This window comes from Peromyscus eremicus, chromosome 5 (genome assembly GCF_949786415.1).
Source record: "Peromyscus eremicus chromosome 5, PerEre_H2_v1, whole genome shotgun sequence".
Taxonomy (NCBI): Eukaryota; Metazoa; Chordata; class Mammalia; order Rodentia; family Cricetidae; genus Peromyscus; species Peromyscus eremicus.
The window spans coordinates 53,229,105-53,517,462 of NC_081420.1; the positions used below are offsets into that span (position 1 = coordinate 53,229,105).

General features: G+C 39.6%; 1 pseudogene; it reads right to left on the bottom strand.

Annotated features, from left to right (window-relative positions):
• Nucleotides 1-24,850: 24,850 nt before the first annotated feature.
• Nucleotides 24,851-25,444, bottom strand: LOC131910493 (large ribosomal subunit protein eL29-like; annotated as a pseudogene).
• Between the last annotated feature and the right edge of the window lie 262,914 nt (nt 25,445-288,358).

Here is a 288,358-nt window from a genome sequence, read left to right on the forward strand (position 1 = left end):
GACTTTCAAAATAGAAGGAGAAAATTCTTTTTCACAAGTTACTTTCTAACCTCCACAGACGTGGTGTGGTGTGTGTGTATCCTCTGACACCCCATATACACTCACACAAAATAAATAAATGTAAAAGAAATGTACTGTGTTATTCCAGTTTCACAAGGTACTCAGAATAGTTAAATTCCTAGAAATGCAAATGTGGTTGTTAGATAGGCACAGATAAATGAACAACGGAGAGTTTGTGTTTCATGGGAGGGTGGGAAGTGCTCTGCAGCGAGATGATGGTGCTTATGCACAATAATGTTAGTATACTTAATAACACTGAAGAGTGTACTTAAAAATATCCAAAATGGAAAATATTGGGGCCCCACACATAAAGAAAGAACCACAGGCAACCAAGGAATGCTGAGATTTGGTGAAATAGTCTTCTCCAGGGATGAGCCCCCTGATTGGTTACACAATACCAGTTGGTAAGCTTTGAAATCATATACATACAAGCAACACTGAACAGAGTGAGCAATAACAATGGAAGAAAAAGATGCCATGGATTTGAGATGGTGTGACTGAGGTGGGCATGAGAGGAGTTGGAGGGAGGAAAGGGAAGAGGGGGAAATGATGTAATTATATTTTAAATCCAAAACACTAAAAAAGGAAGCTATAATGTGACACTAATTTTCACATAATTAAAATTATTGATAAAATATTTTCAGATGAATTATCTACTTATATACTTAGAATTCTAAATATAATTATTTACATTAATATTTATTTAAAAGTTGACATACATACCATGCCCTTGGCGGATTTTTTAGGCTCTTTTACTCTAGTAGGGAAACACCATTATCTCTATCCATTCGAGATATTAGGAGGAGTGTAAACTGGTCCAGGGGCTGGGAGTAGAAATGTCTTTAATCATTACCCTGATCATTCTAGTATCACAGTACCTTATTATAAACATGGCAGGTTTTTTTTTTTTTTTTTTGAGTGTTAACTTTCTTCATCAATTTAAATTCATTTTCATCTTATTTTCTAGTAGTCCCTAAATCATTTTAATTCACTATCTACACCTAGTAGTTTTTTTTTTAAATGACAATTGGGATTTGATTTATTCTGAATGCACCTTTGCGTTGTTTTTAATGAGTTCTTAGGAGACATGGAAGGTAGAAGCATTTGTGAGGGATCTTTTAAGTGACTTTAATATTACAAGGCATAGACATCTTAATTAAGTATTTTATTTTATGTGTTCAGGTTCTTTTTTCTTTTTTTTCCACCTGGAGCTTTGCTGAGCCTGGAGGGACTGCCTGCCAGGAGTTAGTAGAGAGCTCATCTGTGAGTGTGCTTTCCAAATGCAAATCAACTCATCCATAGCCCAACAACCCCCTCAATTCAATTTAGGATATGAGGGCTGCTATTGCTCTGCCCCAGTCACCCATGATCAGTTATCAGACAGTGGGAAGAAGGAATTCCTGTTCCCCAGAGGCTTCTGGAATAACCCACCAGTCAAATGCAAGTCTTCTTGTCCTGTCTCATCCAGTCTTTCCTACGGATCTGGTCCATACTTTCTGTTCTCTGCCTTGCAATCTGAACAGCTCTGATATGCCCTCTTGTGGTCCATGCTTTGCTATGTGTGCCCCCTCCTCTTAGAATCTAATAAATTGGTTCAATGCCAAGTGTCTCCTGATCTATTGGTTCTACTGCATCTCAACAATTTCTGTTAATAAACTATTTAAAACATGGATGGAATATAATTTATTATATTTTATTTTCTTAGAATTTATAAAGTTTAAATTTCTAAAGGCTTTTGGAAAATAATTAATCAAAAAATGTTTTATATGGAGTTGGCTTTTATTTTTTGAAGATTTTATTTTATTTTTATTTATGTCTCCCTACTTTCCCATTTGTGTGTGTGTGTGTGTGTGTGTGTGTGTGTGTGTGTGTGTGTGTGTATGTGTGTATGTGTCCATGGAAGTCAGAAAAGGATATTGAATCCCCCTGGAACTGAAGTTAAAGTCCATTGTGAGCTGCCCTATGTGGGTACTGGGAACCAAATTTGGGTCATTTGCAAGTGTAGTACATGATCTTAACCAATAGGCTATCTCTCTGTCCCTGAAATTATCTTTTAGAAAGATATTCCTAGAAAGGTCTAAAAACCCTATAATCTATTACAACAGAGAGTAGTTGAATGATCAAAAAGTAATTTTAGATAAAAAGTATATCAATGGGTACTTCAGGGAGGATTTTGGGTTGCAAAATTCAGAATTTTAGGTCTACATAAAAGAGTTTGGAAAATTGAAAAGAGATGTAATATGATCACAAGGAGAAAACTTAGTGTTTTCTATTTAGAAAATTGAAAATAGATACAATGCAATTGCAGGGAGAAAATTCAACTCTAGTTTGTCTTGGCACATGCTCAATTATTTGTACATGGTATTGTAGAAAGTATATAATGATTATTAATCACAGCACTTAACATTCATTTAACAACATTTTATCTTTATTCTTGAAGTGAACTTCTCTGAATCAATGCTAGATATAGACATTATCCAGAAACATTCAGTTACAAACAATAACCTTGAAAGATACTAATGTTTCAACTACTCTCATATATTGGAATATAAAAATTAGTCCTTAAAGTAGCCATGTGAATGTGGCTCATTTCCTCCCTGGTTTCCAAAGAAACTTTTTGGAATAATGCTTCATCATTTTGTATATAATTATCTCACAGAAGCTATAATGTAAACTCAAACATTTTGATTTTTTTTTAAATTACCAAAGTGTCTCTTTTTGAGGTGTGTTAGAGGCAAGGTGACAAAGAACAGTGATACAGGAGGGAGAGACTTGGTCTTGCCTCAACTTGATGTGTCAGACTTTGTTGACTCCCCATGGGAGGCCTTACCCTTTCTGAGGAGTGGATGGGGGTGGGGGGGGGAAGGTTGGGGGTGAGTTGGATGAGGAGAGGGAGGGAGGAACTGTGGTTAGTATGTAAAATGAAAAAAATTTAAATAAAAAAGAATTGTATTATGGAAAAACAATGGATACAGTTTGCCATCAAATCTTTTTTTAAAATTTTTTTATTTTACAATATAATTTAATTTTACATATCAGCCACGGATTCCCTTGTCCTCCCCCCTCCTGCCCCCCTCACCTTCCCCCCAGCTCACTCCCCATTCCAATCTCCTACAGGGCAAAGACTCCCTGGGGATTGAGTTCAACCTGGTAGGTTCAGTCCAGGCTGGATTAGGCCCTCTGGATAAGTGAGACAGTTGATTAGCTTGCCATCAAATCTTAACATGATTGGTTAGATTTTACTGTAGACTTTAGGGTCCTACTGTACATTTTCTCCTAACTCAGGTCCCAAGGCAGGAACTCACTAGCAAGCATGTATTTAAGAAAACTCATCAAGGAAGCAAACATGAAGGTGAAAATTAGCATAGAAAATAGTAATCTGACTTCTAACTGTACAATATTCCATGCAACGGTGAACTGCATTGACGTATCTTAGAGTTGCCCTACTCTGGGAATGGAATCCTGGCACACATACAACTGGGCTTGTGTGTCTTATTTCTCTGGTGTCCATGTGGGTGGTTATACCCTTGCCAGTTTCTGGCTGTCCAGGTGAGGGAGTATAGGGTTCCCCTGGCAATAAGTCAAAGACTTGGGTAAGGTGAGGAGCTGTCCAAGTGCTGGAAACGGCCTCGGGGGGCTTCCAGTGGACATGGGGTGAGAAATTAGATGCAAGATAGAGATACATTGTACCTATAACCATCAGTAAGAGTAGGTTATGTTCCAATATCATACCAAAACCATTCACAACAACAGAGGTACCCAGGGTAGTTTACAGATGATTGGGAACTTTTTGGGAAACACAAAGTCTGGGAATTTATAAGGGATTTTGTTGAGGTTTCTTTGTCCACTAGGCTGTTAATTTGTATGGAACTCCTTCTCCACCAACTACATCTTCTTATTCCTTCTGTTGCTTAAATCACCCATGGTCTTGTCCCTCACGTGTAGGCACTCCTGTCTTTTTTCATTTCCTCTCTATTCTTCCCTCCTCACCTAATAAACCAGCCTTTAAATTCTCTATTGATTTAGAAATTATGTTGTTCTCACCTTAAAAGGTTAAAAATCTTTCCTTATAACCTTGAAAGGTCACCCAAGGAAATGATAAGTAGGAAACTCTTCCCAGATAGTATATTCAGTTATCTTGTGTGTTTTGAAGTCGTATTCCCCTCAGGGACTTCTGGTATCTGTGAACAAATTAATTCTCTCATTTCCCTATGCTATTGTGAATCATTTTAATGCATAGTATTTGGTTAGCATTTTGTTCTTCCCCAAGGAGAAGTCTTTGCAAGAAGAAACTTACAGCATGCAATTTTGAGAGTCCCTTGACAGCTAATAGGACATTTGCCATGTGGTTATTACTTAACAAGTGTGATGGTTCATATTAACTGTCCACTTGATAAGATCTAGAATCACATATCAGACAAGCTCTTGGCATACCTGTGAAGGATTATCTTGATTAGGTTAATTGGGATGGGGAGACTCATCCTAATGTAAACAGTGTCAATCCCTGGATGTGAGTCTTGGACTACATAAAAAAGGAAACTATCTGAGCCCCAGCATTCATTTTTCACTGCTTCCTGTTGCAGACACAATATGTACCTCAAGCTCTGCCTCCTTGACCTCCCTGCCATGATGGACTGTACCTACAAAACTGTGAGCCAGTTTTGAAAGAAGCCCTTCCTCCCTTATGTTAGATTCTTGTTGGGAGTTTGTTACATAGATGAAAAAGTAACTAATGTAACTAACTATCCATTGATTGCTTCAAACTTCAATGACGTATGGCTAGAAACTCCAACTCTTTCCTTCAGTGTTCTCTTCTAGGTTTTAAATATAGATTTGGGTACTGTATAGCTCAGGCTAGCCTCTAACCTGTAATATTCATGCCCCAGGCCCGGAGCACTGGGATCACAGGCATGTACCACCACACCTGATTGACCTTTCATTTTACTTTTAATTGAATGAGTGGGTGGCACTAAATTAATGATATGAGTTAAGTGAAAATTCTTGGGGCATAAGAATTGTGATTTATTTGAGAACTCAGAATTCTAAGTCTCTTGCTTCCCCACCGAAACAATAAACCTGGAGACTAGCATTCCAACGTTGCCTTTCCCTATGGGAGAGTGTAGTGTATTGGTTTAGAATGTTTCCTTTTAGGAATAGTGAGCTCTATAGGAATTTGACCTTCAGAGAACTCAACCTTCTGCTTTCTTTTTCAGTATTGCATTTAAGAGCACACTCTTCAGCAAATATCTTGTCATAGAATAGATGCTTGTGCCCAGTTCCTGCTTAATGTGTTGAAATTCTGTCAGTTAATGGAATGATATTCAGAGGTAGAGTTTTTGGGAGGTGATTAGGTCTTGAGAATGGAAACCCCACGAATGGGATTAGCAGCCTGCAAAATGAGTCCTCAGAGTGATTCTAGCTCTGTCTGTCACCTTAAGTTACAGTGAAAGGCAACTGTGTGAAACAAAAATGACTTTTTATCTGAGTACACACAAATGTCTGCCCACATCTGAAAGGACACCAATGACCTACCAAAGAAATGATGCCACTAAAGTTTAGCCTAGTGAACCAATGAATTAACAGAGGCTACTTACTAGTATGTAGTCCAAAAAACTGATTCAGCATGGAGTGTGTGTGTGTGTGCATCACTCATGAAAGCTGCATCTCTGGAGTTCCCTGACCAGCTCACAGGCATCTCCACCATTCTCCTTACCCATCAGCAACTAACAATAGCTCCTCAGCTAAGAATAGCGTCTTGTGAGACCCTTCTTACCTCCATACTGGAAAGTTGACTGGTTTGGTCCTGTGGAGGTCTTGTGAAGGTAACCACTGCTGCTGTGAGTTCTTGAGCACAGTGGCCTTGGCATATCCAGAAGACAGTATTTTAACCTGCTCCTCCCTGATTTTCAGCTTTTACCACCTTTCTGTTCTCTCTTGAATGATGGTGTCTGAGTTTTGAGGGGTGGGTAGGTGACATAGATGCCCGGTTTACAGCTGAACACTATAGACACTTATTCTCTGCACGTTGACCAGTTGTTAGTTTCCATGTTAAGGGAAGTTCAGGTGAAGCTATTTGCTCAGTATTACAACATGAAGAGTTGGGAAATTAACAGGTATACTTCGGTGGTGTGAATCATGAACTTCTGAATAACTAATGTCATCTCTGTGATATTAGAACTCCAAAAAAAAAAAAAAATCCAGCGATTCAAGAAAACCCTTAGCTCTATAAGCTGATATGATTGTTGGACTCCATTCCAAACTACATTTTCAACCACTGGCAAAGTTTGGGGTCTGAGCTTGCATTTGACTGTCCTCAACTTAGTTCAAGTTTGAAGTGAGCCTTTTAGTTCAATTTCCCTAACTTTTTCCATTTTCTGCTGAAATCGCACATTAACAATGGAGTCTTCAGGTGGTTAGTGTGCCTCAGGGATAAGTAGCTGGTGCACAGAGTAGTATTTCCAACTCCTAGTTTTCTTCTCAACTGGTTTTGTACAAATCCCTCATAGATCACGTCTCTGTCAGATGGCTCAGCTGTGACAGCATCCTTAGTGGATTCAATAGGAACCCTTCCAGCACTGCAAAGTAGGTCCAGCATTGGCACCCTGCCCTTTGATTTATCTTTCTCAGTTTGGCCATAAAATTCCCATTGCTACCCCAAGCATGCATACATAATAGACCACCAGTTGCCAATGCGGTGCTTCCACTTGGTGGGTTTTCATCATAGTTGCCCTCCCCCCGTCCTTGCTGTTTTCCTCTCCCCAAAAGAAAGGGTATTGGACATCTTTCTTTTTACATAACTTTCACAAAATGTTTAGTAGTCTCAGAAATCACAATTATATGACCCACTGAAAACATCATCAAAATATATCTTCTTTCATAACATGTAAAAACTGAGGAAAATCATTTTTCTTGTGGTCTGATAAGTTCTTAGAAACAGAAAAGTATGATTTTCCTTCAGTGTAGGAAGGACACCGAAAGCACCCATCTCTCAGTGGTTTATGCTCATTTTGTTTTGTTTTATTTTCATATATTCGAACAGTTGATATAACTTCCAATTCAGGGGTATACATGTCAAAAACAAGAGTTGGGAGACTAGATGAGATTTGATTGGTGAAAAGGACAATTCTCTTTCTGTGGTCACTAGAAAATTTCAATTCAAAGACACAAAAGAAGTCTGCAGAAGACTATCTCCTAGAAGTCCTTATTGGGTATATTAATTACACCTAAGGGTAGACCCCATGCCCAGGAGTAGATGGCCAACACAACATGAATTCAACTGGTATTTTTTTCTTTTTTTTTTTTTTTTGTTTTTTCAAGACAGGGTTTCTCTGTGTAGCTTTGCGCCTTTCCTGGAACTCACTTGGTAGCCCAGGCTGGCCTCGAACTCACAGAGATCCGCCTGGCTCTGCCTCCCAAGTGCTGGGATTAAAGGCGTGCGCCACCACCACCCGGCTTTTTTTTTTCTTTCCTTTTTTTTTTTCAACTGGTATTTTTTAAACATTTGTCTCATATCTTTTTGTTTGGGCATTTTTTTTTTATGTCTAATTGATCTTTTGCTTGTTGTATAGTATGGTTTCTGATTTTCTGACTTTATAAGGTATGTGTGCTTCTTGTGTTTTTTTCTTTTTTGTCCATTTTTGTTCATTTTCTAAAGAGAGAGAGAGTAGGGGTAGAGAAAAAGAGAAAGGAGTGAGGAGACAGAAAGGTGGGTATTGGGTGGGTAGGGAGGTGAGTAGGTAAGTGGGAGGAGTAGGGGAGAGGAAACCATCTTAAGAATATATTATATGAAAAAATTTTCAGTAGAATTTACCTTACTCCTCACCCCCCAAAAAGAATAGATCCTAGACTCTTCTAAGAGAACAACCTGCAATAAAAATCTGTTTTCTTTACTAGGTCTCTTCTTCATCTGTATGTTTAATGGCATTCTCTAAAATTAATCATTAGTAGGTGAAAATACTGAACTGAAGAGTCAGGTTTGTAGTAGTTTATGATTCTGTTTGTGCATGGTTGTCTGTGACATCCCTTCCATACTTAGTCAGCTTAGATGGTGATCCACGTGCGCTTGTGTTTATCTCATCAGAAGGCTGACATATTTTCTTAATGTCTTAATCAGAATTCTTAGCATGTTTCAGCATTCCAACATGGAGATGAATGGCAAACACTGTCACTTTGCAAAAATGCCATGCGTTTAAGAAATGTGCCCAAGATCCTGAAGAAATTTTTGAAGTGGAATGAACTGTCTTATTTTAGTCAAATTTCCATTTCACTCATTTTTCTTATATAAGAGAACTACAGTTCTGATTATGAGGGCTAAAGGGAGAATGCTTGGTGTTGGCTACCATTAATAATGCCTTTTCTCTTTGGGATTTAGAGATGAGATCTTCTAGCCTCTCCTGCAGTTCCCAGTGCCGAGTGACTCATTCAAATGGTGGCCAGTGGCTGGAAGTTTGAGGCATCTCTCTGGTGACCAGTTGTTTTCTGCTTTTAACAGCTGTGTTACTTGTCTTGTGACAGTATTAGTTATTTGTCACTGTGACAGAGTACCTGGTATGAGCACCTAATGAGGAGAAGTTTATTTTGGATACAGTCCATCATGGTGGGGAAGGCATAAAGTCACCAGTTCCCGTCGGCAGTGGTGAGAACATGAGGCTACTTGCTGCCTGATGAAGAAAGATGGAAGCAAGGTAGTTGTAACCATAAAGGGCCAGTACACAACAACCCCTTTCTCCAGCTAGATTACACAGCCTTCTAAAATAACACCACCAGATGAAGACTGAATGCTCACATACATGAGCCTACAGGTCACATTTCATACTTAAGCCATTACAGTGACCCAGTGGTTGGTGACATCCATGTCAAAAGCATGCTTGTTCTTTGAGTTGTTATTGGGTAGTGCCTCTATGGACCACCAGAGATGCTATGGGATGTCCATGGTGTAGCTGAAGTTTTGCTGTGTCCTGCCTGGTGTGCAGTCGGGACAAATCTTTCCCACTTGCATCCCCCAAGTAAGCACACAGAGGCTAATATTAATTAAAACTGCTCAGCCATTAGCTCAGGCCTACCACTGACTAGCTCTTACCCTTAAACTCAGCCCATGTCTGTTAATCTATATGTTGCCATATGTTCTGTGGCTTTATCTATGTGCCATTACATGCTGCTCCCTGGAAGGCTGGCTGGCATCTCCTGACTCAGCCTTCCTCTTCCCAGAATTCTCCTTGTCTGCTTATCTCAACTACACTTCCTGCCTGGCTACTGGCCAATCAACTTTTTGTTTATCAACCATTCAGAGTAACACATTCACAGCATATAGAGCAATATCACCCATCACCATGGTGAGGGTGTAATGATAACACCAGGAATAGTCAGCCTGCAGTAGACAGACATAGGAGCCACAGAAGAAGGCTAGTAAATGTATGTAGAATGTAATGTTCTAGAATAGTGAATACCTGTCTTATTTGTATCAAACAGCTAACAATAATGGATATAAAATAGATAGTGAGTCATTATGGTCTCATCCCTGAGGTGGTAAGCATGGCACAAAACAAGGATCAGAATTAATGAAATCCTGAGAATTCCAAAGGAGACTAAAAAGAGTTTCTTGGCTCACCTGGTGTGAATAACATTTAATTCATGCTGTGTTCCTCTCTTCAGTTGTGTTAAATCTTTTTTTTTATTTCAATAATGTTTTGTGTTTGCATGCCACCTGCCTGACCTTGAGAGACTAAGAAATGAAGGGCTTTTTTTTCCCCTTTGCTAAAGAGAAGGCTTAACTGTTCTATTCTGATGTTTTGTAAAAGTCAAAACATTTCTCTTTCACTAAAACATTTAGAGGCAACTTGGTAAGGTGGGGTTATACATTTCTGTTCTAAATTCCTGGACTGTGTACTACATATTCCCAAATTACAGATAAATTCACATCTACTTCATATCCTTGATTATTGAGTAAAATTTGACTTAGTCCTGATCAGAAGCCCTGGAATTCAAACTGCAAATTAAGCGTATAACTATCCTATGCTAATTCCTTAAACTGTTTATATTCAGTGTGAGCAGAACATGTAATGAAAGTGATCAGAACAGAGTGGAGACCCACGTGGAAATGAACTGTGCCAAATGCATACCTTGCACCTTATTCAGTGCTTGTCACGGAGCAGGCAGCAAATCTATACATGTTTAATGAATGAATTAACACTGCCTCACTTTCTAAAGCACCTAAAAGAAATGATCCCCATTTGACACTAGAATGTGCACCTATTTTCTATCTTTTTAATTTTTTTTTTTTACTGGATTAATTTGGAAATACATCATCTGCATTAGTTTTCTCACTGTTGGGACAAAATATCTAAAAAAGCAACTTAAAAAGAAACTGTTTTGGCTCATGTTTTGAAGGTACAGTCCATCATGGCAGAGAAAGCGTGGCAGCAGAAGCTTGTGGCAGTTGGTCATGTTATATTCTCAGCCAGGAAGTAGAGAGAGGTGAATAATGGTGATCATCTCTCTCTCCTTCTTATTAAGCCCAGGATCCAAGCTCATGAGACAGTGCTCCTACATTTAGGGTAAATTTTCCTAGCTCATTGAACCCAGTCTGAAACTTCCTTGCAGACATGCACACAGGTCTGTTTCCTAGGTGAATCTACATCTTGTCATCTCTATTGGATCTGGAATCAACAAAGAGATAAGCCATTGACTGTACCTGAGAGGGAGTTTCTTGATCAGTTTAATTGCAGTAGGGAGATTAACCCTAAATGTGGGCTGCACTTTATGGTAGCAGCCAAGATGAAGGGGAGTCTAAACAATGAAAAGTTTTTGCTTTTTGCTTCACATTATGCTGACAAGTTCATCTACCCTGTTGGCGTCTTGCAGAGGCTGCTGCCACCATTCTTTTGCTGTTATTAGAATCCATCTTGTTTGCCATTTCATCATGGGTTGAAGACCAGTTGCTCATACTCCAGGAACCTTGCAGGCCTCCAGCACCACACTGGGACTGCTGAGGCACCTGGCCTTGTGGATTGAGATGTCATCTGGTTCTCAGCCTCTGCAGTGTGAAGACAACCATTGTAGGACTGTGTGGACTGTATCATGTAAGCCAATCTCATAAAAGCCTGGGAGGAAAGGGAAAGGAGAAATGTAATTTAATTACAGTCTCAAAAATAAATAATAACAACAAAAATCTTTAAAAAAAAAATCTCCTTTTAGTCTGTTTCTCTAGAGAGCCCTAATTAATATACAGTCTTACTCCACTTGGGCTTCTAGAACAAAGTAGCAAGGACTGGGTGACTTACAAACAACAGCCAGCCACTTCTCCTAGTTTTGGACTCACATGTGAGAAAAGCGCATCAGTGGAGTTGGTATCTATGAGGGAAAGCTGCTTCTTTGTTCATAGAAGGTGACCTGCTGCTGTGTTCTTCATGGTGCTTCTTGGTGCATAGAAGGTGGGGGAAGTAGTCGAGCTGTTATAGTGATTGCCTAGCATAAATGAAGTCCTGGGCTTGATGTCCAGCACTGTGTGAACTGGACATGGTGGTGCTTACCTGTAATCCCAGCATGGGGGAGGGAGAGGCAAGAGGATCCAAACTTTGAAGTTATCTTTGGATGCTTAGTGAGTCTGAGACCAACTTGGGCTACAGGAGACCCATCTTAAAAAAAAGTTCTTTTCAGTTTTGTTCATATGTTTGAAGGAAGCTTGCTTTGCTACGTCATAACTCTTCCATGCAACCTTCAGTCCTGTCAATTTTTTGTATCTGCAAAGGAATGAGATTCCCAGGCTCATTTCTACCAAGCAAATCTCCATAGATGGGAGGATGGATCAGAAGCTTTACACAGCTACAATTAGATAAAATAATTTGCATTTCACTGTCAGGAAATGGAATATTGCCACCCATCATAGGATGAGCCTTATTTATTTGGTATTTCAGAGACTTATTCATGAGGGTGCTCTGGGAATGCTTTCAACAATGAAAAATTATGTAGGATATTGAAATAGCATGGGGAAGTGAGCACTGTTTTATCAGAGGTTTGCCTATTTTCCAGTCATAAAACCAATTTCAAGTAATTTAGAAGTAGTCTTATTGTTAGAATTCATCCTTTCCTGTTTGAAGCAAGAAAACCTAACGGGTTCAAAATGAAGATTAATATTCACAACTTCATTACATAGTAAAAGGTTATTAAGTTGATATTGGCTTATTCAAAAGACTGCACAATTTGATACAATAGTTACCCTTTAGCAGAACACATAACTTTCTTTTTTTTAATTAGAGCATTAAAAATTTGAAACATCTTTCATCCAAAGACCATTTCCTTCCTGAATTTTAAGTGAATGGGATTTTAAAACCATGATGCAAAACACACTATCTGAAAGATTTGTTTTTAAAACTATCTCATGTGGGGACTCTGTAGGCTGATTAAGACATTTAAACATTGCTTACTGACTGAAGCTTTGGCAGGGGACATTCCAGTTTAATGAGCCCATCTAGAGGCATGAAGATCATGTTGTCTAACTTCAGAGTTTATGCTCTGCTCCATGGTCAAAATAATGCACCGAGCACCAGCAACCATTATGTTTTAACATAATGGGGATGATCACAGTGTGGTATCCTTTAAAAGAAAGAGTGTCATTACGCTAAAGCAGAATCTGCATTTCTTCCTAAGGATTCCTGTCATATGATTGCAAAAGCAGTGTTCTTGCTGCTGACTGTAGAATCATCATTTCTTCCCCAATCTGGCTTCAGCTAGACTGTTCCAGATCCTCCTTCCTCACCTTCCCCACTTGCACTTCAATAAGTACAGCCCGGAAAGAGAGGGTGCAGCCAGAGTTCTTCAGCTCTGTGCCAACAAGCCAGTGTTCAGAGAAATTAGGCTAATTAAGTTAATAGCAGAGGTGAAAGCGAAGGGTCTTTCATTTGCATAAAAGCAGAGGTTTGGTGCACAATTTGCATTGCTTATGTTACTAATCTTTGGAGTACAATTATGATCTGTATGGGTTTAAATGTCGAGGGGAGCAGAAGGACAGGGGTCCTGGTGAATAATAAGCAAATGGGCTCGGGTAATACATTGTCAGATTTTCCTTTAGCTGTGTGATGCTTTCCAGATTCCAAAATGCAGACATTTTCTAATCTACTTGAAGACGTGAGAGGGAGGACCTACTTAAATCCCGAGGGATTTAAATTTGTCAAGTGTGCACCTTATGCTATTTAAGTGGAGGGGAATTCCTGCCCTCTCCCACTGCTGTAATTTACCTGTGTGACACTGTTTACTACTACTAATTTTGCAGCTTTGGAAAATACAGAGTGCCTTCAATCTGCAAAGTAGTGCTGGTGTATGGATTCTAATGTAAATATGATGATTTTTTTTCTGTTATAGTCATTGGTTTTCACATTTTTTTTTTCTTTTTTTTTTTTTTTTAAATTTTTATTTTGCAATACAATTCAGTTCTACATATCAGCCACAGATTCCCTTGTTCTCCCCCCTCCCGCCCCCCTCACCTTCCCCCCAGCCCGCCCCCCATTCCAATCTCCTCCAGGGCAAAGCCTTCCCCACAGACTGAGATCAACCTGGTGGACTCAGTCCAGGTAGGTCCAGTCCCCTCCTCCCATGCTGAGCCAAGGGACCCTGCATAGGCCCCAGGTTTCAAACAGCCAACTCATGCAATGAGCACAGGACCCGGTCCCACTGCCTGGATGCCTCCCAAACAGATCAGGCCAATCAACTGTCTCACCCACTCAGAGGGCCTGATCCAGTTGGTGACCCCTCAGTCATTGGTTCATATTTCATGTGTTTCCGTTTGTTTGGCTATTTGTCTCTGTGCTTTATCCGACCTTGGTCTCAACAATTCTCTCTCATATAAACCCTCCTCATTCTCGCTAATTGGACTCCCAGAGATCCACCTGGGGCCTAGTCATGGATCTCTGCCTCCAGATCCATCAGTAGTTGGATGAGGTTTCTAGCACGACAATTAGGGTGTTTGGCCATCCCATCACCAGAGTAGGTCAGTTCGGATTGTCTCTCGACCATTGCCAGCAGTCTGTTGTGGGGGTATCTTTGTGGATTTCTGTGGGCTTCTCTAGCACTTTGTTTCTTCCTATTCTCATGTGGTCTTCATTTACCATGGTCTCCTATTCCTTGTTCTCCCTCTCTGTTTTTGATCCAGCTGGGATCTCCCACTCACCCAAGCTCTCTTTCCCTCGACCCTCGCCCTTCACTACCCCCACTCCTGTCCAGGCTGTTCATGTAGATCTCATTCCATTTCTCTGTCGTTGGGCGATCCCTGTGTCTTTCTTGGGGTCCTGTTTTCCAGGTAGCCTGCCTGGTGATGTGAGTAGCAGTCCAGTCATCCTTGTTCCACATCTAGTATCCTGTTATGAGTGAGTACATACCATGTTTGTCTTTCTGAGTCTGGGATACCTCACTCAGGATGATTTTTTCTAGATCCATCCATTTGTCTGCAAACCTCATGATGTCATTGTTTTTCTCTGCTGAGTAGTATTCCATTGTGTATATGTACCACATTTTGTTTATCCATTCTTCAGTTGAAGGGCATCTAGGTTGTTTCCATGTTCTGGCTATTACAAACAACGCTGATATGAACATAGCTGAACAAGTGCTCTTGTGGTGTGGTTGAGCATTCCTTGGGTATATGCCCAAGAGTGGTATAGCTGGATCTTGGGGGAGATGGATTCCCAATTTTCTAAGAAATCGCCATATTGATTTCCAAAGTGGTTGTACAAGCTTGCATTCCCACCAGCAGTGGAGGAGAGTTCCCCTAGCTCCACATCCTCTCCAGCATAAGGTGTCTTCAGTGTTTTTGATCTTAGCCATTCTGACAGGCGTAAGGTGGTATCTCAGAGTTGTTTTGATTTGCATTTCCCTGATGATTAGGGATGTTGAGCAATTCCTTAAATGTCTTTCAGCCATTTGAGTTTCCTCTGTTGAGAATTCTCTGTTTAGTTCTATAGCCCATTTCTTAATTGGACTGTTGGGCATTTTGATGTCTAATTTCTTGAGTTCCTTATATATTCTGGATATCAGTCCTCTGTCAGATGTGGGATTGGTGAAGATCTTTTCCCATTCTGTAGGCTGTCGCTTTGCTTTGTTGACCGTATCCTTTGCCCTACAAAAGCTTCTCAGTTTCAAGAGGTCCCATTGATTGATTGTTTCTCTCAGTGTCTGTGCTACTGGTGTTCTATTTAGAAAGTGGTCTCCTATGCCAATGTGTTCAAGACTACTTCCTACTTTCTCTTCTAGCAGGTTCAGAGTAGCTGGATTTATGTTGAGGTCCTTGATCCACTTGGACTTAAGTTTTGTGCACGGTGATAGATATGGATCTATTTGCAGCCTTCTACATGTTGATATCCAGTTTTGCCAGCACCATTTGTTGAAGATGCTTTCTTTTTTCCATTGTGCACTTTTGGCTTCTTTGTCAAAAATTATTTGTTCATAGGTGTGCGGATTAATATCAGGGTCTTCAATTCGATTCCATTGGTCCACATGTCGGTTTTTATGCCAGTACCAAGCTGTTTTTATTACTGTAGCTCTATAGTACAGCTTGAAGTCAGGGATCATGATGCCTCCAGAGGTTGTTTTATTGTACAGGATTCTTTTGGCTATCCTGGGTTTTTTGTTTTTCCATATGAAGTTGAGTATTATTCTTTCCAGGTCTGAGAAGAATTGTGTTGGTATTTTGATGGGGATTGCATTGAATCTGTAGATTGCTTTTGGTAAGATTGCCATTTTTACTATGTTAGTTCTGCCTATCCATGAGCATGGGAGATCTTTCCATTTTCTGACATCTTCTTCAATTTCTTTTTTCAGGGACTTAAAGTTCTTGTCATATAGGTCCTTCACTTGCTTGGTTAGTGTTGCCCCAAGGTATTTTATGTCATTTGTGGCTATAGTAAAGGGTGATGTATCTCTGATTTCCTTCTCCGCTTTTTTGTCCATTGTATATAGGAGGGCTACTGATTTTTTTGAGTTGATCTTGTATCCTGCTATGTTGCTGAAAGTGTTTATAAGTTGTATCAGTTCCTTGGTGAAATCTTTGGGGTTGCTCAAGTATACTATCATGTCATCTGCAAATAGGGAAAGCTTGACTTCTTCCTTTCTGATTTGTATCCCCTTAATCTCCTTATGTTGTCTTATTGCTCTGGCTAGAACTTCAAGTACTATATTGAATAAGTATGGGGAGAGCGGACAGCCTTGCCTCGTTCCTGATTTTAGTGAAATTGCTTTGAGTTTCTCTCCATTTAATTTGATGTTGGCTGTTGGCTTGCTGTAAATTGCCTTTATTATGTTTAGGTATGTTCCCTGTATTCCTGATCGCTCCAAGACCTTTATCATGAAGGGGTGTTGGATTTTGTCAAATGCCTTTTCAGCATCTAGTGAGATGATCATGTGGTTTTTTTCTTTGAGTTTGTTTATATGGTGTATCACATTGACAGACTTTCGTATGTTGAACCATCCTTGCATCCCTGGAATGAATCCTACTTGATCATGGTGGATAATTGTTTTGATGTGGTCTTGGAGTCTGTTTGCCAGTATTTTATTGAGTATTTTTGCATCAATGTTCATGAGGGAGATCGGTCTGTAGTTCTCTTTCTTTGTTGTATCCTTGTTTGGTTTGGGAATCAGGGTAATTGTAGCCTCATAGAAGGAGTTTGGTAATGTTCCTTCTGTTTCTATTGTATGGAACAATTTAGAGAGTATTGGTATTAACTCTTCTTTGAAGATCTGGTAGAATTCTGCACTGAAACCATCTGGTCCTGGGCTTTTTTTGGTTGGGAGACTTTTAATGACTGTTTCTATTTCGTTAGGGGTTATTGGACTATTTAAATAGTTTATCTGGTCTTGATTTAATTTAGGTATGTGGTACCTATCCAGAAAATTATCCATTTCTTTTAGGTTTTCCAGTTTTGTGGAATAGAGGTTTTTGAAGTATGACCTGATGATTCTCTGGATTTCCTCAATGTCTGTTGTTATGTCCCCCTTTTCATTTCTGATTTTGTTGATTTGGATGCTCTCTCTCTGTCTTTTGGTTAGTTTGGATAAGGGCTTGTCTATCTTGTTGATTTTCTCAAAGAACCAACTCTTTGTTTCATTAATTTTTTGTATTGTTCTCTTTGTTTCTATTTTATTGATTTCAGCTCTCACTTTGATAATTTCCTGGCATCTATTTTTCCTGGGAGACTTTGCTTCTTCCTGTTCTAGAACTTTCAGGTGTGCTGTTAAGTCACTAGTGTGAGATTTCTCCAGCTTATTTATGTGGGCGTTTAATGCTATGAATTTCCCTCTTAGTACTGCTTTCATAGTGTCCCATAGGTTTGGATATGTGGTGTCTTCATTTTCGTTGATCTCTAGGAAGTCTTTAATTTCTTTCTTTATTTCTTCCTTAACCCATTGGTGATTCAGGTGGGTATTGTTCAGTTTCCATGAGATTGTAGGTTTTCTGTAGTTTTTGTTGTTGTTGAAATCCAACTTTAGACCATGGTGGTCTGATAGAACACAGGAGGTTATTCTAATTGTTTTGTATCTGTTTAGATTTGCTTTGTGACCAAGTATGTGGTCGATTTTAGAGAAGGTTCCATGGGGTGCTGAGAAGAAGGTATATTCTTTTTTGTTAGGATGGAATGTTCTGTAGATGTCGATTAAGTCCATTTGAGTCATGACATCAATTAAGTCCTTTATTTCTCTGTTAAGTTTCGATTTGGGGGATCTGTCCAGTGGTGAAAGTGGGGTGTTGAGGTCTCCCACTATTAATGTGTGGGGTTTTATATGTGATTTAAGCTTTAATAATGTTTCTTTTACATATGTGGGTGCCCTTGTGTTTGGGGCATAAATGTTCAGAATTGAGACTTCATCTTGGTGGATCTTTCCTGTGATGAGTATGTAATGCCCTTCTTGATCTCTTTTGATTGATTTTAGTTTGAAGTCTATTTTGCTGGATATCAGGATGGCTACACCCGCTTGTTTCTTAAGACCGTTTGATTGGAAAGTCTTTTCCCAGCCTTTTATTTTTAGGTAGTGTCTATCTTTGAATTTGAGATGTGTTTCTTGTATGCAGCAGAAAGATGGGTCCTGCTTTCGTATCCATTCTGTAAGCCTATGTCTTTTTATAGGTGAATTAAGTCCATTGATATTGAGGGATATTAATGTCCAGTGATTGTTCATTCCTGTTATTTTTTGGTGGTGATGTGTGTGTACTTTTCTTCGTTGGGGTCTACTGCTGTGGCTTTATCTATTGCCTGTGTTTTCGAGGTTGTATCTGACTTCCTTAGGTTGGAATTTTCCTTCTAGTGCTTTCTGTAGGGCTGGGTTTGTGGATAAATATTGTTTAAATCTGGCTTTGTCGTGGAATGTCTTGTTCACTCCATCTATGACGATTGAAAGTTTTGCTGGGTATATTAGTCTAGGCTGACATCCATGGTCTCTTAATGTCTGCATTACATCTGTCCAGGACCTTCTGGCTTTCAAAGTCTCCATTGAGAAATCGGGTGTTATTCTGATAGGTTTGCCTTTATATGTCACTTGGCCTTTTTCCTTTGCTGCTCTTAATATTCTTTCTTTATTCTGTACGTTTAATTGTTTAATTATTATGTGGCGAGGGGACTTTTTTTGGGGGTCTAGTCTGTTTGGTGTTCTATAGGCTTCCTGTATCTTCATAGGCATTTCCTTCTTTAAGTTGGGAAAGTTTTCTTCTATGATCTTGTTGAATATATTTTCTGTGCCCTTGAGTTGGTATTCTTCTCCTTCTTCTACCCCTATTATTCTTAGGTTTGGTCTTTTCATGGTGTCCCAAATTTCTTGGACATTTTGGTTCATGACTTTGTTGACTTTAGTGTTTTCTTTGACTGATGAATCCATTTCTTCTATTGTATCTTCAACGCTAGAGATCCTCTCTTCCATCTCTTGCATTCTGTTGATTATACTTGCATCTGAAGTTCCCAATCGTTTTCTCAGATTTTCTATTTCCAGCATTCCCTCTGTTTGTGTCTTCTTCATTTTTTCTATTTCCCTTTTCAGGTCTTGGACTGTTTCCTTCATTTGTTTCATTGATTTTTCTTGATTTTCTTTCAGTATTTTATTGTTCTCTTCCAGGACTTTATTGATTTCTTCTAATTTGTTTGCCCTTTCCTCTAGTTGTTTACAGCGTTCTTCACATTTTTTTGTCTTTTCCTCTACACGAGCCTCTAGCTTCTTCATGATGACATTCATAAGGCTATTTTCTTCTGCTTCTTCCAATTTCTGATGTTCAGGTCTAGGTGTTGGAGGAGGGCTAGGGCCTGGTGATGGTGTATTACTATTCATTTTGTTGTATGTGTTTCTGCCTTGACGTCTGCCCATCTCCTTGTGGTTCGTTCCTGGCCTTATTCGCACACTTGGTTCAGAGCCGACAGATTCAGGAAGTCTCTCTCTCTTGTCCAGATGGGAGCTCTCTTGTCCAAATTGGAAGTCCGGGACAGGATGGAAGCTCTTGTTCAGAAGGGAAGTCCGGGGGAGGATGGGTGCTCTCCTCTCTCTCTCTCTCTCTCTCTCTCTCTCTCTCTCCTCCAGATGGGAAATCCACGGCAAGATGGGAGCTGGGGGCCAGCCTCTAAGTCTCAAGAAGAGGCTTGGGGCTCAGGCGGATGGGCGTGGGGGCAGGGCGTGGAGACTGCAGGGTCTGCCAGGGGTCTTGGAGAAGGAGATCCTTCCCGGTGGGGCTAGAAGGGCACCTGCCCAGGGACCAGAACCTGGGGCCAAGTTGGGCAGGTCTTCCCTGGAGTTGCTGGTGCCCAGGGATGGGGTCCGGGGCAAGCTAGGGCACTCACCTGTGCTTCAGAAGGGAAGTCCTGGGCAAGATGGGAGCTGGGGGGCCTGGCCTCTAAGTCTCAGGAAGAGGCTTGGGGCTCAGGCGGATGGGCGTGGGGGCAGGGCGTGGAGACTGCAGGGTCTGCCAGGGGTCTTGGAGAAGGGGATCCTTCCCAGTGGGGCTAGAAGGGCACCTGCCCGGGGACCAGAACCTGGGCCCAAGTTGGGCAGGTCTTCCCCAGAGTGGCTGGTGCCCAGGGATGGGGTCGGGGGCAAGCTAGGGCACTCACCTGTGCTTCAGAAGGGAAGTCCTGGGCAAGATGGGAGCTGGGGGCCGGCCTCTAAGTCTCAGGAAGAGGCTTGGGGCTCAGGCAGATGGGCGTGGGGGCAGGGCGTGGAGACTGCAGGGTCTGCCAAGGGTCTTGGAGAAGGGGATCCTTCCCGGTTGTGGTAGAAGGGCACCTGCCCGGGGACCAGAACCTGGGGCCAAGTTGGGCAGGTCTTCCCCGGAGTGGCTGGTGCCCAGGGATGGGGTCGGGGGCAAGCTAGGGCACTCACCTGTGCTTCAGAAGGGAAGTCCTGGGCAAGATGGGAGCTGGGGGCCGGCCTCTAAGTCTCAGGAAGAGGCTTGGGGCTCAGGCGGATGGGCGTGGGGGCAGGGCATGGAGACTGCAGGGTCTGCCAGGGGTCTTGGAGAAGGGGATCCTTCCCGGTTGTGGTAGAAGGGCACCTGCCCGGGGACCAGAACCTGGGCCCAAGTTGGGCAGGTCTTCCCCGGAGTGGCTGGTGCCCAGGGATGGGGTCGGGGGCAAGCTAGGGCACTCACCTGTGCTTCAGAAGGGAAGTCCTGGGCAAGATGGGAGCTGGGGGCCGGCCTCTAAGTCTCAGGAAGAGGCTTGGGGCTCAGGCAGATGGGCGTGGGGGCAGGGCGTGGAGACTGCAGGGTCTGCCAAGGGTCTTGGAGAAGGGGATCCTTCCCGGTTGTGGTAGAAGGGCACCTGCCCGGGGACCAGAACCTGGGGCCAAGTTGGGCAGGTCTTCCCCGGAGTGGCTGGTGCCCAGGGATGGGGTCGGGGGCAAGCTAGGGCACTCACCTGTGCTTCAGAAGGGAAGTCCGGGGGAAGCGGTTTTCACATTTTATACAGGTTCCACTAATTACCATCATCATGAATGGCAGATGAATCTGTGAACCACATTTATGAATGGAGAGGCACAGGAGGAGGCTGATAGGTTCAGACAGAGCCCTTGGCTGTGCCATTTGCAACCTTGACATGATTTCTTAGTGAAATTGTAGTCATGAAGTTTTTGTGCATGTCTAAGGCTAGGCTGCAAAAGGAAAGAGAGGGAAAAAAAAAACAATGGACAAGCTACAAAAGGCATTGTGTGTGTGTGTGTGTGTGTGTGTGTGTGTGTGTGTGTGTGTATGAAAGGGAACAACTGGTAAGAAGCCTGAGTCAATCAGGAATGTTCTAATATGACTGGCACTGTTCCCATTTCCTCCCTTATTGCTCCTGATTGTCATAAAAGGGTTGACAGCTCAGAGTCTTCCATTATTTTAATATGCTAACAAAAGAGCAGTGTTCACACAATTGCTATTCTCTTCACATTAGCACCTAAAGCATTAGATGATCGGATGAGAGGAAATGAAAGTGAAGCCTTCTGAATTATTAATAGGTGTCCTTAGCCTAATGTGTATGTGCAATCTAAAGGCCACTTCCAAGTGTAGTATTTGCTTGTAATAAATTCCAATTTAAAAGAATTACTGTTGAAATGGGCCTGAGAGACACAGCTCACTTAAATAATATTAATTTTAAAAGATTGCTATAATTTAAAGTAATTCCCTAAGCTTCATCTCTACTCTATATATCTCTATATACACTTATTTCTTTTTCTCAATCTTTCTTCTACATACAAACACACACTCAGTCACTCACTCATGTACACATCCACATAGAGATAATCCTAGTATGTGAAAAAAGCCCAATAATTTCTTCAGGATAAACTAATGCTAGGCAGAATGAATAAGAGTTTTGTTTGATGATGTAAAGATCCTATAAAGACTTTTACTTCATTTGCCCTTGCTGGGGTGGAGGGGATGATCCCCAGCATGATGGGAGTCTTTTGGTTCTTCACTAATTGAAACTTTTTGTTGCCATTCTTAAACATAAACAAAGTTTTCCAAGTCTATAGTACATATCCTCTGCATTTGTCTGTGGCTATCCCCATGTACAGCTATACCAACCTTCTATACTCTTGAACTGCTGCGGACTCCAGTTTAAAATAAAGAATTCACATTTTTTTTTGTAGGAAAGTAGAAATTTCTACCTTCTTTGTATTCCTGTGCTCTTGTAGTTGAACATTTATTTTCTTAATTTTCGATTGAACATATTTATTTTAGAAATAAATCCAAAAAGAAGATTTTTTTTTTGCCTTAGCTTTTTACTGGAAGCATTTGACCCTACTGCAGGCTTTTATTTCTATGAGCATGGAGGGCAACATGGAAGAGGATAAATAAATGATGTGGTGAGTGATCCAATGTTGGCCACAGAATCTTCAGAATTATTCCCTTTTTTTCTATGAATCTCTAAATACATAATTAGCCTAGAAATAAAGTTAACAATAGTTATCAATATCATATCCTATCTTTTTATGGAGCTTAATGTTCATATACTCACATACACACATACATATACACATACACATACATACATGTACACAGGCTGAGATTAGACCTAGGGCCTCCTATAGCTTTTACTAGGTGAATGCTCATCCCTACCAATGATCTTTTTCTTGCTCTTTTATCTTAGTTGGGCCAGTGGGTGTTTGAATTTCTGGACATTTTTTTTTTTTCATTTTTTAAAACTTTATTTCTAATTTCTTTCTTTTTTTATTATTAAGATATTTTCTATTCACTTTACATACCAACCACAGATCCCCCCTCTTCCCTCTTCCTGCCCCCAGTCTCCCTCCCCCATCCCCACATTTTCCAAGTCAAGGTCTCCCTTAGGGAGTCAGCAGAGCCTGGCACACTCAGCTGAGGCAGGTTCAAGCCCCTCCTCACTGCACCAAAGCTGTGCAAGGTGTCACACCCTAGGCACTGGGCTCCAAAAAGCCCGCCCATGCACCAGGGGCGGATCCCAATCCCCTTGCTTGGGGGCCTCCGAAACAGTTCAAGCTAAATAACTGTCCTCCATATCCATAGGGCATAGTCTAGTCCTATGGGGGCTCCACAGCTATTAGTCTACAGTTCATGGGTTTCCAGTAGTGTGGCTGGTTGTCTCTGCATGTCTTTCCATCATAATCTCAACGTCCCCTTCCCACAGAATCCCTCCTCTCTCTCATCGATTAGATTCCCAGAGGTTGGCCTGGCGGCCAGCTGTGGATCTCTGCATCCACTTCCATCAGTAACTGGATGAAGGCTCTATGATGACAGCTAGGGTATTCACTAGTCTGGTCACCAGAGTAGACCAGTCCTATCTGGACATTCTTAAGCCCAATTTGTTAATGAAGCACTTGAAATCCAAAGAGGCTGGTATATGTCACCACTTGAATCATACAAAGGCTCTAAAGACTAGTAGAAGAGACAAAGGAGAAGAGGAAAGTCTAAGTTCTACAAAGAAAAGTAAAGCGCACAAGGAACAGCCAGTGTTAGTGAGGAAGGAACTGATGGATGACGAAGTGAAAAGACTGCCTCTTCCATATACCTTCTAGTTAGAGCAGAGTCAGGGTTGCACTGTGAAACTGCCTTCACCAATGGATTAGAATTTAAGAAGACCTGGGGCATCTCCACATTCTCTACCAGGGATGGTATAAGGTTTTACTATGATTTATCATCTTCCTACAATAGGCTGCTCATCTGTGGTAGACCAAGAAATCCATGGAGCAGGTTCTCTCTCTAACACAACATGAATATTCTCTGTGATGCTACCAGGACCAGCTAGTCTGCCAAAATCTTGTTACCAGAGTATTCCTATAATTCCCAAGACCCCACCAGTGCCTTCACCTCTGTATAGTTCAGTTCTTGCTTTGACTCAGGATTCCCTGCAGCAATACTTTACTTGGCCCCATGAAATTCTTGCCTGTCGGTTACCCCATAGCCTCAATCTTTTCTTTAAATACTCAATTAACTTGCAAAGAAAGAATGAACAGTAGTAAAGAAGGTGGAGGGAAGTTGGGGAGTGTAGAGTCCTGAGAATCTGGTGAGGAAAGAGATGAGAGAGAAGAGAGTATTGGCCAGTCACATGCTATGTGTCTGAGAAGTCAGGGAAGGAGAAGATTTCATATTAGCTATTTGGTTTAGGAACATGAATGCCCCTGATGTTCCTGGGACGAGCTGTCTTCCTGGACCAGCAAGGGTAGAATCAGCCAGAGGGGGGGTCAGAAAGAGGAGAAAGGAACAGAAACAACAAGTGTGGTCATACTAGTGTAGACAGCAATGTTGGGTTCTGTGACATGGTCCCTGACAGGGAGAGAACTAAGAAACCACAGAGTTCACATTTTTAGTGTTTTTATTCCATTGTTGTGGGGAGGGCATAGCAGAGCAGTTTATATTGTGGGGGCAAGAAGGAGAGGGAGGTGAACCAGGAAGGGGACAGGGTAAGATATAGGAAATACCTCTAGTGACCTGCCTTTTCAAAATAGGCCCAGCTCCTACATTTTATGGCCCCATCATATTTAAGCAAACACCAATTCTAGAGGAAAACCAAATGATGTTACAGAGCACCCTGACACTCTTCAATGCCCTTTATCACTTTTCTTTCATTTTAACAACTTAACCACAATTACTTGACCAGCACCTCTGAGGCTTTCCAAGCTCCTTGAGAACCATTCTCCCTTGGTAGTCTGGAAACACCCAAAGGTCTATGACCATTTCTACTATTTCAAGACAATGGAGTATACAGTCATACAATGTGAAGACACTCATGTCCCCACTTTAATTTCTTATTCTCTTGAAAAGACTTGCAGCATAATGATAATGCATTGTCAAGAGTCATTATTATTTATTTATTTTTTTTTTAACAGATCCTGCCTCAAGTTTATTTGTAAAAACAGCATGGGGTCCTGATCATCTGCAAATAGTGTGTAGGTGTGTCACACCAGTCCATCTGTCTGGCAGACAGAAACCTTTTCTATGGGGCCTTCACAGGGGCCTGGGCACCTTTGGGAGCCTGAGCTGGAACTGAGGCTTCTGCCTTGGTTTGAGCCTTGGGCTTTGGCTGGCAGAGCCTACGACCCTTGGCCATGTAGCTTCTAATCCACTTCCCGAGCTTGGGGTGAGCGATGAAAGCGAGACGGCTGAGCTTGCGGCTGGGGCCCTTTGGCATCTTGGGCTTAACCGCCTTGGGCTTCACAAGGGCCTTGATGGCCTCTGAACAACGTGCACTCACTGCCTTTGCGTTGTTGGCCTGCATCTTCTTCAGGCCTTTCTTGTTGTGCTTCTTGGCAAAGCGCATGTTCCTCAGGAACTGAACTTGGGGTCCACCCCCTTAAGAGATTCGTATCTTTGTGACCGGGGTTTCTTGATACCATTTCTGTGCCATTTTTGAGACTGGTTGTGTGTGGTGTGGTTCTTGGACTTGGCCATGTCGGAACGGTAACCCGCGGCTCCCAAAGCACAAGAGTCATTATTTTTATGTTGTTTATGTTTGGGGACACATTCCAATGTTGCTCAACATTAAGTGGAGTTTGTTACAGATTTTTTTGGTTTTGTCTTTGGCTTATTTGTTTATTTACTGTATCTTTATTAGATTTAAGGCATTCCTTTTCTTTCTAAGTCCACATTCCTGCTAATAAAGTCATTCTTTTTGTTGCTTTTTCTTTTATTCATTTAATTTTATTTTTAGTTAATCAGTTATTTTTCCCAGCCTGTTCACAGTTTCCTCCTCTCCTCCTAGTCCCTCTCCCCAAACTCCCCCCCCCCCCATCCACTCCTCTTTTCTCTTCAGAAAAAGGCAAGCCTCCCAAGTATATGAGCCAGCCCTGGTAGATCAAGTTTTAGTAAGACTAGCACCTACCCTCCTAGTAAGGCTGGACAAGGTGACCCAGCAGGAGGAAAGGGTTCCAAAAGCAGGCACTAGAGTCAGAGACAGCCCTTGCACCCACTATTAGGAGTCCATAAGAAGACCAAGCTGCACAATTGTAATGTATATGCAGAGGACCTAGGAAGTCATTCTTTTAATGCAATTTTAAGGCTCTTAATAGGGTCCTTCACTAGGTCATGGGTCTTAATGATTTTTCCTATTGCTTTTGAACATACAATTTATGTTTTAAATTTAAATCCATGGTTCATTTTTAGTTAATTATAAAAATCTGAGGTTAGGGTTGAAATTTTGGTATGTGTGTGTGCAAATGAATGTTCATGCAGGTGCATGAACATATGGAGGCCAGATGTCAGCCTCAGTTGGCTTTCCTAAGGAACTGTTCATCTTGTGTTTTTGAGACGGAGTCTTTCTGTGGCCCAGAGATTGCTGACTAGCATGGGACACAGAGATACACCATCCAGCCCATAAATAATAATAATAATTCTTCTTTTCTATCTATCTATCTTTTCTATCTATAGATAGATAACAATTATTCATGGTATATATATATAATATATATATATTATATATATGTGTATATATACGCTTTTACTTTAAAATTAAAACAAATGTTTCTTTTCTCCTCACTTTCTTCCTGGACAGTGCAAAAGATGATCAAACAAATATACCTTTTTGGGTACATGGAAGCTCCTGTTTCATTTTAGAAAGAAAAAAAATTAACCAAGAAATTTATGTTAAATATAAATAAATTAAACAACAATTTAAATTCCAAACTTGTATTGATATGATGAAGTAGTCACTTTTAATGTAGACCTAGGGAAGAGTGTTTTTAAACCTCATCACGCGGAATTTGGAAATGTGGTTTCACATACATGGAGAGAGAGAAGCAACTGCATTGAGGAATATGCGTACAGTTTGTTTGTGGTGTGTGTGTGTAGAATCTTCATTGAGGAACGGAGGCACATTTTTTATGGGGTGTGTGCATCTGCCTAACTCCCCTTTTCACTGTAAGTTCAGGAAGGGGCCCATAAGAAGGAGCTCATTTAAAAAAAAAAAACTTGCAACACCTTGTATCCCTCATTCTTTCATGGCATTTAAGATGCTATGTGTTGCACGTACAGAAGGGATATATTTACTGTTTATACTGTTATTGACGGACATTCCACAGGGGCAAATGCTTTATTTTCTGTTAGTATACAAACAATTATAAAAGGTTGAGGTCTCAATAGGTAGTTTTCCTGGTCTTTGATGTTCTGATTGTGTAGCCAAACTCACATTGTAGAAAATGGAACGTTTTATGAAGTTCATACATTTTCAGAATTGCTCCCACAATGACGCTTTCATTTTGTGTAAGGACTGGAATGATGGCTTCTGTCTGTTTCTGAAAACTTCAATGTGGCCTCAAGTGAACAGGAAAAGCTCGTATTTCAAGGCCACTGACTGCAGCCCATTCACCTTCTATGAAGAAACGGATGCCTCGTTGTTTTTACAGTACAGAAAAAGAATGATGTATTGGGGAGTCTTAATCTGTCCTCCTGCTAGCTCCTTGGTTTGTAGATCAGCCTTTGATGCTTCAATAACAGGATTAAAATGGAATATTTCCCATGAGCTGGGGAATACGAACACTCCTTCACTTTCTATGTAAACTCCCCCTTTAGTGGATAAAGCCATTTGATGACGAAAGTATTGACGTTTTTATGAGATTGCTTTTGGAAAACGTTTTTATGAGATTGCTTTTGGAAAAAGGCTAACATTGTAACTTTAAAGTTGGCATATGGTAGTGGTCAAATTGTGTTTCCATCATGTGAGGTGCTTGAATAATAATCTCCTGCATCCTCTTGGCCAGTACACAGAGAGAAACTTGATTAATTTCACCAGTATCCCTTAATCGCTTGCCTTGGCTCTCATCCCGTGCTACAAGGGTTGATAAATCTTACATTCCCCTGAAGATTATTACAGCTTCTAATAGTGTTATGACGCTAGAAAGAAGTGAGCCTCAATGACACAAAACACAGAAATACATCCACCAAATGAAATCACATAAATAATTTAGTTTTCACAATTTAATTTTATGGAGTGTCTCTTTCCTTTCAGTTGTTGCTATTGTTTGTGGAGCATAATAAGGACTTAATATGCAGTAAATAAAATGTGGCATTTTGACATGAGAAATTTGTGCATTACTTATTTTCACTACTGGCAATACTCAACTACCTTCTTTCGACCCAAGGTCATGTAAAACTTCCTATGTTTATATGTTAATGATATTGTCTCAGACACACACACACACACACACACACACACACACACACACGACCTGTCTTCTATTAAAATTATTTATTTTTAGTGTCTGGGCCTGTGTGTGTGAGTATGTGCACACCTGCTTGTCTGTATGGACACCATGTATGTATAGTGTCTTCAGAAGCCAAAAACAGGCATCAGATGTCCAGGAACTGTACTTACAGATGGTTGTGATCTGCCATGTGGGTGCTGGGAATCACACTTGGGCCTTTTGCAAGTGTGCAGGTGCTCTAACTGTTGGGTCATCTCTCCATCCCCTGTCCTTTCTTTTTTCTTTTTCTTTTTTAAATAAGCAGATCCAATCTTTTCCTTTTCTTTTCAGAAGTCTTTTCCTGTCATAACCCAGGGCAAACGTTTCATACCTTTATTTCGAACTAGGCTGTGCCACCCTAGGTCACAACTAAGCATTCCCTAACAATTCTCTGACTTGAAAGCAGTACCATGTGTTGCGAAAACCTCTCCGCACACTAGAGACTTAGTACTATGTACTAAGTACTAAGTACTATGATGGATGTCAAGGCATTATGATACTTGCCCTCTTCTTAAGGAGTTAATCTTTCATAAACATATGAGTACTTAAATGGCAAAGCTTAAAAGCTTCTGAACAAGGCAAGAGAAGACGTAAGGCAGTATAAAAACAATAAAGGGAGGGACTTAGAAAAGCCTGTGTGCTACCACAGCTGTAGACATTGTTCAAGCCTCCACTTCAGCATAGCTTTTAATCTAAGTACAAACAACTGGGGTGAGATACACCTAAAAGTCTGCACTGTGTTTGCAGGAAATTAATGGATGAATCATCCATATCCTTCCACTGACAGGCACTTCAGCTGTCACCATAAGTTCTGAAACCTTACTACTGATGATGGCAAGTCTGAAAGTTAAGGTGTGTCATAAGGCGTGGTCCCTTTATAGAGAGTTGTGTTTCTTTCGTTCACGTATCTTATTGCAGGTGCTGTGGTAAAATCTGAGATGATGCAGTAGAACCCAGCACACACATTTCTGCTTTCCTGGTGAGTATGGTTTAGTTTGTTCTAAGAATGACATGGAACGGAACTTGAGGGACTCTGGTATTCACTGAACACCTGCTGTCAGCTTCCAGGCAAGATAATTGCAGACACCTGTGAGCCATCTTTTCTTGCAGGTATCCACAGAAATCCTCAAATTTAACACTTCAAGTCAGACTCCAGCAGTTCTCAGGGAGGTCTTTTGACTGATGCTATGGGGATTCTTTGGAGGCTGTGCTCAGCAGGCAGCAGGGCAGGGCAAGAAGGAAGCTGCTGACCTTCCCATATGTAAGGGCCCTAGTGATTATCCTAAGTACTACATGTCTTTGAGAGAGCAGATGGCTTTCTTACATGGTTTTTAGGACTCCACCATAAGACAGTTGCTGGATTTCTTATGAACTTGACCCAGAATAGTCAGAGGACCAAGTCTACTGCTCCTGGTGTCAAACAAAGTCACAAGGTAAACCCAGTCTTCCACCTTCAAATGGAAAATGGTGTCTTTGTATGATAAGAAAAGAGTTGTCTGGCAGGTATCTTTGTCACCCACAAATCTCTGTGTATATTACCATATTATCTTCACAATAATCTTTAAAGGGAGTCATTTTCATTATAACTTTTGTGCAATATGTGAGAAATATAAAGGAATTATAACTCCTTAGAATACTTACAATATCTCAAACAACTGAGGAGATAAAAATGTTCATTATGAACAAAGATTTATTGCCAATCCAAAAGAAAATAATATCTCAGTAGATATATGGAGAAAATTGTCTATCATAACCATAGTAACAAATCAATGAAAGAATTACATCTAAACAGCTAACCAATTAGCTGTTACTAAATCTTGTTATTACTAAATCTCAGTAATAACAAGATATACTCAAATGTAATGGAAGGTATTAGTAATCATTTCAATAACAAGTAAGTATTGTTAAAGTAAGTAACATTAAAGGTGAAGTATCCTATTACCTTGGTAGCACAGTGTCAAAACCTTTTGAAAAGTCAATTTGTCGAAAGTCATTAAGATTATTAGAAATTTATTTGGGCTGGGGTAGGGGACAGGAGTTCTGAGTATTTAGCTCAGTTGGTAGGTTTTATACATAAAGCCCTGGGTTAGAACCCCAGCACCATGTAAACTGAGTGTGGTGGTTCATGCCTGTAATCCCAATACTTGGGAGGTATATGCAGAGGGATCAGAAGTTTAAGTTCATCCTTTAGCTGCATAGTAAATTCAAGGTCAGCCTAAGTGCCTAGTACCTTGTCTCAAAAAGACAGCTTTTATTTTTGAGCCAATCTTTTCATTCTTTACAAATGTAGAAATGTCTTTACTAATGATGGACAAATTTATTGTGCTATTATATTGCAAACTAGAAAGCTACTTGAATATTTAAGAGAAAGGCAGAATTAGATTAGTATATGTCTGCTTAGTAACAACATATTTTAAAGAATATTTAATTGAAAATAAGTGTGTGTGTGTGTGTGTGTGTGTGTGTGTGTGTGTGTGTGTGTAAGGGGTTAGTCAGAGAACTTGATCAGTTGGTTCTTTATTAATACCTCATGGATTTGGAGGATCAAGTTGAAGTCACTAGACTTGGAACAAATTCCTTTACCTTCTGAGCCCTCTCACTGGCTGTAAGACTATTTTGTATAATGGGAAAATATTTAGCATGCAAAAGCAAATGGAAAGAAAGAAATATAAACTACAGATTCTTCGGTGTCTTATTAACTATGTAAATGTAAATATAAATCTAAACCAAAACAAAATACAATAAACAAAGGAAAATACTGGGAAAAAGAAAAATTAAAATGCAAGAGTCCTAACTTAGAAACAATTGGGTAGTTGATGACATATATTTCACTCTGTATATCGCAATGAATTTTCAAAACTAACCAAGCCTGCAAACTCTGTGATAAAAATAAATAGTGAAAAAAAAACCGAAGGCCTTCCATTCTGATGATAGGCTATTTTATGTTGCTATACAAACATACCCGAGGCTGGGGGGTTTTACAAGGAAAAGTGGCTTATTTTGGGTATTTGACCCAGGGCTTTATGCATGGACTTGAAGGCTAAAAAGTCTAAGCTCAGGCACTCACATCTGACAGGTTTGTGCTGGATTCCACTACTACTGTAGGAAGGTTTGTGTTAAGATACCCAGTGTAAGCAAGGGTCTGTTAGAGCAATCCACTCTCACAACAAGCACTCAACTCTTCCAAGATCCTAAGCATGAATCTGTTTGGAAAGTGATGCCCCAAATACTAGTGACTGGTCACTGGACCTCACTTCTTTTTTTTTTTTTATTTTGAAAAATTTTTTTCATTTGTTTTACACACCAATCAAAGATCCCCCTCTTCCCTCCTCCTGTCCCCCCAGCCTCCCCTTCCCAACCCACCCCTCACTCCTCCCCACAAGAAAGCAAGGCCTCTCCCATGGGGAGGCACATCCAGTAGAGGCAAATCCAAGCCCTTCTCTCTGCCTCAAGGCTGCACAAGATGTCTCATCATAGGTAGTGGGCTCCAAAAAGCTGGCTCACGCACCAGGGATGGATTCTAATCCTACCGCCAGGGGCCCCCCAAGCAGATCAAGCTACACAGCTGTCTTGCCATACAGGGGACCTAGTCCAGTCCCATGGAGGCTCCACAGCCATTGATCTAACTTTCATGAGTTCCCACTAGTTTGGTTTGGTCGTCTCTGCAGGTTTCCCCATCATGATCCTGATGCACTTGCTCATAGAATCCCTCTTTTCTGTCTTTGACTGGACTCCTGGAGCTCTGCCTGGCATTTGGCTGTGGATCTCTGCATCTACTTCCATTAGTCATTGGAGAGAAGCTCTGTGATGACAGTTAGGGTATTCACCGATCTGATCACTGGGGTAAGCCAGTTCAGTTCAGGCACCCTCTCCACTACTGGACCTCACTTCTTAAGGGTTCTATGACCTTTCAATAGAATGTAAGGAGGAACTCCTTGGCTTGCTAAGCAGCTAGCCTACTTGTCAAACTCCAGACCAATGAGAGGTCCTCTAAAAACCAAGGTAGATAGCACCAATTTGTTTCCTAACTTCCATGTGCATGTACACACATGTATGCACATATATTCACCCACATGAAGATGCACAGATGCACATACATTCACAACTTTGTTTTGTTTGTTTGTTTGTTTTAGAACAGCATCTGGTTTACAAAAGAGTTGAGTAGAAAACACAGTCGGTTCACATCTGTAATCTTTACCCTGTATGTTATTCCAGTCTCCCAGTCTGTAATTTTTCAAGTGTATTTGAGCACAGCACACACCAAATAAGTGGGAGATGTCCATTTTATTTTAACTGCTACAATACAGTGTCCAAGAGCAAGCACAAGAGAGCTGCTTTTGTTTATGAATGCTGCACACAGCCTCTCTGCTCTCACCCACCATCAGTGAGCAAGAGAGCATGTCCTGTGGTAGCTTGTCCAAGGAGATATGCCTCAGCTCGCCTGTCATGTCAGAGCTGAAAAGCCAACCTGGGACCTCCTTTCACTTCTTGGAATGGTGGCAAAAAGGGTTGCTTTCAGAAGAGCTAAATGTCACCATAAATATTTATAAGTGACCTGGTATTGCTGTGCTGGTGGGTAGTATATTATTATAAAAGCCACAAACAACTGAACACACAGTAGCAAATATATTACAGTTACACATACATATATAGACGTGTGTGTGTGTGTGTGTGTGTGTATACATACTTATATCTATGTAAACAGTCCATCTGTAGATTTTATATGTGTGAGCACATCTATACCTAGCTTCGTGTTTTTTCTCTTACCAAATACATTTATATATTTATAAAATCTAAATTTTAATGGCATTTACCATGCCATAGCCTGTGTGACATTTCATGGGCAAATTCCTTTGTTGTTTTCTTTCTACTTCCTTGCAGACAAAATTGTGCAGTGTGTAGACAAACTGGCATTGTGTGCAACAGTCTGTATCAGATGAGAAGTCAGGGTTCTCCTTATGCCTCACCTCCTCCCAGTTAGTAAGGTATCCATGGAGGCATGGACTTCTGTAGAGCACGTGAGTACGTCTGAGCAGCTTTGCCCGGCTTGCAGGTGAAGCCTATGCTGTAACATGGTTGGCTGTGTAGAATCAACAGTAATTTGTTACTGCTGATCTGGAAGCTTCCAACGTTTGCTGCTTTGTGTCTGCAAGAGGAATGGAAGCAGGTTTAATCAAATCACACCATTGTGGTGTCACTCTTTCATGAACTGTGGTAGAACTAGAAGTAATTGTAAGGAGGGGGATGTCTTTTTTCTCATGTCTACCTGCTCTCTTCATTATTTACTCTTGTGCTCCTCTTAAGCTGCTGTATTTTGTTATTACAGCTGAGTAAGATAATGTAAACTGTATGATAAAAATAATGAAGGAAGGCTGGGGAGATGGCTCAGTCAATAAAATGCATGTCTTGTGAGCTTGAAGACCTTGATTCAGTCCCAAAACCCATGTAAAAAGGGTAGGTGTGGTGTGATGTGCTTGTAATCCCCAGCACTGGGGAGGTAGAGGAAGGTTGATTCATGTACTTCACTGGCCAATCAGCTTTACAAAATTGGCAAGACACAGGATATGAGAGGCACTTGAGGAATGATACTACAAGTTGCCTTCTGGCATTACACATATGAGCATCTCTATGTATAGATATGAACACACACACACACACACACACACACACACACACACACACACACATGATTTCATGATGACAAATCAGAGCATCCACAAATGCACAGGCATAGGATTATTTCAGCAGGGATACTGTGTGCATTCCAAGGCCAGCTCTTTCTCTGTCCATTTATGTCAGCTTTCTTGGTCTCTTTCACTAGAATGGTCTGTCTCTCCACCTACAGAACACACTAAGAAAGGGGCAATCTTATCTTTCTGAACTACTATAGCTATAGTCTAAGATATCATGTATTGTATTCTAATCTAACTCATCCCCCCAGTCTCATTCTGCCTGGTGAGGGCTCTGTTTTCTTGCCAAGAATTAGTGTGATCATTCTAAAATCCAGGCCAAGCCAGCTTCCTTTCTTCCTTTGTTCAAATTCCTGCCATGCTTTTTCATCTTACATGGAGTCAAATGTGAAATATCCACTGTGATGCTTAAGCACATGCACAGTTATAGTGGTTTGAATGAGAAATTTCTATTGTCTCAGGCATTTGAATTCCTGATCACCAGTAGGTGCTGCTGTTTGGGGGTGGTTCAGGAGGTATGGCCTTGCTAGAGGAAATATGTCATTGGGTGTGGTGTTTTATTACAGTGGCAGAAAAGTGACTAATAGAACAGTACATTCTTCTAGCCTCACCTAAGCTTCTTACTCACTCTTCTCTGTCTGCCACTGCAAACATAGTTGATGCTATCTCCTATGGGTCTTTTAAATGCTCTATTCTTTTCCATTAAGTGCATTCCTTTTTGCATACTCTAGCTCCATATTGCTACTTTTTGTGTAACCTTTTCTGTGGAGATATAAACACATGTCTATTAACCTCAGATGGAGCACTGATAACAGACCAAAGAAAGGATTTCACTTAAGTCTAACTTAGTGATCCAGTGAGTTTGTTGGGGTTCTCTATAGGAACATGGAATAAAGAGTATTTACAGGAGTAGCTGCACCTTGGAAAAGCCCACCTAAAATGGCTGATGATTCCCAACCAAGGAGGTTGCATGCCTAAATGTCCCTACATAAGTTGCAGGCAGCTTGGCAATCAGAAAGTCTCCTTTCAAGCAGCAATTGTTACTGTAAACCTAACCTTAGGGAGGGGATTTGTGAGTCTTGTAGGTTTCAGTATATTCCTAAGCCCTATGAGTTTTCTTTATTTCCTGAATCTTGTAAGTTTCATTTATGTCCTGGTTCTTTTTCCTTCCTTTCTTCCTTCCTTCCTTCCTTCCTTCCTTCCTTCCTTCCTTCCTTCCTTCCTTCCTTCCTTTCTTTCTTTCTTTCATTTTTTTTTGGTTTTTGGATTTTTGTGACAGGGTTTCTCATGTAGCTCTAGCTGTCTTGGAACTAGCTCCATAGACCAGGCTGGCCTCGAACTCACAGAAATCCTCCCGTCTCTGCCTCCTGAGTGCTATGTCCTGGTTCTTAGTGTGCCCTCTCTGTTCCCACTCAGGAGGGAATGTTTCATCTTTGAGAAAGTAGATATATAAAATCCTTCTTTTGGGTCCTCTCTCAATGTTTACCATTCTAAAATATTATTCCCACAATTATTCTTTCCATCCTTCTCATTCTCTCTTCTCCTTATTTTACCCTTTGCACATACTCCCACTTGACATTTTATGCATTTATTCTTTTGATACCTGACTCTCTACAGTGGAACTTAACTTTCTGATACTGAGTTTTTTTTTTGTTTTTGTTTTTGTTTTTTTAAAGTCTATATTTATCCCTAGGGCTTAGAAACTTGCCTGGTATTGAAAAATCATACAATACTTAAAACTATCTCAACCAAAGATCTATCTAGCAGTCTGTATGCTTTACTCCAAACATCTATTTATGTAAAATCAAACTCAAATTCTTTAAACTGTATAAAATTTGGTTGCATTTTTCTATGTTACTTAGGGCATTCATGCTTTTCTGTAGCACCGTAGCACTTATCCTGTAAACTAAAAATAAAAAAGGTGTGGCAGAGAAAAGATAAGATAAGCAAACATTTATAAGTGAGTTGTCATTACGCAAATTTAAAATTCTCTTTTTTTACGAGTACAGTTGGGTTTCCAGAAGTGCATGGCCACACATCCATTAAGAGCACATTCTCCCCTGTGCAGGCCCTATGGTGGTTAGTGAAGAATAAGAGCAGCTGTGGACTACAAGCTGGTGGAGATTGTGGAGTAAAGCTCTTGACTAGGATTCACTACCAACCTGGGGTGGCTGGGGCTTCCTGAAGAGGGCTCTTGACATCCCTCCATCCACTCTGTCAGCTACCACTTGATGATTTTATACAGGCCCCAAAGCCCTCCTACTGGGTTTACTTTAGGCAGAAGGAACTGAGAAGCCTTTATGCTCTAGAGGCCACTGCAGGCAGTGTGGCTCAGCAGGAGATGCTTGTGGTGCTTTGCCCAAACCCCTTGGGTGTTTTTCTAAAGATGAAGAGGTGTCTTCATGACTTCTGCATGATTCTTCTAATGCACCTTCTTGTCCTTTGCCCATGAGACTTTCTATTATCCTTGCAAGCCTTCATGTCCTGTTTTAAACCTCTTCTTCCTCAATAGAACAGTTCATTTGACAAGGCCTTGACTGATTCTCCTATACTCTGAGCAAAATCCAGGGTAGTTGTAGTGTATCCAGGTGTCTATCCTGAAGGAAACCTTAAACCAAGGGCTGAGGGTCACAGGCTCACACTCTTGAGTTCTGAGCTGAAATTCTGGTTCTTTGTTCAACCTCTCTAATAAAGTGCAGCATCATTGACCATTTCAATGAACCATTGAAATAGTCAACAATCTGAAGCCTCTGAGACTATAATTCTTAATCCATGTCTAGGAGTGGATTACTTTGCACAGATGAGTCCATTTTTTTAGCAGTGCTTTTTTCTAATAGATTAAAACTACCCATCCTTTGGGAATGCATTTCAAGCAATAAATTAATACAGCTCATTATAGGACAACCTGAAAGTTTCCATCCAAAAATATTCTAACTTTCCTTGATAAAAGAGAATAAAATGGACATGCACAGTGTCTGATTGAGAATTTGGACTCCAGAATCTGATGTCCAGGTTTTCTACCCTGGCTTTGTTATTTAGCAGCCGTGTAACTACCAATGGCTTCAGTTTCCCATTCCTCACTTTCTCCAGAGAGAACACAAAAATGACAGTATGTTTCTCACATAATCAATGGAAAAACAACACAAATCATTCCAAAAACACCTAAAACAGCATCCATCAAATATATAAGGTATTATAATTGCTAAGTGGAAGGAAATATAATTTATACATATACATATATTCTACATTTCCATCTCTCATCTATAGGAAAATAAACAATTATTATTAAGATAAAAGACAAAAGACAACTAGATGTATTATCTTAATGCAAATTCTTTTAATACCTCAGCACATAGGTAGTCGAACAGAAAGCACTCCTGCATGAAGTATTTACTACATGGTAAGACCCTATCTCAAAAAAATACCCAAACATAATTGAAAATAATAACTAAACAAACATTTCCTAACCAGTAGTAAATCTGAAGTAGTCGAGTATGACATAAACGCTTTTGTGAAAACTGTGGGAATGTGAGAGCCTTATAAAGTAAGTGGTGCAAGTCTTACACATTTGTGACTTAGGATGTTATACAGATTCTAGAAAATATCTAGATTCTAGATACTTTGAACAATGTCAGCATCCCCATGGTCCCAGGGAATGTCTAGACCCATGTGAATGCTTGGACAAAGAAAACACACAATGAGAAAACAATGTACTAAAATTAAAGGTATCATAGAGTGAAGGACTCTGTTTTTGTTGGTTCAAGACTTTATTACCCTTTTAATTGGAGTGTGTGAGTGTGGGCACATGCTTGCATTCATGTGTTGGGTGGGGCAGTGGAGGGAAAGGTTGGATTTAAACAACACTGCACTGCATTCAGTGAAAGGATTTTAAAATCTCCCTCTTAAATGATGGACTGTTTCTGTGCAATTAGCTATCAACAGTGTGACATAAATAACAGTTACTGCTTTTCTACCCTGTAATCTGGGGCAGAGATGCTTGTCAATAAATTGTCCTTGATACACAGCAGCTGCTGCTGTGGTTACTATGTTTTGGTTTTATCTGTGTATGTGTATGTGCTTGTCTGAGTGAACATGCATGTGTATGCTCCTTTATATGCAAGTCAGGTTTCTACTGTGAATGCCTTACTCATTTGCCCTTCATCTTTTTTTTTTTTTTTCTCCTGAGACAGGATTTTCCCCCCCACTTTTACCTGAAACTCGATGACTGGCTAGGTTGACTGGCCAGATCCAGAAATCCACCTGTACCTGTCTGCCTGGGACTGGGATTACAGGTGTGTATGCTAACATGCTTATAGGCCTGGGTTTTCATACATGGGTTTTGGGTATTAAGCTCACATCTTTATGCTTGATGAGCATACATTACCAACTCAACCATCTCACCATCTCTGTGCTTCCTGCTAAGGAGGCGTGAGTGGGGTGAGCATAGAAGTACTTTAAGGGGCTTAGAAGCAGCCAGTCAGAGAGGTGACATTTGAAAAGAATTCTCCTTTTGCAAAAGACTGCTTGGGACACATGCTTTGAGGCACTCATCCTTTGTGATTTTTCTTTCCAGATGAAAGGCCTATTCCCAGAATAAGTAAGCAATCAAATGGAAGTTGTAAGAAAAGTAATCAGCAGCATCTTCTGAAACTGGATGTCTTCCTTCTGCTTAAAATTAATCTGTATGTAGTCTTAGGTGCTGCAAGAGAGGGATAATTATTTTCCACAGGGCAATTGGCTCAGCCATCTCCTTTGTGTGCTGTGGGAGGAAGAGTGTTTAAGGAGAAATAGCTGTGATTTGATTTGTTCTGAGAGGCTTTCGTCAATGTCCGATGGCAAAGCTGTTATCTATATATGAAGATATTGCAGAAAAAGCATGCTGCTTTTGATCTCACAAATGCATTCTTCTAGGTGTTTCTACTTCATAAAAGAGCATCAAGACAAAATAATTTCTAGCTTGCTTGCAGTCTTCATGGCAGATATGAAATAGAACATCCTATCAGTCCGAGAATTAGAGAAACTTGACTTTGGAAACTGGAAGAGCAGATGTCACTACTTTCTGTCTTAGAGGTGTGTGTGTGTGTGTGTGTGTGTGTGTGTGTGTGTGTGTGTGTGTGTAGGTACAAGTGCATAGGTATTTGTCCATATGTGAAGGCTGGAGGTTGATGTCGAATGTCTTCCTCAACTGCTTTTCAATGCACTTTTTTTTTTTTTTTTGAGACAGGGTCTCTAACTGAATCTGGATCTCATTGATTCAGCTAGACCTTCTGGCTAGCAAGCTCCAGGGATAATATTCTTGTCTTCATATCTCCACTGTGATTACAGATGTCCACTCCTCTGAATGCCCTTTTCACTCCAGTCCTTATGCTTGCATGGTAAACAATTAACTAAGTCATTTCCTCAGTCCGTATTAGCTTTCTAGGAATTTATCCCCCTCTTCTCACTGAAAAAAAATAAAAGGTCTAATGTATGTCAATCAACAGAAGGGAACACAAGACATACAGGGAGACTAGATGGTAGAGAGATTGTACTCCAAATGGCTATGGCCACCTTCTTGGCTCTTGAGTACTCCTTCTTGACTCCCTAGCAGGTGAGCATGGGTGTGATATGCACTTCTGTTGCTCAAGGTACCCATTTGCAATGGCATCAGAGAAGGCTGTGTGTGACAGGAATTAACTTGAATTTCCCAAGCTGGGCATTTCAACAGGTGCATTGGCTGAATCTTGTCGATATGTGAGTGCCCAGGAGGGCAAATGTAACCTGAGTGACATTCCAGCTGTCAGCCATCTCTGACTGAAGTGATTGGCAGCATAGGAGATGGCATTTCGATGGCATTTTCTTTTTGGACAATGCGATTGACAATAAAGAGAGAGCAACTCCCTTAAACTGTGACACCAAACAGAAAGTCAGGAAAGATGATTGTAAAGGATAATGTATGTCTTGGTGCATTGAGTCATGGTGGACAGAAAGCCAGAGGTAGCCTGAAAAGTCAAAGGCAGAGCTAAAATAAGGAAGCTTCTAGTTCTGCTTCGAAAAGGACAAGCAACACTGGGTTTCAAATATCACAGCTTTACATAGCGTGTGTTCTTTCTACAGTCTTTCAGGATGTTCCTTCCAAATCCTTAGCTGGTTCAGAGCTACTAACGACTGTGAAGCATTCTACTGCAAACCAGTGCAAGAGGTTTGTGTGCGTTTTTGAGTATGTGCGTGTTCATGTGTATGTGCATGTGTGAGTGGGTGCAAATGTATGTATGTGCGTGTGTGGAGGTCAGGCATCAACATCACATATCACCTTTCTCAATTGCTCCTCAATTTATTTTTTAAGTATTTTTGATTTCTTTAAATATATATATATAATAAATGTATATAATATATATAAATATATATGTGTTTGCCTGTATACATGTTTGTATACCTTGTGATATACATATATACCATACTACATACATACACACATACATACATACACATATATATGTATAAAAAATATATGGATGTTTTGCTCATATGCACATCTGTTTACTATGTGCTTCGCCAGTGTCCTTGGAGGTGAGAGTGGTATCAGACACCCTGAAACTGGAGTTACAGATCTGAACAGCCATGTTGCTGCTCGGAATTGAACCTAGATCCTCTGGAGAAGCAGTCAGTGCTCTTAACTACTAAGCCATCTCTCCAGCCCTCAACTTTATTTTTTGAGTAAGGTTTTCTTGGAGCTCACCAATGCAGCTAGTCTAGCTGGCTAGTGAGCCTCCAGGATCTTACTGTCTCGGCCTTCCCAGTTCTGAGATTCCAGGACTGTCACAATAGACTTTATATGTGGGTGCTGGGGAGTCACAGCCAGTTCCTTATGCTTGTGCAGCAGGCACTGATGACTGAGCTATTGCCCCAGCCCTTCCAAGAGCTTTCTAAAAAGGAGAGGGAAAGAGGGAGGGAGGGAAGGAGGGAGGGAAGGAGAGAGACAGACACAGAGAAAGACAGAGACAGGAAGACACAGAGATTACAGAGATAGGGAGAAAGAGAGAGAAGACCCCATACCAGGTCTTATGTCCCAGCACTAATGCTGAGATGCCTGAATACACAAGACAGCGCTTCTCTTTTCCAGGCACCTGAGGACATCAATTCAAAGAACAGCTGCACTTGCTGGGATGTATTGTCATAAAAAAATGGTGTGTGTCTGATGGTCTGGCTTTTCTGTTATAGTCCATCAAAAGGGAAATGTTCATTCTTGTTTTGTAAGGAAAAGAAAATAAAAGGAGAAAGATGAAAAGGAGTGGGAGGACTTGGAAAGAGCAATTCCCAGGGGAGACGTTGCTGGAGAGCAGCTGAGAGGGTTTTATTACAAACACAGGAGTTAAAGGTGACATCATAATGAATTGGAATCAATGTCAGTCCCGTTTCATGTTAGAAGGCTGCACAAGGGGCTTTTTAAAAAAAGCATGAAGGCAAATGGAGTGATTGTTTGGGCCAGCATGGTGTTTGGTTTCCTTTCAATTATCCCTTGGAAATATTAGTGGAATTAAATGTTTTTAAGCAGGGGGTTCCAACACTTTATGAAGAAAATAGCATTCTTTATGCTCTTTGGGTTTTAATTCTCTCTCTCTGCGCATGTGCATCTAATGTGTGGATGAACCAACAAGCATGCCATTGTGCATGTGTGGAGGTCAGAGGACATTGGGTATATGTCTTTGACTTCTGTTTTTAAGATGGGGTCTCTTTTTCACTGTGGGGTGCACCATAGTAACTGCATCACAGACATTTTCCTGTCTGTCTCCCACATTGACATAAGAGTGCTAGGATTACAGATTCATATTGTCACACCTGGCTTTATGTGGGTTCTGGGTTCTAAACTAAGATTCTAGCATTTTCACAGCAAACACTTTATTCTTTGAACCATATTTCCTGTGACGGATTTTAACTCTCCAGTTCATGAAGTATACAAGTGCCTAATAACAGCTATCTCACTTGATTCTCAAAATATCCACTGGGTTTCCTTACTGACAGTGAAATCAGGGAGTTGCTCCACCCAGACTTCACAGTAATAACTAACAAGGGAATGGGAATGCTTTTCTATCCAGCTTTGATCATTTCTTTGCCATTATGTAAGGCTGAACCCTCACCATTTTTAGAACTGTATACTGGTATTCTTTAAACCCATACACTGACTCTTCTATCTTCCTTGGTATGCTGACTGTTTTATGTCAACTTGAAAAGCTAAAGTTATCCAAGAGGAGAGGACTCCAGCTAAGAAAATGCCTCCATAACACCAGGTTGTAGGTGAGCCTGTAGAGCATTTTCTTAATTAGTGATTGGTGAGGGAGGGCCCAGGCTATTCTGGGTGGTGCCATTCCTGGGCTGGTGGTTCTGGATTCTATAAGAAAGCAGACTGAGTAAGCCAGTGGGAATAAGCCAGTAAGCAGCACTCCTCCATGGCCTCTGCATCAGCTCCTGCTTCTAGGTTCCTGCTCTGTTTGAGTTCCTGTCCTAACTTCCTTCAGTGATGAACAGTGATTTGGAAGTTTAAGCCAAATAAATCCTTTCCTTCTCAACCTGCTTTGATCATGGTATTTTATCACAGCAATGATAATCCTAACTAGGACATTTTGTGTTGAAATCTGGAATGCAACATTTGTTTTTGGGAAGAGAATGCTGATAGCATCACATGGGATGGAGGGAGATGCACGAGCCTCCCCATACATTTACCACATGCTCATTTGAAAGATAAGTATTCCTGAATTGACACTGGAGTTGCCTACCAGGAATAAGTTCAGCTGTACAGAGTGTCAACCACAAGTCATGGTACCATTAATAAAAAGATAAATCAATAGTGTAATGCAGAAAACTCAAGATTAGTTATATACATTCTTCCAACCTTGAGCCTCAACTGTGGAATCCAAAGGACTAGTAATGAGATGTGCACACAACAAGAATTCCTTTTACTTCACAGTGCATGTCAGTGTGTTTATTAATTGTGATGACTCCCCTGTCTGGCAGGTAATAATGTGCTCACTGGAGAAAATTAGAAGAAAGTAAGTGAAAATCGTCTATGTCTTTGTGAAAATCTTCTGTCTTTGAATTGGCTTAAAGTCAGAAAGAACTGCCAGGAGTTGGGGTACCCTTGACATGTATCTTCTATCTGAGGTAACACTAGGGTCATGATTCTTCACATCCAGTGGAGAATATCTCCTAAGGTTGGTGACAGCATCTTAGCATTTGTTGTGAGAGAAAGTCTGTACAACTTCACATCTTCCTGGAGTCTCCATGATCTTTAACCTGGTTCTTTCTCCAAACACCATCAAGGCGAGTCCTAAGGACAGCTGACAGAATGATGCTGGGACATCGTGTCCTGAATACAGCACCTTAGAAAGACATAAGAATGATACTTCTGCCACACATCTCATGGAGGTCAGGTCCTGGCGTGTTCTTCAAGAGAAGATGCATCCCAGTCTGTCTGGCTCTTGACTGCTGCTTACAGAACTTTACCCTCATGCATACCCCTCAGGATCTCATTAAAATGCTTGTGAGTCTCCATTTCTCAAATGCTGCCAGGCAGGACACAAGCTGCTCAGTCAGAGGGCACATGTGGAGCAGCAAGGGCAGAACAAAGAAATAGTAGATTTAGCATGCAAAGACCAAGACAGAACGTCCCGGAGTAGCAGATGTAGAGGAAGTTGAAAGGGAACTGGTTAAGTGGACCAGGATAAAAGTCTCTGGAGGGAGGTTTCCAGGAATCTAAAAGGATAATCTTTAACAGGGGTGAGAGATTGCTATGAAGGTTGAGAATGGTTTCATGTAAGTAATAGATGAGGCAATTGTTAGCCTTGCAAAAAAGAAAAGAAATTGAGAAAAATCTCAGCATACTAAAGTGAAGCTGTGCATACCATTTCAAGCAATGCTATACCATGATGCAACAGTGGTTCTATATGAATATGGAGGAGCAAACCCCCCCTCCCCATTTTCTAGAGTCAGTGTGTTACTCATGGGTTGTTGATAGTGATGCTGGAGTAAAGACATCGAGTGCACTGCTAGTTATGTAAACATGCCTCTCATGGGCTGGAGAGATAGTTCAGTGGATAAAGTGTTTGCTTTACAAGTGTGGAGTTTGAATTGTCTAGGTCTATATGAAACTCACTCGGGCATGGCAACTGCTTATAATCCCCTCACTTTGAAGGTAGAGATGGAGGATTCCTATGGCAAACTGGGTAGCTAGACTAGCCAGAATTATCAAGTTCCAGGTTCACCAAGAGAAAGCCCAATAAATAAAGGAGATAAAAATCAAGTAAGATACCTGACTTTGGAGGCTTTGGGCCTCCACATGTACATGTACATATGTGTATGAGTACCCATACACGTGTGACCATGCATACACACATACCACATGTACGTGTAAAAAGTATCTTACAACTAATTATGTATAGTACATAATACTTAGTAATGACTATCAATGACTATGCAATTGGCTTATGTATTTTCTATATTAAACCTTTCATTATTGTTTTAGCACTAACTGTATCTAATATAAACTGTCTACTATCAAACACGCTTTCATGTTATGTGGGTAACAACTTGCATATCTTGGGCTTGCTGAGTCTCTTGATAGAGTTTTACAAAATCTCACTCTTGATTTAACCTCACGCTGCTTAGTTTATCATGTCTCCTAAGTGTATAAAAGCTACTTTTAAGGTTGTCAGTAAAAGGCCACATTGAGTGACAGACTTGAAAATGAAATTAAAAGTGATTAAGGAAATCAGTGATTGTTAGTGCCTGTCAGTCAGGCCTGTCCCATTTGACCAGAATTGTGATGCTGGAAAATACAACTTCAAGAAGGGCCTGTGTCAGTAAGGGAGAAATTTCTAACGATGGTAACCAAGGCCAAAGCAAAGGGTCTTCTTTTGTGCTCGTGAAATGGAGAGTGAGGGGGAAAATCTGTGAGTGCTGATGAGAAGATAGCTGAAGGACTTTTTGAAACTCAAGTTGATTGTGGAAGAAAAATTAATTGCCAGTGTAAAACTTCGATACAGATCAAAACTCCCCATTATGAGCATATACACACGTGAATGTGCATACACACATACCATATATACATGTAGAAAGTATCTCACATACAATTATATGTAATATATAATACTTAAGAATGATTATAAATGAATATGAAACTAGATAATGTATTTTCTATATTGAACCTTTCATTATTGTTTTAGCATTAACTGTATCTAATGTAAACTATCTACTATCAAACACACTTCCATATTATGTGAGTAACAACTCTCATATCTTATATCATATTATTCCTATTGTGGAGACAGAAACACACTTCCATGTTATATGGATAACAACTCTCATATCTTATACTCCTATTATGGAGACAGATTCTTGAAAAACTTTGGCTTGATGTAAGAGCAAATCAGTACCAGGTTTCAAGGCTTTAAGGGACAAAATGACAGCTTTGTCTGGGACAATGTTATAGGAAACAATTGATACTCTGTGTCCTGGAACATTGAGAGCCCCAGGAACTTCAAGTATATCAATACAGACACACCCAGTGCACCAAAGAAGCTATAAGAAGTTGTTTTTTCTTATTCCAACTCCTCTTCCAATATGGCTTCCTGAGTAACTACATCAGCAAAATAGACGTTCTTGGAAATATACATGCTTAAAAAATAATATCCTTTTGAGATTTTGCTTATTAGTAGTGCTCCAGAACACCCCCTTCTGGTCATCTTCAACTCAGTTGGAAAATAGTTTTTCAACTTTCAAACTTTGTCTTTTTGATCCAACCTATGGGTATTGGAAAGAGCCGCTTCCAATGTATGTTACCTGAGGATGTTGATGCAATGAAGGAAGACTCTGAGATGGTCATACCATCTACAGCTGCATCAAGGACATCACTTGGGGTAATGGTTTCACAGATTTTATGAAGCATATCTGGCAGAAGACACCAGAGACCTATACCATTGACTTCAAGCAGTTTCCCGAGGATAAAAGTTTTTAAATATCAAAAAGGTTGTGCCTGAGATGGCAAGTTACTCAAACCAGTGAACAGGTGTCTCTGGGAGCTAGAGGTGATTCCCAAGAAACAGAACAGTTGAAATAGTAATACATAGCAGGAAAAAAGGAAACAAAGAAAAAAACAGAACTTCCAAGAAAAGGTAGTGAGGCATTTAAGCAGAAATATTTTTTTGGTCCTAGACAAGCTCCCATTCCTTCTTGGAGAGAGAATCATCCAGACTTAGGAAGTAAACTAAACTTATAAGAATGAGGAAATAAGCATGTCTCAGGAAGCTCCTGGAATTTATAAGAGTTGTGAGGCACTTCCACCCACCAACTGCTAGGCTTATATAAACAGTAATAACTGCTAAGGACAGGGGAGACTCTCCTGTAGGGAGAGCTGCCTGAAAGTTGTGCAGGATGTTCCAAGAATGCAGCTTTTGTGAGTCAAGTTTGTGTGGACGTTGGTTAGTGTAGCTTCCTTTGAATCATTCATGTTTCCGTGACTCCTCACCCGTATTCCTATAAGTAACTCTAATAAACCCTCTGGTTCATTAAATCAGATTTAGGTGTAATCATTTCTTTGGTTCAACGTCAATGTCCTTTCTAGGACAAAAAGATGTTTGTTCATGTCTCCCTGGGAAAAGTCACTCAACATTCATAAATATAGTGAAAACATGGAACCAGCATAGCTTGTCCATCCAAGAAGAAAATCTATAACAAATTAAAGACACAAACCAAGTACACCACTGTGGTGGTATTGTGTTCCCCCAAATATTGTGCACGATAATAAAGTTATCTGTGGTCAGAGTACAGAACAGCTACTAGATACAGAGGCTAGAAAATGATGGCATTCATGCCTTTAATCCTAGCTTTCCAGACGCAGAGATCCACCTGGATCTCGGAGTTCAAGGCCACACTGGAAACAGCTAGGCATGGTGACTCACACGCCTTTAATCCCAGGAAGTGAGCCTTTAATCCTAGGGAGTGATGTCAGAAAGCAGAGATATATAAAGGAGTGAAGACCAGAAACTAGAAGCTTTTGGCTGGTTAAGCTTTCAGGCTTTCGAGCACAGTTCAGCTGAGATTCATTTAGATGAGAACACAGAGACTTCCAGTCTGAAGAAACAGGATCAACTGAGGAATTGGCAAGGTGAGGTGGCTGTGGCTTGTTCTGCTTCTCTGATCTTCCAGCATTCACCCCAATACCTGGCTTCAGGTTTGTTTTTATTAATAAAAACTTCTAAGATTCGTGCTACATACCACCATGGACATATTTCTAAAAGAATGATGCCTCTACAAGGAGACCTCCAGACTGATCCTTCAGGAGAGATTCCAGGAGAATCATTATCCTTAATGACCTTGTAGTAGGACAAGATGTGAATATAAAAGACAGTAACATCATATTCTGGACTAGATTAATATACCATTGCCTTAGTTCTTAAAAGAAAGCTTAAAAGTTAAAAAAAAAACCTAATAAAAGAAGAAAGCTTTATAGACTATTTAAATAAATAAGAAAAATGTGTTTATACAGATGTTTAGTGTATTTGTATTGAAGCAATATGTACTACAAAACAGTCTGAAAGTTAACAATTTAAGGTAAGTAAAGTAAAAAAGATGCTAAGGTCAATATTACTGAGAAAATATAATTTTATAATAGCCTAAATGTACAACTTTATAAAGTCTACAGCAGTACTCAAGGCCTTCACATTCCTGTCATTCACTCACCAACTTAGCCAGAGAAATTTCTACTTTTATAGGCACCATTCATATTACTATCTATAAAGAAACAATATTAAAAATTATTCCATATTTTTATTGTGCCTTTTAATGTTTAGATGAATAAATAATTACTACTGTTATAAATACCTTTAGTACTCAGTACAAGAGCACATAAGATACTGTATGGATTTATAGCTTGGGAGCAATAGGCTTTATATACAGCCTCAGTATGTAGTAGTAGGCTAGGTGTTTTGCAGGTTTGCATAAGTACACTCTGAGGTTCACGCAGTGAGGAAATCTCCCAATGCCTCATTTCTCAGAACATATTCCTCCATCATTAAGCAGCACATGGGCTGCACTTGGCATTGTGAGGAAAAACATTTAACTGGTTACAACAGATACGTTTCTGTTATTGATTTGTCTCCCATGTATGTTAACACATCCGAGGAGCACAGTAATTGGAGTATAAACGAGGGCTACATCCTCAGCTAGCAAAAGAGGACCATGATTTCAAGTAAAGCAGTCTAATTGAAAGCAGTAACGAAAGATCAACACTGTGAGCCTGTAGCTCAATTGTGGAGCCAATTCTAGCAGAAACACTGAAAAGTGATGAAGCCATTAGCACTCAAAAGCAAGATTGGATGGAGCAGTAGCAAAGGTAATCATCTTTTATTTTTAAACTTTCTGCAATGTTGGTTTCTTCAATTATGTCCATTTTGAATTTTGGAAGACAGGAAGAGAGGGTAAAGGGAAAAAAGGAAAAGAAAAACTTGGCTCTAAGGTGAAAGGTGAGGAAGGAGGAGTCAGTGGATATTTATGAAACTTTTTTGCCTAGATTTGGACTCAGGGAAGTAAGGTACATTTAACCAAATGAAGTAGGAGTCAGTGTGTTGGCCCCCACACCTGTAATTACAGCACTTGTACTCTCAAAGGCTGATGCAGGAGGATTCTCACAAGTTTCAAGCCAGCCAGAGTTGCATAGCCAGGCATTTTCTCGAAAACAAAACAAACAACATAAGGAAATATAAAGGAAAAGATGGTAGGGAAACAATTGCATTTTACAAAGAACCTAGAAGAAGCTCATGGTCTCTTCAGTGTGGATACCACCAATCATCACACTGGCTACTTGTATTAGATATATTGTCCCTCTTCTATGAAAAGACTGAAACTGATGGACGTTCCCTGAACTATTCGCGGTTTAAAATACACATCTTCATGGGGTTTGGAGTGAGGCACGACATGACAGAAGGGATGGAGAGAATAGAAATGGAGGGAGGAGGTGAAAATAAGCCCTTTCATGACTAGACAAGTCCAGATGCAGTCTGAGACAGTGGTCACCAGAGGAGGCCACCAAGAGGGGAGCAAGCAACAGACAGGGCCGATGTGACCTTGTCCTGTAATTGACTTTGACAAAGCCTGATGCCTGCATACATGCACTACATGGATAGTGCCCATGGAGGCTAGAAGAGGACATCAGATCCCATGGAACTGGAGTTACAGACAGTTGTGGGCTGTCATGTAGGTACTGGGAATTGAACCCAGGTCCTTTGGAAGAACAGTCAGCGCTTTTAACACCTGAACCATCTCTACAGCCCCAACACTGTGTTTTTTTTTTTATTCAAATTATGAACTTAGAAGTGACGTTAAAAAGCTTCTTGAATCACACTAGGTATTAGATTTTTTTTTGTAGCTTAAGAATTTGCGTTCAGTATTTAGATTTCACTATCTAGAGTCCTAGCAACTAGGGCAAAAGGATCAAATTTTATCTTTAACTGGGGATGGGATAGACTATATATTGAAAAAGACAGGAGTTCATATGGAGGTACAGTACTCAGCAGACGGCTATTTACAATTACAATTAGATAGTCTTTTTTTTTTGGTTTTACAAGACAGGGATCCTCTGTGTAACAGTCCTGGCTATTCTAGAACTCACTCTGTAGCCCTCAAATTTACAGAGATCTACCTGCCACTGCCTGCCAAGTGCTGGGATTAAAGGTGGGCACCACCACCACCTGGTTTAGAGAGTTGTTGAATCATTATCATCATAATAACAAAATAACAAAGGTTCTACTCATTATCAGAATGTTTTTTACATCTTTGCTTTCTCTTAGTCTGTGTGGGAAAGAAAAGGGAAGAATTTTCTTCTTTTAAAAGCAAAGAAAAAAGCATAGGTTATATACATTACACTTGCTTGTAAAGATTTGAGATGGATCATAAGCTTGTACTGAAGGAGATGAAAAAATCAGGTGTGAAGTTTAAAATACATAAAACTAGCATCCAGGTCTCTGGACATATCTTTTATTATTATTATTATTATTATTATTATTATTATTATTTTAAATAGGATCTATTACAGTGGTTCTCAACCTTCCTAATGTTACTACCCTGTAATACCGTTCCCCATGTTGTGGTGACCCCCAATCATAAAATTATTTTGTTGCTACCTCACAACTGTAATTTTGCTACTGTTATGAATTGCAATGTAAATGTCTGATATGCAGAATATCTGATATGTGACCCTCAAAGGGGTCATGACCTATAGATTGAGAACCACTGCTCTATTTTACAGTTCCGACTGCCCTGAAACTTGCTATGTAGACCAGGATGACTTTAAACTCACAGAGATACACCTGCCTCTTACTCTGGAGTGCTGGGATTCTTTTTATCTAGCTAGGCATTAAAAAAATGATGATCAGGATTAGGGAAAAGAATGGGTGATAAGCAAAAGCATCAATAAAGTCCTAAGACGTACACAGACAGTCCTAAGGCACTGCCGAAGTACTCAGTGTTGTACCTAGTGATCAGAGAGATGGGGAAGGGAAGAGGTGGTTTTCTATTGCCTTATTACTTTCACATTGCTATGATAAAATATTCAGAAAAGCAACTTAAGGATTTGTCTTGGCTTACAGTTCAAGGAGGATCTATCCCATCATGGTCAGGAAGACATGGCAGTATGCAGAGAAGAGATAGTGGAGGGAACAGTAGGCAGGCTGGTCACATTGCCCACACATTCGGGAGTGAGTGACTGGGAAGTGAGGTGTGGCCACAAATCTTTAAGACCCACCCACAGTGGACCACATTTTCCAGGGAGGCTACACCTCCTAAAGGTTCCATAATATTACCAAACAGGGCTAACTACTGAGGACTCTTTAAACATGTGAATCTATGGGAGACATTTCCCACTTAAACCACAGTGACCATCTTTTGTGTAGCGGACTACATTAGAATGTAGGGAAAACATTGTTCCTATGTGTTCCTTGTACTTTTCTAATTTCACATGTCCTGATTCTGCCACCAAGGTTTGTGCTTCCTGTTGCTTCTCAGGAGCCTGTGTGATACAGGAGAAAAATGTGGGACAGAGAAACATGAAACTCTCACCCAAACTATCTGTACCATTGCATTCTGAAAGGTTTATGCAGTGTCTGCAAGAAGAAACCAAGACTCAAGAAGACAGCATGATTGACACCAGATCATTTATTTTGTAACTAGTGAAGTTTGGATCTGACTTTCTGTCCCTTTGGTACAGGAACACTCTGCTTTCCTTCCACATACACCCTTCTGCTCTAATACAGAGTAATCACTGGAGCAGATGCTAGGATGACTCTTGCTAAATGCCAGGAAGAGGTTAATCCCTTTCCTTATTTATGTCTCACAACACACCCATGTAATAAGTATTATTATTTCCTCATTTTACAGTTTTACAGACATTGGGGTAGGATGTTACATTACATGAGTGTCTGTGTGCAGCTGTGTAGCATAAACTAATTTAAGGTACATGCAGGCCAAAGTGACAGGACATGGAGCTCCAGACAACATCACGAACTCATTTAACACATTATCTACAAAGATAAAAAAAAAAACCAAGCAAGCAAACAAACAAAAATCTCCCAACATTATTTTAGACTTCTGTGTGTATTCCCCTCTTTATGAACTAAGTCTTCATTTGTTTTGGAGAATGGATCTGCGATAGTAATATCTATCAAATGCCACTGTAATGAGAATATTGTATTGGGGCCTGTTTCTTAGTAGTATCAGGGAACATGAAGAGAGTAAATTTGACTTACTCATTCCATCATGTACAAGCTCATCCCCATGAGACATAAATGTACCATCCAAGTTATGCCAATCAGCATCAAAGGATGTCCTCAGGGCTGTGTGAGACATTTTGGAGAACAGATGAAGGTTTCATTCTTACCCACTGGGAGCTTATGATCTGTGGTTGAAATTATTCCCATTTGTTTGGCTACTGACTGTTTCTCTGACGTCTGCCAAATGCATCTATGTGTGAAGTGATTTTAAAAGTGGAATGTCAGACAGTTCCTAAATATCTAGGAGAAGAAAAGCTGAGCAGGGAGTTGTGGATCTGATGCCATCAGCTGAGCCTGCTGTGGACGGTGACATGCTCAAGCCAATATTTCCATCCATCAAAAATCTGCAGGTGCTCAGAGCCACCTGTGTCTTTCTCCTTCCTAGAGCAAGCCAACCACAGTAAATTAAATTAGTAATAAAATCAGGTTTGCAAACTGACAACTGCTAGTGAAGGTGTCTTCCTGCTTCCTCTACCTTTATGGTGTCACCATTTCCACATGAGCTGCTTTGACCTTGTTTGCATGTGTACCACAGTTAGAGAGAAAAAATTTATAGAAAGAGAAGTGAGTTATATTGGGAGTAAATTTTGATCATAAAGAAAGATTGTCACATCAAGTCTGCTCGTACCCAAATCCAGATCCAAGCTGTCATTGTCCCAAGTTTGTTGATAGTGGCACTAGCCAATAAGGATGTGTTGTGTGGTGACATTTTTCCTTCTTGCTCTATGGGATGATTAATATTAATTGTCCGAATCTAGACTCACCTCGGAGACAATGTTCTGGGCATGTCTGTGAGAGACTTTTCAGATTGGGATAAACAAGGAAGGAAAACCCACCTCCAGTGTGAGCAGGAACATTCAGTGGGCTGTGATCATGAACTCAATAAAAATGAGGAAGCAGCTGAGGCCCAGCATCCTCTATCAGCCCTCTCCTCCCTGATTTGAATTGAATGTGACCAGCTACCTCACAAACCTGCCCCAGTGCCTTCTCACCAGGAAGGACTATGTACCTTGAGGCAGAATAAAAGCCTTACTCCATGTGTAGCTTCTTATCAGGTTATTTTGTCACAGCAACATGAAAAGCAACTATCACGTGTCTGTCTGTTGCTTGCAGGCACTAGTCTAACAGGACTGAAGCCCTAACTTGGAGCTCACAGGAAGCATTTTCCACATTATGAACTATTGTAAGCATCACAAAAAATAGAAAATAATACAATGAACACTCATAAAATTGGCTCATTAAAATAATATTTTTGCATCATTACTTCAGTTATAGTATTTTGAAGAAATAAATCAATATAGTTACAATTTAAATATTCTATACATGCATCCAAGTTCCATTTTTATCCTTCTGAAAGATAATCATTATCCTAGTTTGGGTGTTTAATTGGCCCCAACAATGCTTTCATTTTTAACTATATGAGGGCATGTAACCATGAACAGTAAATTAAACTTTATAGATATGGAGTGGTACTATAAATGTCATTCTACAGCTCATATTTTTCACTCACAATTTTCCATGATTTATTCATATTGATACAATAAGTTCTAATTCGCTCATTTTTACTTATGATTTTTCCACTGCAAAAATACACTGAAATATACATATTTATCCTCCTGCCATGAATACTTAGGTATTTCCTGACCCTGTTAATGACATATAAAGCAGAAATATTCTTAAACCTGTCTCCTTGTGAACACACATGAGGATTTTTCTTTAAAGCATGCACAAATATGCATCTTTGGGGTCATATTTCCCAATCTTCTCAAGGAGAGAGCATGTCTCTCCAAAGCAGGGACATAATCTCTGAATACGTTTGTTAGTCTGGTGAGATGTTGCTAGGAAAATAAGCAGGCGCATCCAATTTCTGCCCAGGTCAAAAATTCCAGCCTGGTGGCAGTCACACCTTCATCAGTAATCACTGCAGCCATGAGAGCTGACCTCTGTCTGCAAAAGAAGACCCTGACATGAAGCTGGATTGGGCTGAGGATTCTGTGAGACAAAGTGACAATCTCAGTTTACACGATACAGAAGAGGAGTGATTAAATCGTCATGTGTATCAAAAGCCAATCTATCTGAGAGTCGGCCCACTTGGTTACCTAATTGGACTGTATTCTATAAAGTTTAATTAGATTGTCACAGGCCAGCCCCTAGAGTTTTATTAATTTAATGACATCAAAATTAAACAGGCTTAGTTTTCTCATAAAAACACACTAGCTGTCTTTGAACAAGAGTATCCATACTCTCAATTATATCCCAGAGGGAGCAGCATTGCTGTCCTTATCCTTGACCTCCAAAGGAAAATAAATCATACTGTAAGTAGAAGCCACTGGAGAAGGATGGGAAGGTTTTCAGAGAGCATGAGAGAGATTGATACCCTAGTATTTGACAATGGAGCTTGCTCGGCTTCTGTCACATGAATGTGAGCTCACGTTTTACATTCCCTGCAACCTATTAAAGATGTGTAACTTGTTTTATGTACCTCCCATATGTCTTTAATTTTTATCTTAGTGTCTCCACTATTGTTAAGAGATCCTATTGATTTGACTGTGTGTTTACAGGAAGTTAGAGAGAATTCACATCTGTGATGATGATGATGATGATGATGATGATGACGACGGTGAGTGTGTGTATGTGTGTGTGTGTGTGTGTGTGCTTGTGCATGTGCATGTGTGGTATAGGTGTGTCTCAAGGCCAGATGACAACTCCCAATATTGTTCTTCAAGCACATCAATCTTGTTTTTTTGAAACAGTATCATTCACTGGGCTAGAAATTACCAAGTTGAGTAGGCTGTCTAGACAGCAAACTTCAGGAATCCACTGATCTCTGCTTTTCCAGAACTAGGAATACAAATGCATACCAGCATTTCTAGCTTTTTAAAACATGAGTTCTGGGGAATAAACTAAGGACCTTCTTCTTTCAGAGTAAGCAAATTACTGGATGAGTTGTTTGCTCAGCCCTTTGTTGATTAATTTTATGTATCAAGTTGAGCAAGCCAAGGAATGTTCAGATAGCTTGTGAACTATTATTTGTAAGTTTCTGAATTGGAAGACTGGAAAAAGAAGATCTGCTCTCACCAATGCAGATGGCCCCATCCACCAAGCATCTTTAGAGAACAGAGTTGGAGGAAAGGTAGGTTCTCTTTTTACTGCCCTAGGACATCAGCATTTCCTCAGCATAGAGACTTTGGACTTGGATTTCACTACGTTATTGGCTCTTCAAGTTATCTCATTTCTGACAACAGAGCATGGGGCTGTATTTCCTTCATAATTCTTCGAACCAACTCATACCTGTCGCAACCACCTCGACCAGCAAGGAAAACGCAACACCAGGCTCTTCTCCAAGCAGTTTATTCAGGAACCTTGAGACAATCTTCTGACCCCGGGGAAAGCCATCTTCTGATTCTGGGGAAAGCCAGCCCACGCCCTTTATAGCCACTGGGCAACCAACCCCGTAGTGCCACGTGGACAATGCCGATAGGGTCAGACAGATTGCATGCCCAAGCCAAATAAGGAGTTGTTTATCCCAGAGAATACCTGCCATCGGGAAGGCGGAAGCCAAACGCCAGCACCATCTTTGCGGCGCGGCCGTGCACGGCTCTCTACACATACCTATCTTGTTTCTTTTTCTTCTGGAGAATCCTGACGAATGCACCTTCCTGGGCGGATATAAAACAAAAGCAGAAATGTTCCACTCCTTGTCCTTTAGGAAGATGACTCTAGGGTAAACACACACACACACACACACACACACACACACAGTATATAAACATATATGTATACTATATAAGCATATATGTATATGTATACTAGTTCTTTTCATTTAAGTTGGTTGATTTATATCATTTTTTTTGTACTGTACCTTGATGTTCTTTGTCAATTTTGGGAAATTCTCTATTTCCCTTTTCTTTCCCAACAAGATCCAATCTACAGGCTTTGTGTCCTGATGTTTTATTCTGAACATTTTTTTTACCTACCTCCCAGCTCACCAATTCTCTCTTCATGTGTGTTGTCTAAGATGCTGTTAAACTAAGCTAGTTAGCTTAGTTTATGTGCATGTGTGTTCTAGAAATTTTATTTGATTATTTTAACTTTTTGTGTGGATTTTTAAAGCCTTTTCTTTTCTTCAGGTGGGTCTCACAGAGCCCAGACTGTCATCAAACTCATTATGTAGCTAAGGCTAATTCCAAATCTTCATCTCCAGGCCTATGACTCCTGAGTGCTAAGATTAAAAGAATACCTGGTTTAACATTTTTAGTTCTTTAAATGTACTAATGATATCTGATAATTTTGTTTATATATATACATATATGTATATGCATATATATGTATATAGCTTGTTTATCTAAATCTCAATTTGTTTCTCCTATCGAGTGATTGTCATTTTCTACTGAAAGCATTATTACTATTATTGTTATTATTATTATTATTATTATTATTATTATTATTATTATTATTGCTGTTGTTATTTGGAACACAATCTCATTAGGTAGCCCTGCCTGTCCTGGAACTTCCTGTGTAGATCAGAATGGTCTTGAATTCACAGAGTTCCACTTGCTTCTCCCTTCTGAGTGTTGTCATTAGTCTCTGTTATCACATCTGGCTATAGACTTATTATTCTTGATTGAGTGCTAGATACAGAATATACCAAAATTTAAACCTGATTTAATGATGCCTATGATGATATGATATTTTCTTTCTTCAATGAGAACACACATGACTTTTGAAAAGTATGTGGGAATCCTGGAATGATCTCAGCTATTCAAAGCAACTGCAAGATTTTAAACTGACCTTTGTTTCTTATAAATGCTAACATGTAGGCATTTTCAAGCTGTAGCCTGTGGCTACATGCAGCTAAGCTACAGATGTGACAACAAAAAAAAAATCTTATTAAACAGCTATGATAGTTTTGCAAGTTTCTCATAACTTCATTGCTCAGTTCTTACTCATGAACTTTGCTGATGACAACTATGTCTGAGTGTTAAAAGTGTAGATGTGTTGGCATCTTACTGGCCCAACACTTTCATTTGTAAACCTAGTGGGAAAGCACCTGCCACCAAGTCTGATGACTTGAGTTTGGTTCCTGGAACCCAATGATGCACGGAGAGAACCAACTCTTGTAAGTTGTCATCTGTCCACTGCATGTGTACATGTACATCCATCACACGAAGTAAATAAACAAACAAATAAATAGATAAATAAACAAATAAGTAAATAATGTACTTTGTAAAGGTTGGTATGCTTGAAGGGGGTAGTCTCACTTGAAGGAGTCTTCACTTGTAGGCAGGTGATAAGCTGTAACCTTTCATTCCTGTCCCTATAAAGTCATCAAAAGTTCTGCTCAGCTTCTAAGCTTCTCAATTACCTTTCTTGGACTCACCAAGACCTCTTGGTGGCCACTGTCTCCAAATGTCAGGTTCAACAGCATAGATTATATGTTCTCAAGGATCGTATTTTCATTGTCTTGCTGTATTTCCAATTTGTTTTCTTTCTTTAGCTGTTCTAGTTGAGAGACATGGTCTATGTTACCTAAATCTATTGTTTGCCAAGGCTAGCATAACAAAATATCACACATGGGTGGAAGCACCAGAAATTTATTTTCTCACAGTTCTGGAAGCTAGGAGTGCAAGTTCAAGGTATCAACAAGTTTTCCTTCTTCTGAGATTATTTCTTGTGGCTTGAAAATGACTATATATATTTTTAAAAATATTCATTGCTTAATTAATTAATTATGTATGTGTTTGTGCATGCATGCATAGGAATGTGTGTCACGGTGCACAAGGGGAGATCAGAGAACAACCTTTTATAGTATAGGTTCCAGGAACCAAACTCAAGTCATGGGGCTTTGCGGTAAGCATCTTTAATCATTGATCCATCTCATCAATCTCATGGCTGTCTTCTCAATCCCACGCTCATTTTGCTGCACACCTGCATGTGTATCATGATGTTTCTGGGCATTTGAAAGTGTTCTATTAAATCTGGATGAAGGACCACACTATAAAACCTCAGTTTAACTGAGTTACTTCCTTAAAGTCTTATCTTCAAATACAATCACATTTTGAAGTAGTAAGGGGAAGCATTCAATGTATGAACTTTTAGGAGTATGATTCAAACCACAGCACTAGTCAGGAGGAAGACATTCTTCTGTTGAAGCACAAATGAGTTGCTAAATATATCAGCCTTATTGATTTAATTCCATCTTAATGAAAAAACTTATATGAATGTGAGTATAGGTGTACAAAAGCCAAAAAATATTGCTAGACAAAGATTGCTATAATTCCTATCCATGTAACCTCTCAGGATTTATGTATTCATAAACTCTCTGTCTATGTAAAAATATGTTTTAATCAATTTTTGGCAAGATTGACAAATTTACATAGAGGAAATGAATTTCATTACAGTAATCTAATTTATTCCGAAACTTTGTCTCTTATTTTAATAAAACATTAATTTCTATGAAATTTATTGTATTTGCTATCATCATTTTTCCACTTCAATATCTATTAAAGGTTGGATTCATTGATTATGTTTGGCCATATCTGATTTAACTGGCTAGAGCCTGCTAATGCTCTAACATATTAGCAGTATTCTCTGTGACCATCACTGTCAAAGAGGGAGTCTTATTGTCCTTGCTGAAACCTATGAAGTTTTAAAATGGTTTGGAATTTGTTTTTAGACAACAGGCAACTTTACCAGACACAACTTTTACTCTTGTCAGTTTTTTTTCTTATTCCTCTATCAACTTAACAAGAGACATTGAATAAAGTTTTTATTGTCTTAATTAATTCAAGAAGAGAATATCACATAATTTTTGAGACAGTTCTGAGATGGAAGGAAGACTTCAGGGAAAGATGGGGAATGAAAGATGAAGAAGACAGAAAAGAGGGAACAAGGTTCAAGTGATTGGGTTGGAACATACCTTTGAACATTGGGTATGATATTCTGGAATGTCATAGTCATACATTTGAATGCAGTTCTGAATAAGCTTTTCTTGATTATTCAGGGAAACAATCAATTTGAATACATTCATAGTCTTTGATATAGAAGATTTTTTACCAATGTTAGTATCTGGTCCTAATATCATGCTTACAGAGTAGCACCAGCTTCAGATGACTAGGTATTTCATTCATGTTTACTAGAAAACTGATTAAAGTTTCCCTTGTTGTCCCTGAATTAGCATCCCTGAAATGTGCAGACATGGTGTCTTTAATTCCTATATCTCCATCCACTGGGTTTTGGACCCACGTCTCCACATAGTAAACTCACTCCCTCTAAAGTATGTTCCAAGCATGAATAGATTGTATTTCTTGTGCCCATTCACAGTCTGGCCAGCTGACTCTCAGCTGCTTTTGGCATGTGCAGTTCTGTCTCTCCCTTGTTGGATCTTCTTTCACTTGGAACCATGGTGACCACCAGATATATCTCCACAGACATAGAGACTAGAAGGAAATTCGAATTCCCTTAGTAGATGTCTATTCTAGGTTCATTCCATTGCCGTAACCAGAAACAATTTCAGGAGGAAAGTGGTTAACTAATCTTATACTTTCAGATTACAATCCATCACTGAGAAATTGGGGTAGTAATTGGAGACAGGAACCATCAAAGAATCCTGCTTTAGGGCTTACTCTTTGGTTCTCTCGCTGGATAATTCTCAGGTAGCTTTCTTTTATAGCTTAGACACACTTGCCCAGGGATGGTGCTGCTCACAATGGGATGCTCTCCCTGACATCAATCATTAGTCAAAACATTCTTTTGTACACATGACCACAGGCCTATATGATCTGGGCAATCCTTCAATTGAGAGCACCTCAGATGATTCCAGGCTGTGTCAAATTAAGAGCTGAAGCTAATTAAGACAAGGTCAAATCTGTAAAAGAACTTATATGTTTGGATTTTAACATATGTATAAGCGATAGTTTTCTTCTCAATCTGACATTGTGTAGTCTTGGGAATAGAATAAGACAGGACTTATCTCTACATACAGGAAGGACACACTGACTCAGGAACCAGTAGTACTGCCTAAATTTTAGATTCAAGGGTGCGATGAAGACCTGGTCCTTAGGCAGTCGCTCCAGTGGCACTTGTCATGAAGAAAACTGTAGTGAGAAATGACAGGGAGAGTTGATGAGACTGTTGGAAGCATCCTAGGGACCCCTAGAGGCATTGCCAAATGAGCTGAAATCTTAGGTGCATGCCAATGAAATTGGAGTGATTGTCACATATCTGTAAGGGCTAGAGAACTCTAAATGAACTTCAGGGCTAAAAGATTTTACTGAAAAAGCTTTTAACTGGTATAATGGTTTATAATTCCAGTACTTAAAAAGATGGAGGCAGGAGGATCAGGAGTGGAAGTTTATCTTTACTTGTATAAAGAGTTTGAGGTCAGTAAGTGTATATGAAACCCTGTCTTAAAAAGCTAAAAAACAAAACAGAAGAAAAAACTTCCAAAGTTGCTACTTACAGTCTCATGTAGGGACATTAACTATGAATATAAACCTTACTGATCTATACTATACCTCATCCTTTCTAACACGCAACTTTTTCTTCCTTAATCTAACACAGCTGCCTGTACAGCTGCCTTTTCTGTGGAATGAATCCTGTCTCCAAAGTCTCTGAAGTCCTTTATTTAATTGTGATTCTGATTGGCCTACCCAACTAATGTCCTAACAAATTTCCCAAACATCTCTAAACTGTTAATGGACAGAACTTCAGAACTTCAGTTCAAGCCCTGATGAGTAGCTGAGTGATCACTCAAAGACTAAGAGAGTCCATGACTTATGGTAATGGAATGTTCATACATCAGGGGCTCCTTATCAGAGAGCACAAAAGGAAATCTACAGTCGCTGATATAAGACTGGATTTTAAGTTAGTGATGCCTGGTGATTAGCAGTAGTGATGTCCTAGTACCGTTTGATTCCATGCCTCTTCTCTTTCAAGAGTTGCATCTGTTTTCTAAAATTAAAACAGTAGTGGCACACTATTATTTTATTCACAAGTTATTACCAATATTCCATTCTTTCTTGTCATTAATGCTTGAAATGGAGTCTTAGGATTTATGTTTTCAAATATGAGTGGTGTGTGTGTGTGTGTGTGTGTGTGTGTGTGTGTGTGTGTGTGTGTATGTGTGTGTACATGACTGCAGGTACCTGAAGGATGTATCAGAATCCCAGGAGCTGTAATTACCAATGATTATGACTCTCCCCATGTTGGTGCTGGGAACCAAACATGGATCCTCTGCAAAGGCAGTGCAAACTCTGAACTACTCACTAAGTCATCTCCTAAGTTTTGTCCCGTGTCATAGAGTGGATCATGGTATTGGAAATCTCCCAAGGAAAGCAAATCTTACAGCAATATCCAAATAGATTATTATTTTTATTTACTTTTGACAGTTCTGCCATTCACTGTAATGGGAACCTGTTAGCTTCACTTATCCTCTTCTTATTTCTATAGGCCATCCTCCTCTTCCCAACAGATAGTGTCTGTTCTACTTTCATGCATTTTCTTGTTCAGGCCTTATGCAGATAGCCATAGCTACTGTGTGTTCATGATTACCTCAACTAGGTCATATCCTGAACATGTCATTTCACAAGACTCCCCATCCTCACTATATTTTTTCTGATTTTCCACAATATTCTCTGCATCATGCAAGGATGATTCTCAGCATTTTCATCAGTTATGAATCTTTTTATTAGTCACTGTCCCTTGAAAAAAGAAAGTTCTTTGGGCAAGGCACATAGCAATACTAATATTAATACTAATATCAACATTTAGAGGCAGTTTGACTACACATAAATTTAGCTTAGTATTAGTAGTACATTCCCTGCTAGTACCTGTGATATTTTCAGCCACAGATATTTTGATCAGGTCTACAGAGATTACCAAGTGTGTATTTCTTCCCATGAGAGCTCTTCAGATTCAATAAAAAAGATGTTAGTTATCCCTAAAAATTTTAATATGTGACTAGGAACCCCCAAAGGTCTCCCATACATTTTTTGGGGTGAATTTCACAAATTTAGACATTTGTATGCCTATATTCCTTTATTTACTAGCACAATGAGAGTATGTAGAGAGTATTAATACTCCATGTATACATCTGTGACTGCATTTAAGCACTTTTTTTATATTACCTGCCTCTCTCCAAGGAGATTATCTTGTGAGCATGATATTTTTCTAGTTACATTTTTTTTTTAATTCTAGCACCTAGCCAGAGACCAGCACAGTGCATGAAACCAGTCAGTATTTGCTGAATGAATACATAAAGGAATACATAAAGAATACATATGTAATTTACCTTTTTATAAATGAAATATTTGAATTTGTCCACAAAAGTTGTCCTGTCCTTAGTAGTTGAATGTCCAGAGGTGTCTGTACATTTGCTGAGTAAATATTTAGTAAGCATTTGCAAAGCACCATAATGCTAGAAGGTGGTGGCAAGAGAAGGACTGGCCAACTTGGATGCCTTTGGTATTGATTTTAGTAAGAGCAGTTTGCATGCCATGTTCAGGAAAACCGCTGGCTGCAATGTTCTGATGAGTGAGTAGATGTTGATAATACATAGAAAATAGGGCTGGAGAGATGACTCAGTGGTTGAGTGTGCATTGCTCTCATAGAGAACTAGCAGTATCTATAATCAAATATGTATATGAAGACAAGAAGAAGGAGGGGAGGAAAGGAGCAATGAGACAAAAATCATAAAAGAATTATCTAGGAGTCAGAATAACTAGATCTATTCTCATCTGTGCTGTGATTTGCCATCCCATCTGCTATGAATAATAATACTCACCTCCTACATACTTTGCAGGTTGCTGTGAAAGAGTATTAGAAATAATGACTTTGATCTTCTCAGAAAAAGAGGTTGTGTTTGCACAAAACACTGTATTAGTTCAATCAAGGTAAAATTGGCTTTTGCTTTCAACAAGGACAAAATTGTTAAAGGTGGAAAAGTCTGCATGGAATGAATTACGCAATTAGATTCCTCTCAACACGACTGAAAGGAACTCAATTTGTGCCTCCAGAAAGGAGTAGGTAAGCCTGTGAAAAAGCCACAAGATGCTGTTCTATTTCTGCAAGATGAGCAGGTAGCTGGTGCTCCCTGGAGTTGCTGCAGCTTGGCTTCCTCTGAGACAGTTGCAGGAAGGCTTGATTTCTGCTCTTACAGGAGTGAGCGGAGGAAATGCACCATGCTTTTCAAAATGATTGTGCTCTCCCTTCTCTGGAGCTTCTCTCCTGGAACACAATTTTTTTTCTGGTCTTAAGGGAAAACTTACAGCAGCTTAATTGGCACATCCCCAAGCTGCACAGGCTAAGCCCTATGCAGACATGAAGCCAACCAGCTGTGATTAGCATGGTGTGATCTAAAGGAGGTCTGCTGCAAAAAACACTCCATTCCCATCTGCCAGCAGCTGGGCATGCTTCAAGTAAGACCTTTGCTCCAGAACGTGACTGGCAAATTGCCCTTTACCTGGGCAGGTAATATATTCTCTAATGAGTACTTTGGAATTCTTCTTTCTGTATTAACCCTAAAGGAGCTACAGCAAAGAATAGCAATTTGTGTAGTAGGCTCTTTTGGCTTTTAAAGACCATTCCAAGTTTGTGAAAACAGCACTCATGTGATTGTAAGCATATCTTTAGGTGGAAGATCATATCACAAATACTCTGTCACCTCAATTTTGGCAATGCCCAATAGGGCACATCAGTCAAGAGGAAAAGCAGGACCAGTAGGGATTTGTTCCAGGAAAATGGCTTAGACATATTCTATACATAATGACTTTTGCGTTGTAACTCATTCTGAAGTATCATCTGTCTGCCTATAATGGGCAAGTATAAATATCATGATGGATTTCCTTTTAATAGCATGCAATGATTTGTTCATCCCATGCATATGAACCATGACTTCCTTAACGTCCTTCATTTGTGATCCCCATTTAGTTTGAGAAAATTTTTTTTTTTTTTTTTTTTTTTTTTTTTTTTTTTTTTTTTTTTTTTTTTTTTGGTTTTTCGAGACAGAGTTTCTCTGTGTAGCTTTGCGCCTTTCCTGGAACTCGCTTTGGAGACCAGGCTGGCCTCGAACTCACAGAGATCCGCCTGGCTCTGCCTCCCGAGTGCTGGGATTAAAGGCGTGCGCCACCACCGCCCGGCTAGTTTGAGAAAATTTTATATTATTTCAGGCACATATGTACATAAGATAGGTATAAAATTCAAACAATGATAAAAATCATAAAGTTACTTACTTTAAATAATTCTTTAACATAACATAATTTTGTCATTTGCTAAAGAGAAGACAAGTTTACATGCTGTGTTGGATATGCTTATTTTACGCAAAGAGTTAAATCTTGGCTGGATATTTGATGCTGCAGTACACAGAACTTTTTAAATATCTTTCAGACTTGATTGATACTTTGATTTCTTTTTTGGTTTTGCAAGACAGGGTTTCTCTGTGTAGCTTTTCGCCTTTCCTGGAACTCACTCTGTAGTCCAGGCTGGCCTGGAACTCCCAGAGATCCGCCTGCCTTTTTCTCCTGAGTGCTGGGATTAATGGCGTGTGCCACCACCACCTGGCTGATATTTTGATTTTATAATCATCAGTGTCAAATATGCTGCTTCACATAAATACAGAGTGCAAAGTGGCAGAAGTGTAATTTGGACCGTTTCAGATATTACTAGAAATTCCGTCCTAATTCCAAACCAAAATTAATTTATTGATTCTTTTCTGAAGCTCAAAGACATCATCTCAAATAACAACTTTCAAAATCAACATTCTATCACAATGCAACTCAAAACTATGGTAATTTCTTGTTAAGAACTGATGGCAGGAAAATAACTCTTTGCCATAATAACACTGTTAATGTTTTTCTAAGAGTAGATGACTTTGTGTGTATAGTAGCAGTGCTAAAATTTATAAAATCTAGTCATGGAGTCTTAGTGTGGAGGTGTATCAGGCAGTGTTTGCTCCTGTTGTGTAGCTTGACAGCACATGCAATTCAAAGCGTTCAAAAACCCTGGCTGCAGTGAAGTTCTGTGCTCCAACACAGGTGAGTGCTGCTACGAACACCTGGGATTCATCAAGAAGTAGATTTTTGAATTAACTTTTGGTCTTTGCATTTTAAGATGCCTTTAATGTCACCAGATTTTTCTCATCCACCTCACTTTCAGTGGCATCATGACTCACATATTTGGAAGATGGAACTTGCTAGAATATGGATGTTTCTTTCACATACTTTGCATCTTCATACACACCAAAGTCCAACTCTCTCTTGCTCCACCCCACCTATCTTTATATCTGCTTCCCATCATAGTTGTTGGCAATCTTGTGTTCCTATTTGCTCAGACAAGAATGTAAATGAGATCTTTGAGCTGATTAGTCAGCAAATCCATCCCCTTCCCTAAACATAGGCCAAACACCCAACACTTTCTCACTATTCCACTGTTTCCCTGTTGGTCTAAGGCTTAGACTCTTCCAGGTATGTCTCATCTTTCAACATTGCAGTAAATCATTGTTATCTACAAAGTTTATGCACAAGAACTGCACAATCAATTTACCAAAATATTTCACAAAAAAATCATAGTGCTTTAAGAAAATGTTTGTTTTGTGTTGGGCTGCATTCATAGGTATTCTGTTCTGCATGTGGCTTTACATGGCTCCTGAGTCATAGGCCTGGACATATCTGAAAGCTCTATTAATTCCACCTGTGACATGATTTCATCACCTTGAATATTAAATACAGTCAACGGTAAGTCCTTGCATGGATCAGTGACTGGTCATATGGTCCTCATTACTTGTATCATCCTGATTATTGTTTTAGCCTTTGATTTTATAGTCATCAGTGCTGAATATGGTGTTTCATATAAATACATAGTGCAAAGTGGCAGAAGTGTGCATCTGATTCATTTGGCCATGTTATCTCCCCAGATGCCTTGTTGACACAACTCCATTTTTTTTTATGAAGTCACTTCATCTAAGATCTTTATCCTGAATACCACATTCAAAACTGCAATGTGTGTTTCACCCATAACTTCATCCCTATAGTGTCTTAAATTTTCTCCTTTATGCTTTCCAAGATATGTCCTAATTTACTTATTTATCCACTATCATGCCTATCTATGAGATGGGGATCTTCTCTCTTTCATATATTGCTGTGTACATCACAATAATGCCTGACACAATGCAGGCATGCAATGAGTATTTGTTAGACTGATGCCTGCAGAGAACACTTCAGATTTCTTTTTAGAGAATGTTGTGTTTTGTTAAGGACTCCTGCCAAATACTTAGAAAATCCATTTGCCACTGAATTACATGAAACTAACGTTTGGATTGTTTCTACAGTTGGTATTTACAGAGGAGAAAATTACAACTAAACTTAGACTCTTGCAAATGTTTGAAAATTGTCCCAGTTATTTGCTTGTATCAAGTGTTCATGCTTATGGAAAGTCTCCTTTGCAAGGTTGACTGTTGTTCCAGAAGCACAAAGGAACAACACCAGGCACGAACACAAAGGAACACAAAGGCTCCTCATTTAAGGCTGAAGTTAAATCTCAAGCCTTTCTCTTAGAAATTCAAGGATTGGCAAGTGAAAGATGTTTGAATAGCTTGGAAATTGGGTCCAACCAGGCACAACAGATATTCAGAAAACCCAAACGAATGACAGTTCTTAAAAGTAACATGGAGAAAATTTCGAGCAGGGTAAAAACACGGGCATTTCAAGGAGGTGTAAAAGTTAGTAAATACATGTCCCATTAGGGAGATTGGAAGGCATGTTTCTATGATATTAAAATATGTGTTTGATGTGGAAATCCTTTGCTTCTGAATGCTTGTATTTGATATTCTTGTGTATGAAGCATAGTTACAAGAGAAAACTATTTTTGGCTTTCCTCTCCCCTCCCTTCCTTTTTTTTTTTTACCTACCCATGCCTTTCCTATCCCTTCCTCCCTTCATTCCCGTTCCTTCCCTGCCATTACTCTTTCCTTTCTTTCCTCTTTTCTTCCCTCCCCTTCTATACTTCTCTTTATCTCATTCCATCTTGTAGCAGGAATCTTAGAAGGTCTTATTAATAAAATCAAACCTGGAGCCAGGTATTGGGGTAAAATGCTGGAAGATCAGAGAAGCAGATCAAGCCACAGCTACCTCACTTTGCCACTTCCTCAGCTGATCCTGTTTCCTCAGACTGGAAGCTTCTCAGTCCTCATCCAGAATGAATCTCAGCTGAACTGTGCTGCTCCAAAGCCTGAAAGCTTAACCAGCCAAAATGCTTCTAGTTTCTCGTCCTCACACCTTATATACCTTTCTGCTTTCTACCATCACTCCCTGGGATTAAAGGCTCGCTTTCTGGGATTAAAGGCATGAGTCACCATGCTTGGCTGTAACCTTGAACACATGGATTTCTGCCTCTGGAATGCTAGGGTTAAAGGTGTGTGCTACCACTGCCTATCCTCTATGTTTAATATTGTGGCTGTTCTGTCTCTGACCCCAGATGAGTTTATTAGTGTGCACAATATTTTGGGGAACACAATACCACCACACCATCTCTTCATTTCTTCCTTTAATTTTTCTTTTAGGATTAATGTTCTCCCATTTTCCTCTCCCTCCTCCTTGCTCCACTACATCCATTTCCTCCTGGAATACATTTTTATATGCTCTAGCTTCTGACATTACTGTATTATTTAGCATCCATTGGCACCAAGATTTATGGATGATGGGCATAGCATCAGATACCTTTAACTTCCAGATATATTTTTGTTTTGCAGTATGTTTTTACATTTACACTGTATCAAGACTCATATAAATGGTGACTGCTTACATAGTATCAGATGATGGGTATGCTCAGCTCAAACTGACACACAGGCACACACATACATATCTTACAGATTATCCTTGAGAAAAGCTACAAACCTCCAGATCAATGACCTATTTAAATGGTTCACAGTAGAAAAAGCTAAAACACACTGCAGTCCACAGTTTAAACACAAATATATTAATATAACAAGGTGGCAGCATACATTAATTTGGTTTTCTTCAATGCATACATATTGGTACAATGTATTATATTTATATAACTCAAGTGGATTGTGAATATGAATTTACTATTAAGTAGTTAAAGCACTTTCAAAACATAAAAAAACAACTAAATGAATAAATAAATTTGGAGAAGAAACAAGTCTCACTATAAGAGAATTTCCACTAGTAAGGTGTGGGAGGAATGAAGGGAAGGGACCAGCATTTGCTGATAATGACCAATAAAGATGACTGACTGGAGATGAGGAAGAACTCATCACAGGAGACACATGCTATCAGTCATTATAAAGTGTTTATTAAGAGCTATCTTAGCAAACTGATTCTCCAGAAAAAAACAAACAAACCTTGAAGCTTAGCTTTTACCAATTTCTGTGTTGTAAATACTCCTATCACAATCAATTGCAGCTAACCATATGATGTCGCTCAATACCGAGTTGGGAGGAAATGCCCAAATCACTTCCTGTGAAACACTATGAACTACTACCTACAGCACATCTGCTGTGGATATCGCTCTATATAAATAAAGCACTGATTGGCCAGTGACCAGGTAGGAAGTATAGGCGGGACAAGGAGAGAGGAGAATTGAGGAAGGAGGAAGGAAAGAGAGACCAGCTGGAGCCACCGCCAGGACAAGGAAGATGTAAAGTACCGATAAGCCACGAGCCACGTGGCAAAGTAAAGATTAATAGAAATGGGCTGAATATAAGAGTGAGAGCTAGACAATGATAGGCCTGAGCTAATGGCCAAGCAGTTTAAATAATGTAAGAGTCTGTGTGTTTATTTTGTAAGTGGGCTCCGGGACTGGCGGGACTTGGCAGTGGGAGCTGGGGAAAAATTCTCCAGCTATACACATCACTTTGTGTGCAGTCAACATTCCAAGTTCTCTGAGTCTGTCACAGAAGAGATATGTTCCTGCTGATAACTTGATTTTGGATATTTGTCCTCTAAAATCATAACACATTGCTACCCATTTGGTGGTGATTTGCTGAGGATCCTGGGAAACTCATACCTTTGTTTACTTCTAGAAAGAGATATCTGAATAAATCAGCCAGTGTGGTTGTCCTTATGAGCATACTATCAAAAAGATTTTCTTTGCACAGTCTTCAAAAGGAAATGTCTACATGGACCAAATGTGTTCATAAAATCCTAATGCTTAATCATTCATGTTGGAGGAAATCCCTTGACTCCTCCAAGGGGGACTGAGGATTAGTTTATACATTGTCACTGTCACGCAATGAAGCTTTTTGTTGATGCTGGTAACATAGCAATGGAACAAAAACAAAAACAAAAAGCTAGTGGACATTTGTTTACTCATGCCACAATTTCAAAGGCGATGTACATGCCTCATGCATGTCAGGTAAGCACTATGCTAATTGAGGCATATTTCCAGCCCTCTCTCTAATTTTTTGATTAAAATTATTTAGAACTTGGGAGTAAAGTAGGTAAAGTGCTTTCTATGAAAGCACAAGGACATAATTTCAGATCCCCAATATCCTCTTAAAAGTTAGGCATGGTAGGGTACTGCACTTCCATAACTGCAATGCTAAGGGGTGGGATAAAGTCAGGAAGCTGGATGAAGGAAGGCTTGCTTTCCAGAAAGTCTAGCTTTGAAAGGGGAAACTCAAGCTTCAGATTCAGTGAGAAATCAGTTCAGCACCCACACTGTAGTGTGGAAGATCATAACTGTCTGTAACTGCAGCTACAAAGGAACCAATGCCCAGAACCTGACATCCTTTTCTGGCCTCTGAAGGCAATTGAATACAGGTACAAATACACACACACACACACACACACACACACACACACACACACACACACACACACACAAATACGAAATAAGGTAGCAAATGACAGAGGAAGATATTTAGACTTAACCTCTGACCTTCGTACGTGAATACACAGGTGAGTACATCTGCCCATCCATGTACATACACATTCATACACAATAATATTCTGCACAGTAAGTCATTATTGTTCTTGTGCTGTCTCCCTGTTTCACCTGACTTTGTTGTGAGCTTCCTGTTGGGGTTTGTGCACCACTCAATGTAAAACAAATCAGAAAGAACGATACTCTGAAAGCCTTTGAGACCATGGAGATATGAAAAAGAACTTCAACCAATGGACACCATGTGGCTGTTCCTTTACTTAAAAAACATGTCATGTACATCATATATTAGTTTACAGAGGCTGAAAGTTTTAATAATTTCACCACTTGCACTCCTCATGAGAAAGCTTGTAATATATTTCTGTGTTATGAGATTATATACACAATCAAATCAAATATATATAGATAACCATGTCTCTTTAATTAGAAGCTGCAGCTTCATAAATGCAAGCACACAGTGTCATCGTTCCTCAAACTCTGCACGGAACTTCTTGTAGGAAAGAAGTGAAAATTGGAAAGTAACTTAGAGATCTTTTCCTCGAGCTGCAGACAAAGACCAGCATCAAACTAAAGACACAGTAGTCCAGCATCCATGGCTTGTGGGGGTGCTGGCTGAGAAAGTAGGTCATTGGATTCCTGTGCATTTGCTCCTCTATGATTTTGTGATTCAGCCTGTAATCAAGATCTAAGTGATGGATGCCCAAAGCTTGTTATCAGCCAAGTACTAGGTGATTTTATCTGTGTGGATTTCGACCAAACCCATATAGGCTACTGATTAAAATCCCAAATGCCAACTTCAAGGATCCTGTTTCCACACCTTTCTCCTTTTCCCGAGTCATTTCCACCATGGTTAAGGGTAGGTTCTTTTAAAGCATGTTTAATAAGACATAAGCCAAGTGATGCTCACTATACTGCCATAAAAGTTGTTTTTCCACAGAGACAGACTGAGTTGAGAAGAGCTTAAACCCCTCCCCTCTCCCCCCACAGCTGTCTGTTGTAGGAGGTATATAAACACAAAGCTGAGAAAAGGATGATATCATGTTGTCGGAGGCATATCCTCTGACAGGAGTTCCTGTGGAGGGTCTTGTGTTCCAGTCCCCTAGGAACAGAAAGTCATTGTTTGTCTTCAGCTCTGCAGGTGTGTGTTGCATTCAGCACTTTCAGCTTTGTTTTCCTCTGCAGCAAAGCTGACCTCGCCTTCCTTGTCAACAGGCTGCCGCACTGCACCTGCATTACCTACAGTCTTCTCACGCCTCTACTATATATTTCCTGTTCTCTGTCTTTGCCTAATTTTCCTTTATTTCCCTCTAGTCAATGCAGTTTCTCTATCCTTATTTTATTTTTTTTGTTATTGTTGTTGTTCTCTGCATTGTTGGAAATGCAACCCCGAGTTTCCACTGTACACACACTGAATTTTTATAGCTATCCCGTAAAGGTGGTTTTGCTCAGTGGGGTCGATTCCTCAAAGGAGAATTCACAGTCAGAATTGACCGTGCTCTCATACTCTGTAAGTCTGGGTTGCCACAGACATTCCCTTGGCCTTTTTCTTTGCCTTGTGTTGAGGCTTGGCCCCAGATTGTGGTGCAAGGTGGGCAAGTATTCCACAGTGAGCTGTACTCACAGTTCCCTGGTGTATTTATTTAAGAAGTCCTATATTCTGTTATGCCGTTCTGTTCCTCTCACAGGGAAGAGATTGAATCTGGGCATTCAGAAGTATTCTTCTAGGTATAAAAATATGAACATTTAGATACAGTATAAAAATAATCATATAGGCACACATGTTCAGATAAAAATAATACACGAGGGACCAAAAATGTTTGTCCTCGCAATAGCTAAATAGGAAGTACAAAACATTTCACTTTTACTTTTCTTTACTCGGTTACTTAAGTTTTCAGTGGCTGTTCTGTCACTGTTTGATGCCTAAAAGCTTCTGGGTTTTTGTCTTCTGTGGCAGGAAATGGAACTGACTTCTCACAGTAGATTCCTGTGGTCTCTCATTGGTTCCATCAAAGCCTTTCCTGGTCACCCTCTGCTCCTTCCATGTCTCTATCTTGATATTATGTCCCTTTGAGTCATCACTCAGGAGGATGGCCTTCTGTCCTTGTCCTACCTATCCAATTCCAAGGGAACCACTTCTGTTGTCCTAAAATTAAAATTTGATTTTGTCAAACTATTTCGTAGAGCATTCTAGTGAATTTTCTTCTTTTACTCAGACTGATGAAAGCTCTCAGGGTCCAACTTTGACTTGTAAATTGGCAGCTCCTCAAATCAATCTACTTTCTATAAAATTGCTTCAATACTTCCTTAATGGGAGAAGTTTTTTTACTGTTTTTTTCTGAATTTTTTCCCTGTTATTAAAAATAGATTTTTTTCACAGAATATATTCTGATTACATCCTCCCCCACCTCTTCTCCCAGTTCCTCCCACTTCCCCTCTCAACCAGATGTATTCCCTTTTTGTCTCTCATTAGAAAACACATAGGCTTGTAAGGAATAACAATATAATATAATATGATATAAAATAATATAATATGGTAAAACAAAAACTAACACGTCTGAGTTGGATAAAACAAACAGAAGGAAAAGAGTCCAAGAGAATGTACAAAAATCAGAGACCCACTCCTTCACACACTCGGGAATCTTACAAACACTAAGCTGGAAGCTATGATTTATATGCAGATGACCTGGCCCAGCACCTTTGTGAGTGCTGTGCATGCTGTCTCAGTCTTTGTGAGTTTATGTGAGCTTTGATCGTGGGAATTTAGAGGGCCTTACTTTCTTGGTGTCCTCCATTCCCTCTGGCTTTTACACTCTTTCTCCCTGCTCTTATGTAGGGTTCCCTGGACCCTGAGGGGAAAGATTTGCTGGAGACATCCCATTTATGGAAGTGTGTTCCAAGGTCTCACTCTCTGTACAATGTCTGGCTGTGTGTCTCTGCATTTGTTCCCATCTGCTGCAGAAGGAAGCCTCTCTGATGATGGATGAGCAAGACACTGATATATGGGTATAGTAGAATGTCATTGGGTGTCATTTTATTGCTATTTCTTCTTTAGAACAGTAGTATTTGGTTGTATCCTATGGCCCTGGGCTGTCTACTCTCAGGTTCTTGGTCATTCAAGCAGTGTCTGGTATGGTTTCCACCTCATGGAATGGATATTAAGCCAAATGAGATATTGCTTGATTACTCAAATAAGCTTGGTGTCACCATTGCTTTAGCATATCTTGCATGCAGGACAGCATTATAGATCAAATATATTTTGGTTGGGTTGATGTTTACATTTCCTTTTGGGTAGCATGTTTAGTACCTTGTAGCAAGCTTTCTTGTCAGACTATTTTTTGGGCTGTTAGCCTGCAAATTATGATCTAGAGACTTATTATTAATTATAAAAGCTTGGCCTTAGCTTAGGCTTTTTCCCAACTAGATCTTATAACTTAACTAACCCATGTTTTAAAAAATCTATGTTTTGCCACATGGTTCTGTTATTTCTCTTCCATCCCACACCACCTGTTTTCTCTCTGCTTAGATATATACTCCATAATTTAATTGGATTATTTGTTTCCTTGATATCCAATTTTTTAAAATTATTTTTATATTTGGATATTAGTCCTCTTTATATCCCCTTGATCTTCCTCAGTTGTGTTATTGCTCTAGCTAAGACTTCAAGTACTATATTGAATAGATATGAAGAAAGTGGACCACCTTGTCTTTTTCCTGATTTTAGTAGAATTGCTTTGATTTTTCTCTCCATTTAAACTGATGTTGGCTATAGGCTGTCTGTCAACTGCCTTTGTTATGTTGAGGTGGGTTCCTTGTATACCTAATATCATTAGCACTTTTATCATGAAGGGGTGTTGGATTGCATCAAAGGCCTTTTCTGCATCTAATGAATTGAGCATGTGATTTTTGTCTTTCAGTGTTTTATATGGTGAATTACATTATTGATTTACATATGTTGAATCAACACTGCATCTCTGGGATGAAGCATACTTGATCATGGTGGAAGATTTTTTTGATGTGTTCTTGGATTTGATTTGCAAGTATTTTATTGAGAATTTTTGCATCTATGTTCATAAAGGAAATTAGTTTGTAATTCTTTCTTTGCTGGGTCATTTTGTGGTTTGGGTATCAGAGTAGTTGTGGCCTCATAAAATAAACTGGGCAATATTCCCTTTGTTTCTATTTTGTGGAGTAGTTTTAGGAGTATTGGCATAAACTTTTTTTTGAAAGTCTGGTAGAATTCTGCTCTAAAACCTTCTGGACCCGTGGTTTTTGGCTGAGAGAATTTTAATAATGGTTTCTATTTCACTCAGCATTATAGTGCTATTTAAATTGCTTATCTGTTCTTAATTTAAGTTTGACAAGTGGTATGTATGGAGAAAAATGTCCATTTTTTAATTTAGTTTTTCCAATTTGATGAAGTACATATTTTTCTTTCTATCTTTTTTTGAGACAGGGTTTCACTGTGTAGCTCTGGCTGTCCTGAAACTTGCATTGTAAACCAGGCTGGCCTTGAGCTCACAGAGATCTGCCTGCCTCTGCCTCTGAATGCTAGGATGGGAGGTATGCACCTCCATCACCCAGCTGTAGTGCAGGTTTTTAAAGCACATTCTTATGAGTATCTGGTTTTCCTTGGTGTCTGTTGTTACGTCCTCTTTTCATTTCTAATTTTGTTATTTTTGGATACTTTCTCTCTTGGCCTTTTAGTTAATTTGGACAATTGTTTGTTAATGTTATTTATTTTCTTGAAGAACCAACTTTTTGTTTCACTGATTTTTTTTTGTACTTTTTTTTCATTTGTTTCTATTTTATTGATTTCAGCCCTGAGTTTGATTATTTCTTGACAGCTACTCCTTTGGGGTGTGATTTCTTCTTTTTTTCTAGAATTTTGGGTGTGTTGTTAAGTTACTAGAATGAGATCTCTTCAATTTATTTATGTAGGCAGTTAGTGCTATGCACTTGTCTCTTAGAACCACCTTCCTTGTATACCATAGCTTTTGAGAATTGTGTATTCATCTTCATTCAAGTCTAGGAGGTCTTTAATTTCTTAGTTTTTGTCTTGTCCACTGTTTCGTTCAGTGGAGAGTTGTTCAGTTTTGATGAGTTGTAAGCTTTCTTTTGTTTCTGCTGTTGTTGGCGTTCTGCTTTAGTTGTGATACTCAGATAGGATGTACAGTGTTAACTTAGTTTTCTTGCATCTGTTGCAACTTGCTTTGTGTCTGATTATGTGGTCAGTTTTGGAGAAAGTTTCATGAGGGGCCAAGAAGATGGTGTATTTTTTTGTGTTAGGGTGAAATGTTCTGTAAATGTTCTGTTAGGTCCATTTGGTTTGTAACATCAGTCAGCTCAAGCATTTCTCTCTTCAGTTTCTGTCTGGATGATCTATCTGTTGGACAGAGTTGGGTAATTGAAGTCTCCTACTTTCACAGTGTGAAGAACAATATGTGATTTAAGCTGTAGTAGTGGTTCTTTTATAAACATGGGTGCCCTTCTGTGTGGTGCATAGATGTTAAGAACGGCAATGTCTTTTTGGTAGATTTTCCTTTTGATGAGGATGTAGTATCCTTCCCTGTCTCTTCTGATTAATTTTGGTTTGATTTTGTTCAATTTTGTCAGCTTTAAAATGGCTCCACCAGCTTCCTTCTTTGGTTCATTTGCTTGTGATGTTTTTTTCCATCCTCTTACCTTGAGGTGATGTCTATTCTTGCTATTACAGGGTATGTATAATGTAGCAGTACATACATTTTGGTAGTCTGTGTCTTTTTCCTGAGGAATTGAGAAAAGTAATGTTGAGCGATATCAGTGAGCAGTGTTGATTCCTATTACTTTGTTGTTGTTGGTGGTGGTAATGTGTACTCTGTGTTTGTGTGTGTGTGTGTGTGTGTGTGTGTGTGTGTGTGTGTGTGTGTGTGTTTTTCTCCTCTTTTGCTTTGCTGGATTGGGATCACTTATTCCCTCTGTTTTCCTGTGGATTCTAACTCGGGTCCTCATGCTTGAGAAGTCAGCAGTCTTAACTCCTAAGCCATCTCCCCAGCCCCATGTCTCAAAAAAGCTACTCTCTCTTTTGCACAAAGTAAGCAAATAAGCATCCTGTATGGAACTATCTTTAAAGACTCATTCAACACTTTCCCTTCATTTCTTTTTTCTTTCCTTTCCTTTTTTCCTTTGAAGGCAGCTTCATTGTTGAGGGAGTCTGCACTTGTGCTGAGTAACCAGAACAGGATGCTTAAAAACGCTTAGATAGCATGAGTCTGAACTGCAGTCTGCGTCAGCTGAGGTTCCTTTAACCATTTTCTCACATCAGGATGTTTGTGTTGCTGGCTTCTAGAACCACAAAACCAAAGCACGCCTTTTCAGTTTTACAAACTTCCCAAATGAATGGATATCTTATACCTGCTTTCCCCCAAATGTCCATTGCTTCCTACTTTCTCACCCAGCTCATCTTTCCTTAGTCTGTTGGGGAAGTTTCTCATCCCTCAGTGTGGAACACAGGGCACTTCATGATTGTGTCCACACACTTCTCATTGGCTGTATTTCCCTTCCTACTCATTCTATTCCCACACCCCATTTTCTTAACTGTTCACATCAAAAACATTATTTGAAACTGTAAAAAGTGACCTCATCCCTCTTACATTCTTGCGTGTCCCCTTTTCTGATTTGTCTTGGACAGATCTTGGCCAGGTTTTACCCACCTTGTGGATAAAGGTAGCTCACTACAGCTATGTAACTATTGGGTGTGGGATAATGTGCTCATATCTCAAGGTCCGGAAAGAGCTGTAGAACCATCAAAGCATTGGGGAGCACCCACGTCAAACCTGCAATAGAACAGGGAATAAAAACCTGGCCATTTCTCTTCCCACCCCAGGCTCGTCTTCCATTGTGTTCCACTGAAGGGCATCACCAGAATCTTAGGAACTCGTGAAAGTGATCACAACACCCAGCTTCCTGAAGGAGAAGGCACTAAACTTATCAGCAGGTGATGTTCACTCCATTAAACTACAGATCAGCTATGATTTTCTGAAACTCTGATGCTTCCTTAAGGTGGAGAAATACCTTTGCTCCATGCTGTTCCATCACTTCAGCCCATAAATGGCACTGTGCAAACATTTCCTTGTTGGTTTCCTCCATGGACAGTTGTTTCACTGAAGGAAGTTACTGTAAAAATCCCTGACTTGGGGAATTACGGTCTTTCCTGATGACAGAGGCAGACAACCATAGGTTGAAGGTCATTGCAAAGCTAGGCTGGAAGAACCCAGATGTTTGAAGCTGTCAGTGGTGGTGATGGGGGGCTCTGAAGAAGCCTCCACAAGGAGTAGAAATTGAAATTTAGTTCCAAAGGAAAGAAATTCTTTTCATTTGTTTGCTTCTTTCTGAGATTATATATATATATATATATATATATATATATATATATATATATATATATATATATATATAGTGTATGGGTACTCTCTCTCCCTTCCTTCCTTCCTTCCTTCTTTCCTTCCTTCCTTCCTTTCTTCTGTTTCTATATACATTATTTTGAATTTTAAATTTATTTTTGATATTCTCATACATTATATAGTGCAATCTGATCACACTTAACCACTCCTACCTTACTTCTTTGTTTCTTTTTGTTTTTGCGACATGCCTTACTCTACATTGTGTAGCTCAGTCTGGCCTAGAGCTTACTCCATATCTCCAGCTGTCCTCGAACCCACAGCAATCCTTCTGTGCTGTGTTTACACACATGAGCCACCAGGCCAGACGAGAAATACTTTCCTTTAAAGAGAAACCTTTGAAACTAGAAAGCTTGTAAGAAGCAGATGATAATTTGGTACACATTACTTGTTTTTTGCTGACTCCTATTTTGGAGGTCATATGTATTAGATTTATGTATCTCATTATTCTTATTTAAAATCCATATGTAGTACTTAAGTATATAAAATTCTGACTTCATAAGCATTCCTTACGAAGAGTTTCCCTATTGTCCCTTTCCATATGAGCCTGGGATGATATGCATTGGGGTACCTTTATGGCATACACACACCATTTTCAAATGAGGACATTCATTACAATTCATTAAATTTGCTCATAAAATGAGCTTGATATCCCATGGGCCAGGTCCATTAAAATAATCTATTTGGCTCAATTGTGTATCATTTTTTCCCTATATCCAAAGGCAGTTCCTATGAGTTACTGTGGGCAAAGAGGCCTCACAAGACAGATTCAGGAACATAGCAGCCAAATTCCAGGGCCTGCATGGAAATTCCTGAATAAAAATATCACAGAGGGAGAGAGAGGACCATATGTCTGTCTGCTGGTGTTCTGTGCTTGGCACTGACTGAGTTCCCAAGGGCTGACTTGCACAGGAGGTAATTATATCATGGCACATTGTGTTGGGAGGTGTTGACTGCAGAATCTGTGTTAGCTAGTGGCACAGGGTCTTCCAGGTTGATCAGAGCAAGTCCATTTTGCTGTTATCCATTGAAAAACATGAGACACATGCATTATCTTTGAAAAGATAGAGCATGGGTAATAAAAGTTTAGATTCAATGCATTCTATATTCCCTTTACTTCTAAATATTAGAAGAAATCCTCTTGCCAAGAGTTAATATTTTTACCCTGGTTTTTATCTCTTCATTTCTCTTTTCAAATTCCTGGAGGTGGAGTGTTATTATTGTGGTTACTGTAGAGGAGTTTTATGGCAGCATCAAAATAACTATATATGCATAGTATATAACTATATGTGTATAGTATATAACTATATATGTATACTATAGCATGAATCTCATGTTAGCCTTGAACCCACTGTGGAGTTAAAGATGACTTGGAGCTACTGACCTTTCTGTCTCTGCCCCTTAAGTTACATGGATCATATAACAGTCAAGTGCTACCATGCTCAGTTTATCTGATGGTAGAGACTGAACCCTGAGCTTCATGAATGCTAGGTGAACACTCTGCAAACTGAGCTACATGCCTGACTACTAATACTAATACTAATACTAATACTAATACTAATACTAATACTAATACTAATACTAATACTAATAATAATGACTTTTTGAAGTCACAAACAATTTTAGTAGGAACACTTGTTTTCAGAATATATGGCACAAGTGTTGTCATTTGTATGCCATTTCTGCAACTTGTCTCCATTCAAAGAAATAGCCATAGTTCATTTAGTGTTTTAACACTTAGTGAAAAATGCGCACTTTGTCCCTTCCCAGGTGTGTCACATTTCTGGTTATTTGTTCATCTGATTTCACAGCCTGGGGCTGCCAGCACAGCAGGGAGAAACTGCCAGCACCCATCATTTGGCAAGAGCAGTGGGAGGAAGAAGTTGTGTTCACAAGTGACAGCTGAGAATGCCTGAAGGTCTTAGGGTGAGAATACATGACCCTCTTTATGGAAATGAACCAAGGAGAAAACCAGAAAGAACAGCATGCAATTAGATTTTTCTGTCCCACAATGTACACTGAACTCCATCTCCTGAGAGTCCCATTTCAATCTCTGGGTGGGCTTTGGGGACTCAAAACTGCCGTGAAATTATTTATAGTCCCTTAAAAAAATACATTCAACTGTTTCTTAGCACTTCTCAATCTTCAGCAAATTTTAAATAGTGAAGTAAGGTGGTTATAGGAAGAGTGTAAACTCTGACGTTTGGCATAATGAACTTTTATTATTTTAGTGTACTTCCTTGAAATCATTTTTAATTATGTGTATATATTTGTGTCTGCATGTAGATCTCTACCATCACCGAGTATAACGCCCATGGAGGTCAGAAGCAGTTGGATCCTTTGGAGCTGGAATTATAGGTGGTTGTGAGCTGACCAACATGGGTGTTACATGGTTGTTGGGAATTGAACTCGCATCCTTGGCAAGTGCTCTAAATTGCTGAGCTGTTGCTGCAGCCCCCTATTTAAAAATTTTAAATTACATACATTTATTTGTTTTTCATTTGTTGGTGTCTGTGTGCCATGGTGCAATTGTATAGATCAGAGGACAACTTGCAGGTTCTAGTCTTCTACCTCCTGGGTCCTGTGGATCACACTTGGGTCCTCAGAGTTGGCAGTTAGTGTGTTTTCCTGCTGAACCATTTTGCTAGCCCCTAGTGAATTTTTTACAGACATTGTTAATATCATCCTTTTGGATGATATTAGTTACTGCTTTGTAATTTGATTAAAAAAATACTCTTTGTAACAGTACAATCACAAAATAACAGGAAGTTGTAAATTAGTTTGTAGTCTCATGTCTTATAGCCGACTTCTCTCAATGACGTTATCTTATATGGCAGTAGTAAAAAGTCAAATCTAGGATTGTGACATTAAGAGTTTCACTTGTTCTTAGCCAGAAGGTGGAGAACCATTTATTCTTGGTACAGTACCATTCACTGTATCACATAGACCTTATTTGGCATTTATCCATTTTTACATGTGTTTGTGTGTGGGGAGGTGTGTGTAACATCTAAGGCAGTGTTATCCTATGTGTAGACGAATTTCTAAAATGGTCTTATTAAATAAAAAACACAGAGCCAAATATAGGGGTGAAAGCCTTAGATCAGGGAAATAAAGAAAGCCACCAGCCAACCTTACCTCATCCACTCTGCAGCTTCCAACTGTGAGTTACTTCCTGTCTACCCACACCTTTATTGCCTTGCTGTTCTGCCCTCTCATTGGCTTTTTTAGCCCAGCTACCTCACTTCCTCTTCCTACACAGCTCTGTCACTTTCTGTTTGTCTATACAGACCTCCAGGTCTCTATGGTTGGTACTGGGATTAAAGGCATGTGTCACCATGCTTGGCTCTGTTCCTTAGTGTGGCCTTGAACACACAGAAATCCTGCCTGCTAAATGATAGGATTAAGGGCGTGTGCTACTGCTGTCTAAGTTCTTTGTTTACTTAAAATGGCTTGCTATTTCCCCTGATCTCCAGGCAAACTTTATTTATTAAAGCACAAATACAATATCACCACAAAATATCATCATACCTATGAGTAAATTAACCCCACTTAGTAGATAGATTTTAGTGTAGAAATATTGCACACTCCAGTGTGCTGCTCCTCCACTTCCATCCCTGGTGCCTGTCCCCTGGCCACAGTCACTGTGTCCTTCATCTCTGGTACCATTTAGAAAATGTTTCCTAGATGAAATCAAACAAGAGCGAATCTTTCATGACCAAGCCTAACACCCTGGAGAGCTACCCCACTATAGCATATGTCACAAGGGAGCTGCTTGGTCCTGCTAGTAGTCATCCATTCTGCAAATGAGCTGTGGTATATATGGCCTTTTAGGCATATAAGGAAGGAGGTATGAGTTCATGTTTTTGGTGACGTGAAGACAGATTTTGTAATTGTCATGATCATGTTAAGTCCTTTTTTCTCAGGGTGCATGGCCTAACCTACACTTGCTGGGTTACATGAGAAGTTCGTGTTTAGTGTTCCAAGAAACTACCAGACTGTTTCCCAGCATGGTCCCCCCTTGAAGTCCTGCATGAATGATCTAGCTTCTCTGCATCATGCCAGCAGCTGGCATAATAATGGCATTTCATTTCAGCTGTGCTGATTGGTGGGCACTGAGAACAGCTCTGCCACTTCATTCACATAACGCCAATGGCTAACGAAGTTGAACATTTTTAATGCTTGGTCTCTTACATCCATCCCTTGCTCTTTGGTGAAATGTTCTCTAAATGAGCTGTTTAGATTTTACCATGGAGATTTTGAAAATGTGATGCTAAGCACAGGTCTTTTAACATGGTGCTGGGATGTAGCATCCATCTCACAGCCTGCAGCTCTTCTTTTCATCCATTTTCATGATTTTTCACAGCATCAGTTTTTATTTCGATAAAGCTCACTGTCCCAGTTTCCCCTTGTGGTGTCTGAGTCTGGTGTCCTGTTCCCAAAGTATTCAACTGACTGAGATCTGAAAATTGCCTTCTAGCTTTGCCAAAAAGTTGAATTCCAATTTGTGATAACTTTGAATTTATTTTTTCATATAGTATAATGCTCATGAAAAGTTTTACTCTTTGTTTTTTTTTTAGCTTTTTAAACATCTATTCATTAGATAACTATCTGTGTATGTTTCTCTTGCATCTATCTATCTATCTATCTATCTATCTATCTATCTACTATCAATCATACATATGTTATATATCTATCTGTATATACGCATCTATTTATCAACTATTTATCTGTCATCTACATATCTATCACATATCTATGTGTCATTATTATCTATCTATAATCCATCTACCATATATGTGTGTGTGTGTGTGTATGTGTGTGTGTGTATGTGATGTGCATGATTGTTCATGCATATGCATGTGGATGTGTATAGGTACATATATTTGTGTATGTGTGTGTGTGTGTGTGTGTGTGTGTGTGTGTGTGTGTATGGGTGTCCATGCATGTGCAGGTGTATATGTGTGCATGTGATGTGGAGGCTAGAGGTCAACTCTAAGTGTCATTCCTTGTAAGCTTTCCATTCTTCTTTGATACAGAAACTTGAGACTCACTGAATAGGCTAGTCTGGCAGACAGAGATTAAACACATATGCCACTATGCTTAGCTTTTTACATGGGGACTGGGCATCGTACTCAGCTCCTCATGCTTGCAAGCCAAGCCCTTACTGACTTACTCCCAGTTCTCAAATGTGATTTTCGATTACACATGGAACTTTTGTTTATAGTGATTGTTGAAATTCATAGAATCATCCATAAGCAACATAAAAGATGGAGACTGTGTCCAATGATGTGTTAAAATTGGCTTGCTCCAACTCATGTGTGTCAATAGCATACATTCCCTCCTGACTCTGAGATCAGTAACATCACCTCGGCTGCCGCAAACTGTCCAGGATGAACATTTACATCACGAAGTTGACAAATGCTGTGAGCAGGTTTTTCTTTCACTGCTCCCTCCTTCTCTTGGTTCTTTCTCTCCCTTCCATCCTCCCTATTTTCCTCCCCACTTGTCTTCTTTCCCTCCCTCTCCTCTTCATCTTCTTTTAGAGGGTGAACAACATGGAAAGGCACACCTTGAAGCCCACCTAACACCTGGCTGTCCCACACAGGAAGATTAAACCCTTGCATCAGCCTCTCTTTGCGTCTCCATAGAAGGAGGAATTGTTCCCATTATGAACTCTCTCAAACTCATAACCTCTAGTTCTTTAATTGTTGTTACACACACACACACACACACAAACACACACACAAATAAAAGCGGCTTAGTCTATATAATGTTACTTATATATGACTTCAGGGATGGCCACTTGGTATTAGATAACTAATTTTGGGGCTCTTTCCCTGGGAAAAGTTCCTTTTTTTTTTTTTTGCCACTCTTGGCATTTCTTGGCTGTCTGTAATTCTTTGTCAGGGTTGAGGCCCCATGAAATTTTCTCCTTCTATGTTAATGTGTCTTTTGGTATATTCTTTGTTCAAGTAATGCTTAAGACTCTGTCTGGAAATGTTTCTTTCTATGGAAAATTGATCATGGTGAAATCTGTAATGTTGGATGTTCAGTACAATCTAGCCTGAAGGAAAGGAGAGGGCTGGATGGTGTCTTTCAATGCCCCTGCAAAACCTGTGACTCTGTGATTAGTCTGAATAATTAATGCTCTGAATTGTCACTATCCCCCCCCCCACGCCACGGTAGATTGGATGCATAAAGACAGTTGTAAAGAAGTCTGTGCTGCAGACACTCAGGTGGGACAATTAGGTACTTGGATATTCTTCTTTGCATCTGTTGTAGAGTGAGTTGCACATTTTTGAACCACTTTGCCTCAGGTCCTATCTATGTGACAATCCCTGCAAGCTCACTGTTGACTAATCTATAATGATTTACTCGCTCCTTTTTCTTTCTTGCTTTTAAAACATTAGATCATTCTGCAAGACATTTATTTTAATCCCTAGTTGTATCAGACTTGGTAATTTACATACAGCTATATGAAATGCTGCAGAATCTTTTGTAATTATCATTTTGTGGTAGCAAAAACAACACACACGCACACACATACACATACACATACACATACACACACACACACACACACACACACACACACACAGAGAGAGAGAGAGAGAGAGAGAGAGAGAGAGAGAGAGAGAGAGAATGATTTTCTCTGAAAACAGCTAAGTATTCCTGTGTACTCAATGAACATGGAAAGTGTCATACAGATCATAGAACTGAAGATGACCTGGACTTTGGCAATCTCAGCAGCAAAAGCTTGGAATTCAGCCCTTAATATTGACCTTCACCCTTAATATGCAAGTTCCCTCTGCCACAAGCACAAGCCCATCACCTGCATTTAGTTTTATTGCTCATTTTCTTCAATTTTCACTCTATTTATAGTTGAGAACTCTCCATCTCTCCCTGTTGAAATACATTAGTTGCTATGGAAACTGTGATGTCAGCAGCATGGATGCAGTCAGATGACATGTACAATTGCAGTGCACAGTTGGCATATCCACAGGAGGAACCGGTGCCATGGCTGTGGAGATCCTTGAAGGGCAGGATAGGACTAGTGATACAGCACACAACCTGACTGCTAGGGAGAGACATCACACTCCCAGATGAGAAGTTCAGGACCTAATAGATGGCACCCACAGTGAGGCACAGCTTCCCTAGTGATACTCATTCACAGGACATTCTAGTGCAGCAGTTCTAAATGTGCAGGTCACAATCCCTTTGGGTGTCCCATTTCAGATATCCTGCACATCAGATATTTATATTATGATTCATAACAGTAACAAAATTACAGTCATGAAGTAGCAGCTAAATGAATTTATGGTTGGGAGGTCATCACAACATGTAGAACTGTTTTAAAGAGTCACAGCATTAGAAAGGTTGAGAACTGCTGTTCTAGTGGCTATTTAATTTTTCAGATCATGAAAACTAGAGGATTGAGGAGATGGCCCAGTGAATGGGTTAAATGCTTGCCATACAAACATGAGAAGCCAAGTTAGACTCTCCAGAATCCACATAAAAAGCTAGGCATGGAGGCATGTGCCCTTAATCTCAGTTGTGGGAGGGAGAGACCAAAGGATCCTTAGCATCTGCTTACCAGTCACGCCTGCAAGTGTGCAAACTCCAGGTTCAGTGGAGCCTTCAAACCAAAAAATAAAGTGGAGACCATCTGAGGAAGAAATCCAACATAACCTTGAATATCTACTAATATATGTGCATAGGCATATATAGAAATGAACACATAAAATAAGCAAAGTAAAAATAAAAAAATAATACAATGAAAATTGAATCTATAGATGGCATTTACTATATAGCTATGTTGATGAGTAGCATGATTATTTTATGCTCATTGAATATTTTCAACTTTTATATAGGTTGATGTCGGTCTTCTGGTAGTGGATAGGTTTTCTCAATAGAAGAGGAAATTTAGCACACAGTGTGGAGCTTTTCCCTTGCATAGCCATCCTTGAAAAAACACTCTTCTTAGTCAGGCGAAGAAATGTTCTCTATGAGAGTGAATCGCTGAGCTCGACAGAAAGCCGTATGTTCTTTGACTCAGTCTTCCCTGGAAGTTCTATCTAAATTCTCCTGTCTCACTGCTGTGGGTTCCCTCCACAATATATTCTCGTTGGAGTTGGCAGCCACCCTCTTTCCAGGGTGTGCTAGACACCTTCTAATCACTGTGACAAAGTTCCCAAGAAAGCGATGTTAAGGAGGAGTGCTTTGCTTTGGCTTATGGTTTCAAATGTTTCAACCTATGGTCAGCTGGCTCCACTGCTTTAAGCTGCAGGTGAAGTAGAACTTCCCAGCAGCATGAGCATGTCATGGGGATGATCACTCTAGGGGGCCAGGAAGCAGAGGGACAGAGAAAGAAGAGTCTTAGGACAAAATGTGCTTTTTAAAGTCATTCTCCTAGCCACCAACCTCTCCACCAAGGACTATGCTCCATAGTTTCAGCTACTTCCCTATACTCAGTTCAACTATGAATTATTATTCCACTGAGTAGGTCAGAACACTCACTATTCAGCTGCTTCTCCCAAGTCTCACCTCTGAACCTTGTACTGGGGGGGGGACCAAGCCATCATCACATGAGCCTTCAGAATTTATTTCATATTTAAAGCTGAATACAAGCTCACATCCAACTCTTCTATCTCATGGCTCTTGTTCCTTTTCTGTAGTTCCTGTTACTCATAGCTACCTCTCCTAGTCTTACTATAGACTGAGAAAGGGGTGTAAGAGACAGAAATACCAATTCATTAGCTATTTAACCCCCCAGACTCAGATGAGTAGTAATAAGCAGAGCAAACACAACCCAATTGAATCAACTCGACCATCTATGCCTTATGAATCCTTAAATAGGTGACTCAAGTCCACATAAATTCTTTCTGCATTCAGATTTCAACCTGAGGATGTAATGTCTGCAATAGTAGTTCCCAGGCTATTCCTTCCACCAAATTTAGCAATGCATAATAAACTCTATTATTCATTGGTTTTCTCTTGTGTGACACTGGTTTTATGAACTATTTTAAGTACTAACTAATACACTGGTTCAGTCTCGATATTTAGCAACATTTAACAAAACTATATTATTCATCATTTCTCTCCTGTGTCCTCTTAGAGTATGAGTGAGTAATTCTCTTACAGGATGAAAAACAGAGATGTTTCTTCTTCATTTCGAGTATGGATCTAGATCCAAATGAGGCACTCAGTCTTGTTGGTGTCTCTTTGTGGGAGTGGTCTGAATAAATCCTTTCCCACCTGACATTGATTTTAGTAATAATGTTTGCCACAGCAACAAAATGAACAGTTTTTAATGGGATTCAAAGCTTCCCAGATTATTGGGAATACAACAGTAACTGGCTGTGCTGTTTAAAGTGAAGGAAGGTAGTCTAGAAAGGACCGAGTCTCCTTCGGTGGAGTGCAGTTTATGATTGAGAGACCTTACTTAGCAATATGTGGTCAAAGTTACACAATCTACTTCATATCTAGTGGGCCACTGCATACGAACAATTTTCATTCCAGTTTCATAAGTGCATAATTTTAAAAGATATTTTTATGTGTATGAATGTTGGCCTACATACATGTCCTGACTTTATTCTATATATCTTTATTTCTTTCCTTTTCTTTTGTTTCATTTCCTTCCTTCTTTTTTCTACTCTTTCTTTTTACTTCGGGGTCTCATGTAGCCCAGGGTTCCTTCAAACTCACAAGGTAGCTGAGAATGACCTTGAATATCTAATACTCCTGCGTCTACCTCTTGAGTGTTGAGATTACATGTATGTATTATTGCATCCTTTTCTTATTTTCAATGTGGACTAGGGGTTGAACCAATGTCCTTGTGCATGTAAAGCAAGAACTCTGTCAACAGAGCTGTATATCCAGTCCCTAGTGTCTTTATGCCCCTGATAAAACTACAGGAACAAACTAGTTTGATCTACTTCTGTATGGACACGAATGGCTCCCCAATGCATAGTTCACCAATGGCCTTCCCTTCTTCCCTTGTTCGTAGTCTAGTTTATTTTTCAGCCTCTTAGTGTTTCCCATGGTCTGGAGGTTAATCCCCAAGTTGCTAGTGAGCAAACTCAGGTAAAAGTTGCTGCAAATAGCATTTCTCTCTTATTCTCTTTTTTCTTTCTTTTTCAACTTCCTGCTTTATACAGCTCAAGGTAATAAGACACTCTTTCAAGATGTATAAGAAAGAATGTCACTGAAACTTTACAAGTGAATAAAATCTAGCCTGCAGCAAAGCCTGTACTATTCATAATTTGACTTTCCTGAATGAGATTTTCACTCAAATGGCTAAACTTTCAGATCGCACCTGTAATTGGAACAACTACATCATTAGCTGACAGTTCTGGAGATAAAACTCACACACCCTTACCTTCATATGTGTGTGGGGAGGCACATATTGTATTTGTTAATCTAAATGAGAAAAATCTCTATATAAGACCTGATTCTATCACTGGAATCGGGTGCTGTGTATCTTGGATATTAAAGCTGTCTCAGGTGTAATGCATGCCAATGTAATTAAGGGCATCCGTTTAATATACAGACAAATGATATAGATGCCAATGTGATTAAGGGCATCTGTTTAGTATGCAAGTGAATGACATACATCCAATGGGATTATGGGCATTTGCTTACTATATAGGTGAATGATATCAGGAAGAAGAAAGAGAGCCAACTGATGTCTGGAGAAAAGATAAGAGGAGGCACCAAATAGATATACCCCCAAATTTACCAAAATTGTTTATTTTAACATGGAGGTATACAGTGGAAATGCTATTTCTACAGTAATAATAGGTCATAAGTTAAATTAGCTGGTTAAACGGTCTGCTTAGACAAACCTAATTCAATGAATTGCTTTTCTGAAAGATCTTCCCATTAAAAAAAATAGACTTAGTCTTAGCTGCCCATTTGAGCATGGAGAATTTTGCTGATGTAGTTTTACAAGTCTATAAACCTTTACAGATGGCCAGTTCAGGAAGCTGATCCAGGCTCTAGAATCTACTAGAGTGTATTTATATAGGGGAATTAGACAGCCCCTCATCCCTATCCCTAGTCATTGGATTTCATTAACAGCTAAAATGTAGAGAGGGGTTACATAGCCAGGGCTAGTTACCTTTTTTTTTTTTCAGAAAAAAAAAATAACGAGAGACAGAATGCTTCAGTTTTTCACTTCATTTTTGATAAGCAAAGGCAAGAATAGTTAATGAATAATTAAAAGCAATGATTATCAGAAGCCAAGCTAACTTAGAAAAATGCAAACTGTAGCAAAGCTTCATGGGATAGGGATGGAATTCAGTGATAGAGGGCTGACTTAGCACATACAAAGCCCTGAGCTCAATTCTCAGTTGTTGCAGCAAAATATCATGACAATAAAAACCAAAGGCTCCATGGATTTCCACAAGGGTGGTAGAACCTCAAGAACCTTCAAGTCTGAATAAGGGGGAAGACTCTATAAGGAGAAAAAACATAGTCCTGTGAATGCACTGTGGCTGGTGAGTGGGCTTGGGGAGATATATACTCCCTGTAGATAATGGCACTCTCTCGAGCGTGGTACTGAAATCACCTGCATTTTCTTTTCATGAAGGGCGTAATGTCATAGACTTTATTGTTCTCAATGACTTTAAAAAATGTCTAATGTTAGACAGTTGCTTTTAAATAAACTTTCCTCGGTAGCACAGCAGAACAGTAAAAAGCAGTTTGCATCAAGAAAGAACTAGGTTCAAATCCTGTGTTATCCTTGAAGGTACCTTAGCTACTCCTAGGGATTAATTGTGCAATTACCTCCAGTTACTTCTGTATCTAAAGTGAGTATGTGTCTGTTGGTGTGGGTGTGTGGATAATATCCACTTTATGGGGATTTATAAACATTAAACCCATACATATGGAAGTTTTAGCATAGTAATTGTTTGTACTCAATAAACAAATCCATAATATTTTCTTTATCATGCTAATTCCCAGTCATCTAAAGGAATAACACAGAATTACAAGGACAGAGGCATGGGATCAGTGTAGAACACTTACTGAGCCTTTAAAGAAGGTTTCATTTAAGAACCTTGGAGATAAAATACAGAGTCTGGAGAGCCTTAATTTTTTTTTTAAACTGCACAATTAATGAGTGATCTAGGCTTTGAAATGCCATCGTGGATTTAATCTGGTACTCTTCTTTGGATATCAGGCAACTCTTAATACTTTTGAGTGGGAGGCTTCCCTCTACATATTGCACAGGACCCTGGCATCCACTGGGCATTCTACTCGCAGAAAAGAACATGTATTTCCTGGAGGTGGTTGTGGCTTCAGCTACTCTGTAGATGTAACCAACCATCTTATTAAATAAGAAACACAGAGCCAATACAGAGATGAAAGCCAAGAGGTCAGAGCAATAGCTAAGAGCTAAAAACCTTACCCTTCACTGTCGCTGTTGCACTACCTCTCCAAAAGAGACCTACTTCCTGTGTGTCTGTGTTTTTATAGTGTTTCTGTTCTGCCTTCTCATTGAAGCAGCCTCCCACTCAAAAGTATTAAGAGTTTCCTGATATCCAAAGAAGAGTACCAGATCAAATCCACGATGGCATTTCAAACCCAACCACATGACCTCCCAGTCACTGCCTGTCTGTACAGACCTCCAGGTCTTCTATGGTTGGTATTGAGATTAAAGGCGTGTGTCTCCATGCTGGCTGTATCCTTGAACACACAGAGATCCGCTTAGTTCTGCCTACCAAGTGCTGGGATTAAAGGCATGCACTACCACCGCCCAGCTTCTGCTAAGGCTTGCTATTAGCTCTGACCCCCAGGCAACTTTATTTATTAATATACAAATCACATTTTAGTACAAATAAAATATCACCGTACTACTCTTTGTGTCTTTGGATCTTGGAATCTGATAGAAGGAAATTCAGATTTGAGAAAGAAGAGTCAGGGTTGCTGGGTTGCAGACTTAGCAAATGACAACATAGATAGTGCTCAGGATACATCTCTATTAGACTAATGATCCTTCCTTTACCCAAAAAGGAAAGTGAACGGGGCATTCTGCATTTTACCTCACGAGTCTCCTCTTTTCCATCCATCATTCTATTTGGCAAGAAACCAGCATGATTAGGTCCAATGTTTCTCAACTATGGGTGGTACGCTAGGTGCCACTGTTGAAGTTTTGAACCCACTAACTTGATTAAGGTTTATAATATATTTAAATGTGAGTATTGTTGATTGTGTCTCTTTAGAGGAAGAAACTGAGGCACAAGCAGGCAGCTTAGTGACGATCCCATAACAAGTTAGAGGAGGTTATGAATTTCCATTCAGTCTCCTGACAGTGACACCCAGATCTTTCATTTCAGTGGCTGATGAAGAATTTGAAAAGATAATGAAGTGGGACAGAAGCAGGTCCCAATGTGCACCCAGCCCAAGCCAGCTCACAGTCACTCCAGGCCTCTGCTAGCGCTTGACTTAATGATCCAGAATGAGTTAGAGAGACAGATTATATCTCTAAGCTATAATTACTCCAGCTGGCTTTGTGAAAAGGTGGTGTGTTTGGAAGAAACAAATGCACGTACAGGATGAGTCCGTCTCAAAATAGCTTATCTCAGCATAGCTCAGGCAGGGATTGTGGGATACAGCAGGAGGTGGAGGGAAGTTTCCTCAAGCACTTTCCAAATATTTCAGGAAAATTCAAAGCATATGGTGTCAATGTCTTTTTTTACTTAGAAGCTGGAAGCCATGTGTATTGAAAAAGAAAGGTAATTCACATATTCTAAAGCAATCTATACTTCACCCATGAATCCATGGTTTATCACATGGGTTGTCAAAGGCACAGAAGTCAATTCTACTTATCCATTTTATGGTGCAAAATGCTTACATTAATATTTTATTAAATATTTAATAATATTTTAGTTTGCTAAACAAATGAATATAAAGTTTCCCTTTCTTTATTTTCTGCAAAATTTCAAGTGTAAGCCAACAATATTATGTGTCAATAGACATACAACTGTCCATAGGTATTAGGTGCCTGGTAAAACAGATAGCCTGGATTTCTTGTGAAAAGAGAGGCCATGTCTTCCTTGTTCTCTTGGTTTTGGGCTGGAAGTCAATAGTGTTGTAGAGGCTCTTCCTTATGTATATTAACTCATTTAGCTTTTCTGAAATATTCTCCAATCTCTCAACACCTGCAACAATGCAATTAAGTTGAAATTTAACTTAAATATCAATATTTTTTAATCCTAATGAAGCACCAGTTTCTAATAATGATTCTTTCCACTCATTTGATCATTTGCATATTCCTTTTCTGTGTTTTAAGATGCTAAAAACGTTTAAGATAATTTTATACAATGGACTGATGGTTTCAATTATGTTTTACAGAGCTGTGTGGCATAAGCTTGATTGTTTATATATAAAGTCATGTGAATATTTAAAGAGGTGTTGCCACTTAATATTTCAAGACCTAATGGTTTAGCAGATACTTAGGTAAATGGATTGAATATTAAGTGGTATGTGAGCAATAGTGCCTGCTTCCCTAGCTGTAGCCTGATCTAGCCAGTTAACAGGTTTGGTAAATACATATAAAGTTGTAGATTTGTGAGAAGAGGAACCATGACAGATAGTTGAGTCTGAGATAGACTTCGCCCAAGATGAGAATGGTATTATGTCAGGTTCTGAAACTGTTTACTGTGGGAAATTTGTGTTACAATGAATATTTATATGTGCTCACAAAATAGAATTTAGAGGTCAAGTTAATTTGGAAAAGGGAGCTGCTATGTCATCTCTTAGGAACACATGAGGAATTCAGCATTTTACTTATCTGGGTTAGTCTTGTAGCCTCAGTATTCATTAGAAGGTAAGTATGTTACTACGCCGTGTGAAATTTTCTTGTAATAGCACAGAAAAATAAGAAGGTACTAGGAAAAGCAAATTATAATATATTTAGTCCTATGTATTAAAAATCTTGTTATCTTAAGATATAACAAACATGAAAACATTGACGAGATAGTTTACAATCTTACTTTCATATTATGACTAAGACATTGAGTTCCAGGCCTTGAGGCTGTGTAGGTGAGTGATTACCAAGCATGAGTAAGGCACTGAGTTCTAGGGCTTGGAGCTGTGTAGGTGAGTGATTAGCAAGCATGTGTAAGGCTCTAGGTTCAATCTCCAGCACTATGAAAAAGGCATCAGGGGGTTCTTTTTTTTTTTTTTTTTTTTTTGGTTTTTCGAGACAGGATTTCTCTGTGTAGTTTTGGTGCCTTTCCTGAATCTTGCTCTGTAGACCAGGCTGCCCTTGAACTCACAGAGATCCACCTGGCTCTGCTTCCTGAATGGTGGTATTAAAGGTTTGTGTCATTACCACCTGGCCAAGGTATTCATTTTATAATGTCAAAATGATGTGCGTGTGTGTGTGTGTGTGTGTGTGTGTGTGTGTGTGTGTGTGTGTATTATGCATGGGTGTGCACATGTTCACATGTGTGTGAATGTGGGCATGCACATCCCATGGCTTATGTGTAGAGGTCAGATGACAACCTTTTGTATCTGTCTTTGCCTTTTACCTTGTCTTTTTCTTTAAAAGATGACAGCACACTGATAAACCACATATTGATGAGCTAAGTGCCTTGCACCTTCAAGAGATTCTCTAGTCTCTCTACCTCATCTTAGGCACAAAAGGATAACAGTTGAGTGCCTCACATCTGCCTTACCTGGGTTTTGGGAATCTGAACTCCAGCCCTCAAGATTTCACAGCAAGTACATTATCCATAGAACCATGTCCTTGGCCATTGAGTATACATTTTGGAACATAGTGATCTTCATTGGATCAGTCACAATTTGTGTGTTCAATAATCTTCTGTGACCCAGGCTTACCCTATTAGACAGACAAAATTCTTCTCTACCATTTCATAGACATATTTGTCTTTAGAAGTCGTCATTTATCACACAAGCATGCATTTTGATTGACTCCTCAACATCAGCATCTAATCTTATCAAGTGTGCACTGAGCCGATTGTTAGGAAGACATCTAGCTGCCTGGTAAATTAATGAAATTGAAAAAGCCTCTTCTACTACCTTTACCATCTTTCGTAGTCAATTTTCCTCTTTAAGTGTCAAGTATTTTGCTAAGAAATTCAGTAGTGTAGTGCATATTTCAGGCACCACAGGGTCCCAGAGGTTAATCTTTCTCCTCCATCACTTTCCAGAGCTGACTCTAGCTCTTTGCTGGCTGATAGTGGGCTGCAGTAAGAGGAACATCCTTTTCTAACTATTCATTTCATTTTTCCCTGACATCAGTGGCTAAGCTGTTAGGATGTGACCACAGTGGAGCTGGCAGGTGCTTGGTGGTCCGTGTGGAAAAGCTTTCAGATAAAGGGCCTTTGAGCTCTTCTTTTTGCAGGTGTGAGGCCTGGTCAGCTTCATCCTTTCATCGTCAAGGCTTCTTAGCAGACTTAATCCACTTTAAGCTATTTCTAAAGAGATAGCCCTGTTCATATAACGTGTTTTCATTCCAACCATGAAGGCTTGAGTTCAATCTCTTAAACCCATGCATAAAAATAAATAAATAAATACAGCAACAGCATCAAACTGGGTACAGTGGCACACACTTATAATCCAAGCACTGAGGAGGCAAAGGAAGGCAGATATGTCCCTTGGTTCACTGGCTAGACAGTGCAGCTGAATCAAGTCCTGAGTTCAATCAGAGAGACTTTCTCAAAATAACAAGATAGAAAAGACTCTGGAAAAATGACAGCCAAGGTTGTCTTCTGTCAACCACACACATGTGCACAATGTAAACATATTTGCCCACACATCTGTACCAGCACACACTTGAACACACACAGAAAACTACAGGAGGAATCTACAATTAAATCTAGAGGTCTGAGAGTCTACTAAGGATTGTTAGAAGAAAGCTTCCATGATGAAAACCTCTGGAATTATTTGAATTTTTTCTTTAAAAATGCCCTTTGTCACAGAATGAGTGTCAGAAATCTCAAACTAGCAGATGTGGTCAAGGAAGCAGAGGAGGCAAGGGAGTTCAGCGCTCAATGCTGATTCAGGTGGGCAGGCGAGCTATGCGAGGCATTCTGCATAACAGATTACTCAGAGTTGCTAAGGATCCCGAGTCATTTATTTTCTGCTTAAAAGGGCACTTTGGCCTTTCCCAAACCCAAATATATGTTTCTTAATGGAAGACTCTTTCCATACATATGACAGAAAGATACTGAGAGATTCCTCAATCCACAGCAGAGATGATGTTGCTATTATTGAGTAAATAATATATTTTCTATGATGCTATATGTATAAGCAGATAATGTATAAATTACTCAAAACAATTTCAGCATGGTTAATGAACTTGCCCCAAGGCTAATTTTTTAAAAAGTGCTTAACTAGGTCTTTTAATTTTTTTCTCCTTTATGCATAACAACATTTTAGTTAATAGCATTAATCAAGCTGAAGAACCATCTGTATTGAAACTTAAATAACTTTCTAGGCTATATGTATGCATAAAATAAAGCATTTGGGGAATATAAATCAGGATTTATCTTGCCCTAAGATGAAAGGACTTACCTGTTATCTCTATCCCACTGTCAGGGTCTTCTCCTACTTAAGAAGAGTTTAAGTGTGAAAGAACATTCCAATTAGCTGAGGGATTTGCTTTTGGCTAATAGTCAGTACCTGTAGGGCATTAACACAGTGAGCTTAGCATGTTCACATCATAAATTATCTTCGCTGTAGTCATCCAGAGTCTGTGTCCATGTTGGGCCTGTAACCAGTGATATTCTCTTGGAAAAGCCACATGACTTATTTCATCTTCAGCTTTAAAGTGGGGATTAAGTCTGGTGACAATCAAATGAGATAAGTCATATAAAGCTCCAGCACCAGACAGACAATTGTTTGAAGTCATGATCTACAACGAGATGATAATAGAACACTTGAGGGCTGGGGAGATAACTCAGATGGCAAAGTGCTTCCTATGCTAGCCTGAGACAGCAGTTTGAGCCTTAGAACTCACACTGAAAAATCTGGAGGTGGAGGGGCATACTTGTCATCACAATCCGGGAGAGGTAGTGATAGGAGCATCACCATGGCTCACTTTCCAGTCAATGTACCTGAATCTGGCAGGTTCCAAATCAGTGAGATGGTCTGTCTCACGAAATAACATGAAAAACTAAGGAAGTTGACTTCCAGTCTTCAAATGCATGCCCACACACCCACCCACCCCATGCATATGCACCTGCACATATGTGTACGTGTATATATATGAACACATACATACATATACACATATACACAAAAACTAATACAACTCTTGACTTGATACAATGAGAAGTTCAAATACTCATATGGGTTAATTACCATAAATGTCTCAGCAGAAATATAAATGAGAGCAAATGGCCAATAAACCCCCAAATCAAGAGAAGATGATCAATATCACTGACCCTTAGGGAAATGTAAATGAAAACCACAGTGCGACACCCATTAGACTGCCAATTAGAAAAATCCCAGAAAATAAGAGCTAATGGAAGTTCAGAGTAACTGTAACCCTAGCATGTTACTGGTAGGCATGTAAAAGGAAGCAATGTAGAAAGCAGCCTGGAGGTTCCTCAAAAACTTCAATGTAGAATGACTACAGGATCTTGCAATCCCACTTCTGCATATATACACCAAAGGAGGGAAATGTGGTCCACCCTAGCAGATATTGCACACCCACGATCATAGCAGTTTGAGCCACAGAGACAAAAGATGGAAGTGATGGAAGTGTGTAGCAGGGGCTGGTGCTGTGGAGATAGATGTCCAATAAAAGATGTCATTTTGGGAAAAGGAGAATGTCCTGGTGAAGGAAGGGTAGCTATGACTGCATAGCATGTAGTTAACATGAGTGAGCTGTAGCTGTAGGATAGTTTCCATTACAAAGTTTGTGTTATATATGTCCTCAGTATTTAAAAATGTAAAGTTTTACAAAGGTTTTCTTTTATGTTTCAAAGTACTAAGTATTAATATGCTTTCTTTTATTGTGGTTTTCTTAGTGGTGATATATATTTATTTATAATTTTATCCATTTAATCTTTTAGTCATAAAAATGTACCAAGCTCCTAAAACATAAAATTCTGTGATAGGAAAATGGCATGGAAGGAAACAGCCTGGTGTCTTATTTCTCACATCTTAAACTCTAAAAGAAAGATAATCACGGGGGTAAATAGACATAAGATAATGTGATGAGAACAATTCATAGATGGGACATCTGTGAGACAGTAAAATAAAATTTTAAAATGGAGAAATTTGGGGCCATGAGGAGGAAAGATGACAGGAAAATCTTAACATCTTAACTGAAATTATCTTGAGCTGGCTAGATAACCCAGTGGGTAGAGGCCCTTGCCCCTCTCTTGAATGCACAGACGCTGTGGTTGCTTGCACAGAACCAAGCCAGTCAGCTTTCGAGCATGCAGTGGGAAGTCCCACCCTTGACTGAGTCGCTATAGACGGTTGAGGGCTTCTGAGGGAAGGAGAATCAGTTTTCTTCGAGAATGTGACTCCTGGTAGGTCCACTGTGCTCTGGTGGCTAGCTCCATACCCAGGAATATATGGAAAGGAAAAATTGGAGTTGATAGGCTACTAAATTAAAAAAAGTGAGGGGCATGAAGTTTTAGAGAGGTGGAGGTTTATCTAGGAGGAGTTAAGAGGAGGAGATGGGGGTGAATATGATCACAACACATTGCATGATATTATCAAATGATTAGTAAAATGTTCATTAAAAGCAAATTTAATATAGATGGCCACAGACACATCATACTTTTTTCACAAAGTTTCATTAGCATCATCATTTCTGCAGCCTGTTTTTCAACTTTCTGTTAATGAGGATCATTGTGTTGATAAAGAAGCCAAAAGGTTATTGAATCTATTTTTGTATGACAAGAGGGGAATGCGTGAGTAGACATTCACTGTTAAGTGAGTGACTCATGTGACACTGAATTCCGGTTTTCAGGAGCACCTTTGTCCTTACTATGCTCCCTTTCCTAACATTGCAGACATCTCTTCCTTACTAGAGACCTGATGCTTGGTGGCTCCCTGTAATCACACACTTTTAAGATCTACCATAAGCTTTTCAACAGAGAGCTCCTGTCAGTATGACTCCTAGTTCCTGAGGGAATGGGTAAATTTTGTTTCTCTAAGAGGGCAAATGACTTTGCAGTGGTTAGAAAAGACAAATTTGCCCCTGATTTGAAGTTCAAATCTGCTTGCTGCCATGCACATGTGTCCTTTCGCTCATTAAGCGGTCATACCAATGGGAGTGAAAGCTGTTAAACGCAGCAGAGGTATAGTAATGAGCAGCCATCATTGTATGCTGAAGAAGTTTACAGCCTAATGCAAACACATCTTACTGCTCTCTGTGGCTATTTGCAGCAAGCCTAGGAGCTGGAAGGGAGAGAACGGGGTTGTTACTGGAAATACAGAGGTAGGTGTGGCAATCGAGAGCCAAGACAGGCTTGCTTGTTTTGTTTCATTTTATTTTATATTTTAGTTGACTATTTATTTTACATATGTACACATGTGTGTGAATACACACACACACACACACACACACACACCTGTGTTCATGAAAGAGCTGCCTGTGCAGGCAGAGGCCTGAAGTTGACATCTGGTACCCTCTTCCATAATGCTCTGCTTTATTTTATTGAGGTAAGGCTTTTCAGCTGAACCAAGTGATTGCTGACTGGCTAGTCTGGCTGGTTAGCTTGTCCCATCGACATCCTGTTTCTATACAAGCAGCCAATACACTTGCCTGTTTTTATTTTATTTTTTTAAGGAATTCCAGTCTTCATGCTTTGTATATCAAGAGCTTTATCCACTGATCCATCTCCTCAGCCCCCTGATTCTGTTACTACCCTTTTGTAGTAAGACTAGATCTGGAGTATTCTGAGCTGGTCATGAACTCACTATTTAGCTGAATGTGACTTTGTGCTTCTGCTCTTCCTGCCTCTTTCTACTGAGTGATGAGATTAGAGGCATGCACTACCACATTTGATTCACACAGGGCTGGGGATGAAACTCCAGGCTTAGTGTACACCAGACAAGCACACTACCAACTAAGTTATATCCCAGACCCCTCTGTTTTGTTAAAATGAAACCAAATAAATAATGTCAGTACAGTGGCTACAATGGTTCTTGGGAACAGAGTTGGAGTTTTCAAATGGGATTTTATGTATACATTAAGAAATAAAACTATATTAAAATATCTTTTCAATAGTAGAAATTTTACTTTTTAGCACTTACAGAGAATACTTTGGACATTTCCTTTTCAAATTTTTGGTGTAAAAGGCAAGTAACATTTTGCTTTCATGTACAGACTTAATAAAGATTGCTATGGGAGAATTATTGTACTGAACCAATGTTTGGTGTGTAAGTTATACTATTTAGTAAATCATGCCTGAGTCTTGTTTGATCATTCCCCTGAATGAGATTTTTGGTTTGGTTTCTGGTTTTCATAGACAATTCTGTTTTTCATTATCTGAATATTCTGAACTAAGGGGTGATACATACAATGGTTATATGGGGCCTGGGAGATATATTATTGAATGTAAAATTTTTGTAAGAGGAGAAAAATGAAGGAAAAGGAAAATTTCCAAGTGAGTGTTCTGAGAACCTAGTGTTTGGAAATACCACTCTATGCAGCAATACTATTACCAAACATCACTAGTTACCTTGGTTCACACTCTAGATGAGAAAGAAAGGAAATCCCTTCTCAGTGCTGGGTACTTGAGTAGCCCCAGAATGGAGGCAGCAGGTTGGTGCAATATCAGACAATAACAGTGTCCATACAATATTTTAATTATTTCAGTAAATGGCAACTCTCTTCCATTGACCCTGATATAATGATAGTACAAATAATTAAGAGAACCACTGCGTATAAATAGCACCATAAAAAAATAAAAGAAACAAAACTAGAAAATGCCTTTAATCCCAGCACTTGGAAGGCAGAGGCAGGCAGATCTCTATGAGTTCAAGGCCAGCCTGGTCTACAAAGTGAGTTCCAGGAAAGGCGCAAAATTACACAGATAGACAAACAAACAAACAAAAAGAAAATAACTACTTGGGCAATTTCACATCTTAGAATTTATAACTAACCATGTTCTGGACAGATGAAAAACATCTTCTTGTTGTGTTTTAAAGTTGTAACTTTGGCAGTTTTGTTACTTTTCTTAGAAGTCTTAAGAAAAGAAAACCAAATATTAATAAAGCTATACATACTGACAAATATGCTTTCATTGAACTTGAGTGATCTCTTCTGAACCCATTCAGGACTTAATCCTGGATTTAGGTCAACTTAATCCAATTTCAACTGAAACTAAAGTGGCTTAATTTGGAACCCCCAGCCCCGATATCTGATTAAAGTAATTCCTCTTTCTTCACCTTCTCTATCTCACTAGCCAGCTCTGTCTCCAGCAGGAATCCTTACAGTTGCCTTGGAAAGATCGCAGTCCTCATGTTTCTTCATGGTGACTTTGCTCCTTGGTTTTAAATATCCACCTTCTCCTGTTTTATTTACAGCTGACCACAATCACTTCCCACATTACAAAGCTCCATTGCAACAGCCCCTTTTTGAATACTTACCTCCCTGTCTTTAACAAGTGTCAGAATCATTTTTCCTTTGGCAATACTCAAATACAATTTCATACTTGGTTAAGAGTTTAAGTGCTCCTGATATATTATTAGGCAACTTTGAACTTTCCTGTAAGTTCTCTTTCCTGCTTAAAGCTCAAGGGACTAAAAGTTCATTGCACCATTATGTGAGATGGGAGATACAGAGAATTTAGAGATTTTATAAGAAGAAAAATGATGAGTATAGTTTGGGGCAAATTGAACTTGAAATCTCCTGCAACGTGGCATCTGGGAATATTTAGTTGGCATCTGAAAACTAGGGTGTGATCCAAATGAGAAGTTAGCTAGAAATAGAGATTGGCAAGCTGTCTGCCTGAGACATGAGCTGATGCTCTGGCCATGCTCAAAAGTGTTGTGATAAGTGTGGACATCAGTGCCCTTCAGTCAATGACAGTCAGGACATCCTTAAGCTCAAGCAAGTTGTTCTGAGGTGAACATGGGACATCTTAGCCAGACAGTGCCAAAGGACTTATAGGAATTGTGCTTCTGTTAGGTGGTTTTGAAGTCAGTTGGAAGATATAGAGGTCCATTATGGGTTGAATGCTATGAGGAAACAGGGGTAATTCCATGATTGGGTATCATTATAAACCAACCAGAAGCAGAACAGACTATAGGAAGACTAAATCTGTAATTAGTGAAGAAGTGGCATGCAGCCTTATTGGCAAGAAGAATGGGATGCTGCGTTCCTTTTATGGCTTGAACAATGCACATTACTGGTATGTGTTTGGATGTAATTACACAGAGGTCTTGTTTTAGTCTTGTTCTCTCCTATGTGGAGGCAGATATTCTATGAGGTACTTTTTAATGAGGGGGTGGACATTGGGGTTTAGTTGATAAGAGCATCATCAGTCCCGCAAGTCAGGGCTTACTTATCTCATTTCATTGGAAGGGGAGAAATGATTAAAACAGTGTATTGGGCATAATTGTACATACCCCCTCTACTTGGAGGATGGCAAGAAAAAAAGAAAGAGCAGAATGAAGAAAACTTCAGAAAGTCAGCATCAATTCTTGCCACTTCACATTTTAAAAATGCATCTTCAGGGATAGCCAGGCGGTGGTGGCTCATGCCTTTAGTCCCAGCACTTGGGAGGCAGAAGTAGGAGAATTTCTGTGAGTTCAAGATCAGCCTGGTCTACAAAGTGAGTTCCAGGACAGCTAGGACTGTTACACACTGCAACCCTGTCTTGAAAAATGTAAAAAAAAAATGCATCTTCAGGGATATAAGTGAAGATGAGATGTAATAAAACACATAATCATCATGTGTAGAGTTCCCATACCACCACCAGCTTACACAGACCACACACAGACTTGAACACAAAGGTATACACACACACACACACACACACACACACACACACACACACACACACAGAGAGAGAGAGAGAGAGAGAGAGAGAGAGAGAGAGAGAGAGAGAGAGACAGACAGACAGAGAGACAGAGACAGAGACAGACAGACAGACAGATCTTCCAATTTTAGAAGGCCAATCACTAAGGACTTTTCCAGAGTTACCTATACCTTGGATTACCACCTAGTAAATGGGTAGGATCACTGACTTGAGCATTTGCTAAAACTGCTGTTTAATTTATCTAATTTTAAAAGACAAGGTCTCAAGTAGTCCAGGCTGGTCTTGAACTCTAAGTATTTGCAGATGACCTTGAACTTCTGATCCTCCTGCCTCTAACTCCCAAGTGATGAGATTATAGACATGTATGATGGCTAGTTTTATGTGAACTTGACACAAGCTCTAAAGTTATCTGAGAGGAGGGAACCTCAATTTAGAATGCCTCCATAAAATCAGGCTTCAGGCAAGCTTGTAGAGCATTTTCTTAACTAGTGACTGATGTGGGAAGGCCCAGCCCATTGTGGGTGGTACAACCCCTGTACTGGTGGTCCTGGTTCTACAGGAAATCAGACCGAGCAAGCCGGGAGGTGCAAACCAGTAAGTAGCATTCCTTCATGGCCTCAGCATCAGCTCCTGCTTCTGGGTTCCTACCCTATTTGAGTTCCTGTCCTGACTTCCTTCAGTGATGAAATAAAATGTGCAAGTATAAGCCACATGAACCCCTTCCTCCCCAACTTACTTTTGGTCATGCTGTTTTATCATAGTGATAGTAACTGAACTAAGACAACATGCATCACTATGCTTGGTTTATGTAGCACTGAGAACACATAGCTTCCTGTAAGCCAGGTACACATTCTAACTAGTCAGCTACATCCCTAGCCCTAATTTAACTTATTAGAGTAGGTTTGCACTCATGCAGAGTATTGCTAAAGAATGCTAACACTTGTCAATGCTTTGATATGTCATCAACCTCCTGGGCCATTTTTTTTTTTTTAAGTTGTAACCATGTAAAAATCATTGACTCTAACATAATGTTTAAGTTGTCTGTAAGTGATCAATTCATCTCAACATATCCTTAGTGGATTAATCTTTCTTAAAACTGTATCTTAACATTTTTTGACTCAGACTCCAAGGGGTCCTGTTAACAGTTCGGAATAAGCAACCCACTACGCTTTAAAACCCTCTTTCCATAATAGGTTTTTTTCATCCAAATTTTTAGAGTTCCTGCATATGCCATGGTTACCACTCTGGAGTGGAAATCTGGCTCTTGAGACCCCGCGACACAACTGTGTCCTGGTTTGAATGTGAGCTACTTTTGATCTCGACCCACATGCTTCCGCTGTGTGCTCAATTGTCTCCTGGAGCCCTTCATTTCTGCACCATGGGCATTCCAGTTTGAATCTGCTCTCAAGAACACAATGTCTCAGAGCTCACCAGGAGATGTGAGAATCCCGGACATTGCCTAGGCTCCTCTTGTATGCTTTGGAATCCCCAGGGTTTCTTGGGATGAACTCAGCCAGATGAAAGTTGGTAGAGGGCAGTCTGGCACAGAGCAGGCTGCAGCCTTCTTGGCTACACCCCAACTCTTCCAGGCCATTTCCCCTGGGAAAAATTCTGGTTAGGAATGTGCGGTGTGTGAGTGTTTTCAAATCGGGACTTTCAACTGATTTCTTTGATGGCTCTATTAGTTGTGCTCATTTTGATCTTGTATTTGAAGTGATGTTGTCCGGACCATCAGCACATGATTGCCATAAAGGAGCTACTGTTGTCATGGTTCTTTAGACAAATGGAGCAGCCTGGGACTGCTGGGAGCATGGTAGCCAATGCACTATACAGCATGTCTCATCTGGGTGCCTAACAGACATGCAGGTGCGACCTTACCAGAGAAGGGAGTCATCTTCAACTCACTAAGGAGATATGTGCAGATTGGGAATTGAATCTGGGTACTTTCAGAGCCTAATAGATATTCATAGGGCACATAGCAGCATTGTTATGTAAATAGGATTGTTCCATTCAGCTCTCGCTGCTAAGACTGCAGCTTTGCATTCCCTCACTTACATAGATGGGCTCCATAAGGCACTGGGCAGTGAGGTATGTTTCCTGCTATGCCAGAGTTACACTAATTTGTCAACAGCTGACACCGTTAATAAAGGATTTAAACATATCCTGCAAAATGTCGACTACTCATTAAACGCATGCCGATTAGTTAAATTTAGTGTCACCGCCATAGATTTTAGAGCTTCCATTTGAGCTTGGAGGGGGGGGAGGGGGGAGTTAGACCTTAAATGGAAACACGTGGGCAAGATAGATCCCAGGTGCTTCAAATCAGCAGTGATTTAGCTAGTCTCAAGGATTTTGCTATATTTGACAGAAGCAACTGTTCATTAAACCTGCCTGGAGCCAACCTTGGATCTGATGCCAGCAGCGCAGACTAACCAATCTTAAGATCAAAACTGAATGTGCAGTTGGAACCCCTAGACATGCCCTAACCCCCCTTTACCTTAACGGTTCAACATTACCAACTGAATAAGACCCTGAATGTATGGGACTCCAAATTTCTTCCTCTTCAGATCTTTTGGTTGGCAGGTTCAAATGTGAATCTCGCAAATAGAGAGAACAATCTCTATTTTATTTTATTTTCTTCCTTCCTTCCTTCCTTCCTTCCTCCCTTCCTTCCTTCCTTCCTTCGTTTCTTTCCTTCTCTCTCTCTCTCTCTCTCTCTCTCTCTCTCTCTCTCTCTCTCTCTCTCTCTTAATGTGTGTTTATGAATGCACTGTAGGTGCATACGTGTGCAGGAATGTGTACTCATGCACATGTGCAGAGGCCTGAGAAGATGTTGAATGTTCTGCTCTTGTTCTCCACCTTATTCTCTTGAGGCAGAATCCCTCATGAACCAGCAGCCAGCAAGCTTCAGTGATCTTCCTACCTCTGCTACAAATTGTGCTGGGGTTACAGCAATGTGTGGTCACACTAAAATTTGAATGCTAAGACTCAAATTCAGGCCCTCACCATTGCACAATAAGTACTCTTACTCACTGAGCCATCTCCCTAAGCCTTCAAGTCTTTATTTTCTATGTTGAGAATACATTTACATTGCCTGCAATGCATAGTAATAAAGACATACAATCTTTATTGTATGCCAGTACATTCCTGGAGATATATAACACATAGGGTTGCTTATAGATGTTTGGCCTCATTAAGTAGAAACTGTGTAATTAGTGGGTGTTGAGAATGTCACCATACCAATGAGGCTGTGAGTTAAAATACAGCAGAAACCAAAAGATGAAGTGGATTCCTCAATAACTTGCTTCCCCAATCCCATACCTTTGTCACAGCTAGCTTTTCTTCCGAAATACATTGTTTGAAAGACTATCAAATAGCATTTGTTTAGAAGGTGCTCAATGCTCTCAGCCTTAGAGAAGATGCATGATGCAGTTACTACAGACTCATAACTGATCATAGTCCTCTGAATAAGGAACTGGAATGTTTGGACAAAAATGTGAGTTATATATCAGCTCTTCTCAACCCAAGGCTCAGGGAACATCACTGAAGTGACAGAAAGAACGTAAAAGCCAGAGAACGGTGAGTGCTGGGAAATGATGTCTTCCGAATAGGACACAAGGGTTGCATGCACAAACTCAGCAGTGGTGCTTATCTGCACGAGACCTGCACACCATCAAGACAGCTCAAAGTTCCAGCAGGGATGGTGAAGTGGCTCCAGAGGCCCTGCCCTTGGCTTCAGGGATATTGGCAGTTGATACCTGCTATTTGAGGGAGAGTCACTTTTGTGGGGGGCGTCATCGGTAGGTTGCCCATGGCCCCAGTAGATGACTTCACATCTATGAGCATATGAGCAGCACTGATTGGTTGAAGTGTGTTGTAATAATAATATAAAAAGGACATGAGATTGGATGGAGATGGCCTGGGAAAGGAGCCAGAGAGAGTTGGAGGGTAGTAATGAGTGCTGAGTATGATCAAGATACATTGTTTAAAATGTATGCAATTTTGAATGAATAACAAAACAAAGGTGCTCACTTGGATTTTAAAATTGGTGAACACAGCTTCATATAGTATTGGAGAAACTTAATCTGAAAAGTTGAACCTGTGAAATATCTTAGAGATAAATAACTTAAATAATATATGCAGAAAAATAATTCTTAACTTAGGCATATATTCTAGAAATGTAATATTCAACTTTTATGGGCAGGTTTCTGCTTGAGTAACAAAAAATGTGAACTAGAGATTAGAGAAAGACTCTAAATTAATACAAGTATGCATTGCCTGTAACTGTTTGTTCTTAGGCAACAGTAAAGGATTGCTTTCTTAAGACAGCACAAGGCAAGAGAATTGTCACAGCAAAGCAAAGCAGAAATGAATCTAAATGAAAAAAACTATGAATATATTCTTTATGGATATGGAGAAAGAATCACACTATTACTTTATGAAAATTTTTTAGAGTAGGTTTCATGGAAATTTAATTTTTTAGATGGGAAACAGCAGTAGTATATTACTCAAACAATTATAGAATCTCATATCATCGCCTACGAGGATTCTGGATTACTAGAATAAATTAACATATTTTTAATCAAAAAGAAATGTTATGATTGTTTTAAAGAAATCTGTGTTCTACTGTCAGGCACATACATTTTAAACATTATGTCTTGTTATTTCAGTTCTCTTGAGAGATGAATCTCAGAGCACTCAATGCAAGTAAGTCGTTGGCAAAGAAAAACAAAGCATTGACTTTTAGAATTATGGTTATTATGTTATTTTTAATTATATTAATTGATTTGGAAAAAAAGCCCAAATCTACCTTACACTTTAACTTCATTTTCTACTATTATTTTTTGTTTCAGAGTCTTATACCTCCCTGAAACCAATATGCTACACATTGTAGTCATTCATTGGTGTTATCAGAAGGACAAAAAGGAAGAAAGAAAGGAGGAGAGTCAAGATCACCTCTGCAATATATTTGGTGCACCCCCAAAGAAGCTGTGCTTGGTAAGGGAACAGATCTTTTGAGATGTAATATAGAGAGAAGTGTGGGTAAGCCTGCTTGTTCCAAGCAACTGGAGCCACACATTACTGTGGACTTTAATTAGTCTCTTGAGCTGTGTGAGCTTGAACACACTCCTGCATGTATTTACCCTGCTTCTCACCTATATCCTGAGCATCATATGACCTTCTGACAGGGGCGAACAGAGCAGGGAAATATCTACTTTCGGGTATATAGATGTATAAGGAGGGTAAGATGTGGGGAGGCAAGAAGTCATTCATTTTCAGGTTTGTATTGGATTAGGAAACAGAGAATGGAGATAACACCACAAAGCAACTGAAAGAATCCTCCTTGCATTCTCAGCCCTTCAAACCTGTCCATATGATGAAATTCAAGGATGCCAAGGATGTGAGGGAGAGAAGGGGCCAGTGCTGTCTTGAGGCAGTCTCCATTCATGGACAGACTTCTGATCACCAGTTAGGCATTCATTGAAGAGCTCTGTGAAGAGGCTTAGAAATGCCAAGAACAGATTGAGATCATTGACATTTTTGGAGACAGGCCAAAACTACGTTAACAAAGTTAACACTACTGATACCTTAATTTCGATAATAAATAATACTTTAGTTTAGGACTTGGTTTTTCTTAAAATATAACATACAGGCTTACCTTCAATGCTTTAAATCCAATACTTGTCTATAAGAATTTATTTTGTACAACCTTGCAATAGAAGCCCCATCTCTTCACATCTCTGCCTTCACCCATAGCATCTTGTTGATGCTTGCTGTCTTTGATTAGTTATTTCCTTTGAAACAAGTCCTAAATTTTATTTACCATTAAGCTCATACCCCAGAGAAGTGACTAGTTCTTCTTGAAATCTTAAACAGCTCCAATCCAGAAGATACATCTCTTTCTTACATATCTCTTTGTTTCGTGTATAGCTTAATAGGAAGAGTTCCAGGGTAGACTTAATTGCCAACTTGATAGAATCTAGAATTTCCCTGGATCTGGGCCTTTAGGCATTCCTGTAGAGGATTACCTTGATTGCTTAACCGAGGTGGGAAGACCTGCCCGCAGTGGGCGGAGCCATTCCTTGGTTGGGCTCTTAGATGTGTAAGTAGAGAAAGGGAGCTGAGTAGCAGCAAGTGTTCATTACTCTCTTTTCCCTGATTGAGTGTGCAGGAAAAGTAACTAAGACAGTGCTGTATGTAAGAAATACATGGAAAAATGATGATTCCATAGATAATCTGACAGCAGCTCTTCCTCTCTTCTAGCTTCAACTATTGCTCTATGAGCCGCTAACTGGAATGTATAATCATTTAAAAGAAATCATCACTTGTTTCTGATGCTTGAGCACATAAAATACTGTAGATCCTTTATACACATTTTATTATAAAAGAAAAAAAATGAATGAATGAATAAGTGAATGAACAGTACAAGGCTCATTTATGGATTCATTGATGAGGAATTAAATGAACCTCTGTCTCAAAGAATTTATAGTATAAAAAGAGAAAATAAGCTATCGACAATTTTCTTGAATACAAACCAGAATGACTAAATTGTCAATAATGTAGATGCAGCCTGAAGGTAACTGTTACAACTGCCTCAGAGAAGACAGCATAAAGGGTGCAATGTGGGCACATTGAAAGATTATTTCTGCTTATAATTGGTGGGAGCCTTAAGGGTTGCTCCTGGAAATTCTGGGGAGATGCAGGTAGTAGGCAAGAGCAATGACATGGAGATCTGTGAGTTCCTTAAACCTCAAGTCTGTGTCTTGCTTGCTTTTGAATCCTCACCATAGTGCTGAGAGTAGTAATTACTACAGAAATGCCAGGCTTTGTGTGTATGGGGGTATCATTTTTGCCCATTTATGCTGCTCATTTATTTGGTCATTCTCCCAAAAGGCTTTAACTCTTGATACCCTGGGTTTTAGTTTCAAACATGAATTTCAGAGGGAGAGATACACTCAAAACACAGTAGATGTATCTGAAGAATATCTTAGTTAGGGCTTCAATTGTTGTGATAAAATACCATGATGAAAATCAACTGGGTTAGGGGGAAGGGTTTTTTTCCTCTTACAGCTTGCCCATCATTCACAGAAGTCAGTGCAGGAACTCAAGGCAGGCACCCGGAGTCAGTAACTGAGGCAAAAGCCGTAGAGGAGTGCTGCTTACTGGCTTACTCCCCCAGCCTACTTTTTTTTTTTTGTAGAACCCAGGACCACAAGTCTAGTGATGGCACCTCCTATAGTGAGCTGGGCCCTCCCATATCAATCAAAAATGCACTACAGGCTTTCTCACAGTTCAGTTTGGTGGGGGAATTTTCTCACTTGAGGTTACCTATTTCAAAATGACTCTAGCTTGTGTCACGTTCTCATTGAACTAGTCATCACAAGGAAGCAAGAAATTTGGTTGCTAAAGTATCTAGAGGAGTAGGAAATAGCTTCAACAGCCAAGTATGTACGGAAACATTTACCCATAAGCAAGGCCCTGTTATAGCAACTGCTGTCTGGTCTCAGAGAACTTTGACTCCTGTAGCCCTAAGGTCTCTTACCTGTGACAAAACACCGAACAGTGTTTTATACCCACAGCTGCTATATCTATTTTGCCATCACAGGATTTTGCTGATTGGATCTGTGGTGTATTTTCTCTTTGTGGTTTAGAACTGCCATTGTTTGGACAATTACGACAAAGGAGGAAAGGGGACACTGTTCTTTTTCGCTGTACCCATTATCCTCTGACAGTTACTCAGGATGGCTCTTCCACTTGGCACAGAGACATATTGCTGAAGACCATAATACTTTCAGGAGTAAATGGAAATGTTTGATTCTAATTTTTTTTAAAAACAAGAAGAAAAAAAGGAAGACAATAATAATGAATCAGGCATGGGTTATATATTTTTATCAGCCATAAAATTTTGATGCTCGTATTTCGGATACGCATCTCAACAAAGGAAAATATGCCACAATCAACAAACATGACAGTTTTCTCCAGCTTCTCTTATGTCATAGCCAGGAGAAAAAAAAACACACATAAAACAAAACAAAATTAAAACAAGAGCCAAACCCCAAACCAATTAAACAAAAAGCTATACAATTGAGGCTTCTGTTCTTATAGAAATTATATTTTTACGTATAATAGCATATTAATGGAACTTAGATGCTGAGTAGATAGCTAAATGTCAGACATGCCCATAATATCTGTAACAAGTAGGATACGATTCTAAAATATCCAAAGATTGTGTGACATTTGTTATACAGGAACGACATAGTGCTAAAGAAGCAAAACTAGACTGACATCCAGGTAGCCATGCTGAAGCAAGCATCAATCCTGCTAGGAGGGTGTAGTTGCCACTAAACCTTAATGGAATAAAGCACCAAGTAGGTAGCTCTGTGGGGGATACACCAAAGCTTTCTTCTTGAGCAAGCTTTAGAATCAGTATGTATTTTAGAAAATAAAAACTATGCCTATACTTTCAGAGAGTTGGTAGGTGACCAATAGTAAAACAATAAATCTAGTTTGACTTAATATATTTGATTTCTATTGCATTCATTAATTGGATTATAGAAAACCAAGGGGATTGGTGTGTGTGTGTGTGTGTGTGCTGCAGATTAAAGTATTCTTTATAAATTGATTCTTCTTAGAGATTACAAGAAGAAAATGCTGCTTTTTTGCATAAGTGTGTCAATGTTCCTAACTTATAAAAAGCAATGCTAAAAGCGGAGGTTCTATTTCTATTCTCCACAGCCTGGCCATCATGGTGTCCGGTCTCTGCTACCAGAACAAGGAGCCATGCCCAAGTCTGGTCAATAAAATATCACCACCTAGAGAAATACCAGCTGTTAGCTCTGATGCATCTGCTCATTTCTATCTTTCGAGAAAATGAGATTTGAAGTGCTTCTCAGAGCTGTAAAATAGACACAATATAAGATTTTTATCATTTTTGAGTCACCATTTAGCAACATGATGTACATTCACACTGTTGTTCAGTCATTATCCTCATCTATATCTGGGGTGTTTATATTTTTTTTATCATCCTAAACTCAATCTATGTATCCACTGAGTGTCTTCCTCTCTATAAACCCTGATCACTGCACTCTACTTCCTGTCTCTGCAAATGTGACTACTGTAGACATATTAGTCACATATATACTTGTACAATATTTTATATCGTAACTGGCTTATTTAACTTAGTATAATATCATCAAAGTTCATCTATATTGTAATATACTCTAGAACATCCTTCCTTTTCAAATTGAATAATTTCTTTATAAGCACACATTATATTTTGCTAAAATTTTTTATGTGTTGATGGACCCTGGGGTGTTTACATCTTGGATCCACTGGAAGTAATACCGCTATGAATATAAGCTGCAGATGTCTGCTTTTGGCTGTTTTTCAAGCATCAAACATTTATTTATCTGACAAATTGTATTCATTTGTCTTTCTGAATTGAGTAATTAGAAGAATGCTTAATGATCTTTGGACCTAATGACCTCTCTGAAAATTAGAATATCTCCACTATTTTAGCAGATTAAAGGATTCATTTCCTTTTTTTTTTTTTTTAAAGACCGAGAACCTATCTAGAGTGAAGTCTTTGGTTAGTACCCAGGCCTTCTGAGTTTTGAGCCATGCCTTTCTAACATGGAGCTATTCAAATATTTATTGGTGAAAAACACCTCATTTCTCTGCCTTATGCCATGTTAAGTAGATCATGCCATATATTCTCAACATCAGACAATTTTTATTCTGCTCTGGAGGATGTGGACAAAGGAGTTAAATTTTACCCATGCTCAGCCATCATTTTAAAGAAAATTACTGTTCAGATTTTGGAGCTCCAAGTGACCATGAATATGTCTCACAGCAGATTATATTGGGTGGTAATTTTCTTCTTGCATGTGCAATGATTCCTCCTAGATTCACTTTACAATCTGGTGAATATTAAATTGTTATTACAGCGTGGCTTCCTCCACTTCATTTTATTTTACTACCAGGGTTATGGGCTCAATGTTGTAGTTACAGTTTATTTCACTTACAATCAACATCTATTTCAGGCACTTGTTAGCTTCCTCTTGCTTGTTTGTAAATCAGTGTCTTTATGAATCAGCCTCTTTATTTGGGCTGGAGGTAGAAATGGCAATGCACCAGCTGTAGACTCTGCTTCAAGTTCCAAAAGAGGGCATATTTCAGCTATTTCAATAGGGACCCAATACTCAGAGCTATTAATGGTGGAATTTAGTTCATAAGCCAGTGAGAAATAACAACTAGATCCTTGACACTTTTCCTGTAACTCAGAACAAGTGTTATATCAATTATGCTGTACGGAGCACAATTTTAGTTCAGCGAACAGGATGTTTTGTACTCTGTCCTAGGTTTATATGCTGGAACACTTGCTCTGCAACACCCGTTAATGTGCCTGAGATATATAGCCTCGGTTTCCTAGTTCTTCATCATTATATCCTTTCATTATAAGGCATCCTTTGATCCACATGTGTTATCACTACTAACTAACTGAGGTATTACATGCCAGCCACATTCTCCATCTGTTGTTATGCTCAGGTGGAGCACTGGCTGCTAACCATCTTACTCACCCTAGGACCACTACCAGATACCCATGGACAACTCCTATGCTTCATAGCCTGCTAATATAATGCATATCAGCCAAGCCCAAACCTGCTTATCTTGCCTTGTCTATTCATATCCATGAGACCCATTCTAAAGATTCTTTCCAGTTCCTTTCCCTTCCATATGACTAGCTTGGAGCTCCTTCATATGGTATGTATGTGCCTATTACTTTCAGGATTGATAACATACTATCCTTTTAATAGCATGTGTCTCATGATTTCTTGGTCTTAAGTTTTATATTAATACACATACCTTCAAATAGTAACATTCATTTATTCCTGGAGAAACATTCCAAATGTATTCCTTATTTGAAAATGATGTATTCTATCCCATTTTTTAAGTACTGGCAATTTAACCAAGGGCATCATGCATATAAGACCAGTACTCTACCACTGAGTTATACCCCCAGCCCAAAGTGATATATTATTTGGTGCAGTTCTATGGGAAGGCCTAAGGCAGGACTTGGAATGGATGTTGTGGACCTGATTTCTCTTACAGAGGAATGGAAGCAAGGCTATTCCTGGAAGGGTCCTGTCTAACCCCATCCCACTATGACTTCTGGATAAGAGGATGGGATAGAAACTGCCTTTATTTGAGCCACTGAAGAAGAAAGTCAAAGTGAAAACAAAACAAAACCAGTCTCTATTCTAATGAGAGAAAGAGAGGAAGACTCAGAGACTCATAAAAAGAACTGAAGGATTCAAAGGAAGTGTAGAACAGAAGGACAAGTGACTCAGCCATAAGAAGTAGGGTAAACACAGATTGAGCTGTCTGGGGGAGGGAGGACAGCAGCCACTTTCTAGAGCTGTTTACTTGTTCCTTTCTGATAGGTACTGGGAATTTAGCCTGCAAAAGTAGGTTGCTGAAACAAACAAATAAATTAACAAAAGACCTCTTTTAAAATGAGAAGATATATCTAAACTGACAGATGTGCAAATTGAAACACAGAAACACACACAAAAAAAGTGAAAAAGGCAGGGTGTATGACTCCTCTCAAAGATCAGTACTCCTCAACTACTGAACACAAAGAGACTGAAATAAGTAAGGTGCCAGATGAAAATTTATGGTTAGAAGACAGATGACTGGATCAAGGACCCAGAGAAGAAAGACAGCAACATAGGGAAAAAGTCAGTAAAATGGATGTGAAGAACAGCAACATGGAAGGGAAATTCAATACAAAATTTATTAGACACCTGATTGGTTTAATAAAGAGCTGAATGGACAATAGCAAGGCAGGAGAGAGGGATAGGCAGGGCTGCCAGGCAGACAGAATAAGTGGAAGGAGAGAAGAGAAGAAGGAGGAGCAAGAAAAAGAGGAGAGGAGGACACCAGGAGCCAGTCACCCAGCCACAAAGCCAGCCATGGAGTAAGAAGGAAAGAAAGGAACATAGAATAGAGAAAGGTAAAAGACCAGAGGCAAAAGATAGATGAGATAATTTAGGTTAAGAAAAGCAAACTAGAAATAAGCCAAGCTAAGGCCGGGCATTCATAAGTAAGAATAAGTCTCCATGCATTTATTCCATATCTTTGGTGACAGGCCCCCAAAGAGTAGAAAAAAAAAACCTATAGGTAAGCCCTAAAGGTATTAAGAATCTAATCAATAAAACCATGGAAGAAAAGTTCCCAATTTTATAGGAAGATATCTACATTTAAATTTCTTTGATCCATATAGAACTTCAAACATATGTGATCAGAACTGAGTCTCCTCATGACATTTTATAATCAGTTTGTAAAAAATACAAAGCAAAGAAATAATATTAAAAGTTATAAGGGAAAAACTGCCAACTCACTTATGAAGTCAATGAATCTGAATATCATCAACTCACTTCTTAACAACTTTGAACTCCAGGAAAAAATGGAATGGTGTATTTCAATCCTTGAAAGTAAATGACTGCCAAACAATATTGCTATAGCCAGCAAAAGTATCTTTTTGACAGAGAGATAGGAACATTTAAAGCAATCACAAAGTAATTCAGTTCGTGAACACCAAGCCAGCACCACTAAAGATACTTAGAGAGCTACTAGACACAGAAAATGAATATGAAAGTCTCAGTCATAAGAGCAAGGAAAGAGTAAGTCTCATGAGGAGACTGGATGAACAAAAGATGGAGGAATCTGTCCTGTGTAAAACAGTAAATCAGCAAACCCCTAATAACAGGGGAGGAGAAAATTAAAGAACAAGCAATCTAATCAACCAGAAAAGTAAACAGCAATTCTAAGAATCAATGAACAGTTTTCAATAATAATGTTAAATGTAAATGGACCAAACTCAACAACAAATAGACAGAATTGGCTGTGTGGGTTGAAAAAGTAGGTTCAACTGTCTGTTGTCTACAAAAAAACACATCTTACTAGCAAAGACACCCATAGCCAAGACTCAAAAAATGGAGAATAATCTATTAAATGGATTGACACTGTTAAGTTGCTATAGTTATACTGATACGTGATAAAATAGACATTAAAACAAAATTATAAGAGATGAGGAAGTTCACTATATACTAATAAAGGGAACAATTAGTTAAGAAGATGTAATTGCAAATATATGAATAATCATACATTGGGACTTATAATATCATAAAACAAATATTAATGGACATAAAATATCAGGAAAGTCCTTATTGAATAACAGTGGGTGATTTCAGTACTCTACTATCATCTCTAGATAGGTCATACAAGCCAAAGTCAATGACAAAAATATTATACTTAAACTACATCCTAGGTAAAATGGACTTAGCAGGTATTTACAGAGAATTCTACCCAATAGATACATAACCCATGTTCTTCTCAAGAGCCCAATGGAAACTTCTCTTAAACAGATCACATTTAGAACAGTAATCAAAGCTTACTAAATATGAAAGAATTAAACTAATCACTTGGACTTTATCAGGTCATAGTATAACAAAACTAGAAATCAGTATTAAGAAGCTACACAAATGCATAAAGACTAAACAATACACTCTTGAATAACCAGTGGGTTTTTGGAAAAATCAAGACAGAAATGAAGAAATTCTTAGAATCAAACACAAATGAAAGCACAGCTTTCCAGAACCTTTGTGATGCAGTTAAGCCAGTCCTAAAAGGAATCTCATGGCTATGAGTATTTACATTTGAAAATTTACATCAGAAAGAGCTCAAATAAATAACCAGTAATGGACCGCAATTTTTTAGAAAGACAAAAACAAGGCAAAAATCAAATGTAGTTTATAACAAGAAATGTTATACATAGGAGCAAAATGAACACAACAGAGATTAAAAGAGCAATGCACAAAGTCAATCAAACAGAAAGTTTGTCCTCTGGGAAAAAAATGCAAGATTGACAAACTTGTCAAAAGAAAAGAAAAGACCTGAGTGTAATAAAATGTGTAATAAAATGAGGTATACAAATGGAGGTTATTGTAGATTACAATGAAATCCAGAAAACCATTAAGGGAGGCTTTGAAAACTTACATTAGAAAAAATAAATAAATAAAAGACAGAGAGATGACTCAGAAGTTTAAAATACTTGCTGTTCTTGCAGGGGACTTGTGTTCTCTTTCCAGCACCCATATTATGGCTCACAACTACCATTAACTTCAGTTGTAGGGGACCTCTTCTGACCTCCACATGCACCACACACACACACACACACACACACACACACACACACACACACACACACACACACACGGTACACATACATACATAAATGCAGGCAAAACACTCATACCTCTAGAATAAAATAAATAAATCTAAAACAAATAAAGAAAAAAGTAAGTTCCTAGACACATGTAACCTACCAAAATTAAATGAGGTAGTTAAAAACAACCTAAATAGACCCATAACCCACAATAAGAAAAACATCTCCCAGGCTGTTCATGTAGATCTCTTCCATTTCTCCGTCATTGGGCGATTCCCGTGTCTTTCTTGGAGTCCTGTTTTCCAGGTAGCCTCCCTGGTGATGTGAGTAGCAGTCCAGTCATCCTTGTTCCACATCTAGTATCCTCCTATGAGTGAGTACATACCATGTTTGTCTTTCTGAGTCTGGGTAACCTCACTCAGGATGATTTTTTTCTAGATCCATCCATTTGTCTGCAAACCTCATGATGTCATTGTTTTTCTCTGCTGAGTAGTATTCCATTGTGTATATGTACCACATTTTGTTTATCCATTCTTCAGCTGAAGGGCATCTAGGTTGTTTCCATGTTCTGGCTATTACAAACAATGCTGATATGAACATAGCTGAACAAGTGCTCTTGTGGTATGATTGAGCATTGCTTGGGTATATGCCCAAGAGTGGTAAGCTGGATCTTGGGGGAGATGGATTCCCAATTTTCTAAGAAAGCACCATATTGATTTCCAAAGTGGTTGTACAAGCTTGCATTCCCACCAGCGGTGGAGGAGAGTTCCCCTAGCTCCGCATCCTCTCCAGCATAAGGTGTCTTCAGTGTTTTTGATCTTAGCCATTCTGACAGGCGTAAGGTGGTATCTCAGAATTGTTTTGATTTGCATTTCCCTGATGATGAGGGATGTTGAGCAATTCCTTAAATGTCTTTCAGCCATTTGAGTTTCCTCTGTTGAGAATTCTCTGTTTAGTTCTATAGCCCATTTCTTAATTGGACTGTTCGGCATTTTGATGTTTAATTTCTTGAGTTCCTTATATATTCTGGATATCAGTCCTCTGTCAGATGTAGGGTTGGTGAAGACTGGACATGAGTGGGGGTAATGAAGGGCGAGGGTGGAGGGAAAGAGAGCTTGGGAGAGCAGGAGATCCCAGCTGGATCAACAACAGAGAGGGAGAACAAGGAATAGGAGACCATGGTAAATGAAGACCACTTGAGAATAGGAAGAAGCAAAGTGCTAGAGAGGTCCACAGAAATCCACAAAGATACCCCCACAACAGACTGCTGGCAATGGTCGAGAGACAGCCCGAACTGACCTACTCTGGTGATGGGATGGCCAAACATCCTAATTGTCGTGCTAGAAACCCCATCCAACTACTGAGGGATCTGGATGCAGAGATCCATGGCTAGGCTCCGGGTGGATCTCTGGGAGTCCAATTAGCGAGAATGAGGAGGGTTTATATGAGCGAGAATTGTTGAGACCAAGGTTGGATAAAGCACAGGGACAAATAGCCAAATGAATGGAAACACATGAACTATGAACCAATGGCTGAGGGGTCAGCAACTGGGTCAGGCCCTCTGAATGGGTGAGACAGCTTAATCTGTTTGGGAGGCATCCAGGCAGTGGGACCGGGTCCTGTGCTCATTGCATGAGTTGGCTGTTTGTAACCTGGGGCCTATGCAGGGTTGCTTGGCTCAGCCTGGGAGGAGGGGACTGGATCTGCCTGGACTGAGTCTACCAGGTTGATCTCAGTCCTCAGGGGAGGCTTTGACCTGGAGGAGGTGGGAATGGGGGGTGGGCTGGGGGGAAGGTGAGGGGGGCTGGAGGGGGGAGAACAAGGGAATCCGTGGCTGATATGTAGAACTGAATTGTATTGCAAAATAAAAATAAAAAAATAAAAAAAACCAAACAAACAAAAAAGAAAAGAAAAACATCTCCCAACCAAAAATAAAGTCAGGTCCAGATGTCATTGCTGAATTCTATCAAATCTTTAAGGAATAACTAATATTAACATATTTCATAACATAATTTCAACATATTCCATAAGATAGAAAGAAAAAAATCACTAACAAACATGTTCTAAAAAGACAAAATTTCTGTGCTGGCAAAACCAGCAGAGAACACATACAAAACAGAAAATTATAGTCCAATTTCCATGATTCTTATAAACACAAAAAATTCTTATTAAAACACTTGTAAACCAAATACAAGACACATTAACATGGAAAAACTTTTCTTACTTAAATTGGCAGAACTAATATTGTGAAAATGACCACATTACCAAAACCATGTTACACATTCAATGTAATTCCTGTCAAAACACCAAAATACCTTTATCACAAAAGTAGAAAATGTAATTCTAAAATTCATGTCCATGTATAAAGAACTGTAAATAGTCAAGAGAATCCTTCACAGAAAGAGCAGCACTAGAGATATGATAATACTAGTTCTCAAATCATATTTCAGAACCATATTATCAAAAACATAATGGTGCCCCAAAACAAACACGTAGACCAGTGGTTCTCATCTTTCTAATGCTGCAACCTTGTAATACAGTTCCTTGTGTAGTGGTGACCCCAACCATAAAATTATTTTAGTTGCTATTTCATAATTGTAATTTTGCTACTATTATGAATCATAATGTAAATATCTGATATGCAGGATGTTTGATACGTGACTCCTGTGAAAGGGTCGTTCAATCCTCGCAAAGGAGTCTCAACCTATAGGTTGAGAACCACTGATGTAAACCAACAGAATAGAATAGAGGACCCAGAAACACAGCCCCTCATTCATTTTTGTCTGAATCATATGCTAGTCACAGGCAATAAATTTATAGCTTTTGCCATTTACTTCCTTATAATTTATTAGTTATTAACTTTAGGTCCTTCCTCCTTCCAATCTACAAAAGACAGAGTCCTGTTTGGATCTATTACTCTCTCATTTGTGAGAATATATTTATTGATTTTGCTGAAAAAAATTCTGTTGCTATCCTGCTATTTCTATTGATTATTAAACTTTTAAAATAAATAAAATCTCCTGAGTTCTAAGCCAATCACTTTCTTCTCTGAGTGACATTGACCTCCATAATTTATTAATGTTTTGACCCATTAAATGCGTGGGGTCTTGCTGTGATCACTTCCCAGTCACATCAGTCAATGTACTCATCCATCAATTTATTCTGTCGTCTGTTTGGTTCTCAATTCCATGAAGGCAGGAGAACTATTAGCAATGGTTGAAGCATTATGTATATTATACCTAAGTTAGGACAAAACTAAGACGCATGAATAATGAAGCAGTAAGTTATATATATATATATATATATATATATATATATATATATATATATATATATATATATATATGTTTTATTCAGGATTGGTCTAATTTCAAGGATAAAGGCCATCAGCTAATATGTATCTGAGGCAGTTGCAGAGGTCTGAATATAAAAACATTCCAGATTGTGTCCCATTGCTTGAAATATACTCATCACGATATATATTGCTCACTGAGTAAATATTTGCCTAATGAAAGAGGGAAAAGGTGGATCAAAGAAAAGAGAAGACGAGAAGGGCAAGAGCTATCTCTAAGGGCTAAGGATATCTTCTGTACCCAAGCACTGGGTATCTAATTGAGAACTCCCCTTTGATCTTTCAAACTATAGGGGGCACCAAAGGCTGCCAACGGCAAGAGTTACTTGAAGAAAATAAGCACACACTTTTTGAAGACGTTTGACTTTCCTATAGCAACTTTGATGATTTGAAGTGGGTCTGGCTAGACTAAAGGTCATGGCCATAGCCAGGCATTTTTTGATGGAAATCAAGTTTGGAAAATGCCATGATTCTTTTGTTTGTCATAAAGCTGTTCACACTTCAATCAGAGCTCTCCCCTGAACCCATGATTCCTGTACTTGTTAGGGTTCTCAATGTTTTGGTGTTTTCTGATTTTTGCCTGTTCTACTCAGAAGGCACATGCACATTGTATATTTTACTTGTAGTTCATAGGGAAATATATGAAATTTAATATGAGAGATTCTTCCAAGATCATGACCTTTTTCCTCTTTATAGTTTGACAAATATGAATTATGACCTAGGTGATCAGTTAAATTAACCCTTTTACTTTACTATTTCAAAGTACTTTCACAAGGCTTCATGTTGAAAAATTATTATAAATTTTAAATGCAGTGAGTATTGAGTTTACTCATCATACAAAAATACATACTTCTATTTGTTACAGATTTGCAGGATTTTTCAAGATTTATTTTACTTTTTGATAATGTTTATCTGTATGTATGTGTACTTGCTATGTGAGTGTAGATTCTCATGGACTCCAGAAGAGGACAGCAGATCCCTTGTAGCAGGAGTTACGAGCAGTTGGAACTGCTGTATGTGGGTATTGGGAACCAAACTTGAGTCCTCTGCAAGAACTGTACATGCTCTTAACTGCTCAGTCATCTCTCTAGTCCCTGCAAATTTATTTTAAAATGGTGTTACCATCTCTGTATTACAATTTCATATCCCAGGCATTTTTATAATAATGGACAATGTATATAGATAGAGCTTATATTGATAAATGTCATGTTACAGTAGATGACATGCAATTGTTTAAAATAACCCGTCAGAGAAAAAAGAGACCTAACTCCACAGGTTTTACTCTCTCCAGATGTAGGTGCTGTTTCAGATGAAAGAAAGTTTTTTGGAAATTTTGATGGTATAGATCTGAAATATTTCCCCCAAACTCAGGCTTGGTCCATGATGCAGCTGTGTTCCTAGATAAACAGTGTTTAACTTCACGCTTTTCGAAGGTGATCATGTGAGCTCCGTCTCATCAGTGTGTCAATCTAGTGATGGGTTTATAATTTCATAGCATTACAGACAGGTAGTGTTACCTGACAAAGTAGGTCACTGGGGGCTTGTCCTGCAAGGGTACACATTGGCCCAGAGGCTTCCTCATCCCCACTGACATCTGGGCCACCATAAGGTGAGGTGATCAGCAGTGCTCCACCACACTCTCTCCCCATGAGGTTCTTCCTCACCATAGTCTCAGAAACAATGGATTTGAGAAACCATGGATCGAAAACCCTGAAATTGTGACCCCAAATTAATATTTCTCATTTAAATTAGTTTTCTCATATTACTTGGTCATAGATGGATGGCTAACACAGAAGCTTACATATGCAATATTGACAATTAGAGTACAAAAAATAAGCATTTAACTTTGTTTACAATAATGGGGAATTACATACCAAACTTCTCTGTAGATAGCTTTATTTCCCAGGGAGCAAAGCATTTTTTCCACTGACTGAACTCAATGCAAGCGTGTTTGTCTTTCAGTTCCATCTGTGTCAAGGTCGGTGTTTCACAAGATCTAAGTCCTAAACAATCTTTCTCTGTGGTTTATAGACAAGAGGGCCCATTCCTCCCCTTTACTCATACGCATTACAATTCAAGATTTAAGCAAATAGGAGGAGCCCTGGGACATCACTGTTTGTAATACATCAGAGGAAGTGAGTGGTTTGATTCACAGTTGTTGTCTCCAACTCCTGTGGCTTTTTCTTCCTCGAGAAACTCTGGAGTAGGTTGTAGAAAAAAGTTGATTAGTTGCAATATGGTGAATACTAAAGCCAGGAGTAGAAGAGATAAATCCAGTCCTTAGAGGTAGAGGCAGGAAGCTCAGACTTCAAGGGCAGCATAGGCTACAGACTCTATCTTAATAACAACAAAAAAGTATCAAGTTTTTTGTTCGGAGTGTCTAAACTTTTCATGCACTAAGCAGGTTTTGGTCTCTACCACTGTGATGGTTAGTGTTGTCAACTTGACTAAATAAAGAATCACCTGGGAGATGTGTCTCTGAGTCTGCCGGTCTGGGTTGCCTTGACTAAGTGACCTGATATGGCAAGACTCTTATTAATTGTGGGTAGGACCTGGGCTGTTTGAGGGAGGACAAAGTAAACCGGGCACCACTACACATGTATGTATTAGTTCATTGTTCTTGGCCGTGGATGTAGGTAGCATGACCAGTTCTCTCAAGGTCTTGCTACTGCAGCTTTGCTGCCTTGTTTCTTTACATGGGCTGAAACATGCAATTATGAGCCAGATGCTCCCTTTCTCCCTTAAGTTGCTTTTGTCAAGTATGTTATCACAGAGACAAGAAAGAAACCAAGACAACCATGAAGCACCAGGCAGAGAAAAGGCTCAGACCTATACGGACTCTGCACCAAATCACTCATCTTTTAACAACTTACTAGAGACAGGTAAACTTCTGAGAGGGTCTTAAGGATTCCAGTCTTCATTTAGGTTAGCCATGAAGGGAAGGACAGTGCACATCTATGTTAGTCATAGAATTGGACCATGATGCTTTACTCTGGAGAAACTTAGGGAAAGCGGGATATTATTAGTGCAAAGTAAATGTATTAGTAATTTTTTTGTTGTGGTGGTGAATTGTCATGACCAATATAGCTCATAGAACAAAGAGTTTATTAGGACTTACAATTCTAGAGGGATAAGAGTCAATTATGGTGGGGAGACATAGCATCGGTTGGCAGGCATAGCAGTTGGAGCAGGAAGCTGAGAGTTCTAATTTTCAACCTTAAGCAGAATGCAAAGAGAGGGAACTGGAAGTTGCAGGAGACTATGAAATCTCAAAGTCTGCCCTTAGTGATGTATTTCCTTTAGAGAGACCAACTTCCTAAGTCTCCTCCAAATAGTGTCACCAACTGGAGACCAAGTATTCAAATACTTGAGCCTATGGGGGACATTTCTCATTCAAACCAGTGTTTGAGGTTATTCAGTGTATGTAAGCTGCACCTGCAATTTACAGGAAGGACCAATATAGGATGTTGGTCCATGCTGGTCAGAGGAGTTATGAACTGGATGGGAAACGTAACTGGGTGTATACAGCTTCACCATGGCCCATTTTTTATTCATCCTTTGGATGAAGCCAATCTATTGACATCGGCCACATAGTTCATGCTCTTTAACTTCATTGTTAAAACTGTTTTGAACCAAAGAACTAACTAGATTTTTATTCTTTCAGTAAGTCTGCTTTCTCTAAGTGTTATAATTAATTCACCCCTATCAGTGGAATTTGAGGCATAAAAAACTTTAGGGTATATCATACTGAATGGGAGACACAATATTTATTTTTTAAGCTCTTGGGTCATACAATGTGTTATATGTTAAAGGAAAATATATATCAGAAGATTTCACTTCAAAGTTTCACATCCAGACAATACTGCAATGTGGTGTTGTCAGGACAATGAAAATCCAGGCGTCGAGTAAACAGTGGACTTGTAAACATATGATGTCAATGCTGTGTTTCTCAGTCCTTTCTTGTGGTGTTTTACTAACAATTTACTTTTCATCTGCACATATTGTTTGTGTCATGAGGTCCCCTGAACAATGGGGCACCTGCTTGTGTCATGAAAGATAAATACATGATGAAATGATCGTTGTTTCAAGTCCCTCAATCATTTCAAAGGACATTTGGAGTACAAACAGATGATGTAACTCAGTGTACTTCCAACAATATCTCTACAAGGCAAGTCACACAATGCCCCAGGATGACATTAGGACCACAAATAGATTGTCATTGAAAACAATATTGCAAATGAAATCTATGTAACTAGCGTTATATAACAAGGATGTTAATCTATGTTTTGAGCTAAAGTAAAATTCATTTTTTAAGGGAACACACCTTCTTTTATTTCACTAAAGCTCTTATTATGGCAAACTTCATGCACATAAAACACACTAATAAAATCTCTTTTGGTATACTAGCAGTCTGCATTACACAAAACCGATAAAAAAGAGATTAAAAATTAAACATTTATGACCCCAGGAACTGCTGAACACACTATGCAGAGAACATCTGTAACCATAAAAGCCAGACACTTGACGTCTGAATTTGCCTGTTGTGCTTACTTAATTACTGTGCACAGTAACTTGTTGGGTCCAGACAGAGCAATGAGTAGGTTGTAGAAAATGTCATTCCCTAAGGGGTTTCCCCATGCAAATTCAGGAGGGGAAGATTCTCTTTCCAATACCCAAGTGTGACTTCCATTATTATTAAATGGAATCATGTATACTAGGTGATGGTATAATGGACCCCAGAGAAGGGAGAGAAACAAGCCCATAGATCACATCAGCAGTATTATTTAACTTCCAATTTCTTAAACCTGGGAAAACAAGGAATAAAACTGGTTCTTAATTAACTGAACATCACAGTTTGTAACACTTTCCTTAATGAGCACAGATTCACGACTTCATGGCAACCTTGGTTTCATCCACCTCTGTCTCCACCTTATGCCACCAGGCTGCCAGTTTTTATCAGCTAGAAACCATGTCTTTGGTCTTTGCTTTCAATAGCATTCATCATAGTAGGGAGCAAATTCTTAGTATATGTTCATTAAAATTAACTATGGAAAAAGAACATACTTTTATGCTTGAATATGTGAATAGATTTGTTATTTCAACTCTGAGTGGTCAGATTCAACATATTCGAAATTACAAAACTGTTTGGTTTGCTCCAGTTCCTGAGAAGACAAAGCATGAGTTGTCTGAATAATGAGGTTCAAATGCAGGTCCTGATTGATTCCACGCAATATGAAATCCTGACTATCTCACTAAACAATTAGAACAACGAAGGGTAGAACAATGGCTTAGTAGGTAAAAAGCACTTGTCACACCAACTTGAGACCCTGAATTGGAATCCCCAGGACTTCCATAAAGGTCTGGGTAGCTAGCCTGTTTTATGCAGTAGAAACAAAGAGATCCTGAAACAAGGTGAAAAGTGAGGACTGGCACTTCAGATTGCCTTTTGACCTCAACTAGTGCACCCCAGTATCTGAGCCTGCATGTCTATATTCACACCACACACACACACACACACACACACACACACACACACACCCCACAGAATACAACAGTGAGCCAGAAGAACAGATTTTAGTCTGAGTTCTGGCAGCAAATATTTATGCTGTCTCCAGTTCTCTTGATCACAACTCATTAATCATCATCACTTGGGTTGAAAATACCTTTCTCTGCGAGCTTCAGGAAGATGAAGTAAGACAAGAGGTGTGAAACTATTTTCAATGTAGATCCCAGATGTTTGCAACATCCCCATTGTCTTTGTAAAGACTCATTTTCCAGCTTTTGAATGAATTACAGGAAACACTGATGCATATGTCTTATCCAGGGGCTGGAAGGGGAGTACAGTCCTCCTCCTGGATCTGTTTCTAGAAACAGAAGGAACTTTGCAAGTATTCCTGCACAGTGATACTGGATTTTTAAAGAGTTTTAGGAACAAAGGTGAAGATCATCCTAGAAAGATCCAAGGTGAGTTACTAGAGTCACACATGGAGACCCATAGAACAATTTACTGTTGCATACTCAGAAAAGCAGCTGAACTGTGCAAGTCCTTACTTGGAGGTCCATTGATCTAACACCACATTCACTGAGAAGCTATGCCCTAATAATGACGTTTGGAAGAGTGTTTGATTGGAGGGTTTCTCTAGTAGATAGGATTGCCTGGCTTATTTCTCTGCAGTCTTACGTAACTAAGAGAGGATTTTAGATAAGCCTCCCCAGTGCAGTCTGAGATGATGTAGAGTTGATTACAGAGAATTTTAATTTTTCTCACAGACACATCTATAAGATCTGGAGATTCTAGGAGATCCTGGGTGAGGTGTGAGGCCCCTAGCTGTGGGGACTTGTCCCAAAAGCTAAAGTGTGTTTCAGATATGCTAACTTCTCACCTTGTTGAACACTAAAATCCTGAGACCTCTAAAGTAGAATTTGGGTTTTCTTAGATCAGTGCTACTCAACCATGGGTGTGCATCATACATACTCACAGGGGTGGTTTTTGTTGTTGTTGTTGCTTATTTCTAAGATTGTGCTTTAAATACAACTCTTTTCCCTTCTTTACTCTCAGGTACCCCTGAAAACATACAAGTAACATTATATGAACAGGCTATGTACACACACACACACACACACACACACACACACACACATGCAGACACACACACACTTATAGTGCAGGACTTGTTTTTAGAGAAAAACAGCTACTGGATGCCACTTCAGAGATACTGATGCAATGGTCCTGGAATGGGCCAGATACTCCTGTTTCTAACAGATAGTCACAAGAGGCCAATCCTGGAGCCACACTACTGTCTTATAGAACTATAAAACTCCAAATTCATGATCAGGAATAGAACTGTAATCAGGAACTATGATGTGTGCTGAGCAATTGCCATGTAGGCTTATACTTTCATAAGTTGGAGGAAATGGTTGATGAGGAAAAAAGTCAGAAATATGAGGGAAGAAGGGAGACATGAGTATAGCCAAATGAGAGAAAGTGCATGGGGTCAGGAAAGTATCTCCAAAAACAAAAGGAAAGAATAAGGAAGTAGAAACACAAAACACCAGAGAGAGAGACGCTCACACTCTGGGCTTGGTGAAGGAGTTAAAATGAAAGCACGCATTAGGGAACACTTGTCCCAGAGTGTTCCTGCCACCTTCACATCTACTTTTGTCTATGATTCCTTTCTTCCTTCTTTGCTCCCTCCCTCCTTCCTCCTTTCCCTCTTCCTCCTCTTCCTTCTTCTCCCAGATGTCTTTGTCTCCCTCTCTCGTTTTGAAAAGGCCTTGTGTAGTATAGACTTCCAACTATCTATGTAGCTGAGAGTAACCTTGAACTTCTGATAGCTCTGCCTCCATCTTTCAAGTATTGGGATTACAACCACATACTACCAGTTCAGTTTGTGCCATGTTGAGAAGTAAACCTGGGGCTTTGTGTATGCTAGGCTAGCACTCTGGAAACTAAGCTACATTCTCAGCTTTGATTTCCTTGCTAGATACTTGTATGATAATTCTTGAGTCTTCATAAATTGAGTGAAATTGCTTAGCTGTCAACCTTAAAAAGTAAAACATCTATACTGTGTAAGAGGCTCTAGTTTACAAAATAAATAATATAGATTTCTAAATGAAGTGCATTTTTTCTGTATGCTTTGATACTAAGCATGATTAAATATAGCTATTTAAACTAAAAAAATACATCAATATGTTTTCTATCAAGTCCTTACAATTGCATAGATTTTATCCAGCAGGAAGGAGATTTTAATGAGCATATTTTCAATTAAATCTATTTCTTTGACTATTGATATGTAATGAAGACTCATATTTAGTGTTTATTTTATTGGATCTTTGAAAACACTGATTTAAGAAGGTCTCATTACTGACTCTGTATATTTCAATAGAGTCCTCTGACTTCAATTAGTTTATAGCATTTTATTAGCAGTTTTATTGAGATGTAATTCCCATTCTGTATAATTCACCCAGCAAAACTACACAATTTGATGGTTTTTAGTATGTTCTCAAATATGTGCAACCATTACCACAGTCAATTTATAAAATATGAATATTTTCATCATCTGAAACAGAAGGCTTGGGCACACTAGCTACCGTTTCCTCCCACCCCTGTGCAATCCTCGGTCCTTAGTAACCATTAATCATGTTTCATGTGGCTTAGATTTCCCCCTTATGGACATTGAATAGGAATGGAATCACATAAACTGTATTTGTTTTTGATGGGCTTCTTTCTTTTATCATATTGGTGTGTTCTGTTTCTTTCTTTCTTTGTTTAAAATTATAGTGAGTTTTTTGTTAATTTCTTTTACAGAAAAGATGGAAAGATAAACATTCCTTCGAGTTCTTATGTATACATCCCATTGTTTTTCTATTAAAAATATCTTATATTTACCAGTCTGATCACTGTGGTAAGCAAGTTCAATTCAACCTATGATGAGGCAGGGGGAAGGGCTTGGACATGGGAGGCCCTTGCCTTCTTGCCAGGGGTAGGGGAGGGGTAGGTTGGTGGGGAAGGCTGGGGGATCAGGAGGAGGAAAGAGGGGGGATCTTTGATTGGTGTGTAAAATGAATGAAAAAATTTTCTTAATAAAAAAACCTTTTATTAGTTTGGCATATTTCTCACAATCAATTGTCCAATACAGACACAATGTTAGCATGAAAGTTTGTACTTTATTGACATTTCTTTAGTTTAGTTTTTTGCATGCGTGCATGCGAGTGTGCATGTGTGGTGTGTGAGTATATACATGTCTGCATGTGTTGGGGCATTCCTGTGTGTGGGAGGTACACGTATACATGTATGTACAGATGTGTGGAGGAGTCCCAAGACTATCACCAGGTCTCTTTGTGGATTGCTCCCCACCTTGTGTATTGGGGCAGAAGCTCTCACTGAGTCCGGGCTATCCAGCTTGCTCTGGAGGATTCTATCTCTGCTTCCCACGCACTAGGATTCTAGGTGGATCACTGTGCTCACCTAACTTTCTGTTCTGGGACTCTAAACTATCACACATCCTTAGTTTTTACCTAATGTCCTTTATCTCTTCCAGGCATTTCAAAATTTTTCCATGTTGTAACAAGTAAAACTGTATTTATTTCTGATCTATAACATGATATTTTAAACAATGTGCATTGTGTAAAGCGTCTCCATCTAAATAATGATCATTCACGACCTTGCCTTCTTATTTTCTGTGAGGAGAACACTTCAATTTCTCCCTCCCTTTTCAAGTATAGAATGCGATGTTATTCTGCCATCAACCTTTCACACTGTGTATTCAATAGATTTGTTTACAATCAATTACTGCCTTCTGTGCAAAAGTTGAAAATACTTATGTATGTCTTGAACAAAGGAAAAAAATCGGACACTTTGTGTTTCAAAGTTGGCTTTGCAGGAAAACTGGGCAAATTAGAATAATGAAAGGGGAAAAGAAAAAAGAAGACCTAGCATGACTTGGAAATCCTGTCACTGAGAGAATGGTGTGACTTACTGAAAACAAACACTTAAGCTAGTTAAGGAGTGTGGTTTTTATAGCAGAATGCTTTCATCTGGGCAAAGCTGCATGGAGAAGTTGAGCAGAAGTGTGATCAGCAGGGGTGGAAATACGCCTGCAGATACAGAGCTTGGCTGGTGGGCTTCCTTCTGATTTGTGGTCCTGATCTCACGCTAATGTCAAGAGGGTTAAATGAAGCACACATGATATCTGTGACAGCGTTAAGCATGTGACAACCACTCATTTGTAGTTTGTGATGGATTGTGTTAAAGGCCATGATGATCACAGGAGGGCCATGTGTCTCTGGAATTTGTGTGGAACAGCTCAGGTTTGGTCACATCACAATGGAGTCACTATGAAGGATTAAGGGAGAACATGGCTGTGGAAAGGGTGACCAAAGTGTAGATTCTGATTACCTCAGTTAGTTGCGTGGACTAGTTCCCAGTACTATAGATCTTAGCTGATTGAGAGCAGCCAGTTGGACAGAGAGATGAGAGTGGGGAATCAGTAGGTCATACTTGACAGTTACATTAGAGAATGACAGGTCTTCCATTCCCCCATCTCACAAACGACTACTGGCTTAAATGGCTTGAAGAAGCCTTCTACCGTATAGTCAATCAAATAATGATATTAGCTAAATTTATAACCTTATAGCTTTCCATAAGTGTAAATCAGAACATGGCACAGAAGGAAAAAAACAACTATTATGTAAACAGTAATCCAAGGCAAAACTTTTTTCACTGCTCTTATCATTTAAGAAGCAATATGAGCAACCCCCCAAGAGTGACATAATTCTTTCCCACTTTTTTCTGTACATAGCAAATATTTTAAAAAAGAAAGAAAAAGAAAACAAAACACAAAGCCAAAAGCCCCCACCAAAAACCCATTATGTATTTTTAAAGTAAACAGGCAAATCTCCTCATAAAAGGAAGAAACATTTCTATGCTGGTGTCCCAGATGTTTCAATTTTGCTTTACAGTGGATCATTTATTAGCACTTGGTAATGGAAATGCTGAAAGCTGTATAAATGTTGTGCTACTGCTGGATATCCCCGGAATAATGGAGCCTTTAATCACTACTTGTGAGTGAATGGAGGGGGTAAGCTCTTCAAATATTTTGACAATATAGAAAATTCCTGGAGGAGAAACAAGCATTTGCAGATACTAGGTAAGTATTTCACTAGTGCCCTTTAGCCAGTATGGCAGTTTCTGTGAAAACAAGAATTTTGTTGCAGTTGATAAATGGGGAGCCATGCTAAACAGGAATACCTTTATTGTAGCAATTGTTGCATGATGCATTGCTCCATATTTCTTGAGGTTACTAAGATAATGGTACTTTCTTATTTTGTATGGATTTTCCTAATTGCAAAATACTTTATGATTTATTATACAGCCTATTATTAGACTTGACTGAACCAACCAATATCCTATTAATTATAAGCTCCTGTTTTACATGCACCATACCCATATCTGAAATGCAAAAAAAATGTTATTTCAGTCATTAGTTCACAAGGTATACATTTTTCAAAAATAAAAAAAGGCTCATTTAATCTAAAGAGGAAGCCATTATGCCAAGAAAAATTGAATGTGATTTATTCAGGAACAGACCAGTTATTCTGTATTAAAGAGAAAATTATTCAATTTGTTGATCATATCCTGTTCTTGGGTAGCAAGTTAAGGAAACACTAAGTCTAGCATTAGAAACCTTGAAAGAGTTTATAAAATTGAATATGGCTGACTTTTTGTGTGTAAAGACGCCTCTATTTAATTGAATATCCAAAAAATCTTTCTATGGATAAAGTCAAACTTTTTATCTCATTGAATTTAAGGGGACCAGTATGTCATGTACAAATGGACATAAGCATTCAGTTTGAAACTCAGTACTCCTCAAACAAATTACTAAAAATGCTAATTATTTCCCACAATGAGGCAACCATAGAGATGCAGTTCAAGGCTTTAGTCGATACTAATAGTGGACTTGAACTCAATTTTAAGTGTCTAATTGGACAAAAAGAGAATGGAGAGCTGGAGAATAGAACTCTGAGTTATGTGAGCTTTCTTGATGGGTCCAGTAGAAGGGAAGGTACCAATGAAGATCTTCCATGGTCCTTTGGGCAGAGACAGATGAAAAGAGAAAAGGAGAGAAAAATCATCTCCAATTACAGTTTGGATGAAGGGCTTTCTCTTGGACATCGAACTTTCTACCCCCAAACTTGAAAAAACATGTCCCTGCCTACTTCAGAGTTTCATATGCTCTATGACAATAAGATACTCACTAGACACATTTAGATAAGTAGGGCCATTACTTCAGGTGATTCATGATGGTAGATCACTGAATCCCTATCAGGGTATCTAGGACAAGCTGCTTATCTATCTATCTATCTATCTATCTATCTATCTATCTATCTATCTATCTATCTATCTATCTATCCTTCTTCTTCTTCTTCTTCTTCTTCTTCTTCTTCTTCTTCTTCTTCTTCTTCTTCTTCTTCTTCTTCCTCCTTCTCCTCCTCCTCCTCCTCCTCCTCCTCCTCCTCCTCCTCCTCCTTCTCTTTTATTCCTTTTCCCTCACTTTTCTTCCTTTCTTTCTCTCTGTTTCTCTAGTACCTTTTAGAGTTTCCTCTTAATCTTGGGACTGGCTCACATAGAGGGTGTTCAGCCTCCCAAGCTCTTGTGCTATCATTCTCCTGGGTGATTGGATTGCTGTGTGTACTTCCCAGAATAATTGTCCTTATTTGATTACATTATTAGTACCTGGCAGACCCCACCCCTACATTACACAGAAATAATAGTGTCATTCTCTCTAATCCAGGACAGGTTATACTGGCCCTGCCCTGATGACCAAAAAATAGGGTGTACATAGTGGTCCCGATCCTTTTAAAAGATCTGGTAAGTCAGTGAATTCCCTGCAGCCATCCTATAATGATTGTCCTAAAGTGACAATAAATGAATACATTACAGCCATTTTTCCTTAGAAAGGCAATCTGTTTTTTTTTCCTTTCCCCTTCCACTAAGTATCATGTATGCCCAATAAAGAGAACACAATCCAATACAACTTCTCTTGTTAAGGCCTCCAATTTAGGTTTTAAAAAAATTAGTGAAAATAATCACTAATTTATATCTCTAGTTTTAATTTCTTTCTTTCTTGTTTTTTGTTTTTTTGAGACACAGACTCACTATTCAGCCTTGGCTGGCCTGAAACTCTCTGTTCTAGGCCAGCCTCAAGCTTGCAGCAAGCCACCTGCTTCTGCCTCCCGAGTGTTGGCAGTATAGCTATGTGCCACAGCACTTGGTTTCACTGTCACTGAAGTAATTATGAATTTGTCTGTTTCCTTCACAAATAGAACTAAGGAAATTAGTACTAGAGTGTAGCCTGGCCCTTGGAAAGGGTGAGAATGGCAGTGCACCTGTTTCCCACCATTGGTGGTAAGAATCCAGTGAAGGCAGCAAGGAGCCTCTGGGTGGACAGTTTCCACTCAAGGAAGCAGCAGGAGCTTGACCTTGAGACAGCTGGATTCTTCAATACTCTGACCTTCAGGAAAAGACTGAAAACAGTAGATGTCTTGGGGGTTATTTGGAGGTTGGCAGCCTTGGAACACTCTTTGAATACTGCTTTTACCATTTTTCAAAAATAAAATCTTTTGGTTAACATCCTCTCAGATTGTCCTGAAAGTGCAAGCTGGAGTGAAAAGACCTTCCCCTGCTAAGCAAAATGTCCTTTCAGGCTGTATAGGTAACAACATCCAAAGAAAATGAAAACTTGTTCCGTTGGCACAGGGAATACACTGCTGTAGAAAATGAAAAGGCAGAGGCTGGCTATGCAACTTGAGGCTAGTCAGCCTGGCAGCTCTATAGTATGTCCCCGGGGCTCCCTAGCTTTCTATTCTCAGCCTGTGGCTTCTATTTCAGAATGCTCCCTTACAGAACTCAAGGCCTCTTCACCTCACATCTCTACCAGCCCCAAGCATCACATCCTTACAGTAAAACTGACAAGGGTGGTAAGAGGGGCTTGTGCTTTGTCTCCTTGAAGGAGACAGTAGGCGATGTTCTTATGGGATAAGATTGGACATTATGTTCATTTTTTACCGATGGCAAACATGATTTGCATAACCTAATTAAATAGTAGGGAGTAAGGGGAAGTTATAGAGGCTCCTTGAATCCCTTGCTTGTGGCTAAAATAGCAGAATGCAGGGAGATGTGGGGAAAAAAAGATGAGCTGTGGAGTATACAGCCTGTCTAGAGTTTGAAGCATAGCAACCATGCTGGGGCTACAGAGCTTGTATGCCTTATTTCCCCAGCCTGCTTATGCAGCTTGTGATGTAAATACAGTAGCCCAGTTATTCTTGCTGCACCAACAAGAAAATCAATGAGGAGTGCTTACGGAAAATAGGGCAAGTTGACTTATCCCACATACTAATGTGCTCCAAGACAAAGGCTGTGCTTCACATCAGCAAGTACAGTTCATGGGAGACTTTGGCTCCCACTTTAGGTATCTGAATGAACAAAGTCACAGGCCCAAGAATGCATCTATCTCTACATTTTTTTCTCAACCAGGAAAACAATTTGTCCATTTCTCTCTGATTATTCTCTTGTCACTTGAACTTGAGCCCTTAATCTCACCAATAGCCCTCCTTTACTCCCCAGGGACTGCTTGTCTTGGCCTTGGCATCACAAAGCTCAGCCTTACCTCATTCTTACCCTTGAATACCTCTATAGAGATGCATATACATACCTAGTCTTCATGTGAGCCACGCTGCTGTCCTGTCCTTACCTATCAGGTACATATACCTTTCCCAGGTTTAGCTAGGTCCTATGAGCAACTGGGCTAGCCTGGCTAACATCTGAGTCGGCCACACCAATATAGAACCAGTGATCCATTTAATACTAATTTTCTCTGCATAATTTTCCAGGGTCCCATCCCCCTCCAAGGAACATCCAATGAGCAACATCTTCTTCCTGATGACTTGGAAAGAATACTACATAGGCAGAATGCAGAGGTAGATTGGATGAAGGTTCACTCCTGTGTTCCTTGAGACAGCTGTATCTATGGGGAGACTCACTTGGAGGTGCTCATTTCTCCAGATGGCTTCATTTAATCCATTTCTGATCTCTAGTGGTTGGGAAGAGAATGGGGAGCCATTGAACCAGGGTAATGGGCCATATAACCCAGGGGCCAGGAAAACTGAACGGATGCCTGTAGGCAAATAAAGAGAATAAAAACTGCTGGGAGCCACAAAACACAGGCTGCAGAGGCAGCTGTAGAAGTGATTCTATACCAGCCTCAACTTACCATGCAGATTTGGGAACTGTTAACTTCTTGTCTATTAGGAGAAGAAAGTATAGAGGAGGAAAGGTGGTTCTTTGACTTTCTCGGGGTTTTTGATTGGATCTGAACCCTGAAACATATGACTGAAGAATAGCACACACATTTGTTAATATAGTTTTGAGTGAGATAGAAGCCTCAGAAGTAAAGGTAGATAATTCTAAATTTTGCTATCAGGTAGCAGGGATACATAGGGCAAGTCCAGCATAGAGGCAATTGGTTGCTTTGACATGATTTTATGGTGGTTTTACCTCCAGGATATAAGATGTATTTATAGCCTTTTACAGAAGAAAAAAGACAGACAGACAGAAAGAAAGAAGCAACACAATTGCACTGTATTTTACATTTCTCTCACATCCATTCACTACCTGAGTGGGCTCTCCACCACGACACCATGAGCAAATTCTGACATAGCAGATGCCTAGAATTTCTATTAAACACTTTAACCTAACATAAAGCACACTTTTTTCCTATAATAAAAGAATTTGAGGAGAAAAGAGATAAATATGACTATATTAAAAAAGCAATTAAGGATAAAAATCAAGAAACAGGAACTTAGACAATTTGTTAGAATTTTTAAAAGTTAAATAATTGCATTTTGGTGGTAGGAGCCTCTCCGTTTTAGATCTCGTCACGTTCATTTAAGATAAGTCTGAGTTAGAGTTGTCTTAGAGAAAAATGTAAAACACATCCTCGAGTTTTGCTTGTCTAACAGATGAGTTATAGTTGTGAGTACCAAATGGAACCACCATTTTATAAAGGGAAAATTCTTTTGCATTATGTCCTTAGGGTCATTATAGGCATTGCCATTCTCCATCTCCTCATTTTCAGAACCTTGTTATCATTGTTTAAATAAATCACTGGCTAACATGCCAACTTTAAGCCTAGAAAAGATTGTGATAAGTGATTCTTATTCAAAACTGTGCAGTCTTCTTGGCCAGCTTGAGAAAAGACCTAAAGTGTGTTCAAGAGACGAGCATATCAAACAAAACATAGAATGTTGTTCAGGAAGTCCCTAAAGCCTAGGATGGTTGCTGATCTAGTACCTCATAAGGAATTATTTTAGCTACACAAATGGTGAATGGCCAATGGATAAAGGAAGATAACAGACCCATGGCTACAATTTCTGCCAGAGTCCCACATGCTCTATTCACTGGATTTGAAAGTTTTGAGCTATGTAAAGATGTGATCCTATTCATCTGGTGGAGACACAAAATACTATGCCAACCAAATCTTTAGGCTGTAACTTTAGAGTAGGTGAGGCCAATTGGGAAGAATTGAGATCATCTTTAAAGCAGTGCAGAGCGTGGAGAGATGGCTTAGCAGTTAAGAGTAAGTGTTGCCCTTGCAGAGGACTCAAGTTTGATTCCTAGAACTCATGTTAGTTGAGTTACAACTGCCTGTACCTCCAGCTCCAGGAGATACAACACCCTCTTCTGGTCTCTAAAGGGACACCTGCATACATGAGTTTATATACACAAAGAAACATACATACACATAAGTAAAAACAATCATTTGTAGCATGAGTAGTTCATAGAAAGAAACATGGAAGCTGTGTGCTCAGAGAACCACGAAGGATGGATGAAGATTGATGGATACTCATCTGCCTCTTAAGCAGCTAAAGCTTTCCTTGTTTCCAATGTGTCTAGCCACAGTCTGAAGTGAATCTAGCAGTGACAGAAGAGAACGTGAATGTTCTAAAGAAATACAACCATCACAGTGAAAGAATCCTCAAATTTTGTTTGATGCTGTAATTAGAATCCCACTTGGAGCCGAGAACTGGACGGTGTCTTTTTTTCAATGAAGGCTAAAAATGTAGAATATTTCATGCATTCCTAACATGTTAGAAAGTAGAAAAAAGAAGCCAAAAATCCTGTGATTAGATAATAATAACAAATGGTAAATTGACAACATTAAACAAATATCACACATTAAAATATATGCAAATATATCAATAATATAAATATATTACACAGTGTTGGAGAGACGTCTGAAATGGTGAAGTACTTACTTTGCAAGCATGAGAATCTGAGCTTGGATCCCAAGAATCCACAAAAAACTAGTCATGGCAGAATGCATCTAGAATTCCAGCATAGGAAGCCTAGGGAGAAGCAGATCTCAGAGACTTAGTTGCTAGCCAGTCTAGTTGAACTGATAGCCCCAGATTCAGTGAGAGATGATCTTCTAAAGTAGGGTGGAGAGTAACAGAGGATACACCTGAGGTCCTCTAGTTTCCACACCAACCTACATGGGTGAGAATAACACACACACACACACACACACACACACACACACACACACACACACAATTTAGCACATTCCTCCCTAGGTTACATTTTTAAATGCTAGGAATGTACTCATATAGATTGTGACATGTCTGTCTGAAAAGTAGAGTACTGAAACAAGAAGAGCCAATTGAAAGACTTTCTAAGTGTAAAGCTTGTAGAAGAGAATGAAGAAGAAGCTGGGGTGGGTCATGAGAGCTCACTCCAGGCAGGGCTGGCTGCAGGGGAAGAAGAGCAGGAAAGAGCTTGGACAGAAAGACCAGAGAATGCATTCTTCCTAGGAGAGGTGGAAATAGTTATAGGGTAGCCCTCTATTCATAAGTCATTCTAAGGGAACTTTTATTTTTGTACAAAGGACTTATATTAGAAAACCATTCATGATGCTGTTGACCAGGAACAGTTCATGCAAAATGTGGTCAACATCACAGGTACAGAGCAAGGACTGAGAGTACATCAGCTTTGGAACCTATGGTCATTTACACTGCTCCTGTGGGCTTGCTACATGGCACACATCACCTCTCTCTCTCTCTCTCTCTCTCTCTCTCTCTCTCTCTCTCTCTCTCTCTCTCTCTCATGCACACACACACACACACACACACACACACAAGTGCTTAATCACATGATTCAAGGAATATGCTGAAAAATTTTTTTAATTTCATAAAATCGAGTTGTAAATGTCAAGAGTAACAATTATTTAGATGGCATATTATATCTGCAGGAGATCCTCTATTTGACCCAGGATTGGCTTTCACTTACAGAAATAAACTTTCCAAGACCTTACTGTTAAGGTCCTGGAGAAGTCTCACAAAAGGCCACCATCCACGTATGCAATCAACAAGAGCATTCTTTATTCAAGCAAATGGGTTGACCACTCTACACAAAGGCAAAATGGCGACAACCCTGAGAGGAACTCGCAGGCTCCTTTTAAGCATAGCCAAGAGGAGGTCCTAGAGCAGCTAGATCACTTTAGATATGATTTGCCTAAGCAAGTGGCAATCATATTAGTAAGTTCTAATTGACTAGGGCTAGCCAGGGTCTGGTCAGGACTACAGTTTTCCATTTTGGAGCAGGCCTAGACAAGTCCCAGGCTTTGTCTTTGAGTTGCTGTGGAGGCTGGCTGGCTGAGTATGTACTGATGGTGGGGGCTGGCTCAGTGACCCAGGCTTGGTGTGTCCTATCTCCCTTATCCCTGTTATCAGGGGTACCAGTGATTAATTTGCCTTTTGTTCATGACTCTTTCAGAAACTGCTTGCTCAGTCTCAGGAAACTTAAATTGAGGCCTGATCTCTGAGAGAAGACTGAGCAGCCTGTATGGCATCTACTCAGTCCTCTCACTTTATGTCACCTAACCTAGATTCTAGGGAGTGTTTGTGAGATACTAGGGTTGTGATCTTTGAAAATCATATAATCTGTAGGACCACAAAAAAGCGTAATTTTTAAGTTGCAGTTGGGGAGTAAGGATAGAGGATAAAAACATTACAAAAAATTCTCACTCTGGGTGGAATAAAAACCTCAGTTATGATAAAACCAGAGCAAGTGAGAGGACAATGAAGGCAAGACAGATGGCACAAAGATGCTTGTAAGGGGACAATAACAAGAAGAAATTGGCCTGAGCTCATTGATTGTGTGTGTAGACCAAATCAGAAAACAACCTTTATTCTTCAAGTACTGTCCACTGTTTTTGTTGTGTTTTTGACGCAGTGTCTCTCATTGGCCTAGAACTCACCAGTAGGCTAGATTGACTGGTAAGTGAGCTCTAGTGAGTCACTTGTCTCCACTTCTTAGTGGGGGGATTCCAAATGCAGGTTACTATGCCCAGCTCATTATGTTGGGTTCTGGAGATTGAACTCAGGTGCTTGTGCATACAAGGCAAGCATTTTAGCCACTGGGTCATCTTCCATTCCTGCATTTGACTATTTGTAATACTGTATACTCCCTTCCAGCTATGTTACCTCTAAGTGCTGATACTGCATGCTATTTCCCATAACTCTGAAATCTGGTATTAAAAATCTCTATCACTTTTCACTCAGTAGTTGGGGGCCTCTATACCTGCTACTAAAATCTGAACTAGGGTCATGTCCTTGACTTTGATATGCCAATATTGAAAATGTGATATCAAGCTTTTTTGTTTCAGACCTCGATGCCAAATCTTTGTCCCTAGATGGTGTGAGTTATAAATCTACTGATTAATTGATCATTTTCTTAAATGAAGCAATGAAATCAGAGATAAGCTACCAGACATTTCTTGAGTTATTTTCCCAGCTTGATGTCTACTCTTCCTTTTCTACACCTTGCTCCATGCTGATATACATATAGACTCCACACTTAACCAACAGGCATGACCACACACACAATCCTTTATATACACGTGTACTCACTTTCACACACATCTTTTCACATATAGGCATCTATCCACACACATACACTCATATGCCTTACACACCCCTCACACATTTATCCATAGACACACACACACACACACACACACACACACACACACAGACACACACACTCCATAACTGACAAAGTTGTCTTTGTAACTATGCTTCCAAGTCATTCAGAGACTATTAACTAATTTGCCTCTATATTATTTTGTAGAACTCAAAACCCACCCTCTGAAGGTAGAAGGCCTTCTTTAAAATATGAACATACAATAAATGAAAATAAAGTCTATACATTTACAATAAATATGTGGTCACATTGTAGGTCTCTTCCTGGGATTTAAAAATGAGTCCATAGAAATTAAGGGCTGTGAAGAGCAAGTTTCATTAACTCCATGGTCTATAAATCTGTCCTCAATAAACAAAATAAATGTTTTCTATGAAACCAAAGCAAAGACAGCAGTGTGTTTTATGAACTGTGCTTCCCACCTCTGTTAAATATGACCACAGTGATTTTGATATAAGACTATGAGATGTTCTTCTGTGTCACTGAGTGTGCGCAAACCACTTTAATGTTCTTTGCTAGTTCTTATCTGCTCCATTATTACTTAACTCAAGCTCTCAGTGTTGAACTTCAGTGAAGAAGCTGTGTGTGATAAGGACAGCTGGCCTTGAGTAGTAGGATATATGTGGGGACATTCTGAAAGCATTGGACTTTTGGATACTGGCTAGAAGACTAGAAAAAAAAACTGATGGCTGACTGTGCCATACTGGGTACACTTCTCTGCTGACCATCCTCAGCCAGGGCTCCAACAGGAACCACAATATTCTAATTAGGAAATCTCAAGAAAGGCTGTGAAAACTTCTGCTCTTTGAAAATCATTGATGAGGAAATAAAAAACAATCCTCAATCTGGTATAAAAGTTTATAAAGTATTTCTCAAAAAAAGGCATGTGTCCAGAAAAAATAAAAGAAATGTATCTGTGTAGGGGAGACTAACAATGACAAATAGTGAAACAGATTAATTATAACAATGTACTATAGTAAAGCGTGTATGATTGTGTTTTCTATCCCTGAAATATATCATTTAATACAGACTTTAATAACATCTTTCATTTACCAATTCTGTCTCTGCCATCTATCTATCTATCTATCTATCTATCTATCTATCTATCTATCTATCTATCTATTTTCTGTATTATTTATCTATCATTATCATTGCCACCTATTTTATTAGTAAGAATAAAATGAAACCAATAGCCAAAAGTGGTTGAAGAATCAAAGACACTTTACCAAAGAAGAATGGACAGTGAATATTATCAATCACCAGAAATACAAATCACAAAGAGATGGTATTGTGTCCACTAAAAGCCTAACTATACAAAAGTAGAAATACTAAGTGCAGGTGGAAACATAGGAAACATAGACTTCTATCTACTGATTGTAGAAATGTAGAATGTACAGGTACTCTGGAAACTAGATAACTAGCATCTTAAAAAGCATTGCACTATATAAGACAGCTCTAAGCTACTTCTCCAAGAGAAATGGAAACATCAGAGCCTTCCTTCATCTTCAGTGGTTATGTTCCAAGACTTGTAATGTGTGTCTGAGACAACAGACAGTATAATATGTTTTCCTCTGCTTACATATATCTATGGTAAAGTTCAATTTGACAAATAGGATCAGATGATCAGTGCCTTACTCAGCCATCATCAGAGAAGCTCTTCCTGCAGTAGATGGGAACAAAATCAGCGACTCACAACCGGACAATGTGCAGAGACTGAGAGACCTTGGGATATTCATTCCTAAATGAGATATCTTCATCAAATTTCTCCCCTCAAGAATCAGGAAACTTTCTGGAAGAGGACACAGAAAGATTATAACAGCCAAGGCAGTGGAAGATACCAAGGAACTCAAGGTCTTCTAGATACAACAGGACTGATGCACACATAAACCCACAGAGACTATGGTAGCATGCACAGGGTTGCATAGGGCTAACCGAGATGGGGTTCCAATATTGAGAGAGGAAGTAGACAAAAAGCCTCATCTCTAATCCAAGAGCTATCTCCAATGGAAAACAGCTCACAAAAGATAAAATGTTTTTCTCCAAGGGAGTTTCACTGGGTATACAAACCATACTTAAGGGCAGGCCCCGTGCCCAGCAGTATATGACCAACACAAAACGAATTCAATGGTATTTTTGGAGTGTTTTGTCTTATAATGCTTTGCTGGGTATTGTTTTAAACCACAAAGGTCTTTTGCTTATATATTATGGTTTTCAATTTTGTGTTCTTATGGTGTTTCTCTGTGTGCACGTGTATGTGTCTCTGAGTCTGTACGTGTTTCTGGTGCTTTTTCTTTGACTTTTTTTCCTGTTTCTTTGCTTTGTCCTTTTCTTGTTTGTTTTGTCCTGTTTTTATTTGTTTATATGACTAGTTGTCTATTTGTTTTCCAATGAGAGAGAGAAAGAAAGAGTGTGTATTGTGTCAGTGGGTAGGATCTGGGAGGAGTTAGGGAAGGGGAAGAAACAGTAATCAGAATGTACTGTATGAAAACACCATTTTTGATAAAAAGTAGAATTATAAAAGTAAAAATTAGGCACAATGAGATATTAACAACAAATAAAGTTGAATGAGTATAACAATGTGTTGTAATAAACATTACTTGAATGTGTCATCTCTTTTGTTCTCTATCAAAATATCTTATTTTCCTAGAGATCTTAGCAACCTCAGTACTCATATTTTTTTCTTATTAAGAAAGCTTACACTGCCACTTAAATGAGCAACTCTACAGTTTTTCAATGGTATAACTGAGAGCCACCATAACTACCCTGATGTTTGGGGTCATTACTACTAAAGCCATTAATACCATGGTAGTCAAACAAGGTGCCTACTAAATAATTGTTAGGGTGATATTGTAATCAATGTGGATACGTTGGACAAGGAGAGGATTCACATTTTAGTCAAGGAGGATCAGAACAGCACAAGATTTCTTCAAACTACTCAGAATGGAATGTAATTTAAAATTAAAGAATCATGTATTTCTGGAAATTTTCATTTAATATTTTCAGACTAGATTTCACCACTTACAATTGAAATAGCAGACAATCAAAACCAGGGATTAGAATACTATTGTATATATATGCACAAAAAATGTTCAAAGTGGGATTTGCTTAATAGTAAATACTGGAAGCAATCCGAATGTCCATGGATTGACACATGGGTAAGCATTATGGAATATCCACACAACAGAAGCTACTGAGCAATGCAAAGGAGAAAAATAGTAATGCATGCTACAGCATGATAAATGTTTTTAAAATTATGCAAGTTAAGGAAATTAAATACAAGCACAAGTTAGGAAGAACAGCAATACTGGCCTGGGACCACAGGTTAAAGGAGAGAATTGATGGGAAAAGTCATGTAGAAAAATTGGGGGACAGTGGACTGCTTTGTAATGATACTCATTTAACTATATAATAATAATCCCATTATACGTTTAAAAAAACACATAGTTATAGCAAAATCAATCAAAAGTATAATATTGACATTCAAGAATATGTAAAATGATTTGTCTTTGAGCAGTAGTAGTTCCCTGTGTAATATTTTCTATTTTTAAGTCAGTCTCATACCGAATTGTATCATTCAGACTATGTTTTGCCTTAGAAAGCACTGATTTTCACTTAGCTATAAAGACATTGATTGTTAAACGCCAAAAAACTAAGAAAGTATCTGAGCCATCTTCAATCATCTAACTGGGAAGTTGAGTCCTTAATCTGAACAATCAGCTCAAGTAGTTTATGGTTATTTTCTTGAAAGTGCTTTTAGAAGTCTTAGTACCTGCTTTGATTTCATTCAATGACACACAGTTTTTGCCTTGGGAACCAGTTGCAGATTTTGCAAATAGTTAAGTGTTACTTGAAGTTAATTAACTTAAGTAGGCAACTGCTTTGAAGGGGCTGGATGCCCAGGCTGTGATGTGCATTGCAGTGCTTCCTTATTCCAAAGAACTCCATCCCATGCTGTCAAATGTCTCCATAACACACAGAGAAAAGTGAAGGAGCCACCCCTCACCCTTGCTGTCCGCTTTCATTCTGTTCACAGTGGATGTGTTTCTTCTATGTCCAAGGAAACAGTTCTTGGAGGGATGGTTCTTATGTGGATGTGGAAAGAAAAGATGAGAAACATTGTTTATTGGTCTGAGTCTTAGAGAGAATCACTGGTGCACACAGAGAATTTTAAAAAAACATTTGATTTCTGCAGGAACGAAGTCAAACTCAGTTTCATTTCCAGTGGAGGGCCTATGAGATGTCTCAGTAGGTAAGAGCACTTACTATGCAAATATGGGGACCTGAGTTTGGATCCTAGAGCCCACATAAGAAACAACAACAACAAACAAAATGTCTTAGGGTTACTATTGCTGCGATGAAACACCATGACCAAAAGCAACCTGGGGAGGAAAGGGTGAGTTTATTTCACTCAAAGTCTCACATAACAGTTTATCATCAAAAGGAATGAGAACAGGAACTCATGCAGGGAAGGAACCTAGAGGCGGGAGCTGACACAGAGTCCATGGAGGGATGCTGGCTACTGTCATGGTCATCATAGCTTGCTCAGTCTGCTTTCTTATAGGACCACTAGCGCAGGGATGACACCACTCACAGTGGCCTAGGCTCTTGCCCGTCAATCACTAATTAAAACAATGCCCTACAGTTGGATCTTATGAAGACTTTTTCTCAATTGAGGTGATCTCTTTTCAGATAAATTCTAGCTTCTGTCAAATTGACATAAAACCAGCTAGCACACAAGGTTTGTCCTCACATGCCTGTAAAGCATGCTCTGGGGTGAGCAGAGATGAGAGGATCACTGAAACTTGCTGGCAAAAAGCCTGTCAGTGAGGGACTGTCACAAAACAAATATCATGGGGGAGTGATAAAGCAAGACACCTGACATTCCCCTCTGGCCTCTGTAAGTATGCACATCTGCACACACATGAATGTGTCATCACAGGTATGTACACTCCACTCATGTACTCACTCACTCACATACATAAATGAATAAAAATACAGCAGAGAAAGTGATTTGAAAGTAGGCTAGTTTAGGAATGAATTCAGGCATGAAACAGAAATTTACCACATAGAGGTGTGAATCCAAAAATAGGAAATGGGAAGACCCCAGGGGGAAAGGCCACATCAAAAGAGGCTCATGCCTGACTCCAGCGAGAGTCCCACCCTGCTTAGGAATCTTTATACTAGTTCTGTGCTCTAGCATTAAACCTAGGATTGCAAACGAAAGCTCTTTTATTTTCTTTGTTGAAAGGGAGGGCAGAGATTGGTGGAGACTGGTATATCAAACAAAGGGATCATTGGAAATTGTTGAAGATGACTTATGACTGCATGAAAATTTGCTAAATTGTTTTCTCTAATATGAGCAGGTTCAGAATGCTGTATTGTGAAATGTTTTTTAAAGTGGCAAATCAATCAGATGATGTCTGTCTATCTTGGATCTCAATGTTTATACTTGTTTGAGACATTTTGAAATCATTGTGTTCAACTAATCAACTAGGGACACAGAGCTTGGCATCTTAATGACTCAAGTTCAAATCTTGGCTATTCTGGGACCAACTGTGGAGTTTGAGGTAAATTTTGTCATCTCTCTGACAGTAATTTTTCAGTGTCATACAGAGATTAAAATGTAACACATCTATCATCAACTAGAACATTGCCCAGGATAGTGCAAACATCCAATGAATGCTTAATACACAGAGAGACGAGGAAGAAACACATGAAAGAACAGGGGAGCCAGGAGAAAGAGCATATAGCAAAAAGTATTGGCAAAAATGATATTTCATAAGCACCTATGTTAAATAGGTAAGCTTTAACAACACATGGAATTAGTGTCTCTCCTCTATGCTCATTTCCTGCCCTGTAGCATGAACCCTAATTGGTCCTAATAATAAAAACCTGGAGCCAGATATTGGGGTAAATGCTGAAAGATCAGAGAGACAAAGGAGCAAGCCACAGCCACCTCTTACCTTGCCAACTCCTCAGCCTGAAAAGGGTGAGCTCCTGTCTCCTCCCACCTTATATTCCTCTCTCAACCCAGCCATGTCACTTCCTGTCTCCACCTTCCTAGTGCTGTGAGTAAGGGTGTATGCCTCCTAAGTACTGGGATCAAAAGCAAGAGATTCCCAAGTGCTGGAATTAAAAGTGTGTGCCACTACTGCCTGGCTTCTATGGCTAATTAGTGGCTAGCTCTGCACTATGATCTCCAGGCAAGCTTTATTTGTTAGAGAACAAACAAAATATCTCCACACTGCCCTTCATTCAGAAATGGAGGGCACAGAGTCTGGGATGGGTGGGTTTTAATAACTACGTTTCAAGTCATACTTTATGGTCCTCTATGTGACAATTAGCATTTAGAGGACTATTTTTTGTTAGATTTACAATACAGTTTGAGTAAGAAAACAACTCTGATTCAGAATCAATAGCAGGTATCAATCAGACTTGGAAAACCCCAGAATGGGTGGTTTAAAGAATTTTTAAAAATTGCAGAGGGCTATTTTTTTGTTATGTCCTCAGGGCTTCCAAAGGCAGAGGCAGGAAGGGAGCAAGTGTCAGATCTCTTCCTAAACAAGAATCCCATTCATAAGGACTTCACTTCTTGACCACATTGACCTTCCCTAGACCCCATCTCCAAACACAGTTAAACTGGAGACCAGGGTCTCAGTTCACATTTTTGAAGATTCAGAAATCTTAAGGTTATAATAGACCTTGTGGTTTTTTTTTTTTAATAAGTCTGCAATATTTAGCACAACACCTGGCTTTTAGTTGCTCAAAGCTTATCATTTAATGAACTAAACTTATTTTGGATACATTCTAATCAGCTCTTCATATTATATTTGGCTGCAGAGCAATGTTTACTGGGAAAGGGGAACTGTAATCATCTAGGAGATTTTCACAAAGTACCACCTACGATGCCTTATCTATGAACACACATATGTATATACATGTACACATACATGAACATATTAATGTATATATACACTCATTCACCACACACACACACACACACACACACACACACACACACACACACACCAGGCTCACAATTAATGGACCTCGCAAAATAGTCACTAGTAATAGTCACTAGTTAGCAAATTCTAGCCCTCTGGAATGGTGGTTGACAGAATTGTAGAACCAGCACTTTGTCTAAAACAGCAGCACTTTTACATCTCAAACACTGCTTAGGTTTAGCCTTTTGGTTCAATGGAAACATTATGTAGTACCTTTCCCCCCAGTTTCTGAGACAAGGTCTTGCTATATCACCCTGGCTGGACTGGTACTCATTATGTACCCCGGGTGGCCTCAAACTCATGGTAATCCTCCCTCCACATGCTCCAAACTATTGAGATGACTGGTGTATGCAACCTTTCCTAGCCCTGTCCAACCCTTCCAAAGACAAGTCAAGAGACAATAACTACCTCTACCATATTAATAGGCAAATACTGTTGCCTTAGGGGGCTCTAATTAACCAATGGCCCCAGTAAAGGACTCTCACACTTGTGGACTCCAGGAATGACATACGGTCATCCTATACCAGGTGTTCTAAATTCCCACTTTGTGCATCCTGGGGCTGTGTGGTATGAGTGGCATCCATATGCTGTGCTACATGGCCACTCATACAAACTTATATCTTATCCAGAGGCCAAATGAAGTCAGTGATGAACTCTAGTGTGGATAAGCTACACTTCTAAATCTAATGGTGAGACTGTTGCCTGGCAAGGCAACTGATTTTAGACTGGGTATGGGGTTCTAGAAGCTTCCTAGTAGTTGAGAAAAGATTCTTAGATGTTCTTGTTTTATTGTTCAGTTTCATGCTATTTCACAACTCCCTCCACATCAGCACAGACCTCCAAGGCTCTATCTAGTCAAAAGGCTAGATCTCTATCTCTATCAAGGCTCTATCTCCTCACTGAAGTTCAGCTTCATCAGGACCAGTCCCTGCTTTCAAGTGATGCTTTGTCCTCATTCATTTCATCTCTCCCCTCAAGAAGTTCCTATTCTTGTTCTAGCCAGTCTTCAACAACTTGAACTGGGTGACTTCTAGTTCTTAATTCATCTAAAACTTTCTATAACAAATCCAGCCTTTCCCCCTAGAGATAGACAAGGCTTCAATTCTTTCTTAAGAGAGAGCAGAGCTGAGAGCTGGGAGTGGCAAGGATGTGGGAATGAGAATGAGGTTTCCTTCTCAGAATACGTGAATCACCATCACTGAAGGAACAGGAAAGGTCCTGAGTTCAATTCCTAGCAGCCACACGGTGACTCACAATTGTCTATAATGGGATCTAGTGCCCTCTCCTGGTGTGCAGGCAGAACACTGTATACACAGTAAATAAATAATTTTTTTTTAAAAAAAGAAAGGAAGAAAGAAAGAAAGAAAGAAAGAAAGAAAGAAAGAAAGAAAGAAAGAAAGAAAGAAAGAAAACCAAGGGAGGGCTTCCCAAGTGCCTCATTATCTATAGGGACTTTGAAGTGGGTCATGAAGATCAGTGTTAATGGAAGGTGTGGAAAGTTGCTGGCCCCCAGGAGAGGTGTGGGAACTGCCTCTGTTTATAACACTGCGAAGTAGCCAAAGGGGCTCTATAGGCAAGATAGGTGGCTCTAGAGAAAGAGTCCCTTGTTTGGATACTGTCCCGATAGTCTCCAATGACATTATCACTCTGCCTTAAATGTGCTACACTGCAAAAGACATAAAGTGAATGGGAATAGCATATACTACATAGGGACAGACAACATAACTCATTAAATCCAGCCTCATAACTTGTTAGATGCATAACAACAGATAAGTTATTCAATATCCTAATATATTATTTTTCTAATTTTAATATTTATTAATTAAAAAGTGAGTACACTGTTCACAGTAATTCCTCCATAAATGTTGAGGGTAGGAGGATGAAAAGATGATTAGGAAAAGGAGGTGAGAGAAAAATAGGAAAAAAAGAGAACAAATTGAAGTCCATGCTTGCCTCTTATAATGGCTAATCTTGATTGCCAGTTTGGCATGATCTGGAATTATCCTAGGAGACAAATTTCTGGGGCTATTGATGAAAGAGTTTCTAGATTACCTTAATCAAAGTAGAAAGACACAGTGTAATTGTGGGTGACATCATTTCAAGGACCATGGTGCTGGAGAATAAAAGGAAAAATGCATCTGAGTACCAGTATTCATCTCTCTCTGCTTCCTGACAGGAAAAACAATGTGACCAGTTAGTCCCTGCTCCTGCCATTACAACCTCCCACCATAATGAACTGTACTCTCACGTTGTACCCCAGAAAACAAACCCACTTCTTCCTTGAATTGCTTTCGTTAGGTTTTCAAAATCGCAACAACAAGAAAGGTAATTAATACACCTCTGCACTGTGTCTCTGCTGGGCCAGCACTGAGCCACTCTGGGTGAGACACTCTGTGAAGAGGACAGTGCTCTTCCTGGTGTATTATCAGAGGAACATTTTACAAGCACTGCTGCAAGTGTCCCCAGCAAAAGACTGAGCTCAATATTTTTTCCACCTCGTGTGAAGACAATGGGAACTGATGTTTACAAAATGAGAGGATGGCAAGCAGTAAATATTGCTTGTTAATTTCAGATTACAGTAGAAGGAATAATAACAAATGAAAGGCTGCTCCCTGGCTCTTATTTACCTTACCCGATAATATATGAACGAAATGTAGGTGATAAAATTTGAAGGCATCCCATTTAAAACAGTTAAAAGGAGCATTGTATTGTTTACATGCCAAGTAATTATCCTGTAGAAGTCTTCACTACAGGATATTATTGTGACAAATAGTTTCAACTAAGAACTAGGCATTTATAATAAGAACAACAGGTGTAGTCACAACATTCCAATCCAATTACAAACCCTATCCAGCTGCATACGGCTGCATGCAGGATGCTCAGTTAAACTGCAAAAGTAAAGAAAATACAGCCCGAAATCCAGGGCTTAGCATCTCCCACTGACACTCTCAGTTCAACTTTGATTGCATAAGAGGAAATGTTCATATGCTTTATTTTTTCTATTTCAGATTATTTCCATTTTTGTTTCAATACTTAAAAACATTGTATTCACTCTTCCTTTAGGAGTTTTGTCTAAATTAATTCAGAGAGAAAGGCACAGCTAAGAGTATGTAGACATTAAGGATGATGAAGGGGTTGCCCTGGTCACAAAACAAGATGAGTCAGTCTTCAAAAATATTGGTAGTAGTAGCATTTCAAATTATTGGCTACACTGAAAAAAAAAACTGAATCTGTCTAGGTTTCTAAGACTCTTCTTCTAACGTTGTTGAAGCTAATATCAACAGGTCCCTTTTTCTAAAATATCTGAATTCAATTCTATTGGGACATCAACTAGCAGTCTATATAGTGACTGTTGAAATAACCTTTTTCCACTGTCCTCATGCTAATAATTCACACTATAGACCAATGAGAATTTTTTGGTCAAATCAGTAGCTTGGCATTGTAAAAATGGCAACAACTATAACCAAAATCCCAAATAATTGTATTTACTAATTTATAGTCTGTTATATTAATTTAGAAAAAGTTATTTATGTATATAGACATAACTTGACTAAGCCTGGTTTGCCTAAACTGTTATATAGTTAGAATTACACCTTATATGAAGCAGTAAAGTAGCTTATCCAGAAAGCTTCCTTATATTTATGAATGGGAAATGTAATATACATACATAAATGTATTTGGTATTAGGCATGGATTTGCATAATTCTTTAAGTCTGCTTTTAATATGAACCAAATAAAAACAACATTCTGCTTATTAGATTGTTTATAATACCTTTGCATTCTTACTGAATGTGTTGTTATTTTTCTTTGCTAAATTGAATGCAAACTGAGCCTAAGTAGTCATCAAAATAAACTGACTTTTAACATCTTAGCACATTTTAAAATTTGCTCTATAGCTATAGGAGTAGAGCTGAGTCTATAAATGAACCGTTAGTCATAGATATAAATATTCTTTTTGTTTTTAAAGATTGCCAAGAAGGCAAGGAATGAGCAAAGATTCTATTTTCATATTCTGGAATATTTACCAAATGGATTTCAAAGCACTGCTTTTTACCAGCCTCCCATTTTGTTGGGAGCCATTGCTAAATTAAAGGGAAAGTTTAGCATAGGTACACACACACACACACACACACACACACACACACACACACACAATGTCCTAAGTCTTGTCCTCTAGGATTTTCCCCTTTGAGATCAACAGAGGTATTCTCAGAGGAAAGCTGAGCCAGTCCAGCAAACATAGCTTCCACTGGAGATGGTCTTCCCAAGTTCCACATCCCTCAGTCTGCTTCCTGATTCATTAGGTTTTTCTAGTTCTGTTTTCCAGTCCTGGTCCTTCACTCCTTACTCTTAGTTCCATAATTGCCTTATTTGGACAATCACTCCTCACCCAAATTCTAACCTCTGGTGTCCTCCAGTTTAGCTTTTAAAAAAAATGTGAATCCTATAAGTGACGACAATCCATCTGTTTATAATTAAATCCTTCCTGGATCAAGCAATCTCACTTCAGGGAATCTACTCCAAGGAATGGATGTTCATATGTCAAAAGATATCCATAAACCCACATTCCTTACAGCACTAGTCACATCCGGCAGAGTATAGAGTCAGTATTTGTACGCACCAACAGATGAATGGATAAAGGACATACGCTATTTAACGCAACACAGAAGGATAACTACTATATAACCCCACTTATATGAGATATCTGAAAAGGCTGAACTCAAAGGAGCAGTAGCAGAGTGGTAGTTTGCAAGGCCTGTGAGTGCAGTTTGGGGAAGGTTGGAGAGATGGTCAAATCTACAAACTCTATTAATTGGGAGGCTGAGCAGAAAGATCTTATGCTCAAAGCCTGTCTAGACTACCTAGAGAGCTCATGTTCTGCTTGGGCAATTTAGCAAGAAGCTACTTCAAAATAAGAAGCAGCTACAGCGACAATAACAACAAAGGGCTGGAAATGTAGCTCAGTGGCAGAGTACTTGCTTAGCATCTAATCTGGTATGGCTGTCAGTCAATTCCACACGCAGTCTACTTTGGGCTATGCTATGCAAAGGTCAGGAACGAGTGCTCAAAGGGACTCTGGCCTTGTCTAGACAATAGATTCCATGTCTTGTAGATGAAAAATTCAATATGGATTGTAATAATCAGAACGGCTCAGAGTCCTGACAGAAATTTACTTGATGTTGATAGAACCAGACACTCACTGAGAAAGGCTGACGGCAATCTTGTTGAAGAAAACCGAATAAAAAAATATTTATAGTGGCTTCAAATACCAAACAGACCAGTGTGTTGGCTTATTGGTTATCCCCCACTGTGTAACAAGTTGTCCCAATACTGGCAACTTGAAACAACACAAATTTCTCACCTGACAGATTTGTAGAACATGAATCTTTGTGTAGCTGAGCTGGTTCTGGGCTCCTCAGAGGCTCCCAATCAGGATGGAGGTTTTGCTGGAAAGTTCTACTTCAGTGTCCTCTCCTTCTGAGCTCCCTTCCATGTGTATAGCTGGGACTCACTTCCTCAGGGGTGATAGGGATACAGCATTAGTAACATCTAGACTGTTATCTGCGGCCACTCTCTGGTCCACACTCAATGGATCCTCCAGTAGAGCAAGCAGAGAAGAAAACCCAGGGAGGAAAAAAGGGCAAAAGTCACAGTCCTTCAGAAGTAAAAACTCCCAATATTGTAGGGGTTTTTTTTGGGGGGGGGAGGATTATATAAAGCTACACAAAAAGGATGATTAGGGGCAAAATATTTTCTGTAGGCTAACCAGGACCCTGAACTTGGTGCTGAAATTACATATACCCAACCCCTCGTGTGTGTGTGTGTGTGTGTGTGTGTGTGTGTGTGTGTGTGTGTGTATCTGTGTGTGTGTGTGTGTGTGTGTATCTGTGTATAATCTTAGCTGATGGATCTTCTCTGACTAATGACCAAATGGCTCCACTGGTATAACTATGACAAAGTATCAGGTCATAAATTCAGACCTCTGAAAAGACTTTAGATGACATATTAAATAGTTTAGTTAGAGCCTAGGGCAGGAGAGATGCGTCAGTCAGTAAAACAGCTGTCTTCCAAGCACAGAGACCCAAGTTTGTTCTCTAGAACCTAAATGAAAATGCTGGGTATAGTTAAGGCATGCTTTTGTAATCCCATTGCTAGAGTAACAGAAACTGATGGATCCCTGGGGATTGTTAATTATCCAGGCTAGCTTAAATACACAACACACACACACACACACACACACACACACACACACACACACACGTGCACGCATTTTCTTCTGTATTTAAAAGTTCTAACATAAAGTTCTTTCATATCTAGTGGATCTCGTGGAACATTTTTGTAGTTTTCTGGAAAAAGGAAGTGAAAGAATTTTGGAAAATGTTGTTGTCATACAAAGATCCACATAAACCTTTACCATCTCTTATATGCTCTGGGGAAAGGCAAATACATTGAGTGGATGGTACTGAATGTTTGCCTTGTCCTAGCTTGTCTCCATGCATTGTATGTGAAGGCTGAAATGCATCTTTGGAGAACTGTTCATAAGCAGACATACACTTCTGGTATAGCACAACTACCTCACTCACTACTCCAGCCATGGACAGAGTCTATCCCTAACTCTGGTACATAAAACTAATATGGTTGTATTCAACCAGTGTTTCAAGACTACCTGAGTGTTACTATGCTGTGGTGTGCACAAAAGACAGTTTGTAGGGTGATTTTGTGTTAGTTAATGGTCCTGAAGAGACATCATATATCTGTCCTGCATCTGAGGGATTATGATGGTTTGAATCTGTAATGTTCTCCCCTGACCCATGTAAGGTTTAGGTTTTAATGTTTAGTCTGAAGCTTGTAGAACCACGTTGAAGGCTAGGAGCCTTTATATGGTGGTTTCTGACTTGTGGGAATGGGTTAATATGGGTCTGTCTTTGGAGAGATGCCCACCTTTGATTCTGATCCAAATTTCTCTACTACCTGGTTAAGTGCTGTTCTAGCTCCATTTTTGTTGCTATGGTGGAAAACAAAGCCAAAACAAACAAACAAAAAGCCCACAGAAGAGAAAGGGTTTGGGTTTGTTTTAGCTCAAAGTTCTAGGTTACAATCCTTCCCAGCAAGGAAGTCAAGGTGGCAGGAACACAAATAGCTAATCACATCACATCCATACTCAAGAGCAGAGCGAGAATAAATGCAAACATGCTTACACATGCTCAGTAGCCTCTCTACACTTACACAGACTAGAACATCCTACCTAGGAAATGGTGCCTCCCAGGGTGGACTAGGTCTTCCTACATTAATTAACAATTAAGACAACCCCCTCCCCACAGGGCTAATTTATTTAGATAATACCTCACTGAGCCTTCCTTTTCAAGTGATTCTAGATTGAGTTCAGTTGGTGATTAAAACTGTCACAACTGTCATGTGAAAAAGCCCTTGCCACAGGCTTCCACCACCATGAACTCTGCCACTTTTTTTGGTTGTGATGGGCTGCAGTCCTCTGAAACACTGAGCTAAAACAAACACTTCCTTAACTAGGTTGTTTATGTCAGGCTGAGGAGCTGACTCCATGGTAAAGTGCTTGCCTGCTGTATAGACATAAGGACTTGGGTTTAGATCCCTATCACCCATATAAAGGCCAATCATAGCAGCATGTATTTGTAACCTTATCATTAGCATTAGAGACAAGAGGACTCCCGGAGTTCACTGGCCAATCAGCTTAGCTAAAACTTATAGTTTAAGGTTCGGTGAGAGACTCTGTCCCCTCTCCTTCAAATAAGGCAGAGGGTGATAGAAGAATATAACCAATGCCAACTTCTGGTCCCCAAATAAATGTGCATGAACCACACACATACACATAGACACTTTTGTCAAAAGTTGTTCCTGACCTGTATTTGTCATAACAACCAGAAAAGTAATTAATGCAAAGGTGAGCATGTACTTGCTTACTTCATATCCTGCCTCTCAGGAGTCCTGTTCTTATCTTACTGAACAGAAAATTGGCCATGGGTCAATGGTAGAGTGGTTATATTGACTTTATCCTGAGAGCCATGGAGGTAATCCAAGGCAGAGGGGTAACTCCACTAGGAGGAATTTCATACATTGGGAAATAAGTAAGGCGTGGGAAGGAGATGTTTCTCAAGAGATGTGTGCTTGGCTTTTCCTCAGATGATGTCACTTGGATGACTATTCAGATTGCCTGTCAGGGGATGGATCCTGTACTATATGTAATGAAGTCATGTCAGGTCCCTGTGGTCTTTCATTCCAATATTCTCAAAACACCATGGGTAGTCAATAGTGGAAGTGACCTGTCTCTGTGTTTGAATGTTGCGCCAAAGGTAAACCTTCTTACGTATCCTATATCCAGAGCCTCCATAGGGGAAAAGTCTGGAAAGACAATTATAGACAACATTTTTCAACCCACAGAGAAAATTATTAGGGTCTCATTGTGGGAGACATTCTGAGCTACAGGACAAATTAGTTAGGGCTTCTGCTACTCACCCAGCTGCCTCTGTCCCAAGGCAGAATTGCTGTATGGATGAACTGATACAGATGTGAAAGAAGCATACCAATAGCTGTTATCATCAGGTGCCAGTTTCACCCCTTTTTATCCTTGTGTTTGCAGTTAATCTGAACCATTTCAGGTGATGAGAAGCCTAGCACTGAAACCATTGTTTTCTTGTGAATAAAAACTGTAACTTATTTCTTCTCACAGGACATCCATGAACCACGTATTGAAATTCTATGGACAAGCACCCCCCAACACACACACACACACACACACACACACACACACACACACACACACACACACACACACGAACTTGACTTATTTGGCAGATGAGTGAGGCTGCATGTTGGGTGCTAACCTGATATTTTTCCCTTTATAGAAAATCAACCCCTTGGGGGAAACCAGACATCATGCTTCTTGTATTGTCAAATCCAGAAGGCCTGCAGGCCTGAAACGAAGGAGCTGGCAGGTCCATCTTGACAAGTCTCCGTGACCTCATCAGCTTTTGTTCTCTGGCTGTCAGATTTGTAAATACCTCCACAGTCCTCTGCCTCACTGATGGAGTGCATCCTGCGTGCTGTTGATTGAGAATGCACTGCAGCAGGTCTGCCTGAGAGCACACTTTAACCAGCTCACTGAGAAGACAGAAATGTGTCAGGGAGTCACAGTATACTGAGGACTTTCCATGTGTTATTTTACCACAGTCTAAATGCAGACCCATGCTGATAGCTTTACTCCATTTCTACAAAGAAATGCATTGGTTACTTTTCTCATGGCTGTGACTTCAACATCCAATAGAAACAATTTTAAGGGGGAAAGTTTATTTTGGCTCATGGTTCCAGAGGGTAACTTTATCATTTGCGCCAAGACATAGCAGAGCAGTTCTGTGGAAGCAGGAATGGGTAGCAGAGCACCTAAATCATGGTGGACCAGGAATCAAAGACTTCAGAGTATCACACTTAATGTCTTATGTCTACCAGATAGAAACATCATCCAAAGGATCCACAGTTTTCCAAAGGCTCACCACCTGATGCTGAGAACCATGAGTTCAAACACGTGTACAGAAGGAGGACAGTTTGCATTCAAACCATAAACATAAGGAATACAAAGGTTTTCCTGGGCTTGGTAATCTAGATCTTTCACAGGCAGTAAAAGATGAAGTTATAATCCCACTTGTTTGATCTAGGTCTGAGTCTGCCATTTACATGGGTACTGGACAATTCACCTGTCTCTGGTGAACACCACAGTGATTTTGTTTCCTCTGTGCATTAACCTCAACACTAACCTCTCCTGTACATGACTTCCTTTACATCAAGCTCTCTTCCACAGTCACCCTCCTCCTTGGGTGTGAATCTATATCTTCTACTTATTGTCAGTAGCTTGAACCTGCTTTCTCAATACCAGCTCCCTCATTCATGAGACAATGTGGTCAATATGTCTTTTCCAAATTGTTAGGGGATGGGATGGATTGTTTTCAAATTTTACTTATTATTGTTGTATGTCTGATGTTTGTATGCAGTACACATGCTACGGTGTGTATTTGAAGGTTAAAGGATAAATCTCTGTGAAGCTGACTCTTTGCTTCCACCTTTACACGGGTTCTAGAAATTGACTTCAGGTCACAAGGCTTTTACAATAAGTGATTTTACTGTCTGAGCCAAGTCACCAGCCAAAGATGAAATGTTATATGTAGATTTCTGATGTTTTGCACTTTCCTCCAAAAAATGCTACTCCTTAAACTTCTTGCACACGAGTACCCATAAGCTAACTTATAAGAAAGCATATTGGTTGAACATAATTCAGATGCATAGCCTAAGACACACAGTACTACTAGCTTTAGAGCAACTATTCACAACCATGTGCTTGTGGGAAACATTTACACTCAGATCATAATGGTCTGTGAAGACTCAATAATGAAAAAGTTTATATATCATCTTAATAACCCAAACCACTAAAACGAGAGCAGTTAGAGCATCCATGGGAACCTATGTAAAGCGTGTTGAGATTTTTTTATGCCGATGAGCAGCTGTATGTACACTTCTTGGTGATAAAGGTCAGTCTTTTTTCAAACAGGAAAACGGTCAACAGTGGCTTTGGTTTTCAAAAATATCTAGTAAAGTTTAGGTATCATTTCTTTCTGTGACTCTGATTATTAGGAAGTTTATTACCTTAAAATAAGCTTAGTTATTTCTTTTACAAACCTTATAATCCCTCAGAATTGGGGCAAGAGTCTAGGGGATGGGAAGGAGAAAGGGGTATTAAAATTAACACAGGAAAGGAGCCACTACACAGAAGCTGGAAACTTCTGCCCACCAGGAAAACGTGTAAGAGGCAGAGCATGTGGTCCAAAAGTGACTGATATGCACGTCATGAAAGGCAGGTTCTACTTAAGTGACATATAAAATCACAGTATGTGGGTATCAGGAGGTGCCAAAGTTTATCCTTGGACATGTTCCAGCTCTCTGGCTCCTTTTCTTTCTTAGGGCTTGATTTCTTCTTTCTTAATAAGTGGTATCAATCACTCTACATGTGCTCCTGGTCCAATTAGTTGTTCTGGAACAAAAGAAGCTAGAAATTCCAATGGGTACTCCTAGACTCAGTTCTGTGACTATAGACGAATCACCTAGAACACTCGCCAAGACGGGGTTCTGGGCATCAGACACATCTCCGGAGTATCTAGGTTGTTGGGTGGGGATCGGTTCCTTAAGTAACAGCTACACTTTGGGAACCACAGACGCACTGTAACCTTTTGCCTGCTAAATGGAGATGAGGCCTCAAGTGTCAGTGACAGATTCTTATCTTCCATGCAGCCTCTATCCGGATACATTAGATACTGTGATGTGTTAGAAAGTGCACACAGGAAGCCCTGGATTCTGCCGATCCTTCATGCTGGCCAGACATTGTATTACTTGGGCTTTTAGTGTTGAATTAAACAGATTAGAGACTTGTCTGGGGGCTTGCGTTTTATGCCCGTGTGTGTGTGTGTGTGTGTGTGTATGTGTGTGTGTGTGTGTATGTGTGTGTGTCTCTGTGTGTGTGTGTATGTTTGTGTGTGTGTTTGTGTGTGTGTGTGTGTGTGTGTGTGTGTGTGTGTGTGTGTGTGTGTAAAAGAGAGAGAGACAGAGACAGAGACAGAGACAGAGACAGGGAAGATAGGCTATGCAAAATCGTTACCCATAAACTCCTACAAGGATGAGTTTTGTTCAGTGCTTGGCCAGTGTGCTCCATATTCCTTCCCTTTTGCTGCTCTTTGTGTAGTAGGATCCATATTCACACAAATAAATACACCAAGGATACATTTTCACACACCCTGCTTATATAGAATGTTGGTTATGAAAAGAAAATAAAGTGAATGACTAAAGAATGGATATGGAAAGGTGAATAAACACGTGGCACTGTTTTGGGCAATACCATGCGAGAGATTTTCAGTGACCTGTCAGTAAGTGTGTAGATCCAATGATGGCAATACAATCTGATGAAACTGAAAACTGAATTCGTCAGAGAGAACCACCAGGCCACCTGAGTACAAAGAGAGCTTCTAGGTAGAACATTTAGCACCATTTATAAATAATTAAGCAAATTTAGAAATTCCACAACTAATGGGAAAAAAAACCTAAAATAGCAAAAAAATAAAATAAAATAAAAAAGTAAATCAACCCACCCAAATATTCCAGCGAATCACAGTACAGTGTTTATAGACTGGAAGGATGGCAGAAGCCATTATTAGAAGATTAGGAGCCCCCACCCCCACCCCACCCCCACCCCATCCCCATCCCATGCATAATTGTGTTTTATATCATTGAACGACATTCTATCCTGCTGATAGCGGGTTCAGTTGTTGTAAAAACAGTAGATATAGAAGAATTCTGCAAGTGCATTCAGGGGAGCAAGAGATCATCATTGAAGAGAAATTCTTTCCTTTCAGTTTAAAATAGTTCCCACTAGTGTAAGGAGTTTATTCAAGTACATTTCATTACATCATCTCAAAGGCATTTTTGTCCAGCAGGGAAAGCAGCTAGACCATGAGTGATTTTTGTGTTCTAAACAAAGCTACTTCCTGTGAGCACCATTCAGAATGTAGACCCTGATGATTCTCATAGCATGGTGGGGGAGGAGGCTGGAAGACAGTGGGAGAAGGAGCTGCCCTACAGTGTTTTCCTTGTTCATTTTCAGCTTTCTTTGTGTAGTGCTCTGAGATAAATATAGTCATGTGCAACAAAGAAATTGTTCTTACAATATTCAGTTACAGTCTGATTAAATTTCCTTTAACAATAAACATTGACTCAGCAGTATTTGCTAGTGTTCTGTGTTCTTGAGACACTAGACTTTGTTTCTGGCATTTGTCCCTAACATAGATTCTCCCTTCTGATGAGGAGAGATGATATCATAAGCAATATTGTTTAGTTTATTCTAGTCAATGGTTGCATGTCAGACTACTAGACAAATGACAATTGTCAGCTAGCTGGCTAGTCAGATATTAGCAGACTCGAGGTTATTGAGGACAGACCACTTCTGATTAACCACTTGTCAAAACAAGAACTAAATCTGCAGGGCTTTGATTACTGTTTGAAATAATGAGATCTGAGTCCTTTTTCTTGTCTTTTGTAGTGATATGGCATTCTAAACCACCCCAAAGATCATCAGATGATAAAAATAAATCCATACCATTGTTCCCTACCTTAAGAGTTAATGCAAAGGAGACTGTCAATCTCCTTTCCAGAAAAACACCCTTTAGGAAAACTGTCCTGAAACATTAAGAAATTGTAAAGATTCTACCAAAGCATGTAGACAGGACATCATTCTCTCTGGCTTGTCCATTCTCACTCCCTGAGAATATTTTCCTTTGCAATGGTCCTTCTGGGCATGGCACATTCTCACCTTTGAGAGTGTCCTACTTTATTCTGTAGTAAGCCCTGTTTGTCTTCTATGCTGTGTGTGTTCTGTATGCCTTGTGTTTGTCTGCTATACTGTGTGTGTTCTGTACATCTTGTGATTGTCTTCTATGCTGTGTGTGTTCTGTATGTCTCGTCTCAATTCTTTCAGTGGAGAACACAGGCCCCGGGGAGTTAAGAGCAGGATAGAGTGAAATCCCAGCAATGAGTTCCAAAGAAAAACATGTTTACAACTTAAGTCCTAAGAAGCTGGAGTTTGATATGCTCCACCTGATAGTCTACTTCTGTTTTTTAAAAATAAAAACTAAATGAAAATCACTTTTGGAAAACATTCTAGGATATCATTTGGAGTGAAGTTTGAACAATCAAATGAAAATATGGTTCTTCAATTCAAGTAAGACGAAACATTTTGGGGCTGTTAAGAGAGAAATGTGGATACATTTAAATTTTAACAAAATAGGAATGGATGTGGTGTCTTAGTGGCTAAAGGTACTTGTTGCCAAGTGGAACGACCCAAGGTCCATCTCTGGGACTCAAGTAGTAGAAGGAGAGAAATGATTCCAGCAAGCCATCCTCTGACATTGGCAAGTACATCATGGCATGTGCAAATGTGCACACACATACATCAATCAATACATATAAGTTTTTTAAAGGACCAATTTGAGCAGTCAGTGGTTGATTAATGAGTTAGGTGTGCTGGCCCTCAGCTGCTCAGGGCCACAGAAGAGGAGCTGAGATGAAGACTTCTATTAGGTGTTTGGGTTGAGCTTTTTGAGTACTTTATGTATTGTATTGATCCTCTGTTGAATGCACAGCTCACAAAGATTTCTCTCCCATCCTATAGGCTGCTCCTTCACTTGAAAATTCATATATTTATAGATGGCAGAGAAGCAGAAGCAAAATCAAGTCAGTGACCAAAGGGAACTAATGGGGACAGGAGAAAAGGTAGGGATGGATAGAAGGGCATGGATGAGGTGTTCTCAAAGTATACCATAAAAATGGCCTCAAGCAATTCGGTATAATAAATTGAAAAAGGAACTATTATTAAATCCTTCAAAAGGCTTGTGTAAAATTGCATGAGAATATGACTGTATCACTTAATTCCAGTAACTAACTAAATAGTAAATATTTGACTCAAAAAAGAGATGCTTATGGAAACTAAGTTTTTCCTCATTTTTATATCCTTAGCACTTTTGAAACAGTGGCAGGAGGATTGTCATTAATTTAAGGCTAACCTGAGCAGTATAGTGAGTTCCAGGCTAGCCTAGCCTATATAGTTAAACCACATCTCAAGAAACAAACAAAACCCTCAAATCAACCAACAAAAAATAGTTTGTGGAAGATTGACAAAGAAACTTTTTGATTGTTAAGATGAAAAGTATCTAGTTAGTGGTCTCATTTCTAGTATCCTCTTAGTCATTATTTGATGGTTTCTGATTAGTTAAATGTAAGCTTCATTTTATTCTACATTAAGTTGATATTCAACTTGAATATACAGGAATCAAAGGTAAAGAACTTTTTCAACCTAATGGCCTCCCAATTAATTATTTTAACATGTAATGTGGCTCATAAGCAGAAAAGAGCCCTTAGTACTTAATTCTGAAGTCTCATGCTCACTAAATTACGTTTTCTTCTTCAGCCCTTTGCCCTTTTAGCCTGGGACACAATTGCCTTATTTCCTCTCCTAACCTCTTCTTCCCCACTGACCTCATAGACCTTACCTCAGGCTCAATGAGGGTGACCTAGACAAGGAAGCTTGAATGCAGAATTATGTCTGACAATATTATTCTGCTTTCCATACAGACACAATAACGTTTAAAGAGACAAACCCCGAAACTACTCTCCTAAATCAGACGTGACGATGTGCACAGGATAGACACTGGTGCCTCGTGTTGAGTGGTGTTCAGAAAGAAAGGCCCACTTTCTAGCCAGTTCTTCGCCCTATGAGCAGCTGGGGATAAGATGGGTGAAGCACTCACTAATAATGAAAAGAAATCAAGAGAGAAATGTTTTTCCAGCTAGAGACGCTGTTTTCCAAAGGTTCTTATTTGACTATGTAGTTTTTTTATGTCATATAGTGATGGGGTGATTCTGATCAGAGTTGAAGAGGAAACAACTGTTTGAGTAAGAAAAAAAAAAGTACCCTGAGGAGATGAGACGAAGCTATCCTGCATTTCCTTTTCTGAACTGTGCCCTGAGTGAGGTCATTTACCTCATCTGTGCCCTGGGTTAGCAGGTAAAGAAATTGACCTCTCCTAGATGCACTAAAGCTAAATAACTTAGCATCTATAAAGTCCTGTGAGATGAAAGGCACCATAGAAATGCAAATTATGATTTTATTGTGAGACGCCATCAATAGACTAGAAAGTAAAATGCTTTCTTTGATGGAGCCCCAGTTCCACTGGCTGTCAGAGAGTACGATGCGGCTGTGTCAGACCCTCACAATATTTAGCCTCAACAGATAATTGTCTACCCTCCCACTTTGTTTCATCTACTCGGCTTATGAATTATCTTTGGTAGTTGTTTTTTCAGGGGTTACCCCCATCATTTTATTGTGACATTCCTCAGCAAATTGAACAAAATAGTTGCCATACATCCCCGATGAAGAGCAATGAATCTTCATTACAGTAATTATATTTTCTGTGGAGGCTTTTTCATAAAAAAGAAACCGGCATTGAAATTTTAATTTAAGTTCAAAGGAGAGCAAATTGCTAGTGCCAATAACTTCAGCTGAAACCCAGCTGTTATATGAAGGTTTTTCTTTTATAAACCTAGAAATTTTTTTTTTCAAGAAGTCCCTTTTCTTGGTGCAAAGGGTAACCTCCATAAACAAGATCAAGAGCAGAAACTATAACTCCTCCAATAAGAGGCAGCAGGCATCCCTCTACAGAGGATGGTAGACTCATTCTGGTCTCTTCATTTGGGTCTCAGGGAATAAAGCATTTCTTACCCAGATCCTTTTTAAGGGTAATTATATGATATTTATCCCAGCTCCTATCTGGAAGGAGGTCTACTGTCTCTGGTGAGTCAATTATCAAAATACATGGAAAGTCTCGGGGCTTTGCTTTGTGATGAATGGGAGTAAATGAAAAGTGACCCACACTCACTGAGGCTTGTAATTCTTACATCTATTATAAATTATAGCAATTTCTACACAGAATCTGTAGGGAATATACTACAATATAGCCTAAGAAAGGAGTCAATTAAACAATTTTACTTTTTTTGTGTGTGTGTGTGAATGTATCTGTGATGTGTGTGTGTGTGTGTGTGTGTGTGTGTGTGTGTGTGTGTGTGTAAGTAGAAGGACATACATGCACATGTGCAGAAGTCAGAAGGAAACTTTCAGAAATCAGTTGGCTCCTTCTACCCTGGGATCCAGGAAGTAAACTCAAATTCTCAGGCTTGCATGGTAAGTCCTTTTACCCACTGCTCCATCCCACCAGCATGGGAGTAAACTTTAGAATGATGTGTATTTATTTGGATAATCGTTAAAGTCTGGATATTAAATGGTCCTCAAAGGCCCATGTGATTTTGACAGTTTCATAGCTGGCCTGTGACCCCTTTAGAAGGTGTTAGAACCTTAAGAAGGAAGAGTCTAGTTGGAGGAAGTGATATCATTGGGACCAGCCCCTTCATCACTGCCATGAGGTGAGCAGCTTTACTCTACTAAGTTCTCCCCAGCATTATCTGCTTCACCACACTGGAGTCAGCTGACTGTGCCCTGAACCCTCATGAAACCTTGAGCAAAAATAAACAGTTCCTCCTTTTGAGTTGATTTTGAATTTTGTCACAGTGATGGAAGGATGACTAACAAACACAGTATTTAGATTTAGTGCTGTTTGGGGGATAACAAATAATCTGAGACATAAGAATCTAGGGAAATGAAGAATGGAGATACCACTGGCAAGTGAACTGAATATTTAAAGTGCTGTAATATTAAACAAATACTTTCTCTCTTAAGCATCTTATTCTGATCTTAGGAGTAAGATGAGCCATTGAAGGAATGCAGTCTTGGGTTTGAGTTTGCACTTATCACCAGAAGCACAAAGTAGGCAGGAGGTAGATGCTCTTTGAGCCTTAGTTTCCTCATTGTGTGATCTGTGCTCATCAAATAAAAGGTATTGTAGGCACTTGGTGGCCACTGGTTTGTGCTAAGCTCCAGAATTAGGCCAAATGGACTAGATTTAAGGTCCACCAAAATTATACCAAACCAAGACTGAGTCGTCATCTGACTTCTAAAGTATCAGGATGCAGAGATAGACTAGAGAAATTTCTGTGAGAAAAAAGCTCCATTTTAATTAATATGATGATGAAATTCTCTGTGTTAATACTTGTATTTTTAGAATTTTTAGAATATTTGATAATGTGTAATATGAAAATGGAAGGGAGAGTACTGGGAGTGGAAGGGTATGGGTGAGGATAGGGAGAAGGAGATGGAGAAAAAAGTAGGGAGTGGGTAGAAGAATCAAGAAAACAAAGTATATATGGAAATAGCAGAAGGAAACTAAGTGCTTTGTAAGTTCATTAAAAATAAAACAGCTGGGGGGCTGGAGATAAGGCTTGGAGGTTAAGAGCACACTGGCTGTTCTTCCAGACGTCCTGAGTTGAATTCCCAGCAACCACATGGTGGCTCACAACCACCTGAAATGAAATCTAGTGCCCTCTTCTGGCCTACAGGGATACATTCAGACAGAACACTATGTATAATAAATAAATAAATCATTTTAAAAAATAAAACAAAACAACGAATGCTCATAAACAGGAAGGTTACAGGACATGGGATAGCAGACATGCTAAACGGGCATGCTTCTCAAACTACCTTCTAAATATTTATATTTATACACAGAAATTAATGCTACCTTCAACCTTGACTTTAGAAGTTCTCTTTGCAGTAGTCAGCAACTAATGCAGAGACTCAGGACTAGTCAAAATGCTAAGGAACTGCTGAGTTCTCAGTTCTAAGTGAGACTTCTGTGTCAACTCTTCATAAAGAAGAAAGGAGCATCATAAAAGACGGTAGTAGAAGGGATGTAAGAGTCAGAGGATAGGGAGAAACACTTTCTTCTGGATGTGACACGACCATTGCATTCAGAACTCACGGCAGCAATGGCTGCACACAGCAAGCACTCTAACATGAAGCACTAGTTTGACTCAGTGGGTTATGAAAAAAGAATGGAGAGGACACGAACGGGGAGAGAAGCCCTGAGATCAGCTCACTAGAATCCAAGTGAAACTGGATCCATAGCCCATATCTCTAATCCCATCACTCTTAACAATGAGATGAAAAGTAGAGATGGGGAGAATCCCCAGAAGTTCATGGGCCAACTGGCCTCACACATGAAGTGATGAACCAAAGTCCTTGTTTCAAAGTGAAACATAAGGACCAACACACGCCCCCCACATACACACATATACCTAAACTGTACACAGAAACAGAACTACTTTTCATCTCAGTGCTTTATATCTATATTATACAAACAGACTTAAGCCATTTTTATATCTGTATAGTTTAAAGTTAATTTTTGAATGACTATGACCAAAATACCCGAGTAGGGGAAAAGAGCTAAAGATAAGAAAAGTTTATCTTATGGTTTCAGAATGTGCATCCCATGGTCTTTTGGCCCTTGGTGCTTTGGCAGAGCATCGTGGTGGTGGGAGCACATGGCATGTGACAGAACAGACATTCACATCACTCTGGACCCAGATATGGACCAACCTTCCAATAAAATAAGCCCTTTGATTCATATCCAAAGTTGAGCAGGATTTGGCTTTTAAAGTATTTTAATGCATATTATTTTATTCTGTTGGGATTTAGAAGGCAGAGTGAAAGAGAGGTTAATTGATTTTCAAGAACTCATGAGCAAGTCAGAAAAACTGGAAACAGAGCTGAACCAAGACCATATGGTAAACATTTCATAGCTAGTGTTTGCATCATTCTATTCTGGGTTACTGACTTGGAAAACTAGTATGATAGGGAAGATATATTTTATTTATGGTAGTTTTCTAATTTCCATGTGACTTTTATTTTAGACCTAATTTAGAACAGAATTGACATCTACGGGCTTAATGTGATAAATATGAATTTGTACGTGTGTGTGTGCATGCATATGTGTGAGCATTTTATCTCTCTATTTTCTATTTTTTAAGTCCGTGATAAAATAGACAAATAAATAAATAAATTGATACAGGATATAAATTGATTATTGTCAATAGTAGAAGAAATTTTAAAGAAGAGAGATGGATCTAGTAGGTCCATAATTCAAGAATGATGATATACTTTCTATTTGTTTGTTTTGTTTTGTATTTTTGAGACAGGCTTTCTCTTGTAACAGCTCTGGCTATCCTGGAACTCACTTTGTAGACCAGGCTGGCCTCAAACTCAAAGATCTGCCTGCTTCTGCCTCCCAAGTGCTGGGATTAAAGGTGTGTGCCCCCACCACCCAGCATTGACATACTTTTCATTAAGTTTGAGACAGTGTGTGTCTGTGTTTCTGAGAGTTTGCAAGGTAAGATAAAACAATGGTGGGTTACAACCTTGTGACTGCACAGACTATTTTATGCCATTAGGTCCTGTGATGGTTGGTCTGGGTTGCCCACTGAACTCGATTAAGAGATGCATAAGACAACAAAATATGTGTGTATTTCTATGTAAGAGTTGGGAGCTGGGAGTCTCCAGGGCTCCTGAGCTCTGTCTCAGTCACCTTAGGAATTTATTGGACATACTTTACCCATAAATCCCCGCAATAGAGGATGATGGTCTCCTATTAAGAAAGAGCCTGAGCACCTGCTCCTTCTACAGCCAGCTTCTCCTTTAGCTTCTCAGAGATCGTATCTGGATTTCAGATCACGATTTCATGGTGGTGGGATGACTCCAGGAGTAGAAAAGGAGGAGGAGGAGGAGGGCAAGAAGCAGGAGGAGGAGGAAGAGGAATAAGAGGGTTAAGAGAAGCAGGTGAAGATAGGGAGGAATGGCAGGAAAGAGGACAGTAAGGAGGAAAAGGAAGATGAGGAAGGGGAACAGTGGGAAGAAGTTTGAACATCAGGAGGAAGAGGAAGGAGGAGGAAAAGAAAGACTCATATTTAGAATCTAGACTTTGAATCATAATGCAAATGTGTTAGCCGAAGCTCCTGGATGGCATTTGAGTGAATGATTAACTTCACTTCCTCATTTTGGGGGTGTGTTCATTTGATAGGGCACAGGCCAGTGCAATAGCTATTATACCCAAGATCTGGCAGGCTGTCTAATTTGATAACACTGATATCAAGCAACCTCTGTTGTTGCAAATCCATGGTTGTGGGATCTGCAGCCGCCGTGATCTCAGACTACGGGCCAGGAGATTGGATTTTGAAGCTTAGACTTCCTATCTCTGATATTGGCTTCTAGATGAAGGGACAGCTCAGTGAGGCATGCTATGCTGGGGCTCGGGCCTGTGTAGAGTCAATAAAGCACTGCACCTTCAATTTTATCTCTCTTCTTCGTAGCATGAGCTTCTTTGCAAAATAAAATAAAACTTCTTAAACTTAATGAGAAAAAAAGGAGGTAGATTGTGGCCATGGAGTAAAACAACCTTCCCATTATTAGCTGCCAATGCTACCAGAGGTGGATCCTACACAGAGGTTACTCAGTGTTGCTAATGTCTCTAGCTCAAACTTGAACAGGAGTAAAGCAGCACCTTGATTATTTGTACATCTCTAAGGGAGCATATGACGATGAAATTCCTTCACGTCCTGGACCTGCCACTTGTAAACTATACTCAGCTATTCACATTATAACAATAGGCCTAAGCTGGTTTAACAGTTCAGAGTTTGTAAGAAGCAAATAAATGATACAAAAGAACATGTGCATCCCACATGCATACACGTGCATACTTAACACAAAGTACAGAATCTGTTATAGTGGGAACTGAGTGGAAACTCCTGGTGTACTTGCCAGTGAGGGCTTTCTGTTCCTTCTACTTTGCTAAACCCTGTGCACTGTTGTCTTAGTCTTCCAGACTTACTAGTTTCAGCATCCAGGAGCAATATCATAGAACTGGACACTAAGTAGAAAGAGCTAACCTCCTCCCCTCTTTGTGTCTACATTCAGTTGTCTTGAGCTATGCCTGTGCTTTCTCAGTGCTCCAGCCCCCTGTGGGTCCCTGATACCTACCCCAGGAATGACCTCTTTTCCTCTCCCTTGAGGTAAAGGTGGACCTAGATCCTGCTTCCTGCCATGGCTGACCTCTGGTCTCCTCACTGTTCCTATTGGCTTTGGAATGCATCTATAATCTATGTAGGTCATCCCTGTGTGAAACCTTCAACATGCCCTTTGGATGGATTCTTTCTGCTTGCAGAAGATAATGATCCACTGAGACGAGGTGGACAGGAGGTGCTGGGTGGCTGGCCTAGATCAAATACTAGGAGAAAAGTGACTAGACTTGAGAGATTGGCATGCTGAGGTTAAGATGATGGAGGAAAACAAGGACTGGACTGAATCTAGTGCTCCTGATGTCTGAAAACCAACGTGGTTAAGATGTTAGAACACAGGGGATCAAGCATGTAAAAAGATGGCAGGGAGAAGGCAGTTGACTGTGGACCAATCCTGCTGAAACTGACATCAGACTTTTGGCTCCAGGGCCGTGAGAAGGTAGACTTGTGTTGTTCAAGCTGCTCTTCTCCATTCTGTGGTACTTGGTTAGGGCTGCCCCAGACAACCAAGGTATTTGGTTTGCATGTAAAGAACTTGACCTCATTAGTGGGCCAGTAGGGAACATCAGAAGAGGCAGGCATGGATTCTAGATTCCAGGCCCCTTGAAAAAAGTTCTGAGAGGACAAGTCTGGATTTCTTCTTCCTTTGTTTTTCATTAAGGAGATTCCAGTGGGGTGGTTGTTAGAGTCTGCTTCACAGAGAGCGGCCTTTCAGACCATAAGAACATCTTTCACTTCTCTTATAAGCACTAGACCACATTTCAGCAGCAGAAGTATAGTGAAACAGCCAAATCTGTCAAGGTCAAGCCAAAGTCAAGATGGTTCTGTTGAGCACACTATTTCCTATGTTACTAATGCTTGGCCTCTTACAGTGGAACACCCACGTTCTCTGTCCTGTGTTCTCAGAAGAGAAAATCATCACACCTTTGTGAGTTTTAGCTAATAGAGTCATCCAGTGAGGTAAGCATTCCTGATTAATTGTGTGTTAGGAAAGGAATGTGATTTAAGCATCACATAAGCCAAAGTAGAGCTTTGTGAACTGGAAATCCAGTTTTAAAGGCATCTTTCTGGGAGTCATGTCTGATACTAGTGGGAAAGGGAAAAGAAAAGGTGGGAAGCCTAGCCTTGGAGGCCAGAGCCACGCTGTGTGCTTCCTGTATGTACAGAACATCCAGGAATCATCAGGGAAGGATGATTCCAGAGCATGTGCCAAAGACTCCAGCTTGGACAGGAATGTCCAGGTGTTCAGCTTACAGGGTAGGGGATGACATCAGAGTTGCTTATCATGACCATCATCTACTTTACCGGAGTCTGGGGCACCTCATAGATGGACTTCAAGTCTTGGGCACATTCTTTGCTTCTAAAATGAGGGTATAGAATTTTATGGGTGTTTTTAAAGACTTGCATTTCACTAAATGTCAAAATTTTTCTGTGATGTCTGAGGTGGGTAGTGAGAGAATGGAGGTCATCATAGCTTCTAGAAGCTACTCTTTCTTGGCTCAGGCAGCCTTAACATTTAGCTTTAACTATATGATTAAGTGTTGTCACATTTTGAGGAGCTGGGTGTCAGTGCTTTAACTGTTGAACTTTCGGAGACACCTCAGTTCAGAAGACACACTCCTCTGCTCTATTTTTAAAGGGGGGACATCTCTCTATATATGTATTTTAACACATCCAGGTTTGGGGTTGAATTGGGTTCAGAAGTAAAGCACTGATGCATCAGAAGCCACACAGCCCCCAGGTAAAATGAGTAATCCATTTTCTTATCATTCCTAGAAGGTAGAGACATACGTCTAATAGAGTTGAGCTGCATCCAGATTTTAGGTCTGGTCGCTAGAAATGAAGAGGGTGGCTTGCATCTTTTCTATGGATAGTTACTTCCTGATAGTGCCCAGATGTCCAGTGGGCTCTGACCACTGATCTGATGTAGGCATTTACAGCTTGCCTGCTCTTAAAGACCATGCCTAACTTTTCCCTTCAAGGCTGTGGGAGAGAACACTCTGTCAACATTTTATCACTTAGCAAGAGAAGGAGGATGACTCCACTTGGTATAAGTTTTTGCTTTTTGTGGCTCTTACATAACTCTTTCTTACATTTTGAAAGATAACTCAGGAAATGTGTGGACTTAGGACTGACCGTACAACTAAGATGATCCTCTGGGTGATTAGAGCACATAGGGGTTCCTTGTCCTTCTGGAATGTTCTCCTGAGTCACAGTGCAAATAAGATCTGCTTATGAGAACTGGAAGTACTCTACAAAAATGGCCATAGAAGATCTGTCCTCAAAAGTTGACATCTGCTGTGACTTCCAACCTTGACCTAAAACAAAATGAATTGGACATCAAAATTAATGGTAATATACTTTTCCCAACCCTCCCATTTCCATCATGAATGTTTCTCTGGTCAGAGTTGTAATGGCACATAACAGACCTTTTCTTGCTATTTTCTGTAAAAACAGAGTGATTAATAAAAGGAAGCAGGAGATATAAGAATCTCCTGCAAGACTAGGCAGCTTTACTTCCCGCATTAGAAGGAAACTGGAGGTGAGGTCTTAAGGTTCAGTCTCTACTGTCTTGTAATTATGGCAAATTAAACACAAGCATCTACAGCCATTTACAACTTTTGAGTTTGACTCTGATATTGTCCTTACCAGAGGTTCTGCAATGTTCTCCTAAGTCACGAGGTGAACAAGACCTCTGTACTGGTTTGTTGAATGACTCATGGGTGGTAGCTGATAAGATAAGGGATACAGTAGGAAAAGGGTCAGCATACAAAAGTACATGGGCTAGCTTCCTGCTCAGGACTACCAATACTGACTCTATCCCACAGCATCTGAAGGATGTTAAATATACAGTAGTATACCCTAACAACTTCTGGCAGGTGAAAGGTTGTGCTTTGGGTTGTATAATATGCAGAATTGCAGAATCCATTGGTCAATTTCTGGTACTTCTTTTTTTAATTGAATTTTTTTCCATTCAATGTATTTTGATCATGTTCTCCCCTCCTCAAACTCCTCCCAGATCCTCCTCACCTCTGTACCTACTCACCACTCCAGTTCTCTCTCTCTCTCTCTCTCTCTCTCTCTCTCTCTCTCTGTGTGTGTGTGTGTGTGTATGTGTGTGTGTGTGTATGAAAAATATGCAGATTATTCAACTTCAAATCCCAGAAGTGACTTCAGAATTACTGTCTTACTCAATTCCTCTACTATAGCATGAAACTCAGTTCCATTGATAGGTTCCTTTCCAACTTCTTGTCAACCACAATGACATTCATTTTTGAGTGCTTTTTATTAGCACCTCTTTTGTTTGAAATGTATTTGTTTGTTTCCTTAGTGATGTAACCATAGACTAATTCAAGTAACAGCCTGATTTTTATCAAAAACCTAACCCATTGGAGAATGAGTTAATCACTTCGACATTTCTTAACTGAATTAGTCTCTATTAAGTCTCACATTTTCTTTTTTGTATTTTGTGGCATGCGTGATAAGATATCCCTCATTACCTGAAAACTTGGTGCTATAACTTAGGCAACAAAATAGTAACAGGGACAAGAACTAGGTCCCAGCTGTTTAGAAACATTAAATATGGCAGCACAGGGAAATATTGATGTGTACATACCACTGGAAAAATATGATGGTTTGCAAAGAGACTTTGAAGGTGTTGGCAAATGGCTTCATGATATAGAACAGAAGGCACGGTTCCTGTATCTGTGGTTTGAGCTACAGGGCCACAGGTATAACTATTCTATCATAAGGTTATTTTTATTCCAAGAGCATCATTCACCTAGGTATTGAGTAGGTGTGTAGGGGAGCATGCACACATCATGACATGTGCATGGAAGTAAGAGGACAACCTTAGGTATCAGCCCTCACCTTTTACTTTGCTTAAGGCAGAGTCTCTTATGTTCATCTGTGTAGGTCAGAGTATCTGGCCTTCTAGCCCCTGGGGATTTTCCTGTCCTCACCTCCCATCTCACAGTTGGGGTACTGGGACTACCATCATGCACCTAGGTTCTTAGGATAGAACTCAGGCCCTCAAGCTTGTGTGTCAAATGCTTTATACACTGAGCCATTATCTTAGCCCCAGTTAGGTTTCTTACACTTCCTCTAGTGTTTATTTTTTCAGAATGTAAGCCAGAATTGGCAAGATAACTAGAGTTACAATAAAATTGCTCTCTGCTGCTATTTTTATATAATTATCTATTTTTATATTCAATAGACCCTTTCAAACTTTCCATTCATAGATTCTAAAATCTTGGTTTTTCTAATGAACTTACATTATAAATAGGTCTATAGAACAACATCAGTAGACTAAAACAGTTGAATACTCTAGATGCTTGAAAGTAAAAGCTCAAAGCAAGGTTAGACTTGACAGGAGGTCAGGCATTGTAGCAAGAGCTCATCCATTATATGTAAGCTTTCTTTTCTTACTCTATTGGATTTAGAAATCTGACAATTGACCAGAGCAGGTTACCTTGCCACAAGAACAGGTGTCAGCTAAGTAAAATTTATGGTAGATTTGAATCAGTAGCAAATGTTAGAGTTAGCTTGAAGTTTCACTTAAATCACACAAAAAGCTGGAAGTTCCAGTTTTCTACCCTGTTTTAATTTTGAGGGCACTAACAGTACTCTTCAAAATCACTGTAAGTTGCAACTGCTGTTATTATGCCCAGCTGCCTCTATTTTTGGGGAAACAGGAACAGTTTTTTAACCTATGTCCCTAAGAAACTCCCTTTTCTGCTTTAGGCCCATGGTGTCTAGAGAGAGACCTGAAATTAGCATTTCTAACAGTTCACTGGTGCCACCTCTCTGCTGGCACACTGGAAATATTTGGGCAACAGAGCCCAGAGACTATGGGAACCTAGATTGCTTTCTGAGCTAACCTTGGGGAGTAAGGCGCCTGGTTGTGTGCAGTCCCATCCCACTGAGATTCTTCTATGCTACACTATTAGACATTTCCTGCTAACTAAATTTTAATTAATTTGAAACATAAAGTTGAGAGAAGAACACTGTGGAGTGGAAACCAAAATGCTATATGAGGCAGAAGACTTGCATTTGAGTTGTCTCTGCCAAATAGAGGCAACACCACCAAGTATTTCATCTCAGAAAAAAAAAAGTGGAAACTTTATCTCTGAAGATTTTTTTTTCCCAGAAATCTTGGTTGATTCTCATGATCTTAAGTTGTGATAGAATTCACAAGCAATGCTATATTTGTATTTTTGTATAGTTGTATTTTTGCAACAAGTAGTGCTTTTCACATACACACACACACAGACACACACACAGACACACACACACAAATGCTATATGTAGATACATATATGCCAAGAAACGATGGATACTAAATGGATGACAGATAATAGGTAGTTATAGATAGATAACCAATAGATAGTTAAACAAATATAGGTAGCCATATAAATAATAAATAATAAATAGAAGGGTAATAGGTATAAATTTAATTTCTTAATTTCCTTATGTATCTGTGTCTACCTACTGGGGCTATGGGTAAAGTTTAAAGCTACACACACACATACTGAGCCATAGTTTTTAGTTTTTGTCTTTCAAAGCTTAAGAAGAGCTATTGGACTGATATTTCCAGTCCTTCTGGAGTACTGAAGATGTACCTTTCCTTTCCTTTGCTTATCCTTATTATGAAAGATGACAGAAAGGGTTAAGAAATTATGTATAAGATACATTGGCTAGATTTGTCATTTGAGTTTTCTGGAGAAAGGTTCTGAGGCAGAAGCTAAGAGGTGGGAGAAATGATTGGGACAAGAAAAACAGGGAATAAAATTGCAGAAGATTGTAACTGTGACAGAGCTCTCACTGCTTCTTTGGGTCCTTGGGAGTTTGAGGGCTAAATGGAGTACTCTTTGTTAAAACAATGAGGTGGGGCTTGTACTGACTGTACACAGTAGTGGTGGAGTGAAGCTTGAGCTGTCTGCACACAGTGATGGTAGAAGGGCTTATGATGTTTATGTACAGAGTATTTGGGCGGGAATTGTGTAGGTAAGCCCCATGAATGGAGGTGTGGCAGAGATGCTCAGCTTTGCAGTTCAGCAGTCAGCAGTACTGGGTACTAGAAAGAAAAGTTCTGGTCTGAAGTGGGTACCATAATATATAATACAGTGGCAAAGCAAACTCTTGATGCATAGATAAGCATTGTGCTCATGTTATTATTTTAAAAAGTTTCTTATCACAGTCACACACAGAGAGAACTGTCATACCCCTTGGCACAGTCATGTCCAGTGTCTATTCTTTGGATCTGTCTATATGTAAGACTCAATTGGTTTTCCAGTAGTATCTGTGTCTGTTTTCTGATTTATTTCACATCTGGGCAAGCTAGAACGCTACAGACACTCCCATTGGTTGACATGTGTCATGGTAAAGGAGAACAATGGGGGTGTGCAAACCTGGTTCTCTATCCAGAGCCACATGCTGCTTGGGTGCAAAAGCAGTACTGTGGCCAAGCACAAAGCTCTTAGCAGGAGTATCTATCATCTGCACCAGTGGACACTAGCCCTAGGTTCCACTCTGTGGCACTAATTGCCAAGATATGATGGGTCATCAGTTGAAGAAGATAGTTATTCGTGAGAAGACGCCATCTATACTTACGTGTCTACAGCTTATGACTGTGGTCCTGGGGGTTATGGAAGATAGCCTCAGGGATAATTAACTGGTATTTTCAACCAACTGTCCAAGAAGTGTGTGATCACAGAGCCCTACAGACACTGTATCTAGAATACGTGTTCTTGTGACTGAGCCATTGTGGGTGTTAGAGCTATTGAGTTCCAAACCCAGAGCTCAGCAGTTGCTTTAACTGTTGTATGGTTCTGTACAATCTCTCCATGGTCTCTTTGAACCTGAGTTCTCTCATTGTAAATAAGATGACTATATTAACAGTTCCTGTCTCTCTGGTCATGAGAAAATTGAAATAAGACTGAATCACTAATGTCATCCAATTAGATTTCCTTGTGTTTTATTCCCTTACTTATAACAAAGAAAATGTTATCCCAAGAGAAATCACAACTTTCCATCAGTTTGTGGAATTATAGCTAAGAAAATTCAAATATTTCCTACCTGAAACACAGGAGATGCCCTTACTTCCCAGGGAATGAAGGTAACAGGAAGTCCTGAGTAGCCAGGAGAGGTCCCTTCCGTAGGACTGGGGCCCTGGTTTCTCATAATCATGTAGCACGCAGGTTCCAGTATTGATTGTGGGAGACTGTCTTTGCTGCCTTCTGCTTCTCAGCCCAACAGGTTCCAAATCCTGGGTCTCTTATTGCCTAGAATGAGCTGAAAACCCAGAGGCAGCATTTTCATCATAAGGCACCATTTCAGTGGGCGCAATTGTCTGGGGGCCAGGGCTTGAGGTTGACCACAGTACATCATCGCATATATTTAAGGATGGCCAGTCCCATGGAGCTTGCAGAAGGTAATGACTCTTTTATGGGTACCCTACAGTGCAAGTCAGCTCTTTAGCCTGCTTCTTGTCCAATTTCCTGCCAGCATAATTGTTGGGAAGTTATTTACAATTCAGTGAGACACAAGGTAATGATGTAGTTCTTAGAACCAGACAAAACGAATCAGGGTTCTTCTTTATTTAATTTTTGTTGTTGTTGTTTTCTTTTGAATTATAAGTAAATGAATGTTTTTTTTTTGAATTTTAAGTTTCTTTCTTATTGCTTATTTCTCATTGCTGCACTAATTCAACCCTTGAAAATTTACCAGAAGCCAATTAGGATTGAGGCTTTGTAGTAAAAAGGCACAAGCCGGGCCTGATGGCACAGGCCTATAATCCCAACTACTAAGACATTTATGCATGGGTGAGGGAGATCCTAGGACTCTGGACTACAGAATGAAATCAAGTCTGAGCTACTTAGTGAGACTTTGTCTTCATTTTTTTTTATCTCGAGAAAATAACTCAGTGGTAAAAAATTTGCTTAGTGTATGCCATGCTCTGGATTCAATCTATAATATAATATAAGAGAGAGAGAGAGAGAGAGAGAGAGAGAGAGAGAGAGAGAGAGAGAGAGAGAGAGAGAACATACAAATGAAGAAAGAGAAAGAAGGAGAGATGGATGAGAACAATTGCATTTGAGATGTAGGATTTTACATTTCAGAGACTAGAGAAAAAAACATGGGAATATCAAAATGAAATTGTAAATGGAACATTTAATCCTAGGAGGGCTAGACTTAACAGAGTTTGCTCTTTAAGGAAGTCATTATTAAAACTTAGGGTATCTCATAATAAGGGTTTGCATATTCCCCTCAGGACCAGTCAAGTAGGCCATGAGTGGATGCCCCATTATTAGAGACAGAATGCCTGTGATGGCCTTATTTACTGTTAACTTCCTCATGATCCTGGATCATGCAGAAGCACCCTAGGACATGCAAATATTATAGGATTCTAGACATGGGGTTTCAATGATGCTTTTTGTACATGCCCAAGATCCATTTGAATTATGACCCTTATGTATATGGACTCCCCAAAGAAATAAATATGGTTTCCTATCTTCAACAATTATATCATTTTGTTGATTTTTTGAATACTTGCCTATAGTCACTGTTCCATTTTATAATTTATAGTATCTGTGCCATTTAGAGTGCTTATAAACTCTGAATCCCAGGACTTAGTGTTAATTAAAACTCTGAGAAATGTAACAGTATAATAGTTCAGAATGCAGACACATGCCCACTTACTTTGAATGGGTTGCCATCACAGTACACTCAAAGGTATGCTTTACTAATGCACTAGATTTTTCTTAATCCAATCAAGTGTCAAATCAAGATTAGCAAACATAGTGACCATTCATCTGCCTGATCCTAGTTCTCTCATGTTGACTTGAATTGGGTGATACTTAGGAACACCTAACTCTCAAGTATTGTACAAGGTTCATAAATTCATAAGTAATTTCCTCTGATATTAAAAAATATGGGAAGCTGAAACAAATACAATGACTCACCCAGGAGCTGCCTCTGATATCATAGAAAGCAGGTGCTGGGCCTTCAGGCTTGTTCAGGTAGGCTTGTGGGCTAGTGTCCCTTTTGGAGACGATGGGATCATTACCATTGTGTCAACTTGACCAATTGCAGCAGACCACATCCCCACAGTGTATCACAAAATGCCTGTTGCATCCCCTCTTTCCTGCCACAAATCTGTCAGGTGATATTGATTGATATTTATAGTCCAATTTTCTCCCTTTAATAACTCCCATCCTCTTAGTTCACCTTAGTCATCTTTCCCTGCAGTCACGACTTGAATTCTAAGGAGCAGGGCCCTTAGGTGCATCATCTGTTCCTTGCATCTGGAAGGCTGACGTGATTTCCTCCCCTTGCTTTCCATTCTCATACGCTTGCTGTATCTCCATTCATTTTTTTTTTTATACAGTCAAGGAGAAAATTTTTGAACCATTCTTTTTTGACCTGTGGAGCCGCTTGCTTTCAGGAAAAAGTAATCCTGGAGGTAGAGAAAGAAGCGCTGTAGGATTCCAAGCACCATATTCGACTCTCACACACTTTGAGTCGCCAGGTCCACTGTCTCCCCAGAGTAAGCCAAGCTGTGTAAAAAGCCCATCCATCCATTATCATCCATTATCAGATGGAAGGCATCCAGACCCCTGGTGAGAAATGGGAAAGTGCTAATGTCCACATGGGGAAAATTATTGACCATGAACTGAGAAAATTTTTTTCTCTCCTCCCCCCTGTGATTAGAATTACTAATTAGATCAACATGAAATTAAAATGATTGCAAGACTGAAACATTTGAGGAAGAATCTCTTAAAGTCCGTTTTTCATCACTGAGCTGAGACTAAATTATGCTGTCAAAGTGCCATATTATTTCAAATTAGCCAAATTAATTAATCTAACTCAGTCCTTGGCTATATTAATCATCTGTTTTAGAATTTTATTAGAGAAAGGACGTGACTTTCTCAGTGTAGTGCACATAGACGAACTTCCCTGGCAGGTAGTTTCCCTTCTGTTCACAACTGGTATTTTAAAATCTAGGCAATAATTGGATTCTGTCAAAGACGCTTATATTAAAATTTTAATTTTTTTGATTAGTTTAATTAATTAAAGATTTAGTGTAAATCTCAAGTTTCTTATTTTTTAACTTTGATGCTTATTGTCTTTATATCATGGGTATATATGTATGTCTGTGATTAGGTCTGTGCATGTGACTGCAGTGTCTCTCTGTTCTGACTCTCCAGAACTGGGCATTGGATACACTGGAGCTAGATAGTAGGTCAGTATGAGCTGACCAATGTGGTTGCTGAGAACTCCAGGCCTTTCCAGCAACCCTGGCCCTGTTTCTGCTTGCATTGGAAAAACCTATCTTTTTGATAGTAAGACTGCAGGGAAAATACCACTGCCCGCTCTTTCTTCTTGACACTCAAATATGTTAAGTAGACAATTTCACATGTGATGCGGTGTTAGGATGGTTCTCTTTGAAACAACAGAAATTTCTACTGGAGTTATCCATAGCTGCAATTACTCTCCATTCTCTATCAATGTCCACCAAAGCTGAGTCACTCACTGATCAGGAAGGACAGTAATCAGTCAGCCTATCTCCTGTCACAGCATGGTCTCTAAGGGATTCAAGACGATCTACTTTCCTGTGCATACCCCATTTATACCCTGATTAATTTCACATACTCTTCAGAAAATGTTCATGAAAACAGAGACCAGGCTTGATGCTAAGCCATCTCTCCTTTGTGATGTTGGCTTCATTCTTACCTCCTTTTTTAAATCAGTTTGAATTTTATATTTTTGAGATGTGGAACCTCTGTCTGTTACGTGAGTTGACTTTCATCTTATGGGTTCAAGTGATGCTCCTGCCTCAACTTCTCAAGTATCTGTGGTTATGTATATGTGCCAATTTTACTAGCCATCAGCTCCTTATAGATTTAAAAAGAATGTCATGGTTTTTTTTTTTCATCACTGTGACATCATACCTTCGTTAATAAATTTACAAAGAAGACCTTATAAAGGCTCATAATTTTAGAGATTTGAGGCATGATAAATTGGCCCTGTGATGGCACAGTAGGTATGTGTGGCAGATGAAGTCTGTTGATCTCAGGATGGCTGGGAAGGGTGGAGGGGGAGAACAGACATAGAGATAGAGGTAGAACAATGAAAAGAGTCACAAAACTGTGGTTCCACTATGTAATATTCCCTACAAAGTTTTGCTTTTTGTCATACTTCTTTTTACTATGTTATCCCCCTAAATGCTCTAGCACTTTCTAGTAGCACTATAGGGCTGGTAGCCAAGCCTTCAAAACATGGTATTTTGGAGGTCATTAAAGATTTAAAGATTAAATCATAACTTAAAAAGAAATGTCCAAGTTCTTGCTGATTTCATGACCAGACAAGATAACAGAGAAGGGCTCAGTGGTCCTGCTATCCCAGACAGAGGTTCTGTGTACCACGTTATGTTAAACCATTATGACTGTTAGCTATAATGTCACATAGCATGCTAGATCTTAGCATTTGGAATATGTATTGCTTTTAGTGTGTACTACCCAAACTCTGTGTGTCTGTGTGTGTGTGTGTGTGTGTGTGTGTGTGTGTGTGTGTGTGTGTGCATGCATATGCACACTGGTAACTTAGATCCCAAATGCATGTCTTAAGTATGGAATGTAGGTAGAAGTGAGGTCCGGGGAAGACAAGTAAGGTTTGGGAGAAGCCATGAGAGTTGAGTCCTTACAACGTGTTCAATGCTTTGAGAAAAGGAAGAGAGAAGATGTGAACTCACACAGTTCCCCTTCTTGCCCTAGCATGCCTTCTGCCATGTTAGGATGTATGAAGATCTTTGCTAGAAGCAATCCGTCAGTCCTGAACATGTTAGCATCTGGAGTATATAGGAAGCAGACTCTTTTTCCTTATTAGTTACTCAGTCTGTTACAGAGTCAGAAAATAGACTAGAATATATAATAGGAAAGACCAAGACAAGGAGTCAAAGGCCAGAGGAGCAACGGGCTCTGATTTGTACACATGCTTCTTGTGGCTACCGCCAAGGTCTTAGCCAAGAGCTAAATGGAGTAGTTGAAAATCATCTAAATGGGACCTGAGAATGGGGACTCAGCTTGAGGATTACTTGGGATAAACTTCTTAGGAACCCTCTACTCCCGACACCCAGTTCACTTGAGCTACGGAATGTGTACTGTAGACTCAGCAATCTTCAAAGCCCATGATTCAGGTGTGTGAATCTTTCAAATTATGTTGAAAAGATGCGTTTTCTTATCTGTGACATTTTTTCCTGCTATGCTCATCCATGGAACACTAGCAGTGGCAACTAGGGATGTTTCTATTCTCATTATCGCTAGTGATGTTAACGAGAAGACAGTATATTGAATTCCTGTGACATGGTTCCTAGAATGGCCACAGCTTTTATTATTGCTGCTCTCTGTTCTTTTTGAGCATCTGGCAGAGACCCAGTCAAGGAGTGGAAAAACACCATGAGAAAGGTTGCACTTTTGGTATTTCTGGCTTGACTGGATACAGGAAGTACAGCAATCTCAGTGCAAAACAAGTGTACATATTATCCTGGGTATCTCCAAATCCGTCTTAGAATTGGGCAGTCTGGTGTTTACTTAAAGGCTTGAATCTTATACTGAAATTACTGACCCACATAATTTTTTTGAAAAGTTGGCTTCACCACCACCCAAGACGTTCTTGAAATGTTTCAAGATCTCAGAAAGGAAAATCGTGCTTGTGTCCTCAGAGGCTCTAAGGAAAGCATTGCTGGGAGGCAATGGGCTAGCAAAAGGCTTTGCCAAGCCTTGTCAAGAAGCAAACTTTGCTTTTTCTAGACGTTTTTGAGAATTTTTTTTTTCTGGGAAGCAACCACATTATGAAATCTGTAAATGTTATAAAGTGTCTTGGGATTCTGTTTAGCCCAGTTCAGAAAGAGAAGGTGCCTGTTCAGGACTCATTGGCTAGTGGGATCTAGAATAGCCACACATTGAGTTGTCTTTACAGGTGTTGCCTCTACTTAATATTATTTCTTTTAAGACAGTAACAGTTTTATTTATTTATTTATCTACTTATCCATTCATTCTTCCATTTATTTATTTATTATTTTTATTTATTTTTTTGAGACAGGGATTCTTTGTGTAGCCTTGGCTGTCCTAGAACTTGCTTTGTAGTCTAGGCTGGCCTTGAACTCACAGAGATCTACCTGCCTCTGCCTCCTGAGTCCTGGGCTTTAATGCCTATGCCACCACCACCTAGCTCAATTTTTTTTCTTTTTGCTGTATCAAGCTTTGAAAGTTCCTGAACCATCTATGCATTTCTTTAGTTATTCTTGCATTCATGTGACCTTAACATAGTGGAATGGACTTGCCTCATTTATGTGATCTTGTGTGTATATTCGTGTGTGTGCGTGTGTGTGTGTGTGTGTGTGTGTGTGTGTGTGTGTGTGTATGTGTGTTTACATGCATGTGTAAGGAGGTCAGACAACAGCTTTGGATGTTGATCTTCTCATTCTGTCTTGTTTGAGTCAGGCTTTCTTATTTGTCACAGCATGAACCAGGCTAAGTGGTCATCACCTTTCCAGTGACTCTCTTGCCTCTACCTCTCATTTCTCTATACTAGTGCTGGAATTACAGCTGTGTGCCACCATACCTATTTTTATGTTTGTTCTGGGGATTCAAACTCAGGTCTTCTGGCTTATAAGGTAATAGCTTTACTCACTGAGGTGTCTCCCTATCCCTCATGTATAGTTTTGACCAAAGGACTACTGGTAGATTGCTTATGAGGAATAGAGTGGGTGTTCAGACCCTACTTTTTATTACCCTCTCTTCTTAACACACTGTAAACATTTCAACATTGTATACAAAATAAATTCTTCATGAAGAAATTATGAACTACATTATTTTTGGTAGAATCACACTTCTGCTGGACTCAGGTTTTCAATATTTTAAAAATATGCTAATAGATTGAAAACTCTTTAGGAGACCAGCTTCCTCATTTACACTACACAGCTTGTGCTAAATAGGCAACAATATGAGACAAATAAATAGGTCTAGATGTGCTTTGCTTAAAGATATTGTTATCACAGTAAAGTGTGGCCACCTGCAGTATAGTTAGAAAAAAAATAATATGACTTTTCTGAAGCATCCTTAGATTCGGCTCATACTTTTCACTATTAAGCACAACTTTATTAAATGCGTTTGCCTTACTCTATCTATTTTAACAGCTGTTCACTCAATAGTTGGATAAATTGCATACAGACTTACCAATCACTGGTGAAAAGAAATTTAATGACACTCACAGTATGGGGGAAAAGAACTAACTTGTTTACCTAGGACCAAGATTTTTACCGTGGGTGTTCTTCTTTTATATAGTAATGGACTTAAAATGTAGGTGTACTGTATACACACACACACACATACACACACACATACACACACACACACACACACACACTATACATCCTACATATATACAAACATAAAATTTAAGATATTGATAAATTGAATTGCGTGTTCCTTCAAAATTCTTAGGCTGGCATGTTAGCCATCTATATCTCCGAATGTGATCTCAATTGGAGTTAGTCTTTACAGAGCCTTTACAGAGTCTTTAAGAGCCAGAAGCCCAGAATACCTGCTGATAGATTATGCCCCTGCCCCTCCCCAGGCACATCACAAAATACATGTTCATGAATTTTCAACAATATGATTGCCTGAACCATATTGACCAGCATGACAATACAAGTTGACCAAAACCAGGGGAAATTCCACAGGGTCCTACTCCTACATGAAGAGTTACGAAAGGGCAATAGCTACTGAAAGAGGAACGGTTAGTTGGTTCTAGGGGTAGCTTCCCACAGAGATTTTCCAGTCCCAAATGGTCAGTCCTGGGCATACAAATGAGCAAAGCTAAATGGATTCTGTAGATTATATACGTGTGTGTGTGTGTGTGTGTGTGTGTGTGTGTGTGTGTGTGTGTGTGTATAACAAAAAGAATAGATTATGAATTTGGGAAGTGAACATAAGAGGACTTGAAGGAGAGGGAGAGAGGTGGGAGTTATGTAGCTGTAGTGCTCACATATGAAACTGTGGAAATGAAAAGAATGATGCAATCAGAGTGAACTCCCACTTGACTGATGTCCTAATAAATAGAGCAACATGGACATAGAGAGAGACATGTATAGAGGGAAAACACACACAGGAACATTGAGAGAGTACAATTATCTATAAGTCAAGGAGACAAAGACAGGATTGATTCTCCACACAGCCTCAGAAGGACCTAATCCTGTCTACACCAGGATCTTGAACTTCCAGCCTGTAGATGTGTGGACAGTCAGCCACCCAAACATGGTTCGTAGTTATGGCAGCAGTAGCAGTCTAATGCAGCTAGTGATGCGGAAAAGGTGATGAGTTGAGGATGGTAGGCCGAAGCAGGAACACTCAGTTCTGGGGTCTCTGGAACCATCAACAGCTTCATGTGGTTAATGGTTGAGGTGCCTCTGGATAACACACTCAGCAAGTAATGGTAATGTCAGAAAAGCCTCAGTTTCCCATCTGTGGAGAAAGTTCCTCTGTAGTTCCAACTATCTCGTCTCTATTAGTTCAGCAAGTAGTGATAATGTCAGCAAAGCCTCAGTTTCCCATCTGTGGAGAAAGTTCCTCTGTAGTTCCAACTATCTTGTCTCTATTAGTTCCCATTAATAAGCAAAACAGTCCTTGAGAATAATCCTAAAACTGTTCAAAGTTATGTTGGTCATAGCTAATAACTCAAACTATTAACAGAAATCTGTGTCTAGAATAGTTATAGCTAGTAGGTGCCAGGAATGTTTGGGGACCCAAGTTTCTTTATCAGAAGTAGAGGGTGTTAAAATACATCTTGAGCTAAATATATCAGTTAATTAATATATATCATTAAGAGACAAAACAGTTAAAGAATAGTCTCCAGTTTACCACCTTGAATTAGTCATCTAATTATTGATGGCCTGGGCTTCAGGGCATCCCTGTGCTGATGCTGCCATGGAATTGAATTATGGGCATATGGTGCATTGAATAGGAATAGACCCTACAGGCTCATATATTCTATTGCTTAGTTACCAGGTAGTGGAACTATTTAAAAGGATTAGGGGGTGTGGCCCTGTTGGAGGATGTGTGTCACTGGGAGTGGGCTTTGAGAGTTCAAAAGCCCATGCCAAGCCCAGAGTCTCTCTCTTGGTCAGAGAATCAGGATATAGCTCTCAGCTACTCTTCTAGCACCATGTCTGCCTGTGTGCCACCTCTTTTCATGCCATGATGATAATGAACCAAATCCCTGAAACTGTGAGCAAGCCCCAATTAAATGCTTTATTTTATGAGTTGCCGTGGTCATGGTTTCTCTTCACAGCAATGGAACAGTGACTAAGACAGGACCTAAGAAAAACGTGAATATTTGAACTGGGTGATTGACTCTTTGGAATTTGAGACATAGGATTTTAAAAAATATCAAAAATTCTTAATTTTTAACTAGAAGAAATCTGTGCAGTTTTGATGTCTTTATTGAAAAAATATCTTACCTCTTGATACTTCAGAGCTTGATACTCCAGCTTGTGTGTGACTGCTCATAAGTGACAGTTCTCTTACCTATTTGAGTATGAGATAGGTAGCTCAAGAATGGAGATGGGCAAGAAGGTTTACATGTTTCACTATCTGTGTCCCAAGTCCTATTGAACTTTCCCCTCCAGCCACTTCAGTCCCTCCTCTTAATTCTTATTTGCTGAAGGCTATCACTCTCCCTCATGAATGACTTTGTTTGTAGGAAAAAAACAACTATATAAATACCTTACCTCACTCCACATCTTATTGTCCCCAGACCTCCACCCAGAATTCAGCTGTAGGGACAAATTTCCTGAGAGGTAAAAAATATCTCCTTTTAACATTCTAAATTATGTGACAGGTCTGAGAATTAAATCACCATAAGACAGATTTACAGGAGAAAACGATTTCAGATTTGACATGTACACAGTGGTAATGCAGAATATGGAAGTGTAGGGAAAAGTTAGCTGATTGAGACATGTGTCACCCCTAGTTACTGAGGGGAATAGGAGTTATTAGATCATGGGAAGCAGAAGGGTGAGGATGTATGGCTAATAAGGTTTGGATTTTTATTCAGATGTTGGTACCCAGGTGATAAAAGCTGTTTCAGAGTAGCTAGCTGTCTTCCAGGTGCAGATTTTTTTATTATTGGAAATTTCCTTTATAACCACAAAACCACAAACATCATTTACAAAAGGAGACATTTTATTATTATTATTACTATTATTGCTATTATTGTTGTTACTTATATATTTTTTACTTCATACACTTGATTCAGATAAAGAACTTTTCCTACACTTAGTGGTTCTCAATTTTTTTTTAGATCCAGATAATAAATATGCCAAAGCAGCATGTTTGAGGATTATATACTGGGATCACCTTTAGTTTAAAAAGACATGCCCTCTTGAAGAGCATTTGCAAGCTAACAAGCTTAGAAGGCTCAGTCAATTCAGGGAAGCAAAGTGAAGATGCTGTGCAATGTAGGAAACGTAGAATTGTACACAGGATTGAGCTGAGTTTAGACAGTTTAGAACTTTAGACAGGATTGTGTGGTGGCTTGAAGAAGAATGCCACCCCCCCCCCAAAGGCTTATATTTGACTGTTTAGTCTCCAGTGAGTGGAACTCTTTGATAGGATTGGAAGGATTAGGTTTTGATGGAAGAAATGTGTTACTGAGAGTAGGCTTTGAGATTTCAAAAGCCCATGGAAGGCTAAGTCTCTTGATCTGCCTGTAGATCAGGATGTAGCTCTCAACTACATCTCCAACACCATGCCCACTGCCATGCTCACTGCCATAACGATAACTGTAAGCAAGTCCCCAGTTAAATGCTTTCCTTTACAAGAGTTGCGGGGTTCATGCTATCTGTTCACAGCACTGGAACAGAGAATAAGACAGAAGTTTGTAGCTAGAGTTTTCCTGCCTGGCCCACGGTCAGGGCAAATCTCTCTCACCCGCCAGTCCCACAGCCGCTCAAACCCGACCAAGTAAACACAGAGACTTAAATTGGTTACAAACTGTATGGCCGTGGCAGGCTTCTTGCTAACTGTTCTTACAACTTAAATTAATCCATTTCTATTAATCTATACCTTGCCACATGGCTCGTGGCTTACCAGGATCTTCACATGCTGTTTCTCATCGTGGCGGCTGGCAGTGTCTCTCTGACTCAGCCTTCCACTTCCCAGCTTTATTCTCCTCCTTGTCCCGCCTACACTTCCTGCCTAGCCAATGGCCAATCAGTGTTTTATTTATTGACCAATCAGCAACACATTTGCCATACAGAACATCCCACAGCAGAAGTTGGTACCAGGGGTACTACTATGACAGGCTTGATCATGTTGCTTGTTGGAGGAATATGGAAGACTTTGAGAGTTTGGACTAGAAAAGGAGTTGAACACTTTAAGTGAGGCTTAATGGGCCACCCTAGTAGGAGCATGGGAGACAGTGCTAAGGGCAGTTTGAACTATGGGAGCCCTGCTCAAGAAGTTTCAGAGGGAAAGAACATTACTAAATGGCGTAGAGACCACTCTTGTGATATTTTGGCAAAGAATGTGGTTGCTTTTGCCCTTGTCCTAAAATTCTGCCCAAGGCTAAATGGAAGAGTTTTGGATTAATAGATTTGGCAGAGGAGATTTTGAAATAGCCTAGTATGACTATGTAGTGTGACAGTGTTATTATTCTTATGCAGATCTATAATGAAAATAAGCAAGCTGGACAAAGAGATATAAAGCGTACAGTCTGAGGGAAGAAGGAACACCAGGAAGTATATTGGAACTAAGTGCTCAAGAAGATAAAACATTTAAAGAAAAACCCGAAACTAAATGAAATGAAGGGAGTGGTGATCTCAGGGAAAGATCCCATCCAGGTAGGCTTCCAATTTTTGAAAAGAAATTAAAGGAAAGTTTAAGCAGTGAAGGAAAACATCAACAACAGAAAACTGATTCAAATGTAATTAAATAGGGGGCCAAATTCCAGCCCCAGCAAGTAGCAGAACTTGGCAGCTTCAGCCACATGTAGCTTTAGAGTTGAAGGTACAAGAAAGGGATTGTACAATTTCTATCCATCATTAAGGAAAGCTTCTGAATCTAGGTGTGTTTATCAGTGGTGTGCCTACACAGAGGCCCAGATGGGACACTGAATAAAGTTGTGATGGTGAAACCTGGATTACCTTTGAAATCCCAAGACGTTGGAGATGTCAGAGTCATAGCATACCTGCCAAGGAAAGTTGCAGACTGGATGTGGAACCAGCCCAAGAGAGAAATATGTTGCAGTCAACAAAGCTGAAAAGTGTTGGAGATCTAAAGAGCCTTTTGACATTGGATATAGAGAAACAGAACTTGCCCTGTTGGGTTTCAGACTTGCTTTGATTCAGTGTTTCCTTACCAGGCTCCTTTTCCTCTTTTTTGGAATGATAATGTATATTCTGTGCCATTGTATGTTGGAAGTATATGATCTGCTTTTTTATTTTGATTTTATAGGGAGTTACAGTTAAGAGATTGCATGAGTCTCAGAAAAGACTTTGAACTTTGTACTTTTAAACATTGTTGAGGCTGTGATAGAGTATGGGGACTTTTGAAGTTGGCATGAATTTATTTTTGCATTGTAATATGACTACAAACCTATGGGGTCCAGGGACTGAAATGTGATGGTATAAATAAAAATGACCTCCATATTTGAATGCTTAGTCACCAGGAATTGGAATTCTTTGATAGGATTAGAAGGATTAGGAGGTGTGGCCTTGTTGAAGGAAGTGTGTCACTAAGGGTGGGCATGAGATTTCTAAAGCCCATGGAAGGCCCAATCTCTCTCTCTCTGCCTGTGGATCAGAATGTAGCTCTCATCTACTTCTCCAGCACCATGTCTGCCTGCCTGCCACCACAGTCATTGTCATTATGATAATGGCCTAAGCCTCTGTGGTGGTTTGAATGAAAATGGCCCCCATAGGCCTATAGAGAGTGACACTATTAGGAAGTGTGGCCTTCTTGGAGTAAGAGTGGCCTTGTTGGAGGAAGTGTATCTCTGGGAGTGGGCTTTGAGGTTTCAGAAGCTCTAGCTAGGCTCAGTAGCTTACTCTCTCTTCCAGCTTCCTGACAATCCATATGTAGCACTCTCAGCTACCTCTCTAGCACACTGTCTGCCTGTGTGCCACCATGCTTCCTACCATGATGATAATGGACTAAAGAGCTGAACTATAAGTCACCCCAATTAAATGTTTTTCTTTATAAGAGTTGCCCTGGTCATGGTGTTTCATCACAGCAATAAAACCCTAACCAAGACAGACTCTGAATTATAAGCAAACCCCCAATTTAATGCTTCCTTTCGTAAGAGTTGCGGTAGTCATGGTGTCTCTATAGCAATGGAACACTGGCTGGGCTGTTTTGATATAAGGGCCTTTACCAGAGGATCTGGAGTTTCAATGATAACCTGAACAGATGAAAATGATTATAATACTTTTATTAGTATTTAAATTGTAACCTAAATAAACAGCAACACAAAATCTAGTTGCCAGAAAGTTCTTCATTTGATAAACAATGTTATCAATGTTAAATTTTCTTTTTCTCTTCATTCCTTTATTCTCTCTCTCTCTTTCTTTCTTTTGTATATGTGTATGTGGGTAGGGGGTAGGGTACACATGTATGCATATACCTGTGAGGACAACTTTAGGTGTTTTTCAGGCACCATTCATCTTTTCTGAGCTAGGGTCACTCTAACTCATCAATTAGGCTCAAGAAGCAGGTGCTTAGTGAGTCTTAGAGATCCACCTGTCTCTGCTTCCACCTGATGGGCAAAGCCAAGAGAACACTCAGTCATCAGGAGTGTGGGGAAAGAGCTCATGACACAAGCAGTAAGACCGGAATCTTTGAGAGTTGTTTCAATCTAGGGATTTGGGGAGATGGTTGATTGCTTCATGATAATACTTACCTGCTCCACATGACAATGTCCCCTTTGAAAATCTAATGCCCAGTTCCCAGGGTCATGACTGAGGCACCTGATCTCACCCAAGACTCAATCTTGAATCAGATGTTAGACTGTGGGCAATATGTGTGAACAGCAAGTGTGTATGAGGAAGAATCAGAAAGGTTATCACTCATACTTCTTGAGAACACTTCTCCCTACACACACAGAAGCCAGAGGTCAACGTTGAGTGTCTTCCTCAGTTACTCCCCACCTCCCTTTTTGAGACAGAGTCTGTCATTGAGCCTGAAGTTTGCTGATTAAGCTATACTGCCTTGTCAGGAAGCCACAGGGATTCTATTGTCTCCACCTTCCTAGAACCAGAACCACTGGTACAGACAACACTGGGGGGCTGTTTTACATGGGTTCTGGAGGACTAAACTCAGATATTCATGCTTCCATAGCAAGTGTGTCAATGAAATAGCCATTACCTATGCCCCCCAAAACAGGCTCTTAAAAGGACAAGCAGGGCAGTGTAACAGTGCAAGGACAGCTAAGGGGAAGAGATGTGGCAAAGGGAGGAGGGGCAAGAGCAGATCACATCTGTGGATGGTTATGTTTCCCTGCTTAAACCGTTTTCACAGAGCGTGACTTGGATCCCCAGTCTCTCTGGATTTTTATTTGTTTCTTTTCTTTTTCTCTGGGGCTTGTTAGCAGGAGATTGACAAAGTTCTAAAATGCTGGTGGGAAGAATTTTTAATGCTCTGCTGCTGAGAACAGAAAACAATCTCTTCAGTTGATGGACTAAGAGAAGGCCCCAGGACTGGATAAATTCCTAAATGGTACAAATGTGAGGGAGACAGTAACTGTATTTTCATAATTTATAATTTTTATTTTTGCTGTGTGCATGTGCACATGTGTGTGTAACCCTATATGTGCAAGCAGAAGCTAGAGGAAAACCTCAGGTGCTTTCTTCTATCACTTCCCATCTACTTTATTATTTTTAACAAGGTCTCGCATTGAACTGGAAGCTTATTTCAACTCACTTGCTCTCAAGGTCTCCCTGTCATTGTCCTCTTGCCCCCCTCAACAATGAGTGAGGTTCCAGGCATGTGCAGCTAAACAAGGCTTTTGCATGGATACTGGGATTTGAAATTAGGTCCTCTTGGTTACACAGTAAGCTCTCTTCTCTACTGAGCCATCTCCCCAGCAATGAATATTCTCTTATGTTCCATTCAGTTTCAGGCAATAGAAGTTAAAATAAATGAATATATCTTGTAAATTCTATGGTTTCCAAGTATGGACATGTGATTCTGAAATGCTAGCCCTAAAGTGAGTCTCCTGGCTTGATGCTTCTCTGTTATGAGAGTCCCTACTTCAATATTCTAGAAAACATTGAAAGGGCTAAGTTTTGCTTTCAAGGTGTTGAGATGTATAAAATAAGGCTCCAGAGAATGCATAATGTTTGGATTTTAACTTAAATTTTAGCTTTCATTAATGGCCTAAGTAAATGTTAGCATTTGGATCATGAAAGTATTCAAGGCCTTTTTGAATCTCTGACAAACTACTCGATGTCTATATTCCAGCAGAAGTGTCCATTCTTAATCAGAAGGCTGCTTTAGAATAGCCCCTAATGAGACCCAGGCTTCTACCAGCTCTCAACAATCAAAGGCTTTTTGTCTTTTCCTGTCTTGTCTTCCCCTCCCACTCCACGCCTGGCCAAGCCCAGGAGCCGTGCAATCTTCTCTGTAGCAAATTACTTAACTCCTTTCAACCCAGTCTTCTTTCCATAAGATGAAGTTGATCCTGCTGTCTGTTAAGATGAATGGGAGATATAAATAAGACAAAGAATGTGGTTTACCTGCCAAAGGTCCAACAGCATGTATTATATTTTTCATGGCTATGACAAAATCCCTGAGAAAAGCAATGTAAGAAAGGAAGGATTTACTTTATCCCACAGTTTGAAGGTGTAGTTCTTTATGGTGGGGAGGCCATGGTGGGTGGTTACATTACATCCTCAGTTAGAAAACAAAGAAAGGTGAATGCTGGTACTCACTTTGCTTTCTTTTTTTTTTTTTTGTTCAATCCAGAACCCTAGGCCATGGGACAACACTGACCAGTCAACATGTGTCTTTTCTCCTCATTGTAGCTGGAGAATTTCTCTCCAGCTCCCGCCAAGTCCCGCCAGTCCTGGAGTCCACTTATAAAATAAACACACAGACTCTTACATTATTTAAACTGCTTGGCCATTAGCTCAGGCCTATCATTGTCTAGCTCTTAATCTTATATTTAGCCCATTTCTATTAATCTATAGTTTGCCACATGGCTCGTGGCTTATCGGTACCTTACATCTCCCTTGTCCTGGCGGCAGCTCCAGGCAATCTCTCTCTTCCCTTCCTGATTGCTCAATTCTCCTCTCTGTTAGTCCTGCCTATAATTCCTGTCTGGCTATTGGCCAATCAGTGTTTATTTATACAGAGCGATATCTACAGCACCACATTTAACCCAACCTAGAAACTATTTTATGAACATGTCTAAAAATTTGTCTCCTAGATGATTCTAGATCCTGCCAATTTGATAGTGATTACTATCATTCAACAAATGTATGTATCTTCTCCTTTCCCCACTGTGGTAGACAGGAATACCTTGCCTTGAGGCAGGTCTAAAAAAGGAATGCTTCTGTTTTATAATGATTTTATTACATTTGTTATTTATTTATTTCATAGTGTTGGAGAAGGATTCTAGTGTCTTGTACATATTAAGCAAGCATTCACCCACTAAGCTACATTGCCAGCCCTGTTTTCTTTCTTTCTTTCTTTCTTTCTTTCTTTCTTTCTTTCTTTCTTTCTTTCTTTCTTTCTCTCTCTCTCTCTCTCTTTCTTTCTTTCTTTCTTTTCTTTCCTCTCTCTCTCTCTCTTTTTCTTTCAGAAGGATCTCATATATTTTCTTTGAACTTATAGCCACACTGCCTCTGACTCCTGCATGCTAAAATCTTGTGTATGCCATGGTGCCAGGCTAAGAAAGCTTTGATGGTTCTCTTCTATTACGATAGAAGGACTATTTTCTTCCTTCAAATTGATAAAATATCTATTATTATCTGATAAAATAGTCCACATTTATGAGTCATCTATGTTAAAATGTACTTATTTCATGGTCACAGAGATGTTTCAGTGGGTAAAAGCACCTCCCACCAAGCCTAGTATCCTGAGTTAGATCTCCAACATCCACATTATGGACAGAGAAATAACTCCTGCAAGTTGTCCCCTATGTGTGCTCTGGGTTTTTTTAAATGATATTCTCAAGATATTAGGAATGTTGTGATTCTAGTTTATTTTATTTTTCTGCTAAGTGACAAAGCAAATGGTTCAATGCATAGCTCATGAAAGATACTGTTGACACAAAATCATAGCTCCCATCTTACAGGGAATAAAAGGAAGTTTACTCTGAAGCCATTTTGAGTAACCATGGCTAGAGAACACAGATTTAGGTTACTTCAATCCATTTTCCAATGTGGCATCAGTTTCATGAAGTTTTATAGTTTCAAAACAAAGGAATTCATAAATCAAGGCAAGTTAAAAAATACATTGGTGGGTACATCAGAGAGGAGTTACAGCAAGATGGGGGAGCTTTCCTTATGCCCCAAACGCTGTCTGGTCACATTCTTAGCTTTTGATTGGTAGGAACTAGTAGTCTGCTAGGTTAATAGATTCCAAAAGGGTTTTGTCTATTAGTCACAGAATGTTAGTTTTGACACAGTGATGGGAATGGAATGGATCTAGGGGCTAAAGCAAGCCCAAGAGAAGTTAATTAGCCTCTGGACCTGTAACATTCTGGCATCTCCACAGCACTGAAGTCCTAATCAGTCAGTCAGTCTCTGCAGACACAGCTTTTTTGCAGGAGTTCTTGTTCACAATTCCCAATTAATGGTATAAAGCAAGCAGCTTGGCTCATGGTGAACAGTGAATGCTCATTCAGAGGACTCAAATGCTTTTACAGCAGCTGGAACGTACAAGATTAGGTTAAAGCAACATGCATTTATTTCTATATGAATCCATTGCATGCACACTTCTCTAGAGAGGATATATTGGTGTTAACAAGTAGATGTCAAAGTACTCTGCCTCATTAGTCATTAGGGAAATGACATGGGATATGTTATATGACATGACGTAACCACTAGGGTGACTATAATAAAAAGGCAGACCCTAGCAAGTGTTGATAAGCATACCAACATACATGAACCCTCTATACATTACTGATAGGAAGAAGAGCTTTAGAAAGCCATTTGGCATGATGAATATTCCCATTGGTAAAAAAAAAAAAATTGTTCACATAAAGGTAAATACAAATATGTTATCAACTCCACCAAAAGAATCTACCCAAGGGAAAATCAATGTATGTATTACTACAAAGACTGCCTTCAAATGTTCAAAATAGGTTTTCTAATAATAGTTAAAATGTAAATATCTAAATGTCTATCAACTGACAATTGGATGAATTAAATGGGCCAGATTCATACAGTAGAGTATTATTTAGTAGTAAAGAAAGAACTACTAATTCATATCATAATGAGTGAAACTTGAAAGCATTATGCTAAGCAAAATTATCAATCATAATGAAGCATGCTATATGATTCTTTTTACATGAAATACTCAAGCAAAGTCAGATCTACAGAGATAAAAGTAGATTCTTGTCACATGTCATGACATGACATGAGGGGTGTGAATGAGTAACGACTGCAAACCAGTAATAGAATGCTTTTGCAAATCCAAAATTACACTGTGGTAATGACTTCACTACTTTGTAGATTTGTCTTTTAAAAATCATTGAATTGAGAAGTTAAAGTGGATGAATTTTATGGGATGCAAATTAGACTTTCATAAATCTGCTTAAAATATTTACAGTTCTAGATCATAGCACTTCTACTTACTGGAAGAGTAAAATAAAATATAGCTACTCTTAAATAATATCCCAACTCAAAACCATGCCCAAGTAACACAACAGGCTAAAATGCAAAACCTAATTTTCAACTTCTTTATCATGTTTTAACAGACCAGTGGTCGTAAAATGGGAACAAAATCTTTTTATAGAAACTATTGAAATGAGACTAATTTTTTAGCGAAAAAATAAAACAGTTGTGTTTTGCAATGACAGTTTTGTAGAGATCTTAAGTTTTCAATGATTAGGTTAGAAAGGATTGATTTCAGGAGGGTTCCATTAGATCAAATCTATTTGTTTGTTCATATAAATAGTCAGTGCATAGTAGTCTTATTGATCACTTATTCACTTCAAAGTCTATTAGCTAATATTTACCACTAATAGCATAATTAAAGTTGAACTAAAAATACTATTAAATAGAGGTCATTCTAAAGTTCTTAAGAAAAATATAGGCTTGGTTGTAGGAGGATTGCCAAGAAATTCTTTCTCAGAAAGTAGTTATTTAGAAATCAATAAGAAATTTAAGGCTGTGAGTTGATTTCAACACTCATAGTGCCTTTGTTGATTAAAATCAAGCAGTTGATCCCTTTAAACTGGATGCTGACATAAATCTTTAAAACAAAAAGATGCCTTACCAGTCAATAATGAGTAAACTCATACTTTTGTAATCAAACAGCCATACTATAGTTTAAATAATGAACTTACCATCCATGTTCATCCATGTACCTGAAAACATAATAGGCCAATAAGAAGCCCCACCTTTGAGTTTACAATATAAGGTTGTCTGACCTTTCGAACTATGCACTTGAATCCCTGGCATGATCTCCAGGATTTCTCAGAAGGATGCTGTCACATGGCCCATACCTTTCCTGTTCAAGGAGGCATGAGAAAGTCTTATCAGCTCTCCTTCTGTGCTGAATTTCTTATTAATGGACACATCATAATGTACATGTTTATGGGACTCATGATAATGCCACACCCATGGAGAATGTGTACTGATGAATCACAGTAATTAGCATTTCTGAGGCTTTATCATGTCTTTATACTTGGGACCTTAGACTTTGTCCTTTCTAAATCTTCAGAAAGTGTGAAGATATTGCTACAAACTGCAGTCATCCCATGGGCTGCAGAATACTAGAACTTACTACTCCCATCTAGCTCTGATTTTCTAGAAAGTCTCACCTTTTCCTTTTCTCCCTGCACTTCTAGCATCTAGTAGTCTTAATACACACACACACACACACACACACACACACACACACACACACACACTCACACACAATGATTGGTTGCTTAAGGACAAGTCCAGCAAGTATACTAGGCACTTTATCCATATTTAGCCCAATAATCCTTTCTCATCCTTTTCCCCATTGTGTTGCCTTCTTTAAGCTCAGTTATAAAAACAATGTATTTTATTATTTCAAATTGTGTGTGTGTGTGTGTGTGTGTGTCTATTTCTCTGTCTGTCTACATGGAACTATGTGCATGTAATGCAGGTTGTCATGGAGGCCAGAAGAGGGAATCATCCAGAGCTGGAGTTAAAGGTGGTTATGAGCTACCTGGGTTCTGGGAATCAAACTTGTGTCCTCTAAAAGAGCAGCAACCACTTTTAACCACTGAGTCATCTCTTCAGCTTCAACAGCCAAAATTTTAGCTGCGTACGTTTTCTTCCCCCATGGATGAGATGAAGGAACTTGTGCATACTAAGAAAGTGCCTAACTATGAGCTACATCAACAGCTAGTTTAATATGTGAGTAAAAACAGACCACATTGGGTTTATGAGAAATTTTAATTATTCTTTCCTCAAGAGTAGAGTGTCAATCTGGAGGCAATTCTGTGTAAACTTTGCTGTCACATTCCTGCTATTTTACATATATGCAAACTGATTAGAAATTGCTCCATGATGAATCTCTCTCTCTCATAATGGCACAAAAAGGTCTTTTATTGTTTTATTTCACCACTATACATCCATGTTAAAGGAAGAGTGCTGTGATTTCAACAGAAGAGCCCCTTATGGTTTCCTGGTTAGACACCTAGCTTCCCTTCAAGCATGTATTTCCAGTTTCCTTTGGGATGGCTACAGGTCTTAGTCCTAGCCTGCTCTGGATCATGATCTTTCCATCTCTTGCTTCTCCCTGTTGACCACAGGGCAATTTTGGAGAGTTACACAGGCTCTACTTATGTATAAAACAAAACATGTAATGGGGATGTGTTAAGGAAGGGGATGCAGGGCTTTCTAAGCTGGTTATTTTCCTTCTCTCTTGCAAGGGAATTTTATAAGAGGCAATGTTTTATTTTAATTTCTGACTTGTTTTATTTTTCCCCAGCGGCCACTCACTGAAAAGGAGTCTTAGAAGTAAAAACAACCTTCATGAAGCAATAGAAGATGTCGAAAAAATTAATAAGGTCATCAACAGGTTATTGTAAACAAAATGTGCACATTAGATAACAGGTTTGGGTATTAAACAGAAAGAGGTCTAGGGGCCAAAGAGAGAGAAATACCTAGGACCTTCACAGATATGACAATTGGGCAACTGTTTGGTTAACTATATGTCTCTTTTGCATACTAAAATTGAACATGAAAAGAAATTTTAAGATGTAGAGTGGATGTACTCATTTTCTGTGCAATGATTTATTTTTTGTGGCTTTAAACTCCACAAATCTACTCAAGATAGTTCTGGAGATGAGAAACCTGACAAAGGTCTTACCGGGCTAAAATCAAGTTGACAGCTGGGCTACAGGCTTCCTTTTTGGAGCTCCAGGAGAGAGCCACTTTGTTTCCTAGTGTCTTGAAGTGTGCTCATTTCTTGGCTTCTGGCTCCTTCGTCCACCTTCCAAGCCAGCAACAGTGACTGAGTCCTTGTATTGCATATCCCGACTGCCTGCTCTTTCTTATCCATCTATATTTACAGTTCCTTGTGACTGCATTTTTTCTGCTCAGATAATGAATAATCCAGGGTCATCTCCTGCTATTGTTCAGATATTAAGAGTCCTCCAAAGGACCATGCATTGATGGCTTGGAAAGTGGTCAAACTTTTAGGAGATAAGTTCTACAGAAAGGAAGTCAGATCACTGGTGGCATGCTCTAATGAAAATTCAGCACAGAAAGAAAGCTGGTAAGATTTTCTCATGCCTCCTTGAACAGGGAAAGTATGGGCCATGTGACAGCATCCTTCTGAGAAATCCTGGAGATCACACCAGAGATTCAAGTATACAGTTTGAATGGTCAGACAACCTTATATTATAAACTCAAAGGTGGGACTTCTTACCGGCCTATTATGTTTTCAAATACATGGATGAACATGATGGTTAGAGGAAGTTATATATAAATATATATATATGATATATCATATATATTAAAATTATAAAGTATTATAAAATTATTTTTAAAATTATAATATATAACATAGGTCACGACTAGGCCTCTCTCTCCTTTAGCTTTCTGGACTCCAGGAGGTGAGCAGCTTTCCTCTAATATGCTACCTACCACGATAGTCTTTCTTATCACTGACCCAAAGTAACAGGACCAAGGAATCACGGACTGAAGCTTTTGAAACTGTGAGTTAAAATAAACGTTTTTTTTCATTTTTAGCTGATGATCTCAAGTATTTTGTTACAGTGATGGAAAACTACCAATTATTTTTGTTGCCGACTCTCCAACTCAGTTCTATCTACAAAGTTCCTTTTGCTATGTAATATAACCTAGTCACCCATTCATGGAATTATGACATAGATACCATTGTAGGCATTGTTTTGATCACTGTAAATAAATGAAGAAATGCTTGTTTCTACTTCTTTCTATTGGTAATGAAAAATAGAAAATGTCTAGGGAAAGAGCAGGAAAAGTAACAATACAAACCTAGTAAATACATTGAACATTTGACACTGCATGTTCTCTTTGGAAATCTGTCCCTGGAGAGGGCTATTTATGTGTTCAGATCTGTATTGTCTGAGTGCTGTTGGCACCACCAGAAAGAAGGTAGAATAATTCAAATATCTTCCAGGAGTAGATTGCTTAATAAATAATCCACAGTATATTTCTTCACATCCACACTTTATTGCTACACTAAGAGCTGTTCCAAGATCTAATATCATGAACAGTTGACATTCCACCTGAATTTTGGAGGTGAGAAATACTCGAGGCTTATGGACATGGTTTTGGATTCTCATCCCCTGTATTGTTGCAAATCTGGTATCAGGCTGTGCTAAATGTCATTTGAAAAGTCACCTTTTTATGGGAATTGGCCAGTAAAGTATCTCCTTCAGACACATGAGAAGTGAAGCAGCTGGTAGTCAGGGGGCCAGGAGATGGTTCCTCAAGGCTATGTGAATCTCTTTAGGACTTTCCTGAGAGTATGTGGAGGGAAGGGGAACTTTGCTCTACTATGCATACCCTGCCATAGCCCCATCTGAGCATATCTTAGAGGTCATATACCTTCACTTCTAACAGATATTATATGATACTAAATGTGTGTGTATAATTGCAATTGCTGACTGTCTCCCAATGTTGAAGTACATTCTAAATAGGACTTTTGTATTCTCAAATGGAGAAGCAATAAGACTTACTTTGGATTTTCCTTGTTATTTTGAGATTTACTGAGCTATTTATTTAGCCTTAACTTTTGTAAAACTTACTTGGTTTAAAGGAACATTGTCAATTGTCTCTAGAGTAAATAAATCTGTGCATTGAGCTCGGCTTGAATATTATAGAATGCCCTGTTCTTGTGACAAATCATAAGGAAGCTAAATAATCCATACTGAGCAAAACGTTATTGAAAAATTCAGAGCCAAGCCACAAAATGATGGAATCATACCAGATTTGAGCTGGTAAATCCCTTAGAGATGATCTAGTCTAACCACCTAATTTTATGGATGAAGAATCCTGTAAAATACAGTTCTTGATGTCAGAAAATACATCCAGCTGAGACAATCTGCCAGGAAATCTTCTCACAGCTCAGCTCCATGAGGAAGAGTTAAAAATCAAGCAAATACTTATGTGGAAGCTTCCTGTTTGGAGAGTGTCTGCTTGCTAGTCTTCTCCCTTGTAACACAACCCAGGTACACTAAAAGATACCACCTGGGGTGGCAGGTGTAGGTGGCAGTGGCCTGAGAGAATGTATCCTCCCTGAGTGGCTTGCATTATTCTATGAAACATGCAGGAAAGTATATATCTATATAATTAAAATTATAAAGTATTATAAAAATTATTTCAAAATTTATAATATATATAAAAAGTTTATCTATCTATCTATCTATCTATCTATCTATCTAGCTAGCTAGCTAGCTAGCTAGCTAGCTATCTATGTAGAAGATAGTTCAGTTAATAAAGTACTTGTCACACAAGCAAAGAGGACCTGATTTTGATTTTGATTTTCAGCACTGACATAAAAGTCAGCCATGATTATGCAGATCTGTGACTCTATGCTACGTAGATATCCAGAGCTCAGGCCAGTTGGTTTGGTCAATAAGTGAGCCTTGTATTCGATGAGTGACTATTTCAAAAGATAAAGTAGAGTGATATTAGAAGACGACTGATGTCAACCTCTAACTTCAACTTGCATGTACACACACACACACACACACACACACACACACACACACACACAGTGTTGTGTGCCTGCTTGTCTGTATGTGCACCACATGTGTGCAGCTGCCTGCAGGGGCCAGAAGAAGATATCAAATTTCCTGGAAGTAGAGTTACAGATGGTTGTGCTCATCGACCATATGGATGCCTAGAACCAAACCTGGGTCCTCTACAAGAGCAGCAAGTGCTATTAACCACTGAATCATTTCTTCAAAAGCTTTGGGACTGTTAGCTAAAAGGCATGCCACAGGTATGCTGATGCTGTATCAGTATGCTCATACTAAGGGTGCCAGCAGAAAGAGCATCCACATTGCAGAGGCTAATCTCCCCATTGCATGGGTGCAGAGCCTCAAGGCATGGTGTGGATTCAAGGACTTCATCATCTTTAATAGTTACCAATCTTAGCTCTCAAAACCCTGATGCATCTTCTCATCCTCATCAAAAAGCACTAAGCTGTTAATGAAAGGAAGTAACCATTTACGGATAAAAGAAATGTCAAGTCAGGGACCATGGCCCTCCAGGAAGTGAGGTGTGGGCACTGCCACCTCCACTTTCTCATTATTCTCTTTCTCCAGATAAGTGGAGTTAATCATGCCTTTTAATCAGGCAGAAACTATAGGCTTGTTTTTGTTCCACTAGTAAATAAATATCCCTCAAACAAACCTGGGATTTTCCTTACTTGTAAAATGTAATATGTCAATTTTAAACTTGCACCTGTAATGTGTTATTTCCTGTTTCTATGAAGATTAGGCTGGCCATTTCCATGTGCACCATAAGAAGGCAGAACAGTGGTTTACTGGAGATATTCCTATTAATTGGTAGCTGTCAACAAGACTCCAGCTGGTGAAGTACTAATGCATTATTAGACTAGGCTTTGGGCATTTTATAAGCATCGTAAACAGCCTCAATGTAACTGACAGTTGATCATAATGGCATTATTAAAATTGAAAAAAAAATGACTTTAATGAAGGAGGCTAATAGAGTGCATTTGATGGAAAATGTTTACTTGTAGGTTTGTGTTTTAGACTACATAATTGCCAATTTCAGCAAGCACTGCTGTGGAACTCGTAATGGGCTTAGCATTCTGCAACTCAAATGTTAACATCTGGATCCACATGTCTATGGGGCACACTGCTGAGAAAAGCTGGGGTCAAATGATGCTGTTGTTTTAAAAGGGAGAATCAAGTTCATAACACTCTGCTCCAGGACTAGGAATAATGGATTTACCCAACATTTAACAGAAGGCTCACCAACAGATTTCTGAAGTAGCTTTACACTCACAGCATCAGTTCATCTATTGTCTTGAGACACTAGCTGTGATTTTCCTTTGTTCCTAGAGAATCTTTCCTTGTAAAGTTTGAACTGAAATGATAGATAGACAGGAAGAGACAAAATGAGAACAAGTGCTTCCTTAACTACAAAACTTCCCATCAGTGGAGTCATATACAGGGGTCAACTGGGATTCTGGGGAAAGGGGAGCTTTCTTCTACCCATTCTTAGTTCTGTGGCTAGTTGAAGAGTTACAAAGGCATTGGCAGGGTAACAGAACATGACTTTAGTTATGTATAAGTTCACAGTAATACCTAAATCTGTGAGAACAAAGGAGCTAGATGACAGAGTCCTGGATACACACTGAACTATGGGAGGAATACAGCTTGGGGCTTCTGGGGAGCGGGACAGACAGGCATGTCCTGAAAAGCAGAAGGTAAAGGGATATGGTGAGTGAAGACAGCGGTCTTTCGTGATAACTATTGTCTCAGATCAGCTCTCTTTCTAGTACAAATGCATCTACTATTAAAAATTTCTTTTATAAATGTAAATTTTCTTTATAAAAAGCAAGTATATACTTTATTTCAGGTAATTTTGGAGGAAGAAGGGAGATAGCACAGGCTAATTCTCAATTTCTTTCAGCTAAATATGTGAAAGTGACATGTAGCTCTTTGCTGACAACTCTCTGAGAAAGCTGGACTTCATTGAGGTCATGGCATTCAGAGTGTTCAAAATACAGATGAACCATAATAAGAAAAAAACAAGAAACCTTCATCTTCTTTATTTTGATAGATAAGATGCTATATTGTTTCATTCTAATTTAAATTATATCATTATCAATTGCTATACACAAAACACTGAAGGGTCCTGAGATATAATAAAATAGAAAATTATACAATATTTACACAGTCTTGGGATTGCATTTTAGTAAGTAACATAAAATTGCAGCTCATGAAACCCTTGGTTGGAGCTACAAAGTGCAGTGTATCTGGCTGGTTCAATGCTCTTGTTTATCTCATGGATTCCCTAATGTCTGTTTGGTGTTTGGAGATGTTTCTTAAAATTTTCTCAAGCAAATTTTTATTCCAATTTACCTGCATCTCTGCTTCTACTAAATTCTATTGTGGAATACTGTTTAAAATTTATTCATCTGGAATCTATCCACTCAAAGACATTAATAACAATTCTACTGTTTATCATTCTTATTTCAGCAAAGGAAAACAGTAGTCAGAAATTGTTGTGGCGCCAGTAAGTACATTAAAAATGATATTACCTTGTTTAAGCCTTCCAACATTGTGATGACAGTATTCTTATTATTTTCATTTATTATTAGAAATAGAAACTTCGAAAAAGGCTCTGTAATTGGGGACACAGAAAATGGTAGAATAACTTCACTGGATATCTTTCTCACTATCTCAGTTCTCTCTTTTCCAGATTTCCACTTTATTGAGGGAGCTGAACATGCAAATAGACAAAATGCATGTGTTGGATGAATTGGGGGTTAAGTATACACACATAAATCAATGGCCACCATGAAGGCCATGAATGCATTGATTACACCCTGAGGTTTCTTCCCACCTATTTATCTGTTATTATCATTATTATTTTGTTGTTTTTGTAAGGGGGTTGACATGACAAAGCCTCTTAGAATTATGAAGCTTATACATTATTGTTAGCTGTAGACAAGTTGCTTTATGGTTGATCTTCAGATATTACTTTATGTAACTGGTATGTTGTGTTTTCTGATGCAAGTCTGTGCATCTTTCCCTCCAACTTCAATCTCTAGCAAACTCCATTATCCTGCTAGCTTCTATGAAGTGGACTATGTCAGGGTCTGCATATAAGTGGAACCATACACTGCTTTTCTGTGCTAGGTTTATTCCACTTGGAATAATATCCTTCATATTTATCTATGTTGTTGCAAATAGCTCCTTCCTTTTGATGATGAGCAGTATTGCATTCCTTCACACTCTCATCCATGAATGGACATTTGTTTGCCTGTCTCAGCTACAGTAGATGTAGCAGATACAGGAGAAAGTGATTTAAAAATTATAGGCATATACTTAAGATATGAAATTTCTGGACTATATGGATTTCTGTTTTAATATTTTTCAGCAATCTCCATATGCTCTTGCATAATGGCTGTGCCAATTTATAGTTCGCCAAATGACTTAAAGCATTTAATTTTACCATGTTAGGAGACATCACATTATGGTTTCTGTTTCCTTGAAGGTCACTGATGTTGAGCACCAAGCTACACCTGTTTGCTGTTATATATATTCTTTGGAGAAATACGCAGGTACTGGCCTCATTTTAAAATTAGATTATTATACTTTTGTCTTCTTTTTGTTTGTACTTAGTAATAGGGGTTTTTAAAATATTTTAGATATTAATTTCCAAATATTTGATTTGCAATTTTTTTCTTTTCTGTTGGTTGTCTTTGTATTTTATTGCTTTTTAATTTTTATTTATTTATTTATTTTACCTTAAATATTTTTACTTGCTGCCAATACTTCTGGTGTCATGGCCAAACATTCATTGCTGAAATCAATTAGAATAAAATTACCTCCTGTGTTTTCTTCCATAAGGTTCGTGCTTTGGGGTTTTGTGTTTAAATATTTAATTTGTTTTGGGGGATTGTCTATGGAATGGAATCATGGTCTGATGTTACTCTTCAGTGTGTGTGTATCTACTTTTTCTAGCACCACTCATTTTATTGTCTCTGTTTTTCTCCTTGAGGGTTTCTTGTGGCTTACAAGAAATGACTGTGTCTCACAAACTTATCTCTGGGGTCTTTTTTTTTTTTCAATGGGACAAGTTTTTTTAAATTTATTATTATTTTATTTATTTATTTTACATGCTGAGTGAAGTTTCTCCTCCCTCCTCTCTTCCCATTCCTTCCCCCCACCTTCTCTCTGCCACCCCCCTCCCATCCACTTCTCCTCAGTTTATGTTCAGAAAGGGGTAGGCCTCCCATGGGTATCAACAAAACATGGCATGCCAAGTTGCAGTAAGACCAAGCACCTCCCCTTATATTAAGGTATTAATCTATATGTAACCCCAGCACTGAGGGGGAAAAATAAGTGGATCCAGAGAGTTCTCTGGATGTCTATCCTCGTTTCTAGAGGGCTGGGCTTACAGGTATGTGCTACCACACCCTGCTTGATCTTTGATAGTCTTAAGTTCTTGATTTGTCAATAGCCACCATGTGGCCCTGAACCAGTCATTAAGAGTTAAACAGTTCCAGGTTGGTTGTGCTTCTCTGATTAAACCACACAGGCCGAGTTAGTTCTGCAGCTAATGATTTCAGAGAAGGTACCTAAAGTTCCTCAGATGAAAGCCAGGAGGAGTGTGAGCCATTCCAGTTATCACTCACTCCTGCAAGCCAAACAATCCCTTTGCCACAGAAGTTCATGCACTTGTGAACTGAGTCACATCATGAAGGAGGAGATTCAACTTGTGGAGCTGAAGGCTTACTGCATGATCACATGTTTTAACTAGCCAGGATCTGAAAGAACAAAGGGCCCTGGGCAGGTTACAGCAGGTTCTCAGACCTCTTGGCTTTTCCAGTATTCCCTGAAAGGCCTTACCAGGCCTTAAAGCATGTATCCATCCCTAAAGGGTCTCAGCTTAAAGGCTCCCCTTTTGTTGGTGGGAAAAACATACTGGAAATGCCTGGAGAAAGTTCAAGCTGGCCCATCCTCCCTCTTCTGCTCTCTTCACTCTGTCCCTTGCTTCTGCCTGTTTCTCCTCTGCTAAGTCTTAACAATTCTGATGTGCTGAGCAAAGAGGGCTTCATGAAATCTGAGCACCAAGAGAAGAGCTCAGACAGGCTGCACCGTTAAGGAGGACCCTGCTGTTGACCTTCAGTGGTTAGTTTTCTCTGCTGTTGCATAAGGAGTTACAAAGTGCACGAGTCTCCATCAACCCTGAAGTCCTGTGGCTTCCTGGTGGAGGGTTCTTCACTCACACCAGGCAACCACCCACTCACCCATAGAACTACAGACCCCACTTCCTGCTGGAATGCTGAACATCTCAGAAACTCACACATTCCATGCCCTTCTCCCCTGCCTCCCATGCCCTCATATAAATACAGAATCCAGAGGGGTTGAAAAACAGCCTTTCACTTATCAGAGAGGATGTTTAACATACTTGACTTAAAAATTATGTTGGAAGATGTCAAATCCTAGAGTGTGAAGCTTCTGCTTCAAAAATGAGCTCGCGCTTCAAAAATGAGCTCGTTCTGGGGTGGGGTAGGGGGATCAAAGAGACAGGGCTTTCCAAATTTCTGTCAAATTCGACATTCCAAGAGTCGGGAGGGGAGATTAAAATAGGGTTTCATTTGCAATAACATTTGGGCTCTGCTCTGCATTGTTGAGTACTTAATCCAGCTGGGAAGTCTGGTTTACAGAGAACTAAGGTGACTCTTTAGCTTCTAATTCACCCAACAAGCAGCATGGCTTTCTTCTTTAAGGAAAGCCTCTGTCAGAGGGTCATTCTAGACTTCTGTAAGGAAACTAGTCTATTTCAGACTAGACCAGACCAGCCACAAACCACCCTACTTCTGAAAAGAATTTGCCAACATATATAATGGGATATTCTTAAGTCTGGAATTAATCATTAAATAAACTATTTGAGATGTGTGTGTGTGTGTGTGTGTGTGTGTGTGTGTGTGTGTGTGTCTGTCTGTCAGCCTGTTCATGTGTGTACATTCATATAGAATCCAGAGATCAGCCTCTGGCATCATTCCTCAGGAGACATTCACCCTTTTTTATGTGATAGGGTCTCACCTTACCTGCTGTTACCTTTGACCCTTATCCTTACCACGAAAGCTCACCCTCAAAGTCAGTACATACTTTTCCATGACCAGATTTTTCAGCACCAGCCATAGCTCCAGGATGTCCCATCACTTTCCTCTGCCCTCTCTGTGGTGACATTGCTGTTTACCTTGTAGCAATGGGCTCCCTCCAATGCCATTCTCAACAACTTTGCTGAGTTCCAGGCTGCATGATAATAAAATTGAAAAGCTTTGGAGTGCAAATTATTCATTGGTAGCTAATTTCCAGTTAATTTTTATAACGTTACAGTTTATGACCTAATTCCATCTGGTTTTATTTTAACAAAATGCTTCTGTTTTCCAAACGGCAGTTTATTTTCCACTCTCGATGACAAACATGCATTGTAGCTTTGATTAAAAGAACTTACATTGTACCCAGGACCCTTTTATCAGGACCCAAGTCCACAAAAAAACACACATGTGCACACATGTAAACACACATGCACATACATATACACACATGCACACATATTTACAGACACACACACCTTCATACATGTACACATATATACTTTCATGCATGTATACATACATATATGTGCATACATATACTGGCACACAGATATATACATACAAGCATATACACATATATACATATACATAGGAATACATGCATGCATACATACTCACACGTGCACACATATTTAGGGACACAAATACAGACACATACATATGTGCACACATATATGCACACATGCATGCAAATATGCTCACATATACGCATATATAAATACACACACAAGAATGCATGCATGCATGCATATACACATATGCACGCGCGCGCGCGCGCGCGCGCACACACACACACACACACACACACATACACACATACACACACGAGTACTCCAGTACAGTTTGCTTCAGATGACTTAGCCAGATATTCATCTTTGTTACTGACCATGTTCTACATTGTTGGTCCCTGTTTACTTGTTCCTTCATTACTTCTTGATTATTCAGGGGTACATTTACACATCAGATATTCAGAGGCTTTCCTAGACTACAACTCCCTTCTGGAAGGGGTCACCTGACACCACTGGAGTGTGGTGGTATTGTGTTCCCCAAAATATTGTACACTCTAATAAACTTATCTGCGGTCAGAGAACAGAACAGCCACAATATTAAACATAGAGGTTAGACAGTGGTAGCACATGCCTTTAATCCTAGCATTCCAGAGGCAGAGATCTGCCTGGATCTCTGTGAGTTCAAGGCCACACTGGAAACAGCCAAGCATGGTGACTTACGCCTTTAATCCCAGGAAGTAATGGCAGGAGGCAGAAAGGTATTTAAGGCGTGAGGATGAGGAACTTTAGCCTGGTTAAGCTTTTAAGCTTTTGAGCAGCAGTTCAGCTGAGACCCATTCGGATGAGGACACAGAGGCTTCCAGTCTGAGGAAACAGGATCAGCTGAGGAACTGGGAAGGTGAGGAAGCTGTGGCTTGTTTTGCTTCTCTGATCATTCAGCGTTCACCCTAATACCTGGCTCCAGGTTTGTTTTTATTTATAAGACCTTCTAAGATTCATGCTACACTGGAGGACAGCATCATTCATTTTTGTTTTGCTGCTCCCTCCTAGACTCTTTGACTTCCAGCTGGAATGGTACTGAGGAAGCCATCAACACTTGACTTCAGGAGTTGCCTTCACTATCAGCTATGGCTTGGATATGGGCTCACAGTCTGAAGTTTAATTATTACAGTGAGGTATTAACTAGGTTAAAATAATCCAACTATGATGTTAGAGATGGGACCTTTTGGAATTACTGCCTGCAGCATGAAGGCCCACAGTTGAATCAGAAGGGAGTCAGGCCGGAAGGGGCACACATGCATGGCTCTCGTTTCTTGCCATATGATGACCTGCATTACCACAGGGCAGGGCTTGGACAGGAAGAGAGTCATTGCTAAGGCCTGGGAAAAGGGCTCAGTGGGTATGAGCACTTGCTGCACAAGAATGTGGACTTGCCTTTTAACCCCAAATGCCTGGAATAAACCTAGCCATTGCCACACACATGCCTTCAGCCCCGGCACTTGAGGTAGGGGGATTGCTTATCCTTGCTGGCAGCCAACCTAACTTCAATTTCTGTGAGGAATGAAGTAGAGGGTAGTGGAGCAGAGCACCTGAAGTCTTCCTCTGGCCTCTGCATGTGCACATGCATGCTCTTCCCTCCTCCTCTTCCCTGTGAACATAAACATACAGAGTTATACATAAAAAAATAGCCATCACCAGATAGTAGTTAGTAATATTCAGTGGGCCAGCCAGGTCAACATCAAACTCAAAACAATAATAATAATGATGATGATAATAATCATTATTATTATTACAGAAATAGTAATATTTAGTGGGCAAATACATTTCAGAGAAATCCAAATAGCTATGAGTCTAAATTCCAGACAAAATGAGAAACAATTTCCTATTTTCTTGTTATTACCTCTGCCACCTTGTCAGATGCCACATTCTTTTTAAATTACATTGATTGATTGATTGATTGATTGATTGATTGTGTGTGTGTGTGTGTGTGTGTGTGTGTGTGTACATACACACACATGCCACAACATGCCTGTGGAGGTTAGAGGTCAACTTGCAGAAGTGGGTTTTCTCCTTCCACTCTGTAGGTGCCAGAGATCCAACTCAGGTGGTCAAGTGTGGCAGTAAATGCTTTTTTATCCACTGAACTGTTGCCTCAGCCCAGATACCACATTCGTGATTGTATGAAATGGTGTTGATGGTCTCTGGTCCTGTGTTGACTGGGGAGGCAGAACCATTTAGCTGTGAATCTCATCGTTGACGTGAACTCATCATTCCCATTTTCCACTGTAAATCTTGCAGTGCTTACCTCAGGAGCACTCTGCCAAACCAGGACTGTATGCTGATAGACTGCATGACCAAACAGTGGTACTGCATTTGGTTTAGTGTGATAATAATTAGGCAGTAGACTTAAAAAGACTTGAGCGCCTGCCTTCTATTTCTAACCCCTCATTGTACTGAGTACTTACATTAATCCGTTATGGTGAATCCTGGTTATTTCTGGAGACTCCAAAGGGTATTTATCAAAAGAGAGCAATGTGGCTGGTCTTCTTACTCATGGTAGTTTCAGGTTTATGACTGCCTAGATCCCAGGTCGGTTTTCTTAGCTGATCACAAGTTCACAGAAATCTTCTCTCATGAGCATATAAACTGAAAAAGAGCCATCCTATAATCAAATACATGGAGATACATGAGCTGAATGTGATTTTAATATGTTGGCACAATATTACATTTCTGACTTTGAAAAGTACCCTGCATTATTAAAGTTCTTCACTTTTATGGAAGGAGGATAATTTGCTTCAGATTAAAGTCAAAACAATGAAACTGCTTATGGAAAAATGACCTTTCTTGTCTTTACATGTATCAGCTAGATTCTTAAGGAAGCAAACCCAGCAGGGATTCCATTTAACTAACTGACTGAATCCGCAAAGCGTAAAGACAGCACTATTTATTTTAATTACTCTAAGCCAACGTTATCCCATCACTGGAAGCCCATGAGTTTTCATGAAGTCACTTTGCTGAGATAACATTTGTTGTACCCATGAGGTGACATTAGCTTTTGAGTTTTTTTTTTTTAACCCAAAGGTTATATTTCCACTTGTATAATTTATAAGAATATTTTATTGTGTTTTAATCTCCCGAGTATCAGATATTGAGGACCTGGTTTTAAATCTTGCCTCCCTATCTCAGGTTGGGCTAGATGTATGTGGTTTGTGATATTTGCTTTCTTCTGTCACCGGGGGAACCTATACCTAGCCAAGGCTTTCAGTAACATTGTGTATTTTATATATTCTTAAACATATCCATGCTTTTAAAGCACTGGTTATTACAATTGCATGAACATTTAAGGAATAACTTGCTTAGTATGTATAGCTATATGCATTAATATGTATATAGAAATACAAACATTAAATTAGTAGAATTTGTAGCAGGGCCAACTGAAGGTAGCCATAGTAAGAATACACAGCCAGAAACATGCTTGCCTTGCCATTTGCTTCTGAGCTCGTAGACAAATGAGATGGACTTAGCCTCTTAAACAGTTGTGTTTATAAAACATTCACTGGTCTTTAAAAAGCTGCAAATTAGAATGAGGCAGTTTTGACTCTGGATAAAGATTAAAAAAAAAAGGACCTCCTCTCAGATTGTATTTTTCTAGTTCTATATAATTTCTTCATGTTAAATGCTATGGAACATCTGGGTTTCATCTTGTAGGTTAAGGTGTTTGTTTCATGATGGCTGACAGAAGATGAGAGGTTCCTAGGTCAGAGGTAAAGCATGGCTTATTACTTCCTGCAACGTCATTTACATAATATTATTTGTTTCTTATGCTGGTTTCTCAAAATGCAGTTCCCATATGGTGGAAAAAAGAGGACCAGGTAATATCTGAAACAGCATTGGCCATACCACAAAGATACAACCAAAAGATTAGGAATGTCAAATCTTGTCAGATTGGTAGTAAGCATGCCTGCTTTTTCCCCTAGAAAATGTCTCCATGGATACACAAAATCTTGCTCCCTTTTTTCCTAGCAAAGCCACTCATTACCTTCTGTCTTAGCTATAGTATCTATTGCTGTGGTAGAACACCAGACCAAAAGCAAACTGGAAAGGAAAGAATTTATTTCTGCTTAGCTTTCAGGTAACACTTCGTCACTGAGGGAAGTAACTGAAGTCAGGAACCTGGAGGCAGGAACTGAGGCAGAAACTACAGAACAGAAGAACACTGCTTACTGGTTTCCCTTCATGGCTTGCTCAGACTTGCTTTCTTAAACAACCTGGGACCGCCTTCTCAGGGCTGGTATGACCCACAGGGATCGAATCCTCCCGCATCAATCAGTAGCCAAGAAAATGTCCTACAAATTTGCCTATGGGCAAATTCTAAGGAGACATTTTCTCAACTGAGGTTCCTCCTTCTCAAGTGACTCTAGCTTGTGTCAAGTTGACACAAAACTAACCAACACACCTTCCAAGGGTATTCACACTAGTGGGCTTCTTTGAAAAGATTATCCTCAAACAAGACAATTCCTCCACTCCCATGAGACCCATAAAGTGCTGCGTCATAATCCCCCTTTCTTTCCCTTAAGTCCTCAGTGCCACATCAATCTTTTGTCAGTGAAAATAAGTTATTTACACTATAATGAGAATGATTCTTCTATCATTATCTCTCCAATTGGAGCACTCTTGGATTTTGAAATCTACTTAGCTAATGGTAGAGTTAGGAAGTTTGTGCTATACAATAGCTGAAAGTTAATAAAAATACGAAAGCATTATACAAATAAGTTGTATTGGAGAAGAGTCAGCTTGGAAGGATATGAATGCTTTTTTTTAGAGTTCCTTTTGACTGCCACATCTGTAGAGAATTTTAGAATATTGTTCTCTCTTAAAGAAGAAAGAAGTCTATTAAAACAGAAATATAGAGAATTGAAGAAAATGAAGATGTTTAATAGCTTAAACACCTTCCATATTTTAGAATACATGGTTTATGCTACCATATGATTGACAAATTATTAAATATCTCCACTGCTTGTGAAAAATCTATCCAGACACTTGTTAAATATGACAAAGAAGACATTATTTAAGATTAAACATTGCAGTGAGGATTTTGCCATAGGGGAAAAGACTGTGTGCAACTTCAAATACAAGGAAAATTGGGGATTAATAGCCATGGGAGAGTAATGAGTGAAAAAGTCAGCAAGAGGACACTTAAGGCTAAACAGCTTTTAAAGGAGCTGTTGAAAGTGGATCATGTTCAGATATCACGTGGAGGTAGGGTTGGGATTGAGGACTGAAAGGGTTTGAATAGATGTAGTAGGTGATCAGATATTAAGGGTGGGGGTCTCTTATCTAGGGAATGTTACAAGATACAAGATTTGACAGGATATAGATGGTGATCCAATATGAAGGCTGGAGACTTTTGTTAACTTGACATACATGTTCTGGATCATTCCTCTCTGCAATTTCACAAATGGATGGTGACAGCATTGCACTTATACGGCATTTTCAAAAGTAATTTCCTAGCCATTATCTCACTGGCTTCTTTCAGCACATCTCTAGGCTTTGATAAGGCAAATGACTATAAAATTTTTATACGGGAAGAAAGTCAGACACACAGAAACTTCAGAGCTTGGAGGAAAATGTCACAAATGAACTCCTGTGCCTTGGAGAAGAAATCCTAGGAACTGAAACATTTCCCCCTGGAGGAAAGAGGGAAGATACATGATTTGGGAAGCTACAGAAGCCTGAAAGGCTCATGAAGCTCACGAAATGTAGGAGATTCAGAAGTCCAATTGCCTAAGATTAGAAAGTGATTACCAGAGGGTAAGGGTGGTTGGGGGCTTTCTTTGGTGGGGCTGCCTGCAAGTTGGTCAGGGAGATTGTACTATTACATTATAGTAGTCAATTGGCATGTGCTCTCTAACTTCACTGTCTTGCTTTGCCCCTCTCTGCAGCCCCAAGCATGTTTGTCTTAGGGTATCCTCCAAGACCCCTTGTCCAGGGACAGGCTGGCCTGGTGGCCCCACAGGAAAAGGAAAGGAAACCAGCAAAAGCAGCTAAGAGTACAAACACTGTATCCTTGAGAATAGAAGAATAATAATCATTAGAGTAAAGGTGTTGTACCTTTGATTACAGCTGGGATGCAAACCATAAGCCAAAGGAAGAGACTCAGCTACTATTTATCCCATGATCTAACAACACTTGTGGTGGGAATGGCTGATTGGAAGTTTCATCCAGGAGATGACATTCTGTCTGGGATCTTCTATATTGGTCAAGTGCTCTGGGTAACTACTTCCCCAGTCTGTTTCGGCTGGGTGGGTAAAGTATCTGATTTGATGCGCTACTGTCTTACTGCTGCTCACTGTTTAATTCTTTTACTCCTTCTCACTGTATGCTTAATCAACTCGCTCCTTCTAAACCCAAACCACAGCTACTGCTAATCCTTCTCCATCTGGAGGAGAGCTCTAGGGATACAACTCCTGCTGGGGTGGGCTTTTCAGTGATATGGCTCTTTGAGTCATACATAGTTCTCTAAGTTAACTCAAAATCTAATTGGTTCACTGAGCTACAGTTGAGTAGAGTTTTTTTATTTTGCCAATGCCCTTTCTGGGGTGAATAGACATTTGTTCCAGTCTCCCAGGAAGTGTCATGCAATAGCTCATAGACACACACTCTCAGTCTGTTTGGATGCCACTTCAGCCCCTTGGGCATCTTTTCCACTATCTATGTGATGTTGCTTGGAATTAGATTAATGACACTTGTACCTTAGAACTGGTGAATGCTGAGGTTGGTCAGGCTTGCTCCATATGTATGACCAATAGAGAACATGTTCAAAAGTTAAATAGATCTACTCTTCCAGTTCTTAGCTTCTATCAACTGTAAGGTGAAATTAGTAATTGTTTTGTGACTATCCTTCTAATGCTCATTTTTACAATGATGCCATTATATGCTCTTCTCTGCCTACATAGGTACAAGATATTCTGATATTTAGAGGCAGTAGCTTGGCCCTTGATGCAATGTGACAAAATGCTTTGCTGTCTCCCCACACAGCAGCTGGGAACCAATCATCTTCCTTGAAGCTGAGATAGAAAGTTTTTTTCAGTGTTACTTGGGAAAATTTAACTTCAGCATAACACAAACTTCAGTACTAGAAAATTAGCTGAAGTCGACTTACATGTGTGTATGTAAGTCGGTGTTCCTATAAAGTCCTGTTACAACTTACATTTAGGATTCTGTACAGAAGACAGGAATGACAGGAGATGGGAACAACAGAATGTAAAAGGATTCATGGTCAGCCTAGTTCATCTTTGTGCAGCTCTTGACTGCCTTGTTTTTAAGCATATATTAAGAGATGGCTAGAAGGGTAAATATTCTCACTCTTGTAAGGCTTCAGCAGTATATGACACCCAGGAGCGTTTTGCAGAATAATTATGGTGCTTTTAGGAGAAATATACAGCTACTTTTTCTTCTTTTCTTTTCCCTCCCTTCCTTTCTTCTTTTCTTCCTTCTTCCTTCCTTTTTTTCCTGTTATTTTGAGACATGGTTGTTAAGATCAATCCACATAAGTCTATTTCATGGGTAACAGGGAATTATTAAGATATAAATTGAGGACATACACTCACAAATACAGAACTGAGTAAACAGCTAAAGTTGTCCTCTGTTCTTTCTAGGAGCAAATGCACCTGGCTTTCTAATTGCCCTAAGAAAAACGTGACCCCTCTCCCTTTCCTTTTAAGAGGTCACTATGAAGGTGAGAAGCACTGCCTTTTTTGGGCCATATAGCCCAAGGTAATGGGCAGAGCAAATACCATTACACATGGTCTCCTGCTATCCAGATTGGCCTTATATTGGTCTGTAGCTGAGGGTGACCTTAAACTCATGGTCCTCCTGCCTCTGCCTCCCCATTGCTGAGATTACAGGCCTGAGCCCCACCATACCTGACTCAGAGTTTCCACTGTGAAATGCAAATTTGTTCGGCAAAACTTACAGAGTAGATGACCTTTCTCAAAAGGCTACATTTCAACTAAAATTGAGTTGGCTGAGATATGAAGGAAAATTAAAAGGAGACTGCAGATTTGAGACTGACTTTTAGGAGGTTTCTATAGAATCCAATTTTATGTTACAATTTCTGCATTTATTTCTGTAATTTTAAATTATTTGAGGAATCATTAGATTTCACTCTTTCATTATTTTTTAATTTGTTTACTTATTTCTTTTGTGTGTGTATGTGTATGGGTGTAAAGAAGCCAGAGTGGAGTCCAAGTACAGGTCAGGGGACAGCATGCAGGTAGGTGTCAGTGCTCTCCTTTCCCTTTCAGGGTATCAGAGATTGAATTCAGGTCCTCAGGCTTGGTGGCAAGTGTCTTCACTCAGGGAGCCATATTGCTCACACTAGACTTCATTCTTAATTACATAACAACTATTTCTTTTCATTTTTCCCCTCTAAGACTGTAAAGTATTATGTGTATATATGCTACATATTTAAACTTTATATATGGATGAAGAACATATAAAATATAAAATGTGATATTTGTGTTCTTATGGACTTACATCACTTTAAATGTGTTATCTCCTCATCTGTTCACAGAGTCTTAAACATCTGACATTGCATCTCTTTGTTTAAAAATAAACTGAAAAATTTCAGTACTTGTTTGAGTATTTTTTTTTTCTTTGTGCTAAAGAGATAAATACTGAAAGGGAAAAGGAATGCATTCGTTTTCAAATTCCATGCATTAGCTCATACGGAGTGGCATTAATGAGGCATTTGTTTATCTTTATAAGAAGGCCCTTGGATGTGGCACATGGATCCTTGAAGAAACAGACTAGCAGGAGATGGTGTTTTTTTTTTGTTTTTTTTTTTTTTTTGGTTTTTCGAGACAGGGTTTCTCTGTGTAGCTTTGCGCCTTTCCTGGGACTCACTTGGTAGCCCAGGCTGGCCTCGAACTCACAGAGATCCACCTGGCTCTGCCTCCCGAGTGCTGGGATTAAAGGCGTGCGCCACTACCGCCCGGCGAGATGGTGTTTCTTTTTGGTGAGCCAAAAGATGCAGATGTCCAGGGGAACACTGACCTGGAGGATGAAGGTAGAGCCAGATTTGGAAAACAGGAAATTTCTGATGTTTCTTGGCAAAATTCGCTCTCCTGCTCCTTCTTTAAGTGTGCTGAGCTCTCCAGCCTTAGAACCCAGCAGTTCTCTATAAAGGCAGGAACGTGAGTGTCGGAAAGCAGCAACAATAACAACACAACAGCCTGCATGAGAACCAGGGATTAATGCTGTCATTGCACGTCCTCAGAGAAACTGCAAATTCAAATGTGCCAATCCCTCCTCAGGGCAGAACGTTTCCCAGGCACTGGGAGGGGATTTGCTTAGTGATGACAAGGAGGGAGAGGGAGTGAGTGTGCAGAAAGGAACTTCGGTGTCTGGTGTGTGTGTGTGTGTGTGTGTGTGTGTGTGTGTGTGTGTGTGTGTATGTGTGTGTGTGTGTGTGTGTGTGTGTGTGTGTGTGAGAGAGAGAGAGAGAGAGAGAGAGAGAGAGAGAGAGAGAGAGAGAGAGAATGCATTCTATGGCTTCGCATGATGGTAACTGAACTCCAGCACAGGGCTGCACAGAGCTGTCCTGGAAACACATGGTTCTTTGGTGTGATAGCTTCCCAAGAGATCAGATTCCCAAGAGACAGTGCTTCCTTTTTAGGCTAGAGGAAAACACCTGGTGGTAACACCACCATCAACCTAACAACAGGGCGGGGCGGGGGGGGGGGGGGGGGCACTGGAAATTCCATTTGCATGAAGCAGGCTGGGAAGGGCCTGGCAAGGAATCCTGGTTGGTGAAAAACAGATCTGGTTCTTATTGTTTTCCCTGTGAGTAAGCAACCGAAGAAATGTGGGTGTGTGCGGCTGGAAAGGAAAATAGAGTTCGGCAAGATGTGTGAATCACTGTTGTTAATTGTAGCAGCAAATACATAGGAAGGGATTACTTAGCTGCTAACATTAAAACAAATAAATATGGTCATCCTTCCATCCTTTAATTAATTGATAACTGAAGCTGTCAAAAGAATGCCGAGGAGCACAGCCAAGGCATCTGGACACAGCCCACTGAGAGAGAGAGACGGGATATTTATCTTAACTCCTTTAAACACATTCAGTACAACGAGCCATAGAGGTTATTAGAAATGTGGCTTCCCTCCTGCTACTTCTCATGAAGCTCCCCGAAGGAATGAATGGAGTGAGCTGGAATTTGTGAAAGTTACAATTTAGCTGATGTTCCAGGCATGCCTTCCTCCAGGGTAGGTCAGCATGAATCAGAGGTTTTGTGGTTTAGACTTCTCAAATTGACAGCCCACAGTGGCTTGTCTTTTGTTTAATTTGTTACAAGATCACACAAGATATTTTTCAACAAGAGTTTCAGAAAGAATCTTGGGAAATCCACACATGCACACAAAACAGCTGAATCATCTAACCCAAACCAGTCCTGACCACATCTGACTGACACTAAATATCTTCGACTTCTTTCTTTGCAAAAAGTCTCTCCGATTCAGTTAGAAGTCCTGGGACAAAGTGAATGGTTCCAGGGTCCCCGGGGGGAAAAGAACAGAGCACTGAGGCGGCCTGAGTTTTTTAATCAGTAAAAAGTACAAATGCTTTCTGCATGTTTGGGAAAAGTCAAACTAGTGAGTGCAGAGATTTGCTTGTCAGAAAAGACCAGTTAGCCATGCCCTGCTAACAAAGGTAATTTTGACAATCACAACAATATTCCATCCACACCCTCTCTTCCCTTACCACACTTTTGTCAAGATACAGGCCAAAGTAGTCTTTTTTTTTTTTTCCCATCCCCTTTCATCTTCCTTCTCTTTCTCCCTTTTTCCTCTTCTGCTTTCTTTTCTGGGCTCTTTCTTTGTGGGTGGGGGTGGTATGTGTGTATACACGTATGTGCACGTGGTATGCATATTCATGCACGTGTGTGCCCATGACTATGGAGGCCACAGAACAAACTTGGGTGTAATGTCTCAGAGAGCTATTAACTTGTTTTCGTGAGACTGTCTCTCCTTGGCTCAGAACTTGCCAAAGTAGACTAGTGGGGCTGCTAGTAAGCCCCAGGGATTTTCCGGTTTCTTCTGGCCCCCCAGCTTATTTGGTCATTGGCTTATTTTCTACCGGAGTTCTGGAGGTGGAAGGCAGTTCAGTCCCTTTACAGTTTAGCTGTCCCAGAGCGTCTCTTCCCGTTTCCTAGTTTTATTGTTTCTTTTCCTTCTCTCCTCTTCTCCCTCCTTCAGTTCTCCTTTTTCTTTTTCCTCTCCTCCTGCCTCACCTCTGCTTTTCCACCTCCCTCCCCCTTCACTGTTCTTGGCCCTCCTTTTAACTCAGCTCTGAGCTTTACTCTCTAAGCCCCCAAATCAGGTGACGCTTCTGTGACACAATCCTGGGGATAGAGTAGGTAGTAATCGGTTTACTCAGGTAGAAGGACAAGGAGTTTGCCTTGCTGGTTTTTTAACAGGATTGGCTTTCAGACTTCTCACAGTAAAAAGCCAGCCCTCAATTCAGTCTTCGGTAGGAAGCATTGAAGGCTCACAGCAAGTGATGAGTCAATGGTGTTTTGACACAGTCTGTCTTCAGAGGAGAATCACATTTCATGTAGAGAGGTGTTTCCCTTTTTGAAAATTGCTTGTGAAATGTATGACTCATTGAGCCATTGCCAACAGCCAAAAAAAGTTCCTGAGAGTCCGGGGCGGACAAACCATGGCTCCTCTAATCTTTCAGAGTCTCGCTGAACCAGCTTTTCCCATTGAGGGGTCCACGAAGCAGTGGGAGCAGAGATGGAAGCTCTCCCCCACCAGTGCATCCTGTGGCTTCGTCTTAGAAAATAATGGTGCCGACAGGGTGGGTCTCGGGGGACAGTGTTGCGTTGTTTGGCTCCAACCCTCCTCTAACTCTCTGGAAGTGTGGGTTTTACAGTCCATGGAGATATTTGAGGAATTTGTCATGTGGCAGACAGAGAAGGTGAGGGACACCTAACATACCGCTTATGGGACAAGAAAGACCAACAGGTTTCTACAGCCATGTGCCTGAAGAACTTATTGCCTCCCTAGCTTCTTGGGGGAAAGCCAGGGGACAATGTTGAGATTTCCTTAGCAAGGCTGGAGATCTTACCTTTGGATATAGATGTTGGTCCAAACGTAGCCAAGCATCTCCTTTTGGCCTGGTATTGGGTTTCTATGTGCCAATATGTCAACATAGACATGTGTAGAAATCATTCCGGGGAGGGGGAGTGACTTGAGCTTCAAAATTACCAACAGTAAAGGGGCTCATGGACTAGAATTTAAGATGGCCTGCATTGAACCATGTTGCCTATGTGAAAGCACCCTGGCTAAGGTCAACTTTCAGCTGGTGCTTCATCTCAGTGAGAGAGGTTACAGCGCCAAGAGTCCTGCCACTGTAACTATATCCCAGTCATGTAGGAAAGCTCATTCTACTATTAATATTTATTATTTGAAATACAGGGGATTGAAATTAGGGCCTTAAACATGCTAGGTAAATGCTCTACCAGTGAGCTATATCAACAATCTTATTTATGCTTTTTATTTTCAGACAATCTCTCTGAGCTGCCCAGAGTGACTTTGAACTCACTCTGTAGCCCAGGCAAGCCTTGGATTTACTTTCTACCTCAGCCTCCCAGGTATCTGGGATTACAGATTTGTAACTCCAGGCCCTGGTGAGAGCAATTCATTCTGATGACCTCACTGCTTACTGGGAAATGAAGACTCAGAGGGAGGCTTCTGGGTCCCAGACCAAGTAGACTTCAGCCCCTAGCAACAGATTGCAGACCATATGATGAGATTTTTTTTTTCTAGGGCAAGCTATGTGTTGAGTTCTAAAAAGGAATTTTATTTATTTATTTTTAACTAGGAAGCAAAACAAATATTTTTGGAATATGAGTTGTGTAAGTGTGAAGCCGAATCCAGAGGGTAATTGGCACAGCATTTCAACAGTCTTGTCTTTGAGAGCCAAGTTCAAAGCACCTGTCACTGCTCTAGGATCCTTCTGATTGACTGCAGCAGGGGCTGTTCTGTGAAAGCTCTTTCCCTGGTGACAGTCCAGATTTCTTCCAAGTGCCTCACCCGCCCTTGCTGTTATTTGAACTATATCAGAAGTTCCATGCCGCCCTGTCCTCTTCTTGCACGAGTCCTGGATAAAAACTCATTGTGCTCCAAAGAAAACTTGAAACTTCATTTTTAGTCATTTAAAAATGTCCATAAACATTTTGTTTGTGGGCCTCCTATAGTCAGTCTCTCAAAGTATAAAAGGATTTGAGGAAGCCAAGACATTTGCTAGGGCTGTCTATTTCAGGACAGATTATTCTGTATGTACATCAAAGCTGCCACCCCTCACCACCACCCCTGACCAGGATACACAGCAGTGTTCTTAGTTAAACCCAGCTTGCTGTATTTCTTTCCAGACATGACTGCTATTGAGAAGAACACTTTTCCTTTTTGTATCCCTAGACCCATGATTCCAGGAAAGCATTTTATCTTTCCCTCCTTCCCTCCCCCCCCCTTTTCCTTTATCTTCCCCGTCTCCCTTTTCTCTCCCCCCTTCCTTTCCTTCCTTGATTTGTTAAGACAGGATTTCACTATGCAGACTAAGCTGATCTCCGAATCCTCCTGCCTCAACCTCCTTTGTGCTGGGATTACAAGTATACCCCATGCAGCATTTTCCTATGACCACATGGCTTGTCTTCAATGTAACAGAAGGTGACATCTTTACTAGATGTATTTCTTCTCTCTAACCTGGAGTGTTAAATCCCTATATAAAGCTGCACAGTCCCTCCAGAGAACATATACTGACCAGGAGACAAACCTGGACACTGGATTAGAAAGCACTTAAAAAAACCCTCAGCCCAGACGTGCTTACTAACCCATAGTCAGAACGGGAAATCCTTTTAGCACTGTTCTGCTGTGGACAGAACGCAACAAAGGATCTCTGGCTAAAGAAGAGACTGACCATGCTTCTTTCCTATTTCAAGGAACAGGAATGCCAAGGGTTGCAGAGTGGGAGAACCGGAGTCATTGTGTTGAAACTGTGTGGGCAGCAAACAGAGACTTGCAGTTTGTAGTGAATTTACACTGTTACCAGGGCTGGAAACAACAGTGAGAGTTTTATGAGATGTGTTTACACACCCAGAAAACACATTGAGCTCTGTGAAGCAGCGTGCTGCAGCAAATATTTGACATTCAGTTAGGAGCCTCAAAATAGTTACCTTCCCAGTGGGTCAGCAAGTTCTGAATGTTCCCCAGTATTTCCAGGTACCCAGAGCCATAAATCCATATTTAATTAGCTTTGAATGAAACGTTAAAGATGATAGGCTCTTTGTGCTAAAAATGAAACCAAAGTGGGTCTAAGTTGATTTATGTCTAATTCAGAGTTGTAATTTAATTAAAATGCCGTACTGAATTTTAAACATCTCCCTGGCAGAGCCCTTCCCACGATATTCAAATGTGGCGTCTTCTAGCTGAGGAGTCTGCATGTTCTCTGTCTTTGTCACATTCCTTCGTGTGTTTACGGAGGCATCTCAACAGCTGACATGCCTAACTGGCTTCTTTCTCCTTAAATCATTGATTTCTTAGTGACTCCAATTATGAAGCTTGAGTTTGATATGGGTGCATTTTTTTTTTTTCTTAGTGGATGTCTTATTTGACGATTCTTTCAATTTTGTTTGTCTTCTTCAGTTTCCATATATGGGAGGGGGTATTTAAGTTTAAAGGGTGGAAGAGATGATACAACAAATGAAAAAACAAAGAAAATGATTTTTAGAATTGTGTTAGAAGGTGAAGTTGAGATAGCAACAGGAAAGTGGAATTTAAATAGTATATGTAAAAACAGTAAATTTACCATGAAAACCCGCATAGGTATGAAACTTGTGCAAGGAAAAATATTCACATAAAATACTCCTATCATCTTCTGTTCTAGCAGAGCAAAAAGGAGTTGAATTATGATTCTTTGTCAATAAAAATTTTTTAAAAGTCAACCCATAAAAAGAAAAAAAGTAATTTCAAAAGCAATTGAATGCATTGATTTTATTTATTCAGTCTTTGTTTTCTTCACATATGTATATGTGGGAGCCCGTTTTCAGGTTCCTCGTAGCTTTACCCAGCAAGTCTGCATAGAGGATGATTAAGGCCACTGGCCTGAGTGCAGGTGTCTGAGATGGTGTGCACTTGGCTGTGCTGGGGGAGGAGGTCTTTTGCTCCACCCCGTGGTGTCTCTATAAATACCCTGGGGCAGAAACAGTCAGGGCCCATTGGAATAAGTTCCAGGCCCCCTCGAGGCCCCCTCGAGGCTATCCTTTATTTTCTATCTGTTTACCTCCACAATCTAAATCCTTCTATCTAATATTTCTTGCTGTTCATACTCAAGAAAACTCTGGGGAACTGTGGGGTTGGTGGGTAAACGCCCCGCATGCATACATGCATACATATTACTTAGATTATTTTATACATAGTATATATTTTTATGCATTAGATGATAGATAGATAGATAGATAGATAGATAGATAGATAATAGATGATAGATAATTTTGGTATTTCTCATTGTTAGAGTAGTGTTATCATTTGAACCTTGAATTAGGCCCCTAAGACATGGTTTATATTTTATGCATTAGATAGATAGACAGACAGACAGATAATTTTGCTTTCTCATTGTTAGAGTAATGTTATCGTTTGAACCTTGAGTTAGCCCCCTAAAACCTTTGGCGCTTTTGTGGTAGAGCTTTGTGAAACCGGGCCTGATGGGAGGTCATCATACTCAGCTTCAAAATAATGGCCTTGAAAGTCATAATGGGAATCTATCTATTTCTTTCTCTCTTTTGCATTCTGGCTAAACTCTAGCTGCAAGGCTTGGCCATAAAGTTCCTGCTATGATCTACTTTCTTAGAACAGGTCTAAAAGCAACTCTTCCAATTAACCATGGGTTAGAATCATGAAAACCATGAACCAAAATGAATCTTTTCTGTTCATGAGTTTATTAGGTCAATTATTAGAGACAGTGGTGGGAGGTTGACTCTTTGGAGCAGAGGTTCTCAGCCTGTGGAGGCAACCTTCTCAGGGTCACATATCAGATAGCACGCATATCAGATATTTACATTCCAAATCATAATAGTAGTAAAATCACAGCTATGAAGGAGCAATGAAATTATTTTATGGTTGAGGATCACCACCACATGGGGAACTGTATTGAAGACTCATGGCATTAGGAAGGTTGAGAACCACTGGTTTAGTGCATAAGTGTATCTCTCTTATGATTTCTAGATCTTTACCAGAAGGGGAATCCCCAGTATTCTTTAAAAAGATTTTTATGTATATGAGTGTTTGCCTTCATGTACGTATGTGTGTGCCATGTGCATGCCTGCTGTCCACAGAGACCAGAAGAGGATATGGGCTTCCCTGGAACTGGTGCCACAGACAGTTGTGAACAGCCATGTGGGTGCTGGGATTGAAAATGAGTCTTCTGCAGGGACAGCAGGTGCTCTTAATTGCTGAGCCATCTTTCCAGTGCCCCCAAATACTTTTAACACATCATTTTAATTATGTCTCGATTCATGTATTTGCTTATTTATTAATTTCTCCGTTCATTTATTTTTAGTTTGTTGATAGAGTCACACTATGTAGTCCTCTAATTTGTGGCCATCCTCCTACCTAAGCTTCCTGAGGGCTGGGACTATAGGTGTGTACAACCATACCTGGTTTCCATCTCCTTTTAAAGAAATCAGGGTCAGGGAGATGACTTGGGGGAGGAAAAGCTCTTGCAGAGCACACCTAGTGACCAGACCTTGGTCCTCAAAACCCATGTGAAGACCAGATGTGGTGACACAAATCTGTAGTCTCAAAACTTTTATGGCAAGATGGGAGGTGGAAACAGGAGATTCAGGCAGAAGCTTGTAGGTCAATGTTCTGACGTACACAGTGCACAGCAGAAACAAGAGAGACCCTGCCTCAAAACAAAGGGTAGTAAAAGAACTGACTACCCGAAGTTGTCATCTGAGCTACACAAACTGTAACATGCGTGTGCCCATATTAGTACATCAATAATAACAGCTTCTATGGATGTTGCTGTGAGGTTTTAAGATCATAGAGAGTCTCTGTCAACTCCTCAGTGTTTTCTTTCAGACGTTCCAGCTTACGGTCTGTGAATCCTCTCCCCCAGCAATGGGTGACCCCCTTGGAGTGTTCTTCCTAATAGTGTGTGGTCTGATTTCTCTCACCTGTGTCTGCTCATATGTAGTAAAGACTACTTACATTTGTTTTATGCATAAAATCCAAAGGCAAGTGAAATCATTCACTAACATTTACAAATAATATGTTATTTATTTATTTATTTATCTATTTATTTATTTTGTGTGTGTGGTATGAGTATGTGTACACATAAGTGCATGTATCTGTGGAGACCACAAGAGGAAGCTGGATCCCCCTAGAGCTAGAGTTTCCACTGTTGCAAGTTGCCTAACGTGTGTGCTAGAAACTGAACTAAGGCCCTCCATAAGAGCAGTACATGCTCTTATCCACCGAGCTATCACACTAGCACCTGTAAATAATATTTTAATGCAATTTAAAAATAATCCAAATGAATGCAATAAACAGCACATCAAAATGGTAAATGGAGACAGCATCATTATTGTATCCCGTTTATATTTCCAAAGTTGCTAGCACAGGAAAATGTCAGCATCTGAAAATACACTGTTCTGGATTCTATTTCTATATGATCTGTAATATTTGATATTACTGTCCCTATGTTTCTTTTGGTATTTCTCTCTCTTTGTGTGTGTACTGTGTGCAGAAGGGGTCTCCTTTCATTCTTAATAGTTTTACTCTTATTAGCTATATGACCTTACCTAGTTTTTCCGTTCTCCATCCTTCCATCTGTAACATGACAATAAAATTGCTCTCACACAGAATTATTGGGGTGGTTCATTCAGATTACATATTTTAAACATATATGACAATGCCATGTTAAAAAAAGGTTAGTATTGAATCAGCAAGATGGCACAGTAGGCAAAACTTCATGCTACCATACTTGACAACCTCGGTTTGATCTTCATCTTCCACATGGTAGAAGGCCAGACCTCACTCCAGAAAGTTGTCTTCTGCCTTCCAGACATGTGGCACATTTGTGCTCCCCCACCACAATAAATAAATATAATAAAGTATTTGGAAATATTAGTTTTATGTAATGTTGATTTTTTTAATCATTAGTGTTTCGTTGTTGTTTGTATTTATGATATTTTTTTTTTACTATGATTAAAGGTAAATTTTTTGCCAGCCATTCAGTGTTTGGAATGAGGGACAACACACCGTCATACACCCTTCCAGTGCTGTCGTCAGCAATCTCTCACTCCTGCAGCAGCTGCACTATAAGGTATCTACTTCCTGATTTGATTAGCATTTGCTCCGCTGCTTGAGGTGAGATAGCAGAATAAAAGAGTTACCTCTAAGGACAAAGAGAACATTGCCCACTCTAGCCCCTGAGCTCCAGGCTTTTAGAGAATCGACTAAACTATGAAATGGAAAGACTTGCAAAAGTAGCCCCTAGAGTGAGCACTGACCTCAATAAAATTCTACTACTCCTTTTAGGCTAAGCATTAAATTATCTACTCAGTTCTCTTTTCAAATGCCAAAACCTTTACTATTTTAACCTTGGCACAAAACAATTTAAGTCAGTGGTTCTCAACCTTCCTAATGGTGAGACCCTATAATACAGTTCTTCATGTTGTCGTGACCCCAAACATAAAATTATTGTTACTATTTCATAACTGTAGTTTTGCTACCATTATGAATTATAATGTAAATATATGAAATGCAGGATATCTGATGTGTGACCCCCAAAGGGGTTGCAAACCACAGATTGAGAACTGCTGATTTAAGTAGACCAGAGATGATAAATGGTTAGTGAAGGACACCTTGGTTCTTAAAAGAATAGTTATCTGACTTTGATGAAGCACCCATTAAATCTGGCATATAGTAGAATCTGAATATACAAAGAAAGAAGCAATACGGTCAGTGATAAGTCATCTGTGAAGAGTTTCAGTGTGATGTTGCCTTGGGTTGAACTGTGATTGTATTTGCGAGGGATTGTTTTAATTAAGTTAATTGGTGTAAGAAAATCCAGCCCATTGTGGGTGGCACCATTCCCTAGGCATGGAGTCCTGCATGGCACAATGAAGCCAGCCAGCGAGCATGTGAGCAGTTTGCATGTGTCCATTAGTAGTTTTGATCCTCTTCCCTTTGTGGTCTGAGGCATATTTCTCTATTTCTTAGGTTTTCTCACTTTTATTCTTCACCTCTCTTCTTATAGGATCTAGGGGATCATTTGGAATCAAACTCCTGCTCTTTCCTATCACTCTGCACAGAAAGTCTTCTTTAGGGAAAAAAAAAAAGCACTTAAGTGGAGATCAGTGGAAAGCATGAGGGAGTCACTTCTCTTTTCTTATCATGTGAGTTCCAGTGATTGAATTCAGGTTATCAGACTTGGTAGCAAATGCCTTTACCCACTGAGTTATCTCTCTGGTCCTCACGAGTCTTTCCAAGGCTGGGACTGGATATTTCTCACAGCACCATCCACTGTATTTAATACAATGTCACATGTGGAGCAACACTGAAATATCTCATTTGTGTAACAAATAGCAAATATGTATTGCTCTTCCATTAATTGGTTGCTGTTCTTGTTCTTTTTGGGACACATTATTAAACAAAGGAGTCAAAAATCCCTACATTCTGTGGTCGTGGCAGAGAAAGAAGATAAACAGAAGATGTGAATGAGTCATGTGGAATATAAAATACAAGAAGTCACACTGGGCAAAGTTGAGAGTGTCTTGCTGGAGTGGCTGCTTCTTGATTACTTCATTAAGACTCATAGAAGGCTGAGAACAACCACTGCTTCCAACCTGTTACATGATTTCTGGAACATATATTCAAAGAGCTTTGTATGCCAGTCAATGGCCCAAAAGAAACAATAAAATATACTTACAATATGATTTTTGGTTTTTGCAGTCTAGAATCTCCTCTAACTACAAAGTTTTACCATTTCAAAGGCTTGAGCATATTCAGATGCAAGGTCAAATGTAATTGGTTATAACTGGTCGCATGATCTAGAAAGTGACCCTCCAATTAATAGTGTGTATGGTATAATAATATGTACTATGTGCATATATGGTATGTTCTATAATAACATAATGGCAGCTGCTTAGCAGGTAGCTCCCAAGCATGAATTCTCATTCTGAAGACACAATTCAAGCTACGTACGGCTTTAGTCCCCATATTAAGTAACAGGGATTATAAATAAGTTGAGTTTTGGTGTAAGCATTTCCCAGTGAACTATCCATTATTACAAAATTACAGAAAACACTTCTTGGATTAATCTAGATTCCTATCCATGCTCATCAGTCAGATATTGACCAAAGCCTAGGTGTTTAAATCAATGGACAAAACAGGGTGCTCAGAGTCTTTTATAAAGCTGACATATTAATTAGGTTGTTTATTTTCTCATAGTTCCCGAGGCTAAAAATCTAAGATCAAGATGTGAGCAGGATTGGTTTTCCTTGACTTGTATATGTCCATATTTTCCTTGTTATAACATGGGCTTCCTTCTGTGAATGTGTGTATGTCAATCTCCTTTAAAACATTTAAATGTATTTATGTGTCTGAGGTGGAGCTGGTGCATGCATGCTATGGTATGCTTGTGGACGCCAGAGGACAACATAATAACATTAGTTCTCTCTTCCCAGTGTGTGGGTTCCAGAGATGGTACTCAGGTTATCGAGCTTGGCAGCAAATGCTTTTCCCTATGAGCCATCTCAGTGGCCTCTAAGTCCCTCTTCTTGTAAGGCTATCCATTACATGATGTTAGAGTCCACCCAAACAACACATTTTTTAAAAGTTACTTTTATGGAGGTCCTGTCTCCAAATAGGGTCACATTCTCAGCCCATAGGAATTTGAGTTCCAATGTATGAATGAAGAGGAATGAGCAAAATTCACTCCACAACTGTGTTTAATACATAGAACAATAGAATAAGTAATTGGAAATGTTTGTAATGACAGAATTATAGACATATGTGTACATCATTTGGAACAGTTGTTAAATTACAAAGAGGATTTTTTTAGGGGTAGAAATGGGAGGCATCCTGTGGCAGTCTAGACCAAGGCGAGTTTATGCTTCATCCTATCTTCTGTGGGAGAAGTTGGAGGTTACCTTATTCTTTGACAGAGTTTGACATAAGACACAAGCAGAGAACTTCTCATTTTACAAGTTGCATTGGAGAATGGTAATCTATTGTTTTCCAGTGTGTGTGAAGAGGCCAATAGTGAGTAAGAGAAAAGGCAGCAGCTGTACTGCTCAGCCTTCCAAGACAGCATCATCAGGCAGTGTGTGAGACGAGTGTTCTCTGAGCCATGACTGAGGTGTCAGAGATGTGGGGAGAGTTTGGGACCCCTCATTGTCACCTGCTTCTTATTCTCTATCAAGAATCAACCTGAAAGGTATGCTCACATCCTGTCTGTGTAATTTTGCAACGTGCATCAACCTGCCCCTGTTTTGCATAAAGTTTGTAATCAGACCATCACGCCCACAAACTAGAAAAGCCTGCCATGAATTACTATGTGTGACTTTTTAAAAAAACCCGACGGCAGAGATATCTTATTAAAACATCACAGTGTGTGTTTGAGATCACTTGTATTATTATACAGCAAAGAGGGAAGAAAACTTTCAGTAGACTGTTCTTCAAATGTCTGCTCGGAGTGTTGTGGTACCTTTACAACAAAAAGTCACCTCATAAACCAAGGACAGTGTTCAGAATTGTACTGTAACCTTCCTGTGCTCCATTAAGTAAACAATTGAGTCAGTCCATGCACAGGGAAACAATAACTTGTAGTACTTAAGGGTGGTGTATTTACCTGCATCATTTGTTTTTACATTCCTTACCAACATCCCAGAAGTTCTCATGGCAAAGTGACTGAAGATAATAGTTGAGATTGATCCAGTAGCTTAAAAATGTTATGGGTCATTTACGATGGGCGAGTCAGATAGTCCTATGCGACCAGAAAGCGAGAGACCTGGTGGCTTTTAAGCAAATAATTATGTGTAAGAAAAATCAGTATGAAGAGTTAATGAGATAAAAGTAGTAGCTCAGTGGTACAGCACTTGCCTAGCACATGCCAGGGCCTGTGTTCAATCCCCAATATCACACAACCAACGAATTGTTATCCTCATATTTTTAAGTAGGCTGGGAGTGTCACTCGTGTGTGTGTGTGTGTGTGTGTGTGTGTGTGTGTGTGTGTGTGTGTTCATAAATGTCTCTGTGTTTATGTACCTGTGTGAATGTGTGTGCATGTGTCTCTCTGCTGTGTGGATGGTTTGGAACAGGAAACTGTGAAACCATACAACTAGCTGTTACTGCCATGCTATGTGAGGGAGGTCCCTTTCTCATGTGGGCAAGAAAGAAATTAAACATCTGAGTATCATGATACTGCTAAAGAAAAATTCTAGAAGGATCTTACAGTAGAGCTGACTCCCTTCACAACATCTTTGTAAGTAAAGCAGAAATATCACCAACTAAACTCCTGGATCCAGTTTGTTTCATACCACTGGCCCTTATCTCCCTATTATATGGATGTGCAGAGCTTCTGGGAGCATGTAACAGCAGTGACTTCCCAGGTGTGAAGTCAACTGTACCAGATGTGCTCCACAGGCCAAGTCTACCATTCTGCTTTCCCTGTTGAGAAAGAAGAATTCTGTCCCTGCCCCATAGCCCATATATTCCTTTTTCTTTTCTGTACACTCCACCATTGAAGCTTATGATTAAATGACTGAAGTTAATAAAGTATGGCCCACTGACATGAGACCATCATTTCATTTGCTCATCACGGAATTGCACTGCTCTCATTCCAAACCCCGGGGCTTGAAATTCACTGGCTTCCTCTTGCTTTCGGTTTCTGATAAATTAAAATCTAAGGACTCCTTGTTGGAACCATGACACTCTGGTTGAAATTCAGTGGTTGTGAAGTCTTCTTCCCTCACTCTTTCACTCTATATTTATTTCTTTGGATGTTGTGCCATTAACAGAGAATTCTTGTCCTGGGACAGAGAAATCCACTAGAGATTGACTGAACCCCTCCAATCCCCCTCTCTGTGTAAGTGTGTATAGGGAAGGGGTAACTTCAGGTATCATTGCTCAAGTGACATCCATCTTTTATTTTCTCTTGAAACATAGCCTTACACTGTTCTGCAATTCCTCAAATAGGCGAGGCTGGCTAGCCAGCAAGCCTCAGAGAGCCTCTACTTTCCCAGCCTGTCTCCACTTTCCCAGCTGTGATTACAAATGTCTATGACCACACACACAGCTTTTTCATGGAGGTTCTGGGAATCAAACTCAGGTCCTTGTGCTTGTAAGGCACCTATCAACTGAACCATCTCCCCAGCCCCATGGATTTGCTTTATGAGAGTACAGTCACACTGAGGTTGCTGAGCAAGCTTTATAATAAACTTTTAACCCAGGAGGATCAAGAGGACTGATATGTTCAGGAATTGCCATGAGCAATGAGTTTATGCAAATAATCCCACGGGAGGCACTGCTGGATCTGATGGGGCCAGTAATTGCGGTGTCAACCTGGCAATTCCAGAGATACAGTTTGTGGAATGCAGTCTTTCCTCCTCCTCCTCCTTCAAACTACCAAGCAATGAACAGTCATTTGTGATAATTGCCAAAGAAGAGCCATCACTGGGAAGCCATGGGGTATGAGATTCTGGTCCCTGTGTCTCAATAAGGAGGCCACTTGGCTGAGTTTCTTTTATGTCTCAGCCAGTATTTCTGCCTCTCTTGTATATGATTCTCCTCTACCATCGCCCACAGCTCCAAAGTCATTTTCTGGGCTCTACATTTTAAAGGAAGAACAATGTCTATTTTTGTTTCTTCTCTTCCTCTCACACCCAGTTCAATGTGATGCCACAAATATGGCTAGCTGTTTGGAATAATTTGCAGAATTTAACGTTACAGGCAAGCTCCAGCCTTCCAGTGTGTATTTTGAGTATTTTCTCATGAGTGTCAAGATTTTATGCATTACAGTATGCTCATGATATTTCTCCATGCTTTATTTTGGGCATGATAAAATCTGTAGCAATTAGTTTCTCACAAGTCTATTTTGTGCTGAGAATCTGTTATTTGCTCCTCGGGTGGTTTCTTTGATTCTACCTTTACCATGACTGTGACTGTCTTTGCTCCCAGATTGATGCTCTCTCTTTGGGTTTGGCAGCTCTCCTCTGGCTTCTGGCTTCTGGGCTCTGCTCAGCCTTTTCAAATGCAACTTGGTAAGATGTCAAATGCAAATTAAGATGAAGCTATAGGTTGGTGAACCTTAAACATGAGTTAATTTTTTTAAAGTGCTTATACCAACAGGAAATGAGAGAATGTATGCATGAAGATAATGTGAAGATTGCAATTCATATTTTAATCTTGTCTAAAATATATGTATTATTTCTGTCACAGGAACTGGAAAGAGAATAGAAGTCAGTTTGTTTGGGACCCCTTAAACAGATTACAGTTGATCTGAAGGGAATAATTCAATTGCAGCTATGCGCTGCTTAACAATGGGATATGATCTGAGAAATAATCCATTAGGTGACTTCATTGTGTGAATATTACAGTGTCCTTATAAAAACTCAAATGATGTGGGTCAGTCCCTCTGTGTAGCTTCTTGATACAGCCAAGGTAGGAGGAAACAGGAGATCTTTCATCTGTTTCTGCTATAAAAAAAGAAAACTCTTTTACAGGAAACTTTATATATATTTATGTACATATAATATTGTATACATAATTAGAAGGAATACAGTCTTTTAAAGATTTATTTTGTTTTTAATTATATGTATATGCAGGAGGGGACATGTGAATGTGAATGTAAGTACCTGGGGAATCAGAAATGGACGTCAGCTCTTCTGGAGCTGGAGTTATAGGCAGCTATGAGCCATCTGCATAGATACTGGGAACTGAACTCAAATCTCCCACAAGAGGAGTGCCTACCCTTAACCATTGAGTCATCTCTCCAGGCCCATTGAATATGCTTAAAAAAATGACTGGAAGTTCAGTACAGAAATAAATAAACCACAAACCTTATCATTTATTATCATTATTTCATACATACCACATATACGTGTGTATGCTGGACTTTCATACAACTGGGAGAAACACAAATTATTGATATAATCATGTTAATAAATTGACAGCTGTGGAGAAATACCTGACACAGACACTGTAAAGAAGGAAGGATTTATTTTGGTGCGTGGTTGCTGAGACTTCTAGGTCCAGACTTGGTTGCTTCTGACCTACAGCAACATAGTTTCAAGTGCACGTAGCAGAGGCTGCATGTTTCATGGCAGACAGGAAGCAAAGAGAAAAGAAAGGACTAGGGACCAACTACAAGCTTCAAAAGGACTCATGCATGACCGTCTTTCTCTAGCGAAATGAAACGGCCTAATATTTCCAGTACCTGTCCAAATAGAGTCACCCCTTAGAAAACAGGTCTTTAACACATGAGCTATTGATAGATGAGGGTACATCTTATCTAAGCTGTACTAACATTAAGAGGGCTGTGATATTTCAAGGGAATACAGTCTTATGGACCACTGCTTTATATGTACTCTAAAAGTACTTGCTCATTCTGAGATGTAGGGGAACACCTTCACATACCCTCAATTTCTTTGAGTTCTTACTCCTTAGACACACACTATTTATTTCTATGCTTTTTCATGGCTATTGTAGTCTTTAAGTTTTCAACGAGATACTCCCAAACACAGGGATGAGGCTCAGTGACTACCTACTCAGCAGAATGTAGCTACAACCACCTGTCAGGTCAGTGTTTTCACAAGCTTCATGCACTTGCACACAGCAAAGCCAACCATCCAGTGGGCTGTGACTGAGAGTGACCTGGAAAGAGCATAAGAAGCACTGGGTCCTGACCAGCAAAGCTTTAGTGACTGATTATACCCAACATGAGCCACTTAATAAGTCCTCAGTACTTGATCCATTTAAGCTGAGATGTAGATTGCGTTCACATTAATTAGTTAATTGACAGGAGAACTGAACCTAGAGCATTGTGTACACAAAGTAAGTATTCTACCATTGAGCCATTTCTCTAGACCACTTTTTTTTTTTTTTTTTGCATTTTATTTTGAGACAGGATCTCACTGAGTTGCCTTGGTTATGTAGTCTAGACTCTCTTAGAACTTGCCAATGTCCTGCCTCAGACTCCCGAGTAGCTGAGATTACTGGTCTATATGACAAGGCCTGCTGAGAGGCCCATTAATTTTTAATTCTGATCACGTGTTATGTTATATAACCTTAGCCCCAAAATATTGCTGCTTTAGTTATTCATAACTGTTCATTAGGATTTTAATTGGTAAAAATGCAGTGCTAACATATATTAGAACTTGGCTCTTGCAGCATCTGGGGATGAAGTTTTAAATGAGCTAAGGGTAATTTGGGGCTTCTGTAGTGGCATCTGTGGGACATTATTTTTAGTATCAGGGTCTTTGCTCTCAGGAGGCAAGTTGGATCTTCTAACATCACAATAGCTGTCATCATAAAATATATTTTCTAGGGAAACATGTTAGAAATAGTTGATGCTGCATTTAGTTCTAGTTTCCAATCAGATTCTTAAAAAAAAAAAAACCATTGCTTCCACTAACACTTTCTCTTAGGATAATATTTCAGAGTCGCTGAATTCAAGCAAATAATATCTCACTGCTTTAAATGTCTGTATCACAGCGATATCAAATGTCTCTCTGAGAATATTATAAATACAACATGACAAACAATAAATTATAGTCTCAATTTCTTTTTTTTTTTTTTTTTTTTTTTTTTTTTTGGTTTTTCGAGACAGGGTTTCTCTGTGTAGCTTTGCGCCTTTCCTGGGACTCACTTGGTAGCCCAGGCTGGCCTTGAACTCACAGAGATCCGCCTGGCTCTGCCTCCCGAGTGCTGGGATTAAAGGCGTGCGCCACCACCGCCCGGCTAGTCTCAATTTCTTAGCATGCAGAAGACATTTGTGTCAGGGATTTGTTTTATATATTTTTTATTATTACTATTTTTGTATATACTTTTATGTTTTTCGATGAAATACATTTTCATTATCATTCCTAGGTGATGGGGTATTCACTTAATTTTCTTTTTCTCTTGTGTGTATGTATGAGTTGTTGCATGTGTATATGTATGTTTGCTAGCATGCTTGAGTGCAAGTGTGTGTGTGTGTGTGTGTGTGTGTGTGTGTGTGTGTGTGTAAGCCTGACGTTCACTTCAGGCATCTTTCCTGGTAGCTCTCCACCCTTGTAAACTGAGGCATGATCTCTCGCTGAACCCAGAACACACAAGCTCCAGCTAGTCTAGCTAACAGCTTCCTTCAGGGATCCTCTGTTTCTACCTCTCATAGGCAGGGACTACAGACAGACTGCCAGACCCATTGGACTGCATACATGTTTGCTGGGGATCAGAACTGGAGTTACTGCATTTGAGCAGCAAGCACTTTATGCGCTGAGCCACCTCCCTGCCCACTAGTGAGGAGGATTTCTGAATGAAGTGGCTGTTTTGTGGCAATGAACTTGAGCTTTGGGAGTTCTTTATGTGCTAAAATAACTCTGTTTGTATGTTTTGTTTTTCAGTACAAAGAGGAGATGTACAGCTGGAAAAACAAAAACAAAAGATAAAGTGCATCAGCAATAACAAAGCATGGACTGCACAGGGTGATGTGTGACAGTACCAGCTCAGAAGGTGTTGATACCTCTGTACTGTGCTTCTCAAGCAGTCACAGAAACAGAGGGTGACAGGTGCTTCTGTAACTGGGCCACACTGGAAAACTGCATTGCACTGGTACCATTCAACTTAATCTGCCTGAGAGAAGGTTCTGCCAGTTAATGGGGCAAGAAGGAAATTCTCACTTGAACCATTATTGATATGAGACTGTTGTCCACCATTTCATAATGTGATCAAAGCTTGATTGTGTACACAGTATTTATCCAGGTGAAGGCTTTCCCGGTGTGTGCATTTCTTACTACTTACAAATTCAAACAAAGGTTTGCTGCACATTAGAAAAAGAAAACAACAGAAAGAAAAGCACAAAGCCAAACCAATTCCCACTGTCTAGGACCCATATTTGTGCCAGCTTAACACTGTCAGTTTGAAAAGACATGGCCCCAAAAGAGGGCAGTCCAGGGATGGTCAGCAGACTTCAAGAGATGCTCAGAGTACATGGTCTCCATGGCAACAGAAGGCTTATTTTTCCCTTGTGGTATTTCACATCACTTTGGATTTGTGAGATTGGGCTGCAGATTAGATACCCTTAAGATCCCTGCTTTGTGTCTTGCTTCAGCCCTTTCTGTTGAAGGGAAAGCAAAGCATTAGTCCTCATTTTAGCACCAAGAATGAATTCTTTGAGATGTTCATGCTGCTGGGAGGACCCAGATGATCCTAAATGATTGGCAAAGGGAACAAGCATTTTTAAGCAGATGTACAGTGAAGACCATTCCAAAAGGTGGAAAGTGGGGGTGGGGGAAGGGGACTCTACTCCCCACAAGCAAAATCTCTGCAATGAAATGGTGAAGAAGACTGACAGAAATAGGTGGTAGGTGACTAAATAGCTCACAGGAGGATAGTGTAGGAAGGGTCTGTTGCTTTTTCTGTTCTCCCAAGGTGGCCTTCTATTCCAAAATAGTCTTCTGGGTCACTGTTAACCTAGCTGCAGCGAGTACCAAAAGGGAGATTTGCCTGTGGAAATAGACAGACATGTCATCTGCCAGCTGCAGGTTTTTGCACCTTAGGGACTGATTGTTTATATCCTCCCAACATTCACACTGTAACTCTCATCCTCAAAGTGATGATATTAGGAGGCAGGACCTTTGGGAAGTATGATGGTTAATACTGCTTGTTTATTTGATAGGACCTAGCATTACCTAGGAACACCCTGGGCATGGCTATAAAAGAGTTACCAGATTAGGTTAATGGAGAATGGAAGGCCCAATTTTAATGTGACCAGCACCCTTCCATGGGCTGGAGTCTTGTATTGAGTGATAAGGCAAGCTGAGCACCAGCATTCATCTCTCTGTGCTTCCAGATTGTAGATACCATGTGACCAGCAGTCTCATGTTCCTATTGCTATGCCTCCTCTGCCATGATAGACTATATCCTAAGGCTGTGAGCCAAAACGGACCCTTCCTTCCTCAAGTAGCCTCTGTCTAGTAGTTTATCATAGCAAAGAGGGGAGTGACTGATACAGGAGGTAGCTAAAATCAGATAATGATATGAGTGGTAGAGTCCTCCTGGCTGCAGTGAGTGCCCTCATTTTAAAAGATCCAAGGAAGCTCCCCTGCACTGCTCCACCATGTGAGAAACACTTGTCCCCTGTGTGTGAATGCTTAATGATGCTACTTTGGGAAGATTTGGATACTTTAAGATGAACTACCTAGTTTGAAGATTCAGGTCACAGTGGGCATGCCTTGAAGATTAAATCTGGTCCTTTTCTTTTTCTCTCACCTTCCTATCAGGCTTGAGGTATGGGGATCACCATGGACTGACTCCTCTGAAACTGAACAATCAGAAAACTAACTAACACAATAAATTCTAGCCCCATGTTAGATGGGGATACAAGAAACCTAGTGCTATGCAACAATGCCCTGTGATGACTAGGTGATGGATATGGACTCTGGGGCAGGATGTTTACTATAAAATGCCCATACTACAACTAAGCAAGCTTGGCTTTTCCAGTCTGCTCTTTAAGCAGGACTTAAGAGAGAGCTAGGCAATTGATCTTGAAAGATTTTATTACTCAGGTATGGAAAAAGACTTAGGCCAAATTTATTAATTTAATGAACACATGGTATTTATAGATGGCCAGTAGATGACAGGGTGTGGAGTTGACACCTACCATGAAAAACAGGAAGAAAACATCACCTTCCATCAACAAGGATGGAATCATTCAGTGTGAGGGAATAAACTGGAATTCAAATAGGCGAGGAGACAGAGCCAGGGGCCAGGTTGAGTTGCACTCTTGGGGTGCTGCTGACAGACCATGCAGGAATGCTCCTAACAACTCTGACACCAGAATGCAGAAAACTGAAGAAAGGGAAAGGTACTTGAATGTCTCCTGACCTGGAAGTCAACGGTATCCCCAGTCCAACTGCAAGGCTGGGCAGCAGCATTGTATGGTTTAAACCGTTTGTGGGAGATGTAGTTTTCATGAATTCCAGGCTTATGGAGGAAGTCACAACAAATAGTTATGGAAATGTTGGCAGATGCCTGAAGTGAGGCTTGCTTCTTAGTACGCAGCCATGACCAGGAGAACTCCATTGCAGAGAAAGCCACATTGTATATAATACTTTGTTTTTGCCCCTTGGAAATTCTTAATAGTCTTATGGTCAGATTTATGCTTTGTGTGAAAGGACTGCAGCAATGGTACGCACAGAGCCTGGGAAGTCAACTCACATGTCCTTTTCTGACTCTAATGCCGTGCTTACTCCTGTGTGTTACATGACAGTCCTAGGCCTCTGCCCTTGTCATCTGGTGTCAAAAATCACATATACTTTGTGATTGAAGTGTCAAGCCCAGGGATAGGGTAATCAATACCTTGTCCTTTTCTCTACAATGGTCCACAAAGTATAGCTAACTTTTCTTGAAAGAAGAATCAGCCAGTATTTTTATAGTATTTCAGTTTTGGTCCTTATCAATGGCTAGATATTGTTCACCACAGCCATTGAATTCAAATGGAAAGTGTACATTTTTTTTTAAGACAATCAAGACATTCTGAAGTTAACTGTTAATTGTCTCTCCACTGGGCTAGAGAGATAGTTCAGACTGTCAAGTGCTTGCTTTACAAACACAAAGACCTGGATTTGATGCCCAGAACCAATGTAGAAAATACTCGGTACAGTAGTATGCACTTGGAATCCCAGCCCCAAGCAGCAGAGACAACTCTAGGTCTCCAAAGCCAGCTTGTTTAGTCCAATCAGAGAACACAAGCTCCATGGGAGAACGTGTCTCAAAAGTGGTGAATGACACTGAGTTGTCCTCTGGCCTCCACAAGTATACACACACACACACACACACACACACACACACACACACAGAGAGAGAGAGAGAGAGAGAGAGAGAGAGAGAGAGAGAGAGAGAGAGAGAAGAAAGTCAAAGTGAAGAGTAAGAAGAGAATAAAAGAGCAATAATTATACAAAAATTAATGGAATAAAGTCTCAATTACAGAATTTAAGCTGCTGTTGTATAACTAGATGACGTTTTAAGATTAGCATTTGAATATTTCCCATTACACATAACCACAATAAGTTCACATCTATTTTTTTAAGAAAGAATTTTTTATTCTTATTTTCTCGGTGTCCAAGATTCCAAAGTATTAAAATAAAATTTACTCTTTAATATTTAGGAAGACATTCTGTGATGATGTGATAAACCTCTTGAGTGGCACGACAGTAATAAATACAGTCCTTGGATTATTCTAGAATTCCCTAAAGGAGTCTGGGTACACAGCATCAATCACAAGTTAGTTAAAGAGCCTCCATCATGAGCCAAGGTCCAAGTTCACAGTCTAGTTTGTTTCATCTTTTGATCAAATCAGAATGAAAAGAAAATGAACTGTATCTCTTTTGAGCAATCTTCCAGAAGCATTGTTTCTTAAATCAGGCTTTGAAATAAACTGAAGGAACAAATGTTTTAAGGTTATAGTCTTTGTCATTTTGAATATAAGCAGGGATATCATTAATCACCCTCATGAAGTATGGGGGCCCTCCAAAATTCTGACTCAAATGATCAAACACTCATTTTTGTAGAGCGATGGACAAAGTAATAACCTTTGTCTTACAGGATAGGTATAAATCAATATATACCATAATGTGGAAATAATTGTATAATCTAATTTCCAAATTTTACAGTATGGAACATAAAAATAGAGTTCTGAAGTTCAACTAGCTATTTCAAAATCCAGATTTTGTCTCTAAGCAATTCACATATTTCAGGCTCTAATTCTTCATCCATTTTTTAGTGGTAATATTAACATCCAGTTTTTGGAGGGAGGTATTGTGAGCACCAAGAAAAACTGAACATGTGGTAAATCACAGAACATCATTTACAGCTCATAAATAATGTCATGTGAGTGTGACTGCAATGAGCTAGTGTGGAGCACCGTATTATTGTCCATGTCAGTTGTTCCTAGGTGTACTAATGCCAGTCTCTAAATAACCTTCAGCACCGAGTTGAGGAGTTTAGCTTCCCAGTGAAATTTTCAAATAAATTGCCAGATATATTCCTAGTTAACTCAGTGAATCAATCAGCTCTATAGACTGATTAGATACAGTGCAATTCAATGTTGATCTTAGATAATAAGCTGTAGGCTCCGGGCAGCTGTAGAAAATAGTGCTTTGTTGCTCTGTTCTGGATGGGGTTCAGGGTAGTCTGTAAAGAGATTTAAGCTCATTCATAAGTGCTTGTGAATTAAGACATAAAAGGACAGAAAACATCATCGCGCTATGGCTCCTTCTATCTTAATGATAGCACTATTATAATTTTACATCTGCTTTAGCATATGCAAATTTACACACACACACACACACACACACACACACACACACGCAAATGTGTTCTTATAATTCCCTGTATCTTTGATCAAGTTCAATTAGGTTGGCCATTTCCACCATCTCACAATGTTTTAAGATTGATTGATGTGTGTGTGTGTGTGTATGTTATGTCTGTCTAAGTGTATGCCATATGTATGTATGTATGTATGTATGTATGTATGTTGGTGCCTGTAGAGGCCAGAAGAGAGTTTGCTGAAGTTGAAGGTACAGGTAGTGAGCTATCCAACATAGGTGCTGGGAACCAAGCTTCAGTCCTCTGCAGGAGCAGCAAGCATGTTAATGGTTGAGCAATCTCTCCAGCCCTTATAAACATTTGATGGGGTTAGATCATGGCTCAACTTGATAACAGCCTGAGTGTGGCCTTGTATCAGATAAGGTGGGTTCATAAATTATAATTCACTTTACAATATGGTCAATGCATAACAGAAGTACAGAACCTCTGCTCCAATGGGAAACATTATTGTTTGTTATTAATCTTCAGTTCTTTCTAGTCAAATGAAGCCATGGTTAAGAGTCAATACCTTGAAATCATATCCACTAAGCTGAAAAATAATTTGACAAATATGTAGCTATCAAGCTTCAGAAAAGACATGAAATATTCTACATTTGAAGACTCTTGCTTTGATTCAAATGTGAAATATCCTTCACAGGCTCATATTTGAGCACTTGGACCCCAGATGGTGACACTATTTTTGGAAGCTGTGAAATCTCTTGGGCACACAGCCTAGCCATGGAATGTAAGGCACACTGGGCAGGCCCTTGAGGGCTACACCTAGCCCTGTTTTTGGTGGTGTTCTTGCTGTTTATTGATCCAAAGCACCAGCCAAGTATATGTAGCCTCATATTCCTGCTGTCAAGGACTGATTCCCTTCCATCATCATTTCTTCTTTTAGTGAAGCAGAATACATCCTCCTCTAGTAAAGTGTCTGTCACAGAGATGAAAAACAGTAAGCAATATAGTCATTTTCTATAAATGAATATAATGGGATAGCCCTTTTATTTTTCTTAGGCCTTCAGTTTTTCTTATATCAATTAAATAAAATTATATATGTAAGATATTTAGCAGGTCTGGCATACATTAAACAATGAACAATGTCATCATTATAATTTTGACCTTTGAGTAACCTGGGAAATGTGGACTCTAGCTGAGTAACCAAGAGTTAAGTATTACAACACAAATGCCTCCAGTACCTAGCCATTGAAAGGCCTTGAAGCCTATGAGTCAGTGCTTATAAATAAGAGTTTCTATTGTAACCGTTACCACTGCGGTTCAGCCTAACCTGTAAACTTGGTTTCAGAACTTCATTTGTGTTTAAGGAATTGGAACAGAAAGTTAATAAGGATACCAATTCTATAACATGAGTTGATGTTATTTAATGAAATCAATCAATCAACCACTTTTTGAGACCGATAGACTCAAAGCCATTATATATTTCAGGATGGACCTTGGAATTAAAATCCTTCTGCCTATACCTTCCAAGTGCTAGGATTACAGATGTTTTTACCAGATCTAGTCTGTCCAATGCTAGGGATTAAACCCAGAGCTTCATTGAGCTGAGCACTCTACCAACTGAGCTGTATGTCTAGCCCTTTATTTCAAACAGATATCAGCAGGTGGATTATTTTGGGTACAGAAGTTGCCCCAGAAGTTGGTCATGGCTCTTATCCATTGTGCTTGTCCCAGTGATATAGTCATTTTGTACATTGCATATCATAATGGTCAGTGACAAAATTATCTAAAATAGGCTAAAGCCTGTAAATAATAGTGTTAGTAGAAGTGCTGAACAAAGGCATTTTTGCATGAGTAAGGGACCCATGAATCAGATGGAAAAATTGCTTAGTGATGTGGAGGCTTAGATTTGTACATCTGCAGTGACTGAGTCACCTAACGACATAAATTTCCACCAACAGCATGACTTTGTGACTGGGAATCTCACAGTAATCTAATCTCTGTCCACAACTTTTCCTGCTGGAGCAAAACTGTCTAAGGTGATCCTTGATAGAGAGCATTTTATTACAAATCCAGCCTTTGTTGTGACAGCAAGAGTATTACTCCATTATGATGGAAACTAGGGATTGTGCCTATAAATGTAGTGCAAAGAGATTCTATAAAAATACATTTCAAGAACTAGTTTTGACTTACCTGATTTTCTTTTTGAAACGCCTTGTAGAGACCAGGGTTTATAAACAGGAGCTAATACCACAGAATCCACAGTAACTGGTAGTTAGTAAGTATTTTAATATAAAGCATCTTATCTGCTCTTAGAAAGATGCTTGTCTGACAAGTCAAACAAGTTTCATGGCCTTTGGTTTCATTGGCGTGAACTAGAACTTGAATAGTTAAGTCACTCACTGGAGATGGTTGTCTGACCCTCTGAGCTCTGTATCGATGTCCACAGGGCTTCTCCCACCTAGCCTGTTATTTCCTGGTTGGGCCCTTCACTTGTTTGTGTATTTAAAAAGGACTAATCTTCCTGCTCAGTACTAAAGTTCATTTTTCTTATCTAGAAATGGGCTGCCTTTCAGAATACTTCCATCAAAGAAGAGATAATTAAAGAAAGCTTTATTTCAAATTCTCTCATAAAATATCCCATACTAAAGGTCAGAGCTACCGAGGATGTGGCTCATATCCCAAAATGTGGATGATAAAACAGTGGATAAACATTATTGCTTCTGTCCCTAACAGTGCTGAGAGACAGGCCCTGAACTATTCCCAAGGAGTCCAATTTCCCTCCCATCATAATAATCAAAGAGGAGCAGAAAGCAGCCCCTGTGGTGCTTCTGGGTTTTCCCGACTTCTCAGAGGTTCCCCCCATCACTACCACTCTGTCAACACCTCGTTAAGCAATTGCATTGACAGTGAATCGTCCTTTTTTCCCTCTAAGAAGTGCTTGGACTTCAGAACAACCAGGGGATGGTGTGGGATGTGGTGATTTGGGCTTTTTATGGGATAATTACCCTCATGTTCTGTTCCATAGCCATCTATTTAGAGTATTTAACTCTGGGACTCATCACAATGTTTTCCAGCAAAAGCACATTTTCAAGCCATGAGAAAGAAGGCTGTGGATGAAACCACACTCATGATTATGACTCATGTGGCTTTCCTAGGTGAAGGAATTGTAGAATGGTTATATCTTCCTGCACCCTTGGGAAATTCCAGTAGGAAGTAACAGTAGGGAAAGTGGTTTGGACAAAGCTTGCTTTCCTCAAGAAAGTGACTTTATTGTGCTACTTTAAGGAAAAAATAAATATGCTTGCTCATACATGAGTTGCTGTATAAGTTTCCCCACCCCCCTTTTCATCTATTTTCTACTTTAGGAAGTGAAGCCTGAGGAAAACTGCTGGGGTACAGCAGGCAGAATGGGGAGAGTAGAAGACCGCAAACTACCAGTGCAGAAATGCAAAAGGGAAGTGCAGTGAGTTCCTAATGCTGATGAGTCCTGAGACCTTGGGAAGATGAATTAGAATTACCAATAACCTACAAAGGAGTACTAGACGTCAGTCAGTGCTATCAATGTTACCTTTTTTTTTTTTTTTTTTTTTTTTTGGTAAAAACATGTGGTCTGCTTCCTCTTGTTAGTATATATATATCTTTCACAGTATATATGCAGTACCCATGGAGGCCAGAAGAAGGCAGATGATCCCTGTAGAACTGGAATTACAGGCACCTCTGAGCTGCCACGTGGGTGCTGGGAACCAAATCAAAGTCCTAGGCAAAAGAAGCAAGCATTCTTAACTGCTGAACGCCTCCTTCAACCTTAGTGTTGTCTCTTCTCAGAGCTGTCAAAATTGTTATTTGGGAATAGAACACAACTGTCAAAAGATAGTTCTTTAATATGTTGCCAATTGTTCTAGGGAAAATAATGGTATAGACATGACTCATGTATGAATCCACACAAATAAATCTGTTTAGGCTGAAAACCTTGAGCCACATTCCCTATCTAATATTTGGGGAAGTTAGCGTAGGGTTTGTCTAAGAAAATATTTACAACCTTTGGGCAAAAAGGCATACAACCCCAAACCCTCTAAATCTCTTTGAAGTCTTTTGAGATAAATGTAAACAAAAGAAAATAAAGAAATAACTACATATTATTGAAAATTATTTTATTTCATTGAGTGAGCAGTGGATAGAATCAATAATGTCATCATTGCTTAAAAAAAGCAAGACTTTGAAGAAGTAGAATGTGTATCTAAAATGTTATTCAGTTAGCTGAAGTTTTCCAATGAAGCAAGAGTCTCGTCATCTCTTCACTATCATTAAATAAGTTTTTATAAACCTTTCATTATCACGTAATATATCTCAGTATTTTGGGGAATCCAATGTGATGCTTTGATACCAGTCTGCAATGGGCCATGATCACATGGCAGTAGCTTTTACATCTTCTTGAGCATGTATCATTTCTGCATGTTTGGGAAAGTCTTCTAGTTATTTTCAAATATGGAATCAGTTGTAGACTGCAAGCACCATTCATGATGTGAACACCTGTAGTAAATCCTCTTATTTAATCATCTTCTAGAAACTGTTACCCATCACCATTTCCAACCTCAGTGACCAGTGCTATGCTCTCTCCTAAGACAACTGTATTAGTTTCCATACATGAGTGACAGCATAAGTTGTTTCTTCTTCTGTAAATCTAACATTATATCCTCAAGTTTCAACACTGATGCTAAATCACAGAATTCCATTCTTTTTCATGGCTTAATAATCTTTTATTATATACATGCACCACATTTTATATTTCTATGCACTTATATATGGACAGACCAGATGATTCCATAGCCTGGCTATTGTGGGCAATGCTGTAATCTCTTTGACATAGTGATTTAACTACCTTAGGATATATACCAGCAAGAATTGGTAAACCACATGATAGCTATATTTTTAATTTTTAAAAACTTTTTATTTAACAATTTCATACATTATATATTAAGTACTTTGATGATGGTATTATCTTATGTCTAATGTGGCCAGGCATCTTGGAATGGGTCTTAGAGTTGTATCTATAAACCCATCATCTAGCTTCCTTGTATTTTAAAAGAAATTTAAAAACAAAATTTGGCAAGTAAAATGAATTTATTTGGTTTGGCCGGGGGGGGGGGGGCAGCATGTTAGAAAGCAGAGAAATAATTTTAATGTTGTCCTCACCATGAGTGTGGACATTTTACAATTTATGCAAGTCATTGGACAAAGGTCACATGCATGTAAGTTTATCTGTGATCCAGGGTTGACCAGTCTTTGTCTGGGGCAGCAGGTAGCTATGTCCAGGCTGTCTCTATACTCCATTACAGGTTGTTATTATTATTATTATTATTATTATTATTATTATTATTATTAAAGACAGTATTTCTTTATGTTGACCCTGGATGTCCCAGAACATGCCATGAAGGCCAGGCTGGCATCCAAATTGCAAAGATGCACCTACCTCACCTCTGCCTCCTAAATGCTGAGGGTTTTTTGTTTGTTTGTTTTTTAAATTCAGATTTGACTGAAGAAATGAATTTTTTAAAGATTTTCTAGTTTTAAAAGAGAAAACAGCTGGGCAGTGGTGGTGCATGCCCTTAATCCCAGCACTAGGGAGGCAGAGCCAGGCGGATCTCTGTGAGTTCGAGGCCAGCCTGGTCTCCAAAGCGAGTTCCAGAAAAGGCGCAAAGCTACACAGAGAAACCCTGTCTCGAAAATCAAAAAAAAAAAAGAGAGAAAACAAATTAGTTTGTTTGCTTTAGAGGTGGAGGGGAGTGTAAGGTCCCTACCCATTCCAAGCCTGGTGAAGTACTTTGTGTTTAAGTCCATTCCTCTAACAGGTACAGACTGGAAACCTCTGCATCTTTTCTTTACAGGTTGGTTTCAGCTCCAAAGCCTCCATGTCTTTTAAACATATGAATTTTGCAAGTGACTAACCCATGATAGTGTGATAGCCAAAGCAAAGGCATAAGCATTTCTCTGAATTATCTCCTCTTCTACCAGGGTGTCAACAAAGGACCATGGTTATGTCATGAGACTGAAATCAAGGCATCATCAGATGCTTCTGTAGGCCTTGGAAGGGAAACTGATTTCTTGCCTTTTCTTGCTGTAGAGGCACCTGCACGCAGAGCTGTCGCCATCTGGCAGCAATCTAACCCATGGCCACTGCTCATACTGCAGGGTGGCTTCTGACAGGCTCTCCTGCCTCCATCCTCCAAGCTGTGCTGGGCCTTGAAAAGTTCATAGGTTGGAAGCTTTGTAACCAGATAATCCAAAGTGGTAGAGCTTTAAGAGATGGGGTCTAGTAGAGAGTGATTAGATCACTGACAGAACTATGTTCAAATTGGATTAATGCCCGCCCTAAAAGGAATGGTTACATATCTCCTTCGACACCAGATCTGCTCTGTAATCTGCTACTTTCTCACCTTGTCTCTCTTTGTGTGTTTCTCTCTGTCTTTCCTCCCCTCCCCTCCTTTCCTCTCTCCTTCCCTCTCCTCTCCTCTCCTCTCCTCTCCCCTCCCTGCTCCTTTCCCCTTCCCTCTTTCCTCTCCTCTCCTCTTCTCTCTTTGTCCTTTCATATACACAGGCAATGTTATTTACTAGGAAGCCTTCACCAAAAGCCAAAGCTACTACTATGCACTTGGATATCCAGAACCACCAGCTAAATCGACCTTTTATATTCTTTATATAATATCCAGCCTCAGGTTCTTTGTTACAGCTGCACAAAATGAACTAAGGCATTCATTCTCTGTCATATAAGAATGCTTGTAATTACACTGGATCTACCAAGGTAACTAATGACAATTTGACCATTTCAGGGTCCTTACTTAGTAACATCTTCAAAGTCTTTGTAAAATAAAAATTACAGAAAGGCATCCTTCCTGAACTAAGCTTTCCCTCTTGGCCCCAAAAGAACAGAATAAAAATAAAAATGGAATCACTTATCCAATAGTTACAGAGCTGAAACTGAGTTGTTTATCTGATTTTTTTTCCCTGGGAAATTAGTTATAAAAAGGGAGCCAAGTCCCCAACAGGCCAGTTTCAGTTGGCCTGAACATGAGGTCTCCTCTGTGTTAATCTTTGCTCTCACACAGCCTACCTAACCTAATGTTAACCTCTCTTTTTTCTACTTTTACTGGCCCTGCCTTGTAAGAAAGTAACTTTGAAATGGCCATTCTGGTTTTGTTTTTTGTTTCTGTTTTACTCAACTCTTTTCCATTTTAAAAACCAACCTCCCACTTGACTTATTCCAATTCTAATTCTGTTCTATGAAAGGAAGTTTTATTCAATTATAAAACTGACAGTGAAGAACATTAAATTAATTCATAATTTTATTTTTGATAAGTCATTTTAGTATTTAAGGAATGATATTCACAGATTGTGGAGTTTAGGAAATGAAGTATTATGAATACTATTTTGAAAGCAGATTTTGGGTGAAATGAATAAGTCCCTAAGATCAACATACTTTCTACACTGAGGACAAGAAGTAAAAAATCTTTATAACCTTATTTTTATGAATGAAACTGAGGCTGAAATTGAAAAGTACTTAAGAGAAGGCTGACAATGAACATGGATGGCACCATTCCATGGACTGGAGTTCCCAGCTGACTATAAAGAAGTGAGCTGAACACCAGTGTTAATCTCTCTGTTTCCTGGTTGTGAATGCAATGTGATTGGATGCCTCACATGCCTTTCCTGACATGAAAAATGGTACCCTCCAATTCTGAGTCAAAGAAAACTCTCCATCCTCAAGCTGTTCTTCAACAAGATGTATCATGTTCAGGGATTATTAGAACCAATATTGTAGATAAGTTAGTTTATCTAAATTAATTAATTAATTAATCTAAGTTAATTAGTTCTCTTATAACCCCACTCACTGTGGTTTTTTTTAAAAGTTGATTCTAGGATATACATGAAAAAATTAAAGAATAGTAACTAATTTAAAAATTGAAGGCAGATTTGAGGAGTGGCTTTATGAGAGCTCAACCGTTATTGTAAAACCACAATAATTAAAATGCTATGGTGCTGTCTGGCCTGATAATAAACGAAGGAATAAATAAACATCATAGAATAAAGAATCCAGAAATAAATATACATTTATACGTTCATGTAATGTGCATATATGTGACAGAGTTAGCAGAAGAAATCATGACATTGTTTGCTATTAATTGATGGAAAATGATTTTTCTTGTAAGTGTATAGTTGTAAGCTGATATGGAAAAATAGATGTATGGTGTCCACTCACAAACTGTAACAGTAACCAGTCCAGTTTTGTCTGTTTGTTTGTTTTGATGAAAAAGATCAACTTACAGATGCTCTAAGCACTGTCATAGAAATGTCACTAGGGCCTTGGAAAAATCATATATTCCTAAAACTTTAAACACAAATGCACACATATATGTATGTGCACATACATATACACACAAACACATCCACATGCACACACACATTTCTTCTGAATGAGTACATTTAGATCAACATTGAAGATGATCTAACTATGTGCATTAAATTTAAATGAATAAAGTATTAGATTACTTGTGCACACCTGCCCAAATGAGAAAAATAAATAAGCAAAGCAGCAAAGTGAAACAAAATCTCTGAGGCTTTCAAGTGTTGTCAAGGATGCTTCTAATTTGGTACAACTGCTTTGCGACACTTTACAGCTTTACTAAAAGCAATCTATGTTCACTCTACTATGTGTACATCCAAAAGGAATGAGGGCAGCCAAAGCACATCTATGAAAATGCGTTTAGGAGTCATATTTGTAATGACCCAAGCTAGCATTAGTTCAAAAGCCCAGAACAGTAAAATTCAAAACTGCATTATATTCATACTATAGAACATAGACAGCCCTGGAAAGACTCTTGTTATATCACCATCAGACATACTGCTAAATTACCACACTCTGTTTGTCATTGAATGATACCATGTATATACTGTCCCAAATTTAGTAAGATCAATAAGTCAGGATAGTCATTACCTTCTTAATGGCTATGATTTGAAAGTAATAGGAAGGGCTGTGGGGTATTGAACATGTTCCATTACTTAATCTGGATAGTAGTATATGCCTGTGCTTACTGTTTTTTTTTAATCAATAGACTTTACACTTATGATTAACAACATGAATTCTATGCTTTAAAAGGAAAGTTAAGTATTTTAAGGTCAATAAATTAAAGGGAAGCCTTCACTGTAAAGATGTTATCCCTGAAAATACTCCCACAGTCTGAGAACTGCTACTATCTTTAGACATCGCTACTTTTTCTTTTAAGTTTTGATTTCTTTTCTGCGTTTTTCTCTAGCATTATCTGGACACATAAACCAGCTGTTTGAATTTATCTGAAAAACTCTCTTCAGGAGTTGTAAAGTTGGAGACTATCTGATTGATTCTTCATCTTCTGGGAAGTTAGTCGCATGGTACCACATGATATCTTTTTTAAAAATTCAAATAATACAGGCTGAAATGCAACCTTCTCAGAATAGCACTGTCTGGGGATTCTCAGGATAAATGGTATGATTTAAAAGCATGACCCTTGTTTTATACAAACTTGTAAAGTCTCAGTTTTGTTCCAGCGCATGTCCCAAGGTTACTGCAATAACGTTCAGTGAAAGAAGTGTAAAAAATGAATGGAATTGTGCCAATGACATTTAAGATGCTGGTTCCACATTCTTTATGAACAGGACACTGCAGCTTGCTCTGAAGTCCTCAAATGGAAATCACCCTTCATTCTCTGGGGGTTTTACTAAACCTACTGTTTCCATAGCAACCGTGTCACATGATATCAGAATTTGGGGGTAGGCCTTGAAGGATGAAACAAAGAGAGTATTGGACAGCTAAAGAGAAAAAACATCCTGCATTGATAGTCCTGTTTATCAAATAACAGACAGAAACAGACATATACAGACATATATGCACATGTTCTGTAATTCTTGCTATGCTTGAAAATTGCAAATAATCTGTTTTCCAAAAGCATACAATATTTGTAAGTCGATGTTCTTTTCCACATGTTAGGTCACTTAGAAAACTTGGGGGTTTGGGGAATTCATTAACATCTACTTTTTCAAGTTGATGGTGGAAGAATTTATTTGGCTAAGTCCTTGAAATGTGACCTTTGTCCATAGCGGGCTGAGTAATGCTTCAAAGGAGCAGGCATAGTGGAAGAATTTTCCAGACAGATCTAAACTGTACAAATGTAAATATTTCCATACTTGTGGTTTCTATGTTGTTTGAAAATTCAAAATTAAGCAATGATTTATATAAATGCATTTGGGGTGTTTCTAATACAAAGGGTTTCAGGAACAATCTTTGTGAGATAGAGGGTGGCCTATTTCCTTCATCCAGAGAAAACATTTTAAGTCCAATTTTGGAGGTTCTGATTGATTTTGTTCAAATTTATGCCATGATTAAGTGTTTTTCTACATTTATTTATTTATTTGTATTTTGAGAGGTGTATGTTTGTGTGTGTGTGTGTGTGTGTGTGTGTGTGTGTGTGTGTATGTGCATTCATGTATTTGCTTGGAGACTAGAGGATGACATTGGGTGTCCTATTCTAATACTTTCCAAATTCTTCCTTTGAGGCAGAGTCACTCACAAAAACTAGAACTACGCTAACACCAAAAAATTCCAGTGACCTCTCTGACTCTGCCTCCTACTATATGAGTTTAAAGTTAACATATTTATACATATAATTGAAAGCATGAACTCTGTGCATAAGAGGGAAAGTTAAAATATTTTAAGGTCAAAGCAATGAAGGGACCCTTCTACGTATACATTATGTCTCCATAAGTACTCCCACAGACACATCCTGAGAACTGTTTTCAGTCATTACTATTCTTGTTTTGTTTTGATTTGTTTTTGTGGATTTTTCTCTAAGGTTGTCTGGGTGTATAAACATGTTTGCATTGCAGTTTTTGGCACTTGGTGTGGTTGCTAGGGATTTGAACTCTGATCCTAAAGCCTGTCACGGCTCTTGCTTGACAAATGATTCCCCAGTCCTGAATAAAAGTTTTAAAGGTGGTGCTGTCAATCAGAAGGATTGATCTTTTCTTCTGGGTTTTATTATTATTATTGAGATGTTCTATTCATTTTATATACCAACCACAGATTCCAGTCTCCTCCCTCCTCCAGTCCCAGAGCCTTTTTCCCCAACCTACTCCCCATTCCTACCTCCTCCAAGGCAAGGTCTCCCATGGAGAGACAGCAGAGCCTGATATATTCAGTTGAGGTAGGTCCAAGCCCCTCCTCCCTGCACCAAGGCTGTGCAAAGTGTCCCACCATAGGCACTGGGCTCCAAAAAGCTGGCTCATTCACTGGGGATGGGTCTCAATCCCACTGCCAGGCCCCCTCTAAACAGTTCAAGCTAAACAACTGTCTCGCCTATCTAGAGGGCCTAGTCCAGTACCATGGGGGCTCTTCAGCTATTGATCCACAGTTCATGCATTTCCACTAGTTGGGCTGGCCGTCTCTGTACATTTTCCCATCATGATCTCACTGTCTCTTGCTCATAGAATCCTTCCTCTCTCTCATGGATTGGAGCTCAGCCTGGTGCCAAGGCATAGATCTCTGCGTTTGCTTCCATCAGTCACTGGATGAGGGCTCTATGATGATAGTTATGGTACTCAGGCATCTGATCACCAGAGTAGACCAGTTTAGGCACCCTCTTGACTACTGCCAGTAGTGTAAGGCAGGGTCATCGTTGTGGATTCCTGGGAACTTCCCTAGCACTCTGTTTCTCCCTATTCCCATGATGTCTTCATTTATCATGGTATCTTTTTCCTTGCTCTCCCACTCTGTCCCCATTCCAGCTCGAACCTCTCATTCCCCTATGTTCTCATCCCCCATCCCTTGCCTTCCATTACCTGCCCTCACCGCAGTTTGCTCTTGTAGATCTCATCTATTTCTTCTTCCCGGTGCGATCCATTCATCCTTCCTAGGGTCCTCCCTGCTAGCTAGCCTCTCTGGAGCTGTGGGTTACAGTCTGGTTATTCTTTGTTTTACATCTAGTATCCACTTATGAATGAGTACCTACCATGTTTGTCTTTCTGAGTCTGGGTTACCTCACTCAGGATGATATTTTCTAGTTCCATCCATTTGCCTGCAAACCTCATGATGTCATGTTTTTTTCTCTGCTGAGTAGTACTCCATTGTGTATATGTACCACATTTTCTTAATCCGTTCTTCAGTTGAGGGGCATCTAGGTTGTTTCCAGGTTCTGGCTATTACAAATAGTGCTGCTATGAACATAGTTGAGCATGTGTCTTTGTGGTATGATTGAGCATTCCTTGGGTATATGCCCAAGAGTTGTGTAGCTGGGTCTTGAGGAAGATTGATTCCCAATTTTCTGAGAAACAGCCATACTGATTTCCAAAGTGACTGTACAAGTTTGCACTCCCACCAACAGTGTTCCCCTTGCTCCACATCCTCTCCAACATAAGCTGTCTTCAGTGTTTTTGATCTTAGCCATTCGGACAGGTGTAAGATGGTCTCTCAGAGTTGTTTTGATTTGCATTTCCCTGATGACTAAGGATGTTGAGCAATTCCTTAAATGTTTTTCGGCCACTTGAGATTATTCCATCGAGAATTCTCTGTTTAGCTCTGTAACCCATTTTTTAAATTGGATTGTTATGTATTTTGATGTATAGTTTCTTGGGTTCTTTATATATTTTGGATGTCAGATGTGGAGTTGGTGAAGATCTTTTCCTATTCTGTAGGCTGTCGTTTTGTCTTATTGACTGTGTCCTTTGCCTTACAAAAGCTTCTCAGTTTCAAGAGGTCCCATTTATTAATTGTTTCTCTCAGTGTTTGTGCTACTGGTGTTATATTTAGGAAGTAATCTCCTGTGCCAATGCTTTCAAGACTACTTCCTACTTTCTCTTCTATCAAGTTCAGTGTAACTGGATTTATCTTGAGGTCTTTGATCCACTTGGACTTGAGTTTTGTGCATGGTGATAGATATGGTTCTATTTGCAATCTTCTACATGTTGACATCCAGTTATGCCAGTACCATTTGTTGAAGATGCTTTCTTTTTACCATTGTACAGTTTTGGCTTCTTTGTCAAAAATCAGATGTTCATAGGTGTGTGGATTAATGTCACGGTCTTCAGTTCAATTCCATTGGTCCACATGTCAGTTTTTATGCCAGTATCAAGCTGTTTTTATTACTATAGCTCTATAGTAGAGCTTTAAGTCAGGGGTTGTGATGCCTCCAGAGGTTGCTTTATTGTACAGGATTCTTTTAGCTATCGTGGGTTTTTTGTTTTTCCATATGAAGTTGAGTATTGTTCTTTCCAAGTCTGTGAAAAATTGTGTTGGGATTTTGATGGGGATTGTGTTGAATCTGTAGATTGCTTTTGGTAAGATTGCCATTTTTACTGTTAATCCTACCTATCCATGAGCATGGGGAATTTCTCCGTTTTCTGACATCTTCTTCAATTTCTTTCTTCAGAGACTTAAAGTTCTTATCATACAGGTCCTTCACTTGCTCAGTTAGAGTTACCCCAAGGTATTTTGTATTATTTGTGACTATTGTAAAGTGTGATGTTTCTCTGATTTCTTTCTCAGACCGTTTATCATTTGTATATAGGAGGGCTACTGATTTTTTTGAGTTAATCTTGAATCCTGCCACATTACAGAAAGAGTTTATCAGCTGTAGGGGTTCCATGGTAGAATTTTTGGGGTCACTTATGTATACTATCATATCATCTGTAAATAGTGAAAGTTTGACTTCTTCCTTTCCAATTTCTATCCCTTTGATCTCCCTTTGTTGTCTTATTGCTCTAGCTAGAACTTCAAATATTATATTGAATAAATATGGGGGAGAGTGGACAGCTTTGTCTTGTTTCTGATTTTAGTGGAATTGCTTTGAGTTTCTTTCCATTTAATTTGATGTTGACTTTTGTCTTGGTGTAAATTGCCTTTATTATGTTTAGGTATGTTCCTTGTGTTCCTGATCTCTCTAGAACCTTTATCACGAAGGGTGTTGGATTTTGTCAAAGGTTTTTTCAGTATCTAAGGAGATGATCATGTGATGTTTTTCTTTCAGTTTGTTTATATGGGGTATTACATTGACAGATTTTCGTATGTTGAACCATCCTTGCATCCCTGTGATGAAGCCTACTTGGTCATGGTGGACAATTTTTTGATGTGTTCTTGGATTTGGTTTGTTAATATTTTATTGAGTATTTTTGCATCAATGTTCATGAGGGAGATTGGTCTGTAATTCTCTGTCTTTGTTGCATCTTTCTGTGGTTTCAGTATCAGGGTAAGTGTAGCATCATAAAAGAGAATATTTTGTTTACTACATCTATGGTGATTGAGAGTTTTGCTGGATATAATAGTCTGGGTGGGCATCCATGGTCTCTTAGTGTCTGCATAACATCTGTCCAGGACCATCTGGCTTTCAAGGTCTCCATTGAGAAGTCAGATGTTATTCTGATGAGTCTGCCTTTATATGTCACTTGGCCTTTTTCCTTTGCAGCTCTTAATATTTTTCTTTATTCTGTATGTTTAGTAGTTTGAATATTATGTGGTGAGGAGACTTTTTGGGGGGTGTCCAGTCTATTTGGTGTTCTGTAAACTTCTTGTATCTTCATAGTCATTTCTTTCATTACGTTGGAAAAATTTTCTTTCATGATTTTGTTGAATATATTCTTTGTGCCTTTGAGTTGGTATTCTTCTCCTTTTTCTATCCCTATTATTCTTAGGTTTGGTCTTTTCATGGTGTCCCAAATTTCCTGAATGTTTTATGTTAGGACTTTGTTAATGCTAGTATTTTCTTTGATTGATGAATCTGTTTCCTCTATCATATCTTCAGTGTCAGAAATTCTCTCTTCCATCTCTTGCATTCTGTTGGTTATGCTTGCATCTGTAGTTTCTATTCATTTACTCATATTTTCCATTTCCAACATTCCCTCAGTTTGTCTTCTTTATTGTCTCTATTTCAGTTTTCAAGTCTTGAACTGTTTCCTTCACCTATTTGATTGCTTTTTCTTGGTTTTCTTGGCTTTCTTTAAGGGAATTATTGATTTCTTCCAATTTTTGTTTGTTTTTTCTTGGATTTCTTTAAGGGAATTTTTCATTTCCTCTTTATCATCTTCTTAAAGTCATTTGTAAGGTGGATTTCTTCTGCTTCTTCTGCGTTGGGATGTTCACATCTTGCTGATGTAGAACCACTAAGTTCTGATGGTGCCATATTGGTTTTTATGTTGTTTACTGTATTTTTGCACTGGCATCTATCCATCTCTTCCTCCACTCTGTGCAAGTGGTGTCTGTGTCTGAGGGAGCCTTTCTTGGTCTGATTGATACTCTTGGTCTAATGGGAGTTCTTGATCTAATTCGGGCTCTTAGTCTAATCGGTGCTAATGGATTCTGTGTCTCAGGGAACAGCTCTTAGTTCAATGGGCACTAGTGGGCTCTATCTCAGGGAGCAACTGTTCCTAGTTGGTGAAGGGTGGGCTTATGACTGCAATGGTCTCTGGTGCAGCAGGGGATGGTTTTCTTGGTGATGGGGCAGGGAAGTGGCACCTGTCTGGTCCCTAGGGCTCCAGTGGCTGGGGAAGGGCCATGGAATGTGCCTGTGGGGCCTAGGGGTAGAGAACTGGTCTGCCCTGTCTGGAGATGGGGCCTTACCTGTTCCCAATCAGTGCAGGGTGGGCTTATGACCCTGGTGGTCACTGGTGTTGCAGGTGATGGTTTTCTGGACAAGGGGGCAGGGAAGAGCTTTTCTTGTTTTTAATTTTTGATAGAACGTAGTAAGGAATGATGCTGGTAGAGCAAAGTGGCTGTAGAAGATCCTCTTGTAATGCCCATGACCTCCCCAGCCCTGGGAAGATGGCTAGGTTTCCGATTTCCCTCCAGTTGAGTGGTCCTTAAGTCCTTTCAGACAGCTGTTGGTTATCAGCAAAATGGACGTCCCACTTATTGCATTTTATGGGTATCTTGCCATGCTCATTTTAAAGAGAATCCTTGGCCTGGAAGGGATAAAAATGGCTGCTAATTTAGCAGAATCATTAGTTAAATTATTGTTAATTTGGTGAATTTAGCTTAGTAAAAGAAGCTCTTATGATGACGGTTACACTTGCTAGAATGTTGTCTTTTGATAGTTTACTTTTCTTCATTTGTTTTTCAGAGAAAATGAAATTTGCAAAGTATTTGGCTTACAGTTGCTATTCATGAAAGACCTTTAAAATGATCAAATATATATATATATACACACGTATTTACATATTATATATAGACATTAATCATATAAGAACTCCTTATTATCTATGTGATATAGCAACCAAGTTTATAGTACTTCACAACCTATGAAATAATTTGTTTAAAATTGTATTGAGCCAGAGGGAATTCGCTCAGGCAATACTTTTTTTACATTTTAAAGTGATTCCTACTATCTGCTTACTCTTAGAAAAACAGTAACACACACACACACACACACACACACACACACACACACACACACCCCTCAGACAAGTTAAGTGTGTCTAAATAACAGGAATAGCTGTGTTTATTGTATATTCACACTATTTTGGGCATGGGGCTGGGTGAGATTGATCACCTTTTGTAATTTTCATGAAAACTTAAAAAGTGAATGATTTTATTCCCAGTTTCTTGGGGAGAATAGATGGGGTTGAGTCCTTGACTGCCATAGTCTCACTTGGGTGTCAAATCTTTGCCTTCTTGACCACAGACATAAAGCATTTAAAGATAACCACAAACACTCTATTTAGGGTTAATGGCTGCCAAAATTCTCTGACCCTGAGAGACTCTCATATTGCACCCACACAGGTGGAGATTACATTTTCAGAATGGCAGACACCACAGAGGCACAAGTCATTGGTGACTAGAAAGAGAACCAAACACATGTTCAAGGTGATGCCTGATCATTAGCCTTGTCTCTTGGGTAGTATGGCCTCCAAGCATCACAGCAATTTCCCCCTGAGACCAAAAAGCACCTTAGAAAATACCACTGTGGTCTGTAGTCACTGTTGCCATGGAGTTATGCATCCTTTCCATTGGTGGAAGGTCAATCCTATACTTAAATGGAGCACACATCGAACGTATATCAAGTACAGTATACTGTTATTTCTTTGCGGGAGGTTTATTACAGGGTTTGGTATCCAGCTTAAATTAGATGTCTGGAGAAAAATTCTGCTTTTAAGTTTAGGGCATTTTATAAAATTCTTTCAGATTGACTGTATTTAAAATCCCCTGAATTTTCTGAAAGACTTTGAAGGGTGTGTGTGTGTGTGTGTGTGTGTGTGTGTGTGTGCCTAAAGTGACTCTTACACTATCTATTCTGTAAGGAAACCCTTTCAGCCATCTAGAAAGCAACTTTCTTTTATGTGTATGAGAAGTTAGGTGCAATTATTTTATAATAAGCCCATCTCTGTAAACAACCTTTAATTCTGAGACTTTCAAATGTCATTATCGTAAGCACCAGTGCCTTTGAAATGGTCTTTGGACTCTGCGTGACTTTTTAATGGCTATCAAACTGGATTACCTCAGTGGGCAAATTCAGCTGGCAGGTTTCTCTGGGTTTCTCAGCACAGTCTTCTCCATTCCAGACACTGCTAATGTGTGCCATACAGCCCACGTTGGAAACAGAATGTGCCCCTTCATCCTACCCAGAGAGGAAAGAAATATTCTTTTGTGGATATTTGCATAAGTGGAGTGAGATTTCCCATGAATTGTGCCTGATCAAGGCTGCTTTCCCTTACAAGGGCATCTTCAGAGATGAAATTCATTAGAATATACATTTAACCTAACAGACCACCTAGATCATTTTACTCTACCCCGACAAAATCAGAGAGATCACCTAACAATATGTGAGCTAATTTAGTGCTCTCTGGGCACCAGGGCTTTAATATAATTTGGTTGAAGTCTATGATCTTTAAGACTGATACCCTCTGATTTGCTGTGTCATTCTCTATAGACATGTGCATGTGTGTGCATGCTTGTATATGTGTGCACATTTATGTGTGTAAATGTAGGCACAGGCTTGATACAGTACTTTTGTAGAGATCAGAAGACAACATAGAGTGGCAGTCCTTTTCTCTACCTTGTTTTTTGAAATTAGGGACTCTTTTTTTGTTGTTACAGATGCATACCATTGTGCTGGCCTTTTTTGCGTGGATTCTGGGGATTTCAAACTCAGGTCCTCACACTTGAGATAGCAAGTGCTCATAGTGGTCAAGCCATCTCTCCAGCTGCAATGTGAATATATTTTAAGAGTTTTTAAAAATATTGAAACATTAATCCATTTGATTTGCATGTCTGCACCAGAGATAAAACCATATGGCAAAAGGATATTTTGACTCATGGTTTTTGCCTTTTCATATATACATAGAGAAGAAATGTTCAAGATTCAGTGGAAACTGAATTCTGGTCCTCCCTTTGCCTCAGATGGTTCCTAACCTTAGTAGCATCTCTCCCTAACCTTCAGTTCTCTCATCTGTGAAATTAATGGATTAGACTACACCATCTTGAAAATCCCTTTCACTGATAATATTTTGTGATTCTAGAAAAGCAGTCTCGACATGTATTTGGAACTTAGAATGTCTATCAAGGTTTATAGGCTGGTGCTTGAGACACTATTCTTATATTTCAAGAGCTTTCCTTAGTCTGCTCTGTGGCTTCCCTCCCTGGTTTCTGCTGATTATCAGCTGACTGAAGACATGAAGGAGCAATGATTGTTTAACAATCACAAAGGTGCAAAGCAGACTCCTGTCTGTGGGAATTCTTCAAGCTTTTATCATCTTCATCCCCTAAATGTGAAAATCCTTCTCCTTAATGAATATAATAATTAGAGAATTTCGTACATGCAGACAGTATATTTTGATCATATCCATCCCTCACCTCACATGATTCCACCCCTAGTCTTTTTTGGAGCATCACATCTTTTGTTTTTGAGTAACTCACTGAGTCCCATTTGGGCTGCCCATATACTCACAGGTGTGGGGCATCCACCGAAACCATGGTTGACCTACCAGAGAACTGGCTCTCTTTCCCCAGCCGCTCTCAACTGCCAACAGCTCCTAGGCCAGGGGATGGGGTTTCCCTTCATGGTGGAGTAGGTGACTGGCTTGCCCTTGGCAATTGCAGCACCGTGAGTTCAGGAGTGCAGTGGTCCTGCCTTCTTCAAGGTCTTTGCAGATGGACAAAGTTTATTTCTATCCTTTAAAAGGAATTAGATTAGAAGTTCAACTGTCACTTTCACTCTGATGTGTGCTCTTCTGCTTCTGTGTCTGCTCTCCAGATGTGAACTGGAAGATGATATTCTGCAAATTAACCTAAATGAGTCTAGCATTCTAAACTCGGTGAAGCTACAACCACTCGCTGTCATTTATTCAGCTAAATTTTTGCTCCGTGTGTGACTATAGAGAACTGTCACATTACTTTTATTGGAGAGAAGCGAGCAAGCATTTATTTGTTCCAGATAGGGCACTGACACCAAAACAACCTTCCCAAATCTACTTTTGTGAATGAAACAGTTTATTGCAGTTATGTGGGGGAAGCATGAATGAAGAGTTACTTACAGGACTAGAGTAACTTAAAAGTAGCCATTGGACTGAAAAGCCAAGCCAAGAGTGGGTGATAATGCCCAGAAGCTGCCTCTCTGTGAGACTTGCAGATAGCATCCTTACAAATGCTTCCTGCAGGAAAGGGCCTTGAGAATTTTGTAACTTTCTGAGGTTCTTGAGTCTTGTAAGTTTCATTAGCTTCCAGGGTCTTATATGCTTCCCTCCTCCCTCAAAGAGAGAATGTTTTAATTCAGAAAAAAAAATCTATACAACAGAAGCAATATGCTTGCCTTGCTCTAGATTCTAGAGTCTAGAAGAACAAGAGCTAAGAGGCAAAAGGCACCTCATGTTCCAGGTTCCAGAAGCTGTGTGATTTCATGCTCTGCAGAGCAGGGACTTAAAATTAGACTGGATCAACGTGTTCTCATCCATTCTCAGAAACAGCTTTCCTGTGAACAAGAAGGGAGAACATAATGAAATAAAAGAACACACTTCTTACCTGAGGTTGAATCAACTCTGTACAGCATAGCTTAGTAACTTCTGTCTCTGGGGCTCACAGTTCTACAGCCATGTCAAGGCTCTCTGGGAAGGCTCACTTCAGCATTGATTGACAGGACACACTTTCGGGTGCTGCTGGCTGAGCTTCAGTTCCTCAGGAGCTGTTGGCTGTTGCTTCTGCCAAGTCGTGCCACATGGGCCAGTTCCATGTCTGACAGCAGGATAGCTGGCATCATCAGAACCAGTGAGAGAGGGCAATTAATCTCCATATTTCCTTGGATGGGTTTATCAGGCACATTTTGCGCATGTGCAGATACATTTATAATTATTTCTATTGTCCTATTTTTGTCTACATTATCACAGTGTTAGCTTCTTTACTTCCTCTTTGTCATCTTGATAAAGAATGCATTTCCCAATCTGCTTTATTTTTTTTCTTGGTCTTCTCTTCCCCTTGATTACCTGGTTATCTTTACATATTTAGCAAATATATTAATACTTTTTAAATTTGGTCTTTATATAACAATACAAGAACTTTAGCACATTTTAATTGTAGAGAATCCCCATTTCCTATTTTTCTTTTTTTATTGTTGATTACATGAATGTGGGAATCAGCACAGCACATTAGTATGGCCAGTAACAGTATGTGTTCCCCAAAATGCCCAAGTCCCAGTCCCTAAAACCTGAGTGTGTGACTTTACAGAATGGATTTTCCAAATTAATAACATTTCTATCATAGGACGGGATGACAGTTAGAGGCTGGTGAGGAAAGCATTAACTGTGGTGGGACACTTTGAAGAAAGATATGAGTAGCATGTAGAATCTGGAAAAGTGCAGAAACCAATCTGCCCTTAGAAGTACAGAGGGTGATGATAATATTGGATTTTGCCATAATAAATTCCACTCAGACATATTTTCTTTTGAAATATAAAACAATAAAATTTTGATGTTAATAATTCATTATATGTTCAAGAATTCTTTTTATCTTTAACATTTTTTTAATCTTTTAAAATTAAAATGAAGTGACATCATTTTCCCTCCTCCCTTCCCTCCCCCATCCTTTTCCATTCACCCCTCCCTTGCTCTCTCTCAAATTCATGGCCCCTGTGGGTGGTTTGAATGTGAATGGTCTTAAATGTTTTCTTTTATAAGAGTTACCTTGGACATGGTGTCTCTTTACAGCAGTGGAACAGTGACTAAGCCAGTCTCTATTTCTTTAACAGTTGTTACATATATACATATGTATGAACATACATTCCTAGATATGTAAGTATAACCTGCACAGTCTGCGTAATGTTAGCTATATGTATATTTTTAGGAAGGACCATTGGTATTAGACACAAGTCAGTGTGCTCTTTTTGGAGGAAGACTATTTCTCCTGTTCTTAGAGTTCATTAGTTGCTACAGTTCTTTGCTCAGGTTGAAGCCCCATGAGATTGCCCTTGTCCATATTAGCATGTCTGATAGCTTATATGGGCAGAGTCTAAATGGCTATTCTTTTTAAAATTTGTTTTCTACATGTATCTGTTTCTTTTGTGTGAGCATGTGTGTGGAAGTCAGAGGACAACCTATGAGAGTTGGTTCAGTTCTCTCTTTCTGTCATGCAGGCTCCATGGATTGAGCTTAAATTTCAGGCTTGCTTACAAGTACTTTTACAGGTTGTCCCATTTCAGTGACCCAACAAACAGCTATTCTTATCTGCTATAGCTTGTATCTAAGCAGCCCTATCTCAGAGGCCATGTTGAAGTCTTATTAGATAGTTGATGGTTTCTGAGAGATGGTTAGATCAGTAGGGCTTTCCCCTCATTAGGAGATAAACAGACTGTTGGTTTTATAATCTAGTAGGCTATTTGGAGATGATACAGTTTAGGAGGAGGAACCTAGTTGAGTTATAGAAAGTGAGTCTTTAGAGACATGTCCTTGGAGAACATATATTGTTTCTAGTCCCCTTTTCTCTGTGTCCCAATGTCTATAATTTTATCTCTACTATGTGCTCTACAATGTGATGTTCTACTTCACCACAGTCCCAGAAAGAGTAAATCCAAGCCTATGAAATAATGAACCCAAGACTTTTTTCTCAGGCAGACTTGTGGAGGTGGTATAATAGGTAAAGTGCTTGCTATACAAGTGCAAAGACATGAGTTCAAACCCTCAACACCCAGGAAAAAACAGGATGTGGAAGTTCAGGTTTATAGTGCCACTCTAGCAAATTGGTGCATTTCAAGTTCAGTGAGAAACTCTGCCTCAAAAATTACTGTGGAGAATAGCTGAGATATGTACTCAGATAGATGCAAACACACACACACACACACACACACACACACACACACACACACACACACACAATTGCAGGCACATTTCTCCTTTCTTTCCAGTATTGGAAAAAAATCTTCTAAGAATGAGACCTTGTTCTTTTTGTTTGTTTACTTATCTGACAGGATCAATAGAAAATAGTGTACATAATATATTTGTGTTTTGATAGGGCTGAATGAATCTGAAGGATGACATCTGAAAAGGCAAGTAAGAAAAATGAGGCAGACTGTAGTAAAGTTGCTACATTAAAAAAAATAACAACATTCAGCTTAGAAACTGACAGCCATATTGGAGCTACCAGTACAAGCTTACCTAGGAATGAGGGGAGTGAATAAAATGACCATGTGTTCTGGCTTAATTATGGGAAAACAAGTGTTGGAGAGTGCTTAGTGCAGGCTGGGGAGAAGAGGGACCTAGGAGCATCTGCTCTTGAAAATCTCAGGGCAAGTCCCTGGAAAATGGCCAAAACCAGAAGCTGTTCAAGGACATCCTTCCAGCACAGGTGTCAGTGATGAGACAGAGAGGCCATTTTCCTTTCCTTCCCTTAGAGATTGACAGAAAGTCACATTTCATGTCACTGGCGAAGTGTGCATACAGTTCAACACCCAGGAAGCTCTCTGATGCAAGCTAGGAGGAGTGAGCTTTGGGTTTTCTTTTGGTTAGTTAGCCCCCATCCATGAAGATGAAAACACAAGGAAACAACCCCATCATTCCTTTTAATTGCTCAGAAAGAAAAATTCAAATAACAACAAACCATGACAAAATATTTCAGAATGGAAATGATAAAAGGAACCCTGCACATAATTCCCAAGTGGGATTTTTGTTGTTCTGAAAGCTAAATCGAGTAACATCTATAAGTGTTTCAGCACGAGCTTTTAGCTGAAGCCTCACATGTTGGCCATTGGTCTCTAGAATCAACTGGAACATGGACAGATACAAGCAATTGTCAGGAGGGGGAACAGTGCAGCCTCTCTGCTGATAATTAGCTAGGATTTGAAGGTACACAAGCCATTGCTTATCTACAGGAACATCCAAGGTCTTCTGGTATATGCTGTAGATCTTGTGCTATGAATGAGGAGAAATGCTTCCTGCTGCGTTTCTCTGGTACCATCTGTGGCAACAGTCTCAGTTCTTACATTCCTGAAGGAGAATTCATATTGGGATACAGGTATAGTGAGGGAGTAGTTAAAGTTTATTTCTGCAGGTGAACACACTGATTGATAGACTCACTAAGAGCTCTTGAGAACACCTCAGTGTGCCAGGAGCTGTTACAGCCCCCTCCAGTCAGAAGTGACAGATTTCTAGGGATGATAAACACATATTAACATTTTGGCTGTATCATAAAAAATTAAGTGATATCACTTCGGAGTCTTGGTTTTGACATACATAAAATGAGTATGGCATAAATAGCTATTTTACTGGGCTATTGTAAAAATAAAGTACTGTCCTATTTTACAGAAAACACTCAGTAAATGTGTGCACTAACCACCCCAGGTTATAAGAGTCTAAACAGCAGCAGTGATGGCTAATCTTGGTTCTCAATTTGGCTCATTCAGGAAGAGGGAACCTCAATTGGGGAATTGCCTCCATCAGATTGGCCAGGGGAGTGCCTGTGGGGCATTTTCTCAATTGCTAATTGGTACAGAACAGGAAATGCCACTGTGGGCAATACCATCCCTAGTAGGTGGGACTGGGCTATATTAGAAAGTTGGCTGTTTTCAGGGCTATCTGGTACTGGATAGCCAACTGGAATCTTCTTCTCAGGAGAAGACCACCTCCCCTGCTCCCAGCTTTCCTCAGGTGCCTATAGTTCTTTGTGTAGGCTGAGGCCTCTTGGGCTTTTCCTCATCTGGTTTGGCATGTCCACTGTTGCCGTCCTTGTTCAGCTCATGTTTGGGTAGTCATATTGGTAAGACTTTATGGGTGGAGTTTCTGATGTTACTAGGGGACACATTCTCACAGCAAACCCCCTGACCCTCTGGCTCTTACAATCTTTCTGCCACCTATTCCATAATGTTATTTCAACTGTAGGTGTGGGAATGTTTTCTAGATGTATCCATTGGGACTGGACTCCATAACTTTAATTTTGATTAGTTGTCATTTCCTGTAGTGATCTCCACCTGTTGCAAATAGAAGTTTCCCAGATGAATGGTGAGGACTATACTTATCTGTGGGTATGAGGACAAAAGTTTGTAGATTGTTGTTAAATATACATACAAGTAACACTATACAGATGAGGAGGTTATATTTAGGAATATATATGTATATACACATGTGCACACAATAAGAATTAATGAAAAAAGAAACCATAAATTTGAGGGAGAGAAAGGAGGGGTATATGGGAGGATTTGGAGGAAAGAAAGGGAGCAGAAAAATGTAATTATGTTATAGTCTTAAAAAAAAACAAGTGAATGAAGTTTAAAAGGAAAAAATAGAAAGAAAAAGAAGAAAGATAGCTGAGTGCGAGCCTGCCTGGGAGAAGACAATAAACAGCACTCTTCCATCCTGCTTTCAGTGCAGGTCTGCAGGTTTTTGTCTAGAATTCCTGTTCTGATCCCCGCAACAATGAACCTGTAAGATGACACAAACCTCTTCCTCCTGAAAGTTGTTTTTTGTCTTGGTGTTCATCACAGAAATGGAAAGAAATCAAGAAGAGTGGCTTTCAGGGCTGTGTTGTTATTCCACTACAAGAATATTCTTCCAAACAATCTGTTTTTTTAAGATGAAAAAATCTAATATCTAAATATAACAGTCTTCTAGCATCTGCCCTGGTGTTCTTAGGCAAGGGTGAAAATGTCCTCACTAAGGACTCAATGAAATTACTCTTCTATCTCCTTTTTTGTTTTAGGTATCAGAATCCCACAGAGCCAGCTCAGCTTTATAGGGGTTGTGGGAGTTTACATTACCTCCTGTCTTGTTCTAGGCATGTTCTGATTAGTGATTCCTAGACTGTGATTAGCAGGCTCCCAAGCTCACATACGGATACAGTAGGGATGCCTCATCAATATTATCTCTTGATATGTGAGTGGTGTGTCTCATGTGCATCTCTGTATCACTCTTGCTATATCTACCCTGGTGCATACTGTATGTCTCCAACCCTGTTCTTCCATGTGTCATGAACAAAAATGTAAGCCCAGCCATGCATTTGAATACATGGTGAGGTATGAGAAATGTAATGCATAAAACTCAACTGAGGGAAGGAAGCTGGAAGGAGGGAGCCTATGAAGGTGAGTGGAGGGAGGAGATCATGAACTCAAGTGCTGCTGTATTTCTTATGGTGCAAACTGCTTAATCTAGACAAAGATAGCTGTGGTGGGTTGAGGGTGGATAGCAGTGCTTGTGGGCTGAGGAGCCATCAAGAACAATTCTAAAGAGTCAATTAAATGTATTTTATGGTTTGCTTTGTTTACTGGTAGCCTATGTTTTAATTAAATTTTTTATTGATAACTTTAAAAAAGGAACAAATATGCAATTTTCATTTGCTCTACATTCTAAGGATCTTGAAGAAAATGTAAATTTATTTTGCCTATGTTACTGGTGCACTGAGGATTGGACCCAGGGCTTTACACATGCTAGTGAACTATAGTCTACTACTGAACTGTATTCCCAGGGCTCTTTTTGCTTTTTATCTTTAGATGGGGCCTCACTATGCTGCCAAGGCTGGTTCAGAACTTGTGATCCTCCTGTGTCAGCTCCTGAGTAGCTGGGATTATAGGCCTACACCATCACACATGTTGGGTAAAAGGTGAATTCTGAAGCTTGTATAAAACATTTCCTATCTTTGCCTCTAGGAATTTTGCTCTTTTGGCCACAAAGTGAGCAAATATCCACAAATGTGATTTTCAACTTTATTTTCAGATAGCATATTCTTTATGGCCTTTGCTAAATTAAATGTACACATCCTGTATAGTTCTAAAACCTGGCAGCACCTCTCTAAGGAGATTGTCTGCCTTCTTGATCTGCAATGCTATAGGCATTCCTGTGAAAATTCTGACCCTCTCACAGCTGCTCCCTCCCAAAAGAGACTCTTCCATTTATCTTCCCAAGTATTTCCAAAGTGGAATTGGAGATTTAACTCCAGGGCTCAATTTAAGGAAGAGGAAAGGAGATTTCTACTCCGGAGGTCCAACTTGCTCCCAGTCTTGACTTGTGATATTTTCATGTGTCTTTAATAGACCTTTGACTCTGGGCATTATTGACTATTATAATATTATTCTAGACTTACTTCAGAGTCCCAAGTGTATCTCTGAAGCAGGCAAACATACAGAGTAGTTTATCAATTTGGGACTCCACTTTGTGGGGGCTCTGTACTCATTCCTCTCTGCACAAAGCACTTAGCAACATATTAGCAACCCTGGACCCCCACCTGCATGTATACCTGCTTTAAAGAACGGAAATAAGTCACTCCACTTACCAAACACTTGATAAAGCTCTATTTATATCTAAGCACATCCTGAAACACAGACTAGGAACTAAGGACAGTGGGCCAGCCTGGCCTAGACTGGTATGAGATGTATGCACAGTAAGACCAACTGTCCCCATAACAGAATTTTAAAGAGAATCCCATTTACCACCTTATGGTATGATTGGGTGTACGTATAATTAAAATCAGGTGTGTTATGGGAAATAACTTGGGCAAAGAGTAAAGGCCCATGTAATTGGCCAATCAAAATTGAGAATCAGATAAACTACACTACTAGCAACCAAACTCTTCCTTTTCTCCACTCCACTCCACTCCACTCCAAAGGCCATTCCAGCTGATCTTCAGACCTTCATTCTCCCTCCTTTCCTCAAAAATCTAATCCTCCAGTCCTACCCCCAGCTCTGTAGCAGATCACTGTTGTGGTGGAAGATCCACCTCAACTCCCCTCCCCCATCTCTTTACCCAAACCTGCCCCTTCAAAGCTCGCCAAACACAGCTCCTCCCAGAGAGGCTCAAGACCACTCCCACAGGGTATATAGGCCGCATCCCAGAAAACAAAGACACATAGTTCATCCTGTCTCTCATCCTGGTCTCCTCTCTGAGGGGCCTGGGAATCACACAGAAACGCTTTACCCATTAAACCTGAGCTTTCCCAGTTCGGTCTCATTTGGTTTAATTTGAAATGCTGTGTCGGTGGAGAGGTCTATCAGGATGCAAAGACTTATCAATCACCAGCTGCAGTCTCCCATTCCTCTCTGCTCCCATCTCCAGCAAATCGTGAAGATCTACAGCCTTCCTCACCACCCCATCCCTTTTTCAGAGTTGCCAAATCCCTGGGCATTCCCTGGGAATCAGCTGGCCACACCTACCAGGGAAGCAGAAAAGCCCAAGAAGCAGGTAGGCAATCTTCAGATCTTTGCTCCCCATCTTTCTCCAAATCCAATTTCAGTCTTACCCTCACCCTTTAGAAGACCACCTTTGAAAATAGCTTCCAGGCCATGATAGACTGCAACCTCTGACCAGCTAGAAAGGCCTCCCAACAGCCACCTACTGTGGCCTCTCCACCTTCTCTCTCTGCTCCCACTACCAGGAAACTGAGCAAATCCTGGTTGCACACCCTGCTCTCCTCCCTCTTGTGGTTCTCCGTAGCCCCCACCTCTTCCTAGCTCATCTCCATCCCTAAGTGTCAGCTCCAAATACCACATTCTAACCACAAGTTCCAGTATCACACCTATCAAGAGCCCAGAAGCATTCCCTACCAGGCAACCCACAGCCACCACACTCTGCTAAGAACCAGAAAGAGTAACAGAAACCAAGGAAAGGAACACTCACCCAACAAAGACAAGACTAGATATCAGCACCTAGAATTACACTCATCCAGAACCCTGATGCCTAGATGCTAGTGTTTAAAAAAAAAAAATCAGTAACAACCAAGACAATATGGTTTCACTGAAGCCCAGCAGCCACAATAGAATAGGCTCTGAGAAAGGCAATATAGCTGAAGCATAAGACAAGGAATTAGGTTAACCTTTATGATATGTTAGAGTTTCTTAAAGAGAAAATGAAAAAAAAAAACATTGAATACATTTATGAAAACACAAACAGTAGAATGAAGTTAAGGAAACAGTTCAAGACAAGCAAGTAGAGATATAATCAGTAAAGAAAAACCAAACTCTCCATGGTCCCCACTGTGGCTGGGGTCTGTGCTGAAGCTGAGTCCCATATTGCTGCCAAGGGTCACATAGAAGCCCAGGGTTGGGGCCACAACCTAAGGCTTTGGTGGTGTCCAGGGGCCATGCTCCCATTAGAACCATCCTGAATGACCAGTGCTTCCACCTAGAGCCAGGACGTCATCTGGGCCCAAGCTGCTACTGAGGGGCATGTCTGTGTCCATGGTCCAGGTACAACTGGGGTCTGTGTTGATGTCTGTGGCCTGTGTCACTTCAGGGGGACATAGGAACCATGTGAGATAAAATCAGGGGGGCATGCTGAGCAGGTCCCGCCATTTGCTGGTCCAGGGAAAGCTGGCTTTGCCTCTAGCTGGATATTGTACTCACAGGAGAGCTGGCCCCACCCAGCACCACAGGTGAAGGTGAACTGACTTTGACAGCATAGGGGAGCTGACTCTGCCCCCTCACCTGAGGCAGGTGGCCCAAGTGGTCTGGACTGACCAGTTCAGCTACCACTCGGGTTGGCCCACCCTAACAACTACTCCACCTAGGACTTGATGGAGCTTGTGAAGGGACTGGTCCTGGGGAACAATACAGTCAGGATCTCCATGACTCCAGGCAGCCCCGGGATATGCCAAATGAGTTGCTGTGAGGATCCAGAGATGATGGTAAACCAGAAACCAGAGGCCTTGAACCAGACTAGTGACTCATTGTAAATGAAGCTGATAGGACGAAAGGGTATACTATATGATATACAAAGCTCCCAATGTCACCAGGATGAATGAAGAGGTGATGGGGAGGGGGGAAAGAAGAAGAAGCAAAGAGTTTTTGTTTTTGATTTTTTTGTTTGTTTGTTTTATTCCTATTTTTGTTTGTTTGCTTGTTTTTTTTAAAATTATCTTTTGTGGGAGGGTGCTGCAGGGTGCAGGGAGGATATGAGGGGACCAGGAGGTGAGTGGAATTAGGGTGCATGATGTGAAACTTCCAAAGAATCAGTAAAGAAGTTAAATTTTAAAAAAAAGGAAACCCAAACTCAGGGAAAACTGGAAGTGAAAAGTTTAGGATCTTGAACAGGAAACTCAGAGGAAGCCTCACCGATAGAATGCAAGAGACGGAAGAAAGAATTCCAGTCACTGGAAAACTGACAGAAGAATTGAGTATCTCAGTTAAAGAAAACATTAAATCTAAAAAAGTCAAGGCACAAAACACTCAGGAACAATCCAAAAAGATTATGAATAACAGGGAGAGAGGAAGGAGAAGAAACTCAGGTCAAAGCAAAGAAAATATTTTCAACAAAATCCTAGAAGCAAATTTCCCCAACCAAAAGAAAGAGGTGCCTATCACAGTACAAGAAGCATACAGAACACCAAATAGACTGGACCAGAAATTCGCTATGGCCCATAATAATCAAAATACTAAATGTCCAGAACAAAGAAAGACTTTTACAAGCTTTAAGGGAAAAGACTAAGTAACATATAAAAGCAGCCCTATTTTTTAGAATAACATCCAGTTTCTCAGTGGAAACTCTAAAAGCCAAAATGGCCTGGACAGATGTTCTACAAATTCTTAAGAGATCACATATGTCAGCCCATATTACTATACCCAGAAAAACTTTCAATCACAATAAATGGAAATAATAAGACATTCCATAATTCCAAATTTAAGCAATATTTATGTACTAATCCAGCCCTACAGAAAGCAAGGAAAACTTCAACCTGAAGAGGCTAACCATACCCATGAAAACACAAGGATTAAATAAACCTAAACCAACAAATCAAAAGAAAGAAGAAAAAAAACCCACAGCAATTAAATAGTGTGATTCAACAAATGTTGCTGATTGATAACTCTCAACATCAATGGTCTCAATTCCCCAATAAAAAACTCAAATAGAATGGGTGTGAAAACAGAATCCATCCTTCTGCTGCATCAAATAAACATACCTTAACATCAAGGAGAGAAATCACCGCAGGGTAAAAGATAGAAAAAACAAACAAGCAAACAAACAAACAAACAAACAAACAAACAAACAAGTAAATGGACCTAAGAAGCAAGCTGGTGTAGCCATAAACTTCAAACCAAAACTGAAAAGATAGGGAAGGTCACTACATACTCATCAAAGGAAAAATCCACCAAGACATTACATTTCTTAAAACCTATGCACCAAAAATAAGAGCACCCAAGTTCATAAAAGAAATTCTACTACCGTTTAAATCACATACTGACCCTCACACAGTAATTACAAGTGACTTCAATACCCAACTCTCCCCAACAGACAGATCATCCAGACAGGTAAGTGGATAGAACTAGAAAAAAGTCATCCTGAGTGAAGTAACTCAGACTCAGAAAGACAAATATGGTATGTAGTCACTTATATGTGGATATTAGCTGTTAAGTCATTGATAAGCAAGCTACAATCCCTTTAACCACCAAGGAGGTTAGGTATAGAGTAAGGGGTTAGGGGAGAGAGATGCATTGCCTTATGAAGGAGAAATAAATAGGTAGTTATGGATAGACAAGTGGCAGGGGAAGGGGTGTTGGAATGGAAGGATCAAACAGGGAGGAGGTAAGAAGAGTAGGCCAAGGATTATGGGGAGGGACAGCTAAACCTAAGGGTGACTTGACGAGTCTTATGAAAACCTAATACAGCAGAAGCTTCCTATAAACTGTACATATATGAAAGTGATCTAAATGAAATCACCAAGTAACAGGAAGACAGAGCCCCAGATGGATATCTCTTATCACCAAACGAAGCTTCTAGTACCAGGAATGAGTTACATCTAATCCAGTTGTGGCCAAAGAGATTCCATGGGAGCCTCCAAACAACCTAGGCTGTTGCCAAGTCTATTGACGGCTTTCCACAAACTGATGGCAAGGCCCAATTGCTGAAGACGACACTCACACAACTCATTGAACATGGAGATGTCAAGCTGGTGCCTACCTAGAGCCTTTGCTCCTATGGATTCATATTCATGGTACTGGAAGGTGCTCTGCATGTGATCAAAAGAGAAATATAAACACCAACCCAGCTACAAACCCTTGGATCTGCAATGGTGACCTGCTTGCAAGATATGCTGGTTCAGTTGTGGCACAAACCTTGTGGGAATAATCAACCAATATCTAATTTGAGTTAAGACAGATTCCATGAGATGTAATCCAAACTCCACCCAGGTGGCCAAGAATCTGATACTAGATAGGCTGGGGACCTAGGGGAATATCAACCAGGGACCTAGGGGAAAACCAAATATTACTTTTCTGCTAAACTTTAAACTTTATGTTTAAAGGAACGTAGCAATAAAATGACTTTTAAGGACAATCTGTTTTGCCCATAAATCTCTTCCTTGCTCAGCCATCACTAGAGAAGCTTCCTCTTGCAGCAAATGGGAACAAATACAGGGGCCCACAGACAATATGCATAGAGGAATGGACCTTGGAACACTCAGCCTTAAAATGGATGTTTCCATCAAATATCTCACCTTGGGGTTTAGTGAACCCTATGGAAGAGGAGGCAGAAAGAGTGTAAGAGCCAGAGGCAATGGAAGTCATCAAGGATCAAGGCCTTCTAGAAATAACAGGGCTGGCACACATGTGAACTCACAGAGACTGGAGTATGCACAGGACCTGCACAGGTCTGCACCAGATGGGCTCCTAGAACTGAAAGGAAAAGGGAACACATACACCCATCCCTAACCCAGGAGCTATCTCCAACTGACAACCACTTGCAAATGAATATTTAGTTTTTTCCAAGGGAGTCTCACTGGGAAAAGAAACCACTCTTAAGGGTAGACCCCATTCTCTGCAGTAGATGGTCAACCCGAAAGGAACTCAATGGCATCTTTGGAGGTTCTTTGTCTAATAATTAAATCAGTTTTTTTTTTTAACCTTGCAGGGCTTTTGTGTATATGTTATTGCTTCTGGTTTTGTGTTTTAATGGGATTCCTGTGTATGGAACCTGTATGTCTGTGTCTATACACATTTTTGTACTTTCTTTTTGGCTCTTTTTCTTGCTTGGTTGTTTTGTCCTGTTTCGGTTTCTTTGTTTTTGATTTATCTTATTGTATTCATTTTGACTTTATTATCATTCCTTAGATGCCTGTTTGTTTTCTAAGGAAAGACAGAAAGGGGCTGAATAGGGATGGGGGGAGGTAGGGAGGAACTGGGAAGAGTAGGGGGAGGGGAACAGTAATTAGAACATATTACATTAAAATCTATTTTCAATAAAAATAGATGGCCCCAAGCAACGAACATGGCTTTTCATATTCAATACTCTAATGCACAGACCTGCTGTGGGATGTTCTGTATGGCAAATGTGTTGCTGATTGGTCAATAAAACACTGATTGGCCATTGGCTAGGCAGGAAGTATAGGCGGGACAAGGAGGAGAATAAAGCTGGGAAGTAGAAGGCTGAGTCAGAAAGACACTGCCAGCCGCCATGATGACAAACAGCATGTGAAGATGCCGGTAAGCCACGAGCTCCGTGGCAAGGTATAGATTTATAGAGATGGATTAATTTGAGCTGTAGGAACAGTTAGCAAGAAGCCTGCCACGGCCATACAGTTTGTAAGCAATATAAGTCTCTGTGTTTACTTGGTCAGATCTGAGTGGCTGTGGGACTGGCAGGTGAGAGAGATTTGTCCTGACTGTGGGCCAAGCCGGAAAACTCTAGCTACACAGACCCACGGTCATCTGACTATGTTTCTGATCTATACTGTCTCCTTGAAAAGTTGCCTCGTTACTTTGAAATTTGTATGGGCTTTTATTTCTATCTTTTATTAATTGAAAAAAAAATTCATAGAATATATTCAGGTTTTTCTTCCTTTATTTCTTCCCAGAGCCTCCTCAGCTCTCCACCCTTCCAACACTAAGCCTTTACGACAACCAACAAGCAAAAAAAGAAAGAAAAAAACCCAATAAGAATAAAATAAATTGAACAAATTAACAAACAAAAACCAAAAAAAGAAAAAAGAAACAAAGAGCACTAGGAAAGCATACATATGCACACACTCAGGCGCACAACACACACACATACACACACACACACACACACACACACACACACACACACACACACTGCTGTGTCCACAAGACATCGTTTTCTTGGTATTATGCACCATTCTTTAATCTGTCCACCTCCTCCTCTACATAATTCCTTGAATCCTGTAGGGAGGGGGTTTGTTGAAGTCATACCATGTAGGACTGAGTGCTCTGGAGTCTTTTACCCTTTGCACATTGTCCAGCTGTATTAGTATTAGTTCCCATCTACTGTAGGAGGAAGCTTCTCTGATGATAGCTTAGTGAGACACTCCTCTATGGGTATTGCAGAATGTCATTAGAAATCATTTTATTGTTACTTTCCTTTAGCAGAACAGTAGCATTTGGTCTTCTTCTAGGTCCATGGTCTCAGGTTCCTGTCTACTCAAGCAGTGTCAGGCATGGCTTCCGTCTCATAGAATGGGCCTTAAATCCAATCAACTACTTTGCGAGCACTTGCTTGTACTCAGAGGCTAAGAATCTGGAAGCACCCAGCCAAAAACTTGAAATTTGGTAAAAACCTGCTGTCTATGGGCCACACCACACTTCCTGAGATGTCTATGAATGCTGTCCAACACAAATGTTGGATACCCAGCTTGACATTCATTTCACATTTTTCTAAAACATTAAAAAAATTATGATGGTTATGACTACCTGGAAGAAAATACATTGCTATCAACTTCCAGATGAACAGAATCTCATGCATTTGTAGCCAGAGTCCATATTCTACAAAAGCATCTCAAAAGAAGACTCGAGGAGATAGTGATTTTCCCACAGTAAATCAGACCTATATACACCATCAATTTCAAAAATGCAAATATGAAAAGGATTTATGAGAAAGTGACAAAGCACCCTGAAGTAAGAGGAGAAAGAGAAACAGAAGATGCTTTTGGACCACTGACTGCTGAGAGAGTTGTACAAGCAAATGCTGATTGTGGTTGTATCAGCTGGACCCTGGTTGTTTCCCCATCAGTCTCTTGGTGAAGCTTCTGCCGTGAAATAATCCAATTACCAAGTTACCTTCTGCCCTTAACCCAGAATTTTGAAAGGAACACTGTTGTTGTTGTTTTTGCCTAGGGTATTGAAATAGTTAATTGAGATCAAAGGCTCCTAGACAAGTGTAAGGTTTAAACCATTATACTAAATCCTTCTTACCATATGGACAAAAAGGAATATTCTTGATTGATTTTTCCCCAGAATATACATACTTATTCTTTAGGATCACACCAGGATTGAGGATTTCTTAAAACAGCTAGTTCTGCCTGCTAGAGTCCTTAATAGGTTTTACCATTATATTTTCTTTGTAGAACTAAAACGCTCCCTGAAAACAGCTGTTTGTGCATCCAATGGTACTTTAATAAGAAACTAACAGGCATGAGATGCAGGAGGGTGATGTCTTTGGCTTTGTTGTTCTGTCTTCAATTAAGGGGAACATCCACTGTGAGGTCATTAACAGGAAAAGGACTTCAAACACAAACACAAAGTCTAGAGGAATGGAAATGAAAGGCATTTTTTTTAACAAAAGATAAAAAAGAATGCAGGAGCCTGAGCATTCAAAGGAGTGGTCCTGTGCACGCCGCCTGAAGTCTGTAAGCAATGATAGGAGGGCTCCTAATTGCTAGTGCAGGATTAAGGCAGGGAGACTCAGCACCTAGGAAGTGAGTTGGAGTTTGTATATGGTGGGAAACCAGTCCCAGCTGTAGGGATGGCACTGAAAGATGAGTCAGCCCTGTGTAAGACAGACTAGATATGGCCAAAACTCAAAGGCAGAAGGCCAGTGAGCAACTGTGACTGTCACATAATGGATACTGGTAGGTGACCAGAGATCTCATTGGACCATTATCCTAGGGATATTGGAGCACTAAGAGAGAATGGACTGAGTCTCTGCGTGATGTCTTGGAGCTGAGTTATTTCTACTTCCTTAGACCACCTCTGTATATGTGAGAATGGTATAGATGTATGTCTCCTGTGAACCATGTTTTCAACTTAGCCACACTTTCATGAACATTGTGGCCATGTACATGAATTGATCTATCAATATGAGATTCTGAGACACAGAACTTACTGGAATTTGCCTTGAACAAATGACACATTAAGAAAAAGTTCTACTACTAATATTGTAATCCCCCAGAATTCTTCCTGACTTCAATTCATGAGACTCATTTTCTTATTAACTTCTTTCAGAAAAGGATACAGAGATATATCTTGGTGTTAAAGTTTTTGTTTTAGATAAAAAATGGATAAAGGCTAAGGTGTTGGCTGTCAAGACTGATCAATGGTAAGAGTAATTACTGCACAATGATGTATCCTAGACCCATGTAATAACTCAGGCTTCCCACACAGGTTGTAACTTGAGCTCCAAGGGAGATAGAGAAAGAAAGATCACTGGGGCTTCCCAGTTTATAGCATAGCCACAAAAATGTGAACCTCGGATTCTGGGAGAGACTGTGCCTCAAAGCAACAGGTGCAGTGTGATAGAAGAGCCTTCTTCTGGACTTCATTCACATGCCCAGGCATACATACCTGTACATCATTATGTATGCCCATGCACACATTCACTTTGCAAAAAGATGTGTTAAAGTAAGAAGTATATTTAAAGTTCAAAGAAGGAGATGTAAAGAAGGAGTGTAAATGAGACACTTGAATAACATTTGTTGGGGAAAAGCCATTGATCTATTAAAAGTGGTATAATCTCTATTTTCAGTTTTCTGTTTGATCTACTTTCCAAGAAATTGTTAAATCTATAATGATAATTCTATCTTTTACAAAAGAATATGAATCTTCAGATATATTTTTTTCTACTTGATAGAAAATAAATCAATCAAATCTATATAATCCTACATCTTAATGTGCCTGATGTCTTCTTGAACTCAAGTAATGAATTATGCCTGATTCTATGCACCTAAATGCTTGCAGCAATATTGCAAGATAGATCACTAGACACTGCCTTGAAGATGTCACACCACTACCAGGCAAGTTCCATATTTTGTAGACACATGCCTATCCCATGAACATTAAGATGGATTTGTCTGCACTTCTTTATAATAGTCATCTAGAAAGAGGAAGCACCACTCACCATTAGGAGAACCTCCAATTAAAACAAGTGATTTTGGCTTAAGGAGATTGTCCTCAATCAGTAAAGTCCTTACCTTGCAAATGTGAGAACCTGGGTTTGATTCTCAGAATCTATGTAAAAATGCAAGGTGTGATGGCACACATTTGTAATCCTAGTTCTGAGAAAGGGGAGATAAGATGATCCCTGAGGCCCACTGGCCAGACAAACGATTCCAAGCCATTAGCTCTAGGTTAATAAGAAACCCTATCTCCAAGGAGGTGGACAACATCCCTGAAGATGGTTCTTGAGGGGATACTCCAGCCTTCACCCAAAGGTGCACACATATGACTTCACATTTGAAAACACATAGGTGTACATATGTAACTATACACTTGCATGCACACAGGTGCACACATGTAGCTGCACACATAAACATACACCCACACAGAAACACACACGTAGATGATAAACTTTATAAACAAGTGATCTACATGTTCCTGCATCTTAACTTTGCTGCTGTCTTCATGAACTCAGCTAATAAATTGTGCCTGAGTCTATATAACAAGTTTTCTTTCGAGGGGTCATCTGAATTTTATTGTGTTTAAATTGTTTATCAAAGTCATTTGTGATTTGTCCCTTCTCCATCCTTAAACAGACATTCTGCAGTTTAAATGTTAGTGTGTTTCACTTCCTGAGAAACACAGTTGTATTAGACTTTTCATTATTTGTCGTTGTTTACCACAGCGTGGGTACTTCTGATCTCAAATACTCATGATGGATCTTAAACTATTTTGAATTTCTTTATAAAGGAAAATGTCATGAAGAATATTGTATCAATTATTTGTTAAAATAAATATTATATGCCATCTACTGTGTTTCCCATTTCTGCCAATCTTATAATCCTATCAAGAAAAGAAATCAAGTTTGTCTGATGGGATTTATTCCATTAGTGTCTTCAAATGTCAGGGCTGGTCTACAAAGTGTTTTCCCTACTTCCTAGCCAGATTTCAGTTAAAAGCTGAGCATGTAGCTGTGAGCTGAGTGCAGAGAAAAGGGAATTTATTTAACTGTCTCCAAGGAAATGTTTTCTGGGACAAAACAAAGTACCTAATGCTTGATTCAGGATATTTTCTTTGTTGAGATACTTAATGGTTAATAGCTACCTTTGTATTTTTAATAGTTAACTTACTTTTATTATTTTTTTCATAAAATATATTTTGTTAATGTTCTTTTTCCTTTTCCCAGGTCATCTCCACCTCCCTACCCACACTCAACTTCATGTTTTTTTCATTCTCTTTCTCTCTCTCTCTCTCTCTCTCTCTCTCTCTCTCTCTCTCTCTCTTTCTCAAAATAAGCAAAACCAAAGACATTTGGCATATTGCCCAGGGCTCAATGAAATCAGCTACAACTTGACTACTAGCAGGTTTGTCTGAGTCCTCTAGTTCTGAGTCTCCTTCTTAGGTACAGTCACCCATTTGACCAGTGCTTTCGTACTGCTTATATTATAACCCATGCCATATGGCAATTTAGAACACACTCCCTTTTCCTACCTGCCTGTAGTGGAAGACACGGGGAGGAGCATACAACTCACACAAGGCAAGTAACAGCAGAGGGTCGACACAAGTGTGGCAGATAATGACCCTGTTGAATGTCCAAAGATCAGAGCAGCACTATGATATGGCTCAAGAGAAATGACCCAGTGTGGTGGAAGGACAAAGAGGACTTTATAACATTTTAGGAAGTAGACAGAGCATGCAAGGGTACTGGGTGAACATCTGTTGCTGCATACTACACAAGTCACCCATGTCTTTGGATGGATAAGACATTTGAAAACAATATAAAGAGCATTAGAGAGATGGCTCAGTGGACAAAGTGCTTGCTGTGCAAGAATGGATCAGAGTTGGACCCCTAATACCCACATTAAAAACTAGAAGGGCATGGTAGGCAGCCTGAAATCTCAGCGTTCAGAAGGCAGAAGCAGCTGACCTCAAGCTAGTTGTTACTTGAAGGTAAGCTCAAGGTTCAGTAAGAGACCTGCCTTACTTAATAATGTGGAGAGCAATCCAGATGGACAATTAACATCAGACTTTGACTTCCACACACATACACACACAAAAGCTTGTATGCCTACCTGGACACATCTGTACCCACACAGATGAGAACAAGCATGTATGCATGCAACACACATAGTCACTCACACACAAAATAATACTATCTGTAATTCATATGCACAAATGGAAGAAATATTGGTTAACCAGCCAAGATTGGTATCCATAGCTGATTTCTTTGTTGAATAAGAGAAATATCCCACAATGCCTGGGGATATTTGCTCATTAAGGGGCTCTTACAGATACTAAAGTTCAGAGCTGGAAGAAATTTCAAGGGCTGCCCAACTGATTTATTTAACTGACAGTAAAATTAAGACCATAGGCAACACACCTAGTAAATGACAAAGCCTTGATAGGCAGAAGGATCATGAAAAGAGACAGTGAGACAGGGCAGTGGAGTTAGATACAAAAAACTGATCCAGCACAAACCATCTCTGTAAGCTTGGGAACATAAGACACACTGTGTGCTCTTAAAGATATTACAGCATGGAGGAGTTGAATCAAGTAACAGCTTGTAAGAGACAAAGTAAAATGTTTAGTCTTATACTGATGATGAAATGATTTTAAAAATTTAAAGTAACTTGAGATGAGCTTGCTTTTAATAATTTAATCAAATACATCCAATAATGTTATTTTTAAGATGAATTACTCTTTTATTTTCTTATTAAAAGTGTCTCTTGAAGATATATATATATATAGTCTCCTATCTGGTTAAGCATTTAGAGCTATTCTAGGCCGAGGATCAATTTATAAACCCATATCAATAAAGAGAATATGGAATATTCCATGTGCTCAATCTTGTAAACAAGTTGGAACAAATTTGTGTGTGACTGAACCATGTTTATTTTTCGTTAATGTTTATATTAGACACTTTCGATTGGCCACATGATGAGATGTCCTGTGAATAGTGTTTTATTGCAAAAGGCCCATTTCTTCAAGCATAAAACTTCTGGACACTGGACACACGCAGTGGCAAGTGTGTAGATTGATCAGCCTTATAGCACCCTCTCGATGAAATACTGTGTCATCGAGATGATACGCTTCTGCAGAGAGTCACACTTGTGTAACAGGAAAACGGAAACGAAGAGAGAGGGCACTGCCCTACTGCCCTTAAGCAGCAATTCATCATGCTTCTATTAACTCTGCAACTTCAGTCTTCAGAGGCATTTCCCCTCTTTTGTATGATATATATTTTTTAATCAACACAGACTAAAAAGAACCATATCAACTAGTGGGACTATTTTTGTGAGTTATGAAAATATGGTTAGTAATCCACCCATCTCTCCAGTTTACACACTCCTAATGCATGTAAGAAGCACTCTGAGGGAAGGCAGGCTATCATTCAATGTACCCCCGGGTAATTTCCCTTCAAGCCCATTGCTATCTCCAATACTAACACACAGTGGGTGAGAGAGACAAATCTTCCCATCACCATCGCTCCTCCTGCTTTGTCAATTGCCTCTTTTAGTGAAGAAGCAGATATTTGTCTCCATAGTGACTTCTCGAACCTCTGACCTCTATTTCCATCAGGAACTAGACGGCGACATTTTCTAATGCTCTGTTGTGCCAAGCCATGGAGTGCCAGTCAGCTTGGACTACAGAGAGGTCCTCATAGTACTTGTTCTCTTGACCTAAGGTTATGGAACATCTCTTCACTCCAACTTCCTACAAAAGGGACAAAAATCTCATGTAAAACCTCAACTCAAATACAATACATTTGAAGCCTTTGTTTTTTGTTTTAAAGGCTGACTGGGTTGTGGGTTGAGACAGTTGAAGTCAAGGATACAATGTCTTTGTTCCAGGAGACGGAGCATGATTCTAGCTATCCATCCCATAGTATTCTCTTTGGAATGTGCTGGAACACTTACTAGAAAAATGGGAATATTTAGTTGGCTTCTGGACTTCAAGAGAAATACCCAACCATCAGGAAATTTCTTCTTCAAAAGCATTGATTGAAGTTAAGGATGGGAGGAAAGATGGACTAGAGATGTTCCCTTAAGCTGTTGACAGTTTAGGAGTAAAGAGAACTGGACAGGTTACAGAGAGAGACAGGGGTGAGAATGTTGGACTGTGCTTCTAATGACAGGGACCAGAGAAGCCAGTCATGTCTTTGTGTACCTGGGTGTGTTTGTCCCCATAGAAACTACTCAAATGTTTTTACTGCGAGAGAATTGTTTCGTTTCTGATATTAAGCTTGGAGGCTTGTTTCTGCAATAAACTCTTATCACTTTGGAAGGTGATAAAGGAACTCATACCACTGAGTACTGACAGAGTCTCCTGAGGACTCCCTACATTCTCCCATGTGACCCACACAACAGTCCATAGTTGTCACAGATAAGAAAATGAGAAAGAGGCATGAGTAAGCTGCTTAAAACAAGGCAGTGGATGGCAGACACTAATCTTCCCCTAAACAATGTTACTTCTGAGCCCAGGCCTATAACATGAACTCATTCTGAATAGCCAAGGTAATTTTGGCTTGTGTTTTGTTTTCTTTCTTCTATACTCATGAGGTTTTAAAGGTCTACTTTGAAGAAAGCTGTTAGGAAAAAAGAAAAGCACAAAACCAGAACTGTTTTAGGGCATATTTCTGGTATAAAAGTTGTAGGAGTCCCATGGATTCTCTCTGTGTAACAAAAAACTTTGGTTGAAAAAACGCAGGAGGGACTAAGGCTGTATTTTAGTTAGGAGAATACTTGCCCAACAGGCACAGGACCATGTGTTTGATCCCCATAGCACGTGACCTAGGCAGGATGGTGCAGGCCTGTAATCCTAGTGCCGGGAAGTAGGAAGATTAGGAGTTCAAGGCTGTAAGCTGGTGGAAATAATATCCTTCACAGATTTCAGAGTTGTCATGGTATTATAAACAAGTATTCGTTCATTTGGCAACTATCACTGCCAGCTGCAACAGCACTCTACCTGGCACTAGACAGACATCAAAATAAACAAACAAAGGAAAGAAATACCACAAAGATTTCTAGTCTTGTGCCACTGGAATTCGGGTGATAGGGCACTATGTAAACCTGGTGATGAATCCTATTGATGGAGAAAAGTGAAGAGCTGATGGGGCAGGGCAGGAGGGGGCTGAAGCTGGTAGGTTTTATCAGGTGGATGTCATTTAAATAAAGTCTGACAGGAGGTGAAGGGGAGCTGACCATTCAGAATACAAGTAAGCAACAATTCAAGGACGAGCTTGGCTCTCCACATGGTACCTTTGAAACATTCACAGACCATCTGAATGAAATGTTCCCTAAGTGGTTTGATGTACTGTATGGAATATAAAAGAGAGGTTAAGATAGAAGTATAACTCTTAGAGACAGCTTTTGGTTGAGAGGTGTATAAACCATAAGAATGTAGCCTATCATCCCAGAAGGGGCTAGTGAGAAAGGAGCAGGGAGCAGCAAGTCTTAAGCTCTGAACACATCTGCTTTGCAAGCATCTGAATCTTCTTGTCTCACAAGTTGAAGTTTAATGCCATGAGAAACCCAGGCCAAATCTTTTACATATGTAGTCTTTATGACGTTCTTTCAAGAACTGCAGATACAAAAGTGAATACCCAGGTTTCCCAGGGGCTTCTTATGAATGACTGATGAGATCACCAAGAGAATGGGGGTAAAGTGGTGTTTTCTAGCATGATTCCAGCACAGTTTAGGATTTGATCCTATGAATGGATATGATGTACACTTCAAATTGTTTGTTTACATGGATGGACCCTCTGTTCTGTAATGCTGCTCTGTCCCATGATGTGACAAGTTAAAACTATAGCTCACACTGAATGACTGCTAAGATCCCACTCTTTAGGTAGTTGGAGGAAATATCCACAGTAAAATATCTTTTTTGTGCAAGTGATCTCTTTTCCTGACTCAGTAAAACTGATATGTCTTCATTTCGTTGTCTGATTTTTTTTCCAGGAAGCCTGAATTCAACAGTACTTTCGGAAAATATGCGCAGGGTACCATCACAGAGACTAGGGATGTTTATAGGGGCTGGGCAGCTCTCACGTCTGCACTCGATCAGTGTTCACTGTGCTCAAAATTCCATCACAGACAGATCTGGTCTGGATGGGTCATGTCAGCAGACACACTGTGTATCTGGAATTTCACATTCCTTGTTTTATAGCTTCCGTGATGGAGCACATCCTGTGGGCATTTAAGATAGTCTTTACCAATTCTTAATGACCCAAACATTTAGCAAAAGAGATAAATAAATATATCCATGTTATAGGAATATATTTTATTTGTATAGAAGAAAAATAAAGCATGAAAACTGATGAGGATGGACTGGAACAAAAATGGGGTTGAGGGGAAATACAACATTACCAAATTCAGGCCATTTGGCTTAGAAAATAGATCTTTAACAGGGTTTTTGGCATACTTTATACATACAAGATATATTTTAAATGAACCTCAAAATAACTACCTTCATAAAGGTCAATTTCTGGGGAGCAAAGCATAAAGTGGTCAAATATTTAAATCTCCTGGTACTCTTTTGCTTTATAATATTTTGCTGAATCATAATGAAACAGTGTTTCACTTTTTTGTTTGTTTGTTTGTTCTTTGAGACAGGGTCTCAAACCAAACTCAGGACTTTGCTCATGCATGGTCAGTGCTCTACCAGCGGAGCTATGTCCTCTGCACAAGGTTTCATTTTTAAAGGTAGAAATGTTGAACATCTGTGCATGGCCTTTGTTCCTCCCTGCATGTATAGTTAGTACTGTGGCTAGACTTGGGAATTTGGTGGCTACTTGTCAGCATCATGTGGTCAGTAAAGGGCACATCTACAAATGGGATCATGAATCATACCCAGCAGAGTGCCAGGGAAAATCTATGAGAGAGAAGAGCTGGGAGTGGGCAGGGTAGAGCCAGGTGAATGTTTGACCATATATAGCTTGAGCATAGAAGTGTGATGTTTCTTTGGATCTGTCAGGGAGAACAATTGCATGTCTCCGAGAGTGAAAATGCCCTGAGATCAGTCATCATAGTCCTCAGGAAACCACAACCAAATCTAAGCAAAAAAAAAAAAAAATGTATTATTTTTGTAAAGTATTATGGGCTTCCCCCATCCTCTGTAGAACCCTGGGCTCACTAACTTCCTCTGGTATTAACACAATGTGGAAGTGGTTAGGGGAACTTAGAGGAAGATAGGTTTTTAAGAAACAGTCAGTTGATGCTTTGTGATGACTATGGTTAGGTGATTGAACCTTTGTGGCCCAGTTTCCTAAGATTCATGTTGAGATTGGTAGACAAGGAATGGATCACTGATGTCTTCTGGTTCTAGAAGTCTGATACTTCTCTATGGAATTGTTGTTGTGGCTCTTGGAAGGATTCTGGAGTGGTCCTCACCTTGGGTTCTGATGAAATAACTTGTAGACACCATCCTTTAGGTATGTCTCTAGCAGCATTCAGTAATGATGGGACCAAAATTAAGGCTTTTGGGTGCAGGTGATTATTGACCATTTCTGCATATCTCCTAAAAATGTTGTTTTCTAAATGCATTCAATTCTTTAAAACTTCTGTGCACTTCACTATTGACAAAAATACCCTGCCAGCATCACCACTAAATATAGCTTTCCAACCAATGATGACTCAAATGTATTTTGCATCAATGGCTCTACATACTTGAGAAACTGAGTTGTTTCTCAAATGACTTACTTGTGGTGAAGACATTTTTCCATGCTGCTGTTCCAGTAGAGCTCATTTCTAAGAAATCTGTAATTTCCCTGGAGTGAAATGAATGCTTCAAAGTCAAAGGAAAAGGATTTGTACTTCAGAATAACTTCTGAATCCTCTGCAGGACTGGCTTTTTGCCTTTGAGAGCCATCTTTGCTCTATGGCATCTCAAATATCTTCCTAATTTTACATCTCATCACATGCTCTTTGGATTGATGCAAGCTTAGAGCATCAATATAAGTCATAAGACTTATGTTTATCCTTTCAAACACTTCTAAAAGTCTTATTTGCATTTCTTCCTAGCCCACCAACCAGTTTTCTCAAAATAAGTCTGTTCTCAAATATTACAAATGCATTCTTAGCTTTATCATTACAGTTTGTTTCCTTCTTGCACTGAGAAGCAGGTTTTACTGATGACAAAGGCTCAAGTCAGGCCTCCAGCTACTCTGTTTAGTGGCATGCCTATTAACTGTCACATGTGTGGCTTCTGTCATCTGTATCCAGCCTCGTGTCAGTGTGTAATTACCTTCAGTTGATAGTATTTGGGGAATCTAAAGACTATTATTGCTGTTCTTTTGATCACAAGTTGAAAGGTCATGAAAATCACTTAACAATGAATAATAAAATAGTATTTGTAATCAAAGGATGAATGAATGTAAAATTCTTCCAATTTTTAATGGATTATTTAATAGTTTAGTTTCCAGTTCAAGATCCATTGGTCCTCAAACCCTGTTGAGAAGCAATTGGGAGTATACATTATAAATGGAAACAAACAAAATATGAATAATTATTTTTATTTTGTTTCTCAGACTATTGTTTGCCTTTAGAGGGGGTGTTTATTAGAGGGCCACAGAACAATGGAAAATAAACACTTAGTTTGAAACATTGTGCTTCTCTTTAAGGGGATGGGTTCACTCTTCTCTTAATCTTATTTTTCATACTAATAGCAAAAGTGAAAAAAGGAAAAAAGCATAAATAATGAGAAAGATAGACCATAGGAAAAGCTGTGAGACACGAGTCATCTGTGAGCAGATGTGGGATGCATCCACCCTTTTTGCAGGTTTTGTGGTTTTCTTTTTTACAGCTGTTTAGATGGTGGCCTATTCCTTCCTAATACATGCGCTTAGATTTGGTTTTCCCATCTTCACAAAGAACACAGAACATAGAGCTTCCAAAACTTGGTGATTCTTTGATCCTAAGTGCCAGTCACATTGAAAGTACATATTGTTTTAGTCTCTCATTTTAAAATCTGTCTCCCTGAAAGGTTCTTCTGGTTTTTTTTTTTTTTTCAATTTTTCCTTAATTTTCTTTTTGTATAATTCCCAAGTGTATAATAAATACACACAAGTGCCCACACAGACATATTTGTACATGTACACATATGTCTTTGTTTTATTTGAATGCAACTTTCTTTGTTTTGAATGCAACTTTATTCACTGTATCCTATAGCCTACTTACTACATGATGTAGAATAGCCTATCTGTATGCAGTCTACAAAAGTGGAAGACTTGGTTGAAGATTTGAAGATGACAGACAAATAATTTGTCCCAAATGAGAGCCAGAGTCAGGGCCAATATTGTTTTTAACAGAACAGAAGCCATGAATGCCAATAACAGCCATCGACTAGTAATTTACACAATAGATACAGAAACCAATCAACAGCCCTTAAATGATGATACCTTTTAAGCAGCAAACTATTGCAAATTATTTGGCTGTCTAATCTGGCACAAAATTCTATCATAATGTAGATGCAATTGCTTGGGCACTTGCTCCCAGCAAATGATACAGCTCTAGCAGCATCCAACTAGGTGACATCAGGTCTCTACAGCCCAGGCATTCATGTAAAGACTTCTCGTCCTTCCTATAGATATGAGAAACTCCTCCATGGATTTTTGGTTATGGCATTACTGGCAGTTTTTTTAGACCTAAGCAAGGTCAAAGTCTTTGCATCAGGACCTATGTTAGTGCTCAAGGTACAAAGAATGGTTTCATAAGCATAAACTAACATCAGGTCTGCTAGAAGACTTGCAATGCCAGCTATTTGTGAGATAGAGACAGGATAACACTCTCCAGGAAAGTCTAGTCCACTTACTAACTGTTCAAATAGCCTTTCTTTCCATGTTATGGTAAATGTGTCCTTTAGGCAACTCAGTTTATCCTGACTGATAGAAAAAAAAAAGAATATAAACAGAAGAAATATCCCCAAGTCTACGAGGAAAGTAAAAATGACCTAGATAGATATTTAAATTCCTGCTCCACTCATTGAGTCGTTTGCTACCTCTTTGAGGCTCTCTAACTTGCTTCTCTCTTCAGAGTCCCAATAACATCAGGAAGCTGTTTCAAAAATAACCTACTGTTATAACTAGAGTGATTAGCAACATCATCATCACAACCTAGTTCTCATCAGATCCAGCCCAAATCATAACTGATCTGTGTCCTTTGCTATCTGTGGTCAGAGAAGCATGCTGTTTCTCTTTCACCAAACTGGTCTTGACCTTGAGCATTAAAGTAAGGTCCCATCATCATGACGCATCATGTGGTCTCCTTTCTTTGTGGCTTGTCTCCAGCTCAGACAGAAAAAACTTCAGCAAGAACTGACTATTGTTCCAAAGTTCAGAAAGACTCAAAACAGAAAATGCAACAAAAACAGTTGTGTCTATTTTCTATTTAGACCAGATGTAGCTGGATTCATGGGCTATATGGAATTGCATCCCTTAGAGCTGGAGTTATAGGCAGTTCTAAGAGTTGTGAGCTGCCCTACATGTGTTCAGGGAACTGAATTCATGTCCTCTGAAAGAGCAATGTGTGCTCTTAGCCAATGAGCCAACTCTCCAAGTAGAGGAGGAATTTTAAAAAGTTGCATTTGATCAGGACTCCATTGGCTTGTAGTTTCCATGATGTTTTAAGAACAATGTCTTCTGGTTGCTAGGTATATGACTAAGCAGTCAAAGTGTTTGTCATACAAGCACAGGACATGAGTTAAACAACTCTCTGAATCCATGAAAAAAAGCAAGATGTGGTGATGTGTACTTGCAATTCTAGAACTGGGGAGGGAGAGACAGGAGGATCCTTGGGATTCACTGGCCAGCCACCCTACACTAAGCAGCAAGTACCCACAAAAAGACTTGGTCTCAAGAAAAAAGGATCAAAGACTCCCAAAATTAGCACCTGAGGTTGTTCTCTGGTATGTGCATGCACACACACACACACACACACACACACACACACACACACACACACACAGAGGCTAGGTCCACACATTCCTTGTAATGGAAGAGATAGACTCACTTTTCCTTAATCATCTGATTTTTATGTATTGGTGATAAAGCCAACTACGTTTAATTAATGTTCAGGCTCTGTAGTAATAGAATATTTTATAAATTTCAACTGAACATTTGCATTTGCCAATTATTCATGTATCGTGTTGACAGGACCCTACTTCAATAAACTTATGAGAGAAGTATAATACCAGAAGATGAGACCAGAAAAGATCTAATTCAGGATTATCCATTTTCAGCTTAAAGCTATTCAAATTCACCAATCCTGCTGCTCCAAATGGCCTGAAGCATTGCAATGACTAAAATGTTTTTCTGTGTATGTGATTATCCACTTCCAAGTGGCTTCCAACCGCTGCAACTAGAGCTTTCCTTTGCTCCCACATGGTATCTCTTAAATATTTTAAAAGAGAAATTAGACAATTCATTTTCATGTCACACATCCTCTAGGCCATTCAGTTGTTAATTGTATGGCACACGTTTTCAATATATCACAACTATGGCTAAATCTCCAGTTGAGTTGCTGGTAGTTTATTGATGATGGCTATTGGATAATTGTTGGTTTGTTTGTTAGTTAGTGTTATCATCATGTGACCAAAAACACCTATGAGAACAACTTAAGAAGATGAATTATTTATTTTGACTCACACATTCAGAGGTTTCAGCTCATAATATTGATTTTAGGCCCAGGGTAAGGCACAACTTTATGGGTAGAAGCCAGACAGAAAGCAGAACAAGGCCGAGGGCATGATACCCCCAAGGATCTGCCCCCAGTGGCTCAACTTTCTTCACCTATCTCCAGCCTCGTAACGTTTCCAGATCCTATAGTGTTGCTAGATGGAGACCCTGTGTTCAATACACAATGGGGAATATTTCTTATCCAAATCATAATACTAGAATATTCCTAGTAAAAACTAAGAACGAACTTCTACACCTAAAAAGTTTAGGACTATTCCTTTATAAGAACCCTGGCCCTAATATAATGACATGAATTTGACCAGTGGGTGGAAAACAGTCTTTTGAATTTCTCCCCACAGCTCAATCACAGTGCTGGTTCTTGCCTAAGGAATCACGTTATAAAGTCTTCTCTGTCTCTGTCTATTTCTTTCTTTCTTCTCCTCCTCCTCTTTCTCCTTTTCCTTCTTCTCCTCTTCTTATTTCTTCTCCTGTCCCCAATCTCCATCCATTGCTCTGTCTTTCTCACTTGTGCTCAGTCCAGAGAGAGGGCAGCTTTCCCTCCTAATCATATGAACACTGCATGCAGCTCCTTGTCTGAACTCAGGGTTTGTTGTTCTCAGGTGGCTGCCTTTGTCATTTTGGCTCAATTATTGTGTGTATTTATACGTTTTTGTGTATATATTTGTATGTGTATATGTGTGTGCTTGAACATGTAGGAGTATATGCATACTTGATATTTTTAAAGTATCCCCCCCTTTTTAAAATTTGGACAATTCTTCCCCAAATATTCTTAGGTCCTTCATGGGTAGAATCATAAAATAATGAATCTACCAAACGATTTTCGTCTACAGCAGCTCTGTTTGCATTCACCTTTTCCCAGTTTAGCTTTGATTGTTTATGCATGCACAGTGTACACCACTGTGAAACACAGCTTCTTCTTTGGTAGAAGCTTAAGGTATATAAATCTTTGATGTACAATGGTAAGCTATTCTAATCTTTGCAGGCACCATACAAAGTATCAACTCTGATGATTTGCTTTTCTTGGAAAGTGGCACAATTGATTTTGTGAAGATCTAAGCAAGCTTGGATTTCTTCCCAGAATAAACTGATACACATCTCTTTAAGGAGACTTACAGTACAGCTAATGCTCCCAGTGCAGCTTATCTGTAGTGTCACCAATGTGTGGTCTATTTGCATCATGAGACTTAAGTTCGCATATGAGAAGGTTTACTCTTCCTGATTATTCTAGGAGAGTTTAAAGTGTGATATTAGAAAAAAAAAATCCCATGATCTAATTCTATGTATTTGTGGAATCTGTGAACTTGAACATTGAAAAAGAATCATCCAATGGATGATTTCAACATGAATCAATTCTTTACAGTTTCTGAGAATTCTGTGTTCACTCTTCCCATTACACAGGCATGAATATTGAATGAGGGATAATCTTTAGTGAGATCTGTATCCAGCAGTTGATTACTTCTCCTCCTTCTTACATAACTATACTCTGTTGTTGAATTTGTTGGGTCCTAATATTCACTACCTCCCCAATCCTGTCTAACATAGAGCTGCCTTCTAGCCAGTGCTCAGAAACTGGAACAGGATCCCCTAAAGATGCGGACAGATAGCTGCTCTCACCTGAGGGTCCTCCCTTGGCTCCTGCCATCATTTACCCCTCCAGCAAGACTAATTGCATGCCTGTGACTCTGTGCACCTTCCTTTTTTTTTTTTTTTTTTCTGTTCTTGGAAACATTTCTGAGAGGAAATTTCTTGCCAAAAAAAGTATTACATGAGGAGGGAGAGCAAGAGAGGAGCTGCTGACCAAGAAGAGCAGCCCAGGCCAAGAGACCAGAAGAGCAGCTGGCATAGCCAAAGTGGATGACTTATATAGTTCTATAGGGATCAGGCTGAGGGAAGGAAGGAAAGTAGAGCCCTTGAGAAGGAGAGATTTTAGGGTGGGGGTGGGGTGAGGAGTGCTGGGAGGAGCCACAGGTACTGAGGGAGACTTGTTTTGGGTGTGAGACCTAATACCAACGTGTTATTTGAAAGTGACAGAAAAACAATGGTCTCTGGTTGTTTAATCACGAAGACAAAGGAATATCAGTTACTTTTCAGTTGCTGTGATAAAACTCCATGAACACAGGCAACTAATGAAAAAGTTTATGTTTCAAGAGGAAAAAGAGTTCATCATGGCAGAGAAACATGCCAGCAAGCAGCAGGCATAGGCCAACATAGCAAGAAGCTAATAGCTAACAGCTTCAACAGCAAGCATGAAGTAGAGAACAAACAGGAAGTAGGTGAGGTTATGAATTCTCAAATCCCACCTCTAGTCATGTACTTCCTTCAGAAAGGCTGCACTTCCAAAATTAACCTCTCTAAATAGCATTACCACTGTCTGGGACCAAGTGTTCACATGTCTGAGCCTATTAAAGGCGTTTCTCATTTGAACCACCACAGAAGGTGTCATATAGGAACACTGGAAGTCCTTAGTGATAATTTGGCAAGTGTACAGGGAAGGGCCATTAATGAGTATTTAATTAGAAGGATAAATACTTAAAGAGGTATGAATTTATTAGATGGGAGAATATTGATGTTAGTGTCTAAAGAGCTTTCCAAAATGTACTCACTAGAAAATTTTCTTTTATCTAAACATAGTCCAACTAGTTTACAGACTGTAGAACTTAACTTCCTCTTGAAAAGGTTTAGTCAAAAGGAATATCTAAGTAGTAACCGTGAAGAAT